We start from the raw sequence: 231,082 nt of genomic DNA on the forward strand, positions 1-231,082 counted from the left end.
AGCAGACTACAAATGGGCAAGAGGCTGTCAGCAGATCCAAACGTGAACAAAACCAGGGAGCCATGAAGCTGTGTACGGTCATTACTGCTTTACACATGCCCCAGCTCAAGGGGGAAGGTTGGAGGCCAGGGAGGGACTGGGGAGAGGACCAGGTCTTTGGGAGTTTGAATTTAAACTACAGGTGTTTTAAGTTGGAAGGCAGCTTGTTTGGATTTGTAATTTAAACGATGGCCATGGTAGGAGTGTGGCAGCTGACTCAGAGGGAGCCAAGGCAAGAGGCAGCGGGGAATGCTGCAATTGCCCAGAAAGAGAGGATGAGGGCTTGACCTTGGGCAGTGGTCATGGGGACTTGCGGAGAGGGATGAGTTGAGAAACATTTAGGAGGGCAGGTTGTCAGGACCTAGTGACTGATTGGCCGTGTGGGATGAGGGAGGGGGGTGGACTCAAGGCTGGCCTTGTCAGGGGCCAAGCAGTGAGGCAACCCCAGCCCCAAGGAATTCAAGGGGTGGAGTAACTTTCAAGACTCAAGGCTGATCTCAGGTTGAGACAACGGTGAGTCTTGGGTGCCCGGGTGTGAAGTGGTAAGGGGATGACAGAATCCCCAGAGGCAGCTGGAAACCCAGGGACTAAAGGTCAGGAGAGAGGCCTGAACTAGCAATGTAGATGTGAAATGATGAGCATGTGGCGGTGGTGGGGACCACAGAAGTGGTGAGATGGCGCAGGGAGGCTGAGCACAAGAAGAGCCAGCCCCTCCCTGGGGACCCTGACCTTTAGGGGGTGGGCGGAGGAAGAGATGATAGGAGGCCAGCAGAAAAAGTGAAATCGTGCTGGCCAAGTGAGGAAGGCGGACATGAGCAAGTGTGGGTAAGTGCGTTGACTGCAGCGGTCTCTGGTGAGAGAAGAACCAAAAAAGGCCCACTGGGAAGAATGAGGATTGCAGAGGGCCTCGTAGGATGGGAAAGCCCCGAGCACGTTTGGAGGTTTGGTGGAAGGAGGAAGTCTTAAGAGAGGGGTATTCTGGAGGCCCAGGAGAGGTGGGGTAATTGATGGAGGGTCCGGAGTGGGTGGCCCAGCACACAATTGGAAGGGTGGCCTGTCAGAAACAAGAGGGACTGTCCTTTCCCTCCGATTCTGGACAGAGGTGACCATGATGGGTGAGGGGGTTATGACTGGAGATGGGGCGGGGCAGCAGGTCTCATTTGAAGGCCTTAATGGTTTTGATGAAGTCAGGCATCTCCAGGACCTGAGGTGGGCAGGGGTCATGAGAAGAGAGGTGAAGGTCAGACATCAAAGAATCTGTGATGGAAATGGGAACGGGAAGCTGGCCAACACAGGCCAGGGGACTTTGGGGGGTGACATTGAGGATCCAGCTGAGGCTGGAGACCTTACAACTGACATGGGTCCCAAACTTCCTGCTTTGGGCTCTCACCAGCCTGAGCGTGAAGTTCACTGGAGTTGGCTCTGGGTGTCAGGTTGGACAGATAAAGGGAAGGGTGGTATACAGAGGAATCAAGCGTGCTGGTGAGAGGACCATTCGCATGACCAAAGCACTGGAGCAGCTGGAGAACATGGGCAAAGGGAAAGAGGCTTTGAGGCTAAAACAGAAGAAGAGGGGCAGCTGCGGGGGATGGTCTTGAGCTGGGGGTCAGCAGCTGCGGGGGATGGTCTTGAGCTGGGGGTCAGCAGCTGCGGGGGATGGTCTGGGGGGGTCATGCAATTGAGGACTGGACTTCAATAGGTGAGACGGGCCCTGTGAAGGTCCCTGGGAAGGGGAGGCTGAAGCTCTGGAGAGTCCAGGTGTTGGATGGCATCCAAACAGATACTAAATGCCATTGGGCTGATGGCAGGCCTTGGCAGGAGAGAGAGAGACCGTGATCTGGGGCAGGTAGGCAAGGAGGCACATGAAGGTGACTGGGAAGGTGGAGTCGAGAGGGAGGAGGAGAGGTTGTGGGGCTGGATGGCATTCCATCCGCCTAAGGTTGATGGGATCTTGGAAATACCCGCCAGGATGCGAAGAGGGTGCAGGGACCTTGGGGGCCACTCAAGGAAGTGAGATGTAAAAACAGGAACAGCCTCCCCTGGGGTGGACCGAGGCTTCAGCATGGGAGTCCCAAGGTTTCCATCACGAGGCCAAAGACAGACAAAGGTGCTCTTGTGAATACTTTTTGTGTTCATAAGAAGAAGTGAACCTACTTTTTAAAGGAAGTGAGTTCCAGAAGGGCCAGTGGGGAGGTTTGGGAAGGAAGGTGAGTGAGGCCTGAGCAGCAAGAGGAAAGGAGATGTGCTGTGGGCCATGACTAATTATACAGGACGAGAGGCATGGTGCAAGGATTCGGAGAGGCAGGGACTTGGAGGATGAGTGGGAGTTTTCCTGGGGAACAGAAGCAGGGGGATAGGGGTGGGAAAGGGGGAAGAGAACAAGAGAGGATAGCTGGTGGAAAGGCTCATTCATTCATTCCACAAATAAGTATTGAGAGTTTCTATGAGATGGGAATGGCTGGGGTACATCAGTGAACAAAAGGATGTTCCTTGCTCTTAGGGAGCTTATATTCTAGCAGGGATGGAGGGGGAGACAGAAAGAAAATGTGACAAGAAAATTTTAGAGTATGTGAGGAGGTGAGGCGACTATGTGGAACAAAATGAAGTGGGGTAGTGTAAAATGGATCAGGAGTCCTATAGGTGGAGCAGGGCAGGGGGCTGGGCGGAGTGTGTTGAAATGGAAAGTACGGTGATCCAGGCAGGCCCATGTTAGCCCAGGAATCTGGGTCTGTGGAAAATTCTGCATTGTTTGACATGGATGGGTGGTAGGGGTTGAGGATATGGGAGAGGCACTCCAATGGTTACCCCGATGGACAGTTTTGGGGGGAGTTTTAGACAAGAAGAATTGGCTAGGTTGGTTGAGATGTGATGGGAAAAGGAAGGAGATGAAAATAAATTCATGGGCATCTGTTAAGAGCCAGGCCTCTCCAATCCCTCCAGAAAAGCCTAGGAGTTAGGAAGGAACTTCACTTATTTTTTGCTACTTTACATGAAAATGATGGCAGGATTGAAAGGAGTTAGCGCTCAGTTTGGTCCTGAATTCATCTCCTGAATTTTCTTCATGCATCCTCGAACCCCCTCATGAGGTCAGGGTCATTATTTCCATTTCCTGATGAGCAGTGTGAGGTTCAAAAGAGTCACACAGTGGCCAAGATCATGAACGTGAGAGCCAGCCTGCTCTCCCCCCTACCTGCACCCCTCTTAACAGCTTTGTGACATCAGGCAGTTCCTAAGTCTTCCTGGACTCAGCTTCCCCTTCTGGAAGTAGAGATAATAAAAGCACCTGCCTTTATATAGATGTGGTGAAGATTAAATGAGATAATATTACAGAAAACACAAAGAACAGAGCCCAGCACATAGTAGGTATTATGGAGTGTTGCCTGTTACTAATATTAATGTTCAAGGTGGTTCAGGTAGAAAGGGGAAGAGCAGGGTTTCGGATAGCCCATGGTGGGGCTGACCCCTGCCTCCTCCCAGCTGACTCTGGCCCTGAGTGGGACTGGCCCTGCTGATCCAGGCTGAGGAAGGAGGACTGTACATCCCCCACCAAGCCCGGTCCTCTGCAGCAGGCATGTGACATATTGTGGTGTGATGTGTTTTTCCCTCATGGTGCAAGATGTGACTCAGAGGGGCATGCTGGGGAAATGAGCTTCTTGGATTTGCCCACCTCATCGCCCCTGCGTTCTTTAGAATTTCTCTGAATCAGACTTTATATCTGGCGCTGCCTCTCTCACCCGCCTTATTTTATGCAGAAAACAGCCCCACGTTTTCCCACTTGCTCAACAGCCGTCAAGATTCATCTTGGGTCTGGGGAGGGCAGCAAACGGCGGGGAGGGCCAAAAGGAAAAAGAAAGAAAGAAAAAGGAGGAAAGAAAGAAGGAAAGAGAGAGCCAGCAACAATCAAAACAAGCCTTTTCTCCCTGTATAGTCTGGGCAGCTTCCAGGAGGATAATGTCTTTCCACCGCGCATCGCCCCCCTCCCTCCCAGCCTGTTTTCACAGGAAGCAAATCCTGGAGCACTTTCAATGTGCCCCTCGAGGCAGAACAATGAGGCCCTTGAAGCCTCGGCCCCGCGCTTCCTCCAGTTATCCGGAGCCCCGGCCGAGCCCCTCCTGGAGCGGGGCGGGGAGGCGGCGGGCGCGGAGGGGCGCGGGGATCGGCTCTGGGAACTGGGGGAGGGGGAGCCTGCGGGGTGTTGCGGAGCCACACGAGGGAAGCCCATTAGCCAAATAATAGGTTTGGATCCGACTGTTTTGCCAAGGTACCCGGCATTTATCCGGCTCCCCGATTGGGGGCGGGGAGCTGGGAGGAGGCGGCGCGGATCCAATTACGGCTGCTCCTGCCCGGTCGCCGGGAGGTGGTGGTGGTGGCTGGCTGGGCTGGCCGGGCCGGGATGGGATGGACCGGGCGGAGCGGGAGTAGAGGGGCTCCTGCGCGCGGAGGCTGGGCGGCGGGTCGGGGCGGGGGCGTGGAGTGGGGGCGCCTCTACCCCGGCCCCGGCCGCGCCGCCTCCCCCGCCCGCCGGCTCAGCTGCCTCATTGTTTATTGTGGAGTCTGGCTCGCCCCCCTTCCCGTCCCCCTCCCTCGTTCCCGCCTCCCTCCCTCCCGCTCCTCTCTCCCCTCCTCCCGAAAGAAAGAAGAGCCAGTCTTTGGAGACGAATGAGTCATGAATAAACAAACAGCGTGGGGGAGCTGTCACTCCGGGCTGACTTCCTGGCCGCGCTCGGCTCCGCGACCTCCTGGCGGGCGCAGAAGTCGGGCTTGCTGGGGTGGGTAGGGGCCGCCTGGTCCCTGAGGGGGCGTGGGATGGGATGCCCCGGACCCCCGGTCACCAGGCTGGCCTTGAGTACAGCCCTCACAAACATCCTGCCCGTTAGGGAGAGCGAGCGTGGTCCCATGTCTCCAAACCTCTCTGGACACGTGTGCTGAGGGTTTTGAGTCTTATTTCCTTGAATTTGACAAAAGCCATACGCCACAGACAGGCATGCGAGCATCTGCTGTGTGCGGTTGATTTCCCTGTGTGGGCTCACTCTCTGGGAATGCCTCCGTGTGTATGTCTGGTGTATGCTACAGACGCCCAGACACTGTGAGGACATCTATAGGTGGTGTGTGTGTGTGTATGGTGTATATCTGGAATGTGGGGTACGCAAGAGTGTGTCCACGTCAGGGCCAGTGGCCTGTGTGTTTGTTGTGTGATTTTTTTTCCGACTCTGAATCTGCTTCTGCCACTTTAAGCTTTGAGATTCTTGCTGTGTGCTTAGATTTCTCTACTTGGGCCTTTTTCCTTTCCCTTGTGTGATCCTATGGGTCATTCGGGGCCATCTCTTCCCATTAGTGAGGCCCCAGGGCCCCAGCAGACCTCCAGGGCCTGGCCTGGCTGGCCTCAGCGTCCAGCCAGCTATGGCCACACGCAGGCTCCCGGCGCTGACTCATGCCTGGCAGGAGCAGAGCAGAGCGGAGTCTGACCAAGGCCAGGGCAGAGTGAGCCCCCACTGTGGGGAGGGCCCTCTGGGCCTGGTCTGTGGGAGCTCTCATGAGCTCTTGAGCTTGGGGGAAGGGGCCTGAGCTAGCCCAGACCTTCTGGGGGCTTCCGATAGAGAGAAGAGCCTGCCCCCTGGGGTCAGAGTCAGGGACAGGATTGGGGACATTTCTTCTGGCTTCCTTGGCAACCACACAGCCTCACAGAGGTCCGTCCCAGGGCCAGTGCTGATCACTAGGCCTTCGAAAAGAAGGTTGGTGAGACGAAGCATGGATGTGACTCAAGCCCAGGCCCTTGCTGTTTGTCTGGGTCCATAACCCTGCCAGCCCTGGCCCTGCTTCCTCTCCACAGGCTGGCCCGGCCCCTGAGTTCTTCAGCTCCGGGCTGGAGACGTACTCAGGGCCAGATACCCCCGAGGCTGAAGCAAGGTGCGGGTTTGCTGGCCTTCCTCCATCAGCACCCCGTCCTGCAGCTCCACTGCCTGTGCTGGCTTGCTGGATTGGGCTTCCTGGCGCTGAAATCATGGCATTGGTTCTGGCCTTGACTGGGGAGGCAGACTCTGGGGGTAGCAGGCCAACCCTGGTCATCTCCCAGCTTCCTCCTTCTCATCCCTTAGCTGGCAGGCAATGTGAAAGGCTAGATCAACATGGGTTGGGAAGCAGGTAAATGTGAGTTCACAGCCTGACTCCTTCATATTGTAGCTAGGTGACCTAGGACAAATCACTTAACCTCCCAGAACCTCTCTCTCCTCTTCTTTAAAATTATAGGGACTTCCTGCTGGTCCAGTGGCTAAGATTTTGCGTTTCCAATGCAGGGGGCCCGGGTTCGATCCCTGATCGGAGAACTAGATCCCACATGCCACAACTTAGGGTTTACATGCTGCGTCTAAAAATTCCTGCATGCTGCAAGGAAAATCAAAGATCCCACGTGTTGCGACTATAACCTGGCACAGTCAAATTGAAAACAAACAAATAAATAAAATAAAATATACAAACTGCCCCCTACCCTATGGTATACTTGCAAATATTAAGGGGAAAATGGCTATGAGTCTATAGCATGGAATAAAGACTCCAAAAAGGTCGCTTTCTGTCCCCACCTCTGACCTGCCCTGGAGCTAGATCATCTGGGCCTGGCATTTTACCCGCCCAATCTTGCTTATCCTCTGACCTAGAGAAGTGCTGGGCCCTGTGGACCTTGTCTAGAATGTGAGGCCTCAGAAGCAGTCCCACACAGTAGTTGGGGTTTCTGAGTCCCAGGGTGGTGTGTCCATGTAAGCAGGACAGCTTGGACCCACAGCATCCTTCTGGAGCTTCGTCTGTGGGGAGAAGTCTCCACCTTTCAGGTCATACTCTGGTTTGCCTGGGTTGGCCTCAACTTGTAGGCAAGTTGTTTGGTCTATGCGGGATTAAAAAAAACAGCCAATACTTGGAATGAAGTCATTTCCCATGAAAAATGTGGATTTTCAACTTCCTTGTACAACTGGGAGATTTGGCCAGCCTGGGCTCACATTCCTATGTGGCAACTGTGGTTTGGAGCTGAGAAGTGGGGGGCTGCTTTGGGTAGTACATGTGTCCCCTGTTTACTGCAGTCTCCATCACACCCTACTGCCCTGGTTCTCAGACTTGAGTGTGCGTGAGAATCACCTGCTTGTTAAAACACAGACTGCAAGGCTTCACCCCCCAGTTTCTGTTTCAGCGGGCCTGGGGTGAGCCTGAGCTTTGCTTTTCTAACCAGTTCCTGGATGATGCTGGTCCAGGGACATATTTCGAGTACTCCTGCACTGCACCATCCAGTGTCGGATCTGAGTGTCTGTTACCGTATAACAGCTCACTTGGCCTGTTGTTTTCCTGTGGGGGAGGAAAATATTTCTCTGTACTCAAACTCTAGCAAAAGTAGGAAAATAAGAAAAGCAAGTATCATTTGCTCTTGTAAAATGGAGAAGTATTGATTTCACTGGGGACATGAGGGATATTCCCTTGTGTTTGCATACAGTTTCCACGTATGTCTAGCAGACACTCCTTAAAATGCCACAGTGCTGCCTGTCCTGAGCATGACGTGGGGGAGGAGCCAGGTAGGCAGTTTGTGCGCTGGAATTTTACACCTGTCCATTTCACTCACTTCTGTTATTTACTTGGCCCTGTGGGTGTTTGAGTGTGTGACTCTGCCCACAATGGTTTATTCACTGAACGACCCTAATCTGAAACAGTCCTATTGCTGTGCTGTGTTAGGATATGGAGACAGAGCGAATAAAGCACATAGTCTCTACTCTTGTAAGACTCAGACCATTGGGACAGACAGATAAAATGAAATGAACAGATATATAAAATCAGGAATCACACATCATGATGATTATTGGGGTGCTGAGATGGAGCTAATGGGATATGTGGGACCTCCTGTAGTTTGAGGTCAGGGAAGCCTCCCTGAGGTCTCCATCCTATGTAGGGGAGAAGGAGTTTGGGGAGCAAACAGGACCCTAGACCTAGTCAGCCTGAATCTCAGCCCTAAAAGATGGATTGCAGATGGCAGGTCAGGAGACCAGGGCTCTAATCCTTGCCCCAGGGTTTTCTCCTTCTTCCCTTGTCATTTTATCCCCCTTCAAAGTCCAGCCCTGGGTTCCCCAGACCCAGGGAGCACTCCTGACACCAGACCCAGCGAGCATTCCTGACCCCAGGGAGCACTCCTGACCTTCGTGCGCGTGTTTTGCCCGCTCTCTGCCCTGTCTCTCTCCCGGGGTCTCCATCCTCTGACCTGCAGCTCCGCCTGCTGCCTCACTTTTTAGAGACCCTGTCCCCTAGCACCTCTTGTAACATAGATGCTTCAGGAGGCGGCCCGTGTGTTTGGGAGGCTGCACCACCAGCTGGCAGATGACTTGGTCTCTCTGACCTCAGAACCTCCAGCTTGAGTGCTTCATGAGCCCCCAGTCCAGTACTTTTAGTGCCGTGACCCCACTTCCTAGTCCTTCTTCAACAACTTGGGTCAAGGGTAGAACCTTTCCCCCCTCTTGGCTTTCCTCAGAGTCCAGCTCGAGGCTAAGCACAGAGCAGGGCTCCACACACATCACACCTGCCAGGGCATGGGACTGGGACCTGGCTCTTCCCATGTTTACGTCCCCTAAAATGCCTAAACAATCTTGCCCAGTGTGGCAAACCCCTGGCACATTCTATCTATATTGTGTTCACAGCAGACATCTCTAATCAATCACAATGTGCTTTCCCATTGAGTCCCCTCACAGTACCAGAAATCTTCTTAACACAGTCCTCCAGGAAGCTGATGATGCTGAGTTTGAGGTGCCTTGTGGGATGATATTTACTGGTCACTCAGGTTTTAGGAATAGCTCTCTTATCATGTGGGTCTCATGTGGCCTCTAGAATAAGTAGAAATGTGGGGCATGGACTTAAGATGGAATTTTAAGGCACCTGAGCTGGGTACGAGTTGGGGGCTGGACTGGTCTGTTAGCTAATGAAAAGACCTATGGGAAACTGGGCAGTGGCAGAGATGCGGTGGGATGCCAGTCAGCCTAGAGTGCCATCCGAGTGTCCATCTGAAGAAGGGAGCATGGAGGGTGAGGCAATGGGGCAGAAGTGAACACCCAGATACAGCTGGATTCCAGGGACACAGAGAGGCTGGTAGGTCCTGCCTGGGATCTGGGAAAACCAGCACGGGGCTCCTTTGGCTCTCCTGAGAGCGAGGACAAGAGATAGCAGTCATGACCTGAAACCTCTCTTCCTGCCCACCCCAGTTGAAGTGTCATCCCCTTAAAAGGCCTAGAACCCCTTCCCCTCCAAATTCAAGCTTTGGCAGCCCAGGGCACTCTGGAGGGTCCCTTTGTAAGCAAAGGAAGCTTTTATGGAAATTAAGTGTGGATATCTGTGTTCCGGGAACATCAATATATCTGACAGAGCTGTGGTCATTAGAACACACAGGGATGCTGATGTCTGTCAAATCTCCCATCGGCATTCTGAGGAATGATCTGGATGTCCTGTAGCCTTGCTCTGACCAGATACCTGGACTGTGGGCTGGATCTGGCTCCCAGGGCTCTGGCCCGGTGAGGCTGGAAGTCAGTAAAGGATGTGGCAAGGGTCTCCCTGCTCCCACTACTCTTTGCTCATCCTTCTTCTTCTCCTGGCCCCATTCCTGGGTTCTGGTTTGTGGCAGAGTGTGGGAGCAGTTTTGCAGATTATAAGCTCCATCATCTATTAGTTCACCATCCTATGACTGGTGCCCAGCTCTTGATGAAGGGAGGACTGACCAATGGCACCTCTCATCACTTCATGCGGGCAGGAGCAAGGCTGGGAGGTCTGTGGCGGGATCGGAGCCTAGCGCGTTCTCCATATATGGGGGAGTTACCACGGGCCGAAGGGAAGGCCACGTCTTCCTGCACCCTCAGCCTCTGCTGAGTTCTGGGTCTGGGATGTGAGGGGCTCTGGGCAGTTGTGGGGCTGGGGCCCTGCTGGTCCCGGAGAGTACTGGGCACCCTAGTCTCTGGGCATTGCTGGCCATTCCCCTCAGGCTGCAGTCACACCCACTGCCAGGCATCTGCTTCCATTTTCCCAGCCTGGAGTTCCCTTCTCTACTTCGTTTTGCCTGTTTGAAATTCTCTCAGTTCTTAAGGCTCAATTCCAGGGCCAACAGCTCCAGGAAGCCTTGCCTGGAGGAAGCCTCTGTTCTCTACACACCCTGGCCCCTCCCCACTGCTGTCGTCATCATAGGGTCTCATCATGGTGTCTGTGAGGAGCTGAGGCCACCACTCTTGAAGCAGCCTGAAAGGGGAGTGGTGGGACCCACCCACGGTGCAGGGATGAGGCCCTGCTGGACCTTGTGAACAGCTGTAAAGCCATCTGGGGAGACACCTGGCCCTGTCACTGTGCCTGCCCCCCATCCCCACTCTGGCAAGAGAGTACATCTGGGTCTTTATTTGTCCTGAAAGAAGAGCCCTCCATGCGTGTGGGCTGCAGGCATGAACAGACCTGGCCTCTCCCTCCACACCTTTGCTTCTTAGCCTCCGGGCTCAGGAGCTGGGCTCTGGGGATTGGAGAGGCGTGGCATGTGGTGTAGGGTCTGGGTCATGCACCCCAGCTGGATATGTGGTGTCTGTGCTGACTCAGCCTCTCAGTGTTTTGGTTTCCTCAATTATAAAATGGGACACCCGTTCCCATCTCATAAAGCTGTTGTGAAAATTATAGCCATCACGGTGCCTGCTCTCTCCTGCCTCAGGTTCTCTCTGCCTGAAGTGTTTTTCTCTTCTTTGCCTGGCTATTCCTACTCATCCTTCAGAAAGTCTGAGTGCAATGTCACCTCCTCCAAGAAGCCTTCCCTGGTCACTGGTTCTTATGTGAGTCTCTCTTTGGGGTTAGCCTTCCCCATTAAATGGTGAGCTCAGTGAGGGCAGGGGCCGTGCCTCCCTGATACTCAACCAGGGCCTGACTGCAGTGACTGTTTGATAAGAAAATAGCAGATTTAAAGTGCAAACACATAGTGGGGATTCAATCAATCGCAACTTTTCTTATTAAGTGCAGCCCCCAGAGCTGCTCTCAGATAATTGCTCCTCATTTCAGGCTTCCAGTGGAAAGCTCTACAGGCAGAAGTCTCCCCATCCAGCCTGCACCAGTCTGCCTTTCTGCAAAAGCGCCTGCCCACTGGGGGATTTACCTTTGTCCTGACTCCTGATGCAGCGAGGGCAGGGAGGGGCGGGTGAGGTGTACCTGTGGCCTGAGGCCTCAGTGTTGGTCTGTCCGAAAGAAAGCCCTGTGTGCCACGGCCTCCCAAGATCCATCCCAGGTACAGAGAGCATCTGCATACAATCTGGTTGGTTTCCTCAGCCCGATAACCGGGTCTTGATGGCCTCTAAGCCCACAGTTAAGAGGGGGTGCACTGCCCACTGTGGTGGCTGTGTTCAGTCTAGGATTCTGGGATCGTTACCCACACCTGCCTAAACTGTATCTGGTCCTTGAATCTACTTCCGATCACAAGCCTGGCACTCATATCTCCTTATCAAGCCACCTGGGTCCTGGATCATCGGTTTCATTCCTCTGGGTCTCAGTTTCTTCATCTGTCAAGTGGGAATGAGAACCTTGTAAGGAGGGTGGTGTTTTGAGGAGCCAAAGGAATAACTAATGGAAGCCCTCACAGCACTTTGTGGTTTGTGCTAAATTTATCGTGTGTGTCTTCCTGACCACGTAGAGACCTTTGGGGTTTCTAGGATCTTAATGGACATTGGCGAGATGAGATACCCACACGTGAAAGTTCAGGATGCCATGGGGTGGCTACTTCTCTGGGGGTGCTATTCACGTGGATACAATGTGTATGCCCCTGGCGGTAGAGCAAGGTGGCTGTCCTGTGGTCTGGGACAGACAGGCTGCCGACAGCGAACTCTGCCTGATGTCTGGAGGAGAAAGTATCTGAGGCAGCTGGTCTGCCTTGCAGAGCCACAGCTCACAGCTTACTTAAATTTCTCACGTCAGTCACGAGTGGCCACAGGGGCCCTGAGCACTGAGGACAGTGGCCTTGGAGACCCTTTGCCCTGAGCCCTGCTCTGCCCGGGCTGTGGCCTGGATGGACACTTTCGTGGTGGGGACACACCAGCCTGTACGTTCACTTGTGTCCGTGTGCACACGTGCATGCACACACACAGCGGCACACGACACAGGCACGCAGCGCTTAGACTGACCCTCACTTGCACGGACCCAAGCGTGGAAAAATGATTGCCCAGCAACTTCCAGGAAGATTGTTCTGTCCATTTCCCTCTTGTCTCTTCCCAGAACTACTCTATCAACTGGGAAACTGAGGCCAGAGAGGGTAAGCAGTGTGCCCAGGGTCCCACAGCAGGGCGGTGACAGCGCCAGTCAGTCTCAGCAGGTCTGGCTCCAGGAGGCCCACCCTTACCTGCGAGTGAGACGCCCTTACCTGCGGGGGAGGTGCCCGTCAGCTCTCTCCCTCAGTATCTGCCTGACAGACAGGGAAAGGGACTTGGCCTTGACCTCTTTCAAAGGGCTCCCACGTCCAGACCGTGCGAGGGGAGACTCAGAGCCTTTGAGTTGGAGCCCTGGGCTGTGCGTTGGTTTTGCTCTGCAGTGCTGGGAAATTCCAGGTCTGCAGTTGCTGCGAGGAGAGCAAGGCTCATTCACGCTGTAACTTAAACATAAAGCAGGGAACTTCATACACACAGTGTTGAGCGGAGGCAAAGGGAAGGGGCAGCCTCTCCCAGTGACCACCCATTTGGGAGCACCTTGTCCCACTGTATGCGGGCCGTGTGGCCGAGGCCAGCAGCCCTAGCTGGGCAGCCCTGCATGGCTCTCCCCCACCCCTGTCCTGCTGACACAGGCTCCCTCCTGGCCTCTCACCTCCCCAGCCCTCTCCGCCCTGCCCTCCCTCTGGCAGGCTGCGGTAACAAGATGCCCTTTGTGTGTGCTGGGCGGGGGAGGGGGCTCCCTTCAGCTTCTTGCTGCTGAGTCACAGCTCCCTGCCGGGCTCTGGGGACAGAGAGTCACAGGTGACTGGCCAGGAGGCAGGGAGCCCAAGACCTTGGAGGTGACCTCGGGCAACCTTACCTTGCACTGATGGAGAAACCGAGGCCTGGTGGGGTGGGGTGGCCTCATGCTTTCCTGGGGGCAGGCATTAAGATGAGCCCCCCACGCCTGTGGTCTAATGTGTACCCAGAATTGCCATGTGGTCATCGTAGTGTCCTACTTGTCTCTAAAATGGTTTTGTGTGTCTGTGTCTATGTGTATGTGCCTACACGCTCATGTCTGTGAGATCAGGTTCGTGAGTATTGGAGGGTGTAGTTTTGTGTGTCCTTGTGTTTGCGTTTCAAGGGTCCCTGTGCCTTCTGCCTGAGACACCATGGCCTGGCTTTCACAGCACTGTCTGTTTGATTTACCCCTTCAGGCTCACCTGGGCTTGTCCTGACCCCACTGCCGGAGGACCCCTCTGCCTGCCTGGAGAACCTCTGCCTGGGGATGTGGGTGGGGTTGGGTGCCTGTGACAGGCAGCTCATTATCTGGCAAGTCATCTCCCCTGAACCTAAGATAGGGGATCCCTCTGCCCCTCTGTTCTGCGTGCTGTAGGAACACGGGCTCCAGAGCCAGACTGCCTGCGTTTGAATCCTGACTTTGCCATTTCCTAGCTGTGTGATTTCAGCAAGTTATGTCTCCTCTCTGAGCCTCTATTTGCTCATCTGTAAAATGGGATCATAATAGCCTTGCCTCATAGAGGTCTTAACAGGGTCAAATTTGTATTTGAAAAGCTTTTAGTGTGCAGTGCATAGCATTCACTCAAGTTCAGTTCAGTTTATTATTACTATTGGAATTATTCATTGTGACCCTCAGAGATCCTATTGGAGATGCAAGGCGTTATTGGGACTCTTCAGCCTCTGGGCAGCATTTGATCCCCAGTCCTTTGGTCGTAGACAGATAGGCAGCGAGGGCTGGGCCGAGCCTGGGCGGAGTTGCCTGTTCTGCACGTGCCTCCTCTGAGTTGTGCCACCCTCAACAGTAGGGCCCAGGTCTGCACAGTGGACTTCCCTGGTAGCTTAGTTGGTAAAGAATCTGCTTGCAATACAGGGGACTGGGGTTCAATCCCTGGGTCAGGAAGATGCCCTGGAGAAGGAAATGGCAACCCACTCCAGTATTCTTGCCTGGAAAAATCCCATGGACAGAGGAGCCTGGCAGGCTACAGTCCATGGGGTTGCAAGAGTTGGACACAACTGAGCAACTAAACCACCCACTTACAGTGTGGGGGCCAACACTGCTTCTGTGCTGATGGCCTTCGGGGCCTCTGAGCAGTGCCAGGCCTCAGAAGGCGGGGCAGGGCGAGGCAGCCATGTGGCTGGACCTGGCACTCCTCCCTTGACGATGGGCCTCCGCTGGCCTTGGCAGGCGGAGGGCTTCCTGTTGCTGCTGCTGCTGTGACTTCCTGCCTAGTGCCCAGGACCGCCATCTGGGCCTGAGGGCTGGGCCAGGGCCCCGCGGCCATCTGCTTGCTGGGAGCTGGCTGCTTCCGAAAGGCAACGGGTCACCTGTGAGAGCTGGGGCTGCTGGAGGAGGCTTGGAGGTGGTTCTTATGACCCCAGGCTGCTCTGGGGAGTCCTGGTTCTCACTGCTTCCTGCCCCACTTCTCCCCGTGCACACCAACAGGGCCCAGGAGTCAGAAGTCCCCACATGTCATACTGGCCACTGCAAGGGCTGGCCTGTGGTCTCAGGGGAGCTCCCGCCCTCCCTGGCTCCAAGTCTTCCATCTGTAAAGCGGGAAGGCTGCTTTCCAGTGTCCCAGACTTCTGTCTAGTTAGAGCTGCCTCTAGGCTCAGGTTTGACTGGGGGATATGCTCAGGGGTGGAGAGGGTTTCTCAGGGATAAACTTTTTTCTAGCTTAGAACCTGAGGCTGGCTTCCTGATCAACCGTAGAATTACACAAAGTCCCACCTGATCAGTGAAGATTGGGTCCAAGCTAGGGTTCTTGCTCAGTCCCAGCCCAGTCCCAGTGCCTTGCAGGTGGACAAGACCCCAAGAGACATCTTTCCAGAGATTTGAAGATTGGCTAAGACTGAGGAGGCCAATTCTCACTCACTCACTAACTCATTCATTCATCCTCCTATCCATCCATTCATTCACTCATCCATCTGTCCACCCATCCATCCATCCACTCACCCATCCATCCATCCACTCACTCATCTATCCATCATTCCCTCACTCATCCATCCATGCATTCACTCATTCATCTACCCATTGGTTCATTCATGCTTCCATCCTTCCACCCACCCCTTCTTCCATCTTCTTGCTCATTAATCTATTCATTCATTCAGCAGTTTACTGAGCAACAGTGCCATGCTCAACATGGTGTCAGGCTCTGAGGATGTGATTGTGGACCCAGTGGTTAGAGTAGGAGATGTGCCTGGGCTTATTAGTTACCACACAGTGTGACAAATATGAAAATGGGATGACCTAGCAGAGGACTCACTCCAGTCCAGGGAGCCAGAAAGAGCTTCTGAGATGCCATGACTGAAGGGAAAGTTGAAATGAGCCAAGAGTATTTAATCTCTGTGATAACTTTATGAGACAGTCAGTTACTATCCCCACGTCATGGGTGAGAAAAGTGATGCTAAATGAATAAATACACGGGCAACTTTTTTGCTGTCATGCCCCCAAGTAAATGGTAAAGCCAGGCAAGGAGCCCTTGTTTATCTGACTCCATGGAGTCACCTCTATGTTCTCCAGGCTCCATGCTGTTCCTGCCAGCCGTGTGCTACTGACTCTCTCTGGTGAGCAGGTCCTGAGCAGGAGGGGAGGGGACAGCAGAGGGCAACTGTCCCACATGTCCTTTCCTTTGATTCGCTGTACAGGGTCAGGGGGTGGCCTACACGTCCAGCTCTTAGAAGAGTTTTGGATGGAACCAGGCAGCCTCTTTATGGGAACAGCAGTCATACCTTGGCCACCTACTGGCCTGAGGTGACACAGCCAGCTGGGAGTTCCTGTCCTGGTTTCCTATGGACAAACCTCCCCACTGGCTCAGCCATGGGGCATTGCTGGCCTAGCCCCTTTGGTTTCTTTTTCTGGGATACATTCACTGATGGCATTGGGCAAGAGCACTGCAGACCCTGCCTCACAGGTTCAGTTCAGTTCAGTTCAGTCACTCAGTCATGTCCGAATATTTGTGACCCCATGGACTGCAGCATGCCAGGCTTCCCTGTCTGTCACCAACTCCCGGAGTTTGCTCAAACTCGTCCATTGAGTCCGTGGTGCCATCCAACCATCTCATCCTCTGCCGTCCCCTTCTCCTCCTACCTTCAGTCTTTCCCAGCATCAAGTTCTTTTCCAATGAGTCAGCCCTTCGCATCAAGTGGCCCAAGTATTGGAGTTTCAGCTTCAGCATCAGTCCTTCCAATGAACACCCAAGACTGATTTCCTTTAGGATTGACTGGTTGGATCTCCTTGCAGTCCAAGGGATCTCGAGTCTTCTCTAACACCACATTTCAAAAGCATCAATTCTTCGGAGCTCAGCTTTCTTTATGGTCCAACTCTCACATCCATACATGATTACTAGAAAAACCATAGCTTTGACTATATGGACCTTTGTTGGCAAAGTAATGTCTCTGCTTTTTAATATGCTATCTAGGTTTGTCATAGCTTTTCTTCCAAGGAGCAAGCTTCTTTTAATTTCATGGTTGCAGTCACCATCTGCAGTGATTTTGGAGCCCAAGAAAATAAAGTCTGTGACTGCTTCCATTGTTTCCCCATCTCTTTGCCATGAAGTGATGAGACCGGATATCATGTTCTTTGTTTTTTGAGTGTTGAATTTTAAGCCAGCTTTTTCACTCTTTTCTTTCACCTTCATCAAGAGGCTCTTTCTTCATCTAGTTCCTCTTCACTTTCTGCCATAAGGGTGGTGTCATCTGTGTATCTGAGGTTATCGATATTTCTCTAGGAAATCTTGATTCCAGCTTGTGCTTCATCCAGTCTGGCATTTCGCATGATGTACTCTGCATATAAGTTAAATAAGCAAGGTGACAATATACAGCCTTGATGTACTGTAAGGTGGTCTGGACTCACAGGTGGTCCTGGTCAAACCTGCCTGCTCTGAGTGTGCTCAGCACTGGGTAGGGGGGGGGGGGGCTTCCTTTTCTAGATCTCTCCTCCAGAACTGTTGAATGACAAATGAATGAATGAGCTAGGGAATGAATGAATGGATGGATGGGTGGATGGATAGATGAATGGATGGATGAGTGAATGAGATCTTTGAGGGGAGCTGGCCTTAAATCCCACACCTCTCCTGGACTTGGGGAGGGCATTTACTAACCCCAGGTGGCTGGGCAGACCCTCATTGGGTACCCCATCCAGAAGGATCGTAGTTACACTGGTTCTTGATTTCTCCCCTGGCCAGTCTCCGGGATTGCCCCACAGTGCTGTGAGTCTCTCTTGATTCCTTGTATTCCTCTCCTTGCTAACAACCAACTCTGTCAACTCCACCTGGACGTCAAACATCCATGTCTCCCCACCTCCACTGTCACCATCCTCATCTTCTGTCTGCCAGATGACTGAACTGGCCTCCGAATTGGTCTTTGAGAGCCTGTTTCTGCAGCCCTATGCTCCTTTCTCCACATAGCTGTCAGAAGGAGAGCATGGTGCTGCCCGGTGGGACCTGGATCCTGGTGTGAATGATGATGGCTGCTGTGGCCTGGCCCTGCACTCCTCCCCTGCCCTTCCAGCCTGACTGTGCCTTGGCCCCATCTCTCCTTCCGCGTCCCTGGTCCCACCTCTTGGCCTCTGCGTGGTATCCCTGCTGTCTGGAATTCCCTTCCCTTGGGTGTTGGTGTGGCCTGTCCTTTTCACCTGGGTCAAGCAGGCTGCTCAAAGAGAACTTCCCTGATGGGAGGCCTGGCATTGCCCGCCACCCCCCACCCCCCATTACCCTACTTTGCTTCTCCTGGGCTCTTGTTTTGTGGTCCTCCCATACCCCAACTAGAATGTAAGCTCCAAGACAAAGGGAACTTCCTTTCTCATCCATCCCGAGTCCAGAGCCTGTGCCAGAGCTGAGAGCATGCTCAAGGAACAGCTGTTGAATGAGTAAATTTCACGGCGCTATAGACACCCAGTGGGAAGGGATCTTGGTCGTTTCTTGGCTGGATCTTGAAAAGTCCTCTTCAGCCTCAGGAGACTGGGAGCTTGTTGGCCCTAAGGCAGCACTTTTCATCTCCTGACTGCTTGGACTGTTAGCCTCTGTGCTTATCCAGACCTCAAATCTGCTTTCAGTGGTTCCACTGGGCCCGGCTCAGTCACTGAACCTGACCCCTTCTCTGCAGGAACTTCTCTCCACTATTTAAGGGCATGGCATGCTAAGGACAGAATGGGGACACAGTGTCACAGGTCATGGGTTTGTGTTCCCTTTCTTCTGCTTCTCCAAGGTCACTTGGCAGTCACTGAGGTCTCTGACCCTTGACCTCCCCTCCAGAAACACTGGGCACCGGTCCCCTCAAGGCTGCACTTGAATCAGAGGAAATGCTTCAGCATGCTCAGCCTGGTTCCTGGCGTAGGGACAGTGCTTAGTAAGTGTTTCTTGAGTTTGGAAGTCTCCGTGGTTCTTCATCGTTCCAGGGCGCCTACCCCCACCCACCTGCTTCCTCTGCCCTGGGGGACATCCTACATATATAAAAAAAAAGTACAGGGATCCACAGGCCAGCCCTGCTCAGGTGGGCTCTGGCCACAGGAGGGAGGTGGGGCGTGGGTGGTGTGCCCAGCCCTCCCGCTGTGATTTATAGTGTTTTGCCTTTTGGAAAACATTGCAGTACAAGGTTGTCCAAGGTCACTGCCTCTGTTCTGCGATTGCTTTATGAAAAGGGAGAAGAGAAAGTGGGCAACGTTTCCAATTTTTTAAGGAGTTGGCTCCGAGCCAGTCACTAGGCATCAGAGAAAGGCAGCTGGCTGCACTCGGCCACATCCGGAAAGTATCTGGAAGGGGAGGAAGGAAGCAGATGTTTCTTAAGGAACTACTGTGTGCCAAGGCCCATGCTAGGCAAGCCGTAATAAGGAACAGTCACTCTGTGCTTGGGATGGGCCAGACATTCTTACAAGCTTTTTATGTGGATTAACTCATTTAATGGATTTAATCCTCACTCCATCTCTATGAATAGGCATTATTATTCCCATTTTAAAGATGGGTTAGTCGAGGCAATGAAAAGTAAAATAATACACTGAGGATCCTGCAGCCACCATGGGTGTTCTTTCATCCTAGTCTCACAAATACCTGGAAATGAGGATCCTGATTGCTGCTGGTTTTATAAATGAGAGTTCCGAGGCTTGGGAAGGTAGGCGGTTTGTCCAAGATCACACAGCAAGAGATGTGGCTGAGCTGGGGTTTGAACTCCGGGCTGGGTACTTGCAAGCAGAGCGCTGTTCTGTGCTGTGCAACTTGGCTGCTGTCTTGGTCTTCTTTCCCTTCCTCTGTCCCCTGAAATGAATGGGCCAGGGAGGGTGTGGGCTGGATGAGCGGCTGCTGACAGTCTTTGAGGACCAGGAGAGGGGATGGGCGCTAAGCCAGCCCCCAAGCTGCTGTGGGCCCCTCTGGTTTCCCTGCCAGTGGTGCCTTGGGCTTTATGTGAACATCCGTGTTTCCAACACAGACCTAGAGGAAGAAGCTGAAATCCTCCAGTAAACCTTCTGTTCCCTGTTAAGCTGCCTTCTTTGTTATCAGAGGGGTGTCAGGAAAGACTCAGATAAAGAGCCCATGTCTGGGCCCCACCATCCCGGAACAGACCCCCACACACCACAGGATGAAGTCAGATGGGAGAACTTCCTGGGTTCGAGCCAGGGCCTACTTGGGGCCAAGGCATGAGTTGGCCCAGTGTGCTGGCCTGCATCCAGCCTACAAAGCGCTCCCTGACTGCTTCAGGGACAGTCCTTCTCAGCTCTCCCTGCCACCATCAGCACCTCCTCCCAGGAAAGGATGGGATGCCCCCCAGAACCCAGGAGCCCCTGGAAGTCAGGATCCTTGTCTTTGAGACTATCTCCAAGCATGTGCTATAGCTGAGCCAATGTAGGAAGAATGCAACTTTGAGGGTTTGGAGAATGGGCTCTGGTCTCAGCCTTAATAATGACTATTTCAGGAGACAGGGCAATACCCAAGGCCTTACTTTTCTCTTCCATACAATGGGTATAATAATGTGGTTCCTCAGCCAACAGGTGACAATCAGATGGGGCAATGGCTAAGGAAGCACTTTGAATGTGGTCAGGTCTTGGTAGCTGCTCACAATTACTATCTTGTCCTGTGGTCCCATGGCTTTCAAAGTTCAAGTCATGCTGGAACCACCTATGGATCCTAAACACACCGATACCTGATTCTTCCTCCATGCATTCTGGTTTCACTGGGAGTCCTTGCTGAGTCCTGGGAGATGCTAGAGCTTTCAGGGGTTTCTAACAAGTGGCCACGTGAGGGAACTGCTGTGTGGCCCTTCCGTTCTGTGGTTTCACTGACTAGTCAGATGACAGGGGAGCTTGGAGTCAATCTCAGGCCCAGATTTCTCTCTGTTCTTTCTCTGTTCCTGTCCTAATGTGGCTTGCTGAGAATCCTACACACCTGCTTTTGATGGAACGTGCCTCTGGCGAATGTCTGGGGAGCAGCAGTGCCCTGTGATTTTGCTGACCTCCCTTTATGGGGAATCTCTGTGTTGGGGAGCGGGGAGGAGAGGAGCCTCAGGCAGGTGGGTCTGCCCTCTATGTTCCCTGGGGGCTTTCACCTTAAAGGTCCAGGGCAGGAAAGGGAAGGTGACGGAGCATCTTTCAGCACCTACCACCCGCTCCGTGCTTTCTTGTGGATTAGCTTAACCAACAGAGGAACGACCTTGCCATCCCCACTCTCAGAGGAGGAAGCCAAGGCTCTGATAGGTCCCAAACTTGCCTGAGGTCTCATGCAGCACAAACTGCAAAATTCAGTTGAATCCTGACCTGACAGGGAAGGGACAGGCGCTGGTGGAAGCGGGTATCATTCAGTAGAGTCAGGCAGGCTTGGGGCTGGGGGTCAGGATTTTGGGGGCATAATGGATACCCCTGGCAGGGTCCCCTCTGCTCTCTTTCTAGCCCTTCCTCTTCTTCCCCGCTTCTCTGGTTTCCCAGAGCAGACAGCTCTGGATGTCTACAGAAAAAGAGGATCATGAACAGCTGTTTCCTGTCTTAGAGTTCAGCGCTGGGGATCCATGCATCTCCAGTTATCATCCTGCGGTGCTGACTTAACTTTCTTTGCTTTGAGAGTAATCAGATGGGAGCCAGTGCTCTGTAAGAGAGGGGACGACATCATCAAGATCAACTTCAGGCTCAGTGGCTGGATCTGAGGAGGACCAGGAGGTCAGGTCTGTGTTAGGACCTGGGAGCACCACATGATAAAGTGGCCACAGGGCAGGCTCCCATCACTGTGGATGTCTTCAAAGTCAAGCAACAGTGAGCCCACTTGAGGGGGTTAGTCAGGGATGGTATTCCAGGTCCTGCTTATCCAAATTCCCTCTTTGAGTTGGAGATCGAGTCTCTATCTCCCCAAGCCTCACTTTTCCCCATCTGTAGAATGGGAAGTGCTGAAAATCACCACTCAGGCAAGTGCAGGGTAGAGTCGTGGATCGAGACATAGGAACATCCAGCCAGCCCTACCTCCTTTCCTGCATCTACCAAATCTTATGAGCTCCTTTGGGGAGTCAGCTCTGAGCAGATATTTGTACCCAGAGATGGATGAGAATTACACCTGCTTCCTGGGCTTTCAGCCTCAGTGGGAAAGCCAGTGCTGGGGGTGAAGGAGGCCATCGTTAGTCCAGTCTGGGCCACTGGGGCAGGTTTCATAGATGAGGCGCCCTTTGAACTGGTTTGAGACAGAGCTGAGAGTTTGCCAGGGGTGTGGGGAAAAAAGGGCTTCTTAAGTATAGAGAATAGCCAAGACCAGTGTGGGTGGGGTAGTTAAGGGCCTCTTGGTGTTCTCCTTTTTGTAGCTGATATTTGGCAGTAGCCACAGATGAAGCTATCGGTGGGGGTCTCTGAGTCAAGATTCCAGTTTAGAGAGCAGAATCTGCTTGATGCTGGTGTGCAGGGAGGGGCGCTGGTGTGGCAGGGCAGGCTGAGGCAAGGATGGGCTACTGGGGAGGGGATGTGCTAGTCTGGCCACCTGCTTCAGCCTGCCTTCTATCTGTCTTATGCACTGTGTCAGGAGGCCTGTCCTGCCCAGATGTGGAAGGACAAGAGCTCGGAACACCAGCCTGGCCCTCTCATTCCCAGTTCAGCCCCAGTGGAAGGAAGGATGCTGTCATTTGCATTTCAAAACCTGTATCTCCCCACATCTTCCCTTAATAAGAGCCAATTACACCTCTGCCCCAAACCGCAGGTTGCCTGCCTGTCATTGGGACTTTTATCCTGTTTGGGGTGGGGAGAAACTTCTCCCTTAAATGTCACATTTAGCATATGCAAATGAAGATAATTGTCCTTAATGGAAGATGAACTCACCTGCTTGCTGAGCGCTCCAGACAAAAGCAGGCATTGATGAAATGGGCATCAGGCGGGATCCGTGGTCTGCTCCTCCATTTCCTGCCTCACCCAGGGGCTCAGCTGGCCTTGCCCACCTCCCTCCACCCATCTGGAAGATGACAATCCCAGAGTCTCTGCCAGTTAGAAGGAACCCCATGTTGAGCTTATTCTTCCATCTGACAAGTGTGGACACTGGGGCCTGGAGGTGGGAGGGACTCGCTCAAGGTCATAGGCTGAGTCAAACCTCTTGGGGGAAATCAGAGTGGAAGTCTGCAGCAGCCCAGGTTTGGGGAAATAAGGACTCTAGAGATCTGATGATTCTCCAAGAAGGCAGACTGGAATGGAGAGGCAGCCCTGGGATCTAGCACTTGTTTCAGACAGTATGTAGTTAATGGTTAGGTCTTTAGGAGGGACGGTTTCCAGTCTGGGAGCTATGCTGATCTGGAAAGGGCTGGAGAGGAGAGGGGCTCTGGAGATCATGTCATCCATTTCCCAGTGGAGCCCAGTGACCCATCTCCACCATGTCTGCCTCAGACCAAGAATGGAGTTGGGATGCGCTCAGAGGGCATGAGCCCTCTGTCGCTGTAGTGTGCCAATAATGTTAGCGTGTCCTCCAAGTGTATATTCCCTAGAGTTGGGGTTCCCTCTGGGGATGAGCCTTGATTGATTGCACCTTGTTCCCTGAACTGACCACGAGATGAGGAAATTAAGGAGCTCCAGACTTGGGTTGGGAAGATCCCCTGGAGAAGGGCATGGCAACCCACTCCAGTATTTTCGCCTGGAGAATCCCCATGGACAGAGGAGCCTGGCGGGCTACAGTCCATGGGGTCTCAAAGAGTTGAACACAACTGAGAAGCTAAGCACAGCACAGCACACGCTTGGGTGGGGCCTTCCCTTGTGGCTCAGATAGTAAAGAATCTGCCTGCAATGCCGGAGGTCTGGGTTCGATTGGGACGATCCCCTGGAGAAAGGAATGGCAACCCACTCCAGTATTCTTGTCTGAAGAATTCCACGGACAGAGGAGCCTGGTGGGCTACAGTCCACGGAGTCACAAAGAGTCAGACATGGCTGAGCGACTGACACTTTCACTCCACTTTCAGACTTGGGTAGAATGTGGAGATCTGGCCTCTTGTGCCTCAAGAATCAAAGCTCTGGCCTTGTCTAATTTCATGGTCAGGGTTTGGGATGGTGTCTCCTGTCTGGACTTAGGGTCTTGCCCCGACCCCTAGGGAACTGTGTTGTTGTCGAGTTTGAAAATCTGGATTCTAGCTCCAACGTGTCCACTTAAGCTGCATGACCTTGAATATCGTCCTGTCCTCTCTGGGCCTTAGTGCCCTCCCCTGTGGGGGGATGTGGTGTACCTGGCTCTTTGGAGTACCGAGGAGGGAGCACCAGTGGGCTCAGAATGATGGCTAGTACACAGGATGTACTCAGTAGAGATTTGCTTGAATCATCACTTGTTCTTTCCCCTTCCCCTTGCCTGTGGAGGGGCCTGAGTCCTGCTCTGACCCCCCTGGGTGCCCCATGCTCTGCCCACTAGCCCTGCCTGGCTGCCCAGGCTGTCTCCCTCCTGTTGCCTATCGCTGGGTCTCCCAGATGGTCAACTCAGCCCAGCCACCTCTCTGCTGGCTGACCCAGGAATGCTAGTGACCTTAGAGGAAAGGCACAGGGAATCTCCAGGCTCTGTTTTCACTGGGTGCCCTGACAGGTCTCAGAGAGGAACAGGGATTTGCCTAGGGTCACATGATGAGGTCAGGGGTCAGCCAGCGCATCTCCAGCTTTGATGGTCTATGAGCTTCTATCACAGTGAGGTGCATCCCTGTGGGCTGTGAGGGGCTCAAGTGTTCCAAGAGGAGTCCACAGCCCTCAACACCAAAAGGCAAAGTGAGGATGAGGGGAGACTGGGCTTGGTCTGAGCAGGGTGACTGGAAGCCCAGCTCCTGGCAGATGTGTGTCTTTATTCCTGCCTGTGCTCCAGGCTCTCTTCTCTCTACCATGGCTTTCTCCAAGGCCCTGCTCCCTGGGGCTGCGTAGGTCACCTCCCACTGCCAAGCCTGCCCAGTGACTCAGATCAGGCCAACGACCACAGCTGACTTGCTCTTCTGTGGGTCTAGGGATGGAGGGCATGGGCCTCTGTATGTGCCCTCCCCACAGCATGATGACTGATTCTAGGCTGTGCACACAGGCAGTGTCGGAGCTCTTTCCTCATTTTGCACAGCCTGAGACCTAGGGTCACACGACCAGCCGATTGCCAAGCAAAGAACCAAGATTCCAACCCTCTGGCCTCAGAGGGTTTCTCTGATGCCTCACTGGACGGAAGAAGGAAGGCCTGATGGCAGAGGACAGACACACCCACCTTTCTCTCCTGATGTCTGGGCCGCAAGCAGGACCGGCTGTTCTCAGAGATTCCAGGGCACTGGAAGGCAAGCCACTAGCTGATGGACTCAGTGCTGGGTCGGAGCAGGAGCCCTGGCCTCCCCTGGGAACTTGTGGGGAGCTCCCTCCCAGCTCCGGTCTCCTCGGTCTGTCTTCGAGGCTGCCCGGAAGCTGTCTCCCTGTGATTAACGAGCGCATCCCCTCCCGTGGGTCCCATGCTGGGGGATGGATGGGATGTGGCTTTGGCTGGTGTGGGTAGTGCTGGGGTTTGGGGAGCCTTGGAGTGTGGGCTGCAGCTGTTTACTTGGCAGGGCCTTACTCACAGATGTGAGGCTGTGGGGGTGAGTGGGGACGTGAGGGGTGGGGTCAAACCCAGAGAGAAGCTGGTGCCATTGCCCCTCCTCAGAACGAGCCCATTCTTGGGCCCCTGCACTCCTGGAGAGGGCTCACCCCCACTGCTAGGAGTTCAGGACCGTTGCTCTCAGAACCCACCCCTGATGGTGGCCCAGCTGTCTCCAGCTGTCTCCAGATGTTGGTCCAGTTTCTTCTGCCCCCATACCTCCTAGATGCTGACCCCAGGGATCCTCTTATTCTGGCCAGTGTGGTTTTGGTTTGGGGATTGAAGCAACATTGGACTCAGGCCCCAGCTCCAATTATCCTGGGCAGTGGAACTTGGAGCTGGGAGAGGCCAGGCTTGGAAGAGTTCTTAGCTAATGGAAAGATGGAGGCGTGGGCTACTCCCTGCTTAGTTCATCTCAGGGGACAGGGCAGGCCCTGCATCTTCCTAGAGCACAGCCATAGGTTTCCAGGATGTGAGCTCAGCACCAAGGGTGGGGGTCCTTTCCCACCCCATCTGGACACTCTTCTGTTCCTTGCCCAGAGGGCCTGCCAGGTCTTTTTCAACCTGTAACAAAAAGTTGTTGTAAGGGAGGCGAGCAGGGAAGCTTCCTGAGTCATTGGCTACTGCTGCTGTTCAGTCGCTCAGTCGAGTCTGACCCTTTGGGACCCCATGGACTGCAGCACACCAGGTTTCCCTGTCCCTCACCATCTCCCGGAGCTTGCTCAAATGCGTGTCCATTGAGTCAGTGATGCCATCCAAATGGAGAGTGGAGAGGGCCCTCAGTATACTTTGTCAGTGCTGAATAGTTTTGTGTTCGTTGGTATAATTCACCTGCTCCTTCTTCTCCCATCCTTCCAAGCTCCACTCATCTCTCCATTAAATTACCCATTTGCCAGTCAAATCATCCATTCACCCATCTGTTATGTTATTTCCACACATCTCTCCATCCGAGCATCCATCTATTCTTCCATCCATATACTCTGGTTGAATGCTTGTGCTAGGCCAGGCCCCGTGCAGGTTGCTAGGATACAGAGATAAACAGTTCACCCTCTCTGCTCTGAGAGTATCCCCAGTCTAGTGACCAGTTATAAACATCCACGTCTTCTCAGCCATGTCAAGTTGTAATGAAGGTGAAAGTTGTTTCATGGATCCAGAGGATTAACTGACTCCAACTCAAATGACACCTCCTCTAGGAGGTGATTACACCATGTGACCACACCATATGACATGGGAATTTGACAGGCAGAGAAGAGGGTGAAGGGCATTTCTGGCAGATGGACCAGGCTTTACCAAGGCCAGAGCTCTTCAAATACACAGCATGTTTAAGGGGACACAGCACTGTGACTGCAGGTGGCTGAGTAGGGAGACAGGCTAGAGAAGAAGGAGCCGTGCTCAGGGCCAGAGGGTGGACAGCCTTGGATGTTAGGTTAAGGCTCTTGAATTTCCCTGTGGTCCTTGAGGCACCAGGGAGCAGCGGGAAACAGAGATGTGGCCTGGTCAGATGTATACATTAAGATCATCCCAGCTGCATTAAATATTTCTGAGGCATGTGTACCTGGGTTTGGATCCTTCTATTAAGATGTTGGGCAAACGAATTGCTCTGTTTCTGCTCCAAAATGGAGGGGATACTCTCCACCTCACTGATTTGTGTGGTATAAATGAGATGTTACCTGAAAAGTGCCTGGCATAGTTCCTGATACATAGTAGACGCCCCCTGAAAAGTGAAAAAGTGAAAGTGAAAGTCACTCAGTTGTGTCCAGCTCTTTGTGACCCCCATGGACTATACAGTCCATGGACTTCTCCAGGCCAGAATACTGGAGTGGATAGCCTTTCCCTTCTCCAGGGGATCTTCCCAACACCCAGGTCTCCCACACTGCAGGCAGATTCTTTACCAGCTGAGCCACAAGATGCCCCCTAACCACCTTATTCTGAACTCTGCCCAGACCCAGCTGGAATGAGAGTTTGGGTCTTCTGCCAGTCGTTTAATCTCCAAGGACCTCAATTTCCTCATCTACAGAATGGGCACAAGAATGACAACCACGTAGGATTGCTGTGAGGAGTGAACTAGGTGATGGAATGTGTTGGACGTCACCACAGGGGCGTAAGACTCAGAGAACCGGTGATGCCCCAGCTTGGGACTTGGGGACTGGCCCAGTGACCCTGGGTGCTCTGGCACAGGGCCACGTGAAACTCCTCCCGCCCATGAGTAGCTCCCTCATCCCCGCCCTGCCTTGCCCTGCCCAGCTGCTCTGAGGAGATGGCTCCCTGGCCCCATGACTGTAGCTGCTAATCTCCAGCAGCAGCGGTCTGAGGCGAGACCCGACACGTCCGTAGCACTCAGCACCCTGGTTTACCCATTGCTGTGGTTCCGTGAAAGAAAGTGTTAGTTGCTCAGTTGTGTCCTACTCTGCTACCCCATGGACTGTAACCCACCAGGCTCCTCTGTCCATGGGGATTCTCTGGGCAAGAATACTGGAGGGGGTTGCCGTGCCCTCCTCCAGGGGATCTTCCCGACCCAGGGATTGAACCAGGTCTCCTGCATTGCAGGCGGATTTGTTACTGTCTGAGCCACCAGGGAGTTCTCCCCACTGACCTTGGGTCCTGCCTGATGGGCCAGGAAGAAGTCAGAGACAGATGTGTCCAAGAAAAATCCATGTCTGTAAAGGGCCACCCCACCTACCTTCTGCAGTGAGTGGAAATGTGGAGTGGGAACATCTCATACCCATGCCCTCTCACTTGTCACTTGTCCCCCGAGGAAGCCTCAGTTAGCTCATCTGAAAAATGGGAATGATACTACCAACCTCGCAAATTCTATCTTGGGGTCAAGAAAAAACAGGGAAGAGAAAGACCTTTGTAAAATGTCAGGTGTGTTCCGTGCCTAGTGGCAGAGTCTCCTAGTTCCTGGCCTTGTTCTCAAGGACAGCGATGCCCTCCTATGGGAGCAAACGACAGCCAGGCTGATGGCCAAAGCGAACACCTTCCAGAAAGAAAGGTTCTGGGGAACTCGGAACCAGGAAGGCCCTTGAATTCCTTCCTTCTTACCTGGCCTTGCTGCCCTGCACACGTACACATTTGTACACACAAATGCACACTCACGCATCCATACCTCATACATGCACATATGACACCAATTCATAAATTCGTACATGTCTGCTTACACAACACAGGCGCACACAGCACCACACCCCATGTCCACGTGTACCTGCACTTCTCCAGGATGTGTGCATGTGTTCACTCACACATGCACAAACCCTGTTACACACCCTACAACCCCTTCACAAATGATAGCTTTTCAGCAGTAGAAATACCCACACTTCACTGTGCTGACTTTGATACCCTGAAGCAGAAAGTACCAGAATAAACATCACACTATAAAATGGCAGCTCTGTAGATCTAGAAAATAAGGGAAAGATTATAGCGAGCACCTTGGCCTCCCTCATTTGCTACTTGCTGACTTACAGCTAGGGAAAATGAAGCTCAGAGGGGCAGAGAGCAGGCCACAGACAGCTCTGTGACCTTGGCCAAGACAGGAGTCTCATTATGGTCATGCAGCTTTTCTGACAGCCTAAGCCTCTTCTTGTTGCTCTTCTGCTCTGAACATGGACTCTGGCAGCCCCTGTGGTCACCCAGCCCCACACTATGTTCTCAGCTCCTCATTCGGGGCAGGACAGAGATAAAGTCCCTGACAGGAACACGAGCGGCCCCCTCCAGGGATGACACAGACAGTGGGTCACTTCCCAGGTGAATCTTCTGAGAGGACAGAAGAGCTTGGCTGTTCACTCCAGAAAGGGTGGTGTCCAGGGGCTGGCTTATCTATGGGTACCCCAAGCCCAAGGCCAACAGATTTCTATTTTTCCAAGAATATTTGATACTTGAAAAAAAATGATCGACTTCAAAAAATGACTGCAAAATCAAAATTAATTGATGTTTAATTGAATATGTGCATAATGTAACATCATGTCAAGTTGTTAAATTCAACTCGTCTCAGCGCCTATGAAGTTATATGTAAATGATATCTGAAGTGGGATGTAGATGCATTCTGATGTGTTTATTATGATGTGGTCTGACATTCTAGAGTGACGGGGTTGCAGAGGGGGGCTATGGAGATTTAAAAACAGCTCTACTGTGGCGAGGCAGCATGGTGGTGCTGCCCATAATGGCTGGACTACTTTCTGACAGTCCTGTCAGCACCTGCTGGGGACTCCTTGGAAGAGTTGAGCGTTTTCAGTATCCGCCAAGGATAAGCTAACCTTTGGACAACCATTTGGACTCTGATATTCTAGAATCTTCCTGGACAATCCAGCAGGTTCATGCAGCAGCTGAATCTGTAACGTTTGCCCTGGTTGTCTCACTGAGGCAGATGGGGTAAGGCAGGACAACCTGAAGAAGCAGAGATTATCCTCAGCTTCGGGGACCAGGGACCGCCAGAGTTCAGGTGTCTGAAAGAAGAAAGAGCAGCTCTGCTAAAAAGAATTACAACGGGGCTCACTCTGCACAGCCTGGGGCTGTTTGCACAGCCGTTGTAGGCTGTTGATCTTGTTTTCTCTTTGAGATCACATTGGGCGATCAGGATGAGTTTACAAAGCTGGGCAATGGGGCCAGGGAAGTTCAGGAGGGTTGAAGAAGTGTCTCAGGTTCTCACCGCTGAGAAAGCACAGCTCTGGGACCAGAGCCTTGCCCTCTTGACTCTGGGCTAGGCAGAGCTCCCCTGCCCTACCTCTTGACCTTCCGGATCCCTGCATTTGCATCTGGCTTCCTCCTGCCTGCAATCTCCAGGCCTCTATCACCCAGCTGCCCGAGCCCAGCATGCTCTTGGAGTGGGTTCCTACTCACAAGGAGCCAGGCGCTCCCTCACACCCCCCAGCCTCCTGTGCTGAGATTGGCCTGTGTCCTAGTTCTGGCTACTGGACTGTGAGCAACAGGGGTGTGTCCCTTCCAGCCTGCAGATCTGATTTATCCTGAGGCTAATGGAGTGTGGGGCTCCAGGCCCCTGTCTTGTCCTGGCCCTGCTCTCTGGGGGCCTTGGGTATGTTGTTTTATAATTTCTGTGTACAGTGGTGTTGGAGCAGCTGTAAAAAATATAGATATAAAATATATGTAAAAATATATTTTACGTGTATTATAATTTTATATAAATTATCTTAGAGCCCCTACATTGTGTAAGTTTCAGGCCCAGGAAACGTGCGTGTGCCCCTGTGACGGAGGCAGTTAATGAATGTGTAGCTCTACCATCTGCTGTCCCCTCTTCTGCAGTGGCCTTAGAGGCCAAAGCGACAAGATGAAGGAAGGATGCTTGCCTGGTGTAGGCCTTTATGTGACTGAGAGTAAAGCTATATGAAGTCACGGAGACCTGGGGATTGTTACACAGCTTAACCTACAATGCTGACCCATGTGTACACTTTCATTTCCATTTCACAGAAGTGGAGACAGGCTTTGTCTTTGGCGGGTGGTGCTGGTGTTCCTAGAGTCGCAGTGGGGAAGAGCAGGGACTTGGAGCTTGCTTCTCGCAGAGACCAGGACTGTAGGAACCGTGGTCTGTGGACTCCAAATCCAGAGCTCTGAGTGCAGGAGACTTGGGTTAAGGCCAGGTGTTCTAGAGGCCTCATGGAGACCAGCCCATTTCCCCAGGGACCACAGAGTGAGGGGTCAGTGGTGTAGGGTTGAGCTGAGCCTGGAGCAACTCTGGGAGTATTTGAAGGTGTTGGGCGCTCTCTGGGACATCTGGGTCCCTGCAGCTCAGCACCTCAGATGCTGACTTCACAGAAGGAGGTCAAGGTCACGTGCAGTCTGTTTCTACCAGTGTGGATGCAACAAGCAGACCTGACTCCTGGCACAGCTGTTCCCTGATACGACTTTAGAACCAGGCTTGACACCCTCGCCTGGGAGAGGGGAGAGGCCACAGGTTTGAAGATCTGAGGGATTAGGGCAGGAGGGGCTGTGAACTGGTGGCCAGCTCTGCCTGCTCTGGGCTGAAGGCAGTGGCTGCTGGAGTGCAGGAGACCCCAGGGGCCCATGAGCCAGAGCTCCAAGAACATCAGAGATTCATGTTGCCTTCTTAAGGGTAGTATCCTTAATAAACTGTTCCATGCATAGTGCTGAATTCATTCTTCAACTGCTAATCAAACCAGTGGGTATCACGTGGGGCTGTGTATGGTCTGAACATGTATATTTTCCCAACTATACGCAAGCATGTATGTGCTACACAAGTAGGCGTGTCCAGCATTGTATCTAAATGGAGAGTGTAGTACCTATTGTGGTGAGGGGATTAAGTAAAATAACTGGATGTAGTGCGTTAGCAGGGGCTTGACCCAGAGCAGCATTTGGTTCATACGTGCTCCATGCTAAGTTGCTTCAGTCGTATCTGACTCTTAAACCCCATGGACTATAGTCTGCCAGGCTCCTCTGTCCATGGGATTCTCCAGGCAAGAATACTGGAGTGGGATCTTCTCCGGGGGGATCTTCCTGACCCAGGGATCGAATCGCAGTCTCTTTTGTCTCCTGCATTGGCAGGTGCGTTCTTTACCACTAACTCAGGATATATATATATATATATATATATAATGATCACTATTATTATTGCTCTTGCCCTGGTTGTACATATTTGCACAGCTCCGTAGCTCTGGTGCCACCAAAGGGAGGGCTCTGCGGTACTGGTGTAGTCCCCGGACCTTTCAGAGCCCAGCTCTTTTTCCTAGTGATGCTCTGGTCTGGGTGGTCTACAGGCTCCTGTCCTCTGTGTTGGTCCCTAGTGGACTCTTTTAACTGGTCAGCAGAGCTAGAGCAGCAGTGAGTCTAGGCAGCCTTGGGTGGCCTCAGAGGCTTCTGCCAGCTGGGCTGTGCTCTGGTCCTGTCTGCCGCTGCTGTGGCTGAGCACGGCAGCTCTCCTGGGTGCACAGAGCGGCACCAGGCAGCTCTGACCCAGCCACATGCCAGCTGTGACGTGCCCTCTGCTCTCTCCCGCCGCGAGTGAGCAGCTTGACAACTCGCTTGGCTTGAGATAGGAAAGACCCCTCCCTGAGCCGGGTCTTGTCTAGAAAGCTCTCCCCATCGTGCTAGGTCAGGTTCACTAGAAACAGAGGGTGAAATGGGGATTCCGGGGCAAGTGCCTTGTTGAGGGGTGTTTTCAGAAGAAGCCAGTGAAGCAGTCAGTGAGCGAAGCCAGAGAGGCCTCCTACAAAGCAGAGATGTAATGGTCTCTTACCCTGATCTCACTGGAAATTCTAGAGTATGAATTGCACCAAAGATTTGTCCCAATTTGAAGCAAAGGGGCTTGGATTTATTTATTTTTAAAGCAATTTTTTTAATTGGAAGATAATTGCTTTACAATGTTGTGTTGGTTTTTGCTATGTGACAACATGAATCAGGAGCTGAGATTTAAACTCCAGCATCTGTAAGTCAAGGATAGAGTGCTCAGTCGCTCAGTCCTATCTGACTTTTTGCGACCCCATGGACTGTAGCCCACCAGGCTCCTCTGTCCTTGGGATTCTCCAGGCAAGAATACTGGAGTGGGTTGCCATTTCCTCTTCCAGGGGATCTTCCCAACCTGCCTCTCTTGCACCTCCTACATTGGCAGGCGGATTTTTTACCACTTGTGCCACCTGGGAAGCCCAAGAAATTCCTGAATCTTCTGCAGAGTTGGCTCCTATCAGCCAAGGGCAGTTCTGTGGGGAAGGGTACGGTGTGTGCTGTTAGTAACCCACCATCTCCCCACCCCTTGCTTGACAGCTGGGGGGTGGAGCTGTGGGCCGGCAACGGGTCCATGCGGGGCACGGATCACACCAACCATGCCCTACACTGCCACTTGTTCTCTTCAAGGATGAACTTGTATTCTTCCCGATTTAGTTCTCCTTGGCTTAAGAAACACCCATTATCTGGACCTACTGTGCACCTGGCCACAGGGAGGACTGCCTGTCCGGGCCTGTGGTACCTTCTGTTCTACTCCCACCCACTCTGACCCCCCGGGCCTTGCTCTTTCACTCTAAGACCTGCCCAAGGCTGCGTTCACCAAGGCCACGTGAGAGTATTTGCTCCAAAGCAGAGGAGGTTGACCTGGAGAATTGATTTTCTGTTATGAAAGGTGCTAGAAAGGACCCATTTTCTTTGGAATTGATGCTGGGAGGTGGAGGAAAGGTCTAACGTATGCATGTTTTTTTCCTTTCTGCAAACTTTCCAGCCAAGCGGAGGAGGCTGCACAGAGAAGCGCTCTCTCTCCTGCCCTCCTCCCCACCCTCTCCCTCCTGCTGGGCTGTCTCAACTGCAGCCCAGCCTTGTAGCTACTGCTGGGGAAAACAGAAAACCACAGCTATGTGGCACCAAACAGGCCTGCATCATGTTTACGCAATGACAGAGGCCTGGGCCTGACTCCAAAGAGGTGGGGGCCTCTGCAACAGCTCAGACAGCCCTTCCACGTCCAAGGCTGTGCTTTGGAGGCCAAGAGGGCTGAAAAGCCTTTGGCGGTCACTGCCTCCAAGACTCTCATTTCACCAGGAGGCCTAGAGACAGGGAGTGAGTTGGCCAAGGTCGCGCAGAGAACTGAGTTCTGGTTTGGGAAACGTGGGAGGGAGGGCTAGGCTGAGGTTCCTGGAGGATGGGGTCGGGGGTGTGGGGGATGGGAGGGACTTGTTCCAGCTCGGTGTGGCTGCTCTCAGCTCCTGCCCGCTCCTCCCCTCCTGTCTTTCACTCTGCGTTGGCAGGTGGATTCTTTACCACTGAGCCACCTGGGAAGCCCACCCTCTACATCCAATTCAGCTCAGTCCCCGAGCCTGCCACCTCAGCTCTCTCCCTGTTAACACTTTTCCACGAAATGTGTGGCCGCCATCCTTTAGAACTCTGGAAATTTGAGCACTTGTTTCCGCTCCAATGTTTTTGAGGTCACCAATGAGGTGTGATTCCTACCTTATTTATTCTGTATTTGGAGGTCTTTGTTCTGTATCTGACACCGTGATTCCCACCCCACCCCACCTTATCATATACCCACTCCCCTTTTGTCTTTTTTAAGTCTTTATTGAATTTGTTTTAATATTGCTTCTGTTTTTTTTTTGTTGTTGTTGTTTTGGATTTTTGGCCACGAGACATGTTGGATCTCAGCTCCCTGACCAGGAATGGAACCCACATCCCCTGCACTGGAAGGCGAGGTTTTAACCCCTGGACCACTGGCCAAGTCCCCCACTCCCCCTTCTTGAATCAACAGTCTGACCCCTCCTCAGTCCTCAGCAATACATCCTCTCTGTCTAATTCTAATGCCCCGAACTGGTTTCCCCCCCGCTTTCTGTTTTTAGTCTCGGCACTTTTTGCCTAGGAAATGAGTGAGGAATAAGAAAACCTTCCTTTATTCCTAGGGATACAGCTGTATCCATGCTGTTGAAGACTTGAAAGTGACATTCTCAGATTACCCATCCTCTGCTCTGAATCTCCATAGATCATTATTACCTATCAGGATGCCCTTCCTGGATATCTACCAAGTTCTAATTAGAATCAGCATCTCCTACATCAAGTTGATCATTTTTTTATATTTTTAAAAATATTTATTTCTTTGGCTGTGCCAGTTCTTAGTTGAAGCTCAAGAGATCTTTGATCTTTAGTCGCAGCGTGTGAGATTTAGTTCCCTGACCAGGGATTGAACCGTAGGCATTGGAAGCTCAGAGTCTTAGCCACTGGACCACAAGGAAGTTCCAGGCTCATCATCTTCTTCACCAATGTCCTTCATTCTTGGTTAAAAACTCCATTCAGTTGCCAGCATCAGAAATCTGGATTTCATTTTTGATGTGGGCTAACTAATCCCTCTCCCTACCCCAAGATGTTGACATCCTAATTCCTTTGCAGATGTGATGAAATTGAGGATTTTGAGATTGGAAGATTATCCTGGATTATCTGGGAGAGCCTGATATAATCACAACAGACTTGACAGGAGGGAAACAGGAGGCTCAGAATGAGTAGTAGGTGATGTGACAGTGGAAACAAGAGGTTGGAGTGATGTAGCCACGGGCCAAAGATTGCTGACAGTCCCTGGAAGAGGTGAGGAAGCCAGAAACTGGAAGAGGCCAGAAATGATTTTTCCTCTGGAGCCAGCCTCCGGAAAGAATAGTCCTGCTGATACCTTGAGTTTAGCCCTGTGAGATTCATTTTGGATTTATGGCCTTCAGAACTGTAAGAGAATAAATGTATGTGTTTTCTCAGTAAGTTTGTGGCAATCTGTTAGAACAGTCGTGGAAAACTGATAGCACTTTCATATTCTCCATCACTGGTTATACTCATTTGGTCTCAAATCCTATCGAATTTCTCTCTAAAATATCTTTTAGATTTGCTCTCTCCTCCATTCTGTCCTGAAGCCCATGCCATCCTCATTTCTCCCAAGAGCTTTAACTAATCACCCTATGTTTCTAAACCATCCCTTCTGTTGCTTCCAGAGTTAGACTCTGACTTGTGTTTCGTAGAAAAGATTGTGCCTTCTTCCACAACCTTGACTTCCAGGCTAGGGAAGTCAAGAGTGTTTAGACTTTAGAAGATCAACGTGTTTAGGCTTTGGGGAGCCGTGGGATGTGTGCTGTGATCAGTTCCTAACCTCTCTTTCTTGCCCGTATCCCTACCTCATACCCTGCCATTGAGTCACATGGGATCAGCCGCAGGCACCCTGCTGTATCGACCTTATCCAAAAGTACCCCTCTATGACTTCCACTAAATCTTAAAGAATCTGGGGCCTTCTTTGAACCTCAACTTTCTCATCTCTCCCATTAAGGGTCTTGTCCAGATGAGCTCCACAGCTGTATGGAACCCTTTACCCTGAATAACTGAACCAAGTCAACTTCGTTGACCACCCAAGCGTTCAAAAGTTCTCTCAGCGGCCACTAACCCACCCTGTCTTGGGAATAGATGGTGTGTAATGGGCTGTACTTCCCACTGACGCCCTCTCAGAGTCAGTGGGCTGTGCGTACATGTGCAGCACATGTGGGTTTGTACGTGTGTGTTTTGAGGGGGAACAACAGAATTCTAAACAGTTTATTAAAGAGCCACTAAAGGCGCCTTGGCTATGAAATTTCTCCAGGAAAAAAAAAATTCTCTATTTTGACGATTTTAAGTGTTAATGATTCAAAACCATATGGATCACATTTCCCTCCCATCCGTATGGTTTTTAAAAAGTATCAGTGAGACTGCTTAGGGCAAAATGCATTTATGATTCTATCGATCCAGCAGCTTTGTGAAGGCCATTCAACAGATCTGAGAGCCTGGCAGGCCAGAATGCGGGTCCTTCCCTGGGCGCTTGCTTCGTAGTCTCCAAGGAAAATTGCTCTTGGCATCTAGGGAGAGTTTTCGGCCTGCAGCTTGGTGGGAAAGGAATGCTGTATCCCGGTGGGGTTTTTTTGCAAAACCTCCAGAACTAATTTTAAAATGACTTAGTCTTTGGCAGACTGAAGAGGTGTTAACTCAAACCCGGGTGTATTTCAAGGGAAATGTAATTAGAAAAATGCTCTCCTAGTTAGCTGGGAGACTGTGCCGAGCAATAAAGATTCTTGTTGGGTAGCTGTTTGGTGAGATAAAAACGTGCTACATCAGGGTCCAGGTGTAGGCACATGTGTGGGCTCCCCACCTCCCTCCCCTGCCCAGGTACAGGGGCCATGAAACCCATCCATGCTGCAAGGACACAGCAGAAATCCTGCTTCCACTGTGCAAGGACAAATTCTGGGAGTTTGTCTTCCTTTCACTTTGTCCCTTTGGCATATTGGACACACACTCATGACCACTATCTGCAGCACTGCTTGCTGTCTCCCCATTGGGTTTGACTCTTGCCCCAGCTTTGCGATCCTGTAGGGAAGTGACTTGTCAGTATCCTATATCCATCATCGTCAGGGACTAGCACGTGGCTTGATGTGTAGTCGAGTGGGATGAACGTGGAGGGAACAGGGTAAAATTTGAGAAGCTCTAGTAGTGTTTCTGGAGAAGGCGATGGCACCCCACTCCAGTACTCTTGCCTGGAAAATCCCATGGACGGAGGAGCCTGGTAGGCTGCAGTCCATGGGATTGAGAAGAGTCGGACATGACAGAGTGACTTCCCTTTCACTTTTCACTTTCATGCATTGGAGAAGGAAATGGCAACCCACTCCAGTGTTCTTGCCTGGAGAATCCCAGGGACGGGGGAGCCTGGTGGGCTGCTGTCTGTGGGGTCGCACAGAGTCAGACACGATTGAAGTGACTTAGCAACAGCAGCAGTGTTTCCCTCATCCGTTCATTTGATCCAACCACTCATCAACCCCCCCATCCATTTTCCTTTTCAACCACCCACTGGCCACCCATCTATGCATCCTTCCATCCACACAGCCATCCATCCTCCACCATCATCTATTCATTCTTCCATCCACTTATCTACCTACCCATCAGGCACTCATTCAATAGATTAGATGCTTTTTCTTTAATCACACTGTATTTAATGTAAAATGATCTTGGAAATTTTTCAAACCCTTTGACTCTACTAGCATATTAAACAACAAGGAATACCCGCCTCAATATATCTTAATATTATGCCATATGTACTTAAATTTTTTCTTATTAATCAAAATACTATAGAAACGGTTAAAGGTGTATATGTGAACCTCCACAATTCTGTCTTCTTATCTCTCCAAAGATGGTGTTTCTCATTCTCATGCATGTTTTAATTTTTTTTCTTACCATGTATTTGTGTGTTCGTAAACAATGCAAAGGTTGATTTTTCAGGTTTTCACTGATACTTTTTTTAGGTCTTCCCTGTAGCTCAAAGGGTTAAGAGTTCTCCTGCAATACAGGGGACTGGGGTTCAATCCCTGGGTCAGGAAGATCCTCTGGAGAGGGGAATGGCAATCCACTCCAGTATTCTTGCCTGGAAAATCCCATGGACAGAGGAGACTGGTGGGGTCCGTGGGGTCGCAAAGAGTCGGACATGACTGAGCAACTGTTACTACTACTAAACAATGCAAAAGTTGGTTTTTCAGGTTTTAAAGCCCTATGGAAATGATGTCCCACTGTTGGTGTCATTTTATAACTTGATTAATTTTTGCTTATGGTCCTTATGGTCCTGTTGCACTTTTTATGTGTACATCTATTAAAGCAATTATTAGCTTGCTGTATGCTCATCTTGGTCTCCCATTTAGATTGCAAGCACAGTCCAGAGGGCAGAGAGCTCATCTTCACATCACCATTTCCCCAGAGCCTGGCAGAATCCAGCTGACTGACTGTGTTGATAATGGGCAAAGCTCTATTGAGTGCCAACCCTGTACCAAGTGCCAGGCTGTGGGGTGGGTACTCAGATGTGGCTCAGCCTCGAACTCAGCTCCAGGGTTCAAAGACAGTCCAGATCTAGAACCAGGCTAGAGGTGGGAAGGAGTCTACAGAAATGTGAAGGAAGACTGAAAAGTTTGATGATGGGGGAGAGGGTCGGGAAAGGCTTGACTTATTAACAAGTGATAGGAGTCAAATTTGAATGATAAGGAGAAGTTTCACAGGCAGGTGAAGAGGGAGCAGGACTTTCATAGTAGAAGAAACTGTACAGCTGAGACTTGGCATCCAACGCCAATGATTCCTGTTTCCTCGCCTAGGAGATGCCTCCATTTAAATTGTTTCTTCACTTAAGGCCTTAGGTCCCTTTGTCTGGTAAACCTTTGCATGCAGCATGGAGTTTTTGAGGCTTTATCTCCTATACCCATTCATCTCTTCATTCATTCAGTCAGCAAATATTTACTGAACACCTACTGTGTCAGGCCTATGCTAGGGAGCCAGAAGGGTGTTTCTTGCCCTCAGTCTTGTGGGGAACAACAGAGACAGCAAAGCAAACAGATAGGAAGAATGTCAGATGGCAAGAGTCCAGTGGGTTACTGAGTCCCAGATTGGGACTGTACTTGGGCGGTGGGACTCCTCTCTGAGATTTGAATGATAAGAAGGAGCAGCTATTGCAAGACCATGGGGAGAACATGCAGGAAGGAGAGAACTGGCTTGCTCCAGGCAAGGAGAATGTCCTGTGTGTCTGGGACAAGACTGAAGAGAGAAGCAAGAGGTAAGAGCAGTCGTAAGATTGCCTGTGGGGTAGGTAAGAGGTATGTGCTTTATTTCAACCAGACGAGGAGACTTAAGAGGGTTTTTAAACAGAGAAATGATGGGATCAGTTACTTTTAAATGAATTAAAGTAGGGGCCCGAGGGCTGGAGCCGGAAAAGAAGCCAGGAGGCTCTTGTACAGTCCCGGTCAAAGTGGCTGCCGCTGACTCTGGTGGTTGGCAGTGGCGATGGAGAGGAGCTTTGGGGTGTGTTTTCAAGGCAGAGTTCATAGGCTTTGCTGCAAGGGTGGATGTAGGAGAAGAATGAAAGGGCAAGTTTGTGACCTCGAACCTCTGGTGAATGGTGGGAGTCATGGTCACTGAGAGGAGCAGATTTGGAGGTTGGAGCAGGAATAGAGAGTTTTGCTTTGGCTCCATTGATCTGGAGACGCCTCTGAGACAGCCAAGTGGAGCTGCCCATCAGGCGACTCAAGTTGGGGTCCTAGGGAGAGGCCACACCTGGAGATGCTGCTTTGGCTATCTGGAAATGACATCTGGTAACTGGGAGGTGCCTTGTCCTGTCCACCCTCCAGGAGGTGCAGCTCACAGCCTCCCCCCACATGCACTGTGTCCCTTCTGAGGACTAGGCAGGACAGGGATTAATGCGCCCATTTTATAGCTGGGGAAACAGAGGCCCAACAAGGGCAGTGAGTCGTCTGACCACCCAGGCAGAGTCTAGTCCCCGCTCCCTGCCCCAGGCCTGGGTTATCCCCAGACCTCCTCTACATCGCTGGGTGAGTGAAGGCAGCTTCAGCCTTCCCTGAAGGTCTGATCTTCAGACCTTGATCTTCCTCTGTAAACTCCCTTTGTGGTTTTTATGGTGCATCCAAGCTCAAAGATGCCAGAACCAGGGCTCGTATCCAGCCTTTCCCTGCATGTGCCTGTGTATGTTCTGGTGACCTGTGCCGGCCAGGGGCTGACAGTCACTCAGTGAGAAGCACTATGATGGGCTGCTACACTTCACATTGTAAGGGAAGGGCAATCAGATATCAGGTCGTGATGGGCGGGAAAGGACTTACAAAAATCATAACTTGCATCCCTAAGCGCTTACATTGCTACAGACATGAGGCATGGTTCTAAATACATGCGAGGTACTACACACTTGAAAAGTAAGTACAAGAATCATAGCCATTTTACAGAGAGGAAGCCAGGCATGCCTTGATGGTCAGGGTCTCACAATAAGGAGCAGAACCAGGACTAGACCCAGGCGGCTCCGCTCTCAGCCATATCACTCCAAGTGGTGTTAAATCAGTATGTTGCCGCCACCTATTACATTAGAGGTGGGGAAACTGAGACCCCGTGTGTGAACCATTTCCATTGGATCATATGGAAGTTGCAGGTCCCCGTGACCCACACCTTGTGTTGGTAGGAGGTTCCAGGGACAAGGTTCCCTAGGATACGGGTCTTTGCCTGCCTATTTGTGATAAGCCCTTGACAACGTAAATAGCCATGGCTTGGGGAAACAGGAAGGGCAGACAGAGGGCCCTAGCACACAGGCCATGGCCAGATGAGCTAATGGCTGGAAGGAGAGGCTCACGTGCCTGGTGAGCTGTACCCGCGGGAGCTGGTGACCAGGAAGGGGATCGTGCTGGGACTCTTCCAGGCATAGGGAGGCCTGGCCTCCATCTCCTCCACCAACTAAGCAACTGTGTGACCCGGGGCTAGGCCTGGTCCTCCGCTGGGCTACACCAGCTTTGTCTCTAAAATCAGGGCTGGGTTAGAGTCAGAGCTGCCATTCTACAAGTAAATATAGTTAGCCCTCCATATCCATGGGTTCCACACCCACAGATTCTATATCCACAGATTGACAATATTTGGGGAAAAAATTTTCAGAAAGTTCCCAAAACACTGAACTTGACTTACTGTACTCCAGCAACAATTTATGTAGCATTTACATTTGTTTATAATTATTTACAGGGCACTTGCATTGGCTTCCCCCGTGGCTCAAGGGTAAAGAATCTTCCTGCAATGCAGGAGATGAGGGAGACGAGGGTTCAATCCCTGGGTCGGAAAGATCCCCTGGAGGAGGGCATGGCAACCCACTCCAGTATTCTTGCTGGGAAATTCCATGGACAGAGGAGCCTGGCAGGCTACTGTCCATGGGCTCGTAAAGAGACATGACTGAGCAACTGAACACACAACATACATTGTATTAGGTCTTATACATAATCTAGAGATGATTTATAGTGTATGAGATGAGGTATGTAGGTTAAATGCAAATATTCGCCATTTTATATAAGGCACTTGAGCATTCATGGAGTTTGGTATCTGTGGGGGATCCTGGAGCCCTTCTATTGTGAATGATGGGCTCCAATGAAGTTAGTGCCCACTGTGTGCCCAGTGAGGGGTGTCTGTGATTGGGAACCACCCCCTGCCCCATCTTTTATTGTGGTACCAGCAGGTGGACCCTGAACATCTGATAGGGTCCCTTCCTGGGGGTGAGGGGAGGGCATGGTATTAGGGGACATCTCCTTTGAGAGGCCAGCAGAAGAACCCTGGAGGAAATGATTTCTAAATTGAACCCTGAAATGTGAGTAGGAGCTCACTGAGCAGAGGGAACCAGCCTCGGACACTGCTCGATAGAACACATTTAAGATGAAAAGGAGATTGATTTATTTTTTTGTATTGAGGTAAAATTCACATAAGGTAAAATCAGCCAATTTATGAGCGTTTCGTGCATCCAGTCCCTTCTGCCCAGTTCCACCAGCTGTTTTTCACCCTGACCTTGGTGGTTTCCTGTTCTAAACACTATGATTCTATGATTCAAACAGCAGAGCAGTTTCAAGACAAAACACACGTTGGTCACACAGGATGACATCATATTTACAAAAACCATTTTGTGATAGATACGACATCCCCATGTTACACGTGGGGACACTGAGGGAAACTGCAGAGCTCTGTGGTCCAAGGCCACACAGCTGGGCCAGGGCCAGGATTCTCACGCAGACATCTGAGCTCATGTCTCCGGCCCGGGTGTTGGTCTTCAGACCAGCTGGGCACCTGGTTAGGAATTCAGATTTAGGGGCAGGGGCCCAGGCATTTGTATTTCTCATTCCTCTGTCCCCTCAGAATGTGGAAGGACCTGATCCCAGCACCTCAGGGAAGAGGTAGCCAGGATCTGCGGTGGCTCAGGCTCAGGCAAAGGGATCTGAGGTCATGGAAGCCTCAAGGTGGTCCCTTTTCAGCCGTGGCAGCTGGTGGGCTGGCAACTCGACAGTGGTGGGCGTCTGGGGGTAGTGGGGAGGGCAGGTGGAGCAGGGAATGGGGCCCAGGCAGCTCTGGGACAAAGCCCTCTTTGCCAGCATCCCCGGTCGTTGGCCCCGCTGACAAATGGGCCACGGCTTCTCTCATTAATTTGCAGAGTGGCGTGTAATAATAAAACGCTCCTTAAAGCTGGGATGTGGCATGAGCGACTGCTTTCTCAGGTCCTAATAAGGATCATTAACTGCATATGAAAAGGTTTTATAAACATTTGTTAAACTCCCTGAGCTTACTGTGCCCATGGCTCGGGGCGCCCCGAGACAGCTCAGTCAGTCAGAACCAGCTGGAGAGGGAATGATCCGGGGCCCAGGCCCCTGCTGGCACCTTGAGAGCCTCCCCCCTCCCCGTCCCCCGCCCCCCGCCCCAACTCCCATGCTTCTCCCGCTTGGCTGTGAAGTGACTCGGGGCTTCCCGAGCTCTTGCTTCTGAGCAGGCCAATCCAAGGTGTTGAATGAATGGGTGGGTAAGTGGGTGGAAAGCCAACCCCACCATTTCCTAAATCTAGACCTTTGGGCAACCCCTTTTACCTCTCAGAGCCTCACACTCCTCACCTGTGGAGAGGTTATTTGCTCCCTGGGTTTCTGGGAAAAGACTGGCTGCGGTGGAACACACATAATGGCTTCTGATTACCCTCCTCCTCTCTCTCCCTCCCGTCCTCCTCCTTTCCTCTCTGTAGTCAGAACTCTCATCCCTGGAAGCTCAGGACTGGGGCTGTAGGGATTCCAAGAAAAGGGAGGGTGGACGGACCCTCTTCTGAGTGGGGAAGAAGGGCCTGGGAGTCAGTCTGCTGCTACCTGTCAAATCATCCATTTTGTTTCCCATCATGCTCTGTGCTTGGAGACAGGAAATGGCAGCCCACTCCAATACTCTTGCCTGGAGAAGCCTAAGGACGGAGGACCCTGGCGGACTACAATCCATGGGGTCGCACAGAGTCAGACATGACTGAAGCAACTTAGCACATGCTCTGTGCTATACTCACTTCCCACAACTTCCAAATGTTCAGAAAAATTATGTCATGCATAATCATCTGCTGTTAATGGCCTTTGGGGCCATGGAAGAGGTTGGGCCTGACTGGACTGAGCAGGGCGGGAGGACAGCAGGATTTGGCCAGCCTGGACCAGCCCTGGGTGGCTGGACCTCCTCCCTGCAGTGGGTGGGAGGCACAACAGCAGGAGGAGCCTCAAGGGGCTTGCTGCTGGGACTCCAGGGAGGAGAAGGCAGGAGGCCATGGGGCTGGCTGGGCCCCACCTCGTTCTTACCTGCAAGATGGCCCAGCAGTCCTTGGAAGGACTCTTCTTTGGCTGAGCAAAACTGTACCTCTCCCTGTATTCCACACGTGGTTTCAATGGAAGCTTGGGGCACACCCCCGAGCTGGCTGGTGCCCAAGATCCATCTCCCCCTAGCAGTCCCCTCCCTTCCCCTGCTCCCACCCCTTTCTCACCCCTCAGCTCTCCGTTCCCGAGGAAACTTGATTATAAAACCACAAACAACACTAGCCAGCTTATTTAAGCTCATTGCACGTGTGGCCCACTCCCCCAGGCCGAGCAAGAGTTTCCAACAGGACGGCCAGGGAGGAAGGGTGTGGTGGGGGCCAGGGTCGGGGGAACAGTGCAGAGACAGGTCCATGAACTGGGAATGTTTGCCGAGGAAAACCTTTATCAGGAGTGACCCTGGTGAAGCTGGAGTTGGGGCCTGTGTGCGTGTGTGTGCCTGTGTGTATATGCGTATACGCACCACCCACACTTGACTTGTGGACATAGGAGTTGGGAGTTGGTAAACAAATCTAGATTCACTGGCCATATTCCCAAGACAATTGTAAACCAGAAACTGTGCCAGACACATTTACATCCATTTGACCACAGATCTTTATCCCAGTCACTCTAAGAGGAGCACACTCTTTTTATTCCCACTTTGTACACAAGGAGATTGAGGCTTCGGAGGTTAGTGTCTTGCCCGACATCACACACACCTCAACTGGAAATCCTCCCTCTGTGCTCCCACCTGATCTGCCTCCACGCTGGCTCTTGTCACACTGCGTTCGAGGGGCCCAGCTGTGTGCCCAAGTCTGCTCTTGCTCCTCACACTCAGGGGCGTGTCTTCTTTGTCTTTGTTGCACTCGTATGTGGCTCAGGCCCTGAAATGTGGGAAGGAGTCAAAGCAATGTGATGGATCCGTAAGCAGTTGTGCTGTCACCCCGGAGCAGAGGAGGGTGCTCTGCCGGGAGGGGGACTTGGAACAATGGTGCAGCTGCGGCAAAACCTGCTCCCAGCATTCTCCGTGGTCCTAGACTGGGCTGCGCATCAGAACAAGCTGCACAGTTCCACTTGCTCGTCTGCCCTGGGGTCCTGGGATGCATTTGTACATGAACCTTTCCAGGGGATTATGACACCAGGCTGGCTGGGGGACTGCTGTGCATGCCTTGCTCTGTTTTCCCCAGGAGTGCTGAGTATAGGGTGAGAGAAGGTCCTCTATGACTCGGTCTCACAAAAGAGGGAGAAAAATCGACCAGCACCACTATCTGCTGGGACACTCACAGATGACTCATAGACAAATGGGGGAACCTAGGCTCAGAGAGGGAACGAGCTCACACAGTGGGTGGGGGCAGAGCTGGGGCTAAGCCTCGATTTCTGGTCACCTGGAATCTCAGCCCAGTCTTGCAGTTTGAACCAAAGCCTGAAGAGTAAGTGTGTGCATGGCATGGAGGAAGGGAAGCGATGGGGCGATGTGGGTGTGAGACTACATAATGCTGTCAGCTTTTGCCATGAAACCCACGAGCTGCCTCACTTAGTTAAATTTATTTCATGTTTTCCTCTTTCAGTCAGCCAAGCACGTTCAACCTCAGGCATCTCTCGTGAAGCCAGAAAGAAGGGCAGGAGAGAGTTATAAGATTTCCCTTTCAAAAGGAAAAGAAAAAAAAATTCCTCCTATCTCTTTAGCTCTCTCTCCTTCCCTTAAGGGAAAAATATGGATCGGAGATGTTTTTAGTTGCAGCACTTCCTTGCAGCCCCTATGAATGTTTGTCTAGCTCCTCGCGGGTGCTGCGAATTTACAGCTCCGCATCTCTGAAAGTAGCTTCAGGGAGAAAGATGGTGGAATTTTATTCCTGCTAATTTAAAACAATAATAATTGTTCACGCGTTAGGAAGCATTTCTATTAAATCAATCCAATCTTTCGGAACAACTGGAACAGAATGAAGCCAAATTTCCCGACTGGGCTCCCATTGGCTTTGTGACATTCATTGATTGAGCCTGCCTTTTGTTTCAGCAAACAGTGGTTGAGAGCTGAAACAGGCCAGCGTTCTGCTAGGCACCTTGGGTGAGGAAAGGGAAGACAGTAAAGAATGAAGTGGTGATCCCAGACACGCGTGTGATTTTTCCTGTGGGGCCTAAGAGGACATGGGTGTCAGTCACTACAACATGGCTATCGTTTTGCAGACCATGGCTCCCCTAGGTGCCTGGACACCTAGTAGCGGCTTCTACTAGTATCAGGATCCAGGAAGAAGATGAGTTCTCGGGGGAGAGAGGTTGTGGGTTCACCTGGCCAAGTCTGTGTTTGGCGAGCAGTGAATGTGGGGTGAATGCGATGGAATAGACCCCAGGATGGGGGCTGGTGCTGGCTTAAGTTGAACCAACACCTGAGTCAGACAGAGGCTTGGCTCCTCAGAGAAGTCAGGGCAGGGAAACTGAGATCTAAATTCAGAATCAAGTTGAAAGGGGAGAGTAAGTGGGAAATGGGCATCCATCTCCGATTAGAGAACAAATCCCGTGAGTCTGGCAGAAATGAGGAGAGCAGCCAGAATTGCTGTGTCAAGGGGTGAAGCTGAGCTCAAGGCTGTGTCTGTGCTGAGAACTGGTCTTTATTATGATTCCTTGTACATGCTGTGGGGTAGATCAGATGCCTGCTTGTAACCAGAACACTCACAAGGCTGCATTTTTGGGCCTGTGAGTCATCCAGGAGGAGGCGTTAGGAGGGTGATTGAGCAGAACAATCTGCATCCTAGTGGGAAGGTCTGAGCTAGGACGGAGGAACTCTATGGCATCCTCAGACATGCCACTGTATAATGGGTTTTGCCTGGAGAAGGCAATGGCACCCCACTCCAGTACTCTTGCCTAGAAAATTCCATGGATGGAGGAGCCTGGTAGGCTACAGTCCATGGGGTCGCAGGGAGTAGGACATGACTGATCGACTTCACTTTCTTTCTTTCTATAGTTCCTTTTGGAGAAGGAAGTGGCAACCCACTCCAGTGTGCTTGCCTGGAGAATCCCATGGACGGAGGGGCCTGGTGGGCTACAGTCTATGGGGTTGCAAAGAGTCAGACACGACTAAGCAACTAACACATACATGCACACAATGGGTGTTGCCAGGCTCTCTGAGGTGAATGTGGTGGAGCAGAAGGGAGTGGCTGGGGGACCTGGAACTGGACACCTCTGTGGCAGGAGGACCATATACCCTGATTTGCCAGGGAGGGACCTGATTTGCGTCTATGTTCTTTGTAAACATGAACTCAGTTCCCCCTCACAGTCCCAAAGACTGGGTTTGGATGAGCACTGATAACGTTTGATTATCACGACATCTAAAACAAACCCAGTACTTTTGGGCCTGCCCTCCGACTGTCAACAAGCCTTTGTCTTAAAGAATGTCTCTGCCTCTTCTTCCAGTGCCAACCTTCACTAGCTTGGTAATCTCCGGCTTGCTGAACCTCAGTTTTATAAAATGGTCATCACACAAATAAATCAGGTGTTTCTTTTGCACAGTTGTCTTGACACGAACATGGATGAAAACGATGTTTGTAAGCTCTCAAGGGCTTCATAGGAGACTATGCCATCTCTCTGTCTGTCTCCCCCTCCAGGAATCAGGCCACCCCATCCTTGAGGCAGGGAAAGCATACTGACTACTCTGGGACCAAGAGGATAATGACTTCTTTTTCTCTTCTCTGCCCCCTTTCTTCTTTGTCCTGACGATTCCTGAGGTTCTGCGAAGCCACAGAGTGAAGACTCTTGGGACTGAGCTTAAGGTGCCTGGGTGGGGAGGACAGGTGACTGAGCTTCAGGGGAGGGAGTGGCAGTGATTACACCTGTGCCCTCGGACCTTCTGGAAGAAGGTCCAGAGCCATATCTGCCCAAAATAAATAAATAAATAAATAAACCACATAGGCTCCATGCACAGAGAGGAAGTTCTTTTGGAAGAAGGGAGGTGGAAGCCCTGATTGCTCTGGGTGTTCAGACCACAGGGGGAGGTTGCATTTATTCAGGATTATAATGAGACTCGAAGCCATATTAAACTCAGTGTTGAAGAAAGAGGAATATTTGTCCTGGAGAAGATTTAGAGGCCAAGGGTTTATTGATCTTCTAAGAAAAGAGCTGTTCTCATTTTTAGAGTTGATGTTCAATGAGACAGGTGCCCCAAGAAGGTAGTGAGTTCCCCATCCCTGGAGGAATGGGAGCAGAAATTGCCTAACTACTTGGAAGGGATGTGAAGAAGCAGCAAAGCAGGGGCCTCAAATTGGACAGTTGACTTTCAATCTCCCTTCTAGGCCTGGGACTCTCCCAACACTAGCCTCTGCTTTTGGCAGCCAGCTGCCTTCTGAATGAGTTGCAAGCCCCATTAGCTGTGGCCTCCTCACTGGGGTGGGGCTCCAAGGGAGCGGCCCCAGCCTCCCACTCCCACCATGCAGGGCCACTGTGTGCACAGCCTCTGGGGTGCCTCTTGCAGCTACCACCTTCCTGGAGTCAAGAATTGGATACATTGGTTTAACAAGAAAAAGGCAAAAATTATACACACACACACACACACACACAGAGGGAGATTTAGTCTGAAATAAGAAATGCCGTCTTGCTTTGGCCTTTTATCATAAGCCCATGGAGATGAATATTCTGACCTAATAATCAAAACAGGCTGTAATTGCAAACAGACTCTCAAGGCTGCACGGCCAAGGAGAGAGCAGATGAGATACCCGCTGAGCACAGCAGGCCTGGCCCCGCCAGCCTTCCTCCCACCCGTGGCGGATCGATGCGGCCAGCCAGCCGCGCACCATTTTGCTGGCCTGACTTGATGGAGCCCTGCTCACATTCTGCCTTCCTCCGGGGACCCAGGGCTCCCATTGCAGGAGAACCTGCTCAGAGGAAGCCAGCTCCTGCTCCTATCCTGAGAAAAACATGACTAACTCCCCTGCAGCATCCTGAAAAGCAGAAGGAGGAGGGACGGAGGCTGTGCTCCCAGCCCTCCTGACCTCCACCTCCTCCTGGCTCTGGAAGATGTTCTCCCGGGTGTGCCACCAAAGCTGGAAGGCCTTTGTGTCCCCTCCCTGCTCCCACCTCCTTTCTGTGTTTTGTTTCAGACACACCCTCAGCTCAAATTTGCTTTGAAGGTCAGTAATTTCCACTCCTTTTCAAAACAGCTGCCCAGGTCTTTTGGGACCCAAATGTTGATTCTCTGTACTGAGGAATGAGTCTCCCTCAACAAGTACATTCCAGAAATATCCATCCAGCATCTTCAGTGGGCAAGACATCCAGAGGGACCAACATGAGCCAGGCATGGGCCCCGTCCCCAGGACACTCCCAGTAGCAAGGATTCAACCGCCAATAGGGGACCAGGAGCCCATCTGTGCCCCTCTTAGGAGCTATGGGAATTCTGAGGGTTGGGTTTTGAGGTAGTAAAGGGTTTTGAGCCAAGTGTTCAGTAAGAGGAGGATTGATATAATGAGTTGACTAGGAAGGGGTCTACCAGGTGGGGGCTTCCCAGGTGGTGTTCTGAAAAAGAACCCACCTACCGGTGCAGGTGACATAAGAAACTTGGGTTTAATCCCTGGGTTGGGAAGATCCCCTGGAGGAGGGCATGACAACCCACTCCAGTATTCTTGTCTGGAGAATCCCACGGACAGAGGAGCCTGGCAGGCTATGGTTCACAAGGTTGCAAAGAGTCAGACACAACTGAAGTAATTAACACACACACATACTCTCACACACACGCACACACACACACGCACACACACACACACCAAGTGGATGAAACTACCTAAGCAAGGAAATGATAGTGATAGTGAAGTTGCTCAGTCGTGTCCAACTCTTTGCGACCCCATGGACAGTAGCCAACCCAGCTCCTCCGTCCATGGTTGCCATTTCCTTCTCCAGGGGATCTTCCCGACCCAGGGATCGAACCCAGGTCTCCTGCATTGTAGGCAGACACTTCACCATCTGAGCCACCAGGGAAGGCCAAGCAAGGAAGAGGCTGGGCAAATTAGTGGTGAGGTTCAAGATGGTCTGGTGGTCTATTGTGACTGGTGTCTGGGGTCTGGGGTTTTATGATGGTGGAGCCTGTGTGGGGAGATGAAGTTGGAAAGGTATGTGGGTTGAGATCACATTGTAATGGGCTTTAGAGAACTTGCTGAGGAGCTTAACTTCAACCCCAAAGAATTAGGGTTCCCTGGAGGATGAGAAGCAGAACTGAGATTCAGAGATGACCTTCTGATAGTGACGTAGGGGATGGATATTAGAAGGGAAGGTGGAGACAGGGGCTAGAGGAAGGGGTCCAGGTGTAGGAGATGCAAGTCTGGCTCAGAGCAGCGTTGGTGGGAAGGAGGGACGGAGTCTGGGCACAGTTTCTTCTTGAAAATGTCCTAGCAGGCCAAAGTCTTTGCTTGGATGCTGGGTGGCATTGTCAAAGGATCACCAGGTTGGTGGCATCAGGGGCTGAAGAGCAATGTCATGACTCCAAGTTTTGTATATTTTCATTTTGGAATAACTTTAGATTCACAGAAAGTTGCAAAGATAGTACAGAGTGGTCTCGTCTCCTGGCTTCCCCTGGTGGCTACATCTTACAGAATTATAGTATGATATCAAATGAGACCACACTTGACCCTGGGACTTCGGACAAACCCCATCCTCGCCTGCACAGGCTTGACGGGACGCCAGCCAGGCTCCAACCCAGACTGTCTGCAACCAAGGCAAATCCTCACCTCGGCTGCCGCTCCCCCTGAATTGCTTGCTTGCTCTTTGAGTACAGTGTTGTTGTTTTTTTTTTTTTTCTGGAGACAATTCGAAGACCTAAGAGGACTGCCTCCTGATCCTTCTCCAAATACGCAATGGAGTCCTTGTCTGTAGACAGTCCTGCTGGAATTCTAGACTTTCAGATGGGGAGGGTGCCGGCTGTCCTGCCTCAAGTGCACCCTCCACTCTGGATGGTCCCAAGGCCTCCAACTGCTCTACTGCTCTGGTCTCTCCCCTGCTTTTCTGTCTGACCTTGGGTTGGCACTTCCCCTGTTCCAGAGGCTTCCATGACACCCTCGTGCTTGTTGATTTTAGTCAGACTCTTCAAGCCGACGTCTCTGCTCTCCTCAGGTTACACCCTCTGTATTCCCCACCCCTTCACTCCTCCCTGCTTGTGCTGTGGACCCCCTGCAGGTCTTGTGGGCACTGTGGTGACTCTCTGCTCAGCAGGAGTCTTTCCCAGGGTCTGAGGTCCAGGGTGGGCTCGATTCCTCCATCATCTCTGCCTGGACCCACCTGGATCCATCCTTTCCTGACAGCTGTGCACTCTGCCTGGCGGGACGTTTCCAAGCTCCTTGGATGGGGGAGAGAAATGAGATTCCCCAGTACTAGAATCCAACCAGGCAGAGCCTTAGGTTGTGGCTACGTTTTACTGATTTCTGTCTCTCTAAAAATGCTATTTTCCTACTGAGGGAAGTATTTCATAACTAAGGCAGCCACCTCAGCCAGAAGCTTGCTAGTGGGGGTCCCAGGAGGGCAGTGTGACCTGGGGCCCAGAGTGGGGTGGAGGGAGGTCATGCTCTTAGACTTCACTTGCAGAGCTGAAGGCTCCACTGAGGGCATTCGACCCTTCTTTACCAAGTGCCTCCCTGGGTGCCAGGCTTGGATGTCCCTGAGGGTCTTTGAAGCACCCTGAGAGGCCTGAGAGAAAATAGCACTTGCTTTGTTTCTTCAGGGGGCTCTATTTCCTCTGTCTCACTGTTTTCAGAAACAAGCCCTGGGAGGTTTCTCTTTTAAAGGGAAACCGAGGGAGGCCCCAAAGAAAAGTGCTGTTCCTTGGACACGTGGGGAGGTGTTGCACAGCTGTGCTTGGTTCACTTGTTCCCTTGCTCGTGGACTCACTCAGCGGTTTGGCAGGTCTGCACTGAGCACTCGCCGAATGCCAGGAGCCTCCAGAGCTCCGGGTGAGCAATGCGGGCCGAGCCGAGGCTGGGCTCTCCGGGACCTCCATGTCCCCTGTCCATTGGCTGGCTCCTTAGGATGCGGTGGACTGGCCTCCAGGCTGCCCCGCCTGCAGCTCTGCTGGAGTCCCTCCTGTCTCCCCAGGGTGAGACCCAGCCTGCCTCCTTCAGCGACCCCCAGGAACCCTGGCTTTCCCTGTCTCCACCTCCTTGGCCAGCTCCTGACTTGGCTCAGCTTCGGGGCAAGGCTCCATCCTCCCCTGGGCTTTGGCAGCACCAGCAGCCAGACCAGTTGCCCAGGTTGGGGTGACATTTCTCATGGCACCACATGGGATCAGCTGCAGCTGCATTCACTAGCTTCCGGCAGGAGGGCCTCCCAGCTTTCCATGTCCTGGGTGAATTGCTCATCTGTCCCTAGAGCCCTCTTCATGCTACCTGCCCTTAGGAACGCCCGCCACGTGCTGGAAGCTACGTTGGGGCTTGTACTCCACTGCCCTGGTAACATTTTCTGGTTTCCAAATGACCTCAGTGTGCCTCTGTGTCGCTCTCACTATTGATTTCTGTATCATTGACACCTGGGCCCAAGGACCCACAGCAAATATTTGTGAATGAGTAAGTGAGGGCATTTGGGAAAGGCTCCCTGAAGGATGAAAGTTTGAGGAGATGGTATGTCAGAGGTTTCGGGGTGTCAGAGGAAGAACTTGGGTCTCGGGGGCCTGGGAGGAGGATCCATGTGGTTATAGGCGAGAAGAACTCACTGAGGAGCAGAGCTGCTGGTAAGACTGACGGTAAAGGAGGGCAAGTTGAAGAATCCGAGCAGCCTTGACAGACACTGACGGTTCGGACTTGAACCTGATAGAGGTCAGTAGTGATTTTTTTTTGGCCACACCATGCAGCATGTGGGATCTTAGTTCCCTGCCCAGGAACTGAATCCCTGCTGCTTGCAATGGAAGCAGTCTTAACCACTGGACTGCCAGGAAAGTCCCCAGGGATGGTTTTTGAGAAAGGGAATGATGGTAGTTTATTTATTTTTAAGTCACTTACTATGAGTGTGGATAGAACGTGTACTCAAAGGGGGAATAATTGAGAAACAGAATATTTAGAATATTTGGAAGACTCGTGACAGCTTCTTTAAAATATATGTATTTAATGTAGCTCCAAATAGTGAAAAGGGACAAGCTAAACTAAAAAGACAACATGATGGTGAGAACAATAGGTTTTCCAATTATTCTGTCTACCTAGAATCGAAGAGGCTATCTTCTCGGAAGGGCTCACCTATAATTCGAGTGGTAATACTCGTGAGTCTTTAACTCGACTTTTCTCTTTGCTGTATAAAAATAATCTGATTTTCTCATGGTCTGTCCCTGCAGCCATCAGAATATAATTATTGAGAGAAATGGTTAGTCTCAGCCTTGTTCATCAGGTGGTACATCAGCCTTCCTAGGTAAATGAGGCACTAGATTTTTGTTAAGGAAAGCTGGATACAATTTTTGTCACACAATTATGTGGACACATTTAGCATACCTGCCAGGATGAAAAACACCTTAGGGGCTCAAAAGCTTGCCAGGTGTATTTATGCGTGTTAGAGGTGTCATGCTTTTCCCAGGACCCTTATCTGTTTCGAAAGTAGCAGCAGCTAGAAATGAAGTCTCTATGGTCTGTGTTTATTGTTGGCGTCTGATGTGAGGCGTTAATGATCAAGTTAAAGGACACTGGAAACATGCACACACGCACCCTGAGCATGTCTGTGTAAGCATGCAGACATGCGCACATTCATGCATGCAAACTCCACACATACGTGCACACATATGCACACGCACATACGACAGCCTGGAACTAAACATCAGGCTGATGATTTACCTCCAGGATGTTATTGCTGGAAAGGGTTTTGAAATCATCTAGGCTAACCCCTCATCTTATATAGAAGGAGCTCACTGCAGCCTAGAGAGGGCAACTCAGCAAAGGGAATCCCATTAGGGGAATTGATGGCTGAATCCAATCCCAATAAGCCCACAACCACGACAGTTATCTATAGCAAAATGTTCCTGCCAGGCTGTGCTTATCCTCAAAAGGGCTGTGTTGCCTTCTTCAGAGTCCCAATCTCCATCAAGGATACCCGCTTTAGACAATGCTGGCTGCACCACAATTCATGTTTAATAAAAGGAGCTGGACATGTCCTCAGAATTGGTCTCTATACAGGCTAAATTCCATTGTATCCATTTGGTTCCTCCAAGTTGGAAAAACATGTGGATTAAAACTGCCCCAGAGAATGGTGTCCTCATACCCTGAGCTGCTTCTAGTTTAACACCCTTGCCAGGTGGATGACTGATTTCTTGGAGTTTGGTCTTTGGAGTCTGCTTCCATTTTACTCCATCCCTTCCTCTTTCTCCATTTCCCTTCTCAGTTAGTTGTGGGGAGGAATTATTGTTCTCTGCAGTGTTTAACCAATAAGACTTCATCCCATACCTGCCATGTACAAGCTTGCCTGGGTGGACGGTGGCAGGGATGCAGAGGAGGCCATTGTGGGCTCAGCACGGGGTGGGTCCTTATCAACAAATATCATAATTTCCTGGGAATCAGGGAATGCCTCTTATCATTTGTTCATCCATTTTTTAAATTTATTTTTTATTTTATTTTTTAACTTTACAATATTGTATTGGTTTTGCCATATATCAACATGAATCCGCCACAGATATACATGTGTTCCCCATCCTGAACCCTCCTCCCTCCCCATACCATCCCTCTGGGTCATCCCAGTGCACCTAAACTTTTTATTTTGTATTTGGGTATAGCTGATTTATTTTCTTGGGCTCCAAAATCACTGTAGATGGTGACTGTAGCCATGAAATTAAAAGATGCTTGCTCCTTGGAAGAAAAGCTATGACAAATCTAGACAGCATATTAAAAAGCAGAGACATTACTTTGCTGACAAAAGTCCACATAGTCAAAGCTATGGTTTTTCCAGTAGTCATGTGTGGATGTGAGAGTTGGACCATAAAGAAAGTTGAACGCCGAAAATTTGATGCTTTTGAACTGTGGTGTTGGAGAAGACTTTTGAGAGTCCCTGGGGCTGCAAGGAGATCAAAACAGTGAATCCTCAAGGAAATCAGTCCTGAATATTCATTGGAAGGACTGATGCTGAAACTGAAACTCCAATATTTTGGCACCTGATGCAAAGAACCAACTCACTGGAAAAGACCCTGATGCTGGGAAAGATTGAAGGCATGAGGAGAAGGGGATGACAGAGAACGAGATGGTTGAATGGCATCACCAACTTGATGGACATGAGTTTGAGCAAGCTCTGCGAGTTGGTAATGTGCAGGGAAGCTAGGCGTGCTGCAGTCCAGAGGGTCCCAAAGAGTAGGGCACAACTCAGGGACTGGACTGAACTAATAGCTGATTAACAAACAATGCTGTGATAGCTTCAGGTGAATATCTAAGGGACTCAGCTGCATGTGTACATGTATCCAAGGGCCCTAGAGGCTCAGACAATAAAGGAATCTTTCTGCAATGCAGGAGACCTGGGTTTGATCTCTGGGTCAGGAAGGTCCCCTGGAGAAAGGAATGTCTACCCATTCCAGTATTCTTGCCTGGAGAATTCCATGGGCAGAGGAGCCTGGTGGGCTACAGTCCCTGGGGTTGCAAAGAGTCAGACACGACTGAGCAACTAATGCATCATCATCATCATACATGTATCTGTTCTCCCCTAAACTCCCCTCCCATCCGGCCTGCCATATCACATTGAGCAGAGTTCCATGTGCTATACAGTAGGTCCTTGTTGGTTATCCATTTAAAATACAACAGTGTGTATGTGTCCATTCCAGATCAGACCTGTAGTACATGGTATTTCTTGCACTGAAATGCAGTATTTCATTTGCCTATGTGATAGGGTCATGCTTTCCCATCTATGCATGTTGCTTAATTATTTTAATATTTTCAGATAAACATCTATGGAAATCTCCCCATATGGCAGATAAATGATCCCAAAGACGTTTTTCTCCTATATGATGTCACTTTGCTCCTCCCACAGTCCTAGGAGATGGTTACTATCGTTACTGCCATTTTTCAGATGTGATGCCTGCCTGTATTTTGCTTTAGGAAATGGCAAGGACGCAGCTCACTGCTGAAGACACAATGTTATGCGGTCAGAGAAGGTATCCAGGAGTGGGTGGCCTTTGAGTTGGACCTGACAGAATTGGAAAAGTAGAGAAAAGAGGATGGAGCCTTCTAGAACACAGAGAGGGGAGACTTGGAAACACAGGCAAGGGGAAGAAAAGGTTTGTTGTGACTCTATGTTGCAAGCAATAGGATGAGACTCAAACTAATTCAAATTGAAAACAGGACTGAGAACTGGGTGTAGACGCTAGGCTGACCTGTCATTGAGAGGCTCATCTTGAACAAACTACCTGGGACCCGCCAGCTCGTGGTCCAGTGCAAGGTGCCCTGGACCCAGAAGGCTGGTCTCCCTGGAGCAGCGGCAGAGCCTGGGTTCTGCAAGAGTGGGGGAGCCATCTGTGGGTCTAGCCTGTGTGCTGGGCTGAGCTGCTCTTGTCACTGGGGACTAGCCCTTGGTGGGCTAATTGGGCTCAACCAGCCCTGACTGGGCTCCATCAGCGGGAGATCTGGGCTTCTGGTGATGGGGCCCTGGCCAGGCCTGAAAACTTCTCTGATGGGGGAGACTTGAGCTAAGGTGAGCCAGAAACAATGAAGGATATTCCAGGGAAAGGGGCTTGATGGGAAGGGCGTTCAGGCAGACTGAGGTCCTTGCGCATGGTGGATGGAGAAACAACGCGGCATCGGCTGAGCAGCCGCTTATGCCCCTCACTTCCTATCACAGCCTCTCTGTGCCTCATTTTCCCTGTTGATAAAGTGAAAATAGTAGGGGTATTCGCTGATGGAGTAATTGTGAAGTATAAATAACGGATTACTTACAGCGGTGAGAAAGTCCCAGGGAGCCAAAGGTCTTAACAGATATCAGCTGTTAGGAGTATTACCATCTCTATTATGGCTCAAAAATCAGCCGTGTGATGTGTGTGTGCATGTGTGTGCATGCATGTGCATGTGTGTGTGTGTGTGTGTGTGTACACAGGGTGCAGGGTGAGGACCGTCCCTGTGGGCTCCCAGGGTTTGGATTTAACTCTGAGACTTTGAGAAGCCATGGACCCTTCGCCTGAAGGTGAGAGACCTGACCAAGTTTGTAGCTTTAGAAAGTTCTCCATGGTGAAGGTCTAGATGGTAGACAGGAAGGGGGATGCCAAGAGGTGGGGAGACAGTGACAGGTAGGCCCTCACCAGCCTGTGGCAGGAAAACTGGGGAGCAGGGCCAGTTTTGGGGTAGAGTCCACTGGTCTTGACTAATTGGAGAATGTGAGCAGAGGTGAGTAGAAATGACCAGCTATCTACTAGAACAACAGTTGCTCCAGGGTCTGTCCACTAGGAGAAGAGGAGGAGGATCAGGTTCTGTGGGCAGGTGGGGGGCAGTCAAGGGTGGTGAGGGTACTGGCAGGATTTCCTGGTGGGGGGACACCATGCCTCTAGTAATGGGACTTACTCATTTGAGCAGCCATCCAGGGAGCAATGCCAAGAGGCAGGTGACCCTATGGGATGAGTAAGCAGCTTAGCAGGTGGGCCTGGGGCTGGAGAGAGAGCTGGGACATCTTTAGGTGATTTAGACCCCAGAGAGCATGTATGCAGTGAGCCTCAATCAGGAGACATTTGGCAATGTTTAGAGGCATTTTTCGGAGAAGGCAATGGCACCCCACTCCAGTACTTTTGCCTGGAAAATCCCATGGACCGAGGAGCCTGGTGGGCTCCAGTCCATGGGGTCACTAAGAGTCGGACATGACTGAGGGACTTCACTTTTGCTTTTCACTTTCATGCATTGGAGAAGGAAATGGCAACCCACTCCAGTGTTCTTGCCTGGAGAATCCCAGGGACGGGGGAGCCTGGTGGGCTGCTGTCTATGGGGTTGCACAGAGTCGGACACAACTGAAGCGATGTAGCAGCATCAGAGGCATTTTGGGGCTTCCCTGGTGGCTCAATTGATAAAGAATCCGCCTGCAATGCAGGAGACCTGGGTTCAATCCCTGGGTCGGGAGGATACCCTGGAGGAGGAATGGCAAACCCACTCGAGTATTCTTGCCTAGGAGATCCCATGGACAGAGGAGCCTGGCAGGCTATAATCTGTGGGGTCAAAAAGAGCCAGACATGACTGACTTAGTGACTAAGCCACCACCAGAGACATTTTTGGTTGTCTTGACTGGTGGGTGTTATTGGCATCTAGTAAGCAAGGACCAGGGATGCTGCGAAAGATCTTACTGGAGCCAGGACAGCTTCACAAAATATATCCAGCCCCAAATGTCCTTTGTGCCCAGGTAGAGAACCCTAGAGCTGAGTGTAAAGAGAAAAGCCCCAAAGATGGAGCCAGAGAAGCACCCACATTTTGGGGATATAGTGGTCTTGAATGTCTCCTCATCTCAGGGAGCTTCTCTGACACCTGGAGGCTGTCACCGCAGGCTGACCCCCCAGACTGTCATAATTCCAGTTCGGCAACCAAGACACTTTCTCTTTAACCTGAGTAAAAAATTTTCCAAGTCAGGAAATTTGTGTAGTTGTAGGTATGGATTTCGCTCATTCATTCACTGGGTGCTTGACTGAGCACAGAGATGCTGGGCTACTCATGTCCATCCCCAGCCCTGCTTCACGCCCGAGGCTGTCCTCTCGCCTCTCTCTGCCGGTCTATCTCCTCCACGCTGTGTAGGCATGTCCTGATTCCAGCGACCTTTGGTGCCTTTTCTCCATCCATGCCCCAATTTATTGCCAAACTCATAAAAAGCAAAACTTGGGAGAGAGAGATTGAGTTTGCTTCTCACAGCAGAATTTGATTTAGAGCCAAGAAGGTGGCAATCGCTGCAAAGCGGAGATGGGCTATTTCGGGAGTGTGGTGAATGATTTTTTTTTTTTTTCCATCTCCAAATGACCTTACATATATTCCATCTCCCGCCCGCCCCTGTGTTGGGATTGATGGAGGGTGGGCGACGGGGCTCCCCTGGGCCCTGCTGCTGCTTCTGATCAATCTGTCTGATGGGCAGGAGAAGCAGGACCGCCTGGGCAGCTGGCCGGCTGGCTGGGCCCGCAGTTTAACATGTGGGGTTTGGGTGGACACAGCAGGCTCTGTGGTCACCAGCGCATGCCGGCTGGATTGGATGGGGGCTGTCCACTGGCACTAGGGGCTCTGTCTGCTAGGAGAGGTGGTGGGCACATCTGTCAGTGATCTCTGCGTCCCTCGGGGTCTTCCTCCTTGTGCTCCCTGGTTCTCTGCGTTCCTTGTCCTCACCAGTGTCAACTTTTCAGCTTTTCCTATGTGTCATGGCCAAACCTGCTTCAAGATACCAGAAAGTGCTTTCATCCTGGGTCAGGAGTCCAAAGACTTGGGTTTGGAGCTTCTCCATTACCAGTGAACAGGGCCACTTTCAGAGGAATTCTTTTAGTCTCCAAGCCTCCATTTTCTAATCTGTAAAATGGGTTGACATTACTGTAGCAGTATAACTCACCTTCTGGGAGTATCAAGAGGATCAAAAGAATTTGAGGTGTGGCATCAGGGGACTCAGGCTTCACTCTCAGCTCCCCTCTCCATCAGTTCAGGAATGTGGTGGATGTTTTCTAGCCTCAGTTTCTCCATCATTGATGAAGACCAAGTAAAACTGGGGAGTGTGTGGGGTTTTGTGATTCATAAACACTTCATTGGAAGGACTGATGCTAAAGCTAAAGCTCCTGTACTTTGGCCACCTGATGCAGAGAGCCGATTCATTATAAAAGACTGATGCTGGGAAAGACTGAAGGCAAAAGGAGCAGGGTTTCCCAGGTGGCTCGGTGATAAAGAATCCTCCTGCCAAAGCAGGAGACACAAATACATGCGTTCAATCCCTGGGTCAGGAAGATCCCCTGGGGAAGGAGATGGCAACCCACTGCAGTATTCTTGCCTGGAAAAGTCCATGGATATAGAGGAACCTAGTGGGGTATAGTCCATGGGGTTACAAAGAGTCGTTCATGACTGAGTGCCTGAGCACATACACAAAGAAGAAGGTGACCGCAGAGGATGAGATGGTTAGATAGCATCACCAACTCAATGGATACGAATCTGAGCAAACTCTGGAAGATAATGGAGGACATGGGAGCCTGGAGTGCTGTAGTCCATGGGGTCTCAAAGAATCAGACACAACTTAGCAACTGAAAAACAAGTACTTCAAGGAAGGCTTCTGAGAGGTTCTGCTTAGTGGGATTGGGGCTGGCTTGTCCTGTCTGCTTCCTCAGGCCCAGCCACTGCCTGTGATCCCCCTCCCTGGGCAGCTAGGCTGCCACTCTGCCAGAAATTTAGGGGTCACGTCTCCTGGAAGGCAAGAGGGGGCTGTTTTGTTAAGGGGAGCATTTTGATTTGGCTGTATCAAAGGCCCCAGGGCTTCCCTGGTGGCTCTGCTGGTAAAGAACCTACCTGCAATGCAGGAGACCTGGGTTCGATTCCTGGGTTGGGAAGATCCCCTGGAGAAGGGAAAGGCTACACACTCCAGTATTCTGGCCTGGAGAATTCCATGGGCTGTATAGTCTGTGGGGTCACAAAGAGTCAGACACAACTGATCGGCTTTTACTTAACTTAAGGCCCCATGTAGAAGTAAATATAGTCACCCGTTATTTCCAAGAATGTGCCTAGAAGACATCCTTGCCCCCCTCCCTTGACTCCTTACCATCCTGTACATTTCTCCCCACCTTATCTCGTCCCAGCTTCGCGCCCCTTTGCCGGTCCTCACCAAGAGTGGGGCCAAGTGACGGCTGCAGAAAAATGAGGATGGAGGGCGTTGGCTGGTAATGGTCATTTCCACGTCTTACTTGACAACAAGAAAATGAGAGCTGAAACTCAAATCTTACGTTTTTAGGCAGAATTAACACGTCTCCTATCCCATCACTTCATGGCAAATAGATGGGGAAATGATGGAAACAGTGAGAGACTTTATTTTCTTGGAGCTCCAAAATCACTGCAGATGGTGACTGCAGCCATTACATTAAAAGACCCTTGCTCCTTGGAAGAAAAGCTACAACAAACCTAGACAGCATATTAAAAAGCAGAGACATCGCTTTGCCGACAAAGGTCCGTTTAGTTAAGGCTATGGTTTTTCCAGTGGTCATGTATGGATGTGAGAGTTGGACTATAAAGAAAGCTGAGCACCAAAGAATTGATGCTTTTGAATTGTGATGATGGAGAAGACTCTTGAGAGTCCCTTGGACTGGATGGAGATCAAACCAGTCAATCCTCAAGGAAATCAGTCCTGAATCTTCATTGGAAGGACTGATGCTGAAGCTGAAACTCCAATACTTTGGCCGCCTGATGTGAGGAACTGACTCATTTGAAAAGACCCTGATGCTGGGAAAGATTGAAGGTGGGAGGAGAAGGGGATGACAGAGATGAGATGGTTGGATGGCATCACTGACTCTATGGACATGAGTTTGAGTAGGCTTCGGGAGTTGGTGATGGACAGGGAAGCCTGGCATACTGCAGTCCATGGGGTCGCAGAGTCAGACATGACTGAGCGACTGAACTGAACTGAACTGAACATGTCTCTGCATTAATGGCTGTGTTAAAACAGGAACTCAAAAGCAGTCATAATGCCGGAGACCTACAGGATATGCAGAGGTGGAGGTGCCACCATGGTGGAGATTGGGGTTCATGGGAGCTCAGAATCCTGGAGTCCTGAGCCTGCTGCCCCTGCAACAGCATGGTGGGTGATATACTCACCTGAGGAAAGGGGGGCAGATGGTTGGGCAGAAGCGACAATCCCGACTCTGTCATCAGTTGCATCCCCCTTGGAGAGGGCATGGTGCTCTCCACTCACAAGATCAGGTGGGAGCCTGGATTCTAGGGAGCATGGGGAGCTTTGCAGGGGACACTTCCAGCAAATGGGCTGGAGACGGTGAGATGGGCGGGTTCACCTCCCTCTTATGACAGAGCAGAAGTCAAGAGGCTGACTTTCTCAGTGAGGCCAGTGAGGGGCGGAGGCAGAGGGGACCTGAGTCCCTTTGCTGGGCATTCACTGCTTCCCACCACAGCACATCCCTCCCCTCATTGTAGGGGGTAAGTTCTCTCTCATCAAACTCAAAACATATCCATTTTCATAATTAAAAAAATCTTGATTCTGTAGGTCTTTACTTATGAACAGGGTAAAACAGGGCTTGGTATATTAAGAAGAGAGGGAGGAAGAAATAGCATTTATGGAGCTGTGTTGTGTTTCCCAGGATTTCTTTCTCTCTCTCCTTTTCTCCTTAAAATCCTAACCACTTCCTTGGTGGCTCAGTTAGTAAAAAATCTTCATGCAATGCAAGACACCCAGGTTCAATCCCTGGGTCAGGAAGATCCCCTGGAGTAGGAAATGGCAACCCACTCCAGTACTCTTGCCTGGAGAATCCCATGGACAGAGGACCTCGCAGGCTACAGTCCATGGGGTCACAAAGAGTCAGACACGACTGAGTGACTAAATCACCAACCACTGGACTGCCAGGGAATTCCCTCCCATGATTTCTGATATGATCTTACTAACACACACTTGCGGAATCTTCCCTCGTTCCCATTTACAGATGAAGAAACAAAAGCTTTAAAAAAGTCAGTTCCTTCTCAAAGTGACTCAGAAAGTAAGAACAGAGGTGGATCTGTTGTTTCAAGTCAGAAATCTTTAGTGAAAGATCTCTGTCTTTGGGAGCTTCCTTGTTGAGGAAGGGAAACTAGAAGGAGCTCTGCCCCCAAGTCTCTTGTTGTTTGTTCATTCATTCTTTCTATAAATACTTACTGATCCCCATTACCAGGCACTGTTCCAGACACTGGGGATGTAGCAATGAACAAAAGAATGATTAAAATCCTTTACTTCATGGAAGAAGGGTGGGGGAGAAAGTGGAGGGATGAACAACAAATAAAATATGTCAAAACTATTTAGGCTTGTTAATATTTCACTATCCTGACCCACAAAAAGAGCCATTTCATTCAGTTTAACCAAATGGTGTTAAGTGCTATGGAGAAAAATAAAGCCAAAAGTGGGGATTGCTTTCCCTGTTCTGCAGTGAAAAGGGTCTTTCTTGCATCCTCACCTGACCGTGTACACCTTTTGTCTCTATCAAGAAGCTTGACTCCTTCCTGAGTACTTGAAGCTCTTCATGGTCTGGATCCCGCCACCTCTGTCCGTCCATCAGACCAGCAGCTCCTGAAATACGGCCCCTTCTGTCTGTGCAGGCAGCCGGCCCTCCGTGGAACCGTCCTTCCTGCCAGTGTCTGCCAGCCCTTCAGGCCCAGCTGGAGTGTCAGGGCCTCAGAAGAGCCTTCCGAGCCTTGGCCTCCTTCTCCCAGACAGTTTTAATTGCTCCCTCCTCTGCACTCACACGCCACTTTATTAGAGCACTTAGAGCTGCTCTTCTCTTTAGAAGACGCCGTGATTTATTCATGTGCCTTATTAATGGTCCTATTCCCAGTGGCTGGTGCAGGCCCTGTAGGCAACAAGGCTCACCACAGGCGTGATGGGCGAATGAAGGCAGGAGGAAACGCCGAGTGGGAGCTGCAGGGAGTAGAGAATCGGGACAGGTGAGCTGTATAGAGAGGGTCAGCTGAGGCAGATCTTGAGGGTTGGAGGCACTGCCCAAGGGAAAGGAGAGGAGAGGGCCATGCTTGACCAGCCTGCGCTTGCCCACTCCTGCCCACACTGACCTACTCACACCTGCTTACTCCTGTGACCTCCTCCACAACCACCTAGCCTGACTTTGCACACTCTGTCCACCCTGGGCTTGCTTTTCCTATTGGCTTGGTGGCTCCTGTCCTTACCTCTCTCCCTGCTTCTGCCCACAGGTACCCCTCAGTATCCTCTGGATGGAGGAGTTTGCCCCAGTGAGCACCCACAGTGCCCAACTCTGCCCTGCCTAACGCTCCTTGCAACTGTAACGCCTGCTGGGCAGCAGGGCTCAGGGACTGAGCTGATGGCTTTTGGATCAAACTGCTTGTGTTTGAATCCTAGCCGTGACCTTGGGCAAGCTGGTTGTCTTTTCTGCCATTCCTCGGCCATTTCTTCTGTGAGGCATGGGCGATAACTGTCCTGAACCACTGGGGTACTGAGAGATTCATGGAACTAACCCACGTGGAGCGCCAGCCCAGAGCAGGGCTTGCATTAGGTGCTCATGAGCATCAGTCCTCGATGGCAGCTCTGTCTTTCCTGCGGGGGAGGGGAGGAGGTGTTCTGTGAGGCCAGGGGCCCCCTCGGCCTTGTTCTCTGCCCAGTACATGTGGAAAAGTCTGGTGGTGACAGGTGGGTGACAGCATCCAGCGGGGAGCAGAGTGGACAGCCCTGGAGCTGGGCTGAGCAGAGAGGGGCCAGTGTGACACAGCCTGGGGAGGACCGCAGCCTGGAGACCTGAGTGCGGGGCAGAGGCAGGACCCTTGCTTTCTGTGTGATGAACCCGTCTCTCTAACACGCACATTGATGAGAACTCTCTGTGTATCCGGGAACAAGGTTGTCTGGAAACCAGAGAGATGCCTGGACGGTCCGTTTGGCCTTTTGCCAAAACGCTTCTCTCCATGAGATTATACATTCTAGGCCACATCCCCTCCATTGACACTTCCTCCCTCACTTTACTCCTTTCCTTACTCCTCCATCATAAAAATCTCTAGAAACAGGTTTTGTTCAAAGTGAATGAGGTAATAAATTCTCTGTTTCTGACAGGCCGACAAGAGAGATAAATTCTGTAGTGGGAGATGCAGGCCTACTCACTTGCCCTGTGGAGCTTTGGCTGATGTTAAGGTCTGTCCAGGGAGAGGTACTGGGTAGGAGTGGGGAGGAGGCAGAGGAAGCTCTAGGAGGAGCCCTTTGGGTCCACCCTGGGTTCAGGTGGGCAGCTGCTCAGGCCAGGTAGGATCTTAGTAATTTATCAACTTGCTCATAGCCGGGGCCGGGTCTTGGCTGACAACGAGCTAGATGGAAGGAGCCACAGTCATTCATTCACTCATTCAGTTTTTCAATCTCCTCTCCATCAATTCTTTCAGCAAGTCACCTAGCATGGATGAGAGGGACCAAATTCCCCTGGAGTATGACCTTTTAGAGGAAGCCTTCCCACAAAGGATCCCAAATATTTGCAATTCAAGTCAGAGCAAAAGATTGATTTTCCTGGTAAACAAAGAGCTCCTACCAATCATTAAGGAAAATAAACAATCCAATAGGAATCCAGGCAAAGATATGAACGGACAGCTCACAAAAAGGGAGTACAAAGAACTCTGAGACCAATGACGTGTGAAAAAGGCTGACTCTCACTCATCATGGGAGCCATGTACATAGAATGGCACTGCGCCGCAACCCCAGCCTCAGACTGCTCAAGACTGCCGACGAGGGTGTGCAGCGGGCACACACTGCTGCCTCGTGGGCACGGCGTGCTGTTGTGCACAGATCACAGAGATCACCTTGACCCTGCGCTTCTGAAGGGTGACCTGGCAATAATTTAGCACTGCCTCTACTCAGCAAGTCATCCCATCTCTACACGGACAAGGCTATTCCACACGTACCAGATTGTTCCCTGAAGCATTTTCAGTATCACCAAAGATTTGAAACAGCCCAAGTGTCCTTCACTAGAGGGTGGGCTAAATAATTTATGGTGGATTGGTACAACTGAACACTACGCAATCATGAAGAAGAGGGGAGGGGAAAGGGTAGTAGGAAGTACTTTTATGCACTGATGTGCATTGAGCTCCAAGATACATTTTTAAGTGAAAGTGCAAGGCATTCCGTAGAATGGAATACAAATGATTCTTTTATTTGTATAAAGGAGAAAAAACATGAATATATGTGTACACATATATATACAAAATACATAAATGTATATGATGTACAAATTTGTATTTAATGTACATATATGTTCATTTTATTTATTTTTTTTCATTTTCTTCATTTTAATATGAACAGTAGCATAATCTGTATTATGTACACACAATATAGGTAGCACCTTAGGTGAATAGTGGCCGCTTTGAGTCTCAGTTTTCACATTTATAAAACGGGAGTTGTAAGAAAAGGGCAGGCAAAGAAATGATAGGAAACAGCAAAGGAAGCAGCACCTTATATACGTGCCTTATATATTCCAACGCACGTATATGTGAAAATGGTTCTGCACGTTCACCTCTGGAAGCACGCAGACCCCGTGGCTGCTGCTGGGGAGCAGAGCCAAGAACTTGGAGGCTGGGCCCATGGCAGGAGGGAGACTTTTCACTGTAGCACATTGTGCCTTCCGGGTTTTGGTTGTGAATGTATTACCTATTCAAAAAGTAGCTATCGTTAACTTTCTCAAAAAGAGAGATGCAATGGATATTTTCAGCTTAGCTGGGGCGGAGGTGGGAGTGGGTCAGGTGGAGAATGTAGGCAGGGCCTGCAAGGGCAGATGCCTGGAGACACTGAGGCACACCGGGGGCCAGGTGACTGGCTGTGGTTGGAGCACAGTGTGGGGGAGTCTTGATAAGAACACGCCTGGCAAGAAACAGGATGGATGAAGACAGATTTATATATCACGGTAAAGAGTTAGGCTTTTATTGCAATGAGAGGCTCTTGAGGGATTTAATGGGGGCCAGACATGGGTTATATTTTTGGAAGAGCCTCCTGGAGGCAGGGTGGGGAGGGTTCTGGGGAGAGGACATTCCTGATTTCCCCTCACCTTTCTCGGCCTTTCTCATCTTTAGTGATGCTGACCAGTGGGTGGGGTGAACTCTGTTGTTGCACACAGGGAACTGAGGCTGAAGAAAACTGAGTCCTGAGTTCCCACTTAGAGTCAGGATTCAAACTCAGGTTCCCATGGCTCTGGAGTCTGAGCTCTGATTTTGGCTCTGTGTTGTTGGGTGAGAATTGCAAAGTGGTGGTCAAGCATCAGGTCCAAATATGTGGCTGATGAAGTCAGGATGCAATGGCAAGAACTTATCATCAAGTTTCCACCAACTCGCTGGTCCCTCTCCCACCCCTCAGTCACCGTCCAAGTGACCCAAGTCCCCGGTCTTATTCATGGAAGAACAGCAGTGCATTTCTTAACAACACTCAGTTTTCTTCTTCTGCAGGTATAGTGAAGGTCAGACTTCTTACAGCTGTAACAGGACAGCCTGGACGGAGGTTCCCTCCAGATGAGGTCTGTGGGAGATGCATTTGGCTCCAGTTAAGCTGAGCCTTCTACATTTTCTGGTCATCTGGTTTGCATTTTCCTATCATTTCTTTGCCTGCATTTTCCTTACGACTCCCATTTTATAAATGTGAAAACTGAGACTCAAAGAGGCAACTATTCACCTAAGGTCACCTGGTTTATCAACTGGGGAATCAGGCCTTAAACCCTTGCCTTGGGACACCAGATTTTTTTTTTTTAATTAATAGGGGTTTATTTGAGTCCCATGATAAAAACCCAGAAGTGTCTTGTGATTTCTTTCAGAGACGTTCAGTAAAGAGAAATCTAGGTTCTCCTTGTGAGGCTGGTGTTTTCACTGTTTGTGGCCAGGAGTCCGGCCTATCAGATGCTGGGCCCTGGGGCAAAATGTGTGCCTGCAGGAGGCTGGATCCGCGGGCTGGGGAGACAATGGCGGCTCAGGATGCAGGCGCTTGCTCGGCTGGGCCTCTGCTGTGAAGACTGCCACTGGCTAGTTTAATTAAGAGCTGGGGGAAGAAGGGTGCATTGTGGTCCGGGAGCTGAGGAGGTCAGCTGAGGGGGGTTAGGAGGGGCCTGGGAACCAGAAGATGTTCTGTCTGCTCTGTCTACCTCTGGGGACAGCCCAGGCTCCCAGAACAAGCAGGTATGTTCAGGGTGCTGGTGGGCACGTGCTGCAGGGGGTCTGCCTAGGTTGGCTACCTCCTCAGATGCTGAGACCCTCCCTGGCTATGAATAGAAGGTCCCAGTTTCCCTCTGGTCTCCCTCCTGACTTTTCCCAAAGCCTAACCCCAGATCTTGAATCTCTGTTCTGCCACTCACCCAAGCTGTGACCTTGGGTATATCTTATCAACTGAGTCTCAGTTTTTTCATATGCAGGATGGGATAATATAGAATAAGGGTTGCTTTTCCTGCCTCCACAGCATTTTGGGGAAGACCTACTGGATAAGTGGATGAGCTGCAGTGCGGAAATTGTAAAGCACTGCACAGTGCTTGCAGGGACACTGATGAAAACATAGCTGTCCCCACCATTAGAACATCTTCAGCATCCCAGCTTTACCCAGACTGCCCCGTGCCTTCCTTTCTTTTGGTAATAGTAGGGTCATCTTGATTTTGTTTAACTTTTCAACTGACAATACCATATTATTTTTCCAGTTCCAAAAGTAGTACAGATGCACTGTAAAACATCTCTTTTAAAGAAAAAAAAAATTCCAGCTTTAACATTGTCACCATGTGACTTGGGGGAAGCCGTTCTCTGGGTTTGACTTCCTCATGTAGCCGCCAGATCAGAGATGACGAACGTACGACGCGCACATGGCCCCTCTTCAGTCCAGTGCTCGTGGCAGACCTCTCTAGTGGATCGCAGCGTTGTTTCCTGGAGTCCCTGGAGGCTGCTTCAGAATCATGCTCAACACAGCCTACCATCCATCAGAGTGGCTGAGAGAAGGAATCTATTGTCCCTTGATGCCCAGATGAGCTTTGATGTTTTCTGGAGGAGCAAGTCCCGGGGTTCAGGCCCTGGGAGAGAAGTTTGGAGAGTCCCTCAGCTTGTCCATCTCATAGGGAGTTTCCTTTTATCTGATTCTGGAATCTCAAGTATTGTGCAGCAGATAATGACTTCCAATGGGGAGTTCCCTGAAAATTTTTAAGAATTTAAAAAAAAAAAAAAGAAATGACTCTTGCGAAGTCAATGGAATGTGAGCAAGTGACTTAATAAATTCACACCCACGCAAATGCTTGTGCTCCTTCAACTCAACATGAAACTGGGCGGGGTAGAATATTTTGGAAGCACTGGCTTCCAAAAAGCACACAGCGTGGGGAAGCAAGCTGATGCTAATAGGATCTACTCTCTGGAGGCCTTATACTCAAGTCTCACATCCCTAGAACTTGAATGATCCTAGTCCCCCCTTTAACAAATGGGGAAATGGACCTAGAAGACAAAAGTGAGCTGTCCAAAGTCATCTGGCTTGTGGGTAATAAAGCAGGCACCTGAACCCAGCTGCTAGGTCCCCACTTTTTTTTGGGAAAACTACAAAACCCGCCAAGGGAAAGTCCCCAGTGTTTGGAATATTACTATGAAGAGAAGTTTTCCTCATCGTTAATGTGGGAAAAACACCATCTTGGTGTTATCATCCAGACCACACCCACCACTGGTGTCACTGCCCCCTAACAGTCGGACCTGAGCCCCTTCTGCCTTTGGCATGTTTGTGGCTGCAGAGATAAAAACCAGGCTGCACAGGGAGCCAGGAACATTGGATTCCTGTCTAGGCAGCAGGCAGTCCTGAGCCCTCTCTGGACTGCAATGCCTTTGTTAAACAGCGAGGGGCTCCTCCTGGCAACTCCAGTTCAGAGGCTAAAGGGGTGGCTTCTGGAGTCAGCCTGCCTGGGTTCTCTCCGTAGTTTTGACTCATATTAGCTGTGCCACCTTGAACCTCTCTGTGCCTCAATTTCGTCATCTGTTAAATGAAAATAATAACATCCCCTACCTCGTAGGTTGCTGTGAAGACGGGATGAGTTACTCCATGTGCGACAGTACCAGTCAGTGTTAGTTAGCTGTGGCAGCAAGGACCCTGACTCTCAGAGCCTGGTCCCACGCAGAGAGAGGTGAGGAGTGGCTTGGGGGCCTAGCAGGTTTCACAAGGAGCACCAACTGGTGGGCTAGCACCCTTATTTGGGGCCTCTCTTCAAAGAAACTGCAAAGCTGAATTCAGGGACTTGGCCAAAGTTCAGTGACATCAGCTCCTCCTCCAGGAAGCCCTCCTGGATGGGTGGGCTGACCCACTCCCTTTCCCTGCCGTGAGGTCCCAGCCCCCCCTGCCAATGCCACCCCTTGGTCTCAGACAAAGCGGGCACCAGCAGAGGCAGCAGCCGGGCCGGCTCGGTGGCTTTCATGAAGCTGGAGCTCCCCGGAGCCTGTGCTGGGCTGTTCTGCTTTGAATGTTATTTGCATTGCAATAGGCAAGCCTAGCCTTCAATACAGGCCCCTTCTCTTTTGACAGAACAGCCTCACAATTGCCTATTGACCGGGCACCTGTTCCTGCCCCAGACATTATGCAAATGCCGGCCAGGAGCGAAGCCGCCAGCCCCCGGGCCATTGTGCATTGAACCCTGATGGCGCCCTGCCAGCTCCCAGCCGGCCTTTGTTCCCGGCTGCTCAGCGCCACCCCCGCCCGCCTGAGGTGCCCTGCCGAGGAGCCGCCCGCTGTCAGCTACTTGGGTCCTTGCACCTGAAGAAAGACCCTGCGAGCTGGAGGCTGGCTCACGCTGAGCCCGGGTTGGGGCCCTGGAGGTGGCCATGGAGCGGCGGGCCCTTCAGTCCCCAGGGACCACAGAGAGCGGGCCTGGCAGGCGGAGGTGGGGGCAACCCAGACCGTGCCATCTGGGGGAGGGGGATTATAATAATCACTCTCACATCTGCTGAGGGCCTTCCAGTTTGCAATCCCCTCTCAAGGCCATCGCCCCACCAGGCACACCTGCCCCTTGAGGAGGTGGGCGGGCAGGGGGATGTGTGCCTTCACCCAGGAGGGGACTTGGGGCCCCTGGGGGGAGCTGGCTGAAGCCGCAGTCAGGATAGAGAGGACTCAGGCCCAGCACTGCCAGGGGCGCCTCTGACTCCCCGAGTCTTTTCTTGCTGCTCCAGACCCCCCCTTCACCCATGTAACTGTAAATCCCCGACCCACGGTGGAAGGTCCTGCGTGGCATGACTCCAGCCCACCTCCTCTTTTTGGTTTCTTCATCTTTTTCTATGCCTTCGGCTTCACCTTCACTCAACCAAAGCATGGGTTTTCAAAGCATGGTCCCAGGGCCAACAGCTTCAGCACTGCTGGAACCTGTTAGAAAATTCCGGTTCCCAGGCCCCAGCTGTAACATGCTGCCTCATAAGCTCTGGGGTGAGGCCCGGCTCCAGGTGCTCTAATGCATGGACAACTCTGAAGACTACAAGCCCAGACTGGGCTTTGCAGAAGTCTCAAGAAAGGAGCCATCAGCTGCCATTGGGCCACCGACCTGCATCTGTAGCAACAGATGCTCTTGGAAGGGGGAAGCCCAGGTCTTCATCCCACCCTTGGTGCCCAGCTGGGGCACCTCTGGCCCATTTCCTTGCTTCAGAAGAGCCATCAGGATGGGGAGTAAGAGCAAGAGCAGGGCAAAGCGCTGGAGTGACCCTGGGTGCCATCCCAGCTGCTCCCCGCCAGCCCTCTGGCCCCCCAAACCCTTCACCCAATGCCAAAATGCTTTAAAGAGTTTGGCCCAAAGCAAGGAAATCTGATCTCTTGAGAGGCCAGGGCAAGGTTCTGAGAGCCAAGTGTTGCTCTGGTCTCACAATTTGTCTTCCTCAAGTGTTGTCAGAGAGCTCTTTGCCTGAAAGACAAATCTAAAAGAGAAGTGAATGAAGCCAAGTGAAAGTGAAGTCGCTCAGTCGCGTCCGACTCTTTGCGACCCCGTGGACTGTAGCCTACCAGGCTCCTCTGTCCATGGGATTCTCCAGGCAATAGTACTGGAGTGGGTTGCCATTTCCTTCTCCAGGGGATCTTCCCAACCCAGGGCTCAAACCCAGGTCTCCCGCATTGTAGACAGATGCTTTTTCTGTCTGAGCCACCAGGGAAGTCAGCTCTCCCCAAACCACATTCCTTGGTGTGGCATTCAATGCTTTTTAGCATCTGGCAGCATGGCTTCTGCCTCAGTGCCTCAACGTTCTATCACGCTTCCAAATCTCTGCTAGGAGGGCCCATGGGTCTGGGGAGCACAAGTAGAGGGTGTCATTTAAACACTTCTTCTTTTGGGGACCATCAGTTTAACTTCTGCTCATGTTTATAGACTTCTTGTCTCTGCCATTGGGAAGTCTTCCTATTTTTTCTATTCAGAATCATTTATTGAGGACCTACTAGGTACCAATGTTCTGAGCTCTGGGGGACGGAGGGTAGCATGTTGCGTGAAGTCACCCACCTCTCAAGGAATTCCCGATCTAGCAGAGGAAACAGACTACCACTGTATGACCAGGCCTGAACGAAGGTTTAAGTGGGTGTGGAGAAGCAGGGCTTGAGGGAAGTTGGATGGATCCTAGCTGGGGACTACTTGAGTTGGGAGAGGTATAAGGGAGGGGGGGAGTTCCACGTGATGGGCAGGTTTCCTGATGTGCATGTGGATGGTGGGATTATCCCTAAGAGGGAGACTGGAGAGAGAGAGAGAGGAAGGTTAGGAATCAGATGAGAGGGTGGGGAGAGAGTTTTGGCTGAAGTGAGTTTTGAATTGTCCACGGCACAGGCAGAAAGAGATGCCCACTGGTAGATGGATGAGGGTTCTGGCCTTCAGGGAGGGTCTGAGCTGAGACTGATGGCACCAGAGTATTGAGGTGGCAGTGGGGTCTTGGGCTGACTCTCCTGTCCCCCCAGATAGGAGTCACGGCAGTGCCTGCTCTGACTTTTGGGTTCCCATCCTATATTACCTCCTTCCTCATAGAGTTGCTCTGTCCTGGTCTGTTGACCCTCTGGTTTTAGGAGCACCTGAGAAGCAGAGGTGAAAAGCGCTGGTTTCCAGATCACCAGGTTCTAATGGGGCTAGTGGTAAAGAACCCGCCTGCCAATGTAGGTAGACGAAGGAGAAACAGCTTTAGTCCCTGGGTTGGGAAGATCCCCTGGAGAAGGAAGTGGCATCCCACTCCAGTATTCTTGCCTGGAGAATCCCATGGACGGAGGAGCCTGGTGGGCTACAGTCCATAGGGTCGCACACGACTAAAGGGACTTAGCCTGGATTCCGTGAGGATCTAATGGCTTGGGGAGGCCTTGGTTTTTTCAGCCTCTGCTGTGTGACTCACATCTCTCTGCTTATATCTTTATAAGAGCATCATGTAGAAGGAAAAGGGCCCCTAACAAGCCTTGTGGTGCCAGAGGCACATACCCCTCCCCCAGGGGATCAACAGCAGGTTAGGGCCAGAACTAAGAGGAAAGTGAGGCTGCCCCATCTCACAGAGGAGGAAACTGAGGCTCAGGAAGGAGCAGTGATGTTTCCTGATTTGACTGTGTTGTTAGCAGCAGCAGCAGCACTTTGAGAGGGTCAAAGACAAAGATCTAAGACATCATTTGCAGATGAGGAAACAGAATCACGCAGAAGGGAAGCCACGGACCCAGGCTCCCTGGATGGAAAACGTGTCCTGACTCTTCTTGCACTGCACCATCCCATCCTCTGGGATGGGTGACATCCCTGGGAGGCAGGCGCTTCTGACCTTCCAGAGAAAGTGCTCTGTCAAGCCTCGGCAGACACCAAGCCCGAACACTAAGTCAGCCCAAACACTGCATAGGACCCTCTGGTCCCCACAAAGTGTTTGGGACTTCACAAGCATCAGCTGAGAACCTGCTGGGTGCCAGGCATGGGATGTGCTTTGGTACAAGTTATTTGAGTGAATCTTCCCAGAAACTTTTGGAAGCAAAAAAGCCTCCTTCCCTTTGCCAGGTGTGAAAGTGGAGGGCAGAGGGCTTCAGCTCTGGCTCAGCCCTGTCAATGGTAGGGGAGGAAGCCGCGTTTGAGCTGGGTGGCCTAACGCCTCCGTCATCTCTCCACCACAGAGCACAGTCTCGTTCTTGCTGGTCCCCGCAGCTTCTAGCTTTGAGAAGGGGACCCTCAGCACCTTCCCCACTCACAGCCCTTCTGAACTCCACTGCAGGGTCCTCCCCAGCCCTGGACTTGACTCCACCTGACCCAGCTCTGCTACCAGGGCACCCAGGGGCCCTGGCCAGGTCCTTCCCTCTACTGTGGCCCCCTTTCCCTGTGTGCTGTATGCTGAGTGTGGGGCCACTTTATATTTACAACAATCACTTCCTTCTCTGGCCCCTCCTCCTCTGCGGGCCAGCTGTCCAGGGCTGGGGAGAATGACTTCTCTCCATGGGCTCTGGAAAATGTTCCTTGGGAATAACGGTTCAGATGTTCTCTCTCCCCAGTCACCAGCCCTGATTTACAAACCAGATAAAGTGTATTTTCTTTGTGAAATCAAGAGTGGGTGGAGAGTAACCGAGCAGGAGCCCCTTCCGTTGTTGTCACGGGATAAAACCGCTCAGCTGAATGGGCTCTCGGACGATCCTTGGAAGGTGGCTTAAAGCCAAGAGGAGACCTGTGTGCCTTTTTCCCTGGAGGGGTGTCTGCTCCCTCCCACAGCTTACACATTTTTTCATGGGCTCCACACTGCTCTCTATCCCCGTGGATGCCCATCAGTTCTTGTCTGTTCTGAAGCCACCAGCCCCTCCTTGGGGTGAAGGACTCGGGCTGTGCTCACGTTTGCTTTCAGATCTGGATTTAAGCATATTAGTCAAGGGCCCACTATGTGCCAGGCCTTGAACCAAGCACTTCCTACCTTCTCTTTTTTCAATCTGAGGCTGAATGCATTAGTTCGTTTAACAAGGGAAGCCCTGAGAGTCAGTGGGATGAGAGGCATGGCTGGGGCTGTGAACTGGTGGGAGAGGGAGTCAAGGCTAGGACCAAATCGACTGCTTTCTTTTCTCATCATTCTTGTATTTTCCTCATAATCTTTTCGTTCCGTTTTACCCCAGCATGGCTTCCACTGGTGTCTGTTGGACTGTAAATGCCTTTTCAACCTCTTGTGTTCGAAGTACCGTTTTTCAGTTCTTAGCACCAAGGAAGGTGATGATCCTAAAGACAGGCTGCAGAGAAAACCATCCAGGACTAGGACACCAAGGTACTTGTTGCCCAAGTTTGAAGGACTCAGCATTGAGTGTGGCCTTTAATTTTGGCTCTATTGCTCAAAGAATATTCTGGAAGCTGTTGAGTCTGAATCTAGCCTGCTTGCCTCTCTGGGTTTAAATCCTGGCCCTGTACATATAACTGTGGGACTCCAGACAAGTAAACCGCTCTGTGCTTTGGTTTCCTCATCTGCCAGTAAGGCTGATGGAAGCGCCTCTATAGGGCTGTTGTAAGGATTAAATAAATTTATATGTGTAAGATGCACAGAACTTAGTGGTGATTAGTGGAAGTAAGCACTAATTCATGGTAGCTGTGGTAGAAATGGATGCATTGGGTCTGAGGAGGGGACTGGACAATTATTCTGGCTTTGTTTTTTTTTTTTTTGGCTCCTGCCAAGATATCCAGGGCTGGGATCCAGATGGGGAGCTGTGGCCTGAGGGTCCTGTCTGTCCCGTCCTCTCTTTCCTGTCTGGCTGCCTTGGTGGGTACATGGAGAGCAAGAGGTTGGGGAGGGGGGTGGGCATGCATTTCTGTCCTCGGTTCCTGGGAACCAGCTGGGCATTACATATGAGACCCTGAAAATTCCAAGATAATGTTAGCCAGATCCGGGGCTCAACACGGCTCTGGTTGTGATGAATTCCAAATGGTGCAGAGGCCTTGGTGCCCAGGAGCAGCTGGGGAAGCTGTGGCGCTTCCTGGACCTGGGGACCGTTAACTCGAGCCGACAGGAAACATGGCCTGAGACCCCGAGGAGCTCTTCGGGCTCCTCTCAGCCTGGTCTCTGGCAGGTGGTTCCATGGTGCCCCCTGGGCAGCCAACGGCCCAAGTGGCAGTACAGAAATTTATTCTGGGGCCCCTAACTTAGTGACAAGCCCTCCCTCTCTGTGTGTTCATAACTAAGCTCTAGAAAACCAGATTGGGCCAGGACATTAAGGGCAGTGTCCAGTCTGCTTGCCTGGCCTCCTGCCCCATGCTTACCTTGCCCTCTTTCCTTTCTGCCTGAAACCAGCCACTACTGACCTGATCCAGGCGTGGGCGGCAGGCGTGGGCAGGGCCATTGTGGTGAAGCCTGCATGGCCTCTGGCCTTGAGTTCTTCTTGAAGGGAAAGGTACGAGTCAGGGATGATGCAGTGTGACATGGGCTGTGAGCTGCTTCTACAGGAGCCTAGCCCGGGCTGGGGGTGTGTACGGGGTACCTTGGAGGGGTTGCCAGGGAGAGGTGGAAGCTCAGGTATGGACAATGGGAGTCAGTCAGACAGAGGAGGAACATGTAACAGAGAGTGTTGCAGGCAAAGACAGTGGTGTCTGCAAAGCCAGAAAGCTGGATGGTGGCTTGTGGGGAGTGAGGAGTGCGGGCATGCAGCAACAGCAGGCAGCATGTAGTTCCCCCTGGCTGGGCATCACACATGCCAATGTGGGTGGTGACGGTACACTGGAGAGGTGGTCAGGAAGAGGTAAGGGGGCCTTGATGGCCATGTTATAGATTTTTTTTTTGATGTGAACCATCTTTAAAGTCTTTATGGAATTTGTTACAATATTGCTTCTGTTTTATGTTTTGGTTTCTGGCCAGGAGGGAGGCATATGGGATCTCAGCTCCCTGACCCAGGGTTGAATCCACACGCCCCGCACTGGAATGTGACGTCTCCACCTTTGGATCACCAGGCGAATCCCCGTGCTACGGAATTTGATTCTACACCACGGGCAGTGGGGACCTGGGGGTGGGGTTGTGGTAGGTGAATTGAATGAGCTTATTCCCGCTTTAGGATGATCACAGCTGGAAAGGATGAAAGGGAGAAGACCAGCTTGGGTGCATGGGATCATCCTAGAGCTGCTGTTTCATCTAGGAAGAAGGAAATGGTGACTTGACCCAGAGTAGTGTCTGGGAGAAGGAAATGGCAACCCACTCCAGTGTTCTTGCCTGGAGAATCCCAGGGACGGGGGAGCCTGGTGGGCTGCCGTCCATGGGGTCGCACAGAGTCGGACACGACTGAAGCGACTTAGCAGCAGCAGCAGCAGTGTCTGGGGATAGACGGGGACAGACAGATTTAACAGTCATTTAGTGCTTCGTGACTGAATGAATGTGTTAGTAATTGAAAGGAAGAGGAAAGGCTCAAGAATGACAGCTCTCTGCAACATCCCCACCGAGGTTTGCCCGGCCTCCTTTTGCATATCTCCAGTCACGGGCAGCTCACTACCTAGTTGTTTACCATTTAGTACTTATCTACTTTAGTTTAAATCTGTCCAGATGTGCATCTTAAAGCTGCAAAAGCAAACATAAACCTCATTCACTAGTAGCTTTCCAGGCATGTGAAGGCAGTTTAGTCAACACACACTCATCTTTTTACTGCCTTCGTCATTTTTGTTGTTGTTGTTAGTGTGAATGTTCTCAGATTTCTCCCTCTAATGCGGACATTACATCCTCTTCTATTTTTGGCAAACAAGAATATCGAATAATAAATTTGCAAAAAGAGCTACAGTTGTCCTATTGAGTAGAATAGCCTCATCCCTTAGTTCAGCGTACTCTTCTCTGGTAGATGATTCCAGCAGGAAGTCAAATTATAATTAGTAGGTCACTTGGTAAGCATGAGAACAGAGTCAAGGGAGTTAACTCACTGATGTCAAGATGCTCAGAAAGTAAGTAATTTGCCCAGAGTCAAACTGGTAGAAGTAGCACAGGAACTCAAGTCTAGGTCTCTCTGGCTACAGAACAGAAGCGCGGTGCTCATCCAGGTGGGAGGGTGTTGTGGGCGGTAGGAGGCGGCGTGGGGGAAAGGCAGGGGGCAGCAGCCCAGGCAGGAGGCAGTGTAGAATTCCAGAACAGAGCCACGTGGCAGGAGTGGGGAGAGAGAGGCCCAGAGGAGGCCAGTTTGGGAGTGGCTTTCATGGGGGAGTGAGAGATTTTGGGGATCCGTTGATGTCCCCGGAGGGTGGAGGGTGGTGTTCTTGGTTTCCTAAAGGCATGTCCAGAAGAGATGGGTCAGCAGTGGTGGTGATGGGATGTTGAGCCCAGATGTGACGTGGTGTGTTGAAGGTGTCTGGGAAACCCTTAGGACAGGTCCAGCCAGCAGCGGCTCCCTGTGGGGAAGCATCGCTGGCCTGCCCACCTCCCCTGTGACTCCGAGTACAGAGCCATCCTCCAGTCCCAGGACAAAGGATCCCTATCCACTCCAGCCCAGGGCTGTTCTCTCTGGGGGCCCCACTCCAGCACAGCCAAGGGTCCACTTGTCTCACCTGGGACCCGCTGCCTCCTACCACTAAAGGGCCAGGCCATGGTCTCCAGAGAGTCGCTTCCAGGAATCACCATGCTGATGGTCACTGGCATGTCCCAGGACCTCTGAGGTCATCTAGGGATGGCAGAGCAGTCCTTCTGGAGTCAGACTGGCTGATCTGGAAGAATATGGGTCAGAACAAGCCCAGAGAGGTTCAGGGCTCCAGTAGCTTCTTGCAGAGGCTGTAAGGACGTGGCTGGGCATCACTGGGAGCTCAGTGAGGCCGGAACACACCTGCACAGACACTCTCACCAGCGTTGGCTGATGCTCTTGTCCGGAGGTGGCCCTGAAAGCTGTGTGGCCTTAGAAGTCTCTTGAGCTCTCTGAGCTTCTGCCTTCCCCCTGGACACAGAGAGAAGCGATCTCTCTGCCTTTTCTCCCTGCTTTCTTTACAGAGTTGTTGTTAAGAGCAGATGAGGTAACAAATGGAAAAGTGCGTTCTCAACTGTACTAAAACGCCACGTGAGAGGTAAACAAATCCAGTGCACGCATGCACACACACAACAGAAAGGCACAAAGAGAGACAGAGACACAGAGAGGAAAAAAAGAGGAATAAGGAATGAGAGGGAAACAGAGTTAGAAAGACAGAGAGAAGAGATTGGGGGTGAGGAAAAGAGGAAGAATAGGAAAATGCAAAGGGAACAGAAAAAGAGGGCAACAGAATGAATGAGCAGAGGTGGGTGAGTGAGGTCTGGGCCTGGGGACAGAGGGACAGAGTGGGCAGTACAGGGAGGGGGCAGGAGGCAGGAAAGGGGCCTGGACTGGGGGCCTGGCTGGCCCTCACTCCTGAGCGAGGTGCTGCAGCCTCTGGCTGGCGTCCCCTTGGTTAGCATGCTCAGAGCATGGAGCCAGGTCCCCAGGCTACCTGAGGGCCAGGAAGTCTTGTGGTGCCCCTGAGCCTGCCATGGCCAGTGGATGTACCCAAGTTCTGCCCCCAGGAGGCTCTGCAAGGAGCAATGAGCTGTGAAGTGAGGTGCCAGGCTGCCCAGCATGGGTGGCCCTACTCAGAAGTGAATCCATCATCAGGGGCCTGGGTGCCGGCTGGCCCTGCAGCATGCCCACTGAGTGCCCTCAGCAGAGTGCCTTTCTCAGCCTCAGTTTCCCTTCTGGAAGATGATGCTCCCACAGGGTCCTGACTCTGAGTTCAGAAACCCAAGCAGCCTGGCATCACTCCCCCTCCCCTTGAACAAGGGTGGCCACAACCTTTTTCTACTTTGGGATGATTATTTTAAAGTTGAGTCTACTTGTCTTTCCATTTCCTCTTCTCTGTGTGCATGGCCTTCGCCCACCAGTCCCTCCAATCCCTAGACTGGCTCTCTCCTCCCCATATATGGCTCGGGTAAAGCCGGGTCCCTTGATGACCCCCTGTGGGGCAGGATTACCTTGTTAGGAGCTGAATTAGACTCAAGACAGCTAAATGGCATTGTCTGGGCCCTAAGGTTCTGGAGAGAGGAGTTTAGGGCATTAGGAGACCTACACAAAGCACTTCCTTCTCTAGGGGAGGCCCCTGCCCAGTGAAGAATCCGAATCAAGAATCCACAATGGGCTGGCACTCTGGGCAAAAGTCGAGGGTTGGGGGCGCCCTGGGTGGAGTAGAGTAGGGTGAAGTCACCCTGCCCTCTCTTCCCTCAGCTGGAGCCCCCTCCCTGTCCAGTGCTGTGGCCAGAGTCCTGTGGGCAGGGCTGCGGAGGGATGTGCCAGCCGCCCTCATCCATCTCTGCCCAGGATCCAGAACCTCCCCAGATGTGTCAGCAGCAGCACCACTGGCTGGAGTCTTGTGTGTAAAAGTCAAGTTACATGACTGGCTTTTGAGGCAGGAGGGCTTCCTCTTTTACGGAGAGTGCAGAGGTCTCCTGTCCAAGGTCAGGCTGCTAGGCAGTCTTTTCTAGGACCAGGGCAGAAATGCTGGTCTCCTGACTTGAGAGCGTCAGGGACAAGTGGCTCGTTCCCAGGGTCTGCTTCAGCAAGATGGGACGCCTTTTCTGAGGAGTGACCTATGGAGGTACTGAGTGCAGCAAGTCCTCCGAGTGGCACTGGAGGGGGTGATGGTGATGATCGTGGTGATGGTGGTGGAAGTGGTGACTGGTCTTCAGCCTCAAATCCAACTCAAAAAAAAAAAAAAAAGCAGGATGAGCCTGAGTTGACCTCTGCTGAATTCCGCTCCCCAGTACAAGGCCTGGCATTTATCAAGTGCACAGTAAAAGTCTGTGAACGGATGAATGAATTCACCCGCTGCACTGAGAGTCTCAATGTGTGACGAGCTTGGGAAGCATGGGTGGTTGGAGCCAGCACCGTGGCGTGGGCTTCGGGGTGCTGTGACCCCTCTGCTGCCCCCAGGCATGACGTGGGACGGGGGTAAGATGGCTGTGTTTGAGGAGGAACCGGGAGAGACGAGACCTCTTGTCTCCATGGAATTACCTCCCATCCTCTGAAGACTGGCACCAGCGAAGAGGCTGATTCGGACCTGGGCTGAGCTCTGGGTGTGTTACAGACACAGTTAGAATTCCTTCCTCATTTCTCCTGTGCGCATTTTTGCCAACTCTGTTACCTATCCCCTCTTTCTCAAACTTCCTGCAGGTTCCTGCCCGGTCCCAGGCCACTGCTGGGATGGAACTGTGACAAGGCTGATACCGAGGAGAGAAATGCAGTCGTGGGTCACAAGGACTCCCTGTCTGGCAGGGAGGTGACCACAGTCTTAGAATTGTCAGGTGACTGGATACTCAGGTGGGAGTTGGGACCAGGGATCGGACCCAGGTGGGGAGGCTGATCTTTTCTTCCTAGAGGCGGGAATTTGAAAGGTTCTTAGGATCAGGAGTCAGAGAAGGGAATGTGGATTATAGGCTGAGGGAGGCACATGTATTGAGACGGAAAGGTGCGGTGTGCTCACATAAGTGGTGGGGCTGAGCCTTGCGTTGCTGGGGTACAGGGTGGGTTTGGTAGAGGTGGGGCTGGAACACTACGTTGGAGTCAGACTGTGAGTGGACCAGTGCTAAGGTACTTGGAATTTTTCTGAGGAAAGTGAGCAGTTACAAACCATTGATGATCATGATTTTATCTGTGATTTAGGAAGAACGTCCATGCCCGATCGAAGGTTGATTAGCAAAGGCATATGGAGAGGATGAGAGACGTGGAAGGAGGTGAGGATAAGGTCGTTACTGATGGACATAGTGATGAGGATGGTGGAAACGGTGGGTGGTGATGATGATGGGTGTGTTGATGAGGATGAGATGGGATGATTTGATGATGGAGGCAGTGTGATGATTTCAGACCCCTGACACTAGCTTAGGCTCTGCTGTGTGACATCCTGCCTCCCATACTTGGTGAGGTGAGGGTGTGGGGGTTGAAGGAACTTACCAGAGGGGGGTCCCTTCTCTTTTCTCCCTCAGCAAGCCCTGCACAGACCCCAAAGCTGTTCAAAGCGAGAGGTCTCAGTTGGGCAAGCTCCAAGGAGTGAATACGGAGTAGGGGTTGGGCAAACCCCTCCAACACTCAATAATGCCTGAAACCGGGCGGCCGGTCCCATTTAGGCTCATTTGACATGTAACCTTGCCTGCCGTGGTCCCAGGTGGGCCCCAGCTGCAAATGGCAGCCTGGCCTGCTCTGCCCTCTCCTGCTGAAGGCCCTCTTGTGCACCAGGCCAGAATGTCCTCAGGAAACGGGTTACCTCTCTCCCGGGGGTGCGTCTGGATTCCCGTTTGCAGCTCCAGCCAGGATGTTTTGCAATGAGTTTGGAGAAAGCATTCATTCCGGGAAGAATCCGGGAATGGAATGCTTCCTGCCAGCAGGGGTGTGGGTGAGAGGGCGCAGGGCTGCCTGCTGGACTGGGGCTGGCTGGGGTGGGGGGTGAGATGCACAGGGGATGGTGCTGGCTGCCTGGCTGGCCCAGTCCTCAGTCCTCAGGGACTTCGGTGGCCTTCGGGCTGTTTTTCTGTCTGTCTGCTTGTCCACCTGGATTAGAAAAGCTGGCTGGTTCAGGCTAGTCTCCCAAACTCTTTGCCTACTCTAAGGTACCTTGAGCTTTGTTTCATTTTATTTTTGAATGTTTTTGAATACTACTCCAAAGTGATTACTGAATGAAAAGGTACATACCTCCAACCCTGTGCTTCTGACCATGCCCTCAGGGTCCCAGTAAATAAACTCCCCCCAGCCCCTGTTTTTTGTTTATTAACCCAGAGTTTCTATTTGCAAAATAAGCAGCTACATGGCTACATTTGGATCTCCTGCGTTTCTTACTCCAGCAGAAGCATTCTGTGTGCCTTGCTTTGCACCCTGTTTTTTTTTTTTTTTTTTTTTCCCACTGAACAGTGTTACCTGGAGATCCAGCCACACAGACCATGGAGACCTGCGGGGTCCTCTGGTAGCAGGGATTGAGCCATAATTATTTCAGGCTTTTGAGTTTTAAAACCCAGATGCCTACAAACAGTGAGCTGATTCTCCGGCTGGGCTTTTAAAAATTGTTTTCCAGGACCCCAACCAAAGGTGGGTGAGTCTTCCCTCCCCTGTACAGCCCAGCTAAGGCTATGGTCTCCTGTGTCCTGTCTCTTCTTCCCAGGTGGGCGGTATTACTGTTCACGCTTTGCCAGGGAGGAATCTAAGGAACTGAGAAATCAAGTAAGACACCCAAAGGGATAACTAGTAAGTGATGAAGTCTGGGATTTGAACCCTGAGCAGTCTGGGTCTAGAATTCTTCCTCTTGGTGATGTCACACTGCTGGGGAAGATAGAGTTCCCTGGTCCCACATCTTCAAGAACCAGATGGAGTCCGGAGAGGGGTAGGGACTTGGTCAAGGTCTCACAGCTATGCACCATCAACTCCTGGAGAGGAAGCATCCCTTGGTCACTTACTGGGTACCTGATGCTCCCCAACATGTCCGTGGGGGCTCCCCGGTAAGACTTCTCTCCTCTGCACTCCTAGGCTTCAAGTTCTTGGTGGCTCCTCTGACCACTTACCAGGCTTAATGTCAGTCTCACAGAAGTTTGCCGCTGAACAACTTAACAGAGTCACTGCACAGATGGACAGAGGGAGGCAGGAGGGAGAAGCGGAAAGGTCACACAGTCCAACTGCAGCAGAACTGGGGTGGATTCCAGGTCCCAGGACGGGAAGTCTGGGCCTCTGTCCAGGCCCAGCTTGCCCCCATCCAGCACCCTCCTGACCTGGCAGTGTCTGTGCGCCTTCCCTCCCAAGCTTCCTCCTGGCTTCCTTCAAGACGACTGTGTCTTGCCTTCTCTCACTCCTCATCCACGTGTCAAGAGGCCCCATTTCTATTAGTGTTCATTGGCTATGGCGGCCTCCACTAGCAAAGGGGCTTGTGCATGAAATCTGGGCAAAGCTGGCAGCTGAAGTGACATCCTAGTAGTGTAAAACACAAGGGGTAACTGTGCATGTATGTATTTTATCTCAGTGTGCATGCATGTATTATGTGTCTATATGTGTATGGTGCATACATGTATGTGCATGCATATCTGCACACACATATATGTGCATGTATGTGTATACATGTGTGTTGCATATAGGTATCAATATATGTGCATGCATGGATTGTGTATAGTGCATATCAGTCAGTCAGTCAGTTCAGTCGCTCAGTCGTGTCTGACTCTTTGCGACCCCATGAATCGCAGCCAAAGAATTGATGCTTTTGAAGTGTGGTGTTGGAGAAGACTCTTGAGAGTCCCTTGGACTGCAAGGAGATCCAACCAGTCCATTCTGAAGGAGATCAGCCCTGGGATGTCTTTGGAGGGAATGATGCTAAAGCTGAAACTCCAGTACTTTGGCCACCTCATGCGAAGGGCTGACTCATTGGAAAAGACTCTGATGCTGGGAGGGATTGGGGGCAGGAGGAGAAGGGGACGACAGAGGATGAGATGGCTGGATGGCATCACTGACTCAATGGACATGAGTTTGAGTGAACTCCAGGAGTTGGTGATGGACTGGGAGGCCTGGCGTGCTGCGATTCATGGGGTCGCAAAGAGTCGGACACGACTGAGTGACTGATCTGAACTGAACTGAATCACAGCATTCCAGGCTTCCCTGTCCATCACCAACTCCCGGAGTTCACTCAAACTTACGTCCCCCGAGTCAGTGATGTGTGTACATTTGCATATTATGCATGTGTGCATGCGTATCTGTACATATGTGTATGCATGTATTTGTGCCTGTGTGTATTGTGCACAGTGCATGTGTGTGTGTGTGGGCATGTGTGTATTATGTGTGTATACATACATATATATTGTGTATATGTGTGTGTGTGCATATTCTGTATATGTTTGTGTGTATTGTATATCTTGTATATGTGCGTGCATGCATGCATGTGTACTGTGTACGCATGTATGTGCACGTGTACACATATGTTTACATACACATACGTGTGTGTATACGTGTGTGTATGGCAGTCAAGCCTCAAGCACATAGACCTACAGTCTTCACCCCATGATAGCTTGATGTTGAGGCTTTTGTGTTCTCCAGAGAGATGCAGTTTGTAAGATCCACAGGTCCTGAGTGGTCTTGAAATTCCTTTGGCACTTGGAGGTGGAGAACAGCCTGTGGCGGGCAGCTACCTCTGCTGGTGGTCCGAGTGTGGGTTCAGGCCCCAGGGAAACTTAAGGGCACACCAAATTCCTGCTGGGTCACTTCTGGCAAACATGAGATCTCAGAGGAATCACTTCCTCCTTCTGGTCTCAGCTTGCCCACCCATAAAGCGGGGCTATAAGGCCTGCTTTGTTTTACTCTCTGGGCATTATGAGGAGGAGATGAAATTCTCTTTTGGAAACCGTACCAAGTTCTTCCTAATTCCATGATTTCCAAGTTTTGCAGGCACAAGAAATCTCATTACAGTGTTGTCCTATATATGTAGATGTATAATTGCACATGAATGCAAGCCTGAATTTAACTTTGCATGGAAGTGTTTGGAGGCTAAGGTCATGTACTTGAGTGTGCAGGAGCTTGTGCGTGTTGATTAGAATTTCCTTACCTAACTTTGCGTGCCCTCTGCACAGGATCTGGTGGGTCAGCTTGACTTTGAATCCTGGCTGGCTCGGCTTGAATAAGCCAGGTAACCTGGGTGGGCTTCAGTTTCTTCATCTGTGAAATGGGCCTGTGAGAGTGGCCACTTACAGGGCCTCGTGGAGTTTTGATGGACTAAGCTCAGCATGCTCTTGACACAGTGGGAAAGTCACAGATCATAGTAATAGTTCTTAGTTCAACAAGAACTGGAGGAGAAAGAGTATGAATGCCATCACCTCTAAGGCGAATTATTATAGAAAGGAGGCTCGTATCCTCCAGCTCCCACTCTCTGATCCTTTGCCTTGTCCAAAAGCCTGGATTTGATGGTCTTAACTATTTGATACTTTGGGTGGGTTTTTCTGCTTGAGCGCGAGAGTGCTGAAAGCAATTGATGAGAGAAAGAAGTTTTTGGATACAGCCACAGAGGCCCTTGCTTTCCTTTCCTGGATGTTACCTTTGTTGCAGAGGAGAAGCCCTGTGGCTGGGATCAGAGAACCACACACGTCTTACAGAATGTTCCTCTGTCTCTCGTTGCTCTTGAAAACTGCGGTGCTCCACACTCACCAGGAGGGGTTCTACCCTCAACCGAGTTTGGGAAACATTGCAAACAGACTCCCTGGACATCAGCATGCTTTACTTGTATTATAAAGATGCTGTAAAACGTGCAGTAAACAAGTAAGTTAAATTTAGTTTAACCTAGCATTTCCCAAATGCACTTTTCTTTTTTGCATAATCCTTGCTATAAATCTCTGCGGAATGCACCCTGACAAGCACAGATTCGCGGAATCAATAGTATGGAAATCCACAAAGCCACGTGGCTCTAGGTCACCCTTCCAGTCAGGCAAATGATATGTCATAAAGCAGTGCTTCTCATATGTCAGTGCGCACACATGTCATCTGGGAGCTTGGGAAAAGGCAGATTCCAAGCGGCAGGTCTGGATGGGGCCCAAGGTCCTGCATTTGTAACAAGCTCGCAGGTGATGCCCCTGCCGCTGGGCCCAGGACCACACTTTGGTAAGATTACAAAGAGGCCTCTGATACCATGGAATTTCACCTGTGTCCATCCTTTCAACGGTATTCGGAAACTGGTGGCTGCCAAAGAAGTCCCCAAATCAGGCCATTAGACGCAATCACTAGGGACGTGACCTTTCTCTGCTGGACAAGCCGTCCTATGAGGGGGAGCCTAGGCTGGGTTAGCAGCTGCAGGGAATGCAAGGACCAAGGTTTCGAGGGTAGAAAAGTCCTTCGGAGCTATGAAATCTTGGCTGAGTCTGAAAAGACGGCAATCGAGTCACCCTTCTGCCATGTCTCCTGTCTGGGCAAATAAGGCTGGGATTGTTAGTGTTTTAATTAATTTATTTATTAATTTTTAAAGAGACATTTCCCCTTTCTTTTTCTTGGGTCTGGAGTCATTAAACAGGGATTAGCTGGATAAATAGAGGAAGTGATTTTTAAACTGTTTGCAAACTTAATGTGAAGAGCCCAGCCTTGCAAATTATCACGTCTAATCAGAGGCCCTCGCTTCACTGCTCCAGTAATTGTACTGGTATTAGTCAAATTCTTGTTGTCTCCTCATTAGCCGTGAAAAGGAGACTCAAGATGTACTTCATTAGAGTGTCCTGGAAATATATTGCTAATGTGGAGATGGAGGCAGAGGGGGGAAGGGATGTGGGGGAGGGGTGTGGGGGCGGGGCAGGAGTGTATAGGTCCTCACCTGACATCGGGCAGGTCTCACCTCTCTCAGTCCCGTCTCTCGCCTGCCTTTGGGCTCAGTTCCTCTCTGGGCAGCAAGGAGGGTAGGTCGGCTGAGATCCGGAAGCCCTTTCTGTCTGACACTCTTGAGTTTATGGTTCTAAATTTTGAGGCTTTGGAGGATGATCAGTACTGGATGTTCTTTCAAATTCAGAAACTTAGGCTTTGTCGGGAGCTTAACCAAGGGTGAAGAGAGCTTTGGGTGGGCAAGGCTGGCCTGTGTTTCTCCTTTACTCTTAGGCAAACTGGCTAAGTGCTCAAATGTCAGCCAGACACCTGCAGCTTCCCTTGATATTGTCTGATAGGACTCGTAATCAACATTTTCTCCTCCCTCCCTCCGTCTCTCCTTTCTTCTTTCCCTCCTACCCTCCTTTCTTGTTCTGGATGCATTTTCTTCATCCTCATTGTCTTCTTCCTTTTCTTCTCATCCCTTTTCTCTTTCTTCTCCACTTTCTCTTCTACCCAACATTTATTTATGGAGCGTATAATCCTAGAGCTCTTTGAATGTAAATTAGTTGAAATAAAGTAAAATGAAAAGGCCACTTCCTCATTTGCGCTAGCAACGTAAGGCATCAAATGCCCACTTGCCACACGTGGCTAGTGGCTGCCACATTGGACGGTGCAGAAAATTCTACTGGACAGCTATGATCTAATCTCTTTCTGTTACATCTTGTGCTCATCAGCCCAGGGGTAAAGAGGATGTGGAGTTGAGAAAGAGAGAATCCTCCCTCTAGGACGCGCATAGTCAGGTAGAGAATTACCACACTTCATTATAGTTGTGAATCGTTGAAGATGGGTCCAAGGACTAGACTGACTAGCAGGGCTCCCTGCACCTTGGGGGTCAACTTGGGGAGTCGGAGAATCAGCCAGGCTTCCCGGAGAGCAGGGGCTTTTCCATTAGAGGTCTGGAAGATGAGAGTGATCCACCAGTGCCCCTGAGCCTATGGCAACTTTACCACTGGTGGGTTAGCCGTGAGCCCAGTGGGCACACAGCATATCTGTCCTTCACTCCAGCAGCCACAGAAGACTTTGTAAGGTCTGTTGATTATCTTTCTCTATAGGGACCAGGTATTCCTGGGCTCGGGTCTGGTGAGTCTTAACTCGGTGTCTGGGAGACACCTTCCACCATCACTTACCAGGGCACCTCTCTCTCCTCTCTTCCCCAGCCTTCTTGGCAGCCAACCCCAAAGCACTGTGTAGGGCGATGAATCAGGCTTGGCCTTCAAGATTTGAAATCTGAATCTGGATTTATGTCGTATATTGCTTGAGCTACATAAATCACTCCATGGTCTGAGCCTCAGTTATGACAACTATAAAATGGGGATAATAATACCAACCTTGAAAACTTGTTGTTAGAATTAATGACATGGCGTGCACAGCACCTGCTGTGGAGCTGTGGGAAATCAAGCAATTCTTCCTTCTCCCTCCCTGCCCCCTCTCTTCCTCCATCCCTCTATCTCTGCCCCCAGCCCCTACTCCCTCCCTTCCCCCCTCCCTCTCTCTCCTCTGTCCCACTCTTGCTCTAGCCAGGAACTCTGGGCTGTCCTTCTCTTTGGCAGAAGCCCTTGGTCTCTCCAGCCTTCTGGATGCTGACCTGCCATCCTCTGTGGCTTGGAATCCAATTTCTCTACTTCTGAGAGGATAAAGGGCTGAGTCAGCTCCACAGGGAATCACTTTCAAGGTTCCAAGGAGTCTGGGGGCCTTAGTGCCAGCACTCAGGCTGCTAATGGATTCAGAATGGATTCGGGGCTGATGACACAGCCCTGAAACGTGGCATTCACTGGAGGAGTCACGGTGGCTTTTTTTTTCAAATAACTTCCACACAATAGGTTTCCTTTTCATCAGGAACTGGTTGTCTGCATTTCTGGCTTCTGGTAACTTCCTCCTTGGCCCTAAAAGACCACAGGAGGATCAATTAGATGCCCCGGGTGCTGAGGGTTGGCAGTGGGCCACAGCGGCAGCCCTGGTCCTCTGTCCCACTGTTCTGGGTAGCGCAGAGGGCATGACACCGCCAGGAAAGCCACTTCACTGGGTTCTCAGACACTCAGGGCACTGCAGACTCAGACTTGAAGGTGCGTGGATGTTAGAGGGGGAAGAGGGTGAGAACCCGGGGCAAGATGACCTGAGAAGCCCAGAGAGGTTAATTGGCTTCCCAAGGGTCACAGACCAGGTCAGGTGACCCAGGCTAGACTCTTCCTCCCGGGATCCCTTCCATACTGACCCTTAATCAATCAACCGTCAGTGCCCACCCACTACTGGGGAGACACTGTGGGGCTCCCAGCATGTGTATTTCACTGTATGAGTCTGTTTCCAGAAGAAACACATGGCTTTTTTTGTGACAATTGCCTTTCCAGCCTGACTGCCAGCCCAGGGTCGCGGGAGACGATCTGGACCCCACAACCTCCATTGTGCTGCTCCTTCTCCAAGAGCCAGCTTCCTCTTCTGGAAGCTAAGGGTGCTGGTAATGCTACCGTCTTGGATTCCCTGCTAGAAGGCAGAAAGGAGGAACCATGTCAGTGTTCAACAAACTCCTGACTCAAAATAACCTTTTTTTTTTTTTTTAAGGAAATGTTGTGGTAAGTTCTATAGGACTGATGGACTCAACCTGAGCTTCTCCAAGTGTGGTCCCTGGACCAACAGCAACAGCATCACCTGGAAATTTGTTAAAATGCAAATTTGCAAGCATCAGCCAAAATTCTGAGGGTGGGACCCAACAATTTGTATTTTAACAAGAACTCCAGGCAATTCTCACATCTCTTAAGTCTGAGACCCTCTGGGCTAAACTTTTCAATTTCTGTGGACCCACAGAAGGGGGAGATCATTGTGGATGGTAGATCCACAAGGAGGATTGATCCACATTGAGGATGGAGATCATGTGTGCTTATGGACCATCTCCAAAGAAGGCCTTAGAAATGGACATTGGAGGGTGAGGAGTTGCTGGGTGCTGGGAGGCACTGAGGTGCCAGAACGGTGATCAGGAGCAGGAATGTTGAAGACAAATCTGCCAAAGCCTGACCTGCTCCCACCAATGCCCACAAGACTGGGAGAGTGAGCGCTGAAATCATGACCAGGATTCAGATTTGACCCTGACTGAATGATCACAAATGCTGTCTATATTGGGTAAGAGAAATCAGGATGCCCACCCATTCATCATCCATCCTTTCTTTCAACTCAAAATTTATTTATTTGAATTAATGTTATTTGAACTTTTATTCTGTGCCAAGCATTCAGCTATGCCCTTGGCTTGCATACACAAGACAATCAGGGTTACTAACTTGTGTTCTCTGACTAATTTTAAAAATTGTGATTTAACATCTACTTTAATGAAAACAAGTTCCCACTGAACATCACTATCTGAAATGTAAGATTAAATATTTCTGTGTGGCATGAGACAGGAACAATATTTAAATTTAAGGTTCATTCCCCTCTTTGAAGAGCGTGGAAGGCTAGGTGTAGGAATTAGATGAGTGTCTGTGGAACATCGCCCAGGGAAGGGTTGTGAATAAGCTCCTTAATTGTTTAGCTTTCAGAGTTTCCCACCTCTCCTTCTTATTCATTTTCTGATTTAATCCTGAAAACAATACTGTGAAGTCTGAGGAAATTCAGACTCAGAATTTAAATGACTTGCCCCAAGTTACAAAGGAAATAAGCCACAGAACCCTGAGGAAATGGAATCTTCAGATTCTCCCAAACCCAGAACTCACTATGTGGACTGCATTTTTTTTTCTTTTTTTTAAATTTTATTCTTTACATTTACAATACTGTATTGGTTTTGCCATATATCAACATGAATCCACCACAGGTATACACGTGTTCCCCATCCTGAACCCTCCTCCCTCCTCCCTTCCCGTACCATCCCTCTGGGTCATTCCAGGGCACCAGCCCCAAGCATCCAGTATCGTGCATCGAACCTTTTCTTCTTGATATTGACGTTTTTAGTTTTCGCTGTCTTTGCTTCTAGTAGATCAGGCACTGTGTTACCCGAGTCCTGTTTTGGGGCAGGTGGGACCCTTCCAGGATGTTCAGGCGACCCAGACCACCCATGTGTAGGGGCAAGCATAGAGATGCATTTTACCCAGAAAGATACTCAGGAACCCCAAGAGCCATTTCCCAAGAAAGGTCACCCGTTTTCCAGCCCATGCCATTCCCCAGAGTCACTGGTCTCACCTCCAGGTATGGCTACCTGAGATCAGGAGAAGAAACCCATAGCCTCCTAACACCTGGTGGTTCCCAAGAATTTAACACCTGACCCATGCCGAGAGGTCATTGTGGGGAAAAAAAATTGAAACACGCACTGGTAGTAAAATCATGGCTCTTTGAATTATATTAAAACACTTCAGCAACCTTTCATATAGAATTAATTAACATAAACCCCAGCATCCTCATTGCTACAGAGCCCTAAAGTGGTTGCCAGAATTTAATTAGACTTAACCTTTTTTTTCCTACACCAGTACCACTTTATAATAACTGCAAATCATTATTAATTTCTTTGGTGTTCACTGTAATAACATTAATCATGATGAACTTCTTTCTGTAGTAATGTGTATGTAATATGTAATTCCATAGCAATTTAGTATTAGTTAAGGATAAATTGAAATTAATTTCACGAAAAGATACTATTTGTTATTGGATCCTGTATATTCATAAAATAATATTTTAGCACAATTTATATTGAGCTGGCCAGATCAGGAGACATTTGGCAAACTGCTAAAACTTCAGAGACAGAACTATTTGCTGCTGATTACTGGAGCGTACCTGATTGCTGATGTCTCGTATCCCAAGGTACTTGAAATAACAAATCAGAAAATGGGTAAGCTGTGATGAGATGGCCCTTTGAGATTTAGTACCTTATCAATCTGAAGGCATAGTGTGGGACAATGTATCTCGGAGTGCTTTCCAGAACTAAGCCTGTGATTTATTATCTCAGATCTCAAGATTTAAGCCACGTTCTTGGCTCTCCCAGGTTCTGTCTTCTCCTCTGTAAAATGGTTACATCATCCCCTCACAGCAGTCTTCAGGGGTTGCAAGGATGTGATAGATTTGAGTGATTTGGAAGATTGCAATGCTTAGAATGAACATGTGTGACGCTAGGAAGAAAAATAATGGTCTATGCATGCTTTATTTTGTTGTTTATTTATTTATTTATTTTTTATTTTGTTGTTTAATTTCATTCATCTTTGTGATAGAATATTTGGAAGTGGAGATGCTGAGAAGGAAACAGAAGGGCTTTTTTAATTTTAATTTTTCATGAAAAAGAAACTTTATTTTTTTACTTTTGATTTTGATATAGAATTCAGACTTTACTGAACATTTGCAAGACATTTACAAAGAATTCCCAAATACCCTTCACCCAAATTCCCCAGACTGTCAACATCTTATTTGCTTGATCCCTTTGTCTGTGTTATATACTGGCATTTTGTTTTTCAGTTATTACGGACAAAAGCCCCTTTACTGCTAGATACTAAATAACGTACTTTTCCTAAAAACATCATTTTCATAAATACTCATGGTTAAGGACCCAAATCAAGAAGTTAGTGATTATTCAGCACTAAGTAAGGCCTTTTTCAGATACCAGCTCTACTTGTCACTCATTTTTAGGCATAATCTTGTCCGAAACTTTGCCCTCTGCTGGGCCTATCTGGGGACTTTTCTCCGTCCATTCATCCATTCATTTCACTGGGCGGGAGTGGAAGATAGAAAGATGAATAAGACATAATTCTGCCTTCAGGAAGCTGGTGGTCTAGGAGACATAACTATAAATGGATATTTAAAATATATTCTAATGAGGGCAGTAGATACGTGCTCAGATCACAAGTGATATTATCAATAAAAATAAGTAGCGGCATATAAGGTCTAGGGCTTCCCTGGTGGCTCAGCTGTAAAGAATCCTGCCAATGAAGAAGAGGCAGGTTCAATTCCTGGGTCAAGAAGATCCACTGGAGAAGGAAATGGCAACCCATTCCTGTATTCTCACCTGGGAAATCCCATGGACAGAGGAGCCTGGCCAGCTACAGTCTATGGGCTCTTGAAAAGTTGGGCACAACTGAAAATGAAGAGGAACTCAAAAGCCTCTTGATGAAAGTGAAAGTGGAGAGTGAAACAGTTGGCTTAAAGCTCAACATTCAGAAAACGAAGATCATGGCATCTGGTCCCATCACTTCATGGGAAATAGATGGGGAAACAGTGGAAACAGTGTCAGACTTTATTTTTTTGGGCTCCAAAATCACTGCAGATGGCGACTGCAGCCATGAAATTAAAAGACGCTTACTCCTTGGAAGGAAAGTTATGACCAACCTAGATAGCATATTCAAAAGCAGAGACATTACTTTGCCAATAAAGGTCCGTCTAGTCAAGGCTATGGTTTTTCCAGTGGTCATGTATGGATGTGAGAGTTGGACTGTGAAGAAAGCTGAGCGCCGAAGAATTGATGCTTTTGAACCGTGGTGTTGGAGAAGACTCTTGAGAGTCCCTTGGACTGCGAGGAGATCTAACCAGTCCATCCTAAAAGAGATCAGTCCTGGGTGTTCTTTGGAGGGAACGATGCTGAAGCTGAAACTCCAGTACTCTGGCCACCTCGTGCGAAGGGCTGATTCATTGAAAAAGACTCTGATGCTGGGATGGATTGGGGGCAGGAGGAGAAGGGGACAACAGAGGATGAGATAGCAAGATGGCATCACCGACTCGATGGACGTGAGTCTGAATGAACTCCGGGAGTTGGTGATGGACAGGGAGGCCTGGTGTGCTGCGATTCATGCGGTCGCAGAGAGTCGGACACGACTGAGCGACTGATCTGAACTGAACTGAACGGAGCAACTAAACAACAACAACAACAACAAATACAAGGCCTGAGCCCTGGTCAGTCAACATGGGGGCTGAAAGGTGGGCATCCAGGTGGCCTCCAGGTGCGCAGTAGATGGACACTGGCTGGGCTCAGGGCATGACAGTATCCAGAAGAGAGTTCTCTAGGTTGCTGGACAGGGACGGGAAATGCAGGGGAACCTCCCTAGGCAAGGAGAGAGTCTTGGAGGAAAGTGGACTTTGGCTAAGAGTGGGGAACAGCAGAGGAGTATTTTAGAGGTATCCGAGTATTTAGAGTATCCGTGAGGTATATGAGACAGTAACAGAGCAGCTGTGCTTATGAAGGACACAGTCTCCCAAGAATGAGGGGGCAGACCCACCGGACCAGAACACAGGACCCTCATGGAGAGCTTTGTAAGCTGCCCTGGAGGAACTTGGATTTCAAAGGCTGAGAGTGGGAGTTGGGAGTGATGCAATGGGCAGAAGCATTGCTTTTGTTCTGAGTATTTAAAAAAATGACCTCACTGCTATGGTAAAAGTGATAAAAATTAAGCATACACGTCTGGAAATAGATACCACAAACAAAAGACATATGATAAATGTTGGAAGAAAAGATTTACAGGATGTTTTACGAAAAATTAATAGCCTTTATCTAAAAGGAGCTTTTTACAAGTGGATAAGAAAAAGACAAATAACATGATAGATAAATGAACAAGAAAAAGCCACAAATAACCAATAACATAGGGGGAAAAAAAGGCTTTCCCTAACAAAGAATCCAGGAGATGAAAATGAAAATGATGAAAGGCCAATTTTTACAGCAAATTGACACAAATTGAAAGTATCCAATACTGGAGAGGGAACATGGGCACTCTCATAACTGGTGGGAATGTAGTCAGGGCATAATCTTTTCACTATTAGGGTTTAAAATATGCATATTATTTTGATCAGAGCCCCCAGTTTTGGAAAATGAGGCTACAGAAAAATGATGTGAGAAGGTGGGGTGAAATGTATAAAAAAATCTTGATGTTCATATATAAGGAAATGTTTGAATAAATTAATGTATATCCTTGCTATAGGGTATTAATCACTGACTTGGAGGGATGCCCTTGATAATTATTATGTGACTACAACAGAAAGTACACTATCAATTCATTGATGTTTAAAAAAAGTAATCATACATGCTCATTATAAAGAATTCAAGAAATTAAGAAAACTACTTAAGGAAAAAATAAATAACCTCCCTGCAAATGTAACCCCTAGAAATCAAGAGATATCTTGATAGAAGTCTACATAGACAGAAATAAAAAGGTGAAATCATATACCACACAAGATCATTTTTAATAAAAGTATTAAATTTAATTTTATTTTAGTTTAAAAGAAAAAAAAAGAATCTAAAGTGAAATAGAAGGAATTGCTCCATTTAGACAAATATTTCTTCAGCATAAGAGATACTATTGTCTAACAGATCCCCTCTGAGGGATTATAAAAAGCATTAGGAGGTGGGGGTCAGTTTAGAAATGACATCTTTTAAATTTACACAGTATTGATTGATTTCCTGCTGAAAGGGGTGAAGGGATGTGCACGCTCCCACTTTCCTCACCTCCCTTTTCTCACTGCCTGATATTGTTAGTTCTATTTCTTTTCAACAAAAGATTTTAAGCTTTACAACATTTTTATTCTATTCTGTAGGCATAATTATACCAGTTTTTAAGTCTCAGAAATAAATTTAATGAACTCTGTATGTAAAACAATAGCTTCTCCATATCTAAGTTCTTTATGTAGATATATCTCTTAGTTAACTCGAATATGAGAATTTGGTTTTACATCATATAACAACCACAAAACAACAACAAAAAATGATGGTTTAAACAAAATGAAAGTTTACTTTTTTTTTCATATAAAATAAAGCTGAAGCAGCAGTCCAGAGAAGATTTGGCAGATCCACAAATTTATTAGGCAGCCAAGCTCTTTCTAGATGATTTCTCTATCATCGTTAGGGTTAGTCTTTGTCCTCATGGTTTAAGTTGGCTGCCAGGACTCCACGCATCACATCACTCTTTTAGGCAGCAGGGTGGATGAAGGCAGAAGATAGATGTCTTCCTTCCCTTTAATTAGACTTCCTGAAAGTTGCACACATCACATTTGATTATATGCTATTGGTTCAACTTTGTGACTTGACCATAACTGGCTGCAGGAAGGCTAGGGGACGTCGTCTTGTAGGTGGGTGAAATGTCTTCAGGGAAATATCAAGATTCTTATGACCAAAGATGGTGGAGAAGTAGATATTGGGAGCTAGTAATAAGTCTCCACCACTGGGTTTCTACCACTACTGGCTAGATTTCAAAATCAAATAGCTTTTCAACAAGGAGTCAAGAGTTCTGAAATTCTTTCATTTCTTTGCTAGTTGGAAATATCTTCCTGTGGTCCTAATTCTTGAATGACATCTTGGCTGGATATAATACTCTTGGCTTATATTTTCTTTACATCAGAATTTTGAATATATTCCTCCATTTTCTTCTAGAATTATGTATTGTTACCAAAGATTCTGAGGTCAGTCTGTCTTATTATAGCTTACTGATGACTTAACTTTTTTTCTACCTGGATGTGTGAAACATTCTTTCTTTGTCCTTAAAGTTCAACAGATTGCCAGGTTATGTCTGGATGTTGATGTTTCAGTATCATCTCCCTGCCTCCCACTGAAAAGTCCTTGGGAACAGTGTGCTTTTCAATCAGCAATTCCATAATTTCTCTTAGGAATTTTTTATTTGCATTATTACATTTTTATTTCATTTATGATGCTTTCCATTAAGAAAGCATCAGTTATTCTAACACAGATTTGTTCTCTAAGTCCGCTAAAATCTCATTATATTCTTTGATCTTCTTGTATTTTTCCTGAGCATTCACTGTATCGTCTCAAGCAGAAGGGCGGCATGGGGTTGCCAGGGCTATGGCTGCAGGGCTCCAGGGGGCCCCAGTCACATCACCGACTAAGACATGGAAGCTCCCTGGAGTTGTACTGCTTGGCAGCACATCTACAACTCTTTACTTAAAATCAGGAATTAATTTTCCTCTGCATTTATTCTGTTCTTCATTTTATGATTTATTTATTAGTTCTGTAATTGCATTATGACGGTTCTTCTTTTGTTTCATTGGCTCTGTAACTCCCTTCTCTATTGTTCTAGAGCTTTTTTAAACAGGTTGACAGCAATATGATGGACATACAACAAGCTGTAAATATTTAAAGTGATAGTTTGGTAAGTTTGGGCATATGAATTCACCATAAGAGCATTAACAGAAATCACCATAGTGAATATAAGCTCCTTGCACCCCTTGGTGTTCTTTTTATCTCCTTGAATTATTAACTGTATCTCTTTATTTAGTTATTTTAGTCTTGCTTTTAGGGCATGTAATACACATCTTCAGCTGTCCACAGCCCACCATTAGCTGATATTTTATCCTTCATGGATGGTGTAAGAATCTTAAAACAATATACTCTTTCTCCTCTCCGGGCCTTGGAGCTATTTTTCCTCTACATTTTACTTCTATATGTGTTATATTTCCTTAGATGCATTGTGGTTAGAATTGTTTTAAATGGCCTATGGTCTTATAAATAGATTTAAATAATAGGAAAACACCTTTTATGATTATTCACATAGTGATCCTTTCCAGCACTCTTTATTTCTTTGTTGTGTAGATTTCCATTTCCGTATGGTGTCATTTCTTTTCTGATTGAATGCTTTTCTTTCCCATATTTTGTATGATTAGTTGTGAGGAATCCATTCAGCTTTTACTTGTCTGAAAAAACTTTTCCTTTGCCTTCCTTTTGGAAGACTAGCAATGCCAGGTATGGCGTTACAGGCTGGCAGGTTTTTTCTTTTAGTACTTTAAGACACATGCACAGCAATGTTCATTGCAGCACTGTCTACAAAAGCCAGGACATGGAAGCAGTCTAGATATCCATCGACAAATGAATGGATAAAGATGTAGTACATATACACAATGGGATATCAGTCAACCATAAAAAGGAATAAAATTGGGTTATTTGTAGGATATGGATGGACTGAAAGTCAATCACACAGAGTGATGTAAGTCAGAAAGGAAAACAAGTGTCATATTAATATATTAAAACATATATATGGGATGTAGGAAAATGGTACGGATGAACATATTTGCAGGCCAGGGATAGAGATGCAGATGTAGAGGATGAACTTGTAGACATGGTGGAGGAAGGAGAGGGCAGGACAATTTGAGAGACTGGCTTTGACATATATTCACCACCACGTGTAAAGCAGATAGCCAGTGGGAAGTTGTATAGTACATGGGGCTCGGCTCGGTGCTCTGTGATGACCTAGAAAGCTGGGATGTGGGAGGATGGGGGGAGGATCAAGTGGGAGGGAATATATGTGTACGTACGGCTGATTTATGCTGTTGTACAGCAGAAGCTAACGCAACTTTGTAAAACAATTAATTATATTCCAATTAAAAAAAATAAAGATATTGCTCCTTGTCTTTTGTTGCCCATTGGTTCTGATAAGAAACACGCTGTTGTCTGTATTTCTCTAAACATGATGCATCTTTGCCCTACCTCTGGCTGCTTTTAGAGTTTCTCTTTATCACCAGTTTAAAGCAATCTTTTGATTGTATGGCTTGGTGTATTGTTCTTCACGTATTTTGGTGCTTAGGCTTTGTTGAACTTCTTGGGTCTTTGTATTTACAGTTTTTATCAAATATGGAAAAGTTTCAACCATTATTTCTTTCAGATATTGTCCTGCTATTTCCTTATGACTCCAGTTACACATCTATTTAGGTTACTTGAGATTGTCCCACACTTCAGTTCAGTTCAGTTCAGCCGCTCAGTTGTGTCCGACTCTTTGCGACCCCATGAATCGCAGCACGCCAGGCCTCCCTGTCCATCACCAACTCCTGGAGTTCACCCAGACTCATGTCCATCGAGTCGGTGATGCCATCCCGCCATCTCATCCTCTGTCGTCCCCTTCTCCTCCTGCCCCCAATCCCTCCCAGCATCAGAGTCTTTTCCAATGAGTCGGCCCTTCGCATGAGGTGGCCAAAGTACTGGAGTTTCAGCTTCAGCATCAGTCCTTCCAATGAACACCTAAGACTGATTTCCTTTAGGATGGACTGGTTGGACCTCCTTGCAGTCCAAGGGACTCTCAAGAGTCTTCTCCAACACCACAGTTCAAAAGCATCAATTCTTTGGCGCTCAGCTTTCTTCACAGTCCAACTCTCACATCCATACATGACCACACTTAGGCAGACTTTAATCTTTAAATTGTATTTCTCATATTTAATTTTAGATAGTTTCTATTGCTTTATTCAAAGCTTATGAATATTATTTTTCTATGATGGTTTATTGACTGTTAATCTCATCTAGTTTACTTTTCATTTTAGACATTGCAATTTTCATCTCCAGGATTTTGATTTTGGTCTTTATGTCATCAGTCTCCATACCTCTTTCCCCCATTTTCTTGAACATATGAAGTGCAATAATCATTACTGTTTTAATGTCTTTGTGTACTAATTATGTTAACTGTTTCATTTCTAGGTCAGTTTTGATTGATCATATTTTCTCATTATGGATTAGCTTTTCCTGCTTTTCTTATAATCTGTTATTGCATGCTGGTGATGTTGACTTTTATCTTATTAGGTGCTAGATAGTTTTACATTCCTTATATATTGTGTATTTTACATTCCTATATATGTATGAATATATATTCTTATCTAATATATGAATATTATACTTGTGTATATATATATATATATGCAGAGCCTGGTGGGCTGCCGTCTATGGGGTCGCACAGAGTCGGACATGACTGCAGTGACTTAGCACCATATATACACACATACAGGCTTTCCAGGCTGCATGATGGTAAAGAATCTCCCTGCCAGTGCAGGGGATGTTAAGAGACTCAGGTTCAATTCCTGGGTCAGGAAGATCCCCTGGAGGAGGGCATGGCAACCCACTCCAGTACTCTTGCCAGGAGAATCCCATGGACAGAGGAGCCTGGCAGGCTACTGTCCATAGGGTCACAAAGAGTTGGACATGACTGGAGCAACTTGGCACACACATACATACCTACCTACCTACCTACCTACATACATACATATAAGCGTATATATATTTTGTATGTAGTTTGTGTGTATATATATACACTGAGCTTTGTTCTAGGATGTGCTTTAATCTTTTCATGTTTGCTTTTAAGCTTTGCTAAGTCTGACCAGAGCAACATTTAGTGTGGGGCCAGTTTTGCTCCACTTCCTGAAGAAAAGGTTAAGTGCTCTGTCTCTTGCCTGTGGATTCTGTCTGTTCCCGTGGGGACAGGAACCCTTCCTACCCTGCATGATCACCTGCACACTTGATGCCTAGAAGCCCCAGGCCATACGCTGAGACAACTGTAAGGCTTATCTCTTTTGTTTCCCATCTCTAAGGGATCACCATTCTTTGTGGCCCGTCCTCGTCTTGAGAACTGTTGTTTCAAATATTTTGTCCATTTTCTTGCTTGTTTCAGGTGATAAGGTAAATCTAGTGCCCATCTCTTCATTTTGGCTGCAAGTGAAAGTTTTTCTGTTTCATCATCTGTGCTTTATCTTCCTATTTTGGTACATTCATTTATTTACTTAAGGTTTATTATAATGGAGACAAGTTCTTCTATTATTTGGGTTTTTTTTTTTTTTTACCCCCAGACTGGATTCTTTACCTGCTTCTTCCTTTCCCTTTCTTTTTTCCCTGAACAATGTTTGCATGGTTGCCATACTGATTATTTTAATCTTGTTTATACTTAACATAGAGACTGCTGTTCAGTTCTTGACTATGAAATTTTGAGTGGATTTGCTTAATGTTCCCACTTAAACTGAAACATATTTCTTTTTCTCTCTGAACTGCACATTAAGCTTTAGGTGTTTTTATTGTATGGAGCCTTCTGTAGTTGAGAAAGCAAAGGGAAGAGGACAGATTTAAGGAAGAAAAGTCTTTCAGTTTTAACCACACACAGGGTCATCTGATTTTCAGAAAATATTCAGAGAACTAGGTTATAAACACCATGAAGTCAGAGATTTGGGGGGGAGGGGTCAGTTTTGTTCACTGTTGTATTCATAGCCCCTAGAACGGTGCTGGCAATAATAGATTCTCAGTAACTAAGATTTGAAGGAGTAATTGATTCTGTTTATTGACTCTTTGTTATCTTTTGGGGGGCTTCCCTTGTAGATAAGTTGGTAAAGAATCTGCCTGCCGTGCAGGAGACCTAGGTTTGATTCCTGGGTTGGGACGATCTCCTGGAGAAGGAAATGGCAATCCACTCCAGTATTCTTGCCTGGAGAACCCCACGGACAGAGGAGCCTGGAGGGTTACAGTCCATGGGGTTGCAAGAGTTGAACACGACTTAACGAATAAAGATTTTTTATGTGGACTATTCCACATACTTAATTTATTACAATATTACTTCTGTTTTTTTTGTTTGTTTGTTGTTTTAGTTTTTTGACCACAAGGCGCGTGAGACCATAGCTCTTTGACCGGGGATCAAACCCTCACCCCCAGCACTGGAAGGCAAAGTCTTAACCACTAGACTGCCAGAGAAGTCCCTTAACTCCTTGTTTTATTCTAACTACTCCCCTCCAGGAGGGCCCAACTTTGTAGATCAGTCAGGTAGGTAAAGAATCTAGGTATCAAACCAATACAAGTGCTCAGCAACCAAACTGACTGACAAGCATCCCTTGGGCCAAAGTTCTTACAGGAGACAGTGCCCATCAATAGAATGGGTAGGACCATGCAGACCTGTGGTCACATGACATAATTCAGGCTGATTTCACCCCAAGCCAGTGGGAGAGATCATGCTGCCTTGAGGGCAAAGACCTCATTTAAACTGACATAGCTCTCAAATGCTCCCGCTTTGTTCCTAGCACAGACCTGGGGGCTTCTTTGTCCTCAGCATAGACCTCTCCCAAGCTCCTACCGTGGAACTTAATTAGACCACGCGTTGGTCCACATCCAAGTTCCAGTAACCACACTTATTCAGACACATTGCTTTTCTCTTTCTGTTACTCCCTTCTAAGACAGACAGGGGCTCATGAACAGACCAGCCTCTGTGGGAACCCCTGCTTCATCTGGTCAAGCTCCAGCAGGTTCTCAGCTCACCTCCCTCTTGAGATGGCGAGGATATAAACAGTCTGCAGCAATTCCACGCTTTGCTTTGTCTGTACTTCCTCAAGGTCCTAGTGACCTGTATATTTTCCACTGAGTTCTCTGACTTCAGACAGTCTGTGTTTATTAACCATTGTGATATATTACCCTTCAGTAGAATTCATTTCCTTTGATCACTATTGCCCACTCACCAACATTTCTATGTACCATAAATATCACAGAGCCTCTTGACTGCAGGGTGGCATTTGCTCCGATGCGTTAGAGCCCTTCAACCTCTTTCTGGGCGCTGGGGCTCAGGATGGTCCTCAACATCATTGCCCAGTCTCAGCCATGGTTTCTGGGATCCCCAGAGATGTGCTGTCTCAGAGGAATGAGGAAGAAGGAAGAACAGGCACTGTGAGGTCCTGAGAGACTCCTAGTTAATAAGAGAAATGCAACCTACACTGCCTTTTTTGGGGGTGTCTGCCAAAAGTTATGATGGGGTAAGATAATTGGCCGGAGAAGCCTCACAGTGCAAAGGTGCACAGCCGTTGGCAGGTCTCTAACGAGATGTATCTGGTTAGAGGGCTGTGAGTTCCAAGCTCGCCAATATCTGAAATGGAGAGGAACGACAAGATGCTCACGATCGAGCCTCCAGAGAGACTGATTTATGACCAAGGCTCTAGGAGCTACATCCATTTTACTGTGGCCCCACAGAGCAAGGGAAGGAAGGGGATGCTGGTGGGATTCTTTGTAAAACTGAGCACAGGAGACTTCCTCCCACAGGAGGTGGGAATGGAGGCGGACTTTAAAGCGCGGGGAAAGCACTGAGAAGGAATCTGGAGAAAAGGAGGGGAGAATGTAGAGAAGGAGAGGAAGAACTTTGGGGGTGGACTATTAATACAGAGACTCCTATGCAGCTGCAGGGGCCCTAGGATTAGAGGGGCAGCTGGGAAGGATTGAGGTTACCAGGGTCCGTGGTATCATTAAAATCCATCTCATCTCTCTGTCAAGGGCAGAGCTGGAGCTCTTCTCCACCTACCTGCCCACACTGCCCCCACCCCCCAAATTAGTTGCTCAGTCATGTCCAACTCTTTGCAGCTCTTTGTAGTCCACCACGCTCCTCCATTCATGGAATTTTCCAGGCAAGAATATTGGAGTGGATAGCCATTTCCTTCTCCAGGAGATTTTCCTGACCCAGGGATTGAACCTGGGTCTCCTGCATTGGCAGGCAGATTCTTTACTGTCTGAGTCACCAGAGAACCCACTGTTCGCAAATCACCTTCCCAGTTCTCCATCCTGGGGACCTCTGTGTCTCTCTTCACCTCCTGGAAACACAATTAGAGGGATACACTGCCTCCCCCTGGCTGGGGGCTGCCTGGGACTCCAGCATCCAGCACAGGGCTTGGCATAGAGCTAGGTGCTCTAGGAAGACTGTGAAACCAAATCCTCAAATTGGGGCTAGAAAGAGTGGCTGTAGGGTAGTTTAGAGACGGTTCAACGTGCCTCAGTGCCTCCTTTTATTCCCATCCAGGGAGGCCTCTGGCTGTGGAAACCTCTTTATGTTGCATTTAATAGAAGCAATAGGCTGGTGGGAAACGTTGCTCTGAGACCCGGACTGAGACTTAGAGAAGTATGAAGTTGAACTGTTAGAGAGGTGTCTCCAATTCCACTTCCAAAATTACAGTGTAAAGCTCTTCAAAGAAGAGATGAAATAAGGATAATCATAATAGTCATGGTGAGGTCCTACATTTCTGTACCACTTACAGGTCACAGAAAGCTTTCACATCCATTAACCATTTGCCCTCGTAACATCCTCGCCTATCTCAGTGGGTTGTCAGGAAAATCAAAGGTTTCCCCCAGGAACTGAGATTACAGGCATGCCCCACTTTAAGCAAATCCTGCTGTGAGCATTTAGGTGAAGAAAGCCAGCTTCGTAGAGGAATTTAACGGTATTATTTTAAATGGTGGGTTCCCCAGCATGCGAAGAAATAAGAGGCAATTTACTAGAAAGTGTGATTGATTGACACATATCTTGTTCTGAATGAGCCTCATGCCTTTAGCATGTAATGTGTGCTGAGTGTGGCTATTTGTGTTGGGAGATATGGGAATGAATCTGATATGGTCAATCCCAAGAGAGGAGAAATCTCTGAATCTTGGGATTCATTTTCCAACCTTTGTGCACACAGGAGGGACTATCAGGAGCTATCTTACCTACCTGAGATGGCCAAGGTGGTATTTAAAGGGAACCTCCTCCCCAAATGGACCGGAACCCTTCTCTGACACCTTTGATTTAGATTTGGCAAAGAGCAGCGAGCGGTTCCCCCACAGTGTGGGGGAGGTTGTCGGTGGCCATGCTTGCTGTCCAGTGAAGAGAGGAGGAAAGATCTGGACACAAGCAAGGACAAACAGGGGAGGTGGAGAAAGATCAGGTACCATCTGGTTCTGAGGGTCCTGACCCCACTGTTCCTGCTGTTTGATTGCTCAGTCCTGCCATCTGTGATCCAATCACTTCCACCTCTTTCAAATTAAGATAGTTTTAGGTTTCTTTCACTTATAATCAAAAGAATCACTCAGAATCCTTTGCTGAAAGACGTGGGATGTATTTGCCCGGGGCATTTGATACTTGCAAAGGCAGTTAAATAGGGTTGCTGAGAGTTTGTGGCTTGTGTGATAGTCACTCAGTCGTGTCTGCTCTTTGTGACCTATGGACTGCAGCCCACCCAGGCTCATCTGTCCTTAGCATTCTTCAGGCAAGAATACTGGAGTGGGTTGCCATTTCCTTCTCTGGGGGAATCTTCCCGACCCAGGGATCAAACCCAGTTCTCTTGCACTGCAGGCAGACACTTTACAGTCTGAGCCACCAGGGAAGAATCCTTTGCTGAAAAAAATGGGATGTACATGCCCAGAGCATTTGATACTTGCAAAGGCAGTTAAATATGGTGGTTGAGAGTTTGTGGCTTAAATAACTGAAATACAAAGATTGGAGATACCCAAATATCAATCAGAAAGGGATCAGTTAAATAAATTTTAGTGAATGTCTGTAAGGATTATACACCAAAGGAAGTAGGATGCAGCTGCAGAAAGAAAAAAGAAAAAAGGAGCTTTCTGTTCTGATACAGAAAGAGAGTCAAGCTCTTCAAAGTTAAAACAGTAAGATGTACTATGAGGTACCACCACACACCTATTAGAATGCCTAAAATAAAAATATTGACAATATAACATGCTGGTGAGGATGCAGAGCAAAAGACCTATCATATAGGAAGGAAAAACAGAACACCCGATCCAGAACATAATTTGGCAGTTTCTTACAAAGTCAAACATGCACGAACCTTATGACCCAGCTGTTCTACTCCTGTGTATTCACCCAAGAAAAATGAAAACTTATGCTCATATAGAAACTTATACACAAGTGTGCAAACAGCCTTAATTGTAATAGTTACAAGTAAAAACAACCCAAAGGTCTTCCAACAAGTGAATGGATAAGCTGTGTTGCATTTACCCAATGAAATACTACTCAGCAAGGGAAAAGAGTGAGCTATTGATATACGCAACATGGTGGATGCTTTATCTTGAATTTTAAAAAACCAAATTCAAAAGGCACATACTATGGATTCCATTTGTTATTTATTATTCTTTTTAAACAACTTTTATTAAGGTAAGGTTGATTTATAATTGTCAGTTGATCAAATTGCCAACATCCATTGGATCTTTGAAAAAGCAAGAGAGTTCCAGAAAAACATCTACTTCTGCTTTATTGACTATGCCAAAGCCTTTGACTATGTGGATCACAACAAACTGTGGAAAATTCTTCCAGAGATGGGAATACCAGGCCAACTGACCTGCCTTCTGAGAAATCTCTATGCAGATCAAACAGCAAGAGTCAGAACTGAACATGGAACAACAGACTGGTTCCAAATCAGGAAAGGAGTACGTCAAGACTGTATATTGTCACCTTGCTTATTTAACTTATATGCAGAGTACATCATGTGAAATGCTGGGCTGGATAAAGCACAAACTGGAATCAAGATTGCTGGGAGAAATATCAATAACCTCAGATATGCAGATGACACCACCCTTATGGCAGAAAGTGAAGAGGAACTAAAAGCCTCTTGAAAGTGAAAGAGGAGAGTGAAAAAGTAGGCTTAAAGCTCAACATTCAGAAAACTAAAATCATGGCATCTGGTTCCATCACTTCATGGCAAATAGATGGGGAAACAGAAGCTGACTTTATTTTTTTGGGCTCCAAAATCACTGCAGATGGTGACTGCAGCCATGAAATTAAAAGACGCTTGCTCCTTGGAAGAATAGCTATGACCAACCTAGACAGCATATTAAAAAGCAGAGACATTACTTTGCTGACGAAGGTCTGTTTCTCTAGTAGTCATGTGTGGATGTGAGAGTTGGGCCATAAAGAAAGCTGACCACTGAAGAATTGATGCTTTTGAACTGTGATGTTGGAGAAGACTTTTGAGAGTCCCTTGGACTGCAAGGAGATCAAACCAGTCAATCCTAAAGGAAATCAGTCCTGAATATTCATTGGAAGGACTGATGCTAAAGCTGAAGCTCCAATACTTTGGCCGCCTGCTGTGAGGAACCGACTCATTGGAAAAGACCCTGATGCTGGGAAAGATTGAAGGCGGGAGGTGAAGGGGATGACAGAGAATGAGATGGTTGGATGGCATCACCAACTCAGTGGACATGAGTTTGAGTGAACTCCCAGAGTTGGTGATGGACAGGGAAGCCTGGTGTGCTGCAGTCCATGGGGTCTGGAAGAGTCAGACACAAGTGAGTGACTGAACTAACTGACTGACTTATAAGTTTCAGATGTACAAAATAGTGATTCACAAGTTTTAAACATCAAACCCCATTTTAGGTATTATAAGATGTTGGTTATAACCCCTGTGTATTATTTATTATAACTGAAGTGAGAAAACATAGTGACCAAGAGCAGCTCAGTGGTTGCCAGAGGCAGGGTTGGGAGGCTGGAGGGGGCGATGGCGCCCACTCCAGTGCTCCTGCCTGGAGAGTCCCAGGGACGGGGGAGCCTGGTGGGCTGCAGTCCATGGGGTCACTATGGAGAAGGCAATGGCACCCCACTCCAGTGTTCCTGCCTGGAGAATCCCAGGGGCGGGGCAGCCTGGTGGGCTGCAGTCCATGGGGTCACTAAGAGTCGGACACTAATGAGCGACTTCACTTTCACTTTTCACTTTCCTGCATTGGAGAAGGAAATGGCAACCCACTCCAGTGTTCTTGCCTGGAGAATCCCAGGGACGGGGAGCCTGGTGGCTGCCGTCTATGGGGTCACACAGAGTCGGACACGACTGAAGCGACTTAGCAGTAGCAGCAGGGTTGGGAGGCATGTGTAAATATAAACCGGTATTTTGTGGAACTTGTTTGTGGTAATGAAACAGTCCTGAATGCTGACTGAGGTGGTGGTCACACAGATCTACATATGTGATAAAACCCCATAGAGCTATCTACCAAGACATAAAAAAAATGACATCTAAGCCTAGGGAGACCCCAATAGGTTTAATTGTGTTGTGTCACTGCCAAATTCCTGGTTTGATAGTTGTACTATAGTTATTTAAGATTTTATCATTGGGAGAAGATGGGTGCAGGGTACATTGGGATTCTCTGCACTATTCTGGAACTTCTAAGTGAGTCTTAAATGATTTAAAAATAAAAACAAGGTGCAGGACAACAAGTATAAGGGGGGGTAAAATTTGTGATCATATTTCTTGTACATGCTTAAAGAAACTCTTTAAGTTAAAATAAGAGATGTAGAAAAATAGTTTTGAAGCAGAGGATGGTTGAAGGCACAGGATAATGACGAGAAGGCTGCTTTTCTCTATCTTTCTGAGTTTTTTTTCTGATGCTTTCTGAGGTTTGCATCATGTTTATGTTTTCTTAAGTTTCTTAATAACTGGGAGATTTTGCAGAAACTAATGCCTGTGGCCGGCGACTTGTTATGTAGGTGAATATTAAAACACCTCTGGTCAATAACGTTTGTGTAACAAAAGATGTATTAATATGTCTCTGATCAATAAGCTGTTAAAGTTAAGAAAAGGTGAATATGGGTTTCACAGTTATCTGTACCTGTGTCTGAGTAACAGTTCAGCATTTACTGGTTGTGTCACTTTGTATAACTCAATTTGCCTCTCTGTGACTCAGTTTCCATATCGGTAGAATGGAGACTGTTATTATTATACTCTATACACATGGAACAACAGACTGGTTCCAAATTGGAAAAGGAATACGTCAAGGCTGTATATTGTCACCCTGCTTATTTAACTTATATGCAGAGTACACCATGAGAAACGCTGGACTGGAAGAAACACAAGCTGGAATCAAGATTGCCGGGAGAAATATCAATAACCTCAGATATGCAGATGACACCACCCTTATGGCAGAAAGTGAAGAAGAACTAAAAAGCCTCTTGATGAAAGTGAAAGAGGAGAATGAAAAAGTTGGCTTAAAGCTCAACATTCAGAAAACAAATATCATGGCATCCAGTCCCATCACTTCTTGGTAAATAGATGGGAAAACAGTGGAAACAGTGTCAGACTTCATTTTTTGGGGCTCCAAAATCACTGCAGATAGTGATTGCAGCCATGAAATTAAAAGACGCTTACTCCTTGGAAGGAAAGTTATGACCAACCTAGATAGCATATTCAAAAGCAGAGACATTACTTTGCCAACAAAAGTTCGTCTAGTCAAGGCTATGGTTTTTCCTGTGGTCATGTATGGATGTGAGAGTTGGATTGTGAAGAAGGCTGAGTGCCGAAGAATTGATGCTTTTGAACTGTGGTATTGGAGAAGACTCTTGAGAGTCCCTTGGACTGCAAGGAGATCCAACCAGTCCTTTCTGAAGGAGATCAGCCCTGGGATTTCTTTGGAGGGAATGATGCTCAAGCTGAAACTCCAGTACTTTGGCCACCTCATGTGAAGAGCTGACTCATTGGAAAAGACTCTGATGCTGGGAAGGATTGAGGGCAGGAGGAGAAGGGGACGCCAGAGGATGAGATGGCTGGATGGCATCACTGACTCGATGGACTTGAGTCTGAGTGAACTCCGGGAGTTAGTGATGGACAGGGAGGCCTGGCATGCTGTGATTCATGGGGTCAAAAAGAGTCGGACATGACTGAGTGACTGAACTGAACTGAACTGATAGTCTACTAGTGTACATATCACGTAGAGTTGTTATGAGGATTCAGTTCAGTTCAGTTGCCCAGTTGTGTCCGACGCTTTGCAACCTCATGAACCGCAGCACGCCAGGCTTCCCTGTCCATCACCAACTGCCAGAGTCTACCCAAACCCATATCCATTGAGTCGGTGATGCCATCCAACCATCTTATCCTCTGTGATCCCCTTCTCCTCCTGCCCTCAATCATTCTCAGCATCAGGGTCTTTTCCAATGAGTCAGCTCTTCGCATCAGATGGCCAAAGTATTGGAGTTTCAGCTTCAGCATCTGTCCTTCCAATGAACACGACTGATCTCCTTTAGGATGGACTGGTTGGATTTCCTTGCAGTCCAAGGGACTCTCAAGAGTCTCCCCAACACCACAGTTCAAAAGCATCAATTCTTCGGCTCTCAGCTTTCTTTATAGTCCAACTCTCACATCCATACATGACCACTGGAGAAAACCATAACCTTGACTAGACAGATGTTTGTTGACAAAGTAACGTCTCTGCTTTTTAACATGCTGTCTAGGTTGGTCATAACTTTCCTTCCAAGGAGTAAGTGTCTTTTAATTTCATGGCTACAATCACCATCTTCAGTGATTTTGGAGCCCCCCAAAATAAAGTCAGCCACTGTTTCCCCGTCTATTTGCCATGAAGTGATGGGACCAGATGCCATGATGTTCGTTTCCTGAATGTTGAGCTTTAAGCCAACTTTTTCACTCCCCTCTTTCATTTTCATCAAGAGGTTCTTTAGTTCTTCACTTTCTGCCATAAAGGTGGTGTCATCTGCATATTTGAGGTTATTGATATTTCTCCCAGCAATCTTGATTCCAGCTTGTGTTTCTTCCAGCCCAGTTTTTCTCATGATGTACTCTGCATATAAGTTAAATAAGCAGGGTGACAATATACAGCCTTGACCTACTCCTTTCCTGATTTGGAACCAGTCTGTTGTTCCATGTCCAGTTAAACTGTTGCTTCCTGACCTGCATATAAGTTTCTCAAGAGGCAGATCAGGTGGTTTGGTATTCCCATGTCTTTCAGAATTTTCCACAGTTTATTGTGATCCACACAGTCAAAGGCTTTGGCATAGTCAATAAAGCAGAAATAGATGTTTTTCTGAAACTCTCTTGATTTTTCAATGATCTAGAGGATATTGGCAATTTGATCTCTGATTCCTCTGCCTTTTCTAAAATCAGCTTGAGCATCTGGAAGTCCACGATTCACGTATTGCTGAAGCCTGACTTGGAGAATTTTGAGCATTACTTTACTAGCGTGTGAGATGAGTGCATTTGTGTGGTAGTTTGAACATTCTTTGGCATTGCCTTTCTTTGGGATTGGAATAAAAACTGACCTTTTCCAGTCCTGTGGCCACTGCTGAGTTTTCCAAATTTGCTGACATATTGAGTGCAGCACTTTCACAGCATCATCTTTCAGGATTTGAAATAGCTCAACTGGAATTCCATCACCTCCATTAGTTTTGTTCGTAGTGATGCTTCCTAAGGCCCACTTGACTTCACATTCCAGGATGTCTGGCTCTAGATGAGTGATCACACCATTGTGATTATCTGAGTTGTGAAGATCTTTTTTGTACAGTTCTTCCGTGTATTCTTGCCACCTCTTCTTAATATCTTCTGTTCTGTTAGGTCCATACCATTTCTATCCTTAATTGAGCCCATCTTTGCATGAAATGTTCCCTTGATATCTCTAATTTTCTTTAAGAGATCTCTAGTCTTCCCCATTCTATTGTTTTCCTCTATTTCTCTGCATTGATCCCTGAGGAAGGCTTTCTTATCTCTCCTTGCTATTCTTTGGAAATCTGCATTCAAATGCGTATATCTTTCCTTTTCTCTTTTGCTTTTTACTTCTCTAGCTTTTCACAGCTATTTGTAAGGCCCCCTCAGACAACCATTTTGCTTTTTTGCATTTCTTTTTCTTGGGGATGGTCTTGATCCCTGTCTCATGTACAATGTCATGAACCTCTGTCCATAGTTCATCAGGCACTCTGTCTATCAGATCTACTCCCTTAAATGTATTTCTCACTTCCACTGTATAATCATAAGGGGTCTGATTTAGGTCACACCTGAGTGGTGTAGTGGTTTTCCCCACTTTCTTCAATTTAAGTCTGAATTTGGCAATAAGGAGTTCATGATCTGAGCCAGAGTCAGCTCCTGGACTTGTTTTTGCAGTCTGTATAGAGGTTTTCCATCTTTGGCTGCAAAGGATACAATCAATCTGATTTTGATGTTGGCCATCGTGTGATGTCCATGAGGATTAAATGATCTAAAGTATGGGAGATCTTTCAATGAGTACCTGGAACCTGATTGATTTATATTCTTCTCACATATCCCCATTTTGTAGTGAAGGAAGCCAAAGCAGAGAGAGATAAAAAGGCTGGTACAAGGTCACACATTAGTAAACACCAGAGCCTGAACTCTAATCCAGGTCTGTCTTACTCCAAAGCCCACATTCTTGACCTCTATACTCACCCGCATCCATTTCCCACTGGGTTTGCACCTTGAAGAAGGAGGGAAGAAGGAAAGCCAGTTAGCCCTCAGCACAAAAGTGCTCTTCCTTTGAATTTCTTTCTTGTATCCAGATGGCAGCCTGACTGCCACCATGTCAGCAAGCAGTGGCCCTCGAATGGGGCGGGTCACAGCCCTGGCCTCAGCCAAGCGCTGGGCTACAAGCATCAGTGTCCCCCACGTGGGCCCAACAGCAGGGTAGAACAGCCACGAAACCTGGCTCCAAAAGACATTTTGATAAGATCCATGACCTTCATATTCTAAATAGTAATTTCTGTTTTATGCTACATAAATGGCTTTCCTGGTGCATCTCGAGCCAAGTGCATGTTGGGCTGATGGTGGCTCTCAGGTCTTCTGCTGAGGAAGTGGGAAGTACTGGGCTACTTGGACTGCTTCAGGCCTGTCCCCAGAATGGGATGCAGGAGGGTGGTTGGTGTCCAGAGCATAGGCAGTGCCCTTGGAGAGGCAGGGAGGGCAGGAGGGCAGGAGGGCCCAGGATGGACATGTCAGGAGCATCCACATCACCCTGACCCACTCTAGACTGAAGGTTCAGCTCAGACCATGGTCTGGCCTTTTGAAAATCCTTTCTTCCTGCCAGATTTTGCTTCCCACCTCTGAACCATGGCTACCACACTCTATGTCCCTTCTATTTCTAACCCTCCTTGGTGTTGATATGTTTTGGAAGCTGTGGATGTGGTGAAGGGAATGGAGGGGACGGAAGTTTGGAGTATATGCATGTGTCTAGTTTTGAATTAGGGACTGTTGAGTTAGAGGAAGAGAAAGGGCAAAATCAGAGAGGTTTTAAAGTTCATGATGTTTATTTGTTCATTCAGCAATCATTGTTTGAGCTCTTTCTTTTGGGGCCTTTCCTTAGTTGCTCTGGATTCAGGGGTGCATAATCCATGCTTGTCAAGGGGCTCAAAGTTTAATAAGGAGATAAGGAGACAGAGGAGAAGATGAGGACGGTGCCTGTGGCAAGGGTTGTGGAGAGAACGCAGTGGGAGGGAAGAAACCAGGAGGCAGATGGCTGGAAAGCTCTCCTCTCTCCAGGAAGACAGAGGTCCAGATCTCCCATTCGCCAGAGGGAAGTAACTGGTTGCTGAGGTAGAGGTTTCAAGATGGTGGCCCACGGACCAGATTCCAGCATGGATATGTTTTATTTGGCCCTGTCAACTACGTTAAAATGTTAATAAGCTTCCAACTGTAAAAAGAGAGATTTTATATAGAAACCTGTCATTCTGCTCTTAAAGACCCAGCTTTCCCTGGTAACAGTGGCGGGCTGGAGTTGACATGAGGTTGCCCCTGAGATAATGGGCTCCTCAGCTCCCAGTATCCACCTCTCCCTGCCGTGTCCCCTGTCTGCAGGCCCTGCTTGGTTACTTTGCCTTTCTGACTTGGCTGCCATTTGAGTTGTGACTGCTGGTCTCATGAGCCCTGTAGAGACTGAGCGGCCTGGGAGTTGGATCCATCCTGGCCAGGGGGACTGGAGACCAACCATCAGTCCCCATGTCCTGGGAGCCACTTTGTGTCTCTGACCATCATAAACACGACTCGTGGCCAGGCTGGGAAGATGGGAAGCATACTTCCAGGCCCATAGGGTCCCCCTTGGTAGGTACAGAAGCCAATTCAAATTGTTTTCCTTTTCTTATTTGCTCATCAGAAAAGTCCTCCCAGATCCTCCTTCTTATTAACAACCTGCATGTCATGCTGTGCTTAAAGTTCAGGGCGCCATAGGATACGGAGCCGTAATTAATCTCCATCCCTGAGTTCTAGAACACTTAGAGCAATTATCATTTACTGTCGGAAAACCAATTTGGGGAAGCGGCAGTGTTCCCACCCCTGATCAGGGAGCTGCCAAATGCCACTTCCTGTCCACCTGCTGCCTGGTGGAGACCCAGGCCCTTTAGTCTGTGCACCTCTGGGAGGTGACATCAGGTGGAGAAGGTGGGGGCGAGAGGAGTGAGTGGGCAAGGAGGGAGTGCCCCTCACCCTTGGGGGCCCAGCCTGCAGGACACTGCCAGCACTGCCTCTGAGTTGGTTTTGCCTCCCCGTGGCAGGCACCTCTTCTTCAACTTGCTCCAATTTCACAGCCACCTTCCAGGTCCCAGCACTGTTTGGTCAAGCAGATGCCATGGCTCGTTTCCTCTCTTCTGCCCCCACCACTTTCTCAACCATCATTTCTGCTTCCCTGGACTGCACTCAAGCTTTCAACTCCACCAACAAAAGTTCCCTCTTTCTTCCTCATTTCTTTTTTGCTCAAGGCCAGATTGTCGTATCATCAAAATCACTCTCAGATGACTGGGTTCGATGGACTCACCAGGCACGTTTCCAATTATCTTTTGGGGGATAAGAGTGAAACCGCATGGCTCAAGTGGAAATGCACATTTGCACAGGTCAGGAGAGCCCCCACTGGATGCGGCCATGTGTTTATGGGTCTGCCTGCCCTGCCACCCGTGCCGTCTGCAGTCAGGAGGCACGTCCCAGTCCCACTTGTCCGCTTGCCCCAGGACCTGCCCAACAGGCAGGTAGTAAGTGTCCACAAAGATGGTCAGCGAAACAAACCTGCATACACACTAGTGTGTGTGCAAATAGAAACAGCCACAGGAAAACAAGCTGGAAATGGTCTGCCTTCATTCATTCACTGATTGATTCAACCCATCCTCACAAGTACCAGGTCCTGAGCTCGGTCTTGGGGATATTGAAATGAATATACCTTTGTTTCTGATTCTGCTTAAACGTATCCATAATAAAATATGTGATAAGAGCCCTGTTGTGGTTGTTTAGCCACTAAGCCATGTCCGTCTCTTTGTGACCCCATGGACTATAGCCTGCTAGGCTCTTCTGTCCGTGGGATTTCCCAGGCAAGAATACTGGCATGGGTTGCCATTTCCTTCTCCAGGGGATCTTCCCTACCCAGAGATCGAAATGCATCTCCTGCTTTGCCAGGCAGATTCTTTACCTGGGAAGCCCAACAAAAGCATGCCTGAAGCTCATTTAGGGTGTTATGGGGTCACACAGGAGGGGCCCTGGATATCTGATGCTAGCAAGGAATTCTGGAGGAGGTGATAATCAAGTGAGGCCTGAATGGTACTGGGATTATCTCCTGCACTGCACTTAACATTTAACCATTTATGTATCTGTGTCCCCAGGGAGGTTGGAGACCCTGTCTTAGCATCCCTTGAATTCTCACCACCTAGAACAGTGCCTGGCCCACGGGATCATATATTTGGTAGACGCTCATTGAATGAGAGAGTGAATGAGCATTTTCCAGGTAAGGAAGGTGGAGAAGGGCATACAAGGTGGAAGGACCATGGATCTGCAGAAGGATGCAGGGCTGGGAGGTTAGTACAGTGCTGAGAGCCCAGAAACAGGGTTGGAAGGAAGGGTTGGGAGAACCGGTGGAGTCAAGGCACAGAAGCATAAAGAGCAGCTTCCAGGGCTTTCCTTGGTTGAATTCTCACCAACACCTCAGCACAACTCACAGCCAGACACAAAGACCCCATCTCCCACTGAGGCCTGAACTCGGGCCCCTTTTCCACGTGTGTGCTGCCTGGTCCTCACTGGGGCTTGGTTGGGGCGACCAGTGCAGCCCAGGACTGCCTGTGCCTCTGCCATTGAGAGCCAAGAATCCTGGGAGGTGGCTGTGCCCAGAGAGCCTGTGACCACGTTTCCCAAGCCTCTCATTTTCTGGTCCAGAGAGACCAAGGGACTTGCCCAGGGTCTGCCATCTCCTTAGACTGGAATCCTGCAGCCCTTGGCTGTGTCAGAGCTCCTTCTTTAATTCCCAAGTGTCCAGGAATCAAGAAATCAGAGGGTCTCTGGGCTGAAAGGGAAGTTAAAGTTGACTGATTCTACCTCTGATTCCCCTGCAGATCTGCCTTCCCTTTTTTCCATGGTCTAAGACTCCCCACTGCCCAGCTCCACAAAGCCTGGGGCGCCCCTGCCCACCGGAGGGCATCTATAGCTTGTGCCCTATAGAGTTTAGCAGATTCACTCTAGCGCATAACATGTACAATACTCTAGCCTGCTGTGCAGCAAAGAAGTGGTAGTACTGATGAAGATGCTGATGGTGACAGCAAATGCTCCATAGTGCCTCCTGACTTAACCTCTATGGAAGAGACCATTCTATCTTCATTTTACAGAAAAGTGAGGCTGAGAGAGCTTAGGCAAGCTACCCAAGGTCAGAGAGCAGACAAGTGGCAGAGCTAGGATCTAAACCCAACCAGTCCAGCTCCAGAACACATATTCTAAAACATGACAGCCTCCCCGCGGCAGAGTGCCCTTGTTTGGCCTCCTCCGATGCTGCCTGGACTTAAAGTCAGAGGTGGGTGGCTCTGCTGCAGGTGCTTTCCCCTTTGCTCTTATTGGAAATTGATGGTATAAAGCCAGCTTGCACCTGGAGCCTGGTTTATCCCCCAGCCTCGGTCCAGAGGCACTTCTACTTCATGGTATGCAACGCCAACACCTGTCTACCTCCTGGTTCCCAGAGCATCTCTCCCTGGGTGGCAGAGGCTGAGCTGAGGGTGGGCTCTGGAGCCGGAGACCAGAGCAGCAGCCCGACAAGAGTGATGTCCAAGCTGCGCTGATTTGCAGATGGAAATTTACATACATAATGTAATTTGGACCAATTGAATTGTCGATTAAGATGGAATCACTTGACAAGCAACGCATACTCTGGCGGGTGACTGAGGAGACAAGAGGCCCTTGAGATGTCTGTAGTGAAAACACGCTTTTGTTTTTGAAGGAGATGGCTATTTCCAAGTTCCACATTTTAACAACCTCCTCTCCTAAGCCCCCCATGTCCCTCCAGGTCACAGCTGGGATCTGTTGAGATAAAAAACTTTATGGGCAATTAGTGTTTGAGTCTGAGGCCAGTAAGCATGTCTGTGGGTACAGCTGGTGAGATGAGATGAGAGGCCAGGAACCTCCGTGGCCTGGGGAGGCTATGGACCCAGGGGGTGGGTCTGAGCTGTACAACCTCACACCTACAGTGAGTGAGGCTGTGGTGCTGGGCATGTACTGGAGCCGTGGGGAGGGGAGCAAAGAGGTTCCTCTGGGGTTCCATGGATCTAGGTTTGAATCCTCATACCCACTTCCTGCTCTGTGACTTTGAGCACCTGCCTCTACCTCTGAGCCTCAATTTCATCATCTGTGAAGTGGGGAGATTGTTCCACCATAACCTGTGATGACTAAGGTGGGAAAGAAATATGATAACATTAAAACCTCTAAAGTCCCTGAACAATATTAATTGTCAATAATAATGAAGGGTAACTAAAGCACTGCCACAATGGGAAAAACTCATTTCTCATTTTCATTTATTAAAGTAGTGAATTCCTTGCTGTCTCAGGGCCTTTGCACAGGTCATTCTGCCTGTAATTCTGTCCCTCCTGGCTGCATTTCCCTATGCCTGGCAGACCTCTACCTTCTCTTTCCTTGAGCTTCAGCCTAAACTGACCTTCCCGGGGACTTCTGTCTCCATCTTCAGACCAGCCTGTCTTCTTACTTTGCATTTTGAATGCCCTGACCTTTTCTTCTTACACAGTTGTAATTCAGTGTTGTGATTATTCGTGTTACATCAGTGTCCACATCAGGCTCTAAGCTCCATCAAAGCAAGGAGTGTGTTCGCCTTATTCACTGCTGATCCCCAGTGTCCGGTGCAAAGAAGACATTTAAAAAATAGGTGTTGTTTATTGGAAAAACGCACTCTTTGCCTTTTTTTCACTTGGCTAATTCCTGCTAATCCTTTAGGTCTCAGAGTGCATGCCCCTTCCTCCAGGCAGCCTTCTTGCATGCCCCTGATGTGAGTTAGGTGCCCTTGCCACGTGGTACTATTGCAGGCTCTAGGGTTTGCCTTCTTGCAGCATGGCGCCTGGATTGTCATTTACTGGTCTCTGTCTGTACTAGACGATAAGTTTCTAAAGTCAGTGCTGGTGTCTTGTTTACTGGGGTGTCCCTAGCACCTAACTCAGGGTTTGGCATACAGCTTATTATGGAATAAACAAATTACAGAGCACCCAGTCTGGACATAGAGAGCCCACACTGTCTCACATTTTACCTGTGGACAGCGAAGATCTGACCCAGATGCTTAAAGAAAGGGGGTGATTAAAACTGCCAGGGGATGGGGCAGGACTCTCTAAGCTTGTAGGGGGTCTCTGAGTGTGGTTACCAGATACAGGGAAAACCCATGCCAGATGAATCAGGGCTACTTGAGTCTAGGGAGAGCAGAGTATCGGGTTTCTGCAGGCTTCCTCGAGGAGGCAGACTGAGCTGAAGGCTGAGGTGGGCGGTGGTGTTCAGGACAGAATGGTAAGGTGGAGAGAGGGGCCTGGTACCTAGAGGGTTAAAGAGGAGCATCTGGGTGTGGTGGCTGAGAGACCAGGACCAGCCTCCAGGAGGGTACCTCCAGGTACCTTCTGGGTATCCTTTTCCCACTGGGTCACCAGGCCTGCAAAATGAGGGGCAGCAGCTAGCGGTGGTGTATCTCCTTCCCATCCCTCCCTCTCACCCCCAGGTCAGCAGCCACGGAGAGTCTGGCTTCAGGGTTGTCTCTTAGCAACAGGTCCCTGGAGTGTCTGTGCCATCATGCTGGAGCAGTGGGGTTGCTCATAGGAAAGGGAGGCTGGGGCCAGTCTACTGCTAACACTCAACTGCTCCCAGCCTTGCTGCCCTTCTCCTGTATGGACCCCCACCTGAGGGGTCTGGGTGGCAGTGTGGAGCCCTGGGGTTCCTTTCAGGCTTCTCTGTCCCCATAACCCCTGGACTGCAGCTGCATCGCCAGGGGCTCTTCTTGCCTCAGTTACCCCACTGTGTTCTTTCCTCAGTCTCCTCAGGCTAAAGTCATCATGAGACTAGGGGACAGAAGAATTTTGCACAGAGTAGGCACTTAATAAATGCTTATTGAAACCCTGTCTGGGATCCTGAAGTTGTTATCCCTCACACTTGCTTTTCTACCCATCTGGGTTTGCAGAGAGTTCATGTATGAACAGGTGGCCCCAGTGGTAGAGAACCCATCTGACAATGCAGGAGACATAAGAGATGAGGGTTCAATCCCTGAGTTGGGAAAATCCCCTGGCAGAGGGCAGGGCTACGCACTCCACTATTCTTGCCTGGAGAATCCCATGGACAGAGGAGCCTGGCGGGCTACAGTCCATAGGGTTGCAATGAATCAGACATGACTGAAGCAACTTAGCATGCATGCATGTCATGTATGAACCTAATAAAAGTTGTTAGTAGTCGAGTGTAGAGGACAGAGTCCTGTGGCACGCCACTAGACACTTTCTTCTACTTGTCACTGTGAACCCCCATTCAGCAAGGTTCTGGAGTTTCACAGGTTCTTGGATGATGAATTGTGCCCAACCCTGTGGCCATAGAGCTCACATCTTTCTGATTTTTCTAGAATAAAATGTGGGGTAATGAGGAAAGCACCACTTGGGAAATCTTTTGTTGTTGTTTAGTTGCTGAATTGTGTCTGATTCTTTCATGACCCCGTGGACTGTAGCTCACCAGTCTCCTCTGTCCATGAGATTTCCCAGGCAAGATTACTGGATTGGATTGCCATTTCCTTCGCCAGGGCATCTTCCCAATGCAGGGATCAAACCTGCGTCTCCTGCATTTGGAGGCAGATTTTTTTTTTTTTTAATCAGAAGCCACCAGGGAAGACCCCAGGAAATCTTTGGGCCCCATGGGTTGTCTCTTCTCTCCCAGAGCCACCTGCTACCTTCCCGGGGTCACGGTGTGGGACTCCTCCTAGAGCTGATCACGTGTCCACCCGCCTCACTGTAGACCGGGTGCATGCTGGCCTTGGCCAGGTACCCTGGCCCATTTCTGGGGAGTGCATCCAGGAGAGAAATGTTGCTGGAATGTTCTGGCCTGTCTGTTGTCCATGCTGTTTCTGTCCTCCCCAGACTAGCCTCTCCTCTCCCTGTCCATGCCCCTTCCTCTCCTGAGGCCATGGGGTCCCCCCACTACCCCAGTCAAGTAGGGCAATCTGTGGATGAGGTTTCCACTAACCTGTGTGACAGTGAGTGCTGCCACCTGACTCCCCCGTGGACCTGACATGTCCCTTCTCCTGTTTGAGCTTCTGCCCACATTATGCTTTAAAAAAAGAAAAAAAAAATTGGCCACACTGCAAGGCATGTGGGATCTCAGTACCTCAACCAGGGATCCCCTGCATTAGAGTCTTAACCTCTGGACCAACAGGGAAGTCCTGCCCCATGTTATGAAATGAAATGCTCTGAGGTTGATGAAATCTAAAAGGGTGTTCAGGTGGAACTTGTCCTGCACGCATAAAAATGTGCCTTCCCAGCCCGACTCAGCCACAAACAGTGGACATCAGGAAAGTCCCCTCTTCTTTGGCCTATAGTGTCTTCAACTCTAAAGTTATGGGGTGGGTGGGTGGGTGAGGAAGTGGGTACAATAAGCTTCAAGGACACTTCTCACTGTTCCTTTCCTGGATTCTATGAATCCTAATACGAGTGATTAAAAACAAAAAACAAAAAAAACCCCAAAAACTACTTAAAGAAGAATCCCTGAAAATTACTATGCTGTAAGATTTGATTTCTCAGAAATGATCAGGAAGGGAGAATGTGGGACGCCTCAAGGCGGTGTGTGTGGTTTTTCCTTTTTTTTCTTTTTTTACACTCCAGTGAATCAATCTTTGCAGAGAGTATGAAATGAAAATCTGGCACCTTGCAGTAAAATTAGGGCTGGCATCGCTGTCCTAAAAAAAAAAAAAAAAAAGACAAAAAGGCAGCCTCAGAAAAATTATGACCAGCTGCCTGCTGGATTCACCCTGCCGAGGAGGAGCCTTGTGACACAGCTTACGACCCCGAGGATTACGGCGGTCCCGACGCTATCATCTTAATTGCGGGAGCAGGACTGCCGCTGGCGGGCTCCCCGAGCCCCCGCGCTCCGGCCCACATGATGCGCCTGGCTCTCAATCTGACGAATTTTTTCTCTCTCACTCTACCTGCTCCAAATTACTTGGTGGAAACGGCAGGCTTCCTGGCTACTACTGTTTTGTTGTTGTTTTTTTTTTCCCCCTTCATTCCTAAATGGGGCTGTGGAAACCCAAAGAGGTGGCAGGGAGGAGAAGGCAACTTATTCTTCAACTCAGAGTCTTCTCCCCAGGTTGCAGGAGAGAATTGGAGAGGGGAACCCTGTCTTTCTGGGCCATGAGCTGGTGAAACGTATGATGGCATCTGAGTATTTGGGAATCATTGGCAATGCCAGGATTTGGACTCAGTCTTGAGACCAAGGGAGCCCCCCAGCATCTCAGGAGACCAGCATCCTCGGGCGGGGATGGATGGAGGAGTACTTCTGGCCCAAGACATCACTGGCCACATGTGCTGGGTGTAGAGTGTGCTCCCAGAGACATTGCTTGGAGAGGAACTGAGGAGAGGAGGACGCCCGAAGCTCTAATCTTGAAACTTGACCTCCAGGTCTGAGCCCCTACATGCTTTACTTGCTCTATATCCTTTAGCGATTTACTTTCCCTCTTAGGTAGCTCAGTCAGTAAAGATTCTGCCTCTAGTACAGGAGACAGGGTTTGATCCCTGGGTTGGGAAGATCCCCTGCAGAAGGAATGGCAACCCACTCCAGTATTCTTGTCTAGGAAATCCCACCGACAAAGGAGCTTGGTGAGCTACAGTCCATGAGGTCACGAGAGTCAGGCGTGACCTAGCAACTAAACCACTGCCACTACCACCCTGGGTCTCAGTTCCCCATTTGAAAATTCTGGGCTTGGAATTTCAGCTGGGGTTGCAAACTAGTGGGCCTGAGATTTAACTTGGAACAATTGCTTTGTTTGGCCTGCATTGTGCTTTTAAACCAAGAAATTTGATATTTCAAAAAATCCAAATTTTTGACTTCTCTTGAAAAATCCAAAGACTTAAACAAAAAAGGTTTGTGTCATCCTGTGGCAAAAAGGAGTCTAGACCTAGAAATTTTCTAGCTGATCCTAAATTCGTCTGGGTCAAGAGTCCCCAAATTGTCAAAGCAATCTTGAAGGAGAACAAAATCATAGGACACACTTCCTGGTTTCAAAAGTTACTACAGAGCTACAATAATCAATGAGCGTGATAGTGGCACAAAGATAGACACACAGATCAGTGGGATAGAACTGAGTGTCTAGAAATACATCCTCACATCCATAGTCAAGGTTGCCATTTTCTTTTTTTTTGGAAGCTAATTACTTTACAATATTGTATTGGTTTTGCCATACATTGACATGAATCCGCCACGGGTGTACCTGTGTTCCCCATCCTGAACCCCCCTCCCACCTCCCTCCCTGTACCATCTCTCTGGGTCATCCCAGTGCACCAGCCCCAAGGATCCTGTATCATGCATCGAACCTGGACTGGAGATCCGTTTCACATATGATAATATACATGTTTCAATGCCATTCTCCCATATCATCCCACCCTCGCCCTCTCCCAGAGTCCAAAAGACTATTCTATACATCTGTGTCTCTTTTGCTGTTTCGCATACAGGGTTATTGTTACCATCTTTCTATATTCCATATATATGCGTTAGTATACTGTATTGGTGTTTTTCTTTTTGGCTTACTTCACTCTGTGTAGTAGGCTCCAGTTTCATCCACCTCATTAGAACTGACTCAAATGTATTCTTTTTAATGGCTGAGTAATACTCCATTGTGTATATGTACCACAGCTTTCTTATCCATTCATCTGCTGATGGACATCTAGGTTGCTTCCATGTCCTGGCTATTATAAACAGTGCTGCAATGAACATTGGGGTGCACGTGTCTCTTTCAATTCTGGTTTCCTCGGTGTGTATGCCCAGCAGTGCAATTGCTGGGTCGTATGGCAGTTCTATTTCCAGTTTTTTAAGGAATCTCCACGCTGTTCTCCATAGTGGCTGTACTAGTTTGCATTCCCACCAACAGTGTAAGAGGGTTCCCTTTTCTCCACGCCCTCTCCAGCATTTATTGCTTGTAGACTTTTGGATCGCAGCCATTCTGACTGGCGTGAAAGGTACCTCACTGTGGTTTTGATTTGCATTTCTCTGATAATGAGTGATGTTGAGCATCTTTTCATGTGTTTGTTAGCCATCTGTATGTCTTCTTTGGAGAAATGTCTGTTTAGTTCTTTGGCCCAGGTTTTGATTGGGTCATTTATTTTTCTGGAATTGAGCTGCAGGAGTTGGTTGTGTATTTTTGAGATTAATTCTATGTCAGTTGCTTCATTTGCTATTAATTTCTCCTGTTCTGAAGGCTGTCTTTTCACCTTGCTTATAGTTTCCTTTTTTGTCAACTAGGGTACCAAGATAGCAAGAGAGGGAAAGAGTAGTCTTTTCAACAAGTGGTGATGGGACAACTGGATATTCATACGAAAAAGAATGAATTTGGATCTCTATCTCACACTGCATATAAAAAAATAATTCAAAATAGGTCAAAGACCAGAATTTAAAAGCTAAAACTACAAGACTTTTAGAAGAAAAAGTAAGTAGAAACCTCCAAGATCACTCATTTGGCAATGGTTTCTTAGATATGACACCAACAACATAAGTGACTCCCCATTAGGTAAGTTGTATTTCAAGAAAATTAAAAACTACTGTGCTGCAAATGATGCCATCAAGAATGTGAAAAGACAACTTACAAAATGGGGAAGATATTTGCGGATTGTGTTATCTGATAAGAGACTTGTAATAAGAGTATATAAGCTAGTCTCACAACTCAATAAGAAGATAATTCAATGTAAAAACAGGCAAAGAATCTACACGGACATTTCTCCAAAGAGGATACACAAATAGCCATGAGGGTGTTCACTATTTTTAGTCAGTAGGGAAATGCAAACCGAATCCTGATGAGACACGACTTCATACCCATTAGGACGGTGATAATAAAAAGCCAGATAAAATAATACATTTTTAGGCTGTGGAAAAATTGGAACTCTTCTACATTGCTGATGGAATGTAAAATAGGCAGCCACTTTGGAAAATGATCTGTCTCCACACCCGTGTTTATGCTCTCTCCCTCCACTTCCCTGGAGTGTCTTTACTTCCCCATACTCCCTAGTGAGACACTACGCACAGGCTCAGCACTTGGGTGGATGGTTCCACTGCACCCCCAGTGGGTCCAGAGTCAGTCTGTGTGTGTGTGGGGTCTGGGAATAAATGAGAGAGGAGGCAATGGGTGGGAGGAGTGATCTCTGATTTAGGAGGTAAGAAAGTCTCCCAAAGTTCCTCGAGACCACAAACCTAAATGCCTAAAGAGGCCAGGCAGGTTTTGGTCATTAGTGAAGCAAAGAGATGGTTGGAGAGCATCAAGGAGTAAAGTCTGTGGCAAACTAGGGAGCATAGGCTCTGTCTAAGAGGAAGCTACCATGATATCCTCCATACTGAGGCCTTGTTAGAAAATGCCCCCAGAAAGGCTTGATCTTTTAATTTTTCAGGAGGAACTGGAAATCTTTATTTGTATATAAAATGTACTGGTTTTAAAAAGCATTGCATAGGACAGATAGAGTTGAGTGATGCTTTTAAAATTTTCATGTACTGGACTAGACTATGTGAGGCCTTTTCTCTAGGTGAGGCCATGAGGCATAAGAGGGTCTGAGAACTGGCCTGAATTCAAAGCACCAGCCTGGCACTCTGGGCATCTCCTGAGCTTCCCTCTTGGACCCTCTTTGTTGAGTAGCAATGATCAGAAGGATGATAGGCAAGAGGGAAGCCAGGAGAAGATTCTCAGATGATGTAGGTTTTGAGAAAGGGGTGGGGTGGGGTGGGGAGAGAGAGAGGAAGAGAGAGGAAGTATGTGGAGATGTTGAAATGGAATGGAATGATGTGAAGCTGATCAATGTGTGGTGGAAAGAGCACTGACTGGACAAAACGTCAAGGGCCCTGAGACTCCGCATTGCTTAAACTCTAGGTGTTGAGACACAGAGGTAGGTAAGTCATGCTTCCTATCTGACAGCAGGCTTAGTATCTTATGCTGGAATTGGATGGAAACCCGTCCTTATCTTATGTGTCTGTGTAGTATCCTGGTTGTCACACCATAGTCAAGGCCTGCCTGCCAAGGAGGGAGCCACTTCTGCTGCCTAGGACCTATATAGAGGTGTCTCTCCATGGAGGAAGGAAGGGACACTTGAGCTGGGTGTAGAAGAATCAGTGGGATCCTGTCATCCAGATAAAGGTGAGCAGGAGGGATATTTTAGGCCTGAAGCTATCAAGGCATGGGGAGGCAGGATCTTCTGAAGTAATATTGGGTTTTGTTCAGAGCCCAGTAGTGGGTGAGCTGGTAACATGGATGGAGAGAATCACGGTGGAAGATGAGACCAGAAAGGAGCATGGATCAGGTCATAAATGCAGTAGTGGGTAAAGGGCTTACTGGTGAAATCCTAGAGGTAGGGAAGAGTCATGGTAGGCTTTGAAGTCAGAAAGAGTCATAATCTCTTTATTGATTCATTCATTCATCAAACATATTTTGAGCACTGAGGACCCTGATGTGAACAAAGCATTCCAACTCCTGCCCTCTTAAAGTTTGTAGTCTAGGGCAGGGGGAAACAAAAATTGATTGAAAAATCACCCAAATAAGTTTGTCACTTAAGACTGTGAAAAAAGCCATGAAGAAAGAGATGACTAAGATATTGTGACTAAGACCTGAGAATGAGGAGGAAGTGGGAGCAGAGGCGGCTGGAAACCCAGGCTGCAGGGACTCCGCATGCATACAGATTTGGATTTTATTCCAAGTGCCCAACACCTTTGCTGTCCCAGGGCAAGACTCAGCCACAACCTTGTTGCAAACCCTGGGCATGCCCTTCACCCCCACCCCCAAATCTCCTCTTCCTTGCCCTCTCAGTCTTGGATTTCATAACTGTATTAGAAACAGGCAGGACAAGTCTACCTCCCGGGCCCCATGAAATCTCTCTAATTTTTTTTTTCCTCCCTGACGCTGACACTCAGCTCACTATCTTAGAAGATGCCTCAGAGTCAACGATAATTTCAAGTGCTGGCCCCTCCGCCTCGCCTCCCTGCCTCTATTCTGGTAGCTCCTCTGTTCCCCTGGCTGCTTCTACCCTTCATCAGTGCAGCCTGGAGGGCGGGAGGGTCACACTGAGGTGTCCTCCTGATTGCTGAGATTCAGATCCTGCCTCAGGAAAGCCCGCTCCCCAAGGGCTGAGGAGAGCTTCTGCGCTTGGGGGGCCCAGAGAGGCTGGGACCTGGCTGTGAGCCTGGACACCTGCCTAGTTCTGAGGGGCAAGCTGGTGACTCTGACAAGGTGTGGGTCACTAGGTGGGGTGGCCAGGGCAGCGCTGGCCTGGAGCCAGGGCCCTGGGTTCTAGCCTTGGCCTCATCCTGGTTCATCGTGCGCCTGGGCAGTCACGGTCCTCTTAGCCTCAGTTTCCTCACCTGGTAAAATGAAGCGGTGGCTCCAGAGAAGCAGTTTTATTAATAATCTGGAAGCCCCTTTTCTTCAAGGAAACTCTTATGTCCTATCCTGATGTATAAGCCAGACGGAAGAAAAGTCCCTCAGTTTTCTGTGACGGGTGAGGGTCTAGGTTGCCACCCTCACACCTGGTCTGGTAGGAGACGTGGGCCGGGAGGTCTCCAGGCCTGTTGTCATGCTCGTGCTGGTTCGTGTGCGCTGTGCTAAGTCGCTTCAGTTATGTCTGACTCTTGGTGACTGCCAGGCTCCCCTGTCCACGTGATTCTCCAGGCAAGAATACTGGAGTGAGTTGCCATGCCCTCCTCCAGGGGATCTTCCGGACCCAGGGATCGAACCAGCATCTCTTACGTCTCCTGCATTGGCAGGCAGGTTCTTTACCACTAGTGCCACGCAGGAAGGAAATACTTGCGACTGTTTCAGGGTTGAAAATGATGGGGCCACATGCTCCGACTGGATGGGTAAGGCAGGGAAGGTCCAGGAGGAGACTACCCGCCCCCTCCATGCTGCCCCCTGGCAACCTGCTCGTGGCATGGAGCACATAGACTGGAGGGGCCTCTGGGATTCAAGAAAAGGCTCTCTCCATTCACATGTCCTCCTGGCTCTGGAGGGAATGGTCTGGTGTGTCTGGGCCTAGTCCTGCTTACTTGCTTCCTGGGGCCTTCTTTTGCAGAGACACCAGCATCCTGCTCCCTACCCCCATCGGTTTGATGGAATGTGGAGGGGAGAACAGCCCAGGCTAAGGCAATGTCTTGAATTATTTTGCAAACACTGTGGGTTCACCAGAGCCCCACATACATCTTGTCCCCAGCACCCTCTCCCTGGATGTGTGAGCCCATATGTTCCTGGGCAAATGTGCTCCGTCTGCTCGGGCTGCATTTGCAATTAGCTCATCAGGATGCTGTTCTCTAATAGCCCTTTGATGTCCAACGAGCCTCCTAAGCCTGTGTGTTTCCTTTCCTTTGAAGCAGGACATGGTGTTTTGCCAGAAGTCAATGAAACGCCCTAGTAGAACAGAACGGTTTAATTCCCTTCTCAGATACAGGGCTGAGGAAGTTCAAATAGGCTTCCGCCCATGTCTGCTCCCCACATCAGCCTGAGGATGCCCATCTTGGAGGCCTGCTGGAGGCCCTCGGAGACTGGACCTTCCAAGGAGGCTCTGACCACCTCTAATAAGTAGCAGCCCAAACCACTTGGCAGCCTTGGCCTGCCCTTGAGCCCTTCCCTGACTGCATTTGGACTGGCCATGACCCTGACTCCTCAGCTGGCTCTCACCTTGGTTGTCTGTTTCTTCTGACTTGGACCTGGCCCGGCCTGGGCTTCCCTCTTGGGCTCTGGTGCCCTCTCTACCTCTGTTGGGCTACTTTTGGCTTCAGGACTCCTGTCTCAGCCCTGGCAGCTTATGGTGACCCCAATCCAGTAAATGTCTAAGGGACCATCCTCCCAGGGCTGGCTGGGGCTTCAGAGTCAGGCCTGACCCTGAGTGGTCTTCCCGCGCTGGTTCTCACATGAGCATGAGCACCCACATTTCACCTGCTAAGTTCATCTGCATCGTGGGGATTTCAGAGTCCTGCAAATGTCCCTTCCTTGGTGTTTTGGGAGTTGCTAAGGATGTGGTTCCTTTCTGCAGTTTTTGATACAACCATCATTGCTGCTCACTAGGCCTGCTAATCCAGCTGACACAGGGGACTTCCAGCCAGACCAGAGCCTGCTGAGCTGGGCCAGACCAGTTCTCCTGGCAGAGCGCTGCTTCCTTGGAGCTGGACATGCCCAAGCCTGATGCTGGGAGCTGTCCCAGGACCACTAGAAGAGATCTCGGTGGTTCTGCTGCCTGGCTCAGAGCTGGGAGGTGTGGACACAGACCCCCTGCGTGTTCCTTGTAAAGTTAGTTGGAGCATATTCCTTGCTTTGGAGTCGTATTGACTTAGGGATGGAGAGTTCCATGCTGAGTTATTTGAATCCCAGTGAGTTATTTATTCATTGATTGATTCACTCATCAAAACTTGGTTATGCTCCTGTTAGGCGTCTCACCCCATCTGCCCTCATGGAACTTATACTCTAGTGGTGGGTCCACTCCATTACACAAATAAATAGGAAGTATTTATTGCTGGACAGGAGACAGCAAAGCTAGGATGCAAATATGACAGGGAGTGACCGGAGGCCAGTGTAGGTGGTATGGTCAAGGACTTCTTTGAGGAAGTGGCATTGAAGCTGAGACTCAGACGATGAGCAAGGGTCAGCCATGCAAAGCTCTAGAGGGACAGCATTTCCAGAGGAGACAGCAGCAATGCAGAGGCTGGGGCTGGAGATAAGACTGGTAGGTTCAGGATGAGAATAGGGCTGATGTGGCTGAAACGTGGTGAGTGGAAGGGGCAAGCAAGCTGGGATATGGTGAGGAGAGCTTGGGGGTGCTGACCACAGAGGGTCTCATGAATCAAGATAAGAGGTCAGATTTTATTCCAGTGGGAGGGAAAATCCTAGGAGGGCTTCGTGACCAGAGAGACAGGGTTAGATACAACCAGGGCATTTTTAGTTTACTTCTTGAAGTCTCAGTTTTCTCATTTGTGAAATGGACACAATAATACCTCCTCTGTAGGCTGGAATAACGTGTGAGGAGAGAGTACAACTATACAACTACATCATGAATTGTGTGCTGAGATGAATTTTAACAGCTGAGGGTAGCTCTTCCTTTTCAGTTTCCAGGAAACCAAAGTAAAAACAATGTAGGTTTCCCAGTGGTAGGAATCACCCAGCTCAATAGGGGAGACCATTTCTAGCCCTGAATTTAGAAAGGTTTTTATCCCTTGGATGTCCTGTTCTTTATTTTCCACATCACTCCTACGTTCCTGAGACATCTTGCTTGTCTTTAGCCACCGGCTGGTTTAGGACTGACCTGGGGAAGTAGGATCCCTGGCTTTGCTGCAAACTCAAGATTTACCTATAGATCTGGAATTCGTGCCAGTGAGCTACAGCCCTCAGCTTTATCTCCCACAGCCCAAGCCCTGGTCAGAAACTGGCAAGAGGGGCTGCTAATAACCCAGAGCGTCTGCACTGAACCTGGCTCCAGGCACGGGTGTTTACTTCCTGCAAATTTCCTCACTGGAAACCCACTACTAACAAATAATCTATGTGTGTTGTTGGTAAAGATGGAGCAACTGATGATGGTTCAGAGTCGCTGTTGGGCAGTAGCCTGACTCCTGCCATAGTTTGCCCTTTATGAGCGGTGTGATTGGGGAAAATCTCACTCACCTCCTAGAATACAGTTTCCCAGCTGGTCACAAGGGATCAGGATCTCTTTCTGGAGGGCTGTGGTGAAATTAAAGTGAAAGCTCCATTAGGCCTGGCCATGGAAGGGCTCCTCACCCTGTTCTTTTTATTCACAAACGTAGCTGCAGTTGCAGAACCACAGCCAAATTATGAATTAGTGATGCACAGCCTTGTTCCCAGGATAATCAATTGTGGAGTGAGTCTAGATCTTGGCTGGGCAGGTGGCATTTGAACACCCTGGCAAATGACTTGAAAACATGAATGCAGTGGCTTTAAGGCCACTCTAGACTGCTTTCCCAGATTCTCCCAGCAGAAGCAGGGGTGGCGGAAGAGAGGACTCCCTGTATCTGTGGCTGAAAACTGGGCAGGGAGCCCAGGGGGCAGGCACGTGGTTGACTCCTCTCCAGGCAGTTCACAGCCCAGGGCACAGGGCCCAGCACAAGTAGATGCTCAAGGGAGCTGAACATTCGAACATGAGTCCATTTATGGCTAGACTCCAGCAGTTTGTAGCAAGGCGTGGCTGGGTCTTTAAAAATAAACAAATCAAATGTGCACTTTGATACACTTTGGCTATCACCTCACTCATGCCTTTTGCTTAGTCCTGTTCTACTGAACCCATTCACTGCTTAGATACTGCCTCTCCCCTAACCCTCTCACAGACACTCATGCACACTCTTGCACCCCCCACTCACACACACCCTGTACACATACTCAGAGAACAGCACTGCAGAGTGGCTTAGGAGCCCCACTGGGGCAGTTGGAGCTTGCTCCTGATTCTAGCATGCCATTCCTGTGGGACCTTGGGCAAGTAACTTAAGCGCTTTAAGCCCCATCTGCAAAATGGAGAGAAAAATACCCTGCGTAACTGCTGTTGAGAAGAAAAGCATCTAAAGCAGTCATATGGCACCTGGCAGGTAGGAGGTCTCACCAGACACTGGCTCTTCACCCTGCAGTGTCCCCAGGTGCACTTACACACCGCACTCAAGGAAAAGGGCATCGAATCACACAAATAAGAATCAGGGCTTTTGCCCTCTGCGAGCCACTGGACCAGGGGACAAGAGGGTCTGGAACTGGTTGTGGCTGGATGGTGCTGGGCCTTGCTCTTATTTGGGTTGGGGCGTGGCGTGCTGGGTCCATGCTGGGCAGGAGCAGCAGAAGTCTGAGTCTGGAAAGAAATGGACAGAAGCCAACAATGGCCCCTCATCCTCTTGTCAGAAAGCTGTGGAATAAGAGCCGGCTAGCTTTTGCCTCTATCAAGCGGTCTTTTATTTGGAGAGATAACAAAGGACAATTAATATAGCAATTGGGAGCAACCTTTGGTGCTCTGGTAATTTCTCTGCTTTATAATTATTGAACAGTCAGGGTTTTCCAGGCTCCCCATTAAGTCACATTGGAACCAGAAACAGACAGAAAGTGGACACTGCAACTAGAGGCCTTGCTGACCCAAGGAAGGACAGCAATCTGTGATCCCCATGCAAATGCCCGGGGTGGGTGTGGAGCCGTAAAGAAGGGTCCAGTTTGGAAAAGGAGCGTCCCACCTGGGTGGCAGCTAGACCAGCCTGGGAGGAGAGCAGATGCTGTTGCTGATGGAAGGTCTGAGGGGAGCATCTGGCCTCTGATGCTGGCACACACCTCAGAGAAGCAGGCTCTTGGCATGCATGCTCACCCAGCCTGGCACACCTGAGATCAGAAGCCAGCCCTGCTCCATCCGGGGGGATTGGCATTAGTGGAGGCTGGTCCTCTTACCTCACTGAGGGTCACCTCTGCATTCATGCAAGCACCAGCCTATTGCATCCTCCAAGGGCAACACACTTGATGATTTGGGTTTAAGTAGCATCAGAGAGAGAAGGCCAGTTCCCTGCCTGGAGCACCCATTGTGATGGGCCTTCCCCAGCTTCTGTACATCAGGACAGCTCTTCAGACTGTTCACAGCTAGGAGCACCTGCTCTGGCTTTAGTACCCCACTTTAAAAACTTCTCAAAACTCTCCTCTTCCTCCTTCATCATTAACACAGCCTCTATTTATTCAGCCCCTCCAAGGTGCCAGGGTAGGCACACCACCCACAGTATCTTATGAGATCCCCAAAACAACTCTTATGGAGGACTTACTATGGTGTCTGCCTAGTGGAGAAGAGACTAGTATTCCCCAAGGTGATGTCACTTACCTATGGCCGTGTTGCTAATGAGTTGCACAAACAGGTAGACCTATATCTGCTGCTGCTGCTGCTGCTAAGTCACTTCAGTCGTGTCCAACTCTGTGCGACCCCACAGACGGCAGCCCACCAGGCTCCCCGGTCCCTAGGATTCTCCAGGCAAGAACACTGGAGTGGGTTGCCGTTTTCTTCTCTAATGTGTGAAAGTGAAAAGTGAAAGTGAAGTCGCTCAGTCGTGTCTGACTCTTAGCGACCCCATGGACTGCAGCCTACCAGGCTCCTCCACCCATGGGATTTTCCAAGCAAGAGTACTGGAGTGGGGTGCCATTGCCTTCTCCCAGACCTATATCTACCCGACTGCAAAGCCATAGCCCTAAACACTGGGCCACATGGCCTCTTCCTGATTGTTGCAAAATGGATGAGAGCTAAGTTAGCAGCACAGACTGCAGTCAGCTTACATGGGAGGAAGGGTGTTTGGAATTCTGGCCCATTGCTTCTCGGCCCTTTGGCGAAGAGCAAGTCTGGAATTCTGGCCCAGCCACCGCTTGCCACCTGTCACCATGCCATATTGGGGTACTGGACAGCTCTGCTGTAGCCGCCTTGAGAAACTTTTAACAATGCCTGTATCTTTGTGTCACCGAGTCCTGAGTGGGAGCATCCTGCTGGCCAATTCTAAACCCCATTCTCCTGTCCTGGAAGCTGGGAAAAGAAATATCCACTTCCTGGACAATATGTGGGGAATTGAAACCCCATACCCCACATTCTTTGGGATTCTCTCAAAGAGAAATAATGTCTGAATGCTGGGAACCACAAGCAAAAAGTCAGGTGTCTAGTTCAGAAGAAGCATCTTCCCCACTCCCACCTTCTAATACATTGGAAACATGCGCAGATGATCTGGGATATCTGTAGTCTTGTGGGGAGATGGAAGCACATGCTGCACAGCCTCCACCTGAGGTTCCCATCTCTCTACTTTCCTTTATGGGTGGAGACGTTGGAGCTCAGAGAGGTTTGTGCACCTGCAGAAAGTCAAACAGCTTCTTAGTGGCATCATTTTATAAATAAAAATTCCATTCATGTATACCAGCTTGGGTTGGCTGGTCTGAATCAGTGAATATTGGATGAAATGTCTTTCCCTCCTTCCTCCATCCCTTTCTTTCTCAGTTCAGTTCAGTTCAGTCACTCAGTTGTGTCTGACTCTTTGCGACCCCATGAATCGCAGCACGCCAGGCCTCCCAGTCCATCACCAACTGCCGGAGTTCACTCAAACTCATGTCCATCGAGTCAGTGATGCCATCCAACCATCTCATCCTCTGTCGTCCCCTTCTCCTCCTGCCCCCAGTCATTCCCAGCATCAGGGTCTTTTCAAATGAGTCAGCTCTTCGCATTAGGTGGCCAAAATGTTGGAGTTTCAGCTTCAATATCAGTCCTTCCAATGAACACCCAGGACTGATATCCTTTAGAATGGACTGGTTGGATCTCCTTGCAGTCCAAGGGACTCTCAAGAGTCTTCTCCAACACCATGGTTCAAAAGCATCAATTCTTCAGCGCTCAGCTTTCTTTATAGTCCAACTCTTACATCCATACGTGACTACTGGAAAAACCATAGCCTTGACTAGACAGACCTTTGTTGACATAGTAATGTCACTGCTTTTTAATATGCTGCCTAGGTTGGTCATAACTTTCCTTCCAAGGAGTAAGCGTCTTTTAATTTCATGGCTGCAGTCACCATCTGCAGTGAGTTTGGAGCCCCCAAAAATAAAGTCTGACACTGTTTCCCCATCTATTTGCCATGAAGTGATGGGACCAGATGCCATGATCTTAGTTTTCTGAATGTTGAGCTTTAAGCCAACTTTTTCACTCTCCTCTTTCACTTTCATCAAGAGGCTCTTTAGTTCCTCTTCACTTTCTGCCATAAGGGTGGTGTCATCTGCATATCTGAGGTTATTGATATTTCTCCCAGCAATCTTGATTCCAGCTTTTGCTTCCTCCAGCCCAGCATTTCTCATGACGTACTCTGCATATAAGTTAAATAAGCAGAGTGATGATATACAGCCGTGGTATACTCCTTTTTCTATTTGGAACCAGTCTGTTGTTCCATGTCTAGTTCTAACTGATGCTTCCTGACCTGCATACAGGTTTCTCAAGAGGCAGGTCAGGTGGTTTGGTATTCCCATCTCCTTCAGAATTTTCTACAGTTTATTGTGATTCACACAGTCAATGGCTTTGGGATAGTAAATAAAGCAGAAATAGATATTTTCTTGAAACTTTCTTGCTTTTTCAGTGATCCAGCGGATGTTGGCAATTTGATCTCTGGTTCCTCTGCCTTTTCTAAAACCGGCTTGAACATCTGGAAGTTCACAGTTCACGTATTGCTGAAGCCTGGCTTGGAGAATTTTGAGCATTACTTTACTAGTGTGTGAGATAAGTGCAATTGTGTGGTAGTTTGAACATTCTTTGGTATTGCCTTTCTCTGGGATTGGAATGAAAACTGACCTTTTCCAGTCCTGTGGCCACTGCTGAGCTTTACAAATTTGCTGACATATTGAGTGCAGCATTTTCACAGCATCATATTTTAGGATTTGAAATAGCTCAACTGGAATTCCATCACCTCCACTAGCTTTGTTTGTAGTGATTCTTCCCAATGCCCACTTGACTTCACATTCCAGGATGTCTGGCTCTAGGTGAGTGTGAGTGATCACACCATCATGATTATCTGGGTCATGAAGATCTTTTTTGTACAGTTCTTCTGTGTATTCTTGCCACCTCTTCTTAATATCTTCTGCTCTGTTAGGTCCATACCATTTCTGTCCTTTATTGAGCCCATCTTTGCATGAAATGTTCCCTTGGCATCGCTAATTTTCTTGAATAGATCTCTAGTCTTTCCCATTCTATTGTTTTCTTCTATTTCTTTGCACTGATCGTGGAGGAAGGCTTTCTTATCTCTCTTTGCTATTCTTTGGAACTCTGCTTCAAATGGGTATATCTTTCCTTTTCTCCTTTGCTTTTCACTTCTCTTCTTTTCACAGCTATTTGTAAGGCCGCCTCAGACAGCCATTTTGCTTTTTTCGTTTCTTTTTCTTGGGGATGGTCTTGATCCCTGTCTCCTGTACAATGTCACGAACCTCCGTCCATAGTTCATCAGGCACTGTGTCTATCAGATCTAGCAAGCCCTATGATAAATGCTCTGGGGATACAGATAAGTATGAAACCTGGTCTCTGAGATCTCAGAGTCATCCAGGGACTCCCGGGATTTTGGAATGGTGAGCCGAGGGCACTGAGAGCAAGTTCTGCCAGTTTAGACAATGACTTATGTCTCCTCATCCTCTTGCTTGAGGCCAAGGGGCCTCTGAGCCATAAGAGGACCTCATCCAGTTGTAAGGAAGAAAGCTGACAATTTCTCAAGGATGATTAGGGACAGCGTTGCTGGCAGAAGGGCATGAATGGCATGTGGCCCACCTTTGGGGGATGCTAGTGACACACCAGTCCTTGTGCCACAGAGAAGATCTGTTTCCTTGTCTGTGAGGACTATGGTCAGACTTACTATATGGTGTTTTTTGTGGGGGTTACATGGTGTACAGTGATTAGAGTGCTTTGTAAACTCTGAAGCATGTACATTCTTGTTACTAACATTTTGGGAAGCTAGAGGTTCAAGGATGCCAGTTCCTCTGAGACTTGCGAAGGTTTGAAGGGCCTGGAGCTCTGAGAAGGCCTGGATTTCAATTCTAAATCTGTATGGTTTTGCTGCTCTAAGGCAAGAAACTTGCAGAAAGCAAGTGACATCATGGAGCCATGGAAAGATCCTTGGATGGGAGCCTATGATCTGGGCTGCATCCTAGGCTGTGTGGTTATGGAACCTTGGGCCAGTCTCCACTGATTCTTGGATCCCAGTTTCCTCATCTGTAAAGTGAGGCAAGAGATAGAGGGACCATAGGGATGATTGAAACAACAGAGCAGTCATGAGTTCAGGGTCTGAACTGAGACCTGAGTTCAAATTCCAGGGTCTCCACACGGGAGTCATGAAAATTACTTAACCTCCTCCTCCTCCCTCCTGGGCCTCAGTTTCCTCATCTGTATAATGGTACATTAGCCTCTTTTGAGGTTAGCATGGACATCCAGAGAGCCAGTGGGTGGCAAATGCTGAGTATGGTTCTGGCTGTGAGTGCTGAACACTTGAGCAGTTTTGTCGCTGACACTGATTTTTTCTTCCTCGGACATGCTCTGTTTCTGTGGGTAGGGATAGAATGTTTTACAGTGGAGCAAATTGCCCTGGAGTAAATGAGCCGGGGCATGGCACCCAGGGGAGGAGGGCAGCAGGGGGTTACATGCTTGTTTACTTGGCATTAGCACACTGACACTCCCCTCCTCAGGAATCCAGACAGAGCCTCTAAGCTTACCCACATTCAGAGGGCGTTGGGAGGCTCACACTTATATTTCTAAATTCCTCCATCCTGGGAAAGCCCCCAGGCAGCTTCCATGCCAAAGCCACTCCTGGTGATTAGGGGTGACTAGGGGTGAGTGATGGCCGTGGGGGTTAACGGTGCCTGATCAACGTGGGGTGAGGTGCACGCTCACTGGTGCAGGGACAGCAGGTGAAGGGTACTTTGTTACCACGTATGACTGGTTCCTTGGCTGCTTCAACGTCTGCCCTTGTGCACGCAGAAGCTAATAAGCAATTCCCTCTATTTTGCCCCTGGGGGTGCCTCTCGAGGAGGGAAACTATTGATTTTTAACACTGGACACAGAAACTCTAAGCTATTCCCTGTATTCCTTGGTCCCAGTGGTGCCCTGATGGGCAGAGTTGGCCATTTCAGACATCAGACGCTGAGGCAGCCAGGGCAGAGTCATCACCTTGCCACGGGGGAGTGGAGGGACCTTGGTTTCTTCTGTGCTGGTCCTACTGATTGGGTTGCCGGCCGTCTAGATCCACCCTTGTCCAGTCCTCTGCCTTTCCAGAGCTCGTGCGGAACGGACTGCTGAGCTATTGAAGGGAGTGAGATCCAGGTCTGGGAGAGAGGGGGCTGGTTCTGGGGAGTAGAGTGAGCACTGGATGTGGATTCTGACCTCTGAGGATAGATCTAGGGCTACAGCCATCACTTTATTTCCTCCAAGTATAGTTCACATTAGAAAAGTGAGGGGTCAGTGCCCACCGTGCATGAACCCGTAGAAGACAGATGGATGAGTTTCTTGCACATTAGCCGTGGCTCTTACTGTGACCCAGGGCATCTATAGTGTGTGTGTTAACTTGCTATAGCATCAAGCATCCCTGGGCCATCAGGTTGGGTGGAGACTTCCCTAGCTGGAGTCCCACCTGCTCATTTTATGGGTGGGGAGTCTGAGGCCCAGAGAAGATCAGTTACAATGAATCTTCTTGTTTCCTGCCTCAATCCCTGTCTGCCATTTCTGAAATACCAGCCCTCAGAGCAAACACTCAAAGTGCTTTCTTCTCTTTGCTTCTGCTTTCTAAAGCGTCTAAATATATTTCACTTTTATAATTAGAAAAAGAGCTATTACAATAATGCAAATCCATGTCCAATTTTTCTTTTCAAGGAAATGCAGAGAAGTAAATGTTTCAAGGGCTTCTGAAGAAGGCACAACATTTAGCAAATAATAATTACATCAAGCTTATGATCTATATGATTTTAAAGACATTTTAGTGATCTTTCCCCATGGACTGTGGGAGAAACCTAAACTCCTCAACCCAACATCTAAAACCTTTTCCTGTCTGTTCATAACCACGCATTTCCCAGTCCCATCAGTATTCACACATCCTCTGCTCAAAGCAGCCCCCTATCAGCTTTTTCTCCCTCCAACCCTGCATGCCGTTCTTCTAATTTCCAGTTACTACCTCTGAACTTTCTTCTTTTAATTAAAAAAAAATTAGCAATAAAGTCATTTCCTCATCTCACTTAAAAAGTCTGAAGGTGGGCAGGGGTTAATGATGGTGTCAAGGTCCAGGCTGTTTCTGCTTCAACATCCCCAGCATGCTACATGTATACACTCATGTTTATTGCCTCATGGTCACAATGGCAGCACAGCCTCAAGCATCAGCTCTGTGTTCAAGGCAAAAAAAGGGAGAAGAGAAGCACTAGCAAATCTATGTCATCAAAAAGGTGAAAGCTCTCCCAGAAGCCCCAAGCTGACTTTCTGAGATGGCCAGAACTTATCACGTGAGCACTCCTAGCTGCAAGGCAGTCTGGAAAAGTAAACATCAGCCAAAGGGAATGTGATTGCTCGATTGACCCAGACAAACCATGATTCATCTCTAAGGGCTAGGGTGCACTGTCATTCTGAACAAAATCAAAGTTTTGATAGCAAAGAAGTGCAGAGTAGCTTTTGGGGAGGCATTTTCAGGTGACTTCCTGGGCACTGCGGTTTGTGACTAAAAACCCCTCTGTTCTTGATCTTACCCACATCCACATGGGTAATTCCATCTAATGACCCACCAATCCACTGATTCTCAATTTATCATGAGAGGCCAATACTTCCTGGGTCGGTCTCCTGAGTTCCAAAGTCCTCATCCAACCCTGGCCATAGGAACCCACTCCCCCTTGCCCACCACCTGGCACAATTCCCCCAGCAGACCCCTCATCCCGAGTCTTACTCTCTGAGTTCAACCCTGCATCTTCAGATCTTTTCACTCTTTAAGCCTGTGTTCGTTTTAATTGTGCGTGCATGCTAGGTTGCTTCAGTTGTGTCTGACTCTTTGCGACCCTTTGGACCATAGCCCTCCAGGCTCCTCTGTCCATGGGATTCTCCAGGCAAGATTGCTGGAGTGGGTTGCCATGCCCTCCTCCAGGGGATCTCAACTCAGAGATGGAACCTGCGTCTCATACGTCTAGCCTGCACTGGCAGGCAAGTTCTTTACCACTAGTGCCCCCTAGTTAGTTTGACTCTAACCAACTCTTCTATCCTCTAACCCAGAGTTGCAAAAATTTTCTTAAAGGGCCAGATAGTAAACATTTTGGGCTTCCCTGGTAGCTCAGATGGTAAAGAATCTGCCTCCAATATGGGAAGCCTGTGTTTGATCCCTGGGTCATGGCGGGCTATACAGTCTCTGTTGTAACTACTCAGCTCTGCCTTTGTAACAGAAAAGCAGCCAGAGACACTGCATAAAGAATGGGCATGGCTTTGTCTAATAAAACTTTATTGACCAAGCAGGCAGTGGGTTGCATTTGGTCTCAGGGCATAATTTTCTGATCCTTGCCCATCCCTTCCTGCTGCCCTCACTTGGATAGCTCAACTAGGCTTCTTGGAATTTTGCTTCCACCCTCCTCTTCAGACCCCTTGGCATCTTTACCACCATACTTAATCACATCCATTGTGATCTAGCTGATCTTTAATGAGACTTCTGGATGCCAAGCTCTAGGCTAAGTGGTTTATCTATGAGGTGGAAAACTGTAATCCCATTTGTCTGATGGAGCTCCAATGAGACAGAGGAACTTGCCCAAAGTTGCACCATAGTGAGTGTCCTCCAAATCCATACCACAGGCCAGCACACTGAGCTGCTCCTTCCCCCACGGGTGGCCTCCTCCTGCCAGACGTGACCCAGGGTCTGTAGGAGTCCCCGGTCTGCTGATGGAGAGGTCTAGACTTTCACCTGAGCCCCTGGACCCTGACGTGTTCATGGTACAGTCTCAGCTGAACCCTCGGCAAAGCCAGCCGTCTTTCCTGGGCTCAATCCCTCCTACTCTACTTACGACTACCCTTTGCCCTCTCCTACCTTCATCATCACCCGAGGAGGTCACTGAAGACAGCGAAGCCACCATGTAAAAACAGTCGCTTGGCTTCTGCCTCCCTCCCCACCCTCTCATTTCTGTGTCAGACCCTCTTCCTCTCCATCTCAGAGCAGATCTCCTGATCAGGTCTTAACTTGGATCACAGAGCCCATCTTTCCCTGCCTCGCTTTGTTGACTACTCCTGGTTTCCTGAGCAGTCCCTCACCACTGTCTGTAACCCTACCCTGTCTCCCTCATCTTAAAGCAATAAACAAACATAGAATATAACAGCCCTCAGCTCAGTGTGCCCTCTAGACATCGCTCCTTTTGTCCCCTTCCTCTCACAGCCGAGCGTCCAGACATAAGAGCCTCCCCTCATGATCTCTGCTGTCTCATCTCCCATTAACCCTCAAACCTGCTGAAATCATGTGTTCCCTTTCTGTACCTCCCTGAAATTGCTCCCACCGAGGTCACCACATGGCCTCCTGATTGCTGAGTGCCAAGGGCTTTTCAGTGCCCCATCTCACCTGGCCCCTCTGTGCCACGTGACCCTGCATCACATTTCCTGCTTCTTAAGACCGCGTGCTCCCTGGTCCATCATCCTCGTGATGAGGATGCTCATCCTCAGTGTCCTTGCTGGTTGCCCTTCCTCAGCCTTTCGCATTGGCTTTATTCTCTCAGGGGCTCCTTCCCTGGCATACCTTCTCTCTGGGTGAGTCTGACAGTTCTCAGCCTCGGGGATCACTCCTCTCCGGTTATCTCTCCAGTGGATCTCTCTAGTGCAGTTCTCCCTGCTGAGCTTCAGACCCAAATATCTGAAGGCTTCTAGAAACTTCCAGCTGGATCAACACGCCAACCTTGACCTTAAGACCTCTTCCCCACCCGATCCTGCTCCTCCTGGAAGCCTTGTTACCCCAATGGCTGCAGTATCAATTCAGTCATACAAGCCAAGAGTTGAAAGATATCCTAAGAGTGTCTCTATCTCTCAGTCCCCACATAATATTGGGAGCCAGATTCTGTAGATTCTTCCTTTTTTGTCTCTCCAAATCCAATCCATCCCTTCCTACTCAGCGCTTCTGTTTACATGTCTCTTGGGAATAATGTAATTGTTTGCCTCAGTGTCTACACTTGGGCTGCTGGCAACAATCATTCCGATGCATGGCTTCCACTCCTCATGGATGCTGGTTTTCAAGGGCAGCAAGATGCTCCCCAAGGCTCAGGATTCCTTCATTTGGGGTTAGTTGACCCCTTTTCTCAACCTCTGACCCAAACAACTGACTCACTCCAGGAACTGGATTGGCCACAAACTCTGCCTGCCTTCTCCCAGGCTACTCTGAAAAAAAACCCCTAGGCTCACTCAAGATCTTTCTGCTGCTGCTGCTGCTGCTAAGTCACTTCAGTTGTGTCCGACTCTGTGCGACCCCATGGACTGCAGCCCACCAGGCTTCTCCGTCCATGGGATTCTCCAGGCAAGAACACTGGAGTGGGTTGCCATTTCCTTCTCCAATGCATGAAAGTGGAAAGTGAAAGTGAAGTTGCTCAGTGGTGTCTGACTCTTAGTGACCCCATGGACTGCAGCCTACCAGGCTCCTCCATCCATGGGATTTTCCGGGCAACAGTACTGGAATGGGGTGCCATTGCCTTCTCCCCAAGATCTTTCTACCCCTCCTTTTGAACTTTAATGAACTAGTCCAATATGAAATGGGTCACTACACACGTGGTAAACCACTCAGATATTAAAGATATAAATAGACAAAGAACTCTTCTTCTCCCCAGAAACATCTGACCATCCCAGTTTTCCTTGGCAGGGGAAATGACTGTTACCACTTCTGTAGTTTTTCAGAAATGCCACTTTATTCACATGCACAGACGTGAGCATTTCCAGCCTGCATTATGCAGCTCCAGAGTCACATGTGATTATTTAAATTTAGATCGATATTAATTAAAATTGAAATTAGAAATTCAGTGCCTTATTCACACTGGCTGCCGAACAGCTTCACTAGGTGAAGGTGGCTCGTGGCTACCCTCCTGGACTGTCCCAGTCCATCAGCACAGAAAATCCTAGTGGATAGCATCCAGTTCATGCAGTACTGTACGTCTTGATTTTGTAAGAAAAAAAAGAAAAGGATTTTCTCTTAATGCCTCTACCTCATTCTTTAACTTTACTGCATATTACTAGCTGGTTAACCAAGGTCCTTAGTGATGGACATTAGGTTGCTTTCAGGCCTTTGCTGTTACAAACACTGTTACCACAGACCTCATATACACACGTATTTATGTCCATGCATGAATGTGTCTACAGGATGCAGTTCTACAAGTAGACTTGCAGGTTCAAAAGGTTTGCACATTTTTACATGTTTATTGGAAAGTTTTTCCTTATATGACAGTTACTCCATACCAGCAATTCTTCTTCAACTTCTTCAACAATGCACGTTACTGAGTTTTTTGGTTTTCAATGTAATAGGTGAAACATTATACCACATTATTGTTTTACTTTACATATTTAAAAATATGACAGATTATAGGTCATTTATGTTTGTGTTTTTTTCTCTGAAAAGCTCTTGCCCTTCCTTTTACATTGAATTGTTACTGTTGTTGTTTTTCTTATTGATTTATAAGATCTCTCTCCATATATTAGCTCATTGTCAGATGGGTTAATTACAATTCTTGTAATCTGGGTTTGTTTCCACTCTTTCTCCTTGCCAGGAAAGAACTGTTTCATGCTAATGTGACTAGCTTATCGGTATTTTAGTGGCTTCTGAATTTTGTCTTAGAAAAGCCTTCTTTAATGTTACGAAACGTACTCCTATTTTCTTTTATTTATTTTATTGCTTAACTCTTTTCTTCCAACTTATCAATGTGGTGGTGGCATACTATCCTTTAGAAATATATTTGTGTTCTCCTTGCTCATATTTTCTTTATGGTTTTGGATTTATATTGTCTGAAAGATAGGACTATAGTTTTTTGGTGGTGGTGTTTTTGTTTTTTTTTTTAGATTTTGTTTCTACCATTATATTGAATTTTTAGATTCATTTTATTTACTTTTTTAAAACAATTTGATTTATTTACTTGTTTTTGGTTGCCCTGGGTCCTCGCCACTGTGCGGGCTTTGTCTAGTTGCAGGGAGCGGGGCCCCTTTCCAGTCACAGCGTGCAGGTTTCTCTCTGGGGTGGCTTCTCTGGCTGCAGGACACAGGCTCTAGGCTGCTTGGGCTTCAGCAGTTGCAGCTCACGGGCTCTAGCGCACAGGCTCAGTAGTTGAGGTGCCCGGGTCTAACTGTTCCACGGTATGTGGGATCTCCCTGGATCAGGGATCGAACCTGTGTCTCATGTGTTGGCAGGCAGATTCTTCACCAGTGAGCTACCGGGGAAGCCCTTTAGGTTCATTTTAGATTCTCTTTGTTCCTCCCTGCAGTGTTCAGGAACACTTTCAACAGCATTGTTGTCCTCTGCTTCTTGAACTTGTGATGGACTTTTACCTGTGAAGCTGTCTGAGTCTAGTACTTTAATGGCTAGCAGCTCTTTGAATGCTTTCTCAGTTTCTTCTTTGGCGATTGGACTATTTAGATTCCCTATCTTTTCTGAGGTTACTTTGCATCATTTGTATTTCTAGAAAACCACTGGTTTTGTTCAAGTGTTCAGATCTATTTTCAAAACTGAGTAACACTATCATTCTTTTCATTTCCTCTCTATGTGGTTATTTTCTGGTTTTCATTTTTAATTACATGTGTTTGTGCTTTTTTCCTTGATTCATTTAGGTAGTAGTATATCTATTTTTTTTTCTTCACAATATCCAAGCAGACACAGGTTCAAGGCTCATTTCTGGTTTCGACTTCCTCTTATGAGCTGTGTCTATCACAACAAACTGTGGAAAATTCTTAAACAGGTGGGATTACCAGACCACCTGACCTGCTTCCTGAGAAATCTGTATGCAGGTCAAGAAGCAACAGTTAGAATTGGAGGAACAACAGACTAGTTCCAAATTGGGAAAGGAGTACCTCAAGGCTGTATGTTGTCACCCTGCTTAATTAACTTATATGCAGAGTATATCATGCAAAATGCTGGGCTGGATGAAGCACAAGCTGGAATCAAGATTGCTTGGAGAAATACCAATAACCTCTGATATGCAGATGATACCACCCCTTGGACTGCAAGGAGATCCAACCAGTCCATTCTGAAGGAGATCAGTCCTGGGATTTCTTTGGAAGGAATGATGCTAAAGCTGAAACTCCAGTACTTTGGCCACCTCATGCGAAGAGTTGATTCATTGGACAAGACCCTGATGCTGGGAGGGATTGGGGGCAGGAGGAGAAGGGGATGACAGAGGATGAGATGGCTGGATGGCATCACTGACTCGATGGATGTGAGTCTGAGTGAACTCCGGGAGTTGGTGATGGACAGGGAGGCCTGGTGTGCTGCGATTCATGGGGTCGCAAAGAGTCGGACACGACTGAGTGACTGATCTGATCTGATGGCAGAAAGTGAAGAGGAACTGAAGAGCCTCTTGATGAAAGTGAAAGAGGAGAGTGAAAAAGTTGGCTTAAAGCTCAACATTCAGTAAACTAAGATCATGGCATCTGGTCCCATCACTTCATGGCAAATAGATGGGGAAACAATGGAAACAGTGACATACTTTATTTCCTTGGGCTCTAAAATCACTGCAGAGGGTGACTGCAACCATGAAATTAAAAGAAGCTTGATCCTTGGAAGAAAAGCTATGACCAACCTAGATAGCATATTAAAAAGCAGAGACATTACTTTGCCAACAAAGGTCCATCTAGTCAGAGCTATGGTTTTTCCAGTAGTCATGTATGGATGTGAGAGTTGGACTATAGAGAAAGCTGACTGCTGAAGAAATGATGCTTTTGAACTGTGGTGTTGGAGAAGATTCTTGAGAGTCCCTTGGACAGCAAGGAGATCCAACCAGTCCATCCTAAAGGAAATCAGTTCTGAATATTCATTAGAAGGACTGATTCTAATATTCATTAGAAGGTGAAGCTGAAACTCCAATACTTTGGCCACTGATGCAAAAAACATACTTATTGGAAAAGACCCTGATGCTGGGAAAGATGGAAGGCAGGAGGAGAAGAGGGCGACAGAGGATGAGATGGTTGGATGGCATCACCGACTCGATGGACATGAGTTTGAGTAGGCTCCGGGAATTGGTGGACAGGGAAGCCTGGCGTGCTGCAATCCATGGGGTCGGAAAGAGTCAGACACGACTGAGTGACTGAACTGAACTGAACTGATGACCTGTGTCTACACTGCCCTCTTGAAACCTCAGAGTAATGTCCAGAGCCCTGATCTCTGCATACAGCCCTTCCATCTCTCTTCCTGGCTGTGGCCTTGATTTCTTTGGCTGCAGATGTTTCCATACTTCACAGCATTCTCTGGCCCCCAGATCTATGGCCGCACTGCTTCTGGTGCCTGAAATGCCTTTCTGTCCTTTCTCTTAACCTCCACTCAGCGAGCTCCTACTCATTCTTATGAACTTAGCCCCCATGCCCCTTCTAGAAACTTGAATTTCTGATGGCCCACCTTGGTGGGGCCCTCCTGTGGGTTCTCATCCCAGCCTGGCCACCCTCTCCCGGCCCCTGAGCATGTCTGCTTGCACATCTGACTTCCACACTAGAGTGTGAGAGCTCTGGACGCAGAGGGCTGTATTCTCCATCTCTGCATCCCCAGTTCCTAACACGGGGCCTGGCCAAGAGTCGGCAGGCTGCAGCGCTTGTGGAAGACAGACAGGAAGGCTGTAGATAAACACAAACTATACAAAAAAACACATCCGGGGATTCTCACAGGGATTTTCCCTGTTGGCATCTTCTCTGCTCCCAGCCCTCCTGGAAACAGCTGAAATCCAGGCCTGTAATTCTTACACCAGTTATATTGAAATATTCAATGTCTAGAGAACAGCATTTGTTCAGCACTGGGCTTAGGGGCTGTCAGCACCCCGCTTACATGCTTCCATGTTTCCAAGGCTGAATTTGTCAGCTCCAGCTCGCATGCCTGGCTGATAAGCAGGGAGCCTCACTCGCTGCTAGAGCAGACTTTCCTGATGGTCCCGGGGGCTGCCGCATTTCCTGGCCTTCCATTAAATCCAATGCATATTTTCAAAACACCTATTTTGCACCCAGCTCTCTGCTCTTATTGGTGGTGTCCTGTCTGCTTGAAGAGACAACAAAGATATTGAAATGAGAGAGGAGTGGACTGGAGGGGAGAGTAAGGATGAGTGAGAGAAGAGGTTGATACGGCTGAAGGTCCCAGGCCTTCTGTTCCAGCTCATTTTGAGCTAATCCTCAAAGCTTGGCCTTCGTGGTTGTTTTCCTGCTTCTCTTCTTTCTTTTTTTCTTTTCTTGGCCACTCTGTGCAGCTTGCAGGATCTCAGTTCCCCCACCAGGGATTGAACCCAAGCCACGGCAATGAAAGCCTGGAATACTAATCACTAGGCCACCAGGGAAATCCGTTCCCGCATCTCTGCTGATGGGTGATGGCCAGGCCTCTCTGATCACTCAGTATTCTGAATACTGCTTCTTCCCTTCATACATAGACAGTAGGTTGGCCTTCAATCCAAAAGAAATGGAGAAGCATGACGGTGTTCCTAGGAGGGAGTGAGGTGATCAGATTTAGGTTTAGAAAGATGGAGTTGGCTGTCGCTGGAGAATGGGTTGGAGGTGGAGTGAAGGAGACAGGGAGACCATGGGAGGCTGTTCCAGTCTTCTTGGGGATAGATGTGGGTAGCCCGCAGCACAGTAGAACTACAGGAGTGGAGAAGGGAAAAGATTCAAAGTGTGTCTGAGATGATCTTCCCTTTTTTTCCTGGTAGGACTGAGTTCAGAGGGAGAGGGAGCCATCAAGGCAGACATGGGAAGGGTTTATTTGGGGAGGGAGCTGGTCCCCACAGAGGAAAGGAACACTTTAGCAAAGATGCTTCAGAAGAACACTGGCCACCTCTGAGAATGCTTGCCTGCTTACTTTTTTTTTAAGCCATAGCTACCAAATGTATAGTGGTTTTCCTAGATACTGGGGAAGATATAGGGAAAATCTTTCCCATATCTAAGCTACGAATGTCCCATCTTCGATGCTGTAGCTCCATGGAAGTCAGGGCCATTTGTGAGCACAAACCCTAAATTTCCTTTGCACAGTGACTCACCATTCATCTACCGAGTCCCTCCTAGTGACTGGGCCAGGCAGCATTGTTACTCTGAATCACCCCATGGGTGAAATTCCCTGGGGGTATCACACTCTATCATATGCAGAGAGAGATATACAGAGTGTCCTGAGACCACAGAGGACAGCGTATCCAGACCTGAGGGAGATGAAGAAGGCTTTATAAAGGTCTTGAGGTATGAGTAGGAGTTTGCCAAGGAGATAGGGGATGAAGAACATTCCAGGTGGGTGGAAAGTAGGAGTAGAGGCAAGGAGTGGGGACTAGAGAACATGGTGAAGTTGGAAAGGGAATGACTAGAGAAGAGATTGAACCAGAGGCTGTGGAAAGTTCCTAAAGGGCCTAGAATACCATGTTCCAGAGGTTGAACTTATCTTTGAAGCATAGATAGGTTTCCTTTTGTGCATCATGATCATCTGATTGATACTGGTTGCCTGAAACGTGTTAAGAAGGAATCTGAGGTGGAGTCGGGGGAAAGGAGGACAGGATTATTTGTGATGCCTGCTTGGCTGCAGGAGTGGAGTTGGCTGTCTGGGTGTAGGGATTTGCCATCTCTGCTGTAAGAAGAGGTGAAGAGCCACTGAAGGAAGGTAGAGAGGGTGGGGCTGAGGAGGGAGGGCTCAGAATGTGCACTGGAGAAGATCAGCTGGAAGCCCTGGGGAGCACGAGTTACTGGGAGGCCAGACTAAGGCCATGTTGCCAATGAGCCAGCAGCGAGTGTAAAAATATCCAAGGAGCAAATGAACTACCAAGTGTCTGCAAGGCGAAGGGTAGACCTTATTGTAGCTGCTTCTGTAATGAGGGCGTGCAGGAAGAATAAAGAATTTCAGCACAAACACTGTCAGTCTCCCTCTCCCCTTCAACAAAAATACCCAGGGTAAAAAAAGCCACAGACACACACACACACACACAATGACCCCACGGAGGGGCACTTTCTACCTCCCTTTCTCTGCTCCCTGTGAAGTCAGTGCATAATTACCGGAAAGCATTTTTGACTGAATTTTAGATGAGCATTTTGACAAAATATAATATTGGAAACAATCTTTATCAAACATTCATGTGTCGTGTGAGAGATAAAGCCCGGAATCCATAATTCATACGGCGTGTGTATTACCAAGTGTGCATGAGAGGCTGAATTTCAATGAGGCAGCCTGAACAATATTTTCTGCCAGACGCGGGCTTTCATCATTTACATTATTCACTAGGTTTTCCAGAACAGTAAATCTTAAATATATATTTGTGTTGGGAAGAGCTCGTGTGCGTGTCTGTGTACACACAGAGGGACGCACACCCGTTTGGGCACAGAATCGGCGGACGCACGTTCCAGCTGGAGGGGCACACAGCGACAGCAGGGAGGCTCGGCATGCAGGGCTCCTTCTGGAGCACAGCCCACGTCACCATGGACTCCACGGTTCGCTGCATAGGCATTAAATCCACCCACCCGTGGTCTCCCTCTTCAGGTCCACCCAGCATCCCTCTTGGAACCCTAGAAGGACCCACAGTAGGTGCCTAAGGGCAGAGCTACTCTAAGTTGATCTTCTGGGACTAGTCAGGCAGAAATTGTTCGTGTCTCCAAAGCTCAGGATTAGAATGAATGATGCTTATATCATCATTAAATCTTCAACAACAGCTTCACAGTTGGTGGGACAGTCTCTGCTTATACAGGGAATGCCATCTTTCTGGAGTTTGTCCCCATCTGTCTCCTAAGAGTCAGAAGGCTCAAAGGCCCTCCCCTGGTTGAAGTGAGATTTGTATTATAATTATCACCTACTGTAGCTGGGCTAGCCCATGAGATCCTACAGAACAAGTATGATTCCCGGAGCACCAAGCACAGGTTCAGATCCCTGGAACCTTCTCTTTCCTGGCCTTTGTTCCTTTGACTTCTACTCACCTGGCTTGTGTGGTGGGTGCAGAGGTGCACCCACAGACTCTCCACAAGAGTTGCTGATTCTCCTGTTGCCAAGACTGCTGCCTGTCAATGGCTCAGGCTGCCTTCCTGAGAGGTTGGGGCTCTCCCATTCAGCCAAGGGCCTGTGGGTCCCCTACCAGAGAAGCCATAAGCAATGATTTCCCAGCTGACCTCCACTCCTGGAGGAAAATTGTGCTGATGATTCCTAAATCCTAAACGATGCTAAGATTTGTCCAGGTAAATCACTACTCCCTGGGACCTAAAAAGAAAAGCTCTGTTAGTTTTCCGTCTGTCTCCTTTCTTAGGATTAAAGAAACTTTTCCTTTGGCTTCACAGGATGTGAAATCTAATATCCAACCTCGTAAAGGCTAAGGTTAATTATTATAAAAGAAAAAAATTCTTGCTCAGGAATTGCTCTCAAAAGAAGGGATTGGCTGGGCCAAGGTTTGGGCCCTCCTTGGTGGCAGTCGCAGCCAGTGATAGGTAGAAGCACCTCTGAAAAGTCGTTCTCAATTCCAGAAGTCCTGTGAGGTGGCTGAGGCTCTGTTGCAAATGCACTGCAATTCACCAATGCCCAGCCCTGCCTTTCTCAGTCCCTACGGGAGTTGACGCAAAGATATGTGTTGGTAAACTTCCTCCATGCCAGGCTCAGGGCAGAGGCTTAGGGATCCCATGGACACTGAAACTGGGAGTGGACTGAGGAAGTGGATCCCAAATGGGACTGTGGAACTGGATCCCTTGCTGGCCAACAGGCAACGAAAGAGAAAGAGTTTGTCGCTCAATCTCGTCGGACTCTTTCCCATCCCATGGCCTGACCCCTCTCCAGGCTCCTCTGTCCATGGAATTCTCCAAGCAGAGTACTAGAGTGGGTTGCCATTCCCTTCTCCAAGGGATCTTTCTGACCCAGGGATTGAACCCAGGTCTCCACAATGCAGGCAGATTCTTGACCGTCTGAGTCACCAGGGAAGCAATGAAGACTCCATAATTTGTGGTGGGTGCAGGACTGGGCTGTGCAATTGTTAGACTTTTTCCTGCTGGAGAAACTGGAATGGCATGCTGGTGGAAGGGAATGCAGGGCAGGGTGCCTATTTCAGGAGGTTGCAAGGATTGGGGAAATTAGTAATTATAAGCACAATGGAGTTGTATGGTTTTTGCTGAGTCTGACTGATGGATTGGAGAAAGGACAATGGAAGCCTGTAGATGACTGGGCTTCCTTGGCTACATAAACAGAGAAAGATTCACTTGCCCAGCATCTGGAGAGAAGCGAATGCTGAGGTTCAGGACCCAGATTTAATACCTTCTGAATCCCCGTCTGGGGTAAGCTGGTGATGCCACGGTCAGAGCCTTTATTTGAAAGGAGCAGAATTGTGAGGCTCAGTGTCAATGAACTTGAGAACTTTGAAATCCTGGACCAGCTGAGCTCACTTCCTGCCATTAAAGTCTACTGCCCCCCCACCCCCATCCCCCACCTTGTTTGAAGATGATGCAAGGCTTCCACCTCACACAACAACATCTGTCTGCTCGAGAACCACCCCCATTCTCCTCTGGAACATTCTCCATTGGCCCAACCACCAGGTCAACACAAGCTGGCAGAGGAGGGGCGACCTGCTAGGGGAGGAAAGGAAGTCAGGACGGGAGGACGTGTGGGGCCCACCATGCATACTGGCAAGACCCCAGGGTGTACACATGGCACACTGAGGGCGCTGAATCGGGCTGATGTAATGGAAAGCCGGATGAGTGAGTTTATCAGTGTGGAAGCCTTTCCCTTGATAACAGGATTTCACACCCGGAGGAGGACCCTGGGAAATGATGCTAACATGCTGCTTGGGAAGCTCTTGGAAACTGGGAAGAAGATATGGCCCACACTATGTGCAGTAGAAATGCCAGAATTACCATGGCAGATGGCAGGAAAGGGAATCAAAAAACCCGTGAGTTGTGCTGGAGAGGATATTCTGTGTAAGGCCGGAAACTCCACCAACTGACGGTTCGCAGAATGGCCTGGACGACATGCCATTCATCAAAGCGATGGGAGACGCACGGGGGCGGGGAGGAGGTGCCAGCATCGGGGAGGAGTTCACTGGGGGTGTGGTCTGGTCTGCAGGCCAGGCATGGCTGTAGGAGAAACAGAGGCCAGTAGGTGGGGCTTATCTGTCCCAAGCAAGCGGGGTGAACACAATGACTGCAGTGACCAGTCAGGTCAGAGTGGCTGTCAGGTAGACCTGACCTGCAAATATATGGGTGTGACTGGAGAGCACGATGTCCCTAGGGTAGGGTAACCGAAGGTAACCGACTGTGCTGGTTTTTTCAGGACTGAGGGGGCTTCCGGGCACAGGTCTTACAGAGCTAAAACCGAGAAAACCTTCCTCGAACTGGATGACGTGGTCACCCTCTGTCTTGACAGAAGCATTGCTGAAATCTACAAAATCAAAACAGTTCAAAGGTGAATGATCAGGAGGCTAAAACCAGTTTCAGCAAAAACAAAGGCAAAAGCTCCATGACTCCTTTGTCCAGTCTCTGAATCTGAGTCAATTTTCAGGCTAGGAACCCACTGACTGAAGGAGAGGCTTGGTGCCCATAAGGAAGGCCTCTGCATCACCACGGATACTGGGTTTGGTGATGACTACCCTACTTCTTTGGGCATTTATATACTGAGGAATGACAAATACTCAAATTTGACATTGATAAACAGTGACCCAATGTCACCATTGCCATTACCATTAGAGTGGGTGCTCATGAGGTCAGGTTATAAATACACTCTTGGCACAGATCTGACTTATGTGGATCCACAGCTTTCACTGAGCCACTCTGGGGACATTTCCTTGGTCCCTGAATGCACAGTTGTAATGGACATACCTGGCAGCTGGCAGATCCCCTGCATCGATTCCTTCGACTCTGGGGGATAAGGTATCCTAGTGAGAAAGGTTGAGTGGAAGGCTCTGAAACTCCTCCACTCCCCCACCCCAGTGAAAATGGAAAGTAAAATGGCAGAGGTTGGTGCCCTTGTTAAAGTCCTTAAGAATGCAGAGTCGTGGTCCCCATCATTTTATCATTTAATTCACCAATGGGAGCCTACAAAATTGAAATGGATCATGAAGGATGAGTGTGTACTACCACAATTTGACCAAGTAGTAGCCCTGACGGCAGCTGCTGTGATTCTGCTAGAGCAGATAAAGACATCTCTGAGACATGGTGATGCTCACTTGACTATACAAGAAAGGGCAAGGCAATTTACATTATCATGGGGGCGGTAAATAGGACACATTTAACAGGCTTTCCTGGTGGCTCAGATGGTAAAGAATCTGCCCACAGTGTGAGAGACCTGGGTTTGATCCCTGGGTCAGGAAGATTCCCTGGAGAAGGAAATGGCAACCCACTCCAGTATTCTTGCCTGGGAAATCTCAGGGATAGAAGAGCCTGGGGGGCTACAGTCCAAGGGGTCACAAAGAGTCAGAGGCGACTGAACAGCTAAGGCACAATGACTTTTGCCAGGATTCCTTAACTTTTTTATCCTCTGTCATCATAGAGTCCCAAAGGTCTAGAACTGTACAGACAATCTGTAGAAACCTCATTGTTCTGTGGAATTGATGACATCATGTCCATCAACCTGGCAAAACAGGAAGTTGCAAGAGTGCTGAGGTCCCTTGGCAGGACACACGTGCTGCATGGAATGAGAGATCAACCTACAAAGATTTAGGGAGCCAACTCATCAGTGATGTTTTCAGGGACTGGTGTTCTGGGACGTGCCAGGACGTCCCTTCCAAAGTAAAGGACAAATGATCGCGTCTGAAACCTTCCATCACTAAGAAGGAAGCAAAACATTTAGTGGGTCACTTTGGGTTCCAACACCCAGGAAAACTGTTCCAAACCGTGTTTCAAGTGACGTGGAAGATCCCTAACTTTATGGGAAAGATTCTTGTGGCAACCGCACCGTACTGTCGACTTTTTTAAACTCACTCTTGGTTAAAACTCCATGTATTTTCGAAGCCTGGCTGCTGTTAAACCTTGTGTCCCTTATCAAGAATGTGCAGTCAACTTTGGGGGATCAAGCTCGGGACTTAGATCCTCCTGTTCAGTTCCATCTGGTTGACTATCACTTATCGTTTCTACCTGTTGAAAGATTTTTGGATCAGACTTTCATTCAATTCATTTATCTTTCCTTTCAAATTCATGTCAGACTCAAATTTAATAAGCTGGCTTTCCATGTCTTTATTCAGGCCATTAATGGAAATGCTCAGAGGCTCTTCCAAGCCTTCCTAGGGGTTGGCCATTTTCTGCTGGTGATGGGACAGAGAGCTCAGCCATGCTGGAGGACCACACCTTTGTTCTCTTCTCTGCTGTGGGTCATTGTAGGAGTTAATTATTACCATTGCTGACACATGCATGCATCCTAAGTCGCTCAGTCATGTCTGAATCTTTGGGACCCCATGGACTATAGCCTGCCAGGCTCCTCTGTCCTTGGGATTTTCCAGGCAAGAATACTAGAGTGGGTTGCCCTGTCCTCCTCCAGGGGATCTTCCTGACCTAGGGATCAAACCCACGGCTCCTGCGGCTCCTGCATTGCAGGCGGATTCTTTATTGCTGAGCCACCAGGGAAGCCCCATTGCTGGCACACATGTTGTCTCTTTTCACTGTGTCCCCATCCTAAGTACCCTTTCTCATCCTCCCACTTAATCCTCACAGCAGCCCTGTGATGTCGCCACTGTTAATTAGCCTTCCAGAGCAGCTAAGTAACTGGCCTGAGGTCACACAGCTATGAGGTAGCAAAGCCTACATTCATACCTGGCTACATTGACCCCAGAGCAGACTTGTCACCCAAGGGGCCATCATGCTTCTTACAGGAAGCAAGGCTGGCAGCTTCCTGCTGCAAAGAGTGTGAAGAGGTGTGTGGAGCAACAGGTGAGTGAGTCAGGTGAACAGAAGAAAAAGAGCTGCTGAGACCTGGAGAAGTACCCATAGCATCTCTTTTCTCTGGAAAGAAGTAAGCATTTCCAGGGTAAGACAACAGAGGGAGGAGTGGGACTCACTAGATTCTGTTCTTTGTATAGTAATAACCCTTGCTGAGTGTCTCCTGTTTGCTGGGTACCTGCAAAGCCATCGGCCTGTACTAACTCGATTGTTTCCCTGACACTCCTATGAAGCATCATTGACACAGAGAGGTTAAGGAACTTGCCTTTAGTCATAAAGCTAGCCAAAGGATGCAGCCTAGATGGGAAACTGCCAGTATCTTCTCAAGAGAATGCTGGCTTCTATTTCAGTTCACAGATGAGCCAACTGAAGCCTAGAAGAGGGACAATGACATTGCAGGTCACGTTGTAAGCTGTGGCAGAGTCCTTGAAGCAATTTTATAAATGCTGCAGATGGCGTTGTTACTGTCCACCCTCAATCTGTTGGATTACAAGCTCAAAAAAAAAAAAAAGAAAGAAAGAAAGAAAAAATACAAGCTCCATGAAGGCAGGAAATGCTGGCTATTTTATTTACTAATTTCCCATTGCATCGTAACTCCTGTAACAGCCCCCAGCACAGAATGGGTTCTCAATTTGCTACTGAGTCACCTCAAAAGGGTTTACAGTCTCCAGGGTCCTGTTCAAGAACTCAGCAGCCCTGCATCGACATGTGATCCACATGCAGAGGGTCAGCCGTAACAAATGCTCTGCCTGCAATCTCAGCCCAGCGTGGCTGATGCTTGTGAACCGGCGGGTCCACTGCAGCGTGTTCGCCACCCTCATGCCCACCCCCCTCTCCCCAGGCCTGGTACAATCAGTTTTCAGCTCTTTGCTGAAACTGCGGCCCGAGGGCTGCTCAGGTAAGGATGTACCAGGAAAGCCGGCCCTGTTCTCTGAGCAGGTCTTGGCTGCTGCTCTGTTCCACCGTCCGCACAGCGCCTGAGCCGGGGCTGGTACCGCATAGCTGACTCAGTAAGGCCTTGCAGCTTCAGGCCAAGAACAGCTGCCAGTTTTGCTGGGTAGGTTGTGCTATTGTTGGGATGTGTTTCTTTCTTCTTCTTCTTTTTTGACAGAGAATAGGAACACACGATTCTAACACAAGATGAAGAATCTGTCTCAACAAGCCCTTTCTTGAGTTAGCAGCAAACATTACAAGAAACCCATAGAGGTTTTGATTACGCAGGGTGTCCAGCCTGTAGGGACTGACAGTGGGGACCTGGCTTCTTTGGGGAACTCCCTGGAGAGCAGTGCAGAGGAGGGCTCCTGGGCTTTCAAAGGGTCTGGAATCTAAGTCACTCTTTGATTTCAGGACAGACTCTGAGCAAATATTTACATTAACAAAATATTTATATCAAACTAATAAGCAATACTTAAATTCACTGGGCAGAAAGACATTTTCAGTGGTCAAACTGCAATTTCCTTTGCTCTGACTCTGGATTCAAAGATGGTGGCCACGCTCATTACCTTGAGGTCACTTAGGAGACCATCAGCCCTTGGCATCACAACACGATGGCAGCTGTGTGCCTCCCCACAGCGTCCCAACAGCCCCCACAATGGGGATTGTGCTCACCCACTCTGAGCTTTCTATTCAATTAAGGCTCCAGTAACTTGAGTGGATCAAAAACTCCCTTCCTGTGATAGGAATCAGCCACCAGCAAGAACATCTTCCAGCTCTGCTCCACATGTCCCTTTATTTTGCATCTTCTGCCACAGGGCTGTTTCTCCTTGGGGTCCTGTTAGGATGGTCCTCGTAGCTTGCAAAAGGCCTCTCTGGCTGTATCTTAAAGGTGTGTGCCTCTGACCTGTGGGATATTAGAGCTGGAAGTGCAGAGCTAGGATTCGAGGCCAGACATGTGGGCTCCCATTGCCTGCTCTCCACTGCTTGTGTAGACTGCTTGTGACCCAGTAACCTGCTCAAGTCATTCAGCAGGGAGAAAACCAAATTAAAACCGCTATGCATTTTCTAGGGCTATCATAACGAAATACCACAAACAGGGTGGCTTAAACACCGGAAGGTATTCTCTTATAGTTCTGGAAGTTAGAAGTTCAAGATCAAGGTGAGGGCAGGCTTGGTTCCTTCTGAGGGTGAATCAGTTCCATGCTTCTATGCTAACTTCTCCTGGTTTGCTGGCAAACTTTGGCTTTCCTTGACTTGTAGATGCCTCACCCCGATTTCTGTCTTCATCTTTGCATGGAGTTCTCCATGTGCCCAGGTTTGTATCTAAATTTCCTCTTTTAAAAAGGACATCTACTGTATATAAAATAGATAACTAAAAAAGATGTACTGTATAGTATAGGGAATTCTACTTAATACTCTGTAATGGTCTATATGGGGAAAAGAACCTAAAAAAGAGTGGGTAGATGTATAACGGATTCACTTTGCTGCACACCTTAAAATAACACAAAATTATAAATCAGCTGTACTCCAATAAAAATTAAAAAAAGAAAAAACACCAGTCATACTGGCTTACTCCAATATCATGTCAACTTAACTAATTACAGCAGCAATGACCCTGTTACAGATAAGCTTCAGGGTGGCGGGGGTTAAGACTTGAACATATAAATTTGGGAGGACACTATTCAATCCATAACAAACCCCCATCTTCTACCACTTAAGTTATCCTCTTGTTATCCAGAACTACTTTTAATTTAACAAATCATAATCAAATTGAATAAAATATGAGTTCTTAGTAGCCTGGAAGGAAATATTCCAGCTTTAAATAATTAAATAATATGACCCTATGTGTCTGAACTACTGCCGTGTAAATTGGTTTTGACTCGGGTCCACTCTTGCTGGAGCGACCAGAGATTATATCTGCAATTGTTTGAAAGGGATGGATAGTCAAAGAATCCAGAGGGAGAGGAGATGAAGGCTTTAGACCCAAGAGCCCATGTCTGACATATTATTTACTCGGAGGTTTATTTGCATTGTCCATCTCCATGCTAGGTGTCAGCTCCATGGGGCAGAACTGGAAATATTTGGTGGCCATCCCTCGTGACAGCACAGCAAGGCTCACAGCGGCCAGGTCCCCCACCCAGAGGTGGGGCTGGACCACATGGTTTTAACTACATTGCAGTAGTGGTGCCTGGTTTCTGCATTTCAGACTTATTTTCTCAGCTCAACTGTAAGCCGTTTGAGGGCAGAGATACCCTGTCCCAGTGCCGTGTCAGAATGCATCTTGACTGGAAGCCGCGGGGTTCTGGGGTAGGCTTCATAAAGGCCCATAGCTTCCACCTCTTTCCCCAGCAGTGCACTCTCAGGGCGGCCCATGCAGGCAGCCTTCACGCGGTGCAGTTGCTTTGGAAGCACAGTGCTTCACCTTGGCCCCTCACCCTCGATCCTCTGCTCCCCTGCATCTCCACCCCCCCCACCCATTTCTCCTTGTGTAATTAAAGGGAAAATGCCCCTCACCCTCGATCCTCTGCTCCCCTGCATCTCCACCCCCCCACCCATTTCTCCTTGTGTAATTAAAGGGAAAATGTTCTGCATTCATTTACTTTATACTTTATCAAATAACGGAGAGATGAATTAAGGGGTCCATATTTCTATTTCAAGGTTCATGTGCTTTCACAAACTGTGCAAAGTCGAGCTCTTAAAACCTGCTGCATCAGCAGGAAGTCTCCGCTCAGAGCCCTGGCCGTCTCCCCCTTCCTCTTCTCATTCCCCAGTGCAATGTCTAAATAGATGTGATGGCTGGGAATTCTGCAGAGGCAGTTGTGAGAGAATCCTTACAGCCTCTGGGGTTCTCTCTCCCTCTCCCTCACATATCGCACAAGAAGCCTGCTGGGGGAGGGCTGCTAGGCCCTGGGCTCAGTTAATCCTACTGGCACAAACATTTGCTCAATGCCTACTGTGTACAGAGGACTGTAGCAGGCACTGCTGAGGAATCGGAAACGTTCAGGTCTTAAGTTTCTATAGTTCTTTCTATTTAACAAAGCGTTTCTCTATTCATGAGTGCTGAGTGAAGTCGCTCAGTCATGTCCAACTCTTTGCGACCCCGTGAACTGTACCCTACCAGGCTCCTCCATCCATGGGATTTTCCAGGCAAGAGTACTGGAGTGGGTTGCCATTTCCTTCTCCAGGAGATCTTCCTCACCTAGGGATCCAACCCAGGTCTCCCGCATTGCAGGCAGACGCTTTGCCGTCTGAGCCACCAGGGAAGTCTATATTCATAGTTACGTTGAATTCTTACAAGAACTCTTTAACATGGACATTATTCTTATTTGCTTTTGCCAATGCTATGAGGAAACTAAAGCTGAGTGAGATTAAATAATAGGGGGTTCTTCATTTCCAGTGGGTCAAGGACCCCCTTGATTAGACCAGTGAAGTCACAGACCCCAACTCAGAATAATTTTTTAAAATGCATTAAACAAAAGGTATAGGCTCATAAGGGCAACCAATGATACTGAAATACAGATTTCAAATTACTAAAAAAAAAGTCTGATGTATTAATTTATGTGATTCTTTATCAAGATACTAAATAACAGGATTCTAATAATTATGTTTAATTATTAAAATTAAAATGTTTTAAAAGTATTTTAAATTTAAAATGTATTACCTCATGTGAAGAGTTGACTCATTGGAAAAGACTCTGATGCTGGGAGGGATTAGGGGCAGGAGGAGAAGGAGACGACAGAGGATGAGATGGCTGGATGGCATCACTGACTCGATGGACATGAGTCTGAGTGAACTCCAGGAGTTGGTGATGGACAGGGAGGCCTGGTGTGCTGCGATTCATGGGGTCCCAAAGAATCAGACACGACTGAGCTACTGAACCGAACTGAGCTGAACAATTAAAATGTATTTTTAAAGTAATGACTTGGATCAGGAATCAGCAAATTACAATCTGGATCACCACTTGTTTTTGTAAATAAAACTTTATTGGAACAGAGCCACTCCACTCATTTTCCTATTGTCTATGGCTGTTCTAGGGCTTCCCATATGGCTCAGTGATAAAGAATCCACCTGCCAATGCAGGAGATGCAGAAGACGTGTGTTCAACCCAGGGGTCAGGAAGATCCCCTGGAGTAGGAAATGGCAACCCACTACACTATTCTTGCCTGGTAAAGTCCATGGACAGAGGAGCCTGGTGGGTTACAGTTCACGGGGTTGCAGAGTCGGACACGACTGACTGACTGAGCATGCACACACACATGGGAAAGCTTTAGAGCTACCACAGCAGAGCTGAGTAGTTGCAACAGAGAGTTCGTGGTCTGCAATGCCTAAAGTATTTACTATCTGGAACTTCACCAAAAACTTTGTTGGCTCCTGTTGTGTTCAATACTTTGAAATAACTGCAACCACTTTAATCGCAGGAGAATACTTCAGTTTCTACCAGTGACAAAAATCTCAGCTGCTGCAAATACCACTGTAGTTTGTTGCCTGCATTTTTAACTGAAGCATATTGTTCTTCCTATCCAGGTACCTGGGTCCCCAGAATTCTATCCACAATGCTGGTGAGGGTTAGAATTCAAACCCAAGTTGGTCTGGTTCAGAAACCAACATTTTCCCTACAACCCTTGACATCTGGTAGCTGAGAATGTCACAGTCTAGTGGAACACACACACACACTCACACACACACCTCTAGGCAGACAGTCCCTGCCCCTGCCTGATGCTATCATGAGGAGCAGGAGTAACACTGGACTCTGGGGAGGCAGCGGTGCTCCTTTCTAGCATCCTTTAGCCCTTGCTGAGTCTAGGCCAACCACGTGTGGTCGTGTGGGTTGGCAACTGGTCATAAGGGTGAAGTGGACTCTTGATCAACTACCAAGCCTTCTTGGGGTGGGATTCCTTTCTAAATTTCTCACAAAGGGGCTCTGGATATGTCTTCCCTTGAGCAACATGGATGGCCTGATGTTTGGGCTTAGACTCAGGGAGTGTTTATCAATATGTGGTCAGTAACAAAAAAAGTTGTGCTGATGGATTGACTCTTGGATAGGTAGTAATAAAGAGGGATGGTCATTGTTATATTGAGGGATTTTAACCACTTCACTCTGCAAAGTTTTTCATTCACTCATCCCTTTGTTCACATGTTCCTTTCTCCCTCTTTCCTAAAAAACACTCATTAATTATCCACTATATGCCAATCTCTTGGCTAGGTGCTTCTTGGGTATACATGAGCTGGGGAGAAGTTTAGTCCTGGCTCTGTAGTTTCTTAGCTATGTTACCTTGAGTAGCTTTTACTCTTTGACCTCTATTAGCTTATCTATAAAATGGGAATCGTAAATATACCTGCCACCTACCTTACAGATCTGAGATGAGTTCCAGGAGCTAATAGGTGAAAAGAATGATGGGAAAAAGTTGTTTCAGAAATTGAAAGAAGGGAGAGAGCTTTATATAGTTCAGGTTGACTGGGCTGATTCATAGCAGTGGCCTTGAGTAAGACCTTGAAAGACGGACAGGATTTGAAGAGGCCAAAAGTTAGCAGAATCCAGTTGTAGAAACCAAAATGGCACCATGAGTGAAGGCTGGGAGGTTGCGAAGGAGCTGTGTGATCTGGCTGCTTCCCTGAGGATCTGTGACACTCAGCATACTCCCTGCTGTGACTTTAGAACCAGCCAGGAGGCATTGTTATGAGAATATGTTTATTATTATCCTCATCAACATTATTATCATTATTAATAATATGATATTTAGAGCATTTATGCACATTAATTTTAAACAAACCTGTGCAGTGGCAGGAACTGATGCTGCTACCAATAAGCAGCTACAACGTGGCTCTTTAATTTACATAAAATCATTTATGCTAATTTAATTAGTCCTTTGTTTACAGCTGAGGCTTACTCACCACTGGGTTGTGAGATATGCTGAGCACTGCAGCACGCTGCAGAGCTGGAAGTTAGGTTCACGCATCCCTTGAACAGAGATGCTCCTCCTGCAAAGAGGAAAGACACCCAGCTCTCGTGTGGGAGGACACATTCAGATTCAGTAACTTCTTATTTACAACTTTCTTCCTGCAAGGAACTGTGCTGGCTGCTGTCGTGTCTTTAACTGATTCAGTCTTGACAATCACCTGAAGAGAGTCAGAGAGGCTTTATATCCAACTCAATATCACACAGCTACTGAGTGGTGAGGCAGATATGAAGCCCATGTGTATCTATTTCTAGTTCTCAGCCTCTTTCTACATTCTTATAGCAACTCTTAAATAAGAAGCGCTAACACGGCTTAGTACCTACTAACATGGTATGTACTCGAATAGTGCTGGTTGAATAAATGAACAGCACTTTTTCAGTTAGAAGTGCTTTCAAGTGCATGATCTCCCTGAGACTCTGCTGCAGCCCTGAGAGGCAGGTCTGGCCAGCCCCGTTTCGTAGAGGAAACTGAGCAGGTGGGTAATGGCGTGGGCATTACATTGTGAGCTCAGACTTCTGCTTCCTGCCCTCACCTTGGCCTGACCTTGACTCTGGTCAAAGTGCTCCCCTCATGCCAGTTCCTGCATTTCCCCAGGTGTAAGACAGAAAGAAGAATCCCTTGTCCTTCTAATCTGACGGGCAGAAATGAAAAAAATGAGAGTGTGGAAGAGACTGCGCAGGGTGCCTGAGAATTATAAGGTGGTATTTGTCAGACTTGCCTTGGGAAACCTTGAAAAATTGAATGGAAACCACTGGGCTCATTCATCTCCTTTTAACAGCCCCATGTCATCCAGCCTGGTCTTTTCCATTCCTGCTCTGTCCAATCCTGACAACATAATTTAGTTCCAGGGAACTTGAATAGAACACAGTGGACTGATATTTCTACGCACTCTGGCCTTGATTAATACCGTCAGGGCAGCTGCTGGTGAGAATGAGGAGCAGACAGGATGCTGCTCTGCAGCACCCCAGCTTCCTGTACTCACCCCCCTCTCTCTGGTCCCTGCAGGCCCTGCTCCCTCCTCCGGCCTAGGCTCTGCTCTGAGTCCCTTACCTGATCTATTTGTTCTTTCCACTGTTCAGCCACCCATCCCACAAACATACTGAGTATTTACCAGGGCTAGGCAATGGGGACTCAGAATTAGGTAAGGAGCAACCCTTGTCCTTCAAACATGCAATCCTGGAAAAATGAAGACGAATGGATATATGAGCAAAAAAGGCACAAGGAAGGAAGCAAGAGCCAGAATAGGGATGGAGAGAAATGGGGGTAGGCAGAGGGATATGGGGATAGATGGAGTTATACGGGGGTAGATGGAGGGATATGGGGGTAGATGGAGGGATATGGGGGTAGATGGAGAGATACGGGGTTAGCTGGAGGGATACGGGGTTAGCTGGAGGGATATGGGGTTAGCTGGAGGGATATGGGGGTAGATGGGGGGATATGGGGGTAGATGGAGGGATACGGGTATAGATGGAGAGATACGGGGGTAGATGGAGGGATATGGGGGTAGATGGAGAGATACAGGGGTAGGTAGATGGAGGGATATGGGGTTAGCTGGAGGGATATGGGGGTAGATGGAGGAATATGGGGGTAGATGGAGGTATCTGGGGTAGATGGAGTGATATGGGGGTAGATGGAGGGAGGAGGCTGATCTACCTGGGCAGAGAGGGCTTTATCAAGGAGATAGTGTCAAATGAGCAATTTCAGGATTAGTGAAATTTTCCCAGGAGGAGGTTTACAGAGAGAGGGATGGAAGGAGAAGAAAATATTTCTGGCAGTGGCCGCAGCACAAGCAAACTCCTGAGGGTCCAAAATGTCCACCTGGGCAGGGGTGGTCAGCAGTCTGGGTGGCCCTCCTGTGAAGTGGATGGATGAGGTGGGGTCAGGGCCTGGAGTAGAGACTGGAAAGGGAGGAGAGTGTAGCGAGTTCCCTCTTTAAGGCAGATACTGATCAGTTTGCATCAGCTGTATTTTCCGTGGCACACCTTTCTGTGGGAATGCACCCAACTCTGCATGGGGAGATGAAGACACTGAAGGGTTCATGAGTAGAGAGTTGGAAAGCAGATAAAGGGAAATTTCATCCACATTCCAAATTAGCAAAGGTGGAGGTAAATCTCAGATACTGGCAGGCCGGGGGTAGCAGGCAGTGAGGACATGGTGCAGGGTGGGTATTTTCCCTCTATCTGTGTGAACAGGGACAACATGACAGCCCTCTGAAAACTGCCTGCTTCTCTTATTCCCAGGCTTTCTTTAAAACATACACCCACCTGGCGCTACCTAGAAACTGCTAAACACACACAGGCCTCCTTCCTAATATTCCACTCAAGAGAGCTCTTCACCCACCACAGAGGAGGCAGGAGCCCCCTGCCATGAAGGAGTCCCTGTCCTGCCCAATAGCACCTGCATTGAAGGCATCTTTCCATGAATATCAAGATTTATTGTTTCTCAAAATCAAATATTGACCTTGGCTTTTTGTCCATCAATATATGACCTTTCAAGTCAATAAACCTGGATAGGCTAGTCAGTGGTTACTTATTATTTCCCCTGTCTTGAAATGGAAATCTCAGTCCCCAATGCATGGGGGGAACCACAGTGATGATCTGTTTATAACCCCCTGCAACTGGCGTTTGTGATTAAAGAGTTTGCTGGCAAGCTACCCGGTTTCCGGGGAGCCCCCTTCTTCCTCTTGCCATCAGAAGCCACTCATGGTGGATCTGCAATCCTGTAGCACCTGGTGGGCTGCCGTCTATGGGGTCGCACAGAGTCGGACACGACTGAAGCGACTTAGCAGCAGCAGCAGCAGCAGCACCTGCTTCCCTTCCTCCTTGATAAACATGTTGGTCTGTTCACTTGTCTTCCACCCAGGCGACTGATGGTCCCAGGTCACAAGGGAGCATGACATCCCTCTCCCAATTTATCTACTGCCTTAAGGACACGGGTTCCTTCACTGGGCTAATTGAAGGGCAGCACTCTGACAGTAGTGGGTTGACTATTCCTGAAGTACCACTGACCTCTGAGAGTCTGGGAGGAAGTAGAGTGAGGGTAAAGCCCCCAGACCATCTGAGTTTGATGTATTAGTCTTCCACTACCAGCTGTGTGACTTGGATAGGTACTTTCCATTCGTTCTCTCTGTGTCTCTGTTTCCTTATATGCAAGGAGAAATGACCTGTGGAAGGTGACGATCAATGCCCTTGAAGTTGAGTGGACCAAACGCCATGTTCAGGCCTAGGAAATGTGAGCAGCAGTGACAGGTGTCACTTCTGAATTGGGATCGTGAAAAGCCGGGGCCTCACTCTCCTGTCTCTCATGCTGCAGCCCTGACTGAGGTCATATGGGACAGCTTTGGGTGGTGGAGAACTTGTCGGCCGTGTGGCTGAGTCAGTGCTTGGAGATCGCCCATCCTGGAGACTTGCTAGGATCTTCAGTGAATGTTGTGTAAGCAGGAAACAAACCTCTGTTGTATGTAGGCACTAAGAATTTAGAGCTACTTATTGCTTCAGCATCCTCAGACTCTCCTGACTGGTACAGTGCTCAATAAATATTATCGATCATTATAATAGATGAGTAGATTGCCTTGGTAATCCCCCTCCCCCATGGCAGACACTTGACCATGACCGTCAGGGGCTCTTTTTCAAATCCAGCTTGGCTATGTGTTCTGCCCTGATCTTCTGCCTCTGTCTGATGACTCGGCTCCTGCCTGCCCTCTTAGCCTCTGTCCCTGCAGCTCCACTCACCTCCTGAGGCTCTATCATTAAATGGCCGTTTTATGGATGCTCTATTCAATTTACCTGATGCAGGTAGCATTGGGGGAAAGCTTGGCACTGGCTGCCAAGATTTCTGGGTTTAAATACCAACCTGGTCTCTGCCTAATTCTGAGCTTCTGCCCAAGCAGGGCAGGAACCCTCCTGTGACTCATGGCACCTGGTTACCTAGGCACTGGCCCTGGGCACCTCCTCCACTGGCCAGTGTACTCCTCCAGGGCAGGGTCCTGTCTGGATCCTTGACATTCAGCTCACAGCATGATGTGTGCTCCGTGAATGCAGACTGACTTAAGAGTGATGCTAAAGAAGAAGAGCTTGTCACAATCATCTGTGCTGTCACAGCCTCAGATACTGGCTCCCAACAGCTACCTGCTGGGAAACCAGTGTTTATCTTCAGGGACTGATGGGAGCGATGGCCCAGCACCCACCCAGGGCAGCCCCAAGGCGCCTCAGCGGAAGCCCAGGGCCTAAGGAACACAGTTGGAGAACCACTATCCGAGCTCCTCCTCTTGTAAAATGGGGTCTCTGAGGCCTGAAGTCATCACGGGAGCTATTGAGGTGCAATCTCAGGCTCATTACCCTTCAGTCCTCTCACAAAACATTCTATGCAGTTTTGTATCATTCAAATCGACTCTCTCTTAGGTGACTTTAAAGTGTGCTTGATCCTTCTCTACATGGAAAAGGTAACCCCTCTTGAGAGGGTTCTGAAGACAGTGTCACAGGTGGGGGCCTCAGCCTAGGGGACAGTAGAGGTCACATTGTCCAGGGTTGGATCCTGGCTCTCTCCTTTATTAACTCTGTGACCCTACTTAGGTGACAAGTGACTTATCCTTTTTGAGCTCTAGCTTTCTCATCTGTTAAATGGGGATAACATTTAACAGCAGCCTATTGTGGGTATCTGATGAGATAGTGCATGGGCCGCACTTGGCCAGTGGCTGGCACACCATCAGGCCTTGGCGATGCCATGCTTATGTGCCCTCTGGCAAACCCACTGAGCCTGTTTGGATTCTGTGCAGAGCTGCTGTCAAATCAATCATCTTTATTTACTTCCAAAAAGAGTTGTCTCCAGGAGAGGAAGAGGCCCCCAAAAGGCAGAAGTCAGAGCAGAAACTATTATGTTCGCGTGGCAAGTCCTGCTCTACCTCCAGGTCCCTGGGGGATGTCTCACTCCTGTGCAGAGCCTTTCCTCACCCCCTCAGATGCTTACTTGAGCATGTCCCCTGTTCTCCATGCCAGGCCACTCTGCCCCCTGTAGGACCAGTCACTGCTGCCACTAAATACATGTTTATGAATTGCCTTTCATCTCTTCATATCTGTCTTCCCCTATGAAGGCAAAGGACTGAGCCTGTTTTCTCTTACCATCACAGAGTACAGTGCCTGGCACATAGTAGGGTTTCAATAAATACTTGTTGACTGACTGAGTGATTCAGTGATTCCAGGCATTCTTGCTTAGATTCCTTTCATAGACTGGGTTCAGAACTAGGCATGGTCCCTGCCTTACATATGCAAGATTTACAGGTTATCTTGCTCCTAAAACAGAGAAGGCAACGGCAACCGACTCCAGTACTCTTGCCTGGAAAATCCCATGGATGGAGGAGCCTGGTGGGCTGCAGTCCATGGGGTCGCTAAGAGTCCGACACGACTGAGCGACTTCACTTTCACTTTTCACTTTCATGCATTGGAGAGGGAAAGGGCAACCCACTCCAGTGTTCCTGCTTGGAGAATCCCAGGGACGGGGGAGCCTGGTGGGCTGCAATCCATGGGGTCGTTAGAGTCGGACACAACTGAACGACTTCACTTTCACTTTTCGCTTTCACGAATTGGAGAAGGAAATGGCAACCCACTCCAGTGTTCCTGCCTGGAGAATCCCAGGGATGGGGGAGCCTGGTGGGCTGCTGTCTATGGGGTCGCATAGAGTCAGACACGACTGAAGCGACTTAGCAGCAGCAGCTCCTAAAAAGGCTCTTAGAGCCACTATGGACCAAAAATATTTATGAGTGCAAAGTGAGACTCAGAGAGGGTTAGGAATTTGCTGGCTTGCTGCAAGTCACAGCTTGAGCTCAGTTCTGAGTAACTCTACAAAACACTCTCTTTCCCTTTCGTCACCACACTTCCAATAGACTCTGAACTTCAGTGAGCATATGAATTCCTTGGGGCATTTGTAAAAATGCAGTTTCCTGGGCTTCCTCCTCACTGCTACTATTTTAGTCTGTCTCAAGGCAGGGTTTCCCCTAGAGTGTACAGGGCCTCAAGCCAGTTTTTCTTCTTCTTTTTTTTTTTTTTTTTGAAGGCAAGGCAAAATACTTTAAGTCACTCAAAATCATGTGAGCACCATTCTACAGGCCCAAACTCTCGTGATCCTGAGAAAGAAATACTTGGCTGGCTAGTGGGAGCAATTCACTTGCCAAGCTGTCTGCCTGGTACAGGAAGGGCCTGACCGTGGAGCCCTGGATTCACCCAATATATATGAGTGCTAGGAGCTCTATGGGGCATCTGGTTGACCCCTAGAGGCAGTGAGGTGGTGATAGAGGGGCCATACCATCTCTGAGGAAGAGAAACAAATGGGTAATAGGATTCATACAGGACCAGGTCCAAGCATGGGAATCTCATATGGATGGCCCTATGAAACTGGCCAGTCCTGGGCACAAGGAAGGCCCTCAAAAGCAGGGATCCCCCCTGAGGTATGAACCACCTGGCAGAGGATTTCTGTCTAGAGGAGACCAGGGAGCCTGAATTTATACCAGCACCCTAGGGGATTCTGGTGTGAAGGTGCTGTGTGTCATCTCTGAGAAGCCTTGCTCTAGGAGACGAGTCTGTTCAAGGTAGGAAGAGCTCCTGAGAGCCAAAAGTAGGCAGGGGTGGAGGGGTTTCTGGGTCACCAGTGAGCTCTGCAGTAGGCTCACAGACCCGAGGGCTCTCTGCACAGCCTGGTGTCTGTCACTCCCCAGGTCCCTCTAACAGGAGGAGGGTGGCAGGAGTTGGATGGCAACTCAGCCTCCTGAGGGGCTTTCTGATCAGACGGGCCCTTGGCAGGCTCCTAATTTGTCTCCTCCTCACAGTGCCAGTATCAGCTTTCTGATGCAGAGGGACCCCAGTAATGAGTTTCTATTAAAAGAGCTGAATCCCGGCTCTCGGAACTCAATGTTCAGAATAAACAATGGGGCAGAATCCTATTAAAAAAGGCTTCCAACACGGACAAATTAAGCCCTTGGGAATGCCTTACAAAGAATACATTTTTCCAGTGTCGAACCGAGATCAATAGAGAAAAACAAATAATTTCAAGTGGGAGTCATGATAATGATACCCAGGTAGAGGCAGGGGCTGGGTGCGTTATTTTGGCCCGAGGACACCCTGGCAGAGATAATGAGGGAGCAGTGGAGGGAAGCTCGTAATGGGCGTGAGGGGTGTCTGTGTCTCCCAGGCGGCTGAGCCGGGAGGATGTCGCGTCTCATTTGTCTCTGTCGAGAGGAGACACCCTCTTTCTCCGGGGGATGGGTAAGCCCACAGAGCTGCGCTCAGCCCACTGAGGGCTGGCAAGCCTGGGAGGAGGTGGAGACCTGCGCTTTGTTTGCCAGGGGAATAGATCTTATCTCTGCTCAGGCAGGGCAGGGAAGTTGTGTCTGCCTCACTCTTGAGCACAGTGAAGGTCCCCAGACATCGATACAGCTGCCTGGGTTGTTACCACGAAGGCTCAACCTGCTCCTATGCTCTCTCCACTTTTGACTACTCTGTGAATAGCACTCTTGCAATATCCAACCTTACTCCCTGGAGCCAAATAAAATCCTATCCATCATTCCAGGCTGATCTCGAGTTCCTCCCTTTTCATGAAACCTTTCTTGAATTCCTCCCTGCTCTTCCAGATTCCTCGTGAGCTGAGTAACACTTCCCAGTGTTTCAGGAATGCAAGGAGGCTCCCTGCCCGGCACGTCTCTCCCCCTGCTCCCTGCTTAGAGCCTGTCCCAGTGCTGTGACTTGTTGATGCATTAAGTCAGTGCCTCCTTCTCCTTCCAGGGACCCGTGTATTCAGCCCAGCTCACCCCATGCTCACTGATCGGTGCTCCATGGCAGTTTCCATGCCAGTCTCTGGGAATGCCAGGTTGACCAAGACCAAGGCTGGGAACCTCTGAAGGTAGAGACTCACCTAGCCTTCCATTAACAAATGAGGGAGCAGAGATGCTGAGGAAGAGGGTGTTGTGGTCAGGAGCAGACAGTGGGCAATGGGGAGATCTGGAATCCAGTTCTCCTGCCTCCCTGCTAGCAGAGTTTCACTGAAGCCCTACTCCATGCAAACCACTTTTCTGTCTGCTCTCTCTTTATTAATGCACTTTAATTGCAAAATATTACCCCAGATAGCTATTGAATTGCCTCCATTTTAAAGGTGAGGAAACTGAGGCATAGTGAGATTAAGCAACTGCCCCAAGGTCTTGAGCTTCAGGTGACCAGGTCTTCTGTCCCTAGTCAACTCTCTTTCCTCTGCATTACACAGGGAAGACTGGAGAGGGTGGAGCATGGTACATGAAGACCTAGAAAGAGAACAGGTGTCTGTGGGCACTGGGGCCACAGTGGAGAGCAGGAGAAGGAGGCCTTGAGCTGCTGGTGCTCCTGTCTGGCTGAGGGCACCCTCCTGTTGACTGGTCATGGAGCCAGTTGGGGCTGCTCCTCTGCAGTGTTCTGAGTTCAGCACAGATGGCAACTGCAGTTTGGGTCACTCCATAAAGACCCTGAGAAGTCCTGCCACAGCTTTAATTTTCCTGAGGTCTATCAGACTTCCTTGATAATGGATGCCCTTTCTTGAGAATGCCTTTTAGCATCCCTTGCCACTCCCGTTGGGAGGTTAACTTCTAGACAATGTGAATGCCAGGCCAGGAGTGAGGAGTCGGTGACCAGGACTTGAAATGTAGAGTGGCAGAATTGAGGCTGTGGATTTATTGGGCCGAGAGAGGGAGGAGAGGAGGTCAGTGGTGCTAACGCCTCAGATGCCAAGGAGGGTGAGGAGTGAGACAGTCTGCAGATGTGGGTAGAAATTATAGGGAGGTACCCACACTCACTCTGGGGTATATGCTTGTCCAGTCTGCTGTCCACTTCTCCACCAGGAGAGATATGGAGTGTTCACTGAGACGGTGGGGGAGTGACTTCACTCTGAGCGTTCAGAAGGCATGTGCCTTCTGTTGCACTGATTCTACTTCTTTCTGTCCGCCCAATGGAAACACATGTGTGCTCATGGAGGCCCGTTGGAGGCTGTTTATTGCGGCTCGTCAGGCAAAGTCAGAAATGGCAACAACCTTAATGCCTATCAGTGCGAGAAGGGCTAGAGGCCTTATGGTGGTTATTTCAGCAGTTAGAAAGAATGGGGGAGAAACTTATATACTGAGACAGGAGTCTCCAGGAGAGTACTGGATGAACAAAGCACAGTGCAGGATGTACATTTAATATGATCCTTCTGAAGTGAAAAATACACGTGTAGGTGCACCAGCACACATATACTCAGGCTTACACGCACACACGGACACACATAGGCACATGATGCAGATATGTGCACACAGACACAGATGCACAGTGCACACATGCATGCGCAGATACACACAAAGTACACACACACACAGATGTGCACACACAATGTACACACACACAGAGACGTGCACACACAATGTACACACACAGAGAGACATGCACACACAATGTACACACACACAGAGACATGCACACACAATGTACACACGTGCACACGTGCACACACAATGTACACACACAGACATGCACACACAATGTACACATGTGCACACATGCACACATAATGTACACACGTGCACATATGCACACACAGTGTACAAACGTGCACACATGCACTCATGCACAGAACACTGAGCATTGGTGGTATGGAGAGCCATCTTTAAATCCAGAATTTCTCTGAATCCTCGTTCTGCCACTTAGTAGATTTGTAACCTTGGGCAATAGTCCAACTTTTCTGTACCCTGGTTTGCTCATCTGTAAAATACAGATTACTATATTTCAACCTCAAGAAATTATTGAATAGAATGATTACCTGAGCTAATATGAGCAAAATACTTGGAGAATACCTGGCCCATGGTAGAGAGCTTCCCAGGCAGCAGTAGTGGTAAAGAGTGTGCCTGCCAATGCAGGAGATGCAGGTTGGATCCCTGGTTCAGGAAGATCTCCTGGAGAAGGAAATGGCAGCCCACTCCAGTGTTCTTGCCTGGGAAATTCCATGGGCAGAGGAGCCTGGCAGGCTATAGTCCTTGGGATCGCAAAAGAGTCTGACACGACTGAGCACATGGTGCATGGTAAGGGCTAAATAAGTTAGTCGTTGCTATGACCATATTTTTTTGCATGTCTTACACCAGCAATTGAGATGTGATTTATAACTGATAGATCTTGACATCGAGTCGTGGTTTCATTGGCAACTTTTTCTTCCTTTTTGGTAGCACAAAAAACAATGGCATATCTCACAATTGGAGACATCTTAGGCACAATGAGATCGAATATTATTTCCAGGAAATGTTTACCAGGGCTACTCACGTTTGTATAGAAGCGTGACCAGTAAGCTCTGGGACACACTGACTAGTGGTTCCCTCAGGGAAGAATGCTGGCCGGGGGAGGTGTCAGGAGGCCTGTGGCCTTATCAGGGCTGCTTAGTGTTTTACAAGCAGTGTGGACTCATGTTTACACGTGGTTTCACTTAGTGTTGCTTGGCTGCAGCCAGCAGACACTAACACTGGTTAACTTCAGCAAAAAGGAATTTATTGGCAGGATGTCGGGAGCTCACAGAAGTGACAGGAGCCCAGAGAAGCAGCCTCAGGGAGGCGGGGGCCCAGGCCTCTCCCGAGGGCTTGGATTAAGAGCCACAGCCACCAGCTGGTAGTGGGGACATCTGGTCTGCATGCCACCATGGCTGGGACGGATGACCTGCAGTCCCTCCCTCTGCCTCTGGGCTCCGTGGCTTTTGCCATTCTCTTTGGTCGTCTGTCATCTGATGATCCCTCATTCCTAGGCTTGAGAAATTCTCTATCCTAAAAGTCTTGGGGGGAAGCGGCGGAATCAGCCTTCCATTGTGGACTGGAGTGATGGATTCTCATGTTCCAGCATCCCTTGCAGCTAGGGCACAGGTGTCAGCCCAGACTGGTCAACCTCCGAGCCCCTCACCCATACAGCAAGCCAGGAGCAAGTGAGGCCACGGAACAGGGGCAAGGCACATCACTGTTCATGGCAGGAGGCAGGGGACAGCAATTGCAGCAGCAAAATCCACTTCCTAGGGCACCACTGGTCAGTGCCCAGGCAAGCTGTGGAGCAGCAGCAGTGTCCCTACTGTGCGCACTCCATGAGGTTGGTTTGGCCATGGCCAGATGTGACCTGGCCTTTTTGTTTGTTTGTTCCCATCCTTCCCAGTGAGTCTGTGGGCCACCTCATCTCGTTTTGAATAAATCCCCCTTTCTGCTTCAAGCTGACCAGATTTGATACTATTGCCAGCAACCAATAAGCCTGACATCCTGCATCACTCACTCCAGATGCAAAGTCCCAGAAGAGATGTCGGGACACGTGTCTCCTCTCCAGGGTAGACCAGGAGATGCAAGGAGCTGGCTTTTGTAATGGGAGGCAGAAGACTAGGATTTCTCTCCACCAGGACCACACACAATGGGAAGAAGCAAGTTCCAGAAGGAAATCAGGCCACTGTCAGTGAGACAGCGTCAGGCAAGAGGTAGGGGACAGCCAGTGAAATATGGGGAAAGTGAGACAGCGTCAGGCAAGGGGCAGGGGACAGCCAGTGAGACATGGCGAATGGCCATCACTGCTAGTTTGTCTTTTTTGTTCCGTCTTTTTGTTCTCTTTTTAAAAAAAATTGTTTTTATTGAAGTATCAGATTAGATCAGATCAGTTGCTCAGTCGTGTCCGACTCTGCGACCCCATGAATCGCAGCACGCCAGGCCTCCCTGTCCATCACCAACTCCCGGAGTTCACTCAGACTCAGTTATGTTAGTTTTTGATATACAGCAAAATGATTCAGATAAACACACACACACATATATATATTCTTTTTCATTATGGTTTACTACAGGACATTAAATATAATTTCCTGTGCCATACAGTAAGCCCTTGTTGCTTATCCATTCTATATATAATAGTTGAGATCTGCTAGTCCCAATGGAGAAGGCAATGGCACCCCACTCCAGTACTCTTGCCTGGAAAGTCCCATGGACGGAGGAGCCTGGTAGGCTGCAGTCCATGGGGTCTTGAAGAGTCAGACACGACTGAGCGACTTCACTTTCACTTTTCACTTTCATGCATTGGAGAAGGAAATGGCAACCCACTCCAGTGTTCCTGCCTGGAGAATCCCAGGGATGGGGGAGCCTGGTGGGCTGCCGTCTATGGGGTCGCACAGAGTTGGACACGACTGAAGCGACTTAGCAGCAGCAGCAGCAGTCCCAAACTCCTAATCCTTCCCTCTCCCACCAATCCTCCCTTTTTGCAGCCACAGTTCTCTTCTCTATGTCTGTGAGTCTGTTTCTGTTTTGTGAATAAATTCATTTGTTTCACATTTTAGTCCACATGTAAGTTTTATCATATGATATTCGTCCCTCACTGTCACTTAGTATGATAATTTCTAGGTCTTATCCATGTTGCTGCAGATAGCATTATCTCATTCTTTGTGATGGCTGAGTAGTATTTCATTATCTATCTGTCTATCTATCTATCTATATATCTCTCTCTATGTATATCTTCTTTATCCATTCATCTGCCAGTGGATCTTTAGTTTGCTTCTGTGTCTTGGCTATTGTAAATAGTGTTGCTATGAACATAGGGGTGCTTGTATCTTTCTGAATTATAGATGTCTCAGGGTGTATGCCAAGGAGTGGGATTGCTGGCTCATTCATATGGCAACTGTTATTTTTAGCCTTTTGAGGAACCTCCATACTGTTTTTCAGAGTGGCTGTACCAATTTACATTCCCATCAACAGTTGTTTAAAATAATATATACGCTACTTGGAGGAAACTGAGTCATTGATTGATTGGTTCATTCATTCACTCAACAACGGACTATAAGGCAACTATTTGTAGACACGATCATCCATGGGGACACGATGACGATAGCCCTTCCAAGCCGGGGTCTGGTACTGGTACCAGCTACGTAAATAGACAGGGAAAGGCAGTTTCAGGCTGAAACACCAGATGGCCCAGACATTATGACCTAGGGGAGGAGGCAGTCAAGGAAGGCTTCACAGGGGAGGTGACCAAAGAGCCGGGCCTTAAAGGAGAAGCAGTGTGGTCAGGGGTTGCCATAGAAGGGCATGTCACTTCCCTTCCGGGCTACAGCAATTTCCAGTAATGCTTGGCGAAATCCCCAGGGCTTTCCCAGAGCAGTCCCATCCAGCTCTGCTTTATATACTGGAATTGCACCTAAGATTTTGTCCTACAAGTGGTTCTGCTACTAAGAGTCCATGCTACTGGAGCAGCTCCCCAATTTCCTGCGAGGCTCTGATATCTTAAGGTGACCACCTCATTCTGGTTTGCCTTGGACACTCCCCATAGTAACCTGGAAAGTCCCGAGCTGAAACCCCGAAGTCCCAAACAAACTAGAGGGCTGTCTTCTTATATCCAAGATCCACGAATCTAACACCCTGGTTTTGCCTGAAGAGATAGGATCTTGGTTTCGAGGAGGTGCTAGAGGTGAGATGGAACACATGGCTGAAAGTGTCAGATGGGGAAGGAACTGGATGGCCTGAGGCCTCAACAGCTGCAGAGGTGACTTCTCATGGGAGACCCCATGGCAGCTGGAGAGGATGTTGAAGTCCAGGAGGAGAGAGTAGCAAATCTTGGGAGTCTGTACATTGCTGGGGCTGACAATCTTGGTATGGGATTTGCTTTTGATTGTGTCATGGAGAATCCAAAGAACACCTATTTAATCAAAGAGTGATACAATTTTCGCATTAAACATTTTGTCCGAAAGGCCAAATTTCCAAGGTGAGGTGGCTCCATGGAGTCACTGAGGTCTGGGCTTCTCCATCTTGTCCACCATGTTTGGTGCTTAGGGTCATGTTCTTATTCCTGGAAGTCAAGAAAGTGGCAACGAGGAAGAGGCAGCGCTTGTAGGAGACAAGCAACATTTCCAGGCATCCCTTGCCGATGCTTGTGGCTCTCATTGGCCAGATCAGCCACAGCATTTCCCTGGTTGAAATTGAGCCTGGGAAATGTAGTCTTTCAGCTGAACAAATTCAGGGGTTCCATATGCAAGAAAGAAAGGAGGGATGGATATTGTTTAGGTAGCTAGCTATGTAACACCAAAGCATCCTAACTCACCACCACATGACCCCAGTCCCTGCCCCAGAGCCCCTCATGGCCATTGCTGCCAGTGGTGATGAGATGAGCACCCCCAAGCTGTGGCCTGTGCTCATTTCTCTTCCCAGCAAAGCCAGGTGGCAGGTGGCATGGCCCCATCTCCTGGTGAAGTCCAGGGGACCTTGACTCCCTCCCGGGGAAGGCTGTATCCCCACTGGGTGGGCTTCTTGTGGCCCAAAGCCTGGCCTCACCCCAAATGGGATTTGCCCTTCCTCCTCCAGTGTACAGCCTGGAGTCAGCACGCCCATCTGGTTCTGTTTCGCTCTGTGTTACTCATCAGGATGTGTTTGCCAGAAGTTATTTGATGTTCAGAAAGAATTCCAAAGCTTTGGGAAAGAAGTAAATAAAAGCTTTTATCTCCCAAAGAGTTATGAAATTGTGTTCTGCTGAGGAGTGTGGGCTCCCTCCGGCAGTGGGCTCACTGACCCCACGTGACACAGGTAGGCTCATGCCTCAAGTCTGCCCTCACCCCATGTTTGCTTCTCACCACAACTCTGGGCTCAACTGAATCTCCTGGAACTCACTTGTGCCCGTCTCATTCCTCTCGTGATGCCCAAATTTGGGAACAGAAGAAGGCTACCAGTGGGGGACACTCTGGCTTGTCTCTTGCTCTCCAGCCAAAAAAGCTTTTAAGGAGAGCTCCTCCCCATCCATGGCCTGGTTCACAGCCTCCCTGTCAAGAAAGTGTGAGCTCCAAAGGAAACAGGCCTGGACCTGGGACTCAGGCCCATGTTCTCTGCTGCAGTGGCAGCCTGCAAGAGTGGACAGTCCTGGGAAGACTTAATCCAGATCTGTTGGTCACAAGGCAAGGGGAGGTGGTCTTTCTCTTCCTCTTTTCTGAGCTATTTGAATAATTGACAGAAGTCGCATGATGTTAGAATATCTAGAACGGAAAGGAAAACCAGTGTATCTCGCAAACTTACCTGCAGGGTGAGGGGCCACCTCTACTCCAGCAAAACTGTCTCTGGAACCCACACTGCCTCCTGCCTCAATACAGAGGTGACACACACCTCTTTTCTTGGTGCCTTCTGACAAAGCTAGACTTTCCCAGAGGAGTTTTAGTGAAAAATTAAATAGATGTGTCCTAGCCAGTGCTAGATCTATAGGTCCTTTTGGCCACATGGACCTCAGTCTGTACCTCGTTACCTTGAAAGCATCTGCTGGAGGAATGGACCGGTGCAGGAAGGAGTGCTCCTGGGGCATATGGAGGCCGTATCTGCACCCTTCGTCCCTAATCCTGCCCATGTTCTGGTCAAGTCTATAAGACAAGTCTGGGCATGGTGGGGGTATGGGCCCCACATCAGAGTCCTCGCTCGGGGACTCTGGAGGGCTAGATCCTCCCCTCAGACATTGCATCGCAAACCCTGATATTCATGCCGAATCCCTCCTGGAGCATCACTCATGACAGCTTACAACTCTGACTATTAAACATTGATCACTCAAAATTTAACATCCCATCTTCCCTTTGATATCCTCAACTGCTCTCTGCATAAGACAACAAGCACTTTCTGCAGCTCAGCATGAGGGAAGACTTCAAAGCTGCCTTTCCCGCTCACCCACTCCCAGCAGCTCTGGTGTTCAGCGAGCAAAGCCACCACGTGCAGGGGATGGGGTTCCACGCAAGCCCTTTCTATGGGACTCAGACCAGTGGGGGAAACCGCCCAGATTAATTCTGGGGTGACTCTGGGGTCACAAACTGGAATTGGGGGCATCTTGGCTCTCTCTACAAGCAGCAGTGGGTCACAGGAAATGATTTGGATGGATAATTAGGCAGAACTGGGTCTGCGTGCCTGGCTGCCCCTTGCCAGCTCTAGAGCCCTGGGGATAGCGCTCCGTCCTCACCAGGAAAACAGAGATGATAACATTTCCCTCCCAGCCCTTGACAGGATTAATAAGAGGCTGGAAGGGAGAGCGCCTGGGCCAGAGCAGGTAACCAGGAGATGGAGTACTGCGTCCTGCTCTGGAGAGAAGCTGGGTTAGGTCAAAGAGCGCCAGCACGTTTGTAGGAAGAATGTCACAACAGATCTGTGAAATAGGTGACTTGAAACTCTTCAGAAAGTAGCCACTTGCCTAGACACTGCTGACAGGCTGATTACAGATTATTACCATCCTTCCACTCAATCAGGCTCCCAGGGGACTGCATTTTATTAAAACTATATTAATTAGCATAGAGATCATTTGTTCAGCCTGACATGAGCCAGGCCCTGGGCAAAGCGATTTCCCTGTGTCACCTCATGTAATCGCCACATCAACCTGTTACAGGCAGCTCTTTCACTGGACTCCGTGACGGATGAAAGTCTTGAGGGCAACAGAGGGCACACGTCCAGGATATGGCAAAACTGGAACTTAAAACTAGGTCCATCAGATGCCAGAGTGCACGTTCTTCCTCCGTCTTCTAATTATGCCAGCCTTGTCTAAAGGAGCTATTCTTCATGTGCGCACATGGTAAGTCTCTTCAGTCATGTCCGACTCTGTGCACCCCTAGGGATTGTAGCTCACCAGGCTCCTCTGTCCATGGGATTCTCCAAGTGAGAATACTGGAGTGGGTTGCCACACCCTCCTCCAGGGGATCTTCCCAAGTCAATCCAACCCACATCTCTTACGTCTCCTGCATTGGCAGGCTGCTTCTTTACCACTAGCGCTACCTGGGAAGCCCTTTCTTCATGTGCCTAAAGTCAACTGGCATGAATAAACTGCACTCAGATCCTTCCAGGGAGCCTGTGAGTGTTCGTCTCCAGCTGGATGACAGCACAGTCATATACACACACGTGGGATTTACATCCTCCCACGTGGCTGGAGATGATGTAACCGAACCCCCTGCAGGCTCCCAGTTTGCTCCCAACCCACCTGCAGTAGAGGGTCCTCAAGGGCCCTGGCAGCTTGCATCAGAAGACATTCCAATACAGGGGAATGCAGCTCAGCACATCCAAGGCAACACCATTCCATTTCAAGCACCATTTTTGAGACTCTCCAGTGCAAAGAGCAATGCCAGGCCAGAAATTACCAATGCCCAGCACAGGTGCCCCTTATATCCCTCGCCCTTGTGAATGGATCACTCCTTTTCTCCAAACCCTGTCCTCCCTGAGACCTCCCTCCAAGCTGCTGGGTTTCATGGGAAAGTTACTGCCATCCCTGTGCTGGGGGATTTTCAGAGGCAGAAAGGAAGCCCCAGGCAGTAGGGCAGTCTTGGTGCTGCGTGGGGGCACTTGAATCCCCATATCATCCCAGCACATCTTCCACCACATCCCTGACGCTTGACCCGTTGGTACTGGTGCTGCCTCCCAAGATCACAGTCAGTTTGCCCCTTTGTCAGAGATTTGAGAGTGACATTATGCATTCCCAAGGCGTCTCTTTTGCAGGCCAAGTGACTCCAGGTTCATTCTTCAAAAACTCCTCACGTCACATGTTTCTGCATCCTTTGACTTTGCAGGGGAGGGTGGGAGAAAAGGAGTCTCGGGGAGGAACTAGGTGGACAGCTGCAACCTTCCAGGAGGGCTGCCACAGAGGACCAGAACCAGGCACAGCCCTGCCTCAACTCCCAAACCCCAATTCTGTGTGCTCAGGGAACCCTCCCATGCCCCTCAGAAGGAGGGCAAAGGGACTGGGCAGGGCCTTTCCCACTCAGCCTCCATGGCCTCTTACAGCCCAGGATGGGCAGTCAGGTCCTCATCTAGCAGCTCACCTAGTGCCATGGGGAAACTGCTGACTTCTCCTGAAATTGCAGGGTTGGGCTCTAGGGCTTGATGATACCATTTTTAAGGTGCCACTTGCACTCGTCAAGGGCAACAGATATTGTCTTTTCTGGAGAGGAGCTCTCCTGCCATGATGATTCATGCTTCCCGAGCAGCTTTCAAAGCTCTCCACATGGCGAGTCTGGGCAACGGCACTGGAGAGGTGCACCTCCTTACCATTGCCACCAGTATCCCAGATCTCATTCGCCGAAGCCTGCCCCTTCTCTTCCTGAAGCTCTTGTTGAACTTTTAGCTTGTCATCCGTGCAGGTTTTCTTTACGTTCTGTGCCATCAAGAGCAGTAAGGTGAAGAGGGACAGGAACTGAATTCTGAGCCTATGTAACATACCTCACCATCACCTTGATCTGGGGCAATTTATTGTTTCCAAAACTCAATGCTTTGTTTGGGAAGTGAGGTTGATGGTGTATGTAGAACTCACAGTGTCTCTGGAAGGTGTGAAGGCATTTGGGACATTACTGAGCAGGGACACATAGTAGGTGCTCAGTAAACGGTAGTGGAAAAGGGAGTCACTTCTAGATGTGGGGAAGATGGGCCATCTGGGTATCAGACCAATAATAACTTGTAAAGGATCTGTTGGTAAGAGGTTCCAGCTGGGGCTAGGGGTAGAGAGCTGTAGAAGCAAAGAGGAAGTTCTTTGGGGCTGAGAGTCGGCATGCCCACTGTGAGTTCTCCCATCCTGAGCTTGCTGTGGGCTGCAGGCACCAACATATCTAGGACAGCTGTGCCGAGGGTCGTGGTGAAGAAGGATCATGGTCAACCTTGTCCCGACAGCCCCAGGAGATGGGTCACCATTAAGTGCCCTGTCCCGTCATGCCAGTGCCTTGACAGGATCCTAGCAGAGCCATTAGTGATCCGCTCAGTTCTAAATTTGATCCCAGGAGAGGTAACAAATTAACCCAGGATCCCCTGTTAACGCCCCTGCACAGCTTCATTTGTCATAACGAGCTGCTCCTTGGAAGAAGTAGGAGCTTGAATCTGGGGCCAGCTCCCACTGGCGGTGTTGCAGGGATCCTGGTTCTGAGCTCAAGCTGCCATGGGATGCCCCAGGAAGAGTGAATGCAGGAGAGTATGGACTGCCCTGGTACCACGAGAGGCGCTTTACCTCCAGCCTGAGAGGCATTATTTCCATTTAGTAATAAAGGGACTTGAAAGAAGAAATAGCTGGCCTGGTGACCAAACGAGGACTAAACCCTGTGTCCGGCTGCAGAGCTGGCCTTGTTCACCCACATCTGATGTTTGCTGAGGGCAGGTTTTACGTGATGCACTCTGCACATGTTACTTCATGGAACCCTCACTACAGTTTCATAAATAGATGTTACTGTCATCCCTATTTTTGAGATGAAGAAACGGCATCTCAGATGGCTGATAGGGCTTGTTCGAGGGCACGTGGGCAGGCTGTGTGGAGCTGGGTTTTGAGCCCAATTTGCCCATTCTCAGGGCTCCCATGCTAAACGTTCCATTAGGCTTCTTTCTTAAAATTAATCCATCTATCTCCCAAACTTTACCAGGCAGATGTTATAGGCAAGGCTCCACTTTACATGCTCTATGAGGGTGGGTTGCAGAGATGGGGGTGGGTTGCAGAGATGGGTGTGCCAGGGTCCCTGCCCTTAGGAGTCTGTTCTGTCTTTCCATCCTTAGCTGGATCTTTTCCATCCTCTGTCGGGAGGTACCTTGAGCCACCCTGGGTTTCTTTTCTTTTTTTCTGAGTTCATGTGGTGGCCAGAACCCTTGTGAGACCCCTGAAGAGATAGGGAAGCCTTGTGGGAGCTGGGCCCATGGAGGAACCTGGAGTCCAGGGATCCTGTGTCTGTTTCTCCTCCACTGGCCACTCCACTGTCCTGCATTGGAGTTGATACCAGACAGGTATCTGGGTCATGCTGGGCTGACAAAGACCCCAAAATCTCAGTAGCTGACCACAACAAGGCCCTCTCATGATACACACACAAAGGCTGTCAGTAAGGGAGCTCTGCTCCTCATGGTCACTCGGAGGTGCAGGCTGAAGCCAGTCCCATGGGCTAGCTGTTCCCACTGCCACGGAGGAGAGGAAGGCCCTACTGTACACCACTCACTGTCTCTTTAAGACTTGCCTGGGAGGGACCCCTGTCACCTCCAGCCCCATCTCATTGGCCAAAGCAAGTCACTTGGCCTGGTGACCTTCAAAATGTGCTGGGGTGTGACATTATACCACATGCCTCTAGGGAGGGGAGTGTTGGGCCATGACCAACTATGTGGTGAGCAGCCCTGTGGTCACCATAAGTGACCATCATCAGTACAACGACGCCAAAGCAAGGTGCTTAAATCCCTGCCGTGGAAGTTTCTGAGCCTGAGAACTCCTGTCTCTTTGTTTGAAAGGGAGATTAACAAGTGTTAGAGGTTGTTAGAGACATACTAACACCCAAATGAAACTTCCTGTTTCATTCAGCCACATTTAACAAACGTTTATTGAGAGCCTTCTATGTGCCAAGCATTCCTAAGACACAGGACACACCAGTGAATAAAATCAGCAGAAATTGCTGCCTTCAGGGAGTCTGTTTTAGAGGATCAGGCACTGATCAGTAGGAATAAAACGTAAGTCAATGACATGCAGACAACATGGAGAAGAGCGGAAGAAAACTAAAACAGTGCTTTTCTCCATGTGGGGCTCAGCGTCACTGGGAACCCCAGCCGCGCTCATCTATGCAGGTGGGGGCCTCTCCCCGAGCCTCTGTTGCTTTGGTCCCCACCTTTATTTTAAATGGAAATGTTCAGTAAGAGTCACAGGACACGACTTTTCTCACTTCACCACCAACTCCTTCTATCTTCATGAGCTAGTTTCTTCTTCACTTACTCATATGGTCATTTTAGGGCCCTGGGCTCTTTTCCTGCTGGGGGACCTATGCTTCGTCATCTCAGGATATTCAGCATACCTACACCCTGCAGTTTTTATATATATATATATATATATGTATATGTATACACACACACACATATATATGGTTTGTGTGTGTATAAAACTCATAAATAATGATGAGATGAACTGTGGGTGCCTTCCTGACATAGGACACTAATGTGCGACACGACTGGGGGCCTCATGTATCAGGCATGCTCCTAGATAATCCGTAGAAGGAGCCCACATGGTAGGACTTGCCTCTGTCTCCATCTTACAGAGGAAGCAGTTTCAGGCTCATGCGGCCGAGGTGGCTTGCCCAGGTCACGCAGTCCAGGAAAGAGGACAGCAGGGCAGCCCCAGGCTGTCACAGCCTTTGTTCTTTGTCTCCCTGCAGGACCTCCTCTCCGTTTGGGGGCCATTGAATTAAATATTTATTCATTTTGAGTTCGCGGTGTTCTTTCCTTAATTTGGAGTGTATGCATGTGTGTTTCTACATCTCTAAGATTGTCATAGACTTTATGGTGCCAGATGTAAAAAACAGCCCTGCTTACTTCTTAAACAGATATCTATCACGTGGGAAGCTGGCACCATCGTTCCAGGCTCCCAAGTGGAGTCAGGAAGGTGCCATGTCATGGGGGACAATTTGAAGGAGTGGGTGTCTAAATGAAAACTCATGTGCTTTTGAGCACAACGAACTATCCCTGGACCAGACACACTTCCACGTGTGCTTAAAGATGCGAGGACTGGGATGTTCGCTGCAGTGTTTTTTATATTAACAGCAGTAAGCAATACCCCTTGCCCAGTAGTAGGGGACTGCTTGAATAAATGGCGGTGCGTGTGTGCAATGGAACACTACATAAGCATTCTGATGAGGGAAAGTGTGTGGCCTGGATGGGAACAGTCGTTGCAGAGAACTTGTGGTGTATACGCTCATTTGTGTAAAAATGTATATGTACATATATTACAAATAAATGCTTGTAAGAGCCTAGGACATTTCTTGAATTATTTTTATACGTCTAGTGTTCTACCCAGCACTCTATAAATTCATGTACTTAATCCATACAGCAATGGTACAGACTGTAGTCCTATTCCCACCTTACAGATGATAAGACTGAGGCACAGATAAGTAACTCATCCAAGATCACTCACTCCAGTATTGTTGCCTGGGAAATCCCCTGGACAGAGGAGCCTGGTGGGCTACAGTCCATGGGGTCACAAAAGAGTTGGACATGACTTAGGGACTAAGCAACAACAAAGTGAAGGGAGCATTTTCATCTGGGAAGTCTGGCCCTAGAGTCTGAGCTCTTAATCTCCATGCGTGTATGCTGCTGAGATGGTCAGAGACCTTCTCTTTCTTCTGATCTCAGACGGTATCTTGCTGTCTTCCAGCCAGAGCCCTGCACCAGGCCTCATCTGCCCTCTTCTGTCTCTGTACCTCCCTCTCCACCCGTTCTTTTTCCTCTGTTTATATACTGGTCAAATGAAAGCTTTTGTGTGACAGAGGCAATGCTGTGTTTTTATGGATTTACTTCTTTTTATAGGGCACCTAACATATCATCATCGGAGAAGGCAATGGCAACCCACTCCAGTACTCTTGCCTAGGAAATCCCATGGATGGAGGAGCCTGGTGGGCTGCAGTCCCTGAAGTGGCTAAGCGTTGGACACGACTGAGCAACTTCACTTTCACTTTTCACTTTCATGCATTGGAGAAGGAAATGGCAACCCACTCCAGTGTTCTTGCCTTGCAAATCCCAGGGACGGGGGAGCCTGGTGGGCTGCCATCTATGGAGTTGCACAGAGTCAGACATGACTGAAGCGACTTAGCAGCAGCAGCAGCAGCAACGTATCATCAGACCCCATGCCTCTAGAAGAAATCATAGCCTTCATTCTTGAAGATGGGAAGTGAGCAGAAGTGAGAAGCCACCTGTGGTCAGAGGCAGTTAAGAACAGGTGAACCTTCTCTACTCATGTTCTTTTGTTTTCTTCTGTGTAGCTGGAAGTTCAGGTCTCTGAGATTCAGGGATTGAAAGGTAGACACAGCCTGGGTCCCTGTACCACCAGGTGTAGGAGGATCACGCAGGACAGCTGACAGAGTTGTCATCAGTCTACGAAGGAAGCAAGGTATACTTCTGGTGCATTGAGCCACTGAGCCTTAGGGGTTCTCCTGCAGCACTAGCCAGCATTGGTTACCTTCTCCTGGAGCCCTATCTGTTCTTTCAACACTAAATTCTCAAAGAAGGTACAAACCCCAGAGACATAGACTTTCTCATCTCATTTTCCTGGGGATTTCCATGCCTCTTCTGAGAGGCCTGCTCATCTATAGTGACCTCCAATGGACAGAGCCAATGGTCACTTCTCTGCCTGAAGCCCTCTGATTTTTACTGACCTTTAAGACTCATGTTCACAGTCTTTTGGATTCTATCCTCTCCTTATCCTGTCCTCTGTCTTCAGGAGCACGTTCTGCTCCTTAAGAGAACCCCCACTGAGAATCAGCCTGATCTGTCTCCTGAACAGGTCACATGATGTCTTAACTAAGCCTCAGTCTATCCCTCTTCCTTGGGGAACAAGGGCCCGTGCTTGGTGCTGGAGACCAAAAATGAATAAATGCAGACACATTCTGTGTCTGGTGGGGCTTATAGTCTAGTTAACCAAATAATCTTGCAAATGAATGTACATTTGGGATTTTGACAAGCATCTTAAAGGAGAGATACATGAGTCTTTGATTTCCAATCATGGATTCTCTGACTTAGTGAGGTTGTTTCCTATGGAGGTAATTGTTAAGCTGAGTTCTGATGGGTGGCTAGGAGTGAAATAGGAGAAGTGAGAAAGGAGAGCGGTAACAAGGTAGACAGGCCTCTCAGGTCACGAGGTAGCAAGACAGGAAGGAGGTGGTGAGCAGAGGAGAAACTGAAGGAAGCATGGTTGTATGGGGTGAAGAGAGTGTGGAAAGGACTGCCTTTGTCCCCTAAAATATGGTCTCCCCTTTATTTCTGACTAGAGAGCCTTTTATTTAAAATGAGCCCAAGACAAGCTCTGCATTTCTCAGCCTCCCTTGCAGCTAGGCATGCACGTGTGACTAAGTTCTGGCCAATGTTCACCTCCTGGGAAGCGTTCTTAAAGGGAAAGGCACAGGCTTCTTTGTCAATTGCTCTTTCTGACCGGGTGAAACCCAAATATCATGTCTACAGCCAGAGCTGTCACTGTGGTCCATGCCATAAAATCAGGAGTTAGGGATGGCAGAATGACAAAAAGGAAAAAGTCTGGGTCTCTGATGACCAAGGACCTGCAATCCCTGTCCTCCACCGTTTGTCTCTGTGTTCAGAAGGGAATACACTTCTCCCATACTTAATCTACAGCTATTTAGGAGTTACTATGATTCACAGCTGAAAGTAAGCCTAACTCATACAGAAAGGTAGAAGCCAGACCGTGCTGGGTTTGGTAGACCCCAGTAAGAGCTCTGCTCTCAGTCTAAGAGCATCAGCAACAGCAACAGAAGGGGTGGGAAGCTGTGCCCAGTCAGTAGCATAGGTTCCAAAGCAAGTTGCTTCTTTATACATTCACCTGCTCAGATCTCCGAGTAGCATTCACTGTCTCTGATATGCCAGGTGCTGCTGTGGGTCCTTGAGGATTCAAAAATAAATATGATACAGTCTTTGTGTCAGAGGCAGTCTAATGAGAATTATAAATATGTAAGCAATAGTGTTCAATCAACAATGTTTATTGAACACTAAGGGAATATTCAGTGGTGGCATTGGCATGGGCAACTGAGAAGAGAGTTAAGACCCCACGGACATCCAAATAGTGTGGCTGCCCAGCTGTGTGTAACATCCAGTTGTTAGGAGCAGTGTGGAAACAGCCGTGGCTGAGGAGATAAAAGCTGCTCTCAGGCAGCTTATAGCCTTCTCTTCTCCCAGAAAGAAAAGGGCCATGGATGTGCTATAAATGAAGCTCTGTGGGTCCTATGAGAGGTATAAGATAGTGAGGTGAGGGATGGAGTGATCAGTGTTACCTGAAGGCTCAAGAAAGACGGCTCAGAGAAGATGGGGCTATGTTGGGAAGGATAGTAGGAGCTACTGTAGAGTAAGGTGTGGGTTTGAGGGGCATTGAGGATGAATGAACTCATTTGGCCTGGCTGTGTGTGTGTGCGTGTGTGTGTGTGGAGTGCTTATTTTTAAGGAGGTGAAGGGGGTTATGGGAAGGCTTCACAGCAGAGGTGATTACTGAGCAGAGTAGACAAGACAGAGCAGAGATTCGAGGTCACGAGGACTGCATCTAAGAGACACATAGGAGTACAGAGGGACTTCCAAGAAGTTTGAGGTGGTGGGTCAGAGGCCCAGGGTGAGAAATGGCTTGGGATGAGGTTCAGAGGGAAAGGTGGCCATGCTGTTAAGACTTCACTAGTCAGAACCAGGGCTTTCGATTGTGTTTTGTGAGTAGTGAGGAGCCAGGGAGGATTTTAAATAGAAGAGAAACACAGTCAGCTCTGTGCTTAAGAAGAAAAACAAATTAATTGGGACAAATTCCCAAAGTGTTTCTCTACAGAAGTTGGGTGAAAAATGATAGTACATCATTCAGTGGAACCCCCAAATATCCATTAAAAAAGTAAGGAGGTTCTACATGTGCTCATATGGCACCATTTCCAAGATAAATCATTGAGGTTAAAATAATCAAGGTGCTGTATGGTGTTTGTAATATGGTTCTATTTGTTTGAAAGATGTGTGTGAATGTGCATGCATGAAGGCATCTATCTATCTATGCTTGTATACAACTAAAACAATTCCATTAAGATACACAAAAGCTATTACAAGTGCTGCTTCCATGGGGGAGAATTGGGAGCAGAAATTGTGAGGCAGAGTTGCTTTTCATTGTAAACCTTTTTGTACCAGTTGAATATTTTTTTTATCGTGTGCATGCATTATTTTTCCGATATATAAAAAAAATATGTATTAAAAATTTTATTCTGCCTGAAATGTGAGTGATGGATTGAAGAGAGGAGACTCTGCATACAGCAAGCCCTCCCCCACCTCCATTTTCTTGATTAATGGCATCACCATCCATCCAGTTATTCAGACTCAAACCTTGAAGTCATCTTCAACTCCCCCTACGTCTAATCAGTTACCAAGTCCTGCCTGTTCTACCCCAGAAATCTCTTTCCCCTCAGCCCCAGAACAGACAAAGAGATCGATGGGACAGAACCATAAACCCAGGGACAGACTGGAGTACGTATAAATATTTAGTATGTGATAATGGTGACATTTCAAATCCTTGTGGAAAGGAAGGATTATTCAATAAATGATGTTGGAAAAAAATTAACCCCAATCCTTAGCTCAGTCATAAACTAAAATAAATCCTTAGTGAATTAAAGATATGTATATAAAAATAAAGTCACAAAGTACTAGAAGAAAATGTAGGTCACTCTATAAAATATGGGCTGAAGAGGGTCTTTTTAAAGGAAGATATTGAAAGAAGATATTATAGAGACAAATCCAACGGTTGCTGTTATGTGCTAGTGTTAGTCACTCAGTCATGTCTGACTCTTTGCCACCCCATGGACTATATCTTGCCAGGCTCCTCTATCCATGGAATTCTCTAGGCAAGAATACTGGAGTGGGTAGCCATTCCCTTCTCCAGGGGATCTTCCTGACCCTCAGTGTAGGCAGGATCTTCATCATCTGAGCCACAAGGGAAGGCCGCACTCCACAGCATAAACCACTGCTGCTGCTGCTGCTAAGTCGCTTCAGTCGTGTCCGACTCTATGCGACCCCATAGACAGCAGCCCACCAGGCTCCCCCGTCCCTGGGATTCTCCAGGCAGGAACACTGGAGTGGGTTGCCATTTCCTTCTCCAATTCGTGAAAGTGAAAAGTGAAAGTGAAGTTGCTCAGTTGTGTCCGACTCTTAGCGACCCCGTGGACTGTAGCCCGCCAGGCTCCTCCGTCCATGGGATTTTCCAGGCAAGGGTACTGGAGTGGGGTGCCATCGCCTTCTCCATATAAACCACTAGTATATATCAAAATTCTCAAAAATGTATACACATCATTAACACACTGATGTCACATCGAGAACGTATACCAAGATAATAATTAAAGGTATCACAATGATGTTCACCACTATGCTGTAGATAGCTTCAGGAATATGGAAAACAAAACCTTGAAATTCCCTGTAAAGATAGACTGATTAAATATATTACATTATGGAGCATCCAAACAGTATAATATTATATGACCAGTAAATATTTTAAAATTATGTTTACACTGAAAAAGATATTTATAATATAGCAAATAATTACATTGAGAAGACAGTACATCCAAGATAATTCCTGTTCTGTTTATACAAACATCATGCACAGATGAAAAGGTATAGAGGGAAGTCTAACATTTTCAATAGTAGCTGTTTCTGGGTGGGAAAATTAAGGATGATTCCCATTTCCTTTAAAATCACTAAAAATTGGTTTACTATTAATTAGATATTAATTACTAGAAAAATAGTGAAAAATTGAAAATGTACTTGCTCTTTGTCCCAGAAATTAAAGGAATTCATTATAAAGAAATAGAGGGACTTCCTTGGCAGTCCAGTGGTTAAGATTCTTCATTTCTCCTGTAGAGGTCGTGGATTTGATCCCTGGTCAGAGAACTGAGATCTTGCATGCCAAAAAGTAAAACAAACAGCAAACAAAGAAAACTATTTAAAAAAGAAATAATTGGAGATGTGAGAATGGATGGTGATAAGAAGGTACTCAACGCAGCACCAATAAAAATGATAAAAATTGGAAACAATCTGAATATTCAAAACCAGGGAATGGTAGGATACAATGGAAAGCTATATGGTCACCAAAATCGAGTTGTAGAAGAATATTTGTTAAAATGGAAAAAAAAAATTCACAAGATAAGGGAATGCAAAACAGGCTTTGAAACCATATACCAAATGACATACCCTTGTTTTAAAACAGCAGAAAATATTAAGCATTCTACACTAAAATAGTAGTGTGGTTATTTCTGGGTGGCTGAATCAGTCCTGAATATTCATTGGAAGGACTGATGCTGAAGCTGAAACTCCAGTACTTTGGCCATCTAATACGAAGAGTTGACTCATTTGAAAAGACCCTGATGCTGAGAAAGACTGAGGGCAGGAGGAGAAGGGGACAACAGAGGCTGAGATGGTTGGATGGCATCACCGACTCAATGGACATGGGTTTGGGTGGATTCCGGGAGTTGGTGATGGACAGGGAGGCCTGGTGTGCTGCGGTTCATGGAGTCGCAAAGAGTTGGACACGACTGAGCGACTGAACTGAACTGAACTGGTTACAAATAAGCTCTTTTGTTTGACATCCTTCTGTGTTTTTAAGTGTTTCATATTCTGCATGTATTACATATTTCACTTTTAGAATTCAGGGAATCATTCAAACATCATCAATAACTTTAAGCCAAATGACAAAAAATAGGAAAATATTACAACATATACTCAAAGTATTTTAATATACTTAATCCATTAGAGCTCTTACAAGTCAAGAGAAAAAATATGAACATCTTAATAAAAAGATTTACATGGGAAATATAAAGACACTTAGAAATATAATCATTCAGTTAGCATATTAAAAAAAGGTTGACTATCACTAGCAATAAAGAGAATGTGAGTCAGAGAGAGATGGAAATTTTTGCTCTTCAAATTAGAATTCATTCTTCAAACACTGATAATACCCAGTGTTGCTGCTGGGTGGGAAATAGCCCTTCTCTCACACAATGATGCTGGCAGTGTAAATTGTTCAGCTTTCTGGAGAGCAGTTTGGCAGATATATCGAGAACCTTGAAAATGTTAATTCCTTGTGACCCAGGAGTTCAATTTCTAGGAATATATTCTGAGGAAGCAACCATGAATGTGCAAAAAAAATTTATGGGCAAGAAGGCTTTTTACAGCCTTACTTATAATAATGAAAATTCAGAAACAACCCACGTAAGGCAACAATGAAGCTTTGGCTCAGTGGGCACTCACAGTGTAGGCCTACAAGTCAATATGTGCGGTTTTCAAATAGCCAAACTCTCTGAACTGACAGATTTTTAAGTTTGTTGCAAGTTCATTAGTGGCAAAGATCTGACCTAAACGGAAAAGAGGCTTTTTCACAGCCGTTGTATATCTCCCTTCATGTAATTATCCAAATGTTTTCTTGCTCAGATACTGTGTTTGATTCTAGGCCGCTGCTAATATTCTATTGCAGGTGCTTCATAAGATACCATTTTTACCAAGTCTTACCTTTCTCAGATCTAAACTATTCTGATTTCTGAAACATTTGGGCCACAAGGCTTCAGAGCATATTCATATGATGTAATCCTGTAGCATCATTTAAATTCACGTTTGCAAAGTATTGTTGGATATTTGGGTTAATCACAGTTTTTCTTAATGTTAAAACAAAATAACAAAAAAAGAAAAGCAGAATATAAAACTATGAGTATTTTAAGGTGTTTTGATTTTTTTTAAAGACAAAAGTATGTGTCTACAGAGTCCTTTAACAGGTGAAAGAGATTGAAGGAATATATCAAAATTTTGACAGTGGTTATCTCTAGATAATGGAATTATGAGTAATTTTAATTTTCTTCTATACATTTTTAATTTTCTCCAAATTCTTTATAATGAACCTATATTATCTGCAACAAATAAATGTATTTTAAAAACATAAGCTGTGACCCCACAAAAAACTGACCCAGACATGCCCATGAGTGTCCAGGAGGCTCTGGCAGATGCATGGGTCGTCAGTGGCCTGCTGCAGGGTTGGAGGCAAGGACTGCAGCTATGCTGTGCACGGGACCTTTTGAAGGAGGTCCTCATTATCTTCATTACCTCCACCATAGTTTGGCCTCAGGTCAAGCAACACAGCCCCACCCATCAACAGAAAATTGGATTAAAGGTTTACTGAACATCCCCCTGCCCATCAGAATAAGACCCAGTTTCCTCCTCAGTAAGTCTCCCCATCAGGAAGCTTTTATAAGTCTCTTATAGCAAACACCCTCTTCCAACAACACAAGAGAAGACTCTACACATGGACATCACCAGATGGTAAACACTGAAATCAGATTAATTATATTTTTTGCAGCCAAAGATGGAGAAGCTCTATACAGTAAGCAAAAACCAAGACCAGGAGCTGACTGTGGCTCAGATCATGAACTCCTTATTGCCAAATTCAGACTGAAATTGAAGAAAGTAGGGAAAACCACTAGACCATTCAGGTATGACCTAAATAAAATCCCTTATGATTATACAGTGGAAGTGAGAAATAGATTTAAGGGACTAGATCTGATAGATAGAGTGCCTGATGAACTATGGACTGAGATTCGTGACATTGTACAGGAGACAGGGATCAAGACCATCCTCATGGAAAAGAAATGCAAAAAAGCAAAATGGCTGCTTGGGGAGGCTTACAAATAGCTGTGAAAAGAAGAGAGGCTAAAGGCAAAGGAGAAAAGGAAAGATATAAACATCTGAATGCAGAGTGTCAAAGGATAGCAAGGAGAGATAAGAAAGCCTTCCTCAGTAATCAATACAAATAAATAGAGGAAAACAACAGAATGGGAAAGACTAGAAATCTCTTCAAGAAAATTAGAGATACCAAGGGAATATTTCATGCAGAGATGAGCTCGATAAAGGACAGAAATGGTATGGACCTAACAGAAGCAGAAGATATTAAGAAGAGGTGGGAGGGATACACAGAAGAACTATATGAAGAAGATCTTCATGACCCAGATAATCACAATGGTGTGATCACTCATCCAGAGCCAGACATCCTGGAATGTGAAGTCAAGTGGGCTTTAGGAAGCATCACTATGAACAAAGCTAGTGGAGGTGATGGAATTCCAGTTGAGTTATTTCAAATCCTGAAAGATGATGTGAAAGTGCTGCACTCAATACGCCAGCAAGTTTGGAAAACTCAGCAGTGGCCAAAGGACTGGAAAAGTTCAGTTTTCATTCCAATCCCAAAGAAAGGCAATGCCAAAGAATGCTCAAACTACCGCACAATTGCACTCATCTCACACGCTAGCAAAGTAATGCTCAAAATTCTCCAAGCCAGGCTTCAACAGTACGTGAACCATTAACTTCCAGATGTTCAAGCTGGATTTAGTAAAGGCAGAGGAACCAGAGGTCAAATTGCCAGCATCTGCTGGATCATTGAAAAAGCAAGAGCATTCCAGAAAAACATCTACTTTTGCTTTATTGACTATGCCAAGGGCTTTGACTGTGTGGATCATAATAAACTGTGGAAAATTCTTCAAGAGATGGGAATACCAGACCACCTGACCTGTCTCCTGAGAAATCTGTATGCACATCCAGAAGCAACAGTTAGAACTGGATATGGAACAGCAGACTGGTTCCAAATCAGGAAAGGAGTATGTCAAGGCTGTATATTGTCACCCTGCTTATTTAACTTATCATACAAAATGCTGGGCTGGATGAAGCACAAGCTGGAATCAAGATTGCCGGGAGAAATATCAATAACCTCAGATACACAGATGATACCACCCTTATGGCAGAAACTGAAGATGAACTAAAGAACCTCTTGATGAAAGTGAAAGAGGAGAATGGAAAAGTTGACTTAAAACTCAACATTCAGAGAACTAAGATCATGGCATCCGGGCCCATCTCTTCATGGCAAATTGATGGGGAAACAATGGAAACAGTGACAGACTTTATTTTTTTGAGCTCCAAAATCACTGCAGATGGTGACTGCAGTCATGAAATTAAAAGACACTTGCTCCTTGGAAGAAAAGCTATGACCAACCTTGACAGCATATTTAAAAGCAGAGACATTACTTTGTCAACAAAGGTCCATCTAGTCAAAGCAATGGTTTTTCCAGTAGTCACGTATGGATGTGAGAATTGGACTATAAAGAAAGCTGAGTGCAGAAAAATTGATGCTTTTGAACTGTGATGTTGAGGAGACTCTTGAGGGTCACTTGGACTGCAAGGAGATCCGACTAGTCCATCCTAAATGAAATCAGTCCTTTATATTCATTGGAAGGACTGATGCTGAAGCTGAAGCTCCAATACTTTGGTCACTTGATGTGAAGAACTGACTCATTGGAAAAGACCCTGATGCTGGGAAAGATTGAAGGTGGGAGGAGAAGGGGACGACAGAGGATGAGATGGTTGGATGGCATCACTAATGTGATGGACATGAGTTTGAGTAGGCTCTGGGAGTTGGTGATGGACAGGGAAGCCTTGGCATTCTGTAGTCCATGGGGTTGCAAAGAGTCGGACACAACTGAGTGACTGAACTTAGCTGCACTGAAAAACGTAAACTAAGCCTAGATGATTTTCTAATAGTTAGAAATGTAAGTATAAGCTCCTCAGAATAAAACGTCAAAGACAAGTAATTAGGGATCACATTTAGCTCTTCCAAATCTGACTCTTTCCTTCTTTCCCTTCTAGTGTGCTCTAGTTAAATTGGTGTTTTTGAAAGAAGACCCAACAGATTTTAAATAAATGCTATATGCAAACAGATTTCTGTAGATAAATGTATCTTGAAAAATATACAGGACTTTATTGCAGGACTTCTCAGAGCCTTTAATAGCCCTGAAGATGCAATATGTGTTTTAATAAGAGAGATATCATATGCTTAGTTCCTCCAGTGTATTTGGCCGTAAGTCTTTTCCATCTTATTTTATTTGTGTTTTTGTTTTATGTTATCTTGGGAAAGATAACATAAATGGTATGCCTAGAACATCTTCGGAATATGCTTCTCATAAAATACTTTGGAAGTGCTGATCTAATGGAAAACTTCATTCTTTGAGGAAAAAAAAATGTGCAAGAAGTATTTCTAGAGTGGTAACAATTTCCTGTGGGAATGCTGACCTTTCTTAGCTAATAGCTCTTTCCTTTTAAGCGTGATCTTTACACGCATGTGAAAGATCACATTGCCAGGATGGAGACACTCATTTCTCTTTGGTAGCCATTTTGACCTAATGTGACTCTGTGGAGAATGATGACTTGCCTATTGCACAGATACTGATGGAAAGCAGGTGGAGGCAGGAAATCTAAGCTTCCAGATTTATTCTCAGAATCCTCTTTTAGGTATTCAGAACTTCTCACCTCTGTGAAGGGACCTGAGAGATATCCAGGAAATGGGGAGTTTAGTGAAACACACCTTAACCTGAGAAGGAGCAGGACATTCTGTGAAACCCATGTCAGTTTGCTTCCTCTCTCTGTGTCTCAAGCACTTGAAAATGTAAAATGAAGGAGTAAATTAGTACAAAAAAGTAACCTTGTTTTGTCTTATTTGCCAGTTCTCATCAAGTGGTAGAGGTCTCCTAAAGTCTTGAGTCTTATGTCCCTGCCTGGTGAGAAAGAACGCTGTGCTTGTTTCCTAATGTCTGCCCTGGGCATAGATCAAAGGAATGGCATCACTTCTGCCCCTCCTTTCCATCTCAGGTTATCTGAGTATTCTTGAACACAGTATTGTACACAGTATCTAAGTATTCTTTGTACACAGAAGAATTCTACAGAAAAGGTCTTGATGACCTGAATAACCACTGTGGTGTGGTCACTTATCTAGAACCAGACATCCTGGAATGTGAAGTCAAGTGGGCCTTAGGAAGTATTACTACCAATAAAGTTAGCAGAAGTGATGAATTCCAGCTGAGATATTTAAAATACTTAAAGATGATGGTGTTAAAGCGCTGCACTCAATATGTCAGCAAATTTGGAAAACCCAGCAATGGCCATAGAACAGGAAAAGGTCAGTTTTCATCCCAATTCCAAAGAAAGGCAATGCCAAAGAATGTCCAAACCACTGAACAATTGCATTCACTTCCCATGCCAGTAAGGTTATGCTCAAAATCCTTCAGTTAGGCTTCAGCAGTACCTGAATCAAGAACTTCCAGATGTACAAGCTGGGTTTAGAAAAGGCAAAGCAACTAGAGATCAAATTGCCAGCATTTGTTGGATCATTAAAGAAAGCAAGAGAGTTCCAGAAAAACATCTACTTCTGCTTCATTGACTACACTAAAACCTTTGACCGTGTGGATCGCAACAAACTGTGGAAAATTCTTAAAGAGATGGGAATACCATCTTACCTATCTCCTGAGAAGACTGTATGTGGGTCAAGAAGCAGTAGTTAGAACCTTACATGGAACAACTGACTAGTTCAAAATTGGGAAAGGAATATGACAATGCTGTATATTGTCACCGTGTTTATTTAACTTACATGCAAAGTATATCATGTGAAATACTGGGCTGGATGAGTTACAAACTGGAATCAAGATTGCTGGGAAAAAATCAACAACCTCAGATATACAGATGATACCACTCTAATGGCAGGAAGCGAAGAGGAACTAAAGAGCCTCTTGATGAGGGTGAAAGAAGAGAATGAAAGAAGTGGCTTAAAACTCAGCATTCAAAAAACTATGATCATGGCATCCGATCCCATCACTTCATGGCAAATAGATGGGGAAAAAGTGGAAGCAGTGACAGATTTTCTTTTCTTGGACCTCAAAATCGTGGCGGATGGTGACTGCAGCCATGAAATTAGAAGATACTTGCTTCTCAGAAGGAAGGCTATGACCAACCTAGACAGTGTGTTGAAAAGCAAAGATATCACTTTGCCAGCAAAGGTGCCTATAGTCAAAGCTCTGGTCATTTCAGTAGTCATGTATGGATGTGAGAATTGGACCATAAAGAAGGCTGAATGTCAAAAAATTGATGCTTTCAAATTGTGGTGCTGGGGAAGACTCTTGAGAGTCCCTTGGACAGCAAAGAGATCAAACCAGTCAATCCTAAGGGAAATCAGCCCTGACTATTCATTGGAAGGACTGATGCTGAAACTGAAGCTTCAATACTTTGGCCATTTGATGGGAACAGCTGACTCATTGGAAAAGACCCGATTCTGAGAAAGATTGATGGCGAAAAAGAGGGCGGCAGAGGCTGAGATGGTTGAATGACATCACCGATTCAATGGACGTGAACTTGGGTGAACTCTGGCAGATGGTGAAGGACAGGGGAGCCTGGTGTGCTGCAGTCCAATAAGTTCCAAAGAGTAGGACATAACTTAGGGACTGAACAAGTATTCTTGAAGACCCAGACTACTTCAGAATGGACAGGTGGGAGCCAGCACCCAAATCTACCTCTTGTTTCATAAACTCTGGTGATCTTTCACCTCACTCTCTCCCCTCCCCCTCTCCTTTTAAAAATTTCCTTTTATCCATGAAGATTCCAGACTCTTGGCTCTCAGTCTCTGTAATAGCAAAGTAATGATTTTTCTATAGTAATATTCGTATACTCCCTTTCTTTCACCCTCTTGCCAAAGATGAATCTGTTTTTACTAAAAGAGAAAAAAGGAAAAAAAAATACATATGTAAAAATCACACATCCTCACCATGTGCAAAAATCATGTGTTTGGCAGCGAGAACATCTTTCTGAGGCCAAATGGCATTTTTCTTTTCTTGCAAAACGAGCAAAATAAAAAAAGTCTTACTTTCCCAGCAACTGGCACTGAATTATTGGCCCTTGTCAGTTGCTGCCACTAAGGGGCCTCTCATCCGGGAAACCCGTGATGCTGGGAGACCAAGAAGTCCTGGGGGAATCTGGCTACAATTGCTTTTCCTGTTTTGCAGAGGGAGAGAAACGCACAGAATATGGTTGACAGAACCACAGTCATGGGTATAAGAGGGAGCGTGGTGTGGAGCACAGACAAGCCAGAGTGTCAGTAACTGCTTTATGACTTACCAGCTGGGGGATCTTGGGTAGCATTCTTAACTTCTCTGAGAATCGGATTGCTCGATAAAACGGTAGTGCAGCCCCTGTGTTCCTGGAATTAGTCAGTCATTGTGTGCAAGGAATACTCCAGAGAACAAAACAGACAATAGTCCCTGCCCTTGGGAAGCTGGTATTTTGATAGCGAGGGGCAAACTGGAAGGGGGTGGGAGGGAAAGACAGTTAATATACACATTAATATATTAGTTAGTGTATGCTTTAATATATATTAATTCAGATAGCCTGAATACTCAGAAAAAAAATTCTATCTGGGCAGGGGAGTAGGAAATGCCTGGGGTGGGGTGCCATCTCTGATAAGACGTCCAAAGAAGGGGCCATTAAGATGCCATTTGGGTAGACCAGGAATTGGTGGGGCAGCAGGTGTGGGAGGGTGGAGTTAGGGAGACCCCTCAGGGGGGCTGCTGCCAGACTCTGGGGGAGCAATAAGATGGCCTGGACCAGGGGGGCACGGTGGTGGTGGGGAGGGGGAGAGATCTGAGCACAGTTTGAAAGTCTACCTGATTCAGTTGCTGTGGAATAATGAGAAAAGTCCCCGCCCAGTGCCCAGAATGCCGTAGCTGCTCAGTTAAGGCAAGGCCACTCTCCCCAGTCATCTGACCAGTGCTGTTGGTGCCTGGGGAGGAGGAAGAACATGGGCGTAGGTGGCTCACCCAAGGGCATCCTCGTTTATTCAGGCAACTCACCAGACGTTCCCTGGCCAAGCACCATGGGACTGGCGGCATGGCTTGCAACAGGTGGTGGTGCTCAGGAAAGCGGGGCCGGGGACCCTGCTCGACCAGAGTGAAGGCACAGAGAGAGGCAAAAAGGGACGAGCCACCGGGAATTTTGTTTCCCAAACAGATCATAAAAGCGTGCCAAGATTTATCGTGGAGGAATCTAGTTAGTGGGGAGAACCCTGGAGCTAGTGTTTGAGTTGCTTTAGGGAGAACACATTTCAGTCAGGTGAAATAGGGCTCTTGAGAGAGTTTGTGGAGGATGAACCCTTGAATGCATCCCAGTGACAGAGTGCGGCTCTGTGGGGAGCCAGGGGCCCCCTCCTACCCCTCACAGGCTGTGGCTCCACGTGTCACAAGAGCACGCCTCCCTCAGTCGAACTTGGCTGGTGCTGAAGACGTTCCTGAGGAGGAGCAGTGGGGCAGAGGACACGGGAGTCTCTGGGCCAGGACTGACAGGTCCGAAAGGGGCCTCAAGCTGTGTGAGCAGTGTCCCCTGAGAGGGTGTCGGAGCCACGAGGCAGTGAGCACGACAAGGGCTGGGTGAACAGGGGAGGGACGAGCCGGAGCAGTGTCCCATGGTGAACCAGGCGATCTGGGCTGGCACACAGGAAGCGGTTTCAGACCTTTTAATAGAGAGCTATTTTAATGTTTTAGAAAAATACCCATTTCCCTTTTTATGAGAGTGATATGAAACGGTCTTTTAAAATGCACTTATGGAAGCTTAAAAAATAAGTTGACCTAATGAAAATGAATCAGCCAATAACAGTCTTGGTGGTAAAAGGTGAGGGTGAGCCAAGGGAGCCTGCAGGATTTGGAAGTGGTGGACTCGAGGGCACCTGGGTCCACGGGGCAGATTCAGGAGCGGCTGTCAGGGCTGGCAAGGCCTTGGATGGAGGCAGGGGGTGTTCCTGTTGTCATACCTGAAAACTTCCTGGACATGGATCTCCTACATGTCACAGGACATTTTTTTTTTCTCCCTTCCAGGTGCTTCCATCTCATCCTAAGCAGGTATAAAGGGAATGGGATAAGGAAGAGAAAGTCCTGGGACCCCTTATTTTTGTGTAAGAACCCAAAGACCTTAAGGCAGCCACTCCTGACTTGCTCTCAAGGCTGACTTTCTTGCCAGCACTTTGCTCACCTCCCGAGCCCAGTGGCCTCTGGGCTCTACAGGATGTCTTCCTGTCCACAGTTTGTAAAATGCAGACCTTTAGAAAGTGGAGCTAAGAAGTGACCTCTTTCCCCTCTGTCGGGGCGGGGGCAGGGGCCAAGGCAGGAGTAAAGCTGTCCCACCCTTGCCACCCAACCCTACTTTCCTTCCCCCACCCTCCTCACTACAGGGCCCGTGTCCTTGAGAGCTTGTGGGACCACAGGCCCCATATCCTTGTGGTGGCCTTGGGCGGGCAGAGGGGCAGGCCCCCTGAAGGCCATTCAAAAGCCTTAAGAATGTGGCCCATGGGTTTCAGGGGGCCCGGGCACCAGCAGCAGGGTGGGCAGCAGTGACAGGTTACTGATATACTCAGTGAGCAGCCTCACGGCCGGCGTGAGACCCACATACTGGGCAAGAGTGTGTGCTGGTGCCCGGCGTCCAGGCTTCAGGGCTGGTCCCCCAGTGGGCTGTGAGAACCTGGCGTGCCGCTTGCCCTCATGGTGGCTTAGGGTCCCCACCCATTAAGGGGTCATGCCAGCCCTTCTCTCCGACACTAGAACAGAAATTAGAAGCCACCTGCATGCAGAGGGTCTGTGCCCAGTCCTGGATCCGGTCTCAGTAAATGAGAGCTATGATTATTGTCACTGTCATCGTTGCCATGATTGATGCCAATTCCCGTATCTAGTCTGGAAATAGCTTCCATCCTCACCGCTGACCAGAAGCGTGTGACGTTCCGCGGCTTGTCTGATGATGGCCTCTCCAAATCCTCAAAGAGCCTCCCCCCACCCCCGCCCTACCTTTCCCTGCTCCTGACATCCCAGGCCTCGGGCTTCCTGATCCTCCACACCCTCGTCTTTAGGTGTACACAGTGTTGGGGGAGGAGAGGGCTTCGCCTGTCCTTAGGTTTGAGGGCACTCTTGCTAGAACATTGACCCCAGGGGCAGGGACTACCCTGGGGAGGGAAAAGGAGAGGAAACACAAACTTCTGAGTCAGATGGATCATGTTGGAATCTGGACTGTGCCGTTTTTAAAATGTGTGATCCTTCTTTTTAATTTTGAGTTCTGTTTCCCCATCTATACAATGGGCACGATGCCTGCCTCACAAGGATGAGGAATGAAGGAATGAAGAAGATCAGGCATAAAATCCACTGCCTGAGCCTGGGATGATGAGTCCTCAATGCATCCTGTGTCCACCAGCCCCTCCCCGCCACACCAGGCTGGGGCCAGGCTGGACAAAGCCAGCCCTGAGCCAAGGCTGCTTGGTGGACAGATCGTTTCTTCTGTCCTCAAGGACATGCTACGTATGTCCTTGTCTGGGTTCATCTGCACCTGTCTCCCTCAGCTGTGTGACTTCAGGTTGGTCCCTTGCCCTCTCTGGGCCTGAATTTTCTTTCTAAGCAGGGAATGTAAGTTCCCTCAGTCTGTCCCGGCAGAGGACAGCCAGTGCAGCTGGTCTGGCTGGGGCAGAGGGCTGTGGCCCTTTCCCAAGCCCTTTTTGGTCCAGGTGACCAGCCAAGTGGCTAATTAGCACTCTGGCAACCAGGTAATCAAGGTCAGCAGGTCAGAAGTTAATCATTTCTTCAAAACACCAGCAAACACCCCATTTCCACATACTTGGGAATAATAAAAATCACACAACCAGGGCAAGCTTCAGAGGCCCCTCTTCTGATCCGGATTGACCCCAATTAGCCGGGTGACCTTGGGGAGTTACCTTCTCCAACCGTGGCCTCAGCTTGCTCATCTGTGAAATAAGAGTTTGGGATTCAGGGGGAGCTGCAGAGGGTGATGTTCCTTGACGGTTTCAAAGGCGGGAAAGCGGTCTGGGGCCAGGCGATCTCACATGTCACCTCTTCCCTTTTTGGCCCTATCTTCTCACTCATTTTCCCCAGAACTGGGACTTTCTTGCTGCAGTGCTGCTCGGGAGCCCGTCTGCCCAGCCTGCTTCGCCCTCCAGCTCTGATCCTTGGAATCCAATTGATCTCATCCTCCCACCTGGCCTACATCCCTCCTCTTGGGAAGGGAAGCCTTCCGTGCCCTCTCGACCCTTCTGTCTTCCGATGGTGATTGTGGTAACAGTGAAAGTCTATCCGGGGTGCCTGGTACACGTGATCAAAGGGTGCTGGGGTGGCACAGGGAGGAGAGTCTTCAACTTGTGCTTCCTTAGGGCAGGAGAGATGTCTCCTCCAGCACCTGACACTTAACGGTGCCTGGCGGTTGCCAGGAGGCAGGCTGCAGGGGTGCCATTTAGAGCTGGGGTCTGGGAAAGACATTCGTCTGACGGGTCTGTAAACACATGCGAATTTAATTCCAGAGATAACTGTACTCACAATTCCTAGGGGAATGCAATTGTTAAGACTCCTCACATGAAGGTACGTCTATACCCAAAGAGCAAACAAACCAAAACACCTCTAACGGAGAAGGGTCTAGCCCTGGCTCTGCCATAGATCTCCCAATCCCACCACTGTGAGTGACCTGGCTCTTTCCTGGGGTGGAATGAAAGGATGTCATCCCCAAAGCCACAGCTGGCTCTCCTCTCCCAGCACATGGGCCTCAGAGTCCTCCTAGCAGCCACTACGCCTAATCAGGACAGACGCTCCTTCTATAGCACATGCTTCCGGGCTGGGCTGGCTTCCCACCTGACCCCGACTGTCTCTCTGGCTTCCCTGAGGCTTCCCTGGGTGCAAAGTCCAGAGACCTCTGCCTCTCCACCTGGCTCCCGCCGTGAGCCCAGGGGCTTAGCTTCCAAAAGATGAATCAAGTACGCATTCCCACCAGCAGGTCTCCTGTTATCCTATCCCCAGGGTGAGCAGCAGAGGGGAAAAATAAAAGAGAGAGAGAGAAAAGTTAGATGTCAGAAGCAAGAGCAAAAAGCTTACAGGGAGAGTGCTGTTAGTGTGCACTTTGTCTCTCTTGATTTGGGGTAGGCGGTGGAGAGGCAGGGTGGAGCTGGCTACAGCTACCTGGGGTCTGGTTGCTGTCTGTCCCAGCTCTGTCTCTTTAAGAGAACCTGGGGCCAAGATTTATTGGCTGCTGGGGCCCTGCTGTGTGTGTGGCTTGGTGTTTACAGGCCTGGGGAAGGCTGAGGTCTCCCTTCCCAGGCTGCGGGGTGGTGGTGACCTGGAGTTGGGGTAAAGAATGGCTGCCATTCATGGTGGGGTTCACAGCAGGACTTGGTGTGCTGCCCAGGGGAGCGGGCGGCCGTGTCCCTGTAACAGCCAGGCCTGGGACGCAAATCCCACCCTACTGGGTTCAGACAGGGAGGGCAGGGGGCAATGGTTTGTCCCGTTGGAATGCCTAAGCAACCTTGCTGGGGCCTGGAGAGCAGGCAAGAGCCCTGGACTGCATGTCTACCTGGAGTTTGCAGGTACCCGGGGTGGCCCAGAGCTGGGCAGGCAGAACACACTCCCAGGAGCTGAGACCAGCATTTGAGCCCTGACCAAACCAGGCCACACATTAAACAATGCAGAGGAAGGGGTGGGTGAACAGAGCAGCTTCCCCCTATGGACAGGGTATGTCCAGCAACAGAGAGTGCGGCTGCAGCCCAGGCACTCCACCAACCTGAGTCTTCATTTACTCATTTGCTTATGGGAAGCAGGAAGGATGACCTCTGCCTCATAGGATTTTGGGGGAATTAAATAACGTAACATATGTAAAAGGCCTGGCAAAGTCAGTCCCCAGAAGTGAGTATTATTTTTAGCACTGTCTCTACTGCCCATTGTTCCAGAAGGCAAGCTAACCCTGCTTTTCCAGCTGTGTGGTCCTGTGGGCTGAACACGTGGAGGCATGGTATCAAATCTCTAGCTTGCTCCTGTCAATAGTGGGAGCCTGGACACATCACTCAGGGTTGGGGGACATGCCTGGTGGCCCCTGAGCACCTCCTTCATGGCCAGAGCCTGGCCCACCTTGAAGGAAAAGGAGCTGACGTTTCCTGTGCACTTGCTATGAATCAGGAGCCAAGCCAAGTAAGTCACCTACTTCTTCACTTTCTAATTTATTATTGTGGACCTTTGATTGTGGAAATATTCAAGGGTGGACAAAGACAGACGGGACAGTCATGAACACCCTTGGGGCCCATCACCCAGCTTCAGTAATGATTGACATTTGTCATTCTTTTTTTATCCATCCCTTCTGTTACCTTTTCCTTCTCCTTTTCTGTCTTCTCCCTCTCTGCTAAAATATCTAAAGCAAATCCTAGACATTGTATCATTTCACTCATAAATACCTCAGTATGTATTGATACAGGATACAAAATTTTAAAAAAGAAAGCAAAAACATTATTATACCTAAAAAAGTGAACCACCATTTTCAATACATCTGATGTCCAGTCTGTGAATCATCTCATTTAATCCTCAAAATAACCCTTACGGATTACGAATACGGTTGCTCTCACCCATCAGATGAAAAAAGGAGTGAGTGAGACAATCATCCACTCGTGTATTGTTGCCTGGTTTGCAGCCTCATCTCTTGGGTCCACTTGCCCAGTGGGTGCTGGAGGCAGGATTTGGAATTGGGCTGTCAACTCTCAGAACCCGGGCCCTTCCTTCCCCACTCTTATCCTTGAACTCTGGAACCCATGGTCACTTAGCTGCCAACCTCACATGCAGGTCAGCCCCTCCCCAAGCCTGTTTTCCTTATGGCTTTGCGTCGACCTCAACTTTCTTGTCGGAGAAGGCAATGGCACCCCACTCCAGTACTCTTGCCTGGAAAATCCCATGGACGGAGGAGCCTGGTGGGCTGCAGTCCATGGGGTCGCTAGGAGTTGGACACGACTGAGCGACTTCACTTTCACTTTGCACTTTCATGCACTGGAGAAGGAAATGGCAACCCACTCCAGTGTTCTTGCCTGGAGAATCCCAGGGATGGGGGAGCCTGGTGGGCTGCCATTTCTGGGGTCGCACAGAGTCGGACACGACTGAAGTGACTTAGCAGCAGCAGCAGCAACTTTCTTGTGCACAAATGGCAACCATGCAACACCTGCATTCAAGAGCCGTTCATGCCTTTCTGCCTCTGACAGTTATTTATTGGTCTATTTTGTCCCAGTGCCATTAGTGGTGCTTGGGTTCCAGCAGTGAACCAGGGGGGAGTCCTGTCACGCTCTTGTCAGGCTGCACACTTGCTACTCAAAGTGTGGTCCAAAGACCAGCAACTCAAGTATCCTTTGGAGCTGCAGAGAAATGCAGACACTCAGCTATCCCCTAGCCCTGTGGAACTGGATCTATGTTTCAATAAGATCCATGCAATTCATTTGCATGTAGGTTGAAGTTTGAGAAGCACTGCCTTAGGCCATGGTTCTCACCCTGGGTTGCACATTAGAAGGTTCTGCAGGGCTTTTAAAATATACCCACCCCTCAGAACCATTACATCAGAACCACTGATGATATTTAAAAACTCTCAGATGGATTTGAGAATGCAATCACCTTAAGTTTAAATTTGATCATTTTAAGGGTAAAGGAGCTGAAACGAAATCTCCTGCAGAGTACCTAGAACACAGTAGGTGCTAAATTAATGGTCTATTTTACCCCTTGTCATCTCAAACTTGTTCCTAGGATGCCTCACCCCTTACTCCGCCTCCCCGCCTCCCAAAAATCTCCCTGTGTTCTTGGGTGGTTTATTGCCTTTGCTGCTCCAAAGACGTTCTCTGGCCTCACAAGCATCTGATCCCAGTGCTGTTCTTTGCTGGGAAGCCCCAGAACTGTAACCCGGGTGGGGTGGTCGGGGGAAGCTTTTCCTGGGAAGTCAGGCTGTAGGAGACACTTGAGCTACTCCCTGCCATGACCCGGTTTGCTGAGCTGGGCCGAGAGCCGCAAACAAAAATAAATAAATAAGTGCAGGCTCAGCCACATGTGCAAAGAGCTTTTCTTTCACCACGGCCAGATCCCAGTCCAGACGTTATCTCATCCCGCTCTCTCCCGCCAGGTGATGGGGAGCGGGGCAGGTGCCACCAGCCGCTGTGGCTTACCAGGCAGGAGCTGCGGTTTGAGTCACTGGGCACGCAGGAGAGGGCGCTGACCCCAGATCCTGGGCCACGACAGCAGCCGGGGCCCAGCCTGGCCTCGCTGGGTGGCCTGAGGGGCAGAAATGTTTTCCTGCTGGTGGCGGCCTTGGCAGCATCCCAAGGTGGTGGGGGTGGGCCTGTGGGAGGTTCCTGCTCGCCTCCCCTTCTGCAGGCCACCGGGACACTGCTCCTGGGGCTGTTTACAGGCCTGTAAATGAGCCACAGCTATGGGGAAGGCTGGAGAGGGGTCAGAGGCCCTTCCACGAGAGCTGGCAGGGGTTAGGTCTGCTGGAGACGGGAAGGGAAGTCAAGCAGAGAAGGGAGAGCTGTGAGCTCTTTCCTGGGAAGCCAGCCCTTTATGCTCATTCTCCATGGCCATGCATTCTGGAGGAGTCACTGTTCCCCACACTATATAAATGGGGAGACTGAGGCCTGAGGCCTGGAAACGGGGAGGCCCTTCCCAGGGAGACACAGGCTGGTCTGGAGATCTCAAAGCCTGCTTTCACTCTGAGATATGTGTAGACAGGCTTAGAGAGTCAGAACCCAAGTCTGGGGCTGACGAGGGATATCCCCCTGACCCCGTATCTTGACCAATCTAGAATGGGGAGAAATGAGGTCAGAAGGCAAAGTATGGGAAGGGGACTCAGGGAAAACTAGACCCTAGTTCTGGCTGTGGGGCTTGCTGTGGACTTGGGGCAAAGCACGTCACCTCCTTCTGTCTCTGGTTCTCTCATCTATCACATGATGGTACCACTGACCTCACAGAGTGGCTTTAAGGAGTCATGGAGTAAGACCGTGGATTGTGATGAGCTATCAGAAGACCTGCCTGAAAGACATGTTTGCTCTATGAAAGATGGTAAAAGGCACGTGCATCACTCTCCACTTCAGAGCCCACAGCAGACATCACTAATTGATCACAGCACTCCCCCCTCCCCAGCCCCACCTCCGGATACCCTAGCATGTGGACAGTCTCAGCACTGCCCTCAGGCCACAGTTCCCCAGGCAGTCACTTCCAGTCTGGTGAAGCTTGGCTTTGAGCTTTCATCCTTACATGGTCTGTTGAGAAGCTGCTGCTCTGGAGCCAGGCATCTCCAGGAAAAGCCAGAGCTTGAGTAAAACACAGAGCAGGAAGTCAGGAGAAGGGAGGAGAGGAGACTCAGCCCGGGTAAAGGGCTCTTAGCATCAAATGGACCATACGCAGTGTCGGCAGGACTTAAGAGCCCACGGCAGTGGGAAAAGTATGTAAAGCAGCAATCAGGAGGAGCAGGCACGAGAGGCTGAGCCACTTCCCTGGATGAAGGAATGGCCCCTGCTTCTCACTCCATGAGCACAACATATCTGTGGGGTCCATGCCATTAATATTTCCACTTTACACAAAAGGAAAGTGAGGCTGGGTGAGGTTACAGCCAAGAGTGCCTGAAATTGGCCTTAGTATCCAAGTTTGCCAGATCATAAAGCTCACATTCTTCCACACTGCCTTTCAGAGAGCACTTCTGGTCCTTCGGACCCCTCTCCTGGCTGGGGCTGGGGCTTGGACTGGAAGTGACCCGTTCTGGCCCCAGCATTCGGGAGCATGAAGGCTGGGTCCCTGCCACACACAGTGTACAAGGCAGGCAGACCCAGGGATCTGCTTTTCCAATCCCTGAGGCACTGGAGTGTGTGAACCCTGCAACTGCGGGCAGAACTGTGGGAATCCATCTCAGCCCCTTCTCTTTCATGGTGTGACCTCAGGCAACTCTTCACTCCTTTTTGGGCCTCAGTTTAACTGATCTATGACCAAGAGCCTTGTGACTCAAGGGGGGTCCGCCAAGTGTCAGCATGGGGGGCCTCGCTTGAAGGGCTGGTTCTCAGGCCGCTGGATCAGGATCTGTGCTTTTCTAGGGCACCAGGTGATTCACAGGTTCACAGAGATTGTAGAACAATGGAGCTCTCGTGAGCTCCTGAGTCTCTTGCATACACAACAGCTCAGGCATTCTGCGATTCACTCTCAGCACCAGAGGCCAAAGCCTAGCCTTGAGACAAAGCTCAGCCTGGTTGTTCGAGCCAAGAAGGATGAGCTGGGAATAGCCAGCAAGGCCCCTGCTGGGAGAGAAGGGACAGCTCCTACAGGAGCAGCAGTGGGCAGGCCAGGATGGCTGGGAGAACCCAGCAAGCTGCTGGGAGCTTCCTGGCTGGGGCAGAAGGCCAGGCACACAGACTCAGCATATCAAGTTGGGTGTTGGGGAGGGCAGGGATAGAAGCTGCAGGAGGCCAGATGAGGGTGTGGTTAGGGTGGTCCTGGAGCCAGAGGCTGGGAAGGAATCACTCCTGTGCACTGGAGTCCTGGAGGCAAAACTTTTCTCTTCACTGCTCTGCTGGTAACCCCAAGGCCCCATAGGTGATATCTCAAGGCCCCATCACAGAGCAGCAGGGGCCCACAATTAAATTTAAATGCTCATCCATTTTCCCCACAAGCACCAGCATTTTCCAACCCTTTTATGGATTTCTGAGGAATGATAAAATGCAGCTGTTTTGGCTCCTGAGCCAAGGAAATAATGTAAGGTGGCTTGAGTCCCCTCCAGGGAAATCAGTGGCTTATTTATTTATTTTGACTCCAGGACTTCTATCCAGGTCTTATAATGAACTTGCGCTTCTAAACCTGCCCTTTCATCCCCCTGGCTCTCACCTCAAACCACTTTTTGGTGACTTCTTTGTAGACACTCAACAGCCTTCTGGCGATGCGACCTTGGTTAGTTTTTATGCTCCACTTTCCTCTTGTGAAAAAACACGAGATAGGTTTCCCGGGGCTCCCCGGCTGTCCAGTGGTTAAGACTTCACCTTCCAATGCAGTAGGTGTGGGTTCAGTCCCTGGTCGGGGAGCTAAGGTTCCACATGTCTCATGGCCAAAAGAGAAGGAAACCAAAAACAGAACTAAAAACAAGGGCTCTCTAAGCCCTGTGCCAAGCACAACATGGGGCACGGTTAAACAAGACCCTGCAGGCCGTGGCCTCGCAGAAGGCCTGGCATGTAGTAGGTGCACAGTAATGCCATGAGCCTGCCTGTTTTCTTGCCTTTCAGCTCGCCCGGGGTTAAGGAACTCATATAAAGCAGGCAGCCTGCTAGTGTTCCTGCTGGGCCCCAGATGTTGTAATTTCCTTTACCATGAACACAGCCCTGGCCTTCACAGGCACACGGCGGCTCAGATCCACAGGTTATGTGGGCCTCGGAGTGATCTTGAGACAAGTAGGGCCAGCCCTGGTGATTCCACCACACAGGTGATGCCCAGGGAGCCTCCCTCAGGGCTGTTCTGTAAGCGTGGATTAGCACAGAGACCTGTAAGCAAGGCTCTGCCATCATGCCATTCCTGCTCACGTCCTGGGGAGGGCTCTGCTTCAGAAGACCTGGAAGGGCTTATTCCATTTTCCTTCCTGAGCCATTCTTCTTCAACTTGCTAGGATCCACTCTTTGCTGTCCAAAAGCACGAGAGCCTTGTGTATTTAGGAAAGTGGGAGGAGTCTTGAGTGCAAGACCATCCTTCCTACCCGTGGGCCCTGACAACTGTGCCACTCACTCAGGTTCCCTGCCCAGCTATCAGGCCCCATAGGTGATGTTCTGGTCCCTGTGGGTATTTCAGGCAACAGGGAGACCCTGCGGGCACTCCTGGCCAGGTGTGTTAGGTGACCTCTAACCCAGACAGTCTTAAGGTCTCTGTTACTTGTTATCATCAACTGTTCAGGCCAAACAGCTATTTTTGAGTTTTCAGCCTGATAAGTCCATGAAGTGAGTTGCACTGTGTCTCCTCCAAAAGATGTGCCCAAGTCCTAATCCCCAGTACCTGTGAATGTGGAGGATTTCCTTATTTGGAACTAGGGCCTTTGCAGAGGTAATTAAGTTAAGAATCTTGAGATGAGATCATCTTAGGGTGGGCCCTAAATCCACTGACTGGTGTCCTTATAAGGAGCTAGAGATCTGGGACACAGAGAGACACAGGGAGAAAGCCCCGTGAAGGTGGACGGGGAGATTGGAGTGATGTGTCTACAAGCCACAGAACATCAAGGATCGCTAGCGACCACCAGAAGCTGGAGGAGGCAAGGAAGGATTCTCCGTGGAGCTTCTGGAAGATTTCAGGCCCTGCCGATAACTCGGTTTTGAACTTTTTGCTTTCAGAAATATGTGAGGATACATTCCTGCCCAAGCCACCCAATTTGTGGTAATTTGCTAGCCCAGCCCTAGAAGAGTAATTGCATTCCATAAAAAATTTTAAAATGTAAGATAAAGAGACTTCCCATGTGTTTGAGATGATGTGGGACCCCTGATGGAGTCTGAAGCCCCTGAGGGTTACCTCACTGTTCAGTGGAGGCCCTGGGGGTGGTGAGGCCAGCAGCCCAGGTGGTCAGCAATGGTGTAGGGAGGTGGCCTGCATGTGGGCTTTAAGGATGCTGAACATTGGTGCAGAGTCATATGGGAATTTGTAGGTGAGCAGTGGAATGCTGTGTTTGGGGGAGGGTGGGCAGTGATACATTAAAGGAGACAGCAAATATACTGGCTGTCAGGGAATCATGGGAAATCAAGTCCTCCAGCTTCTTTATCTTCCTAGAAGGCCCTGGGGGTGATCCGTTTGTCCAGGGGCAGGTATGGTGGAGAATACTGAGTTCCAAGCAGTGGACCCAGTGATGGGAAATCAGAGTTGAATAATGCCCTGTTACTTCCTGTCTACAGGGAGAGAGGAGTCAGTAAGTGGACAACTCCAGCCCAAGGGATGACATGACAGAGGCTTGCAGGCAAAATGCAAGGGGGTCAGGACAAGGAGGCTTCTCCCTGGGCTGGGGAGTCCAGGGAGACTTCCTGGCAGAAGTGGCAAGTTTAGGTCCTTGACCTTCAGTGAGTTGCCTGGATTGTCATTGAGCAGGGAGCCGTGAGATCCTCCAGGGAGTGAAATGTGGGTGTAGAGGACTGGAGGGTAGGGGCCACACAGAGCAGTGGGCTACGGGGGAGAGCAGAGGTCCAGCTGGGATCAGAGGGGAGAGGCCGACTCCACTGGAGGATGTATTCTGAAATGCCTGTGACCAACTGGGGGTAGAGGCCAGGACGGGAGGGAGGGCCACGACCCGGGCTGCAGAGCCCAGAGAACCCAAGTATAGCTTCAGGACACTGCCTCTTCATGGCAGGGCTGAAGGCAAAGCTTGGCCTGCGAGGACTCTTTCTTTGCCAGACAGCCACACACACTCACACACACACATATGCATGCACGCACACACAGACTCATTCAGACCCACACACTCACAGAGGAGCCTGTTCCCCTGTCTTCTTCCCACCCACCCCTGCCTCTTCCTTAGTCTTTCTCCTTTCTCCCTACTGTAGACTACCTACTCAGAGGGAGGGTGAGGGCCAGCCCCAGCCTGAGGGTGGTAAGGAAGAGACAAGAGCAGAAGTCCAGAGTCCCAGAGAGTCATCTTTTTGCAAAAGCAAAGCCAGAGAGGGGCAGGTACGTAGGCAGGCACTCCGTGACCCACTGACACACCAAGAAACGGAGAGACACAGACTCCAGTCACACTGTGATGCAGACAAAGAAAGATGCTCAGACACACATGCACACACACACTGATCCTTACAGAGATTCACACACGCAGATACACACACACACAGCGCACACTCACGGACACACATCCATACCGAGACACACACTGGCGTGTTCACAGATGCTCATTTCCACTCTCAGCAGAAAGATACGCACACAAGGAGATACTCAGACACACACACAAAGACACACAGATGCAGAGCCAGATCAACACAGCACAGCCATGCAGACAAAGAGGCTTTGAGCGAGGCCAGCCCGCCCCCAGAACCCAGACATCCCAGCTTTGCAGTCCCCCTAGGAAACCTCCACAACGCCAGGAGAAATTCCTGGGATATTAGCTAAATTTCAGACACAAACATTCCGGTCTCTTTCTCCAGATGTAGTGCTCGTGGAAACCTGCACAGCCCTCCCTCCGCTGGCCCCCCGGCCCCGACTCCCTGGCTTCTAGGCATGCAGCCATGGAGAGATGGAGGCAGATCCAAGGAAGAGGGTGGTCCTAGAGAGGTGGGGGACCTCATCGGGCAGGCAGCAGGGTCCAGGCACAGTGGTGGGGCGCTCAGCACACTGGGGGGAATCCTGACTGATGAGGGGGGGCAGGCGGGGTGGGGGGCTTCCTTGCAGCAGGGGGCACCGCTCAAGAGCTCTAGACTGAAACCAGAGACCCATCAGAAGGCGTGGCTTATCACTGGGACTCCTGCAAGTCCCTTACTCCCCTTCCCACGGACACACTGGCTGCCTCTCAGCTCCAGGAACGGGGCAGGTCCTTCGAGTTTCAGGCCTTTTGCACACGCCCATCCCTGTCTGTTACAGCCAACGCTTAGTGCACAGCAAGTGCTCCACAAATATGGGTCCTGTCTCTTGGACCATACATGTTATTTTAAAAGCCTTCAGCCTCACTTTCCACATCTATAAAATGGGCTGAAATTGCATTTCTCTCACAGTGTTCTTGTGAGAAGAAAATGAGATGATGAATGCAAACGGGCTTTGGCAAACAACCTCTCATCTCATGTGAGGACTGCATGATCTTTCTCCTTAACCCTCCAGTGAGAATTGGCAGTGATTCTGATTTTGACACAGGCAGGGCTCTGGGAACATGTGCCCAGCAGTATGTGGCTGCCTGAGTGTGCTTTCAGAAGTGCCATGAGGTGCCCTGACTCTGCTGATGCCTGAAATTCCACTGTTCTTATCACATATCTGTGTCAATTCAAAAAACCCACTAGAGGAATCAGTCATTCACCATCAAAGTCAAGAGGTGGTGAGACAGACCTCTCCCTGAGACACAGACAGCCTGGAAGTCTGGGTGTTTCACAACTAGATCAGCCTCACGTCCAGCTATCCCATCACCTGGGAAACAGGGCCACGCAGGGCATCGTTCTGCGGGACATCACAGGACAAGCCAAATCTCACCCTGCCCACCTACTGGGTCACCCCACCTCCACCTTTTGTGCTGGCTTCCTGCGCTGGACACCGGCTGCCCCCAGAAGCTTTGACTCTTTCAAGGTGGCTGACTCTGGGTAAGTTACTTAACATCTTTGAGTCTTGGTTTCTGCATAGTTCCCTTACCCTACATTTTTCTCTTGGGGGGAAAAAAAGTGGTCCAGCCTATGAGCTAGCCTTTGAAAGTGCTCTGGGCACATAGTAGTAACTTAGTAAATGGGGACTGCAATGACTGTGATGATGAAGGAAGAGGAGCTCCCCAAATGGTGATGGAATGTGAATTTGTTGCCCTTCTCAGAGCCTGCTGGCTCTGAGACACGGGCCTGCCTACCTCCCACCTGGACAACGCTTGCTTTTGCAAGAGGCAGCTCGTTATGTGGGAGATATATGTCCTGTCGTAAAGCATTTAATATTTTATCTCCTAATTGCATTACCAGAGACAGACAGCTGTTTATCCTCATCACTCTCCCATTGCTGTCTTTGGCAGGACCCACTGGGCCACTCCAGGTGTTTCCTTGCCTCCTTTTCTGAAAGTCCTGGATGGCCAAACAGGCACCTCCAGGCAGTTCCATGTGGTCAGGCAGTGAGTGGTGCCAGCAGGGTAGGGGGCACCTGTGCTTGGCATCATGGGGTTTCAAGGCAACTCATGTACCCTGTCTGCCTCCTCCTCTCTGCCCACAGCCTTCCCGTGTATTCGGCACCATGGCTGCCATCAGCTCATCTGATTCTCACAGCCCTGTAAGACAAGAACCACCTTACTGATCCCACGATACAGAGGAGGGAAAAGATGCAAGGAGAGGTTGTGAATCTCACTCACTCACTCACTCGTTCATTCACTCTTTCAGCCGTCCTTCCTTTTTGTAGGAGCAGCCTTGTGGAGGCCACCAAGAACAGTGACATAAATAAGATGCGGTCCCTACCTTCGGGGCTTGTGCAGGGAAAGTGACCATGGCACGACCCCCTCGGGGTGTCTCTGTCCCCCTGGTAGTGCTGGCCACTGACAGAATGCTAGTTCTAAAACATGAACCAAACTCAGGTTCAGAACTCTTGCATGGCCTGAACTCAGCGTAAAGCCCCAGACTCTATAAACTTTCTGTTCATATTCTCGTACAACCAACCTCCTCTCTCACCCCCTTCACCATGGAACTTCACACTTACCAACATATGACCGCCCTGCTTGCTGCCCGCCAAACAGCCCCTCCTCCCTTCCAACCACCTGCGTTCCCTGTCAGCAGGGCTCTGATGCTGTGGGAGTGGTGCGCAGAGATTCTAGTACCCGGCTCCTCAGCAACCCCAGTGTAAACAGAGCATGGTTATCCAAATCCCTTTTGCCAAGCATTTCCCCAGTCTTCCTCACGGATGGTGGTGACCAGCCAAGTGACAAAGTCAATGAGAACAGGGCACTGCTACGGACCAAGTGTTTTGTCCGCCTCCATTTCACATGTGGAAACCCTAGCTTAATACACCTGTTGATATTTGGAAGTGGGGGTCTTTGCTTTGGGAGGTGATTAAGTCATGAGAGTAGAGCCTCCTTAGTGGTCCTTATAAAAGGGACCCCAGAGAACTCTCTCTCCCTCTTTCTTCCTTGTGAGGATATAATGAGAAGTTGGCCATCTGAAACTGAAAGAGGGCTCTTACCAGAGCCTGACAGTGCTGGCATCCAGATCCTGGACTTTCACCATCTCCAGAAATGTGAGAAACAAACTTCTGTAGTTCTAAGCCACCCAGTCTATGATACTTCGTTACAGCAGCCTGAACAAGCTTAGACAGGCATATATGTGAGAGAGCTTCAGGAGAGCAGGTGGAAGCATTCCCTTGGGTCTTTCCATCCAGTGGTGAGTGGATATGACGTCTGGAGCCTTAGCAGCCATCTTTTGATCATGAGATAACATATAAAGAGCAAAAAGCCAGTACATCAAAGAGGGCCAAGCAGAAATGTGAGTCTCGGTTTTTGTGGGCATCGTCGGGCCTCCATATAACCCAGGGACCAGGCTGCTCTTAGGTAGTGAGGACTGGTGTCACTGCTCTGGGGGTTTCCCTAGTTTGTACCAAGTACACAGGGCCCACTGAGGAAAGTCCTTTTCTCTGCTTTTGTTTTGTAAACTGTTTCTCATCTCTTAAGACCTAGTTTAAGAGTCCCTTTTTGAGAAATTTTCACTCCATCTTGACTGCATGGGTGAGCACCCACTCATCAGAGCCCCCGCAATACTTAGTCCAGCCTCTGCGTAGCCTCTTCCGGCCGTGGTGGGCGCTGCCTGATTGGGCCGTTCACAGGCCGGTGGGCGACACAAGGCCCTGCTTGTCCTGGCACAGCTGCCCACGGGAGGGATCAGGACCATTCTCCCTAAGCAGCGGGGGCTGGGGCCCGTCGCAGACTAAGCCCCAAGCACGACCTGCCGGGGGGTGAAGTCATGTGGAAAAACACTCAAGTCAGAACAAAACTGTCTTTCTGCAAATGACTTCATCACGTTGCCCGAAGGCTGGGATCACTCCGCCTCTCACCTCCTCCAGCCCGCCCATGGGAGCGAGGAAGACCAGTTCCTCGGGTCCTGTTACATCACTCAGGCACAAGTAAATGTTACAGAGACCCACTCACGGGGTACCAGGGAGCCGACGCCTCCACCTCCTTCCACAGGCAGGGCTTCCCCTGACCCCTCAGGCTGGGAAGGCCTGGAGGGCAGGTCGGGGCTTTCTCTACCCAGCTTGGAGACCTGGAAAAATATAAAATAGAATAATAATAATAAAAAACCCCACTCACTAAACGCATATGTTCACGAATTCTACAAATACTCAGCAGTTCTCTTTCTATCAGGCATTGTGGGGGCACTGGGGTTATACTTGCTGAAAGAAAAAAAAGGAGGGAAAGAGGGCAGGCAGGCAGGAGTAAATTCCTTGCTAGGGTGATAGAGCCAACGAAGCAGGACGGGCCCTGAGAGATACGTAAAGAAAGCCGAGTTCTACTTCTTATTCCAGCGATACATTGCTATTCAACAGCTGTCTTGAGCAGAGCCTCTATTCCCAGCTTCATGGTGGGCACCTATGGATCTGGGAAGCCATTCGAGTGCTATGGCATTGACAATCATGCATGGGGATGCATGGGGATGGACAAGGTCAGTGACACCAGTCACGGCCTGTGATGGAGGTGCAGACAGGGTGGTGTGGGGCACACAGGAGGTAGTGCTGGGCGAGCTGGCCAAGGAGGTGGGCCCTGAAGGATGAACACAGCAGGCTGTCCAGGAGAGAGTGGAAAGGTCTTTGAGGCTGCAAGGTACTTGGGAAAGGACAGGCAATTCCCTGTTTTGGGAGCAGAGGGTACGTAAAATAAGGGGCAATAGATGGAGTTGGTGAGGCAGGTTGAGGATCAGACTGTTGAGGAGTGAAGTTCACTCTGCTGGGAACAGGAGCCATTGAAGGGCTGAAGAGAAAGAAAGAAAGAAACGGCTGAAGAAACCGGACACCAATCCAGTTTGGGTGTGCATTTCAGGAAAAGTGCTTTGGACTGGATGGCAGAATGGCTGTCACACAGAGGCTGACCAGGAAGTACCTGGAGTGGTATGGGGGTGAGATGGAGCTGGCCTGGATCAGCGCAGTGGCAATGGGTAGAGAAAAAAAGGAAGGAGAGATGGTAATGTGATGGGACTTGGGAACCACTGGGACGAGGAGGGATGTAGGATCTACGGATGTTCTAGTCTCTTAGACTATAAGTTAAACTTTGGATTCTAATGCTATGGCAGAGAAACTCAAAACAACAGGCAGTCCCAGGCTGGTATGGTGGTTCCATGATCCTCAGAGACCCAGACTCCTTCTATCTTATTGCTCTGTCATCTTCAATATCCAGCCTTGATCATGTGACCCAGAATGGCTGCTCCAACTTCCTCTGTCACATCTGCATTCCACCTGGTGGGGTGGGGAAAAAGAGGAATAGGGTGCACCCATCTTTTTCATATGTATGACTTAGAAATTTGTTAAAATGCCATTGGCCAAGCTCAGAAGAACAACCATACAGCTGAAAGGTATGCTGGGAATTGTGGGTGTCCAAGTAGCCATCTAAAGCTTCCCCCATTATGGAGGAAGGAGAGAAGGAGTCTATGGAGTAAAAGCTAGTGATGCTGTGCAAGCCCACAGGCTTCTCGGAGTTTGAAATTCCTTATTTGCAAAACACATCTTGTGAATTGACATACTGGTTTTTAACCAAATAAATGTTAAATATGATCAAATCTCTGCCAGCAACATGCTGTTTCTCTGGGTTGCCCTATTTAGCCTTTGTTTCCCTATTTAGCCATTGAAGGAGGCATTGAAAAATATTCTTAACATGAACTCCAGGGGGCTAGCTGAGGGGGGCTTTCAGGATCTGTGAATAACTTATATGCTCAATTTGGGGGGTATACATTTTTCTTGGGAGAGAGTCTATGGCTTTCAAGGTTTATGGGAGGTTTTGTGACCCTAAAAATCGATACAGAGTGAAAGAATTACTCAGGGCCCTCCATACACATATTGCGTGCTTCCCTGCTGCCCATCTTGTAGCCTACACTTGGAAAGGAGGCCAGAGAAAAGAAAAAGGCAACTGAAGGACACTGGGGCGGTTGAAGCACACGGCTCCAGCCTCACCCTGACAGTGACCACACGGCGCGGGTGTGGTCCGCCTTCCAGGGGCCTTCCTCTCTAGTCTCTGCCTGGCTGAGCTGAGACTTGGCCGGGCGCACACCTGGCACACTCTGCCTGAAGTCTCCCAAGCAGTTCCCAGAGCTCCTAGCCAGGAGCCAGCTAGGATTTCAGAGGCACAAGTGAGCCGCTGTGCTTGGCCTGCCAGGTGAAGAGAACAGAGCCCGTATTAACAAGACGCTCCTCTCTCCGTATCGGCTTTCGCTTTGCAGGCAATGTCTCGGACCGGGAGCAAACCTGTCTCTCTGTCCGGAGCCAGGGATTTGATATTGTCCTGAATGGAGGTTTTCATCTCCCAGCTAGTCGTCTGCCCTCCATGGCGCCTGCCACCGATGCCAGGCTTGGCGCGTAAGCCCCCAGCTGTAGGAGGAGTGGGTGGAAGGGGCAGAACTGGGCTCAGCAGCTCCCCACTCCACCCAGACATGGTGGAGGAAGAAGAGGCATCATGCCCTGGGAGAAGGGGTGATGGAATTCTGGCTGCCCATGGAGCAATCACAGGGCAGAAAGGGGCCTAACGTGAGGTTGGTGTGAACCACGTGGTGATTTCTCCAGGGCCCTCTGAGGAGCCAGGCTCATCAGAGCAGAATCACCATCCACAGTCAGGATGACAAAATAAAGCGAGAAATAAGGATTTTATCAAAGGGGAACGGGCAAAGAGAAAAGCATTGTGGCACCACAGAAACTTAAAGTAGTGATGAGAATCTCCAAACACAGAAGATGTGGAGGGAGAGAAGTGGAAGGCTGAGGTACCACCCCCACGCAGGCCTGGGAGATGGGTCAGGAAGAAAGCCATGGCGAGTAGGGGGTGGGCATGGGCTGCCAGGGAAGCCCCAGCTCAGGGCTCTGGCCGCTGCAAAATGGCACAGTCACCCCAGAGGAGCTAGGCTAGCAAGAGAGGTTAGGGCTGGCTGTCAGGGTGCGGTCCCATGGCGGTCAGGGAGCTGGAGGCGGGCCTAACATCCTGACAGCTGGCCTGCCGCAGCCTCATCCCCCTGCCCTGAGCTCTCACTCAGCAAAGGCCGGGGACTTTGTTCTGGCAGTCTTTGACTGCAGGTGTGGGACCAAGGAGGGTGGCCAAAAAAACAACAAAGGGGAAGAAGTGAACAGCCATGCTTTCAAAGAGCTGCACACACAGGCCGGAGTCCTGGCTGCAAAACACTCACTTGTCCGTTCTCTGATTGAGGCCTGTGTGTTAGGGCAAGTCCTTATAAACACCACTGAACCGGGGACAGTTCAACAGCACTGACACTTACCACGTGTCCATGCAGGGCTAGGTCCTAGGATGGGTGTGGCTGAGACAGAGACAAATAAACCCCCTTTCCTGCCCTGAGAAATCTCAGTCTTATCAGGGGGGAACCCATATCTATTAGGGCTTTCTGACAGTCAGGCTAGAGATCCAACCTGCATCTCTCAAATCCCAGCCTCCTAGCATCCCTGGGAGGGAGGCAGAATCCCCACTGCAGGACACACAGGTTCAGAGACGCTAGGTAAACTGCTCAGTACCACACAGCCAGATGGTGTGGGAGTGAAGTTTAAACCCAGGTCCATCAGACTCGAGTGCTTGTCTGTTTCCATGGGGGCAGACCCACACTCTCCTCTTCGAGACAGGTGGTGTGAAAGGCTGTTGTAGTGAGCTTGAAGCCCAAGAGTGGAGCTACTCACAGGCCCTTTCAATGGATGCTGACCAAGGCACAGTAATTCCTGGGTGGATAGATAATCAAAGAGATGAAAAGACCTCTATTTGATAGCCACCCACGGCGGACAAGGCTCCAGGCTCTGTGGGGAGTTTGGAGGGGGAGTGGTCAGCCCTGCCCCACCAGAGCTCACAGACCAGTAGGAAGTGGATGGCAAGTGTGTTAAGACCCACTCCACTGACATTGGCCAAGACAGATCTCTGGCCCTTCTGGGCAGAGTGACCTGAGGTGAGAAGCAGTACATCTCAGCTCCTCAGTTTCTCTGTTAAATGCAGGTAGTTGTCCTTAATTTATTGCGTTGTTGTGGAGATTACATAAAATAACGTGTGCTAAGCACAAGGCCTGACACAAAGTAGAAGCTCCAAAATAAGGACAAAGATGCTTTTATTCCATTCCAGATAGAGTTTAACAGTTAAGAGTAGCTGCGTTTAAAAACTATCAGAGAGGCACAAATCTAGGGCTATTGGGATGCGTGGGCGGGAAGAGGAAAGTTGGGGTGGGGAAGACTCAAGAAGCCTTCCTGTTTGCTTTCGTTATCATGTTTATAATCCTCTTGTTTGAAGCTCTTTCCATCTTATTCATGTTCAACTTCCAGACTCCAGCAGCAAGAGTGGGTCCATGCCCAGGGCACCAGGCTCCAGAGCTTCAGGAGCCTCAGGTATGGCCATCTTCTCCCACTCCCATCCCAGCAGCTCTGGCTCTGAGAACTTCCATGGGGGACTCACAGCCTAAAGGGGCTGAGCACTCCCTGCCCCACACAGGGCCAGTGGGGAATCCCTACTCCCCTCGGAGAGGACAGCCTGAAGAGTTTCCACCATGGTCTGGGGACCAGGGAGGATGCCAGGGGCAATGGAAAGGGGCCTGGGGCCTGGGTTAGCACCTACCAACTAGAGAAGTGGCCCAGGCTACCTGCCCCTCTGGGGAACGGCACAGCCCTATGCCCTGCCCTTCCTGGCTCTACTGCTGCTGCTGCTGCTGCTAAGTCGCTTTGTTGTGTCCGACTCTGTGCAGCCCCATAGACGGCAGCCCACCAGGCTCCTCTGTCCCTGGGATTCTCTAGGCAAGAACACTGGAGTGGGTTGCCATTTCCTTCTCCAATGCATGAAAGTGAAAAGTGAAAGTGAAGTCGCTCAGCCGTGTCTGACTCTAGCGACCCCATGGACTGCAGCCCACCAGGCTCCTCCGTCCATGGGATTTTCCAGGCAAGAGTACTAGAGTGGGTTGCCATTGCCTTCTCCATCCTGGCTCTTCAGCAGAAAAGAAAAGTGAAGTCGCTCAGTTGTGTCTGACTCTGCGACCCCATGGACAGTAGCCTGTACCAGGCTACTCCATCCATGGGATTTTCTAGGCAAGAGTACTGGAGTGGGGTGCCATTTCCTTCTCCAGGGAAACTTCTCGACCCAGGGATCGAACCCAGGTCTCCCACATTGTAGACAGATGCTTTCCCATCTGAGCCCCCCGCGGAAGCCTACAGCAGAGGGTGCTGGTTTTGCCCGTGGTGCAGCCAACCCTGGACTGAAGAGGTAAGAGTTAGTGGGTATACACCTGAATCCATCAGCCTCACAGCCCCTGGGGAATGGGCCAGAGACATACTCATTCATTAATACCTGCTTAATTTGCTTGTCTATATTCATGATCTTGTCCCCGTGTTCACACCGTGCTCCTAGGCCGGGGTCACCTCCCAGATACATTGCTGCTGCTGCTGCTAAGTCGCTTCAGTCATGTCCGACTCTGTGTGACCCCATAGACGGCAGCCCACCAGGCTTCCCCGTCCCTGGGATTCTCCAGGCAAGAACATGGAGTGGGTTGCCATTTCCTTCTCCAGTGCATGAAAGTGCAAAGTGAAAGTGAAGTCTCTCAGTCGTGTCCGACTCCTAGCGACCCCATGGACTGCAGCCCACCAGGCTCCTCTGTCCATGGGATTTTCCAGGCAAGAGTACTGGAGTGGGGTGCCATTGCCTTCTCCCCCAGATACACTACTGGTACCCAAATCCTAGTCTTGGGGCCTGCTTCTGGGAGAATCACCAACTTGATGGACATGAGTTTGAGCAAGCTCTGGGAGTTAGTGATGGACAGGGAAGCCTGATGTCCTCCAGTCCATGGGGCCGCAGAGTCAGACACAACTGAGCAACTGAATTGAACTGGGAGCCCAGCCACAGAGCAGTGCTTGGCGGGGCTCCCATGGCTGAGGGCTGGAGGGCCCTGTGGCTGGGAGATGCTGTCTCCATGGCCTCCTGGCTACAGTGTTGCCTGGGTCTTCCTCAATGTGGCTGCCTCACTCACATGCCAGGGTGTGAGAGAAGTCAGGACCTTCTGCTGATCATCTGGATAATACAGTGACCTTCTGCTCCCAGGACATAGCATATTCTTCCACGGGAGGACCAGGCAGCTGGGAAAAAATGCAACTGCTTTGGGTTGGCTGTAGGAGGGCGCTCCCTCACGCCTCCGGTGAAATGGGTGTGCCGGCTTTGTGTTTAGAGAGAGCACGGTCAGGAGACAGGGGAAAGGGGGCTGACTCATCAGTTCCTAATGACATTAACCGGCAGCATCTGTGAGCCCTCCTGGGGATTTGTCTCCAGAGGAAGGGGTGATTGGCTTGCTTGGGCTCCAATATCAGCACCTCCATCTCCACCTCCCTGAAGTGTGTCATGCTCTGGCTTTTCACAGGAAAACTGCCTAATGTCATGGCAAAAGCAAGGTAATAAAATATTCATCTGCTGAGGCTGGAGGATGGAAGCCATCACGTTCTCCAGGAGAAGCAGAGTCCTAAATTAAAGACACACACAGACCCAGACAGAAGCACGTGCCCGACCAGCAGACATTCCCAGGCATGTGTCGGAACAACACAGCCTCACACACACACGGAAGCACATGGCTAAACACACACATACACACACACACACACACACACACGGGCAGCCTACAGACCTGCACCAAGGACAGGTGGATGCCATGTGTGAATGCATGCACACACGCATGCACATTGCATGTACTGGAGAATCCCCACCTCACATGCATACCCACCCGCATGTCTGTTCCCCCAGTGAAACGTGACATCTTAGCTGGTGTACTGGGGGCCAAAGGGCCCATCCCTGGGCCTGTCTTTGGAACAATAGCTGCCTGTCTGGCCGTCCTGGGGAAGCTGGGCTCTGTCAGACAGAAAACAGGTGCTGTGCTGGGGGAAGTGTGGCTCAGAGGTGAGTTACACAACTCCATTCTGCCCGAGTGCTCTGCCCAGGAGGGGAGGAGGAAGGCTTGCACGTGTGGAAGCAGAAAGGTCTGCCTGAGTGCTCTGCCCAGGAGGGGGGAGGAGGAAGGCTTGCACGTGTGGAAGCAGAAAGGGCTGCTACGTTTATGGAAGCTTCCACGTATCGCGCCGCTTGTCTAGGCTAGTGGAGGCAGAGGCCCCCTGAGGATGGGGTGAGGAGCCGCCGCACTGTCGTGACCTCGGAGAGGTGGCTGGGCAGCGTCCCCTTCCCACTAGAGCCAGACCAGAACCTCGGAATGTGAACTTCTTTGGAAGTAGGGTCACTGCAGGTGTAAATTGAATGGCTCAGCAGCTACTCAGAAGGGAAGGGATTTATCTGCAGAGAATGGCAGGTGCCAATCTTTCTCTTGCTTTGAGCCCCACTCAAAACAGGCAGCTTTTCAGGTCACTTGGGCCTGAAAGTAAATGAGCCCACTGACCCACTCTTGCCCATCTGGCCTGCCACCCAGGGCTCCAGGACACCTGCAAAGAGAGTATGTTAGCCCCTGAGCTCCCCAGTTATGTGTGTTGGTCCGGGTCTGCAAAGGTGGTTCTGCCTTCTGATTGTTCTAGAAGCTCTGATGGAGCATGTCACAATGAAAGATTGATGTCAGGCCTCAAAGTTTTGAAAAACACCACAGTTCATAGACCTCCTGAGAGAATGGCCATGCCCCAGTTCTCCACGATGCCGTGTTCTCCTCTACTCATTCTGCAAGCATCCGCTGAACTTCTACCAGGATCTAGGGCTTAGGGTGACAGAGCTGACTGCCCTAAGGTTCTCAGGCTGTAAGGGAAGGAGATAAAGGCCAAGGGATTATTGCTATTTGCTCTTGGAGGAGGGGACTCTAATTCTAGAAGTTTAACAAGTTGGCCGGTAGGTATGTGTTTGAGTGGGTGAGAGGTGGGCAGGGCAGGAGGTGGAGGATGGAGAGGAAGGAGATGTAAATTCTGAGCAGAAAAGCAGCATTCACAAAAAGAGCACAGGTTTCTACAAAGTCAATTGTAGGACAGGGGCTGGCAAACTACAGCTCATGGGCCAATTCCAGCCCACTTCCTGTTTTTGTTAGTAAAGTTTTATTGGCACACAGCCACAGCCATACATTGGCTGCTTCAAGCAGCAGTGACAGAATCGACTAGTCACAGCATGGCTCTCAAAGCCCCAGATACTTACCATCTGACCCTTTCTAGAAAAAAAAAATGTCAACCCTTGTTCTAGATCTATCAGTTGACTCTGGAACCTACTGTAGAATCCTCAGACCAACCTTAGAATGCAGTTCTAGAACCCACTACGCAAGTGTAGAATCCAGCATGGTTTTCCAGAACTCCCTGTACGAGTAACATTTGTGTAGGGATTTAGACATTTACAGTGAGCTTTTGCATCAATTATCCCATTTAATCCTTCAACAAGCCTGTGTGAGGTTAATGGTAATTTTATCCCAATTTTGCAGATGAAAAAACTAAGACAAAAGGAAATAAAGAGACTTGCTGAAGACCACATGGCTGGGAGATAGCCGAGTCCCGGGCAGCCTGATTCTAACATTCCACGGTCTTTCCACCATGTTAACCTACAGATGTTTCTCTGTCACACATTCCACCACTGAGCTGCCCTCCCCGACAAGCCATCTCCTCGCTAACATCTCTGCTGCCACCGAGGAAGCCTTTTGTCCATTGTGCTGCCTTAGTGGGAGAGAGGATTTGGAGGAGAATCGGATTTCCTTTTTGCATCTGTTTGCCAGTGCCCAACGCACCCTGGGATGTTAACAAACAGTGACAGATGAGCTTCAGTTGGCCGGCGTTCGTGGGGAACCACTGGACCAGGTAATTCCGATCCACTTCCTCAGAACTCCGTCCAGGAGGGAGCCAGGGGTGGCAACGATGGCCCTGCCCCTGGGGCCCAGGGGCTGCAGAGAGAAGGGGTGTGAGGGACCTTGCTGTGTCCCTCCAGGAGGAGTGGGCACCCTGAAAGACTTCCTCAGAGCCCAAGACTGCAGCGCTGTTGCTGAATTATTTCCATGGGAGCTGCTCTTAGTGGAGTTAGATTCCACTTATTAGATACAAAGACGAAAGATGTGGCTGTGTTATGTCAGGCAAATTTGGAAGGTCCGTCCCTGCTACACACCATACATACCACCCACATAAACACACATGCACATCACACACACACACGCATACACACACACCACATTTCCTGAAGGTCTGCACTGCTGCTGACTGGGGTTCTGCGTGCAGTGGGTAACACATTTAGCTCGATAAAATATAATATATGATGGGATCGTATTTAACAAGGAAAACAGGGCCCGAATGGACAGAGGAGCAGTGTGGCTGGGTTGCCATGGAAACCCGGGGTTCAGAATTTCCTGACTCCTAGGAGATTACATTTTCAACCTTAATGCTGTATTAACATAAGCTTTGGCACTTAATGTCTCTGTTTTTCACCTCCCCTCTCTCCCTTGCTTGCGGGCAAAAGAAAGCATCATTGAAGATGAGCCAGGGACGGGGAGAGAGGCTTCACTTCATGGAAACCTGAACAGCATCCTGCCGAAACCAGCCGCTGCACCCTAATGAAGAGGGGCTCTGCAGTTTTCCGAGTGCCTCGCATCCATTATCTTCCACGACCCACAGACAGGCTTGAGCAGCAGGCTGATGTGAGGTCACCCAGCCCTGCGCCTGCGCCCCTGAAATGCCTCTGTGTCCATTCCTCCTCTGTCACACCGCCACTGCCGTCTTTCTCTTTCTTGGGGATGTTGCGATAGCGTCTCAGGGTCTCCTTCTCTCAGCCCTCTCATCCCCTCCTGCTGTCTGAGTGATCTTTCTGCACCGCAAGTTTGCTCATCTGCAGTTGGTGTCACAGCCTCCAGCAGCCCCAACAGCTATAGACTAAGGTCCCAGTTCCCAGACATTCGAGAACTGCTGCTTCCCTCCACTTCCTCTCTCTACAAGGCCCCTTTCTTGTAGTTTCCACCACATCTTCCACAGTCCAGTCCCTTGGAGGTGATGCTGTGCTTTCTGAATACCCCACGCTCTTCTAAGGACGGTGCTTCTGCTTGTGCCAAGAGCTCAGGCTGGACCTCTGGGTTCTCCCATCTTTCAGTTCTCATGCTTAAGACCAGTTTGGCATCACTTACTCTAGGGGTTCCCTGCCCCCCTGCCAGTATTCCCATGGAGCTTATACCGAAGGCTATTACATTCCTCACCACCTGATGGTCCCCTTGGTCCTTCTTGCTCCTGCCTCCTTCACAATGCTGGGAATTTGTCAAACCTAAGGTCATGCTTTCTCATTGCCGTGTCCCCTCCATCCAATGTGGTTCTAGCACTTCGTAGGTGCTCAGCTGGCATTGGTGAAACTGAGTTTATGGGTGAGAACCCTAAGGCTCAGAGTAGACAGATGGGTTGAATGCCACTTGTCTGGAAAGAAGCCCAGTTGGTGGCCCTCTCCTCTCACTATGCCCCCCTGCCTCTCTGCATGCTCTGGGGTCTCAGCATCGTCCACAACCCACAAACCACCTCTCTGTTGCTAGGGCTACGCATGTCTTTCCTCTGACAAACCCTTTCTTCCTTCCTCATGTTTTCTCCACCAGCTGCCCAACAGCCTTGGACCAGCAGGGCCATTGGAAAGCCAAGGTCTGAAAGAGCGAGGCTCAGAGACCACCAGAGACATCTTGACTCATGGAAAAAAGCATGACTCTTCCTTCCCAGGAGACTTATTATTCTAAAAAACAAAGTTCTCGAGGTTTCAAGTTTTACAGTAAGGATCTAAGGAGCCACAGTGAAGACCAGAATCTTTGTTCCCACCACCCGGGACTTTACTTGGAATAAGGATCTCGGCAGATGTAACTGGTTATAAGGATGTTGAGATGAGCTCAGCCTGGATGAGGGGCCCCTCAGTGTGATGGCACGTGTCCCTAGCACGTGAAGACTCCAGTGAAGATGAAGGCTGAGGTAGGAGTGATGAGTCCCCAAGCCAAGGAATGCAGGGATTATTGACAATTGTGGAAGCTAGGAGAGGGGCCTAGGACAGATTTTTCTCTCAGAGCTTTCAGAAGGAGACAATCGTGTTGCACCCTGATCTCAGACTTCCGGCCACTGGAACTGTCAGAGAACAAATTTCCATTACTTCAAGCCACCCAACTGTGGTCATTTGTTACTTAGGCATCCCTAAAAAAATGAATATAACTGGGCAGTGTAAGGATACAAGGGAAGCCCAGCTGGGCCATAGAGTCTAGGAGGTCAGGGGGCTCCTTAGCCCTCACCATCACGTGTGGAGTCCCCACTCTGCATCTCTCCCTGGCAACGCTATGCTCTGACTTCAACTGCCACCAGCCAACCCATTCCTCCTCCTCCGTGTGCCTCCGTCTCAGGCCCCGTGTGGCGGTTTCCCTTTGCTAGAGGCTCTGCAGCCTGAGCTGCCCAGTGTCCATCTGCTTGGTGGTCTTTCTGTGTCTGCTACACACGCTGACCAGCCAACTCTCTCAGTTGGCTGAGAGACATTCAAACTGTCCATGAGAGTTGAGCAGACGATTTAGCTCACCACCATCATCCTCCAAGGGCAAAGCTTTCAGCCCAGGCCAACTCACAGCCAGTAGCCCTCGGGCCTGCTCCTCCAGCTGTGGCCAGGGAGGCTGGTCAGGTGTTCCCATCCGCATAGGGAGACTCTGGGAGGGATGCGCCTTCACTGCTGAGACTAAACTTCCTATGTGTGTGTGTATTAAAATCACTCAGTTGTGTCCAACTCTTTGAGATGCCAAGGACTGTACCCCACCAGGCTTCTCTGTCCATGGGATTCTCCAGGCAAGAATACTGGAGAAGGTAGCCATTCCTTTGTCCAGGGGCTCTTTCTGACACAGGGATCAAACCTGGGTCTCCTGCATTGCAGGAGGATTCTTTACCATTGTAGTCATGAGGGAAGCCCAAACTCCCTATAGAATAATATGAATAGGAAGAGGACAAGGAAGAAGCAGTTTTTCCAAATGCAAGAAAGAAAATGTAATCACAGACGCTTTTGAAATATCAACATTGCAATCTGCTTGCCTTCCTTGTTGGAGGACACGTTGCTCAGAAGAGCTCAGTGCTCTGGATCAGTGTGAGAGGCATTGGTGATGGAAGCAGAGGGCAGGGAGGGCTGGACAGGAGGCGGGGGTGGCCAGGGCTCTGGCCCAGCTGGGGGTATGCCTGTGCACTCCGGGTGTTTGCAGAGGGTCTGCAGCGAGGGCCCTAGTACATTGGCCTGCTTTTACTATAATTCTACTCCCTGAATGCTCCCTGTGTGCAGCTCTGTGCCGAAGACACAGTCCAGACCTCCTCTCCCCCAGGCCCTGGGGTGGGTGTCAGGGTTGAGTTTGTTCAGCTCAGGATGCAGGTGTGAACGCCCAAGATCACAGGACAAGTAAGTGATGGAGTCAGGATTCCAGCTCGGGTCAGAGGGGGCTACACAGAATGTGAGATTCTGGGGTGGAACCTGGGGAACGGGAAAGACAGCTCTAAAGGATGTTATGGAGACAACTGGTGACATTTGAATAGAGAATCCAGATTATAGTTTTGTGCGAACATTAAATTTCCTGATTTTGATAACTATACTATGGAAATGTAGGATAAGTTCTTGTTCTAAAGAAAAACACATGGGAGTGTTTAAGAATAATAAGGAAACATGTCCCCAGTGCACTCTTAAATAGATGAGGGGGGGTGTGGAGGGAAAGAAGGGTGGAGGAAATGATAAAGTGAATGAGACGAAATGTGGCAATTGGAGACTGGGGAAAGATGTGCAGGGGATCCTTGACTATTCTTACCACCACTCTGTGCATTTAAAACTAGTTAGAGATTAAAATTGTAAAAAAGAACACTCCAAAGTCTTGGCTAAAGCTGCTTTAGTCATGCAGTCGTGTCCAACTCTTTGTGACCCCATGAACTGTAGCCCACCAGTCTCCTCTGTCCCAGGGATTCTCCATGTACCTGAGTGGGTTGCCAGTTCCTTCTCCAGGGGATCTTCCAAACATAGGATTGAATCTGGGTCTCCTGTGTTGCAGGCAGGTTCTTTACTGTCTGAGCCACCAAGGAAGCTGCTTTATTGAGCTATAATTTCCATGTGATGAAACGCTATGATAAATTATACATATGTATGCACCCATGAAGGCATCACCACTACCATGAAAGTGAATATACCCATCACCCAAAAGTCCCCTACTGTTCCTTTGTAACAATTCCCCACCAGCCCTTCTCACCCCCACCCCAGCCCCAGGCACCTGTTTACTATAGGTTGGTTTCCATCTCCTAAATTTTACATAAATGTTACTATATAGAATGTACTCCTTTTTTTGCCTGGCTTCCTTCACTCACAATTGCTTTGCAGTTCATCCATGTTATAAGCATGCATCAAAGGTTCATTCCTTTTTAGGGCTGAGTAGTATTTCATCCAGAGAAGGCAATGGCACCCCACTCTAATACTCTTGCCTGGCAGATCCCATGGATGGAGGAGCCTGGTAGGCTGCAGTCCATGGGGTCGCTAAGAGTCAGACACGACTGAGCGCCTTCACTTTCACTTTTCACTTTCATGCATTGGAGAGGGAAATGGCAACCCACTCCAGTGTTCTTGCCTGGAGAATCCCAAGGACGGCGGAGCCAGGTGGGCTGCCGTCTACGGGGTCGCACAGAGTCGGACACGACTGAAGTGACGTAGCAGCAGCAGCAGCAGCAGCAGCTGTATTGATCTGATGAACGTACTAGTTTATCTGTTCTTTCGCTGACGGACACTTGGGTGGTTACCAGCTTTGAGCAATCATGAATCAAACTGCCATGATTGGTGTACAGGTCTTTGTGTGGACATTGTCTTCATTTCATCAGGAGGCCTAGATCACATAGTGGGGGTATGTGACCTGTTTAAGAAATTGTCCAACTGTTTTCCAAAGCAGCTCTACCCCTGGTGGAGTGTAAGGCTTCCAGTTTCTCCACGTTCTCTCCCTGGTATGGACTGGCTTGGTGCCGTGAGTCTACTTGATTAGAACCTTCCAGTGGACTTGTAGCGATGTCTCATTGTGGTTTTCACATGCATCCTCCTAGTGATCAGTGGTGTTGATATTCTTTGCCTGCTGTTCCCTTTCCTAATTATGTGGGGGCACTGTGCCCTTCGGGGTGAAGAAGTACATGCAATGAGCCTGGGAAGCTCAGGGAATGCCCCTGCAGCCCAGAGGTGAATGCTCAATTTCCCAACAGACAGCAGGCAAGTGGATGGACCCAGGATGAAGACTGGAAGTCCACGTGAGAGCCCAGGACACTTGCAGACCAAAGTATTGGCCCTGTGGCTCTGACTGGCAGAGACCACCCCTCTGATGGCGTAGTCACATGCACAGGAGCCAGTCCTAGGGCTTTTCCACAGGTAATCAGTGTGCAGGACGCATCAGCTCCTAACCCTCAGACTTGATTTGTTTCCTCAACAACCTAAGTTCCTCCCCAGAGTTCAGTTCTGTGACCGGCATTAAGTCTTTAATGGGCACTGTTTGTTGGCAACTTTCAGAGTAAAGTCAAAACTCTCAAGCCATCCTCGATCAAGTTCCTAAATTTAGTTTCTCCCACAGCATCCTACATCCACCCAGCCCATGCTCTAGATCTAACAAAGGCCCTCGTGTCCCAGACTTGTCAGCTCCTTCCTGTCTCCCTGCCTTAATCTTCCTTTATGCTTCTCCCTCACTTGGCCGTTGGAGACCTTCTCAGGTCTCCACATCCCCCAAGCCTCTTTCATAGCCCTCCTCATCCCCACAGGAAGGATTTATTAGGGCCAGTACATTCTGAACTTGGATCCATATGCAGTTTACAGGGACTGTGGAGGGCTATGAGTTTCTGAAGGGTGGGAGGCTGTTATACACCATCTTAGCACACAGAAGGCTCCTAGTCAGCTAGTCCCTGGAGGAATCCAGTGCCTCTCTGTACCACACCTTCCCCTCCCGAGTGTGGGGACTAGGACCCTTCTCTGCAACCACCACACGTGGCTCACAAATCACTACAAAAGCCAGAAGTGGCACCTGCCACGTCCTGAAGAGTTAAGTGTCTCTGCCACCTTGCCCACCATTACCTGGAACAGCCATTACCCTCGTGTGAACACGTGCCCAGGAGTTTAAACACTAAAACCAATTAGTTTCTCGGGGTGCATCATCTTACACACGCCAAAGTCAACGAGATACAAGCAGATCCTAGAAGCCTTCTGTCCTCCTTCCTTCATCTTCTCTTTTTCTGGTTACAGGCAGCACTTACCCATCTGTACTTCCACTACAGAGCTATTCCCTCTAGAAATGCTGTGAAACCTTTCAAATAAAATATTTAATGTGTGGATCCAGTAATTTTATGTTGTGAGTTATGAAACCTCTATTTAGGTCCCACCTTTTATTAAACCTCAGGGTTCTCCTTTGGTCTCTAATGACATTATGTTGCATCAGAATTAGACAGTTGTTGTTTTTTTTTTTTAACCGGGGTTTGTATTATTTGTTGTGACTTGGTAATGCTAATGTTTAAATTTTGAGTCCTTTTACTGCTGATTAAACCTCTAAAGACTACAGCAGAATTTCCGCTTGGCTGCTAGAAGAAAAGAAAACAGCGCGGTTTGTACCGAGGAGATCACTTGAAGAATGTGCGGGAAGGTTGCTGCATTTATGAATAAAGCGAGGCATTATCATTTTTAATAGGAATTAAACAGCTAGAGGGAGAAGTCGGGCAATGCTGTGATCAGTGCAAAGGAAAACAATCTAACAATTTTAATTAACTGTATTTTAATAGCTTTAGTTATAATTGAATAATTTAAATACCAAGGGAAACAGTTAAATCTCCTAAAAGCCTTTTTTTATTTACATTTTAAATACAGTTCACGGTGAAGAGATGACAGTACGTGTACTGAGGGAAATCACCGGGATGACTCCAGCAGCCGGGCAGGACTGCAAGAGGTAGGGTAGAGCCCGAGTGATCCCAGGCCAGGGGTCTGGCACGCTCTGCCACCTCAGGGCCGAGGTACCCCCAAGAAAGGACCAGAGAGCAGAAGTGGGCATCGAGGTCTCACCTACCCGCCCAAGACCTGCCACACATCTGGCATCACATTCCCCTGGCTAGTGGGGCCTGGGGTGACTCTTGATATTCATTCAATGTTCAAGTGGTATTTATTGCAGGCCTACAGCAACAGCCATCCTGGCAGTAATAAAATAGTAGAAATAACAGCTGACACTTACTGAGGGCTTCCTGAATGTTTGAGGCTGGCAATAATGGCCAGTGAGAGAAAGGTAGGGGCGTTCCCTACCGTCCTGGAGTCTTTCAACTGGAGGGGGAGACAGATAATAAATAAATGAATTCCCAAATAAACCAGATAACTTTAAACTCTGCTAAGAAGCTTAAAGGAAACAAGACAGGATGCCAAAATAGAGGCTAATGGGATGGTGTGGGTGTTTTAGATCAGGTGGGCAGAGTTGGTCCTTCCCTGGGCTTGATACTTTGAGAAGGTCGGGATGGGGGTTGGTGTCCAAGCCTGAGACAGTTGGATAGAGCAGCACATGTAAAGGCCCTGGGATAAGAAAAGACTTTCTGAGTGTTTCCGATGAATTTGGGCTTCCCTGGTGGCTCAGATGGCAAAGAACCTGCCTGCAACTCAGGAGACCCAGGTTCAATCCTTGGGCTGGGAAGATCCTCTGGAGAAGGGAATGGCAACCCACTCCAGTATTCTTGCCTGGAGAATTCCAAGGGCAGAGGCACCTGGCGGAGTACTGTCCATGGGGTCTCAAAGAGTTGGACATGACTGAGGGACTGTTGCTAACGAAGAGGAATTTAGAGGAACTGACAGGGGTTAGACCACAGGGAGGAGAGGAAGGTGATGCAGAGTGGTGTGAAGAGCCTGTCGGGGAAAAGGCACAGGCAGTCTCTGGAAGGTTTAAACAGTGGAATGATGAGCTTTGATGAGTGATTCTAAAAGATCTCACTGGTGTTTTCCTAAGCCTGTGCTGGAGTGTGACCTCCACCCTCCTTCAACCTGTGGGCCTGCCCAGGCAACATACCTGTGCCCTTCCTGGGCCGTGGTTGGAAAGAGCACCCCCGAACTTCTACACTGCTCCTGCACTCTGTGCATCCCTGCCCCTCAGCCAGCCCCTCTGTTAGCATTCCTCATACCCTATTCCCATACATGCCCCATCTAGGAGCTGTCTTTTTCCACATCTCTTGCTGATGGGGGCCCAGTTTGGAACTGAATAGACTCCTCCCAACTGCTGCCAACCCCCAAATCATGGAGCTGTGCCTCCCTAAACTCCCCCTATCACCATTAGCTGAAGATTCCTGCTGCTGTACGGCCATCCTTGGCTGGGACCACTGTGTACTGACCAATAGCTACCCCTTAGGAAGACCAAACACTGCCCACTCAGTGCCCCTTTCTTCTCACCACCCTGCTGAGAAAGCCCCCTCACGCCCTGCAGACAAGTCCTTCTGGGGCACGAGCATCTCCATCAGTGCTAATGAGGAGTCCTGGACCAGGAAAACATCCTCCATCCGCAAAGATGAAGCACCAGGAGACCGCATGATGTGCTCTGTGGGGAGCGACTGGGGTCACAGCAGATGTTGCTAATGGACAGTGTTTTGGGTTGCCATCCCCTTCCATTAAGAGCTGGGCACTCTCGCAGCTACAGGCTATCCTGCAATGCCAGTGTTCTCTCCTGCTGGGGGAAGTCTGAGCTGGTTCACTAATGGGACCCCCAGCCAGCACAGAGAACAGCAGAGGAAAGCCCCTGACCGAGCAATCCATTTCTTCCTCCCGGGAACCACACCGGCTTCTCTGAGGGCTCAGTGCAGAAGGGTCCAGCTCAGACTCCAAGCAAAAGCAGTGGGCTGCCCTGATAGCCTGGGTCACCAGTTTATTCGTGAAATGATGCAGAGAATATTCATGCCAGAGGGAAGGAGGCAGGCATGTGGGAGCGATGGAGAACTCTGTGGACATAGGGTCAAGCAGGATGGAGCACAGTAGTGAGAACAAAATCACGCATGTTGCTGAGTGTGGATGCTGCTCTTCATGCTCTCATCCCAGCCTTGGGGCCCGGCACCCCTTGAACTGAGCCCCATCACCTCTGCTTCACAAAGAGGAAATGAATATAAGAAGGTGTGGCAAATTGTGGAAGTCACCTGGCTAGTATGTGATGGATGGAGGACCAGGTGGGATCCTTATTCTTAACCACATACAGTTGGCTCGCTCCAATTGTGGCCCTGGTAGGACACTCACTGGCCGATGTCCCACTCCAGCCCCCCATGCAAGGTTGCCCCTTGGAGGAGCCCCTGTCCTGCACAAAGGAAAACTGAAGGAGGGAAGGAGAGAGCTGGCCTGGGCAGAGGGGCCAGGAGGAGAAAGAAGGTCCAGATTGGCCAGGCGGCAAAGCTGGGGTTGGGGTCAGTGGTATGGGATTGCTCTGCTCTGTCCTGGGCATCCGGGTCTCCCCTGCAGGACCAGGGGAGTTTTTCCTCCAGCTGCTGGGAATGTCCTCAGCTGACAATGCTCCATGGTCAGTCCTCTTT

At 49.0% G+C, this 231,082-nt stretch overlaps 2 long non-coding RNA genes across 8 annotated transcripts; one reads left to right on the forward strand and one right to left on the reverse strand.

The window, feature by feature from the left end:
- Positions 1-408: 408 nt before the first annotated feature.
- LOC147342850 (uncharacterized) lies at positions 409-224,297 on the forward strand. 6 transcript variants are annotated; one of them, XR_015156743.1, is made up of 6 exons: positions 409-864; positions 176,002-176,184; positions 216,917-216,979; positions 217,708-217,844; positions 221,017-221,386; positions 222,036-224,297. It is a non-coding gene; the product is annotated as an uncharacterized LOC147342850 (long non-coding RNA). The 6 variants fall into 6 exon arrangements; XR_015156746.1 differs by lacking the exons at positions 176,002-176,184; positions 216,917-216,979; positions 217,708-217,844; positions 221,017-221,386; positions 222,036-224,297 and adding exons at positions 75,576-75,675; positions 76,137-76,295; positions 80,413-80,543; positions 80,902-81,627; XR_015156744.1 differs by lacking the exon at positions 217,708-217,844 and having other exon boundaries at positions 411-864.
- Positions 15,542-25,139, reverse strand: LOC147342851 (uncharacterized). Of its 2 annotated transcripts, none has more exons than XR_015156881.1 (3): positions 24,857-25,139; positions 19,250-19,453; positions 15,542-18,954 (listed from the first exon to the last, which is right to left on the reverse strand). It is a non-coding gene; the product is annotated as an uncharacterized LOC147342851 (long non-coding RNA). The 2 variants fall into 2 exon arrangements; XR_015156882.1 differs by having other exon boundaries at positions 15,542-16,988; positions 24,857-25,056.
- Positions 224,298-231,082: the final 6,785 nt, after the last annotated feature.

This window comes from Bos grunniens, chromosome 28 (assembly GCF_055505025.1).
Source record: "Bos grunniens cultivar Pamir isolate PY7600 chromosome 28, Bosgru_T2T1.0, whole genome shotgun sequence".
NCBI lineage: Eukaryota > Metazoa > Chordata > Mammalia > Artiodactyla > Bovidae > Bos > Bos grunniens.